This window comes from Apis florea, unplaced genomic scaffold (genome assembly GCF_048593485.1).
Source record: "Apis florea isolate Af1SG1 unplaced genomic scaffold, ASM4859348v1 contig_2495_pilon, whole genome shotgun sequence".
Classification (NCBI taxonomy): Eukaryota; Metazoa; Arthropoda; class Insecta; order Hymenoptera; family Apidae; genus Apis; species Apis florea.
The window spans coordinates 1,265,832-1,487,436 of NW_028256595.1; the positions used below are offsets into that span (position 1 = coordinate 1,265,832).

Genomic DNA, 221,605 nt, shown 5'->3' on the forward strand with positions numbered 1-221,605 from the left:
TCGTTTTAAATAACAAGTTGATCTCGTTTCATTTAATTAAGATGAAAATTCGAAAAATTGTTGTTTTTTTTTTTTTTTTGTTATTTTAAGTTTTATTGAAATTTGTTTACACACGAATCGTCAACACATGACTTGAAACATTCCTTTGTTGTACATCCTTTTTCTTATCCTTTCTTCCCTCTGTCTTCTTATTTTTCTTTTTTTTTTTCTTTTCTTTCTTTCTCTAAATTTTTTTTTTTTTTTTTTTTTTTTTTTATACAAATCAATTTTATAAAAGGAACACCTTAATTTCATATTTCCAAGATCTTACTTTTAAAATAAAGAAAAGAAAGAAAAACTGACGTTTCCGAATTATGTAATTTTCAATTGAGAATCGAGCGGGTCAATTGTAGAAAAAAACGGTTGAAAAACGAATCGTAGATAAATTTGATGTATTTAAACTATTTCTAAAAGTGAGTTAAAAAACGAAAAGAAAAGATTAGGCAGAGTAATTAAAATGAGAAAAAAAAAAAAAAAAGTAAAAAAATGAAATACGGATGATAATTGACTATAGATTTAAATAAATAATTTTAAATAAAATAGTAAAAAGGAGAGTAATTGTAACGACGAAAACCCAAAAGTATTTGGCTTAGTATGGCTGTGTTTAGGGCAGTGTTGTAAATCTGAAAGTGGTATACCTTTTTTGGTAGTAAACTCTTTAAGTGCGGACGTTCGAACGCTGTAGTGTACCAACCCGACGATCGCGACCTATGCAACAATACGTTTTATCGAGTGATTTCATTAATTATAATGATAATTAATAAAAGATAAAAAAAAAAAAACAAACTTTCCTAAGAATCTGATTCGTTTGCGAGCGAATTGTGAAAAAAATTGTGTATGTGACAAATAAAAAAGAAAGAAAAATGTGGTGCTCTCTTTCTAGAATTAGTTCGAGGACATAATTACGTGTGTAAAAATGAATCTTGAAATGTTCTCAAACATCGAGAAAGAGATGGCTCGTACGTGTAAATTCGCAAAAACTTGTTTCCGTTAATTGGATAAAAAAAAAAAGAAAGAAAGAAAGAAAGAAAGAAAGAAAGAAACGGAAGCAGTTTAAACGTCGGATTTGTTGGTACGTCTGCGTTCATGACAATTTATTATTGTAATGAAAAGCGAATGATACAATGCTATATATAAATATATATTACACGATTTGTTTTTTTTTATATTATTAAACAACATAGATCGCGGTTATATTATATGATGGAGTAAATATTATTAATTAATTATTCGATATAGATGATAAAATGCAAACAAAACTATTGAACATAATTATTATTAATTACGCTATTATTATTGAAATACCGATTATAGAGTACTACCTTTTATTATGACATTTCATAATTAGTGAATTGATTATCTAATTAAAAATTAATGAGACACAAATGTAAACATTTATCCCCCTAAGGTGAAAAAAAGGAAAAAAGAAAAAACACGCCATTCTTCATCCCAGTTTTTTTTCTTTTCCTGGGAAAAAAAAAAAAAAAAAAATGTCTCGAGAGGGACGGAGAAAATTTTCTCTCGACTCAGCCCCCGAATCCTGATCCAACACTGCATCGGTCACGATAAATGTACAATATTTAAATGATGCGCTTTCCTTTATTTATTTTTTATGATGGTGAAATTCTCGTCGTTCTCGCTGAACGAGACAAACGGATATGGAAAGAAAAGACACTGTCACCGTCGCCATTCAGATACACATTTTTATGTATCTCCTGTTGTAAAGACCGTTCGCAGAGTGACTTAGGAAAAACTTTAGTTAACATCTTGTTTGCCCCCGTGTTCGCTATTCCTTTTGTAAACGCGTTTTGTAAAATATATATGTTCGGTTTAGATGTGTGAAAGTTAGCCTCACGATCCATTCGTAGAGGGGAAAAAGTGAATTTAGGTTTTTGCTACAGTTTTATACTCTTGGACGTCAAAAAAAAAAAAAAAGACTTCGTTTTTCTCTTAACAATTTGTAACGTAGATAAGGATACTGTATGTTGATGTTCATGAATATTTAACCGAATATTGTTATATTATTATTAAAAAAGAAGTTTTAAAAATACATTCCATTTTTATTTTTCTCTCAGCTCAGGTTCTGTATGTACATACGTGTATCGAAAGACCAAGATCCTTTAATAAGAAGTGTTTCTTATTAAGTAGTATTTATATATTAATCGCGTAAAGTAGTAAGAAAAAAAAAAAAAAAATGAATTATTTTTATCTTATCTTTCGAACAGAACAGATCATTTTATCCCTATATATCGAAATATCGAAATACCTTGATTCTCTGTCATTATTACGCGTGTATTCCTTAATAAAAGTATACATATTTCAATATTTCACGATCCGAAGAACTAAAGTTTTTCTGTTAACTCTGTTACATTGGCGCCTTAACTTAACTCTCACTTACTCTTCATCTCCTCCCCTCTTCTAAAAAATTAAATAATCATTTCAACTATTTGTATATTTGTTTAGAATTATTTCGTTTCTCAGCACATGTACGATGCTCTCTTTCCGACTTTTTTCTCGAAATCAAATTTTTTCTCACGTATATATATATACATATATATACGTATATATATATATATTTATATTTCGTACGATACTTGTACGTGAAATTCTATCAACAAAGATCTAGCGTTTAAACGCATGTGTACCCTTGTCTCGACCTGTCGACAAGTTGTTGACGGATTCTCAATTAAACAAGGATACATATATATATATATATTTTAGTTCCATCTATGGCGGAAAAACAAAAGAAAGCGAGAACCAAAGTACAGATTGATCTGGCTTCCGTCGAAGATATATCTTGCTTTCGAGAATTCTCATAGGTTTACAGTTATTTCGACTAAAATGGGACTAAAATATGGCAACGAACGCAGCGTGTCTTTCCTTCTGTTTCTCATCCTTTTGTTATTTATTCTTGTTGCGTTCGTCGAATCTCCTTTCCTTAGACGTAAGGACTAATCAACTTATCTGATTACAGCGCATAATGTAACAACGTAAACGAAACTGGCACGTAAGAGTTATACATATATGTGTATATATTTATACATACGTACCATTAACACAATATGATAAATCTGACGAAATAAAGTTTACGTATACTTATTTGAATACTGGAAATTGTACCTGTATGATCTCGATACCTTTCTCGCGGTCATTTCTCACATTCTTATTTCGAGTTGGAAATTCTGTCGCGATTCACTTTCATTTTTATTTATATGATGTCATGTCATTCGTTTCGTTGCCCTTCGTCTACACGAATCTATTGATGTATACTTTTTGCAAATATTTTGTTCACGAGGATTCGTCGATATTCGTCGATAAAGATGATCGAGGAAGGGTGATCGATCGAGCAAAGAAATTTTCAACAAAGTAATTTCTCGAGGAAATTTTTCGTTTCTTTCGTTGACCGAAGTCCGAAGCGATTGTTGCCCGCCGGATTCTTCCGCCTTATCTGTCTTTTTCACAGCGACGAATCCTTGTTGAACGATATCGTTGGACGGATAACAAAAGAAGGAAGTTCAGAGTCCCCCATTCGGATCTACATATACGTGTTATGTTTATATACAATATATTTATATTAATGCACACATACATTCTATATACATATTGTACACACATATACAGACACACGGTACGCGTGTAAACAATATTATTACAGAATATTATTATGGAGAGATCGTGTCTCCGTCGAATGAAGAAAGCTCAATGTATAGAGGTATATAGAGTATTATAACGAATAGCGAGCTGTGAGAAGTTTTCTAACTAGGTGTTAAAAAATACAGACGTATGCTTCTTAAACTCGCACCCGTATCGTCTGTGACGATCGGCGCGATGTGAAACATTTCGAGTACGCTAACCGGAGCAATATTCGTCCAGTCGAATAGATTTAATGAAACGAAACTCTAAATAACAAACTCCACCTGTACACGAGTCTCCGTTTTATACCGTACTTACATGTCAAATAAATGTACTTGTCTGTAAAATGTACTCGCGACTCCTTTTGTACTGTATTGACGCGACTTTGATAGTGAAGCATTCCATGTAAACGTATTTGTTATATTTATGTAGAACAAACTCTGATTTACGCTACTTCATTTTTAACTTTATACGATCCCTTATATATATATATATAATATATATATATATGTTTCGTTTCGACAGCTGGTTTGCGACACCGATTTTACCATCGCGACGGAATTGTATAGAAAAAAAAAAAAAAAATATTTAATAAACGATTTATGGATTATTCGACTTCGGATTGTCTTGATCAGAGCGCAATCCCTCTTAAGGAATATTGTTAATTAGAAACGAAGGCTAGGTTTAAATATCGATCGGCCTCTACCGCGTTTAAGCATTGAATTGCAAATTAGCTGAGCGATATCCCTCTCTTTGTCCATTCTTCACTTATCTATATCTATTAACCACGGTAATTGCTTAGAACTGTCGAGGCTCGAGTGCCGAATCGATGTCGGTGTACAATTAAATACGACAAAATAAAAATTTATTTTATCGCACGTTCCAATTGCATACGCTTGTAACAATTTATGTTAACAATATATAAATATGTTTTGTTAATATAGACATTGATGTTTAGCGCGATAGTTCGTAATTCGAAGCCGCGAATCGATCGAAATTTCTAGACTTCAGAATGATTTCACTGTAACCTGATTATGCACCGCGAATAATAGTTTGCGAGAAAGCATTAGCATTTAGAATAGTTTGAAACAAGATAAGAAAATCTTTGTTTTTTTTTTTTTTTTTTTGCATATACATATTTTACATTAATATTATTCGTATATTCGCAGATATATCATTTATTTACGCATAAAAATGTGCGTGTTAAGAGACGAAATGGTATTTGATAACTGATTTTAAAACTTCTTCGCGAATTCCTTTGTTCTCTTTGTTGAATTAGACTGACAACTTTCAACTCGAACGCAATGCTGCGCCATTTATTCAGGTCACGAGACGATGATGCGTCATATAGATCTGTTAATCAAATGAATCCAAACAAATTTTCATAATACGAGCAACAATTTGATTTTTAGAATGATTCAAAATTCGATATATAGATCGAAGCATATGATTTTACATAAGAGATATATGCATAGAGAAAAGCGTGTGTCATCGATGATGTTTGATACGGTTTGGCATGCGTGGCCAAGATGGTGGTGGTAATGGAGGCACGACGACGATAGTTAGACTTCTCTGTGTATCATCGTCTCGCTTCGGTGTTCCTCTTTAATTCTTCTATAACTCCTCAGAGGGTGTTTATCGTTGATGATGTACGTTAGTAGTGGAATGCTATTGATGTGTTAGTCGTGCATCATCGAAAAGAGATCGCTAGATGGTCGGTATATCTGTGAGATCGCTGCTGTGCCGTCCGAAAATAGATAAATGAACGACGAGCGTGCCATCCTTGTTGTCGGTGGTTCCACGCACTCTGTAACAATGCACAATTATTAAAAGTTTATAACCAACGCCGGATAGGAATGGAGGTACTCAAAACCAGTCAAGAGATTGTTCATGAAGGGTGGCTCATTAAATCGCCACCTACCAAACTTTGGCGAGCGGTTAGTATTTTTATTTAAAATAATGACAAATTCGAGATTTTATTTTTCTTATAAATTTTTTTATTGTTTATTTATATTCAAATACTTGTCAAATCGTTATGTTTGTACTTGTTCATCAAACTCTCGTAGCGTCTAACCTCGTACGTTGAAAAATGTTTCATAAGTGTGGAATGTTGTGATATTTTTATCCGAGAATGCTAACGTTGTAAATAGTTTTTCAATTATATTTAACGCAAACAATTTTATATGAATATATATATAATGGTTAAATATATAAAATGGCGATTTAAATATAATAATAATAATACGATAATAATAATAATATATCAATCTTCTTTAAATAAATCAAATAATTTATATGACATTGTTTATATTTTCAGCGATGGAGGAAAAGATGGTTTGCTCTTCGACACAGTGGAGAATTACCTGGGCAATATTTTTTAGAATATTATACGGACAGACAATGTAGAAAATTAAAAGGCCGTATTGATCTTGATCAATGCGAACAGGTAGTTGTTTATTATAAAATATTAATAGATTTAATAGATTTTATAATTTTATTTATATCTTAGAAGTTACTTATTTATATTTTCAAATAGGTAGATGCAGGCTTGAGATTTGAAAATCGAAAGCAAAAATATCAATATATGTTCAATGTTAAAACACCAAAAAGAACATATTATTTAGTGGCAGAAAGTGAAGCTGATATGAACAAGTGGGTAGATGCTGTATGTCAAGTTTGTGGTTTAAAGGCATACACACAAGATGAGGAACAGCAATGTCAAAGTATATATTATAATAATAATATAACATTTATTTATTTATTTAATGAATTAATCATAAAAAAAAAATAAATAAACAAAATATTAGAAATTCAGTATAAACAAAATTTTATACCATATTATAATTTTTTTTATAGTGTTCCAGTTTGAAACGCAAGAATCTCCACCAATTTCACCCACAAGCACTATCTCTGGTCCTTATATTCCTATTAGTGAATGTATTTCTGGTCGACGAACATTAAACGATACTAGTTCTCTCAATTCAGCTTTGGGACAAGGACCTGAACATTATGATGCCCCAAGACGATTAGTACCTTCTCCTCCTAGATCTCCTACAACAACTGATGCGGAAAGTGTCTTTACTGATGATGAATGGACAGCTCCAGTGCCTAGCGTGAACTGGGAGACTTTTCCTTCTACAGGTAAATATAACAGATATGCATATTTTAAATGAATTTATCAAATGAATAACATTAATTTTTTTTATAAATTTTTATAAATTTTTTTTATAAATAGGTGAATCCAAACAATCTGGATCGAGTGATGCCGAAATTGGTTCTTGGAGTGTTCGAAAACGATTTGGAAAATTGAGAATTGTAGATTCTACTCTACCACTTTCTGTAGAAAAGTTACCAGCACCTCCTAGACCACCAAAACCTCCTCATATGTTACCTGAAAATCCTGGTCACAACTATTTAAATTTAGATGGTGCTACAGAGAGCTCGAAACCCACAACTCCAGCGACTCCTGCACCATCAACACCTGCAACTGCAATTGTAACGGACGAATCGTACGATTTTCCAAGATCTCATCAACCAGGAGCACCCGAGCCAAACACAATAGATAAACATTTTTATTCTAATGCTGCTCCAAGCAATATTGAAGATGCGCGCGTATTCCGTTATGACTTTCAAGAAGAGGAACCATCAAGTCCACGTTCTGAAAGTTCAACAACTGCTACGTATTCAAATTTACCAAGTCCACTTGTTCGAGATAATTCAACTTCCATACCGGCAACAATAGTACCACCACCACCAGTCGTTTATCGGGAATTAAAGCCAGGAAGAAAAACTAGCGATTCTACATCGGTTATTAGTAATGAACCTTCTCCAGGGCCGATAGCATCAGTTTTGGAAATGAGTTCTGCCGAACATTCTCCTGCCGAACCACCAAGTATCAATAGAAAGCTTAAACCTCCATTGAATAAATCTCCTGTAGAAGGTAGAAATATTTGCATCTTTTTTTCATACTGCAACTATTACGCTCAAATAAAAGAATATAAAATCATTTATATTATAGGACCTTTGCAATTAGCTTCACCACCTGGAAGAGGAAGAATTAGAGCGGCTCCTAGTCCTACACCTCCAATTCACGTGCATCCAAATCGACATTTATCGACATCGGATGAAGATAATAATGCTTTCGATGATAAAGAAGAGGTATATAAAAATCTATTTTATTATATTTACTTAATATTAATTTATATGTGTGTGTATTTATGTATATGTAATTATATTTTGATATAATTTATTCTTCAGATATACTACTATCAAGAGCAAAACACGTTTATTCCTGCTTCAAATCGAAGTCTTGTTGTTTTGCAATATTTAGATCTCGATTTAGAAGCAACGGAAAACTTTACTTCTTCAAGTTTACCGCCAACTCAATCTCCTCCAAATACAACAGTATATAAAACAGTGGATTTCTTGAAAACCGAAGCTTTTAATCGTACTCGTCAACGAGTCGAAGAAGAGAGGAAGCAGTGTACCGATGAATTGACATAGAACTTTTTAGAACTTTATTTTTTAAATCTTTTAGAAAAGAAAAAAAAAAGAGAAACGCAACATTTTTTAAATTGTATATAATATATATTGTTATTATTTAGTAGCACTTTTCGATACATTACAAAGCTGCGATTCCTATTCCCGCAGTAATAGTGACTTTTCAAGTGCTTTTTAAATTTTTATGTTTGTTATTGAATCGAAGATTAATTGAAATCTTCATTATTGATGATATATAATAGTTGGAAACCGAAAAGAGCAATATTCAATGGACCAAAAATGTTAAAGTTAAGAAAAAACAATGAAGAGATAAAAAAGAAAGAGAAGTTTGTCGCGAGATTTATATTAGAATTTGTTAAAGAATTTTTTAATTTGAAAAAAAAGTATTATTACATTAGGGCTAAACTGTTTTTACACATTATTTTTCTGAAGAAAGGCATTTTTTAGGCTATGCAACGAATTACGAATATGCGAAATTGCTAAAAATTTTAGATATCCTAATTTTAAGTATTAAACAAATAATATGTAATATATTTTCAAAGTGCCTGTTGTTTTTTCTTGCTAGAATGATAAGTTTTTTGTTATTGCATGAAATATCATATTTATGATTACAAATATGATGAATGTATAGAAGTTGTTTTGCAACTATTTTTTAAGCAATAATATGCTGAAAATTTATATTCTTTTTCAACGTTTTTTAAATAGATTATTTTTAAGTTTAATTTTTACAATTATTAACAGTGTACTCATTGTACCTGCTGGCACAAATTTATAATGCGTGATAGTAGAAATCCTGGCCATAAAATTATAATGCAAAAAAGACATATTTTTTAACAGCTATTGAAGCATAGACTATATATGTAACAATTATACATGTGTATACATATATGTATTAAAAATAATACGTAAAAGTATATTTTATTTATAAAAAAAATACATATATGTTTTACTTTTATAATCATCGTATTGTAATTTTTATACCAATGAAACAGTTTTTATATTATGAAACAGTTGTTTGATCTTGTATGACTAACGTTTATCGGGACTTTAAGATTTTTGGTGAACAAAAAAAATGAATAATGCATACTTAGAACGTAATTTTTTGTATAATTATCTTTGAAAAAGTACAAAAGATTTTAAAACAACAAATAATATTTTTCTTTTAAATTCGAAGATTTAATTTTAAAATTATATTAATGTATGTATGTTATTTATATTAATACCTGACTGCATGATTAGTATCATCAAAAAGGAAAATGTATTGGTAATATATTTTTATTTTTCTTTATAAAAAAAAAATATAGTGTCTAACCGTATAATATCTAAATAACTGTAATGGTTAACAGAATTTAATTATAATACAACGAAAATTATTATATTTATTTACGATTAAATTAAAATGTTTTTCTATAAATAAGCGTCGAATGCTACAATTATAAATATTTTTTGATTTTGTTTGATGCTATAATGCAATGCAATGTCAAAACAAATAATGCACAAAAAATCATCCAACAATCTGCAAATGTGTTGAAAAAAAGTATAAAATTGAAGATTGTAAAACGAAGGAACTGTTTGCTACTTGTTTTTACCAATCATTTTCATTTGCAGTTATGCCGAATGTTTATCGATAATATTAACAGTTAACAATCATTTATGATTCAATAGCGACACTTATTCGAAACATGAGTTGAAAGTTGTCAATGATGATATTTATTGATAAAAACAAAGACGATTTTGCATATCTTACGCTATAGTATCGTTAGTCGATAAAGTACGCTGTTATATCGACTCGACACAGGAAAGTCGTTAAACATTCTCGCATATACTGCCAGGTTATTGGCCCGATTGGTGGTTGGTGGGACTGATGGAAAACAGAGTCTCATTCGCTCGCTAACCGTCGAGCGTGCGTTAGTTTTGTTTGTTTCGGTCTCGACGTGCATATTGTTTTTCTGCGTCGTGGAACAAAATTGTACCGTGTAATATCAAAGGCTTTACAAATCGCGACAAATAATATTCGTGGGGGTGTTTTTTCCGTTTGTGATGAATCTGTGAAGTATTGAATGTTGTGTTTTATCCTTCTAACCGTTTTACCGAAAAGTGCGCTTTGCGACTTTGTGCGACCGGCCTTGTTTTACTTTTGGAACTGAGGCGAACTCGACGAACTGGAAGGTTCTGAAAACAATCGTAGCAGCATTTCGAGCTTTATTTCCAAAGTAAGTACCCAGTATTGTATATATTGAAAGTTATATTATGATGCGAATTCCACGTGATGATGTATTACCACTTGTTGGCTACGAAAACGTTTATTGATTAACGTTAATTAAATTTTAACGTCAAATGTCACTTTTTTTTCATCGTGAAATCTAACGTATGATAACGAGTACAATTCTATAAAAATAAAATATATATTTATTTATTTTTAAATTATCTCGTGAAAGAACGATCTTTCAAAAACATCTGATCGAAATACGAAATAAATAAATTTTTTTATCAAATAGAGTTAGTTTAGATAGCTATTAATTATTAATTTCTTAGTTAGATTTCTTTTCGAGCAAAAAATAAATTCAAACTGAGTCGTAGCTATATGTACGATATATATGGCGCTTTCTCACCCACTTGTGGATTTTCGAACTACATAATATATAACCAACGAAACGACACGTTGCTTATCTTTCTTTTCGTTGCACATTTAAAAAAATACATATTAATATTGATTTTTTCTATATTTATCATAATTCCATTAGAATTGGAAAAAAAAATCGTTAAATCAATCAAGAAAGAGATACACTTGAGATTCTCGTTCAATATCGCAGCCATTTTATTGTCATTCTATCATTCTCTTTGGTATTCAAGTTAACGAAAATTTATAACTCATACAATTAGTTTCTCGAGTAAATTTTAATTGTTTCATCAGACTAACAATGTTTATGATTTCCCTTGTACATGCAACGCCAGCTTGTTATGCATCCAACATTGTTGTTGCGTTATTGGCGGTTATTGCGAAGCGCATTGGAATAAGTGAGAAATTCTCATGCACAATAACGATCATTATCGGTAACGTTCTTCGGCGGAGCGTAATACAACGCGTGCATTCTTTCTTCGACTTTCGTAATACCTTTCTAATGAAAAAATCGAACTTGATGTTAGTTTTCAATGAACGATCCCAATTCGCCTCTTACATCACGGACATTCGATTTTCCTTTTCTTCAAATAAATGGCGTACTTGATTATTTCGAAACGAGAGATAAAAGCTTCTTTGATCCGTATAATTAAATGAACGATCCACCAGCCTTCTTGCGGAATGCTCTTTGAACTCGGTCGATCGAGAAACGAAAATGCATCGAAGAAATCTCCGAAAATAGATGCACCCCGATAGCCACCGCTTTGAATCCCATAATAGTTTGATTATTCAACGCCGTTCGAAACGAAAAAAAAAAAAAAATATCTATCCTTCTTCGATATTGGTTTTCTTTTGATGGGTTGTGGCTGGGCGCCTTGTTATCCTGATATCTCGAGCTAGGCTGTTGCTTCGTCGAATTCTTTTGTCAAGGGAATACAAAGTTCAGAGTTTTTCTCCTATTTCTTAGCCAGACGAATAAACTACCAACACATTATTCTTCGCTTCCTTACCGATGCGCCATTGGACTGGCCATGGAATAGAAATTGAAAGAGGTCTTTCACAAAGAGGCTCGAGTTCATTGAAAGTTTATGACGAAGTAACGTTTTTGAATCAACTATCGATTCTTTTCCCGTTATTTTTTTTTTTTTTTTTTTTTTATTTCTCGAAAAGATAAACTCAATGTTTCTCGTGGAAACATTGAAACATTGAACGAAAAGTTTCGCGACGAATCGATCCTTCCGGATCCTTGAATCAATCGATTTTTTCCTAACTCGGTTCTTCGAAATCGGAAGCTTTTCCTCCGCATTCCTCTGTCGCGTTTTCTTAGGACCGGTTTATAGGGCCGTGTCTTTACAGGGCTGCAGGTACACGGATTTGTAAAAAGAAAAAAGAAACTCACGCCCACACCGAAAGCAGGATTTATAGCCGCCCATTCACGCCGTCCATCTTTCGCCCGAAATGGATTTCTTAATTTCCATCATCCTTTCCATCCGTTGTTGTTGAATCGAGACCTCGGCTCGAACCTGTCGCTGTCGCTAAAAATATTTGTTTTGTCACCCGTGATGAGATGCACGTTCACCGTCCGATGTCTCCTTTCGATTCTTTCGATTTCTCCGCGAAGAGTTTGCAGAAAAATTGCAGAATGCCACGTGTCCCGCGCCTATTGAAAACAACGTGGACCGATGGTGGCAAGCACGTAACCACTTACGTGTAACTAAAGCCCACAATTAACAGGACAATTAAGCATAGTTATAACCGTCGTTTGGCTATTCGTACTTGGACCATTCGTCGTCCATTCTTTAATTCGCAAGATCAACACGCGTTAGCATACTCGTAAAATTTCCAACAATTATGCAACATCATTCGCGCCTCCTCTTCTTCTTGCGTACCATATTAATCATCACGAAAAACTGTGAATAGTTTTTTTCTTTCAAAATCACTCGTTCTTTTTTTTTTTTCTTTCTTTCTTTTTTCGAAAGAGGAAGTTTCATACTTTCAGATCAGATTGCTTCAGAGAAGTGTCGGCATTGAAAGCGCTCGTTGGAAAAGAAAAAAAAAAAAAAAAAAAGGAAAGACCTTCCGCGTCTCTAGCGAGGACGTACGCCACTTTACAATTAGACTCAATTGCGAACGGATTAAACGACGCTCGTCTCTGCGGTTAAGCAGAAATTAGATTCCCATCTCTCTGGTTTGGAGCCGCGTTCGAACAATGAATTGCACAATTCCCCGCATTAGCACCTTCTCCTTCCCCTTCCCTCCCCTTTTTTCACGATATACATCACGCATTAACCGGCGTTGTTGCTGCTGCAACAGACAGGAAACGCGCCCGAGTTTTAATCCTGCCTTTCGACCGATTTCGAGTCACGCCATCGTACGTAATTTCCTTTCGTTTCTTTTTTTTTTTTTTTTTAGAAGAAAACTTAACTTTACTCAATATTCATATATTCTCCATTCATAATAAGAATAATTTCTTTTCTTTTCTTTTCTATCAATTGTTGTATAGCTCGATCGTTTAAATTTGTTGAAATTGAAAAAAAAGGGGGGAATGAGAACCACTGTTACCGACCGAGAAAACGAAATTCCATATCGGTGAGTTTCGTGAATTTTCCACTCCGTCAATATGGACGCACGCCTACCATAATTGACTGACGAGGTCTCGAATAGCACTCGCGCATATCTCGTGGTGGATATTATAGCCAATTACATCTATCCTTCGAATCTTCGAAAAGAAAAATGGTTGCTTCGATGGGTTTAGAAATTGTGCAAAGCCGAGCGTTGTGGACGAGGAATCATTCACCGTGTTTTCCGTTTTTCGTTCATTTCTCTGCCTGTTTCCGGCAGGCGTGGTCCCCAGCTTCGTATTACGCGTACGGTTTGTATTGCGTTAGACAACAGGAAACCGGGAGAAGAGTTGTATCGGTGCACGACCTGGTTTAGGCGTGCCCTACAGGCGCCTCGGAGGGAAAGAGAGTGAAAGAAACGTCAGTTTGAAATGTCAGGGACTGAAGGAGCTGAGGGAGGGGGGAATGGATAGGCGACGGTTGTAACAGAACCATTGATTATCGCGTTTACTCGATACTTGGAATTCAGAGAGTTGTGCGTTTTTCTTTTTTATTGCAATTATTCGTAAGAAATTATCCACGATTATTTCGCTGCAAGATTAATCGTGCTTTAACTTCGGGAACAAAGGGGGAAATTTAGTTGGAAAAACTATAGGTGATCTTAGGTTTCTTAATAGAGGTAACGTTAGTAATATATCGAGAATAGTTATACAACAACAATCTTCATTGTGTAATCGTCGAGTATCGAGTGACTGATGACCATGCTATATCAGTATCTTTAATATCGGAAAAAAAAAAAAAAAAAAAAAAATCACTCGACGATCATCACCCGTTCTTGAGAAATTGTAAAAACACGTTTGACGCTCGACAAATGTCAAGCAGGATGTCAAATACAAGTGCGAAAAAGCAATTTACAGGTATACATATATATATATATATGTTTCTTAACAGGAATGAAGGAGAAGTAATCCCGTGTTGAGTATTGAGCCGGGTTTCGAATTGAAAAATGGCCTATTTGAGGGATTAACACGGGGGCATTTTTATACACACCGAAGCCAAGTAGATTAGACACTTTAACGACTTCTACGACAAAGACAGTTACATTAATCGCACAGAATTCAACGCACTCAGCGCTAAAACTTTCCCTACCTTAAAACCTGATAAATTATCCAAAAATTACGATCCACTTTCACTTCTTTCTTACCTTCCGCTTTAAACTCTATTATCTGACCGGTTAATGCCTTTATCCAAAGATTCCTGAAAACTCGGAAAGGAAATAAAGTTAAACGAATAAAGTAAAATTACTCGACAAAGGAAACGATAAAATTTGACGACGGATCCAACGATTTACCTGCGTGCTAAGTTTGCGGATAGTGAGGACAATAGAGACAACGCGAAGGAAAAGGATCAAAAGGGGTGCCGATTGAAAAATGAATCGTTGTCCGAGCACAGGTAGCCGAAGAGGTCGCCGCCGAGTTTCGAGTCCCGAGGCGACAAATACCGCCTCGGACTTCGTTCCGGAATGCCGCTAATGATCGTGGCGCGCGCGTAGGTGTTTGCGAGGGTTTCGCTTCGTTTTACGAGCTGGAAAACTTTTGTTGCTAGGCGTGAATTTTCGAAGATTCGGATCGAAGCCACCTCTGCGGCGACAACTAAGAGCGAGAGGTCGGTCAACTTTTCTGCGAGCCAAATTATTTTATTAACCGTTCGAACGAAACTGTTGGTTGAAACAAAACTCGTGGCGCGTGACGAAGCTAAATACGGCGAAAATACGACCGTTGAAATTTCGAGATGGAAGGAGGGGAAGAATATAAAATTTTAGCTTGTGGTTAAAGAATTTAAAAAATGTACGATACGATACATGGAATTCTGCCTGTAAGTGCACGCTCTTGGCAATATATGCGTGAGCATAATTGCCACCGCTTATCTATATTGTTTCTTAGAAACGAGCGTATCGCAACGAGCGGCCTCCAAAATGTAAAAATTCGCTTCTTTGTAGATTACCTTTGGGAGTTCTTTCGTGGATTGTAATTATAAGTATATGGATACCAGGAACGATAATACTCGGTGTTATTCGTCTTCAACTTGCTTCGATCGTCCAAAATTATTTTTACATTTCATCGATCTTCCATTCCTCGAACGCGAAGGATACGCATTGGATACTTTATCCGGATTGTATTTCGTGTATTTTATTAACCGCCCGAGCTCGACGTCGCTGAGTTATTTAACACTCGCGAACGATCGAATAACTCGTACTTGGTCAATGAGATTCGTCCGCGTTTTTCGTCATTTCGCGGCTGTGAAACGAGCGGCTGTGAACATTTCGTGGAAAATTTCGTCGAAAGCAGCCAACACCATTCAGCCAACAACATTCGAGTTCCATTCGAACGTAGAAAGCGCGAATGTCACGAGAGAGTGAGACGACGCGCGTTACGAAATCGTATAGGGGAGAGGCGAACGCGGAAAATGGTGGTTGGAGAAGGAAGAGCCGTCGGCGCGGCGCGACCGGTTCGCTTCGTAGCTGGAGGCTGGAGGCAAAATAGAGCGTGGAACTGGCGCGAGTCATCGAGCAGAGCAGATTCGACGATCCGCGAGAGTCTGAGAGGCCCTTGTCTGTCCTCCATCTGCACGAACGTTCGTCTCCGGGCGCACAAGTTTTCTCCGGATCGAAACTGGTTCGCTGATAGGAAGGTCTTTAACCTTGGCGTAGCGTCGTCGAGTTCGATCTAGGAAAGGAAGAAGGGAAAAAAGGAAGAAGGATCTGCTGGCGAACGTGTGATGAAAAGTCACGGTTTCTCCAACTTCTTTTTCTTCTTCTTCTTCTTCCCCTTCTTCTTCCCCTTCATCGTCCTTTCTCGTCCGAGACTCGGCTTTTACGGCCGCTCGTAAAACAATGTAACAACGTTCACGCGCTGCCGTGCCACTCGCCGATTCCGAATAATGCCTCGAATCGAGCGGTGCCGGGATAAATCCAGCCTCTCGTCTCGGTTTTCCATCACCGTGGACGGATCGAGTTCGAGGAAACGAGTTCGTTTCACGGTCGACCGACACCTTTCCACGCGAATTCGATTTCCAATTTTTCCTCGCGAATATCGAACAAACAGATTCTTTCCCCCTCCAGTCTCTCTGCTGGTCTCTCGAGTCGAAATTTCTCTTCCCTTCGCGCGTTGCAGCTCTATTTAACCGTCGTCGTTCTGTTGTGCCAGAGTTTGCGTGGTCTAGAAAGGTAGTTCCGAACGGGTCAATAGCCTGGAACGCGATTCCTCGCGCGCTGGATGGATGGAGGCGCTCGCGATCGGAGAAAGTTTCCTAGCGAAGGATAAGGGTACTAACACGGTGGTGTCGCGAAATATATGAATATCTCGATCTTCGCCTGTCTTCGTTCCTCCATCCTTCAATTTTAACGATCGTTCAGCCGTCGGTTGCTGAAAACGCAGACTTAACAAAGCGTTTCCTCGGCCCAGTTTCCTCGGTTTTCTGGTTCCGAGTGTCGAGCCACTCGGATTCCATTGGACGCCGTTACTTTCACGATGCTTCAATTGGTTTTGCTATTAATAGCGAACGCGCTGGATGGAACAATAGGGCAACGCGGAAAAGTGGAATGGCCTCTGTTGCGGAGGGGGTTGCCGACCGAAATCGGTCGCGTTCAACAGAGGATATTTGCGCTCGAGCATGGTTCCGTGACCGGGCAAAACCGTGATCGGCCTAAATGATAATACACCGGGTGTTCCTTTTTTCAAGCACGACGGACGGAGGAGGGAGGATGCAAAGATACGATTTATCATCATCGCACGCTTCGATCTATTTAACATCGTTGCTCGAACGGATGGATGGTTTCTGGTCGACGGTAGCAATCGATCATCATTGTTCCAAACGACACGGAACGAAAGACGCGCCACGACGAAAAGGAAGGGAAATACTCGAATTTGAAAAACACCGCAATGAAATTCCGCTATGCTTGGTTCGTTGCATGGTCGCCGAGTAAGAGAAACGCGAGCAAATGCCGAGTTTTCGCGAGTGTGTACAGCTTGTGTCGCTATCATCGCCTCGTTCGATCGTTCCAGCCACGAAATGTATTTCATTAGCGGATTTCATTAGGCTAATTAGGGGCCTCTCTCGTTACCGTAATTACGGCCGCGGAAACGCTTCGCGGAATCCGTGCAAGCCAGAAAATCTATGTAGACGTTGTTGCCGTTCCAATTTTTCTCTCTCTCTCTCTCCTTCTTCTCTTTTCATCCGCTTGCTTTCTTCGCGAGTCTCGTCGTCCACGGTTTTCGTCGCAGATCCCGCGCAATCCAACGTTTATTATTTTAGCTAACTTTACAACTTTTCCATTTGAATTTTTGAAAGAGGAGAATCGATCGAGAGATCGTTGGCGAATATGTGAATTATGTGTAAGCCTGATCTTATAAACGTAAACGTTATTATTGACTTGAAAAAGGAATTCTCCCTGCGTGGAATACTTTTCGAGCTTCTCTACGGATAAACCCTTTGCGCTCTAAAGATGATTCTCAGCCATTACATGGCACACAATATTTATTTATCTTTTTAAAATATAAAACTGTTTAAATAAATAAAGTGTCGAATAACATACCATTGAATAAATTAATATTTTTGTTATCTAAAGTCCGAGTTTGACTGTCGTCGCGATAGAAATATTGTTTTCAAAGTTTCCTGAGTTTTGGAATATTGTAATGAAATTCAGTTTGATCTTTCGTTATCGGGATTATTTCTATTCGTTAAGAAATAGAGAGAAAGAAAATGATGGTAATAAAATAGAGACGAAAAACAAGAATGGCAAATGCGAGAGCGCGTTATTGGAATTGTAATGATTAAAGTATCACACGACAATATACATTTTTTTTTTAATATTCAACAAACAACCTTCCTTTATACGTAAAGATAGATAAAATATAAAACTTTTATTTGTGAATGTCATTTTAGGAAAGCAAGGGATTCACCGCTTGTTATTAAATCGTGTGGGTCGTTGTCCAAAGGGGAGTGTTGGAATTATTTAATTACACCGGTGTATCGATTATCGACCGTGTCCAGGTGGTGGCGCTGCGCGCGGGTGGTGGCCAGGTGCGGAGGACAGGGCAGGTTTATTCATTCTACACCCCCCCTCGTGGCGTTTTCGCAAGTGGGAAACAGGTTGAGAAGATAAGCGTGCGGATTCCAAACCCCTTCGAGTTTAATTAACTCGAGATCGCGCGGAATCCGTTAGCGGATTTGATTGGCCGCGGAAGGATCTCTCGATACGATCTCGTTGTCCCGGTGTTTAGAAAGCGATTCGCGTATTTCTCCTCGATTGTAGATCATCGCGGAGGACCCGTGAAAAACGTTTTCTATTTAAACATCGCTCGAATCCGTCGGAATCGACACGGGAAAAATGATTATATCTCTTCTCCCTGTCCTTCTCCTTGTGTTTTCCCTTCCAGGCTGCCGTCCTCGAATTATTCGCGAATACGTAATTTGCATAAACAGGTTCTTCTTCCCTCGTACGAGTGCGTTTTAAATCTTCGTCCCACAACGCCTCTTTCACAATGTTCCCTCGTTTAACGAGTTCGAACGTAATACCACCGGTAACCGATACTTTCGTTCGGTTGAGAGGAGAACGAGTTGCTCGAGTACCGGGTGTTTCGAACAAGGGAAAAAAAGGAACTCGTCGAAAGAGAATTTTGTTTTTATTTGAGAAAGAAAGAAAGAAAGAAAAACTCGTTCGATCGTGTTTTTTAAGCGACATCCGGTGTTACGCTATAACGGCGCAATTTGCCAAGCCTTAAACCACCGGTGTGGAAAGTGGCACGTTTCGAGGACAGGATCCCTGGAGGCCTGCTCAATCTGGTACAAATATAAATATTCTCCGAGAAAGGATCCTCGGATTTTCTTTGTCGAAATTCGAAAGATGGGTGGGAAGAGATTCGCGCCACCGTGTATAAGACGGACGGTCCAGTTCGTGTCCGCGAACTGGAGCACCGGTTACAGTCTCGTCGATCACGATTCGCGGTTATCGAGGTAGGCCGCAAATTCGATCTCGAGCAGGTATCGTTTTTCACGGGGGGGGCGAAACGGATAAATTCGCGCGTTGACATCCTGTAACCGACACCTTTTGCAGAGATGAGAGATTTTCGTCCTCCATTTCTGAATTCCTGAAGGTTAATCTCGAGTAAAAAATACTTCTTTCGGATGAACGCAACCTCTTTCGTCAAAAGCGAATTCCAAGGATTAACCTTGGCTAGGGAATCGAAGGAGGGAAAATTTGTCGAATATTAACGCTCTAAAGATGATTCGAACGGCAATATTTATTTGCGTTTGATTATTTTTAAAATCTCGGATCGAACTATTCCCGGCGTTGGTCCGAGTTTCACATTCGTGGCGAAAATTTTATTTTCAAAGATTCTGGAATACTGTAATGAAATTAGTTAGATTAAATAATAACGAAATGATTTCTACGAGAAAGAAAATAGTAATGAAAATTGAGATGCTGTAAGAGAAAAATAAGAATAATAGAACGCGAGAACAAGTTATCGGGATGGATCAAGATGGATTTTTCGTTATGAAATTATTTCCATTTCGTTAAAAAATTGATAATAGAGGGAAGTAAGAAGATGAAAAATAAGAATAATAAACGATAAATGAGAGCACGTTGTTGTATTTGTTATTAAAATTATCTTTCTTTATATAAAGTAAAGATAGATAAAATATCAAGATGTAAAAGTTATATGCGTTAATTTGTTACGCGTGAAATCACTTTAAGTTAGCTAAGAAATTCACCGAACGAGAGCGCACAAGGATCAAAGTCTATAATCGTTGTTAATTACCAAGATGCGTTCGTCAGGGCAAGTATCGCGATCGACAGCAAACCCTACAATCCCACTAACGTGCTCCTCATATTCTCATTTTCATCGCTATTCTCCTTCTCTCTCAATTTCTTAATAGAATGGAAATAATTTCGTTAATTTCGATAACGAAAAAAAAAAAAAAAACTCATTTTCGCTCGAATTAATTTCATTAATTCGTATTCCATGCTTACAAAACTCAACAGAGACTTTGAAAAATAATACAGTTCGATCGGATATTACACGCGAAGAAATCCACGCTTAGAAAATCTATTCACGAATCCAAGAGTCACCGTTTTTGCAACGAGACGACAGGATGGAATTCGCGAGCGATACTTGGCTCCGCGATCATCTCGGAAACTTTGCACCGTTCCGGGTACGCCAAGTAGAGCGTGTTGTTGTTTCCCTTCCCCAACAACTTGCCTCGATTTCCCTGGAGTGCAGCCGCGTCGCCTCTAAATCGTGGAACCGATTCCACGAGCAACAACTCGTCCTCTTTTCTATCCTCGTTGCGACCTGCGAAGGGGAGGGTCTCTCCCCTATAAATTCTGACGCGTGGACGATCGTTAAAGCGTAAGAAGAAACGGGTTTTGTTGGCCCGTAGGAGGAAGCCCGGTAGAGGCTTCCATTACCGTTGTAAGACTACGGCTCAGGGCCGTATTACGCAAGAGGTGGTCCGACGAACTCGACCAAAACCGTGTGCCGTCGAATGGAATCCGGCCGAGCCCCCCACTCCGCTCCACCGCTTCCCCCTCCAGAGATCTCCGAGGAGATACACCGTCGGAATCGGCTATTTACGCTGCTTCCACGCTGTCTGGAAAAAACGGACTTCTCTTACCCGAGACACGAACCATGATTTTTCCAATCTCTCGATCGGTACGCATCTCTGTGGATTTCTTCTTTATCCTCCCTTCGTTTCTAAATTTTCTAAACGATCCGTTCCCAACGAAACGAAACCACGTGCGTTTGGAAGTGAAAGCGTGGTAGGGTAGGGTAGGTTAGGTTAGGTTAATCGGGCTGATCGATGCGAGCGCTCCGTCCGATTGTGTTAATCGCGCGCGAGGATGAGAGGTGTCGTGACGTAACTGGGCCGCGATTAATGATTCGTTGGAACAATGGACGGAAGGCGAACAATCGCGTGAAGGAAAAGCGAGATAGCCGCGAAGGCGAGGGAAGCGAAAGCGAAGCAAACAAAATAAATAGAGAAAACATATATAAATACATACGCGTGCACGTATATATATATATATATCAGTCTGCTCGGTTCGCGCGTTTCCCGGACACTGCAGTTGCGTTTAACGCCCACGGTTCATCCTGTCGCTTTTCCTCTTCCCCTCTCCTTGTCTGTGTCTCCTCAGCTGTCGAACAGCGTTTCCCGAATGTTCGACGCCCGTTTTTCGTCCACGCGCCTAAAGCAGACAAAGAAGAACAATGCGGGCAAAAAGAGGCAGTTAATTCGTATCCTCTTCCAACAGATATAGATATTCCGGTGACGCTTATTTCTCTCTCCACCTATTTGAAAAGATATTCGACAGGGTGAAATTGTTGAATCGTTGTACAAAGGTAATACAAAAATTATTCAGAGTGAAAAAACTTTTTAAAGCTCTTTTTAAAGCCAGGATATTATGACAATCCTAACAATTTTGCAGCTAATTATACTTCTTGCCATCGGGATTTTCTCTTCCCGAGATTATATATTTGTAAAAAAAATCTTCAAAGAAAAATACATTGCTCGTATCATATCGTAAGATGTTTTCTCTCCAATTTACAAGTTTTCGAAAACTCAAAATATATATATATACACGCACGTTACACAAATTTTCAAGGGATCAGATAAAAATTTACGCGTATTTTTCAACGGCGAGTCAACTCGTAATATAATATCCCTTGAAGATGTTTTCGTTATGAAAAATAATTCCTTCTTATAAATATAAAATACACGAGTGGAAATATCAGCAGAGTGACAGCGCGTGGAAGGAGAATTTCGTTGTAAACACGAGCGGCGAGAAGGTTAGAACGCGAAGGTTACAGCGAAAATAAATACGTCCGCTTTGCTGGCTGAAACGCGATTCGGAAGTTTGTCGTCTCAACGAACGGACGGATCCTCGTTTCGGGATGGAATAATTGGTCAGTAGAGTGCAGCGGAGGTGAGGAGTTGGCGCGTTATCGACTCGTGTGTACCTGGAAAGGACGACGACCTCAAAACACCTCGGTTCGCTACGAAACGATCGATAGTTGTCTCGCCGTTCTATCGCCTACCTGCGTATCTCCTCCACGCCAGAAATTTTTATCGTTGCCATTGTTCCGTTCCCCTCCTCCTCTCGAACAGGGATGGAGATGGAATTTCATCCGAGTCCCCCCTCCTCGAATTCCCCAAACACCTCGGCTCGTGAATTCCCGATTGTTATTAAAACCGTCTTTGCTTGCCTCTGCTCGAAACGGGATCGTTTGAAGAAGGAATCGAGCCAACAATCGCTCGCGTATATCTCACTGCTACGTGACTCGAGAGAACAGTCGAATGCAACGAATTGAACGAATCGTCGCCTCATCGAGAGCGGGCTCCATCCAATAGAAAAATCGTTACGAATGACAATTGGTTCGAGAACGATTGACAGAAATGTTTCCATCCTTGGAGTAGTGGATCAACGGCATCCTCGTGCGTGCACTCCTTTGGAACGAGAGAAAGGTGTTCGAGCTGGCCCGAAGAAAGGAAAGATACGAGTTTCCGTATGCAAGGAGATCCGTTGTTGATTCGATTTCCTCCAAGGTTGAGCGACGATTACGCGCGTTGTTGTTCGTCGAAGCGAGATAACAATGAGCCAGTTTGATCGATTTGAACAGAGTTTAGAAGAAAATTGAAAGTCGATTTCTCGATGCGCGGTCTGGCGTTCGCCTGTTTTCACGCGTACTTTTCCACGAATAAAACGAGGATCTTCGATTCGTAAATGTAATTTAATCGCACGAATAAGCTCGACACACTATCAAAGCAATTCAACAAAATTTTTGAATATTGAAATTACGATCAAATTTCATTATTTCCAGTATTTATTACAGCTTATTATATCACTACCAGTTCTTGCTGGAGCTATTACTATACTATTATCTGATCGAAATTTTAATACATCATTTTTTGATCCAACGGGAGATTCTATTTCGTATCAGCATTTATTTTGATTTTCTGCTCATCCAGAAGTCTATATTTTGATTTTACTTTAGGAATAATTTATGCAACATTAGATATTGGATTTTTAGCTTTTACCGTTCGAGCTCATCACATATTTACTGTTGGGTTAGATACACTTATTAGCTTATTTTACTTCAGCAACAATAATTATTACTAATTTTCAACAGGAATTAAGAAGTTCTTAGATGATGCGATTGTCAATCGAAGCGTCTAAAGTACAGGCGGATCCTAGATGCAAAATTTATCCGTTGAAAAAGTAGCTGAGGTTTAAAAACTTGGAACAAAGTCAGTAAACTTCGAAACACGCGTGTCGCCATTCTGCGTGGAGAACCGTAACGATAATCTGATGCGTTGAGGAACCCCGGCTCGCATTATCCAATCGTCGGCGGCGCTCGTAGCGCTTTAACGGCGACCTTAAGTCGTGACCGATCCTTCGGTGGGAATCCGCCCCGAGATCGACTCTCATACGCCTCGAGAAACGCTATTTCCACGCGTTTCTCTCCTTCCCCCCCACTTTCCATTCCATTTCTCGCAATCCTTGCGTTCCAAGCGACGGACAGCTCATCCAGTGCCACGCACAGTTCTGTTAAATTTAGCGGTTCTCCTCGAATGGAAATTTGGAAAATTTGGGACGACGTCTATGTGGGTCACTCAGGGAATTTTCTATTCGCGGCTCCTTTGCCGCGTTCCCTAGAATTTGAAAACGCAGATTCCGGACACGTTCTGAAAATAGCGGCAAACAACATTCGGAGTGTGTGGTGGCGCCACAGAGTCGGTTTAAATATTTGATGAACGGCCGAATATTTCGAGGAGAGCAGCTTCGAGGACGCATCGTCGGAAATAGGCGAGACTCCAGACGAGTTATCGACGCGTCGCCCGATATCGCTCATCTCTCTGTGCAGAGGAGGAGCGATAACGAAGGCTGGAACACGTCGCCTCTCCGCCGACCTCTTTGCGAGCAACAGCTCCTCCTCGTTCAAGTTCGTTCAACCGTTGGCCGGGTTGGGAATGGAACCATCATAACTGGTGGACGAATCCGCGACGACAGGTGAGAGGAGGAGACACCAATTAGCCGTGCCAATTACCCCCGTTTCTGGCCAAATTAATTCGAAATTGAACGTGTCGAGGGCGCCGGAAGTCGCCTCCATCCCCACGAGTTTCGGCCAAACTTCGAGAAGCTTTAACCCCTTCCTTCTCAGGATCGATTTTTCCCTAAATATCTCGTACAATCTTACGAAGCGTGGAACGATGCGAACCTCTGGCATCGTCGCCCCGATGTTTCTTCCACGCGCTCGTATCGTTTCAGAGAAATTATTTTTCTCCAAGTTTTGAGCTCGTATTATTAATTATATTCTAGGGAGGGATAATTAGCTTTTTTGTTAACGTATATTTATTTAAAATATCGAACAATATATTAGAGGGTCGAACGTACGTATTCAAAGTTTCTGAGTTTCGTATAAGCATAGAATGAAATTAATTCTAGAAGAAGAAGACGAAGAAGAATAATAGACGCATCCTGCCAATCCCTTTGTTATTAAAATATCGCGCAACAACGATGTAAACTTTAATAATATTCGACAAATTTTCGACGAGAAACGACGAAATTCGATCTGAAAAATTAACACTCCCTAGATTTCCCTATCACAAGAAACTCGTGCTTTTTGCCCCGCATTTCTTACTCGCTCGTTGTTGCAGGCCGGCAACGAGTTAAACAAAGCTCGAAAGCAGCAAAGTTAAAGGTAGTCGTGTCGCATTCATTCGCTGCTGGTGGTGGGTGGACCGGCCGTCGATTATATCGTCCTACCGGTTTTCTGGATCCTCGTAACGGTTCAAACCGGGGGGGGAGAGAATCGGGTGGAGAAGGTTCGGTCACCGGGACCGGTTCCCTGCCATACCCGTTTCCTCCGTTTCCTTTATAGAACGGGGGAGCAGGTGCGTCCTCCTCTCTCCTTTTTTTTCGCCAACCGATTTGAGAATCGAGACGCGGCCAGGGAAAAGAGAGGAGCGCGTATCAACCGATTTTTCGATTTTTCCGCCACGAACGGACCTAATGCAACGAGAAAGAGAGAGGGGGGGAGAGGACTCGTTATTGGTTTGCATCGAACGGGAGAGAGCGAAAGCGGTTGGTCCATCGATAAAGCGTTACTTGGCCGCGCGTGGGAGAGTTCTTTGCCTTGTTCCCCCCTCGCGCGGAGTTGCAACACGCGGAGGGAGAAAATCGGGGGGGAAAAAAAAAGGAACGTTTGTTCGTTTGTTTTGTCCGTGCAAAGTTGCTTCCATACCGTTGCCTAATTTGCAAACTGTAACGTGATTAACGCGTGAGAAACGTGTTATTATTTTCCGGTGTAATTTTTCCTTGTCTTACTGTAAAACTGTACCCCACTCTTTTTCCCCACTCCCCCCTTTCCTCCTCTTTCCATCCTCAATGTCAAGTCGAATAGGAGGAATTTACATTTGCTCGGTATCTTTCGATTTTCCAAAATAGGTATATTTCCCGGTTTCGAAAACTCGAAATGAGAGGTGGTGCTCGCCACGGAAGTTGAAAAACGGGGCGGGAGGATTGTCGAAGCGGCATTCTCCGTTAAAGACAAGGGACGGTCGATCGTTGGCCGGCGTGGAAAAGCCGTCTATCCGTCGACGGAATAATTTCATGTATTATTTATCGCGCATTCTCGTCGCTTTCTCTACGCGGGTGTCCTCCACGATTTATCCTTTGCCACTTTGGCAACAGAAGTTTCGAAATTCCGTAGAAATTCGGATCGAGATGGTTGAAACGATCGATCTTTACGAATATACATGTATTCTTCGATAAGCTCGCTCACTTTATTCGGTCAAGCCTCTCCAAACTGATTCGACATTTTTTCTTGATGATTTTTATTATCTCGTGAGAAACGAGTGATAAAAACAAAATACTGATCTTCTGAGAGAAAGTGCAATAATCGCTCGTCACACACGCAGAGTCATAATACGTAACACGTCAGTGACAATATAATACAAAGCGATTATAGTAGCATGTCAATGGTATCTTATTCAGAGCGATTATAGGGTTGTTCATAGTGACAATATAATGCAGAACGACTATGTAATCGCCTGTAGCATATCAGTGACATTTTATACAGAGCGACTATAGTCGTTCATTAGTACATCAGTGACAGTATAATGTAGAACGATTATAGTCACCCGTAGCACATCAATGGCGTCTTAAGTAGAGCGATTATAGTTGTCCATATCAATACAATTTTTTATAGAGTGACTATAGTCACCCGTATCATGTCAATGACATTTTATGCAGAGCGACTATAGTCGTCTATTAGTACATCAGTGACAATATAATGTAGAGTGACTATAAGTCATCCGTATCATAACAATGACATTTTATGCAGAGCAATTATAATCGTACACCATAGTACATCAATGATAATATTATGCAGAGCGATTATAATCACCCGTAATAGTCAATAGTACTTTGTATAGAGCCATTATAGTCGCCCATATCAATGAATTTTTTTACAGAGTGACTATAATCATACATATCATGTCAATGACATTTTATGCAAAGCGACTATAGTCACTTGTAGCACGTCAGTGACATTTTACATAGAGCGACTATAATCATACGTAGCACGTCAATGACAATATCATGCAAAACAACTATAGTCGCATGTCAGTGTCATTTTATGCAGAGCGACTATAATCACTCGTAATAGTCAATAGTATTTTGTATAGAGCCATTATAGTCGCCCATATCAATGAATTTTTTTACAGAGTGACTATAATCATCCATATCATGTCAATGACATTTATGCAAAGCGACTATAGTCACTTGTAGCACGTCAGTGACAATATAATGCAAAGCGACTATACTCGCCTGTAGCACGTCAGTGACATTTTACATAGAGCGACTATAATCATCCGTAGCACGTCAGTGACAATATCATGCAAAACAACTATAGTCGCATGTCAGTGACATTTTATGCAGAGCGACTATAATCACTCGTAATAGTCAATAGTATTTTGTATAGAGCCATTATAGTCGCCCATATCAATGAATTTTTTTACAGAATGACTATAATCACCCATATCATGTCAATGACATTTTATGCAAAACGACTATAGTCACTTGTAGCACGTCAGTGACAATATAATGCAAAGCGACTATACTCGCCTGTAGCACGTCAGTGACATTTTACATAGAGCGACTATAATCATCCGTAGCACGTCAGTGACAATATCATGCAAAACAATTATAGTCCCATGTCAGTGACATTTTATGCAGACTATAATCACCCGTAATAGTCAATAATATTTTGTATAGAGCGATTATAGTTGCCCATATCAATGAATTTTTTTATAGAGTGACTATAATCATCCATATCATGTCAATGACATTTATGCAAAGCGACTATAGTCACCCGTAGCACGTCAGTGGCAATATAATGCAGAGCGATTATAGTCGTTCATAGTATATTAGTGGCAATATAATGCAGAGCGATTATAGTCACCTGTAGCACGTCAGCAACGTTTTACATAGAATGACTATAGTCACTTGTAGCACGTCAGTGACAATATAATGCAAAGCGACTATACTCGCCTCTAGCACGTCAGTGACATTTTACATAGAGCGACTATAATCATCCGTAGCACGTCAGTAACATTTTATGCAGAACGACTATAATCACCCGTAATAGTCAATAGTATAGAACCATTATAGTCGCCCATATCAATGAATTTTTTTATAGAGTGACTATAATCATCCATATCGTGTCAATGACATTTTATGCAAAGCGACTATAGTCACCCGTAGCACGTCAGTGGCAATATAATGCAGAGCGATTATAGTCGTTCATAGTATATTAGTATATGACAATATAATACAGAGCGACTATAATCGCCTGTAGCACGTCAGTAACGTTTTACATAAAATGACTATAGTCACTTGTAGCACATAAGTGACAATATAATGCAAAACAACTATAGTCTCATGTCAGTGACATTTTATATAGGGCGACTATAGTCGCCCGTATCATGTCAGTGACATTTTATGCAGAGCGACTATAATCACCCGTAGCACGTCAGTGACAATATCATGCAAAACAACTATAGTCGCCTGTAGCATGTCAGTGACATTTTATATAGGGCGACTATAGTCGCCCGTATCATGTCAGTGACATTTTACATAGAATGACTATAGTCACTTGTAGCACGTCATTGACAATATAATGCAAAGCGACTATACTCTCCTGTAGCACGTCAGTGATATTTTATATAGGGCGACTATAATCGCCCGTATCATGTCAGTGACATTTTACTAGAGCGACTAGTAGCACGTCAGTGGCCTATTTATATAGAGCGACTATAATAGCGCGTCACTGGCATTTTATGGAGATCGAGTTCAGTCGAGTTTCGCGTGGAAGAGATGACGAGCGATCTACGAGGCGATCGAAGGATGAAATGATTCCTCTTCGGTATCAGAAGATTGGCGTAATTAACGTGGTGGCCACCCGGTAGATCGGTGGCGGTTAACCAGTCGTTTCCGTCACGTGGGAATACCCGGAGCGTTCCCAGTACCGTTCCCCGTTGTCTGCTCAGGTCGAGACCTCCGCCGATGCAGTTTGAGCCGAGCATCCTCGGCGATAAAATATTTTTACCGGTTTTACTTTCCGGCCGAGCCCACGTTTTCTTTCGAGACCCGCGTCATCTCGTACACGCTTTTCCACTCGCTCGTCTGTCGATAAACATTCTCATCCGCGTCCTCAGACGGACGTTTTCGATGCTACCAGGAAAATCTCCTGAGATGGACGTTCGACCATTTTCCTCTTACCACAATTTTCATTCACCAACGAACGTGTCTCTTTAACACGCGAGTGTCATTGACCCGGTGGAAAGGTCAGGAAGCACGAGAGACTGGGATTTTCGCGTTACGCAAGAGAGAGAAAGAGAGAGAGAACACGTTCCATTTCCGCGCGCGCCGCGAGATTCCTCTCGTTCGATTCCTTTTCCTTCCTTCCGCTTTCCACGCGAAATCGGCCATCTTATGCACTGGATCTCGTTGCGCCCGATCGATCGGCCGATTCCGTTCGACTCGAATGTACCGTTAGACTCGAGGCGGTTTCTTTTCCTTTTCTCCGCCGTTAACTGCCACTTTCGCTTAACATCTCGCGCCGCCTTTTCTCTCTTACATCCATCCATGTAAATCACGTGCACGCGCTTTCCTCGCGCTCGAGAGCAGGCCTAATTTTCGTTTAATTTCGTTGGATCGCCACGATTGGTCGCGTTTTCCATTCCGTTCAACGCTGTCTCATCCTCTCTCGATGCATTTCTCTCGAACGAAAATTTCTCCATTATCGAAAATTTCGAAGAAAAGGATGGGCTTTGGTCGAAGAACCAGACTTTCCTTTTTTTCCAACTCGAGAAATTGAACGGAGTATATCGCGTTAGAATCGGGGCAAAAGTTATATCTCTTCCATCGGTTATTGTATGCGTCGATAAAACGTGCGTGCACGGAGGCGATGGAGGCGCCGCCACGCGGTGGAAAAGTCGTTCAACTTTGCTCGAAATAATCGAGCGATTTCGAAAGGGAGAGAAGAAGAATCGACAAGGCGTCGTTTTCCGCACGATTCGAGAGAATTCGGCTCTGCGAACAACGGCGAGCGAGAAGAAACAATTTCAATTCCCCCCACTCCGGGGGATCCTCGACGACGATCCAATTTCCGCGACCATTTTGTCATTAAGCCGAGAAAGGCTGCGCTCCTCTTTTATATATCGGTTACGGGGCGAGGCGGGGAGGAGAATCTAATTTTCGTTGATTGATACAAAGGACGTAGTCAGCCGCGATAACTCGAGACGTTCTCGATAGCCGACCGGGTTACGAGCGAGAGGGCAAAGTGTCGTGGTCGTCGTCCGTGAGTCATCCACGAATGGGTCGAGTCAACGAAAATTCCACGCGGCGGATCTTTCTCGAGGAAGCTCGAGCTTCCATTAGCCTCGTAAGCCTAACGAGCCCGATGATCACGTCTAATGGAATTATTTTTGGACCGCCAATTAGTCATTCGGGAATATCTCTACCCTCTTCTTCTTCTTCCTTTTCTCGTAAGAAGAGATTAACCTTTTGCGACTCGATCGAGAGATCGCTGACCGGATCAACGTTTCGCTTCGCTTCGAAACATCATCCAGTTGAAAAAAATGAAATTTCAAAAAGGTAATATAAGAAATTACGTATCCAGTATACTTCCATAATCACATCGTTCGATGATAATCCAAAAATTAATTGTAGCGGGCAAAACGGGAAAGCGGTAATAGCTAACGAATAAATGTTATTCGAGCGTTTCAAGAACCTAGTTATTTAAAATAACTTTATTCGAAATTTAACTAGTTAATGCCCGACTCTGGACGTACTCTCGCCACTAGGAACTATCATGACGAGATATTACAAGGAGTTAAGTTAAGGAATAATTGTAGTGGCGAAACGGTCGAGAAGCGAGTAATAGCCACGAATAAATGTTATTCGAGCGTTTTAAGAACCGCGTTACTCGAAGCTACTTTATTTTTAATTACTTGCTTTTTCACCGAGTTAACGCTCGACGCTCGACGTATCTCGCTATTAGGATTTTATGACGAGATAAGACAAGGAGTCGAGTTGGGCTAGGTTGAACGCCATTTTCTTTTCTTTTTTTTTTTTTCTTCTTCTTCTAAACTATCCTCACGACTTTGTCGTCTCAGTTTTATCGAGTTTCATCGAGCATTCAGGACGAGAAAATAATTAGATCTTCCCTCTCGAAGCGCTAATTCGAGCGATATTCTTGCGGTGCGCGTGTAACGTTTGCACAAGTGGCTGTGTTCATTTCCCTCGCGGGCAACGAAAAGCCAGGAGGGGGAGGGAGGAGGAGGAGGAGGAGGAGGAGGAGGAGGAGGAGGAGGAGGAGGAGGAGGAGGAGGAGAGCCGTTAATTCAAACGGAGAAAGAAAGGCGTCGTGGGTTGCTAAACGATGAACAATAAACGTGACTCACAAGCCCGACTGCGCGTTTCCTTTATTCGCGCGAGTGTATCGTTCGGGAAGCTCGCTCTCTTTCTCTCTTCCCCTTGGCCTGCAACTTTTAATTTGTTTGACCTCGGTTATGCATCGAGTTGTTTGGAGATGTTTTGAGAGACGATTAATTCTTAACGAAAACATCGTAAACCATCGACTCGATCCTCTCAGATTTTTCGTGATCCCGATCCTCCTCTCGAGCGAGCATCCGAGTGGCTATTCACGATTCACGTAAACCGTGTTCGGCGGCACGTGGGCGATTCGATCCCGTAAAGAGCCGCTTAAGCGGAAGAAGACTGGCATTAAAAAATTTTGCCTTATCCATTTTTTGAGGGAATTCAAATTTATCTGAATATCGATCGATTTATCTCGTTCGTTGGAACGACAATAATTAGCGAAGACAATTAATCGCTTTCGAATAGCTTTTCTCTCGAAGGTCGATAGCCCGCTCTCTAATTTAATTTCTTATCTCCGCCCCTCGGGTTACTCCCCTCGCATTTGGCCCGGCCAATTTCCGAAATGACTCTTTCTCCAGACAACGCGTGCCTCATCGTGACTCATTTTTCGGCGCCACGCGTTTCCAACTAAAAATCTGTGGAAACGAATGACGGGCCTAGCGGAAAGTGGCGTTGCATACATACATACGGAATTCCATCGATTGTAATTTTACAAAATCACAGTATGGAACGAAAGTGCAACGAAATATCGTAATAATAAATTTTGTAATCTCGAGATTTCCTCCTGCTTGTGCACCTCTCATTGCCTTGAACAAGTTCCATCAATCCATGTATATAATTAAAGATTGCAAATCGTTCTTAATACTTTGTTCAAATTCTGGCATTTGAACAAAGGGCGGGAATCGCGGTTTTGCGTTTCTTCTTAATAGCGCGATAAAAGGCTTTATCGGCGAAGTGCACGTCTTGAAATGTGCTAAGAAATGGAGGAAGAGACTTGGCGGGCCAGACTCGTCGTTTTTTCCATTTTAAAAGAAACATGTCAGCCTTCGAAGAGAAGAATGCGGTCTTAGCATCGTATTGCCTCTTCTCTTCTCTTTTGTTTCCTTCCTTCCGCCGAATAATCACGAAAAACCGCGCAAGGCAACCGATTGCTTCCTCTCCTCGGCTGCTTTTCTCATTTCCCGATGGGCCTCTTTCTTCCCCCCTCTCTCTCTCTCAATTACTATCGTTCTTCCTCCTCCTCCTCCTCCACCGCAAACAAGTCACGTTGCGGATACGATTTAATTCCATTGTTTGAAAACGGCAAAGCGAGGATATCTGCATTCGATATCTGGCCAACGTTGCAAAGTCCTTGCCTCGATTTCGCACGAATTTTCGAAGAAAATTCGCTCGATCGAAGTGAAAGATCTCGGATCCGTTCCTTTTGAATTACGAACAAACGAATTATTTATGGGAAAGGGAGTGGAAAAGAAGGTATCCGTTCACAGATAGGTTGAGACCTATTTTCTACCTCCTTGCCTTCATACCGTTGGACAAAAATACACGCGATGGCGCTGCTTTCGGAGCAGACGTTTCTTAAATAAGCGCGCGCGCGGGCAAGTCCCTTCGAGAGAAGGGGTGGGGAGGGGAAGTCATGTCACTTCCGTTTCGATGTGGAACAAATATGCGGTGCTCGCTATGCGTGTTTACAGGAGAGAGGATGCAAATATCCGTCCCGCAAGAATGAATTGCTACGTTTAATCTTTCCAAATATTATTAGAAATTGGAAATAACGTTGACATTTTCTTCTTTTCTCTTTCTTTCTTTCTTTTTGCGATCAACGAATTCCATCGCCCGCTACGCGAATCGCGAAGACAAGATGCAAAATATCCGCTTCGAGAGGAATAAAATTTTTAATCGTTTAGAATTTTTTTTTTTTTTTTCCAACAACGAATCGCGAAAAATGCGTGCAAATATATTTTTCGTTCCGTGAAGAATAAATTTTACGTTCGATCTTTCTTATAAAATGTTAGAATTCGAAATTTGGATCCAAGATATGCAAACACGCGTTTCAAGAAGAATAAAATTAATCGTTCGAAACATTAGAGTCGCGAAAAGTGCGTGCAAATGAATATCGTTTCGAGAAGAAGAAATTCTACGTTTAATCCTTGCAAACATTAGAACCAAAACTAGCAACAAATTTGTTTTGCGTTTCGAGAATAAAATTAATAATATAATTTTGTGCTTAATCGTTTCAAATATTAGAGTCGCGAAAAGTGCGTGCAAATGAATATCGTTTCGAGAAGAAGAAATTCTAATCCTTGCAAACATTAGAATCAGAATTATCGACAAATTCGAAATTTGTTTTGCGTTTCAAGAAGAATAAAATTAATCGTTCGAAACATTAGAGTCGCGAAAAGTGCGTGCAAATGAATATCGTTTCGAGAAGAAGAAATTCTGCGTTTAATCCTTGCAAACATTAGAATCAGAACTAGCAACAAATTTGTTTTGCTCGTTTTGAGAAGAAGAAAATTTTGCGCTTAATCGTTGGAAACGTTAGAATCGGAATTTCTTTTACATTTATACGCAACGAATCGCAAAAAGTTTGTGAAAATGAGTAGAGAAGAAGAAATTCTACGTTTAATCTTTCCAAAATATTAGAATCAGAGCTAATTCGACAAATTCGAAATTTTGCATTTAATCGTTTACAATTTTTTTTCTACATTTATATAGCAACGAATCGCAAGAAATACGCGCAAATACATTTCGCTCCTTTGAAGAACAAATTCTACGTTTAACCCTTTGCAAACATCAGAACTAGCAACAAATTTGTTTTGCTCGTTTTGAGAAGAAGAAAATTTTGCCCTTAATCGTTCGAAACATTAGAATCGCAAAGAATGCATGCAAATATCAAAATTTCTCTTTGGAATTTCTCCTCTTCTCTCTCTCTCTCTCTCTCTCTCTCTCTCTCTCTCTCTCTCTCTCTCTCTCTCTCTCTCTCTCTCATCAATTTCCTCTCAACAAATTTGTTTTGCTCGTTTTGAGAAGAAGAAAATTTTGCCCTTAATCGTTCGAAAAGATTAGAATCGCAAAGAATGCGTGCAAATATCAAAATTTCTCTTTGGAATTTCTCCTCTTCTCTCTCTCTCTCTCTCTCTCTCTCTCTCTCTCTCTCTCTCTCTCTCTCTCTCTCTCTCTCTCTCTCTCTCTCTCTCTCTCTCTCTCTCTCTCTCATCAAGTTCCTCTCAACAAATTTGTTTTGCTCGTTTTGAGAAGAAGAAAATTTTGCCCTTAATCGTTCGAAAAGATTAGAATCGCAAAGAATGCATGCAAATATCAAAATTTCTCTTTGGAATTTCTCCTCTTCTCTCTCTCTCTCTCTCTCTCTCTCTCTCTCTCTCTCTCTCTCTCTCTCTCTCTCTCTCTCATCAATTTCCTCTCAACAAATTTGTTTTGCTCGTTTTGAGAAGAAGAAAATTTTGCCCTTAATCGTTCGAAAAGATTAGAATCGCAAAGAATGCGTGCAAATATCAAAATTTCTCTTTGGAATTTCTCCTCTCTCTCTCTCTCTCTCTCTCTCTCTCTCTCTCTCTCTCTCTCTCTCTCTCTCTCTCTCTCTCTCTCTCTCTCTCTCTCTCTCTCTCATCAAGTTCCTCTCAACAAATTTGTTTTGCTCGTTTTGAGAAGAAGAAAATTTTGCCCTTAATCGTTCGAAAAGATTAGAATCGCAAAGAATGCATGCAAATATCAAAATTTCTCTTTGGAATTTCTCCTCTTCTCTCTCTCTCTCTCTCTCTCTCTCTCTCTCTCTCTCTCTCTCTCTCATATCAAGTTCCACCGTGCCTCGTTTTTCAAGGACGAGCGGAGGAGAAAACAAAGCTGTCCTCGAGCGTGAAATCCGCGTTTAAAAAATTGCGTTTCAACTCCCTCCCTCCACCCACCACCCTCTTTTCATCCCTCCTTTTGCACAAGAGGCGCTATTTATAACCTCGAGCACGAAGAGGCGCGAATTATAATACCGGTCATCCTCCTTTATTCCTCCTCCTCTCTCTCTCTCTCTCTCTCTCTCGGTCTCGCTCGCAGAATTAACCGGATCAACGCGATATCGCGACGCGTTTCAACGACACGAGCGTGCACGAGCGAGCGTTGCGACCCGATGCGCGGTATACCGACCCGTTCGTTCACTCTTTATAAATAGACGGTTTAAATTCTGTCGCTGGGCTGGGCGTGGCCCCTCGATCCTAGACGCGGAATAGATCACTCGTCGCGACCCATTCATTACAACTATCTCTTCTTCTTCTTCTTCTTCTTCTTCTTCTTCCTCTTTTTTTTCTTCCTGTTTCTCCATTTATTCCTTGAATAAATATACACGCATATGTGCCTGTTTTAAAACCGCTAAACCTATCGACATTTCGTGTATTCCTACCATGAAATGACCGCTGCAAAATTGTATCTTAATTGTAGAAAGGGATTTCAGCTAAGCTCGGATTCGCAAGGTAAACATAAATTCACAGAAAGTTGTGAATATTGACAAAAATCGGTTGTATATTACACGTTATAGAGAAAAAGACGATAAGCCATATCGAAATTGCATTTGACCGCGCCGTGGTAGGTTTAGGATTAAATTTAGTTTGCGTTTTCGAGCGGAGGGTTGCGTGGGATAACCGTGAGACGAGGAGGATTTTGAGGAGTTCGTTATTATTGGGGTGGAATTTTCGCCTCTCCGCTCGAACGGTGAGGTTTATTTACCCTCGATTTTCAAATATCGATTGTTAAGGTTTTTGAGTATGATCTTACGAACGATGTTCGTAAGAATGTTCTCTGGCCTCGATGTTTCTTGCACGCGTTTCAGAGATTTGGACGAAATTATTTCTCCCCAGGTTTCACTTTTCCAGTATTTTAATTTTTTCGGGGGAAGGAAGGATAGGCAGCTTTTTGTCGCTCCAATGGCGACGCTCGGATCGATCGATGATATTTATTTAAAATATCGAACAATATACTATCGAATTACATCGCGGATCGAACTACATATTCGACGTTAGAAATATCATTTTCTGAAGCGTGTGATGAAATTAGTTCAAAATTATTTCTATTAATTAAGAAATTGATAAAAAGAAGATAGAATGGGAATGAAAATTGAGATGACATCGACAAGAGAAGAATGAAAAATGGTTAGATTTTTTTTTAATCTCAAATTAGATCGAACTACATATTCGGCGTTAGAAATTTATTATTTTCTCGGTTTTGTAAGCATAAAATGAAATTAGTTCTAGCAAAACGAAGAAGAAGACTCTTTATAGAATTCTCTATAAAATTAATTAAAATTTTTGAAAAGTTTTATATACGCGTTATTTTAATTTTAGCTAAGAAATTCGTCGAACTGAAACGGTTAAAGTTACGTAAATCAAGCGGGATCCTCGCACGATTTGCACGGAGGCTACGACTGTATTTTATCGTCGAAATTTTTTTTTTAACTCGCCGTTCGTTAAAAAAGTTTTCACGCATTACGCCGTGTTCCCTCGATATTGATCCGTTTGCGTTTCGTTTTACAGATATTCGGGGCACGGCAACACGAACCGTACCTGTCATGTCGGTTCCTATTTAAGGTAAGCATCATTCTCGTTCTTATTATTGTCTTATTTTATCTCTCTCTCTCTCTCTCTTAAATTTTTAAATCGAGATGATTATATATATTTTCGATATCGATTTAAAGTTATCGCGGAGGCAGAGATAAGATCGCTTCCATTCGATACAGGAGAATACGAGGCCGGAGTGGAGGGGATCCTTTTTTAAAAATTCCGTTTTGGATCCCGTTCAAACGGCTCGAAAACATCTCTCCTCTCCCCTCGTTCGAAGTTTTCTTTTTTAGCCAAGATGGGCCGAGTCGTTGCGCTTAGACCGCTGTCTCGTTTCGAGATAGAATTCGATCCGACTCGGTAATCTGGCCAGTGGCGATAACGCTTATCGCGTTCGATCTTAATTATGGATTACGTCACCTCGGCCGAGCGTTAAAATCCATCACCGCGGGTATCGATTCGTGCGTTTGTCGAATCGTGGGCCTTCTATCGACAAAAGTCACTTCTCCTCGAGAGGATAGAGAAGAAGAAAGAGGAAAGAGGACGAGCAGACGAAGTGAGGATAGAAAAGAAGAAAAAAAGAGGAGAAGATAGAAAAGAAGAAAAGAGAAAAGAGGAGAAGATAGAAAAGAAGAAAAGAAAGAGGAAAGAGGAGAAGATAGAAAAGAAGAAAAGAGGAGAAGATAGAAAAGAATAAAAGAGAAAAGAGGAGAAGATAGAAAAGAATAAAAGAAGAAAGATGAAAGAAGACGAGAAGATAGAAAAGAAGAAAAGAAAGTGGAAAGAGGACGAAGAGAAGATAGAAAAGAAGAAAAGAAGAAAGATGAAAGAGGACGAGAAGATAGAAAAAAAGAAAAGAAAGTGGAAAGAGGGCGAAGAAAAGATAGAAAAGAAGAAAAGAAGAAAGATGAAAGAGGACGAGAAGATAGAAAAAAAGAAAAGAAAGTGGAAAGAGGACGAAGAGAAGATAGAAAAAAAAAGAAGAAAAGAGAAAAGAGGAGAAGATAGAAAAGAAGAAAAGAGAAAAGAGGAGAAGATAGAAAAGAAAAAAAGAAAGAGGAAAGATAGAAAAGAAGAAAAGAAAGAGGAAAGATAGAAAAGAAGAAAAGAAAGAGGAGAAGATAGAAAAGAAGAAAAGAGAAAAGAGGAGAAGATAGAAAAGAAGAAAAGAAATAGGAAAGATAGAAAAGAAGAAAAGAAAGAGGAAAGATAGAAAAGAAGAAAAGAAAGAGGAAAGATAGAAAAGAAGAAAAGAAAGAGGAGAAGATAGAAAAGAAGAAAAGAAAGAGGAAAGATAGAAAAGAAGAAAAGAAAGAGGAGAAGATAGAAAAGAAGAAAAGAAAGAGGAGAAGATAGAAAAGAAGAAAAGAAAGAGGAGAAGATAGAAAAGAAGAAAGGAAAGAGGAGAAGATAGAAAAGAAGAAAAGAAAAAAGAGGACGAGAGAACGAAGGAGAAAAATGGCAGGACAATGGTAAAAGGCAAGAGACTCGTAGGATATTCGCGACGGTATCGATGCCTCGTTGAACGCGACAAGAAGCGGGCTGATTACGAAGTCTCGGGAGGATATCGTTCTCGAGGCGAGAAATAAGGAGAAAGTTGATGGGTAAATTTGATGGTTTCACTTTTAGGCGTTTGACAACGCGATTAAACGTTGGCAAATTGTCGGGAGTAGCCACTTTCCCTTCCACCACGTGTATGCTCTTAATTGCACCCGTGTGTATATATGTATATACATATATACATATGTATATATATATATATCGACGAGGATGAGTTTTGAAACGCAAAGTAATTTTCTTACGTCTCTTAACGAAGGAGTAATAAAGATCTGAGCTGGCTGTTTATCAAATCAATACCTCTACCCTTATTAATCAAAGATAACGAATCTTCGATTTTGATCTTTTATATTTTATTTTTTTAGAAAACTGTTTTTAGAAAACAGTATAACAACTTTTTATTGCAATTTGTAAGGATATTGTTATATAGTATAAAGTTCACTGAAATTTTATTTATAATTTTATTATAAATAACGTTGCCAGCACTCACTGTTTCATAATTGTTTATCTTTTGTTTATCTTCAGATATTTTGTAAACAGATACGCCCATTCAAGTTATAAAAATTATATTCATACGGCTAAATCCGTATACTTTATTTATTTTATTTATCGTTCACCACTGCACAACCAGTCAACAGATATAATTACAAATGCGTAAAAAGTATAATAAAAGAAAAATAAAACGTGTAACTCGATAATGAAATGAAAATTATGCAGAAGAAAATTACAGTTTTTTTTTTTTTTTTTTAATTAAAAATATATACTCACGATTAAAAACGTGTCAATTTTATTCGCCATTCGAATCGGAATCCGACGAGACTCGCCTCTCGAGGGGAAAGGGTTTCGATAAGAAAAATTAATAAGGAAGATTTCTTTGATGGCGGATGAGCGGGCGAGTTTCGCCTTGTTCGAGAAAAGATAACGCGTGACCGGCTGGTTAATTAAAAGAGCGAACGTCAAAGTAAACTTTCTTCCTCTCTCTGGCTGTTGAAACAGAGAAACGTCTTTGCTTCAACTTTGGGTTAACTTTGGCGAGCAGAGGGTGATATCGAGTGACGAGAACCAGTCGACACAGTTGGTTACAGCGAACCCAATTCGATTAACTTTTGCACGCGTTTCTCCTCGCGTGATTTCGAACGATACATCGATGAAAATTAAAATTAATCCACGATAAGAAATACTTGAATTAATAAATCTGTGCATTGTTGTTTAAATAGTTTAAATAAATTTATGATCAATGACATTTTATTAATAAATATAAATTCAAAATGCAGTATATTTATTATTAAGGTTGAAACGAGTTTCAATAATTTTGGATAATTTATTATAATATTTAATTTGAAAGAGGATTTAAAGTGAATTAAAATAATATTAATTTTTAATCGAAGATAGTTCTGAAAAATCGCCCGTCAATTTCATTTGAATTGAAATTTTTTCTTGATTTTAAATTCGATCGAACTTGAATATTACTTTCAAAATTTTCGATGGAACGAAATTAGTTAGTTCGAAGACGAGATTGATTTTCCGTTATTCAATAATTATTTACTCTTCAACAAATAAAGAGAAGAAAAATAAGAAGATGAAGAACAAGAATAATAGAGAATGAATACAAGACGCATCTTCATTACTTAAAATATCAAAATAACAACAATATTGATTCGACAAATTTTCTTCCTTTCCACCTAAAATATTAAAAGAACGAAAGTTTTACACGTTAACTTCGAACTTCATTTTAAGTAAACCAAGAGATTCACCGAACGTTCCAAAAAAAAGAAGGGAAACAACAATTCGAAAACGATTGTTCAATGTCTTCTTTCTTCGATAAAGGAATAAAGAGTTATCGAAACGCATCCAATCTCGGTGAAAAAAAGCTGGCAAGAAACATTTGATGCAAAAGAAAAAAAGGGGTGACGACGAGGTTAACGAGAACCGGCAGCGTCAATTCCGACGCAACGTCCCTGCACGCGGATCCAAAGTGGCCGTCAGCTGTGCGAAGGTCAGGGTCGAGCGGCGAGGGTGCAATCGATGCACGATACCGTGCCATTCCTGCACCCCTCCAGTTACCATGGAGACCATCTCCTGACCCATTGCTACAGTGAGAGAGCGAGACCCCGGAGACGCATCGTCAGAGCCGTCGCGGCACGGAGCAAAGGAGCCAAGCCCTATCTCTCTCTCCTCGTGTTTTCGTGTCGTTGAAGTGAGAGAGAGAGAGAGAGAGAATTCGTCGCGTGGCGCCTCTTTCCTTCCTTCGGCCGAGAGATCCGTCGAAATTCATCGTGCGTGTCGAGAATTTTTCCAGTGTTTCCACGACTTTGCTTGCACCATGAAGCGAAGGGACGCGTTCCTCGTCCGAGAGGAGAAGTGATTCTGGTGGCGGCCATTCTTCGTCGTTCCAACAACGAATTAATCTAACGAGATCGATCTAGCGCGTGAACAGAGAGAGAGAGAGAGAGAAGAAATTCCTCGGCTGGAATATCGAGAGGAGAGGAACCGGTCGGTCGGTCCCCCTCTTTGACAGCTTGTAAATATGGTAACGAGGCATTGTGCAAGGTCGGTATGAACTAAGGTCAGCTGGCACACAGATCGATATCGTTTGGGTCGCACGCAGAGAAGTAGGATGGACGGGTGGAAGAGGTGGAAAAGGGCGGAGAACACGTTGCTGACCGCGTGGTACCAACGTGTGACCGAATCTTACGTGGCGACATGGCTGTTCGGGGTGTTTCAGAGCAGCAGGATGTCGGCGAGCACCGCCACCGGGGGCGGTGGAGGGGGCAGCGGCGGAGGTGGAGGAGGGGTCGGGGGCGCCCTGACGTTGATGGGCTGCGTGAGAGAAGCGTCGCCCCCCCCGCAGAACCATCATCAACATCATCATCGAACGCTGGCCGAGTACTCCGCGCAGAACAGCGTCGATCCCCTTCCCAAAGGTGAGTAGAGGAAGTAATTGTTCTATCTCGATCGTCGAATATTTGCAAGTCGTCGCGTATCGATCAAGTTCGTTGCATTTGGTTCGGGGATTGGATTTCGTCTAGACGAGGGGATATATATTTGGAATACGTATTTTCAAGGTCTGAGACGCGGTGAAAAACGGATTTACGTAAACCGCCGCGGCTCGTATTTTATCCGCAATTTATCCGAGGAACGACGTTTGATCGACGATTATCTTGTTCATTTTTTTTTTTTTTTTTTCAATCGGGAAAAGAAGTTTTTTCTTTTTCGAACGAGGCAATTACGAGGATGATGGATCGCGTGCGAGTCGCCGCGGATTTAGAAAAACACGGGAGAGAAGTTTGTGCAAGAGTAAAAGGGGAAGGGAGGGGAGGGGAGGGATTAAGGTGAAAGTTTCCGGCGTAAGATTTCCGTTTGAGCTCCGACGAGTTGAACGGGAATAATGGTCGCCAACGAGTTATTAAAGGGCAATCCAGTACCGAGTGCCCTTTACACTCGTCCGTCTTCGTCTCGGAACGTGACTTGGTCGCTCGCTGCGTTTCCGAGCGGGTCCAACGACCTCTTTATTTTCATTAGCCTCCGGTAAATTACCAGCCACTCGGGAGCTAAATTAACTCTCGTAAGCTAATATATCCGAATCGGTCGGCTGATTACCGATTAAACTTAAACTGAAACGTTTTCGAGAGGAATCGCTTCCCTTAATTGCGAAAATCTGAACCGACGACTCGTTTCGAAACGAAGCGAATTTTTTCGGATCCGAAGTGTGCGTGGAACGGGTTTAAAACGAGTTCGAGGGTAACCAAACTTTGGCGCAATTTTATCTATCTCTGTGAAAGAATTTTGTGTTACAACGGGCGTCGAATTTTCGATCGTATCGAATCTACGAGAACGTAGAAATAAACGTAAAAATTACGACGATCAAATTTCGGGGTAACGTTCTACGAGAAAAAGTCGGGATAAGCAGATCTCTGCGACCGCGAGTTTTCCTTCTTCTTTCCTTCTATCCGCTCGATTCGAAGCCGAAATTAGGCAAGCCGCGGTTATGTAAACGTCCGTTGCGGGGCCGGGGGGAAGGGAGGGTCGGTCTCCTCGCCAACAGTGGAAACAGCTGTTTTTATTGCCCACCGACGGAGAGATCGCGCGTCGAAACGATTGGCGCGTGACGGTTATTTTTCACGGTTGAGCGATGTCGCGGTGAACTGATGCGTGAAAAGCACACTCGCCACCAGAGTGTCAAGTACACGTTTTTTCGCGATTGGCCGTGTTTCTCGAAGAGAAGACTCGACGACGGATACACGTTCGACTTTGTCGAAAGTGCGAGAACGCGCATCGACCGAGTCGAGAGATAAAACTCAACGGATAATATCCCTTTCCTTGGACACACGACTTGTGTCCACCGTAATTGGGACGTTCGAGTCGAGCGGAAATTCGGCGGCGAAGAAAGGCGAGGTTAGGCGTATTGTGCAAGAACACGCATGCACGGTTATATTTACAGAAAGAATCGAGAAACGAGGCCATGGCCAATCGCAAAATGAATGGCCGCTGCTCGAGCGCCGAGTCGTCGTATCGCGTTACTCTCCACGCACCTCCACCAGGAATTATAGGGATTTCCAATCATCGAAACTATCCGCGTTCGAGAGAGACGAACTTTCGATAACTTTAACTCGAGATAAATTAAAACGAGTGGCCGCGTGAAAGCGAACGGTTGGAAAAAGAGGCGACAGCTCGAGATCGAAGCAGCAGCAATAATCGGCCGAGTGAAATTGCCGACCGAGTATAACCGTTTTTTCGACGCTTTGGTCGCGGTAGCTGGGTAACTGGCTGGGACACAACCCTACGAATTAAAGATAAGCGTTAAGTATCTTTCGGTACCTATATCTATCCGTTCAATACGGATGTAAAAAAAAAAAAAAAAAGAAGAAAAAAAAATAAAACGTTATATCGTTGTTATAGTTAATTTCGACCATATAAGGAATATCAACTGATAGAGTTATCGCTAATCTTATCGATCGTGTTCCGTATTATCAAATCTTCGAGCCAGTTAAATGCATGGCTGTGCATACGCGACTTACGAAACCCGTAAATCTCGTAAAATTACAACATACGAATGCAAAATATTCGGATGCAATACTATGAGGATTTTCTGGACCTGTTTGGTAACGTAGACACCGCCTACAAATAATAACACACCATTTTTCATTCGTTTCGCTCGCGAATCGCGTCGTTCCATACGCGGTGGAGATATTTCGATCGATCTCCTCGAAAAACGATTCGGTGTATGCCAGTTCCTCGTTACAGAGGGAAGGTTTTCGATGGAATGCGGCGTGTCAGAAGCGAAAAAGCAACTATCCTTTGCCGAAACGATGCTTCTTCGGTCTCGAGAGCACGGGATAGGCGGTTTTTAATCGCGATCGATTAAATTCGCTGCTATCCTCCACCACTCCTGCTCCCTGCCTTTTCGACGATTCGAAGCGCGCTCTCTTCGCAACCTCTCCCTTTCCTTTTTTCCCCGCAATTAAAAAGGCATCCGTGCGTTAACGAGTGCAACCTTCTCTCGAAGTGTTATTTGCTTATCCAGCACCTACCATTCTTCTTCCATTCCCAAGAGGAGGGTTTCAGCGAGGAGCTTTCGTTCCTCGATGAAAGTATATGGAATATTCGTAGAAGTGGGTCGTCGAAACGCAGGGATCGAGATTCGTCCATTCGTTTTTTGAAATTGATTGGGGACAATTTTAAAAAAGATTCTAAGTAAAAACATAAGTAAGGGATTAGATCAGATTATCGATTCTCGATCGATAGCCTTTATTACTTAGCCGTAGCTTTTTTCCTCGATAATCTCTTCACCTTTAATCAGGGGCGTGTTATCAGGTGGAGAACCATCCGTATTTATCAATTTCATTTATTATCTCTCTCGTGTTCGATTCTCGCAATTCCATTTTCCAAGAGGATGGAAAAAAATAGAACGAAACGGAAGAGCGGCTCGTTTCTAATTCGAGAGAAACTCGGATTGGCCGTTCCTTCGTTTCGTTTTCTCTCTCTCTGAGAGTTTTCACTTCCCATTGATACTACGACTGGCTACGAAAACGTGAACGACAACCGTTCGTTGCGCAATCGTTCGAGAGAAAGTTCTCAGGCGGCGGTTTTTTTTAATTTTACGCTTTAGTTAGATATTTCGTTTGTTTTTTTCGGTTGGGCAGAGCCGAAGAAGCGGCGCTTCCACCCGCTTCGGGGCCTCAGGAAGATCTTCCGTCGTAAGAGTCGGGGCGCGGCCGACGTTCGGCTGGGGGCCAACGCGGATCGAGAGGCCGAGCTCGTGCGGGTGCCGAGGGAGGAGATCACCGACAGACATCCCGCGGGACGTGCCGAGGAGGCTCGCAGCAGGAGCGCCAGCGAGCTGCTCACCGACTCGTGCGATCGTGACAGGTGAGTTTATTAAATAATTTTCGAATCGTACAGGTGTTATCCTTTTTTACCGGCGGAGGAACGACGTTGTTCTTTATTTAAATTATTATTAAGTAAAAAAAAAAAAAAAAAAAAGATGTTTGATTAATGCTTCGAAAAAGAAGGTTAATTCCTTGATTCTTGCAGCTGCTTTTCCGATTTAAATTTATTCTAACTGAAAAAAAATTAGAGTCGAGGAACTGTTTATGCGATACAGAATCGTTTATATAATAATAAGAATAAAAAGCTCGAAGATGATGTTTCATTTCACTCGACAATTAATTACGGCTCGGAAGTATTGTAAATTTCGTTTCTGAAAAGAAACTCGAACTAAAGTCCATAATTCTTTAAATTAAAAATTATTCTTGACTAACTTAGAACACCCGAAGACATATTTTATTTCATTCGACAATTATTGTTTCGAAAGTATTGTAACGAATCTTTTTTTTTAATTCAAAATTATCCCAAGTAAAAAAAAAGAAAAATTAAAGAACCCTTATATAAAAAAACCCGAAGATCAAGTTTTGTTTTACTCGACTACGATCACTGGTTGGAAAGTAACGGTGCGACGTCTTCGAAGAGGTTAAGAACGCAATCGTACTGTTACCGTTTCAACGAGCGATCCGCGTGGAAAAGGTGCAGCATCGTCCTCGCGCCGCTCCTTCGAACAAAATAAATATCGTCGAGAACATTCGACTCGTTTCGCCCACTACTCCCTCTCCTTTCATCCTTAGCCTTCTCCTTCTCGTTTTCGCCACCGAAAATGATATATATATATCGATCGCGGTTCCGCTGACGATAATAATCTTTTACAAAATGCGCGTTTCGAGCGAGCGAGCGTGGAAAGAAGGATCGACTTATCCTTGGCCCGATTCGACCGTGATCGAGTTTCGCTTTTTCCACACGGCTTGTTGTTGAAATATCGCTCGAAACCCGCGCATGCGTGTGCACACGCGTGACTCGATATCGCGCCGGCCCACCACTCCCCCTTTATTTTCGTAACTCGATTGCGAGTCGTACATACAACCTCGCTCGGTGTCCGACTCGATCGATCGACCGACCCTTCGATTCTTTCGCAATGCAAAAGACGTTGATCGTCGCTGTATTTAGACTCGCCTCGTAAAAAAAAAAAAAAAGACACGTACTCTCTCATTCGTGCTTTTGTTTTTCCAACAGCGTGTTCCTCAGAAGGACGGGGAATTCGATAGAGGATTCGTTCGTGAAGCTGAGAGGAGGAGCCGGAAAATTGTCCGTCTCGCACGACAGCGTGTTCCCAGGGGAGGTGCCGCACACCCGACCGCTCTCGTCCCTGGCAAGCCTGGCCACCCTCGAGGTTCGTATCCTTTCTCTTCTATTCTTACGTTCACGGGATCGGGATGAGGAAGAGGAGGAGGTGGACGAAAGGAAAAAGAAAAATTGTTTTCGAATTTTCGCCCAGAGTAGAATTCGAAGATGTGGATCGACGACGGTTAACCCTTTCGCCACTTCTCCAAAAATGTGCTCGAGAAAAATCGTCACAATTCGAGTTGCTTCCACAGGTGTTTATTGAGAAAAGAAATTTCATACATCTTATACAAAGTCGCCTTAAAAAGTATTATAATTCGGTGACACATTATGCTTAACGATTATAGTCACCCGTAGCAAGTCAGTGTCATTTTATGCAGAGCGACTATAGTCGTCGATAGTACATTAATGGCATTTTAAATAGAACGATTATAGTCGCTCAGTATAGTACGTCAGTGGCATTGTATATAGAATGATTATAGTTGCTCGTAGCACATTATAGTCACCCATAACATATCAATGGCACTTTATATATAGCGACTATAGTCGTCCATAGCACGTCAATAGCATTATAGTTGCCCATAATATCTATGGACTATAGTCGCTTGTCTTCAATCTATTATGCAAAGCGATTATAGCACCTATGCACGCCAGTGGCATGTTATATAGACGATTACAGCATGTAATAGATTATAGTGCCCATAATATCTCGATGGCATCTTATGCAGAGCGATTATAGTCACTCATTGCACGTCAGTGGCATGTTATTATAGCATGTCAATAGCATTTTATATAAAACGATTATAGTCACCTGTAGCATGTCAGTGTCATCTTATGCAGAGCGATTATAGTCACTCATTGCACGTCAGTGGCATGTTATATAGAGCGATTATAGCACGTCAATAGCATTTTATATAAAACGATTATAGTCGCCCATAATATGTCACTGCCATTTTATATAAAGCAATTACAATCATCTATAGCACGTCAATAGCATTTTATATAAAACAATTATAGTCGCCCATAATATCTCGGTGGCATCTTATGCAGAGCGATTATAGTCACTCATTGCACGTCAGTGGCATGTTATATAGAGCGATTATAGCACGTCAATAGCATTTTATATAAAACGATTATAGTCGCCCATAATATCTCGGTGGCATCTTATGCAAAGCGATTATAGTCACCTCATTAGCATCACGTCAGCATGTGCATGTTCATATAGAGCAATTACAAAGTCATCTATAGCACGTCAATAGCATTTTATATAAAACGATTATAGTCGCCCATAATATCTCGGTGGCATCTTATGTAGATTGACTATAGTCGCTTGTAGTATTTCAGTCTCATCTTATGGAAAGCGATTATAGTCACCTATTGCACGCCAGTGGCATGTTATATAGAGCGATTGTAGCATGTCAATAGCATTTTATATAAAACGATTATAGTCGCCCATAATATCTCAATGGCATCTTATGCAAAGCGATTATAGTCACCCATAATATGTCACTGTCATTTTATATAAAGCAATTACAATCATCTATAGCACGTCAATAGCATTTTATATAAAACAATTATAGTCGCCCATAATATCTCGGTGGCATCTTATGCAGAGCGATTATAGTCACTCATTGCACGTCAGTGGCATGTTATATAGAGCGATTATAGCATGTCAATAATATTTTATATAAAACGATTATAGTCACCCGTAGCATGTCAGTGTCATCTTATGCAGAGCAACTATAGTCACCTATTGCACATCAGTGGCATGTTATATAGAGCGATTATAGTCGCCCATTGCACGTCAATGGCATCTTATGCAGAACAATTATAGTCGGCCGTATCATGTCAGTGGCATTTTATATAGACCGATTATAGTCGCCCATAGTACGTCAGTGACGATATAATGCAGAACGACTATAGTCGCTCATTGCACGTCAGTGGCATGTTACATAGAGCGATTATAGTCGCCCATAGCATGTCAATAGCATTTTATGTAAAACGATTATAGCCGCCCATAATATCTCAGTGGCATCTTATGCAGAGCGATTATAGTCACCTATTACACGTCAGAACTCATATAATCACTCATAGCACGTCAATGGCATGTTATGAAGAACGACTATATATACTATAGTCAGCCATAGTACATCAGTGGCATTTTACATAGAACGATTATAGTCGCCCATAGCACGTCAGTTATGTTATGGAGAGCTATAGTCGCCTATAATATCTCAGTGGCATCTTATGCAGAGCGACTATAGGTGCCTATAACACGATGGCACCTATATCGATGGCATTTTGTATAGAGCGATTATAGTCACTCATAGCATATAGTCAGTAGCATGTTATTATAGTCGCCCTTAATAGCGAAAGGATTAAGAAAGAAATCAGGGATGGAAAAAATCAGTTGTCGGTCGAGATGACGGTGGTTAGTTGGAAAACAATATCGCATCACGGTGCTTGATTCACGGTGATTGATGCAATTCCCGCGGAGAATGATAAACAGAGGGCGCGGAGGAGGCGTTGTTCTCGTATTATCCAATGAGCGTAAATGGCCGGCTAGGCATTCTGGGCACGCGTGAATCGAGTTAAAGCGATTACGCATGTCCAGGATCGGCTCGTGACTCGTCTTCCAATTTCCTCGCCGCGCAGTCTCGCGCGGACTCCAACCCGTTTCCTTTTCTTTAAATCGTCCGCCGTGCTGTGATTTCATCCTCGAATTTAACCACGTTCTTTCTTTCTTTCTTCCTTTCTTTCTCGATGAAAGGAGAACGATCCTCGAGAGAAGACGGTTGGAGAGTCGTTGGATTTCCGACCGTGAACTTGAGCGTTCGAAACCGAGTACCGAAACGTGGAAACACCTCGTTGAATTATTTATGAGGCAACCGGAATGTGCGCGGAAAATCGAGACAGGCGGCTTCGATTTGCGATGATCGCGTGTATTACTTCTCTTCCTTTCCAGAATAATCCTTGTCGATTGAAATTCCAGCTGATTTATAATCCTTTTCTTTGTTCAATAGCTAATCCATTAACATCGTTCACGAGATTTTAAATTTAGCACCTCAACATATACAGACAGTCTTAAGATGTTATGCACAGCCTTTAAGAACTATTCTATCATCTTTAAACTTAAATAATGAAACGAAGCAGGAAATTTGGTTATTAGCTACAGCTTGTGACACCTTTAATATCTAAACGTGTATCTAAAAATATATGCATAAATAGCAGTAAAATCTACCAGTTGTGATCGATAAGAAAGGACGCGAAACGTCCTCTCTAAACGTTAACAAAAAATCCTTGAAATGGTAGAAATTTTAATAGTTTAATATAAACGTAAAGCAGAACAGGATCCAATTAAAATTAAACAAAATGACAGACACGAATAAAATAAATATCTCATCGTGAATCATAGAAACTCTTTCAGAAACGATTATTCGTGATCTTCTCGTCAGAAGCATAAAGGAATCGAAGAATTCTTTGTTGAAACAGATGTATGTGGAATAACTTAACTGGAATCCCGGTGTGAACGGGACTCGTAGACTCTCCACGTGGAATACATTGATAAATCGTCCGTTTTCATTCACCCATTCGTTTGTTTACGTTGTTTCGCCTGTATCTATTTACATTTCCTTTGTTCACTCGCTTTATTTATTTACATTTCCTCCGTTTATTCGCGCGCAGAGCTTATTTAAAGGGGTTGAATTGAATAACAATATTTTTTTCGAAAGTTTCACGCACGGCGAGGATTTTAGAAAACCTTGTCGAGAATCGATCCTCCTCCTCGCGCGAGAGGGAAAAAGCGGCGTTCCGTTCTGATAGGCGAGGAAAGTGGCGGAATTGTTTTCACGAGGAGAAGCACCATTTCTCTCCCTTTATTTTGCAGCGGAGGCAAACGAGGAAGAGCAACGAGATCGAGCACAAGGAGTACAATCTGCACGTGGTGCAGAGCCACAGGATATCCCTTCGGGTAAATTTCTCTTCTTTCTCTTTCGTCCTTTTTCGAAACAAAACGATATGAAAATTCGAAAAGAAACGTTATATTTGCTTTTAACCGTTTGCGCTCCTTTCCAGCTCGGGCAAACCAACAGTTCCACACGATTTCCTCAATTCAATGAATTTCTTAAAATGATTTCACGTGATAACAAATTAACGCATAAAAGTTTTTTTAATATCTCATCTCTCTCTTTATATATAAAGAATGATAATTTATTGAGTATTAAAAACCTATATTGTTGTGTGATATTTTAACAATGAATACAATAACGTGCTCTCATTTATCGTCTATTATTCTTATTTTTCATTTTCCTTCTCTCTATTATCGATTTTTTAACTAATAGAAATAACGAAAAATTCATCTTCAAGTAAACTATCCCAATAACTTGCTCTCACAGTCTATTATTCTTATTTTTCTTTTCACTTACAGCATCTCAATTTTCGTTACTATTTTCTCTCTCTCTCTCTCTCTCTCTACCGTCAATTTCTTAACGAGTAGAAATCATTTCGTTGTTCGATGACGAATGTCAAAACATAAAAATCTGTTCTACAAGATTATACTTGAAGAGCTTAGGAATCCACTCATGAAGCGATATTTAAAAAAAAAATCAAACATAAATAAATATTCGAATCGCTGAATCAATCCGAAAGAGTCACCATTGGAGCGCAAAGGGTTAATTGAAGGCTTGCAATTTCGAGAATGTAGGTCAAAACAGAGGCGATGTTCGATTAAAAACGGGTATAATTGGCGAGCGTGTATGCTGTTCATTTGCAGGTGCTGGAGCAAATAAAGACGGTGATAGAGAACCAGAACCAGCAGCTAGTCTCGGCCACATCGTCGGATTCCACGAGCGCCGTTCACGTAAGTATCGAGACGATGTTGTCGAGTATGAGAATTTTTGTATCCGAGAGAAAAGAGGAAGAAGAAAGAAAGGAAAAAGAAGGGTGTGAAAAGTTTTGAACTTTTACTTCGTTCATCGACCTCGTCCGTCGACAGACACCAATTTCTTCGTAGGGCTTTTATCTCGATGTAAAATCATCGCGGCGGAGATAAGAGTGTCGACAAAAAAATGTATCCATACTTTGGGAACAATCCTTCTCGACCGTTGCATCATTCCCTTCCAACCCGAGTTTCCAACGAATTTTCCTCCATCGTCTAAACAATTCGAGCGATAACGAGTGAAGAGATAATTAAAAGAAAGAAAAAAAAAAAGAGAAAAAAGAAGAAGAAAGAAAGGAAGGAAGGAAAAATTTGTCGATACGAACGGATTAGATTCCGCGTTGTTCGGTCTTCTTTTTGCTAGTTGTCGCGTCATTTCTGCGTTTCAGGGTGTCGGTAAACGTTATCAGCAGGAAACCGCCGAGCTAAGATAGCAACGATGAACACTTTTCGTTCCTAGTATCGGTGTGATCGCGTAGCAGTTTGCGGTTCGGTTGAGATTAGTCGCGTACGCGACGCGCGCCTGTCAACTTGATCTTTCCGTGTTTCGAGCATTAATATTATTCGACAATTCGTCCAAGCTCGAGAACTGCGATGAAACGCGCGTTGGCCCGTCGAAAATCGATTTAAATATGGCAGGGAAGGGATCGTTGAGAAAATGGTTGGACAAAGTGTCGATCTTAACGTCGGTCGTGTCGAAATTTCGCAAGATGTCAACGGTAAGAAGGAAGCCTCGTCATGAGTCGAGGAAAACTTTCTCTCTCTCTCTCTCTCTCTCTCTCTCTTTCTCTCCGCTCAAAGTTTCAAAGATAGGTTCTCGTGTCTCGTTGTTATTAGTTACTTTCATTCGTTGCGTCATTTATGTTCACGGTATCGATGTATATGTATATATATTTAGATAAGATTCCGTTACTTTTTTCGTTTTTGTTTGTTCGATATAATGACTTTGATCGTGATAAGTTTGATAAATTTTCCGCGTTGTTATTCGACAGATGGATATTATAATCGGCGGCCATTTTCTCCTTGTGAATTTAGAGACGATTTAATTTCTTCTGTTTTTTTTTTTTTTTCAGAACCGTTTCGGCTACGAGAAGCAGGAGAGGAAAGAAGAGGAGGAGAATCAGGCTAAGGTGAGTCCATTTAATCTCTAAAGATTTCCATCGCTTGTCTCCCTCCATCAATCCCGCCATTCGTCTTGATTTCGAGGGGAAAAAACATTGGATACTCGGCTGGCTAATGGCCGAATCGTAAATCAGCATTAAGGGGTGGGCGAAGTTCAGGCGAATGGCAACAGGTGGCGAATGGTGACCGATGGAGATCACGTTGATTTTTCGTCCTTTTCTCATCGTGCGACGCCAACGACTCGGAATAAACGTTTCTATCGATCCAACGCGCGCCCAACGAATGGCTAGGTTTCACGAATCGAGAGGTTCGAAGGTAGAAGAGATCGAATGCGATATTTCGCACGCGACTCGATCGTTCGCGTTCCATTAACGCGAATTTTTAAACGAGGACGAAGACGAAGTGAAATTGCAGGAAAGAGGAAGAGACAAGTATCCGTGTTTCTCGCTTGTGCGAACGAAATAAAATCGTAAAAGAAGTCGCAGCGCTGACAAGAGTGTGTGTCTCTCTCGTCCCTTTTACGGCCGCGTTCTCGTTGTCTCCGGCATGGCACACCGCTATTATTATTTCCGCCTGTACCATCGCGAATCTCTGCTACCTGCTTTTATTGTCCCTGGCTCGCGACACACGACAAACCGTTAAAACAATGCCCTACGGTCTACCCGTTATATATATATATATATAAATCGACCGCCTACTCCGCGGAAAACGCTTCCACGAACGTGTTCCGCGTTAAAAGAAGTGGGTTATTCTTTATCCGATTCAGCCGTTTACTTTTTAAGCGTGTTTGCTCGCTTGTAATGCTAGCCTACATGTCTGGTGGCCATTTAAAGCGTCGCAACGTGTTGCGTGTGATGCGGAGGCTTGGAGAGAGAAAGAAGAAGAAGAAAAAAAGTAGAATCGCAAATGAAAAAGAAAAAGTCTCGGTATGAATCATTCTAGATTAAGAATTCGAAGATACCGTTCAAACCGGCTACGGAATTGTGGTCGAGGTGTACGTACTAAAGAATTATAAACAGTCGTTTAGAGCAAGAAAAAAGAAAAATATATTCGAGAGTGAGCGCACTGTGAATAGGACAGTGTATAAGAGCGACGCGATATATAGCGTTTACCGTTACTTGGCCCGAACAACACTCGTTATAGCGAGAAGCATGGAACCATCGACGAATGCTTCGGGTTGTGGTTCTCTTGTGTGTTAACTCGCTTTCGGTTCATTGGAAAAATCGAGAGAACAGGCACGGCACTGTCATACAGCTGGTAACGTTGTTTTTCTTTCGATCGTGTTTGCAATTATGATGACTAATTGCACTTGTTGTCACGCGTCGCAGATTTACATTTATATACGCGACACACGACACGTGCAAATAAATTTCATTATTCTAATGAAATTCCTAGCACGACCTCGCTTGTAATCAGTTGATATAAATAATTTCATTCTTTTTTTATAGAGTGCTTTTAAATCTAGAAATTTGCATAATATTTGTATATACTTTATATATATATTCGTAAGATAACTTCAATTTTCGAAATTTAAATTTGTTACTCGTTATCGAATAGATTTGTTAATGTTCGAATGACATCTGGCGTTATTCTTCTATATCTTATCCTACACGTTATCGAACGAAAGCATCATATGATAATTTCGATCGAAACGTTAAGTAGATACGGTCGGTAAAGTGGAGTGAACCGTTGTTAACGGAGAACGTTACCAAATGAGTAACGACTATTTCTCGGTCGGTAAAATAAATCTGTAGATAGTATAGTTTTCTGTCAAATATCTTAACACGCACTTGCAATAATACGATATCGATACGAACACCTGAACACCGAATGTTTATTAACATTCTCGATGATTTCGACTCCGTTATTATTTATCGTATATTTACAATTCTTATAATCGTACCGTTTTCTTTTTTTAATGAGATTTTATACTTTAAAACGAATCATTGCCCTCAAAAGTTAAACAGATGAAGCGTTTAAAATTAGCTGACCGATTTGTAGCTCGCGAAAAGGAACTTTCTTTGTTCGTTACGTAAAAAGGCTTATATACTCTGGCTTCGTTTCGACAAGTGAACGCTTGTGAAACTAGAAAATATTTGGATTTTAATTTTTTATCGCCACTTAACGCGTTCGCGTAAAAATTTAACTTCACCTTTATTCCTTTATTGCATCCTTTCCATCAAAGATATTATTATTTGTCGAAACTTTTAAAACGTTTTTTTCCTTTAATTAAAAAAAATACGACCGTACACTTTACTCTTCAATAATTCAGAAATCGCACGATTCTAATAAATCTCGCGGTTTCTCGTAATTATTCAAGGAACCAATCCATAATTGACGGATGATTTATCGCATATTCTGGCACGCCATTTATAATCGAGCTTGGCGCACAAGTCCGTAAGCCAGTTTGGTATTTGCGTGGCATTTATTCTACTGCGTTTGCTCTCGTCACGAAATACCAGCAAGGTCGGCGGCGAATCCTTACAAACCCTCGCCGTGGAAAGATTGCCTGCCGTACCGTTAACTTATTCGATTCGAATAAAATCTCCACCTATTTGTTCATCCAATAAAATTGCTCGCGTATAGAAACCGTTCCTATTTACGGGAAGAATGATCCTCGCCGAAAACATTGCTCCCCCGAATTTCTACTTTCCATCGTGCTTTCCCTCGAATATTCTACCGCGTTTTACGAAGGCATCGCACGACTCGTCATTGCGACAGGAATATTCCGTGAAATTCACGCTTCTCTCGACGACGTATCACGAAATCACGATCTCGATTCGTAATCCGGAACGATCACAAGACTCTTCCTATTGAAACATTTGTTAGGCAAAAAGAGAGAGAGAGAGAGAGAGAGAGAGAGAGAGAGAGAGAGGAAGGCGCAGAAAAAAAAACAAACAAACAAAGAACAAAAAAGAATACCGTTCATCACTTTGGAAGCGACGGGAAAGGAACGGTTACGATAGGTCAGTGACGACAAAGGAGAAGAGGATAAAAAAGAAAAATTTAACATCCTGAATCGAATCACGTTCCTTCAAAGATAACCGTTTGCTTTCTAAACGTCGGTGGTTGAAGCAACGTAGAAAGAGACCGATCCTCTGCTACGTTTTCGCGGTGTCGAAACATTTTGTCAGGACGAAGTGAATGTCTAGGTAAGAGGACAGGGGCCGAGGCGGAGTGGAAGTGGGAGCTTTCGCGTCGTGGTGGCTGGAAACGAACAGCTGGCAAGCTGGCAAGATTGGTAGCACCGTTACTGCGTTCGCTTGTCCGATTCCTCGTAGATCAGTCTCCTCGATCGTGCGTCGTCCCTCTTTTTCTCTCGTCAGGGGTCATTAGTCTTCAGTGGCGTACGCGTTTACCTCGCGTACGAGATTATCCTTTTTTTTTTTTCTTTCCACATTATGCAAATTCGTTATGTTCAAGTATTCTTGTATTACGGGCTTGATTATCATATATATATACTTGACACGTTCGAAATAAACTGCCGATATTTTTACTGCCGACAAATATGAAAACACTTTTATTCGGAATCACGTAAATATGTACAACGATAATTATTATTTTCTTTTTTACTAATACGCAATTTTTCTAATCGAATAATTTATCAATATTTTCATATATATACATATATAAAAATTCGAAATCTAAAATATTCGCACGTAAAAGTTCAACGAGAGAATCGATCGATTCGATTCGACGCAACAACAACGAGGAGAGAGAGAGAGAGAGAGAGAGAGAGAGAGAGAGAGAGAGAGAGAGAGAGAAAAAAGAACGTAAAATCGGGGAAAGAGGGGTATGGTGTCGCGTGGCGCTCGATCGCGCGGTTACGTCCCTGTCACCCGTGCTACCTCCACGACCGGCATTACCACTTCTTCTCACCGAGCCGAAAGTCGCCGAGCCGAGGAGGAAGAGTCGCCAGTACGAAACGAGCCAGTGTTTTCCGCGCGCGACACGCGTTTATTTCTCTCCCTCTCTCTCTCTCTCTCTCTCTTCGATCCCTTCTGGGTCGAAGCGAAGGGCTTCCCTATCGCCTAGTTCGTTGCGATCGATCGCGGAGACACGAAGGTCGAGGCGGTTCAGTCGGAAAGCGGCTGTTCCCCGCGATGGTGAACCGGATCCGCGACCACGTTGGCCCCATAGCCGATGTCGTTTATTCGCCGTTGTTGTGATCGATAAATATTCCCTGATCGGTGCGTATATACTCGGTTTATATATTTTTCATCCGATTTTATCCTTCCTCTCGATGGTATTGTTCTTTCGCAGCGCGACAAGTTTGCGGTAAGAGGACAGGTGTGAAGGCCGATTCCAACGCAACGCTCCAAAGGTATCGCTTCGAGGACGGTTATCAGTCTATCGCTTAGAATAGAAGTTGGGATATCGATTCGAACGTATCCCCATTGTTCGTTGCCCGATCGATTTTATCGCGCGTATCAACCTGCTCGAGATATCCTCCTCCACGAGCCGAAACCTATCCACCTGTTTCAACGGCCGTTTTTAGAAAGCGGAATAGGTAATTCGGAATAGAGACAATTCGCGATTGTATTCCGTTCTTTATCCGGGCGTAGTCGAGCGTTTGGATCCCCCCGCGTGCAGGGGGGAAGGAGGGAGTGCAAGAAGAAGGGGGTGCATGGATTGGCGGCGCGTTCGGGCAATCAGAGCGCATCGATCGGTTAATTCCAAGCCGGATAAACGACTCTCGGTGTCGGTACGAGCCGACGATGGAAATTAGCATGCTTCCACGACCACACTCGTCGTTACTTCCTTTTTCCTTCGCTTCAGTAAACGCGAAACGCGCTCGATGGAACGGGCCGCGCTTGCCTTCTCTTCCTTCTTTTTTTTTTTTTTTTTTTTTTTTTTATTATTATTTTGTAACAGTACACGAGCTCTCCTCTCTCTCTCTCTCTCTCTCTCTCTCTCTCTCTCTCTTTCTCTACTTCCTTTCCGTTGTTCGTATCATTCTCGTTTTCGATTTAAATAGTTGTTCGCATATATAAAATGGAACTTTGAAAGGAGAACGTTATCGATCGTTGCTAAAACGATTCGTGGATCGTTTTGAAGAAACAAATCGATATAATTGAGCATGAATGAATATGGACAAGAGAGAGGAAAATTCGTGGCTAGGATTGGAAAGAAAAAACGCGTGGAAGGAGCGAGTTTGAAAAATTCGTTGAGGAAAACGAGACGACCGGGCAAATATAAATATCGGTTGAAATATAACGCGATTTTTCGTCGCGTTACTCACGTCACGTCGATCGATCTTTTCCACCTTTTCGTTTCGACTCACTTCCCCCACCGAAAAATGCGATAACGTCATCCGTCAGGCGATAATCGATCGGATCGAAAATAAATCATTTCTTTGTCGTTTATTATCGCGCCTATCGATTTATATGCACGATACGATAAACGATAAACGGAAGTTTTCGTATCGATAAATTACGTGTTATCGATACACGCACAGGATCGCGCGTGAAATCGATCGTTAACGTCCCGTAACTTACCTTTAACGTCGATATTTACGAAATAATAATCGTGTTCTCGATGTATATTCGTTTCAATCGAGCGGTCGAAACGTCGCTTTCTTTTCATAATAAAGCCGGGAGAAGCTGAAGAAAGTCGCGAAATTCGGGGCAATCGATCGAACATCGATGTCAAGGAGAGAGAGAGAAAGAGAGAGAGAGAGAGGAAAAATTATTTTTTCTCTCTCAAAATCAAAAATTCATCTCCAACTCGATCTTCTTCTTCTTCGATCAAAGATTTCTCGATGATCGATCGATCTCCTCGCCGCCACCAGGCGTTTGAAGAAAATTAATCGAAGACGGAAGAGGTGGAGGAATTGGAGAAACAAAAAAGAGAGAAAGAGTGGAATTAGCCGATCCGGTCGATGTGACGAAACGACCGATTTAAGGCTCGGCCTCGTGAGAACTAGGCGAGCGTTGCAACGCGTATTCCGCGCGCGTGTCGGGCGAGTTCTCTTTCGCTCGAAACGAGTTCTTGAGGACGCGCTCGCGGCGTGACGGAGGTCGCGGGAAGAAGAAAGGGAAGAAAACCGCGGCGGTAATAACAGCTCGTGGATAAGTCCTCTCGAATCGGCGCGACACTTTGCGACACGAACTTCTTCTCAGTTTCCCAACAAAATTGAAAACGCTCGAGCGGATTGTTAATCGTTGTCGATAGAATCCTTATTTTCCCTTTTGCGCGATGATAAGAATTTTCTATCGCGAGAAGGTGATGGTGAGATCGAAAGGTAATTTTCGTAGAACGTAGAAAAAAGCATCGCGGGTGAAACCATCCAACGTATCCGATTCGTCGCGGTGCGATGCGTTTTCACGCGAGCCGCACGGATCATTTTCGTCTCCCCTCTCCTCTCTTCTTCCTCGCCTCTCTTTTTTTTCTTTTTTTTTCTTCTGTTCGCTCTCCCTTCTTGCTCGCGTGTCGCACGACAATGGCACGGAAACGCGAGCGTGTCGTGTCGCGTCGTGCCACATTCCCAACATCCTGGTTAACTCGATGCGAAAATTCGCGATCGAAACTTGAGGTGGGCGGATCTTGGCGCGTGCGCGTTAATTCCTCTTAATAATAAAATCGCGCGTTGCGTACACAAACAAAATTCCTTGGTGGAAAAGTTTTGATTCGGCCGATCGAAAGCGAAGAAGCGCGCGACGCGTGTTCGCCGGCCGAATCATCGAGGAGAGGCGAATTTCTTCGATTCGGCTTTACTTCCCGTTCCTCCGCCTTTCTCCTCCCCCGATTCCAAAAATTCGAAATTCGCGGGGAAAAAATGGGTTGGCAGAGGTCGGACGTATTTTCGAGTTTCGAAACGCGACTTAAGGAATTGCGTGGACGGCCGTATCTTCGAGTTTCGAAACGCGACTTAAGGAATTGCGTTGACGAGGAAAACGGGTGTATTTTCGATTTTTAAAACGCGGATTGGGGAATTACATTGGCGGATGTATTTTCGATTTTCGAAACGCGGATTGGGGAATTACATTGGCGGATGTATTTTCGATTTTCGAAACGCCGATTAGGGAATTGCGTCGACGGGCGTATCTTCGATTTTCGAAACGCGGATTGCGTTGGCGGCTGTATTTTCGAATTTCGAAACGCGGCTGGGAAAATTACGTTGACGGGCATATTTTTTATATTCGAAACGCGGCTTAAGGAATTGCGTCGACGGGCGTATTTTCGATTTTCGAAACGCGGCTTAAGGAATTGCGTTGACGGCCGTATTTTCGAATTTCGAAACGCGGCTTAAGGAATTGCGTCGACGGGCGTATTTTCGAATTTCGAAATGCGGCTTAAGGAATTGCGTCGACGGGCGTATTTTCGAATTTCGAAACGCGGCTTAAGGAATTGCGTCGACGGGCGTATTTTCGATTTTCGAAACGCGGCTTAAGGAATTGCATTGACGGGCGTATTTTCAAGTTTCGAAACACAGCTTAAGGAATTGCATTGGCAGGCGTATTTTCAAGTTTCGAAACACAGCTTAAAGAATTGCATTGACGGGCGTATTTTCAAGTTTCGAAACACAGCTTAAGGAATTGCGTTGACGGGCGTATTTTCAAGTTTCGAAACACAGCTTAAAGAATTGCATTGGCAGGCGTATTTTCGAATTTCGAAATGCGGCTTAAGGAATTGCGTCGACGGGCGTATTTTCGATTTTCGAAACGCGGCTTAAGGAATTGCGTTGACGGGCGTATTTTCGATTTTCGAAACGCGGCTTAAGGAATTGCGTTGACGGGCGTATTTTCAAGTTTCGAAACACAGCTTAAGGAATTGCATTGGCAGGCGTATTTTCGAGTTTCGAAACGCAACCTAAGGAATTGCGTTGACGGGCATATTTTTTCTATTCGAAACGCGGCTTAAGGAATTACATCGACGGGCGTATTTTCAATTTTCGAAACGCGACCTAAGGAATTGCGTTAGCGGGAGAAGAGGAATCGCGTTCGGATAAAGAGAAATGGTGGCGCGATAAGATGGGGCGAGGAGGATCGTGGGGAGGGGGGGAGGGGAGGAGTAGGGAGGCAAAGGGGGCGGTGGACCGCAGAGATCGATCCCCGATCTCCGGGGATCCCCGCGCGAGAGGAGATGCGGAGCGCGGATACTGGGAGTCGATCTAATCTCGCGACTTGAGTCGCCGATTATCGTCAGTCTCGCGTCAACGGCCGGCGGCGGTGCAACGCGTTCGTCCATTCCGTTAATCTTGGATCGCGTTTCTGCCAATACGAGCCGTGCGGATGAATAAAATATCGCGGTTTGATCGATAATCCTCGCGGAAACCGCGAATGATTCTTCGATTCTTCGCCGAGGATCGAAATCGATCAAGCGTTCTCCCTCGACGCGATAAATTCGAAGTTGTTTCGCGTATTGTTCGCGTCCATCCATCGAAGGAAGGAAAAAGGTAGTAGCCTCGGATCGATCCCAATTAGGGAAATGCGGAAAGTAGACCGCGTTGATTCATCCGACGGGGATCAAGGTGAAAGAAGGTGACGCGTTCCATTCCGTCCCGATGTTATTAAATTTCAGCGCTGCTTCTCGATCTTTCGTTCGAGAGAGTTTTATAAATCCTCGCGTTTTTATTATTAAACGGTTGCGCAACGCCGTCCGAGTTTTCTTTCGCCCGACGATCACTTTCTCTTCTCTCGTGGAAAATTATTACGTTCCGCAATTTCCGCCAACACCGCGCGTATCCGGCTGGAATGCAAACGGTTAGATCGTGCAGGTGTGACCGCCGATTTTGCAATCGATCGTATTTGCTTGAAAATCCCGCCAACCTTCTCTACTCGCTCGCTCCAAACACGTTCGATTCCTTTATTTATCGGGAACAAATTGCGTATCACCTGAACGCTAGGCCTTTCCTTTTCTTTCAAAACAAAATCGGATACGATTATCGTTGGGATATTATTACGTAAAGAATTTCATTTTTCTTCTTCTTTTTCTCTCCCATATTGAAAGCCACACACTCCAATCGCTCAACATTCTTAATCGAACAGGGATAAAACTTTCGTTCGAATTTCGTCGGGATGCTCCGCAACGCGAGTCAGCGTTTTGCGTTCTCGATCGCGATTCGAGGAAAAGTGTTGGGCAAACAGGCGCCGTGGGCGGCCGACGTGGGATCTCTGGCCTGGATTTTGCCGTCGAGGAAACATACGCCGATCGATGGATTCTAATCCAATCCAAGTATAGCTGCGTTCCGTTTCGCCATCTTCCAATTTTTCCAAACGCCGTTATAATTTTTGGCCGACAGACCCGATTTCCACCGCGGCGGATAGAGAAGGTCGCGTGGGAAAACGCGAGGCGAGTGGAGGCAAAAAAGGAGGACGACGAGGTGGTGAAATCTTGAGAAAAGTGATGAACCGCGCGAAAACTAGGTAGAAGTATTCGTTAAAAAACGCGATTGTTCTCGAACGGTGATCCGATCAACGAGAGGAGGAGGAGGAGGAGGAGGAGGAGAGTCGAATTGGAAAACGATCGTTCGCCCTCGTCTGTCCTTTCCTCTCGAGTCTCTCGGGGGAAGGAAGGGCAGAGAGAGAGAGAGAGAGCAGTTTTCGCGAAATATTGCAGAGACATTCGTGACTTGGCTCGATGCGAGATCGGGCGGATTAAGGAGAGGAGGAATCGTGGAGAAGATGGTGGTGTCCCGGCGGGAGGGTAGCATATCGTCGAACATACGGGCGATAATCGAGCAGCTGAACCTGAACCCGGTGGAGAGGAGGCGGTTGATCGACCGGACGAAGCAGGATGCGGGGGCGCCTCGGTGCATGGAGCCCGCGGCGAGGATCAGCATCGGCGTGTACGGGTGCAAGGAGAGGCCGGTCGGGTACGAGATGCCGGTGAGGCGCGCGCCGGATCGGCCGAGGCCGAGGCAGGAAACTGGCCAGCGAAAGATCCTCGCCCCGATTAAGAGGGAGGGCGAGGAGCACGCGCTCGAGGTAATCGAGAAACTTAACCCTCGATTCGCGTCGTTTCTTCTTCTTCTTCTTTTCTTTTTCGCCGATCCGTTCCGGAAGCTCGTCTTTCTTCGCTTTCCTTCACTTTTCGTATTGCGTTAGGATTCAATTCTTTCCTTACTACGGACGATTATAGTCGCCATTGACGTGCTACGAGCGACTATAATCGCTTCACATTATATTGTCACTTTAGGTGACTGCCATTGAGGCATTATGGGCGGCTATAGTCGCTCTGCATAAGATGTCTCTGATACTATAGGCAATTATAGTCGTTCTACATAGAATATCATTGAGATACTACAGGTGACTGTAATCGTTCTGCATATGACGTTACTGACACATGCTATAGGCGACTATAGTTGCTCTGCATAAGATCCCATTTACGTGCTATGAGCGACTATAGTCACTCTGCATAAGATGTCGCTAACGTGCTACAGGAGACTATAGTCGCTCTGCATAAGATACCATTAAGGTATAGACGATTATAGCTCTATATAAAATATTACTGAAATACATGCTATAGGTGACTATAATCGCTCTATATAAAATTGAGGTACTACAGTTGATGTACTACATTGAGCGACTATAGTTGCTCTGCATAAGATGTCACTGACGTGCTACAGGAGACTATAATCGCTCTATATAAAATATTACTGAAATATATACTATAGATGACTACAATCGCTCTATATAAAATTGAGGTACTACAGGCGACTATAGTCGCTCTGCATAAGATTGAGGTACTATGGACGATTATACTCTATATAAAATATTACTGAAATACATACTATAGGCGACTATAATCGCTCTATATAAAATTGAGGTACTACAGTTGATGTACTACATTGAGCGACTATAGTTGCTCTGCATAAGATGTCACTGACGTGCTACAAGAGACTATAGTCGCTCTATATAAAATATTACTGAAATACGTACTATAGGCGACTATAATCGCTCTATATAAAATTGAGATACTACAGGCGACTATAGTCGCCATCAATTATAGTTTCTCTGCATAAGATGATACCATACCATTGAGGTACTATGGACGATTATAGTCGCTCTATATAAAATGCCATTGAAGTACTACAGGCGACTATAGTCGCCATCAATTATAGTTGCTCTGCATAAGATGTCACTGACGTGCTACAGGAGACTATAGTCGCTCTGCATAAGATTGAAGACGATTATAGTCGCTCTATATAAAATATTACTGAAATACATGCTATAGGTGACTATAATCGCTCTATATAAAATTGAGGTACTACAGTTGAGGTACTACATTGAGCGACTATAGTTGCTCTGCATAAGATGTCATTGACGTGCTACAGGAGACTATATAGTCGCTCTATATAAAATATTACTGAAATACGTACTATAGGCGACTATAGTCGCTCTATATAAAATGCCATTGAAGTACTACAGGCGACTATAGTCGCCATCAATTATAGTTGCTCTGCATAAGATGTCACTGACGTGCTACAGGAGACTATACTCGCTCTATATAAAATGCCATTGAAGTACTACAGGCGACTATAGTCGCCATCAATTATAGTTGCTCTGCATAAGATGGTACCATACCATTGAGGTACTATGGACGATTATAGTCGCTCTATATAAAATATTACTGAAATACATGCTATAGGCGACTATAATCGCTCTAATAAAATTAAGGTACTACAAGCGACTATAGTCGCCATCAATTGAGCGACCATAGTTGCTCTGCATAAGATACCACTGAGAGTACTCTGCATAAGATGTCATTAAGATATTATAATCGCTCTGCATAAGATGGCATCGACGTACTATGAGCGACTAAAGTCGTTTTACGTTATATTCATTGTCACTGACGTACTATGGGCGACTATAATCGCTCTGCATAAGATGCCGCGTATCGTACGATGGTGTGACGTGCAATTGGAGTTATCTGTGGAAGTGTAGCATCGATACTTTGTTTTTAATCACCAATTTTTTTTTTTTTCAACAAATATCGTCAGAGCAATTCGGGTCGTAGCTCGAGGCTGCTGATCTTTCTCGAGTATTAGGCACGTTTTTGTTTTAGTTATTGCAATAGAAGATCGTGTTCTCGAATATTGGAACGGTTTATTTCTATGTGCGTTCCTTTCAATTTAGAACTTTAGTTTTATTTATTTTTTAAAAACTTTGAAAAATCAAAATATACACACATTTTTATATAGATTTCCACCGATCAAGGGAGAGATCGAGATTCCCAGAAAAATGTTTTCTTTCATTTCGATGGAATATGAAAAAAATGTTCCATGTTAATTAATCTTCTTAAATATAAATACAAAGTGCAAAGGATTAAGCAGTCGTTTTAAAAAAATAAGAACGCTTATTATTTATTTCGCGATCGCGCTCATTTTTAAATGGACCAACAGCCGCTTGTGTATTTTTTTCATAAAAACTCGTGCAAAAAGATTCTAAGCGAAATCTATTCTTCCGTTATACAACGAAAATTAATGATCGACGAACTCACCTCCGTCTCGTTCAATTCGTGCCATTCCTCAGAATTAATCTCCAGAAAAAAAATCTATCTATTAATTATCTATTAAAATGCTCTCGAATAACTATAATTTCGCATCTCGATCCTCAACTCGTTACTTAAACTTTGCCCGCTTTTTCGTCCACTCGATTATTACTTCGTGATCACTCGATTCCATTCTTCTCTCAGTTATTATACATTTTCAAATTGAGAGCCGAGGTTCGCACGGATCGGCGAAAATCCTTCTTATTAAAACATTGGCTGGGTTTTAACGAAACCGTTGTCGGTTTCACGAAACGCAAGGCGGAGCAGGATAAGAGGGGGTTCGGATCGATGAGATCGATGCGGAAAATCGAGGATCGACCGAGGCCTGAGAAGAGGCGGGCGATCCCTCGGGCGAACCGAGAGCGATCGACCGACCATCAGATCCCCAATTCCCCGTTGCACGAATTACACGAGTGTGTTGCGTTGTCTGGACGCGTGGCGAAAACGCAGGACAAAGGGATGGAGGATCGCTCGAGGCAGAGGATCGTCGTCCCGCCCAAAGAAGCGGCCCCTCAACGAATCGAGGAGGAGGTAATCGACCGTCTTTTTCCCCTATTTTTCCTTTCCCTCGATACGTTACGTGTATCGAATAACGATCGCTTTCGATCGCCAAGTGTGTCGCGTAACGTTAGACGGAAAGAGAAATTCGAGTTAGAGAGATACGATTCTGGCCAAACCCGTTTTACCAAACGATTTACGAAGGGGGAAGAAAGCTTTTCCTCGACACCTGTCAACAACCGGTTTCCAACGATCACGGTTAAGTGGCTGCACTTGCCTCCCGACAATACCGTTACAGGCGGCGATACGGATAATTCGTTCTTGTCGTTGGCGTCCGACCGAGCACTCGAATCCAATCGAATTCCTTCCGTTCCAGGTCTCAAAATCGGCGGCCGATCGTGTTGTGGCCAAAGAAGATTTACGTGAGTATCGTCCTTCTCGATCTCCGATTTTTTTCGAACGATATATATATATATATCTCTTCTCCGTTCAACAGCCGAGCTGGAAAGCGCCAGTTTGAGCCACACGGCGGCCCATCATCGAATCTCGGTCCGGCCTAAAAATCGAAGGCCGCCGAGGCGCAGCGGGTCGGCGGCAACTCCGACCATCACCACGATAGCCGAGGACACGAGCATTCGAAGCACGGTGAACAGCAGCGACACGGAATCGAAGAGCGCGGCCTCGATCGGGCGCAAATCGTCCGCTCGTTCGTCCTCCGACATCCTCGACGAGTTGAAGTGTAAAAAGCCGCCCCTGTCCCCGGACAGCCTGGACGCGGTGGAGGCGAGCGACGAGCAGCGAACCGCGGTGGAGATCCGCAGGAAGTCGTCGACCAGGCGCGCCGAGATGTTCGACGAGCTGGAGTCGAAGCTCCCCCGGCGGAGATCGTCCTCGTCCAAGTCGCCCGACAGTTTGGAGGGCAACGGTTGGCTGTCCAAGTCGAGCGAGGGCTTCGAGAAGTTGATGGAGGGGGAGGCGAGGCAACAGCCCCGAAGGTTGTCGATCTCGAAGTCGAGCGAGCGCGTGTCCAAGTCGTCGGACAGTTTGGAGGCGATAGAGGCGTTGGCCAGCGACGAGTCGACGATCGAGCGGCGGAGGAGCAGCTTCGGCCATCACAGGTCGAGGAACATGTCCAAGTCGTCGGAGAGTTTCGAGCAGATCGAGGCGGAGAAGAGGAGCAGCGTACCCGACATCAACTTGTCACGGAGAAGGTTGTCGAAGAGCATCTCGAAGTCGTCGGAGGATTTCGAGAGGGTCGAGATGAGCGGGTCGAAGGAGGAGGGGGGGGGCAAGCGTTGCTCGAGGAGGTCGTCGTCGAAGCGCGTGTCGTCCGAGAGCTCGGACAATTTGGAGTCGGGGGAGGACAGGCTGGTGGAGGGGAGGAGGATGAGAAGGGCGCCCAGGAGGATACCGAGCACCAGCTACGTGGTGGACATCGTGGACGACGGGCGGCACGTGGACGAGGAGGAGAGGAGACCGATCGTGGCGAGGAAAGCGTGCAGGCTTCAGAAATCGTCCGAGAGCTCGGAGCTCGGGAGCACGGACACTTTGGACTCCGAGAGGAGGAACAAGTCGTCCGAGAGCACCGAAACGTTGGACAGTTTGGAGAGAGATTTGGAGATTCAGGAGAGGAAAGGAGGGCAGGAGGATGTTGCGGACACCGTGGCGGATAGACGCGAGAAGAACGTAAGATTTTTTTAAAAATTTCCTTTCCTTTTTTTCGAAAGGAGCGAGAACGTAAAACTTGTCGTTTCTTCGTGTTCTTTCAGGATCTTTGGACCAATAGATCGTTGATGATGTCGCATTCGGATCAAATGTCGGCGGATAGCAGTATCGAAGACTCTAAACCGTTGATCTCGCCCGAGAAATTCTACTGGCGCCAATCCTCGGAATCGAAGGAGAACATCGATATCCATCAGCTGCTAGCCATCACTATAGTTACCAGAATGGCCGACAACGGCAACAATCAACGAAGCTCTGTGATTTATCCTAAGAAAAAGCAACAAATCGCCACGTCGCAGCCTACCTCGCCGGTCGCAAAACAAGAGGACAACAAGATGATTTTTGACAATCTCCTCGTCAGCAAGAACGACGAGGATTTGCAAAATATGTTAAACGGTAATATATCCGAAGTGTCCACGGATACGAAGAGTTTCAAGGAGAAGCTGATCATGTTCGAGAAACTCGGGAAATAATAAAAAAAACACACACACATGCGCGCGCAATTCGCACACGCGTCGACAAATATGCGATTATTGCGTTCGATTCATTTTGGAAGACGAGTAGAAAAAGAATCGATGCGGATATAAAAAGAAAAAAAAAAAAAAAAACGATCAGAACGCCCCTTTTTCTGTAAACTTTTTTATATCTGGATTTCATTTGTAGACTGAATAACGTTGTATGGAAATAACGAAACAACGAACGAAGATGTGTTGTTCGAAGACTACGTAAAAAGATGGACAATAATATAAAAAATCGTTTACCTTAAATTTTTATAACGTTTTTTCACAAAACATGTCTTCGTTTCAAACTTGAGCAAAGGTAAGGGAAAGAAGCAAGTGGAAAATGGGAATCGATATGTAAAAAGAAAAGAAAACAAAACAAAACAAAAAAAAAAAAAAAAGAAGTTCGCCTGTGGCGAGAAAGTTGTAACGTTAACGTAACTAGCCGTAATTATTTGCGATTCGTGTGTTATTTAACTTCCTTCCGTTGCAATCCGTATCTTTTTTTTTTTTTCTTTTTCTCTCTCCTTCTTCTTTTCTTAACAAACTTCGCATACACGATAAGATAGCCGATCATACAAAAAAATGCAGTATTAGGTGGTGCGCGATATCGCAAAGCAATATACTCGCGCGTCGTGCTTACAAATTCTTCTCGTGTTAGGAGTTAGTGTTTCTTGTTGTACAGTAGTTTAGAGACGCCAATAAATGTCGTGTTTCGTTCCACTGTGTAAATACAAAGAAGAGAACCCCGTTACAGAATTACAGACACGATCGCGAACGAAAGAAAACGAATTTAAAAAAATATAATAAAAAGAGAATAGATAAAAATAGCGTCGACACGTATATATTTACAAAGTGTTTAATGGCCAGGCGAGCCATAAAACAAACACAGGGTATGTTGTTAGACAAAAACATAATTCGAAATTATTCATATCTAGAGACGTTATGGTAAATTTTGAAAAATGCTGTCTTTCCATACTGATGTAACAATTTCTACGACGTTAAAAAGTAATTCGTTCGATCGAGAATCGAAAATGCTTCTAGTGTTACTTTTTTCTTTTTCTTTCTTTCTTTCCTTTCTTTTTTTTTTTCTTTTGTACTTTCAGTACACGATAGATTTTAATTTTTGATTATTTATTATTGAAATGATCAAAAAGTTCCACGTTGAGATGAAAAAAAAAAAAAGAAAAAAAAAATCATGACTTTTTGCCGTGTACGTTTAAAGAAAAAATAATGGTTAAGAAAAAATCATCGTGGGGTGAAGAAAAGACGTTAAAGCGTATCGTCTCTATCACGTAACACCGCGTGAAAGACAAGATACTTCTTTCCAGTCTTTTAAGTGCCTTAACGAAAAAGTAAGTATTAGGGAATCGACTGGTTGCAAACATTGTTGGATAAATCAGAAACTCACTTTCCTCCTCTCTCTTGATCACGTCCCCCTTTTTAGTTTTCTAGCTGATCATAAACGTCTCAAATCCCAAAAAATATGCATAGATTGTTAAATTAATAAAAATATAAATAGAGAATTGAATTAATGTGTAAGAATTCTCTAAAAACGAATAAGAATTCGTATAATTAAAAAAAAAATATATATAAATAAATAAATATATAAATATAAATATATATATACATAAGTGTAATATATTTATATTTGTTATATATATATATATATACATATATATATATAATACAGAAAGAATAAAAGAGTAAAGATCACCCGTTTTAATGTAAATAAAGCTGCCATCGTAATTACAGTTCGACAACAAAATTTTTTATCTCTTTATTAAACCTGCATTCCAATGCGCCAATCACGGACGCATCCTTAAAAAATTACAAAATACCTCGACACACTAAATACATTATCTACTTTACACGTGGCAATTTATGAATTTTCTTTCAACATTCCTGCACGAGTGTATATGCATGTACGTATGTATGTATACATGTATAAGTGTGTGTGTGTATGTGTGTGTACACAAATGAATTTTTCAGTTCATTTACTCTAAGGATTTGAAGACGAAAAGAATTAGTCGCTCGATCGCGTGGTGACCTAACGACGAGTGAAACAGTTCAGGTCATCGTTTTATTCCGATCTGATCTCATAAAAAATTCATCTCGTACAAAAAGAGGAATGTATAACAGTGACACGATATTGGCAATGACCATGTAACAACAATTTCTTATTCACTTATTCACACGAATATTAAAATGTCTCTCTCTACTATTTAAGCAAACCGAGCTCGTCGATAACTCACGACCGCGTTATCGGCTACGAATTCCGTTTGTTTAGTATACAAGTACAATGACGAGAAAATTCTAATGCAAGGACGAATAATCAATCACAGATTCGATGTTTCATCACATTATTATTACGTAATGTGCAAGAGATAATTATGAGTTTCATTTGTTTACAACAATGAAAAATGACGTGTAAACACGCGATTGTTATAACGTTTCACGTTAAAGTTTAACGTTCGAAAAACGAACTGGATGAATCGATGTGATCATTATTTATCCTTGCTAATTTTTTTATATATCTTATATTTCAATTTCATATAATCGCGTATTTAGTATTAAATTTCGCGCGTTTACGAGATATGAAATTTATAATTCGTCGTGTGCATTAGCGGATTCCAGGCTGAGATTGCATACAGCTGGCGTGGTAAATTCCATAGCGTATTCGCATCGACTAGGTTCTGTCACTGAGACTAGTTTATTTTCTTTACCACAGCTTAAATTGACCATAGTAGAACGCGCAGGTCCATTCCAACAGCTAAGTCCTCGATCATATTTCATCTTGAAATACTTTTGACCTTCCGGTCCGCTCCAATCGTTCCAGTGACCTAAGTTAACGTCATTGCCACCAGATTCCGATCTCTGCGTCGCTTTTACAAACATGCACAAAGTATAGATATATTCCACATTTCTATACTCGAAACATTCACCATCCAGAGGAGCGAATTCATGCTCCACACCAAAGTCACGATTTAATTTTTCTTCGTACTTTCTGATTTCCATTAATAAGTCATTTACAGATCTTTCTGCTGCTTGGAAATTTTCACGAGCAACTGTTGCTTCATCAATTAGAGCTTGCGTTTCTTCGTCGTATTGCACTTGAGGTTCTTCAGTTTTCTTCTGTTCTTCATCTGTTACCTCTTCCGCCTCTGTACCATCATTTTCATCTTTCTCTTGCTCAGATCTATCTTCTATTGGTTCGTGAACATTTTCTCCTCCTTCTCCTTCTTCTTCTTCTTCTTCTCCTTCTCTTTCTTCTTCTTTTTGCTCTGCTGGTTTAAACATACCTAAAATGAATGAAATATCAATACAATATATGTTTTAAACTGAAAATAAAAGGAATTTATATATTAATAATAATCTACCTTGTTCTAACATTAAAAATGGCTTGATATTTGCCCATGCTGTGTCCATGAATTCTTGAAGATTGATCTCTTTTTGGTTATTTAAGAAAAATATTGCCTCTTCTTCGCTTACAATTCCATTCCGATCTTTGTCAAATGTCACTCTAGTTTGAAGTTCTGCAACTGTTATGGTACCACTATTATCAGAATCTAATAATTTAAAATAATCCTCAGCATCTGATTCGTGCAATTCTTCTTCCTCTTCTCCTTCTTCCTGTGTTGGTTGCTCAGATTCAATTGTCTTATATTTTTCTAAAGCAGCACTTTCTCGTTCTTCTGCTTGAGTTTTCAATAATTCTTTCTCTTTCTTCACGCGTTCTGCTTCTTCATAATCAGCACGTAATTTAACTAATTGTGCCTGATAATCTGCCTTCAATTGTTTACCCTTGGCAATCATTTCCATTCTTATCTTATTCCCTTCCCTGATTAATTCTTCTGCCTTTTGTTGTTCCAACCTAGCTTCTTTTCCAAGTTCATTACAATTATTTGGACATTCTTTAACCGAGTTATATTCATCACTTGCATCGCAACAATCGCAAACACCATCATTTACCCAGGTGGATGGTATATAGCGTGGCTTATGACCGGAATTTTCACAATAAAATGAACCGTTGGTGCAGGCAGGTGTACCAGGTTCATCACTGCCATCGGCACAATCACAATAGTTATCGTTTACACGTGAAAATGGTATTAATAGGCTTCCATCAAGGCACTGGAAGTCACGATCTGATGAATAAAGCGAACTTTTTGCAATAGGTATGCCACGAATTTGTAACACCTTGGAACCGGCGACGTGGCCCAATGAAATCAACAGATTAACTGATAGAAAAAATATCAGGTATATTCCACAATTATTCATTGTTATTTCTTTCAATTTCTTCTCTACTGTGCGAGTCTGTTATTACTCGCGATAAATTAAAAAACTTTTCCAACAAAATTGACCAATCTTTTTGAGATTTAAAACAGATACGAGTACAGAATACGCACACTTGTGCTCCCCTACTATATCGGCATGGTCGCGTCTTACGTTTTAAGCGAGGTAGACGAACTACTACACCATCGGGAAACGATAACCTGTGGCGCTACGTTTGCACGTAAGTTAGTAAATCAACTTAAGGCGGTTTATTCAGTTTATTTCGTTGTTCTATAAGTTTTCAAATAAAACACAATCAATAAAAAAACTTATTATAAATTTTTCAATAAAACACAATCAATGAAAAATTGTCTATTGTTAAGAATGTATACATGATTGCTTTGTAAGTATGAAAGTCAACATAACCCATTTCAAACTATCAGAAAAATAAAAATATTTATTTTTGTAATATATCATATTCATGATAATGAATTAAAATATATAATATATTTCTTAACATAACGAAATTAAAGAATAATTTTATATCGATCAAATTAAAAGAAAATGATAAAGACCAATAATTGATTCAAATAATGTTTCCCACTCGATTATTCTATAAACGTGATGTATTTAAATGCACATAGGTAGGTGGTACATATGATGCGCAATGCATATTTTCAAGGTTAAATGCATTTCTAAGTAGCGGCACAATCTTATAGGATAAATGGTAGCGCGTAGATGATTTTTTTTTTACATTTCAAAATTAATTGCATTATCGCGATCGGACGAACCTGCTCACCGGATGGGTGGGAACATTACTGCGTAAATAACAACAGTATACCACTCATAAGCTAGACATGTGACTGGTTTAAAATTTCACAGTGACTTCCGTGCGCAACAATAATAATTCGCTTCTCACTCTTTTACCAGATAGTTTCGAGGTTTCGTGCTTTAGGTTATGTTGTGTGTATACCACCATTAGTGCAAACAGATTCTTAATCGTTTTCTTACATTGCGGATGGCCTTCTTAAGACTGGATTTAGTATAAATATCGTGATACGAAATATGAAAAACTATACGAAGGGTTTATATATTGTAAAACAATTAGAATACTATTTAACTGCGATACTATATCGCACTGTTTCACTTCACTAATTCGATATATAGGCCAAGGTTTGCACTTTTTAAATAATCATATCCGACATAGATACATATACATACAAACTCTGAATATATGTATCATCGTCATGTACGTGTATTTATTTTCGATATTTCGTAATTCTAAAGATTAAAAAATACTTTTTTATCATTTGCAAATTTTCCTTTTATTTATATTTATATAATTAAATTTATTATGTATTCAATAATTCTATGTTATTTTTTTATTAAATTATTAATGTCACCTTGTTCTATTTTTACATATTAGTATATAGATATATATTGTGTTTAATTTTTGTATTTTTTTTTATAATTTTTAATTATAGATTACATAATAATTAATATATAATTTTTATATTATATTTACACCAGTGTTGTAATTGTAATATCATAAATTTTAGATGAACTACTACTTTGTAGGTGCAATAAAACAGTGTAATGAACGTAGGATTATCCACGTATGATGGTTTGGAGAAAGAGACAAATTCTAATAATGCATTGGAAAGTGAAGGAGGAACTACAAAGAAGTTGGCTAGAGGTATATCTCGAGCAACTGAAAATGCAGCTATTGTCTCTCATGCTCGTTCACAGTTAGCTACTATAGGATCTTTAGATACTCCAGAGTTCACATTCTCATTACCTGATCTAACTCTATATCCAGGTAATTTATGCTCTATGCTCTATTCAACACGATAATTACAATTATTTTCTTTATTATACTTTATTAATTGGATATAATATATTATACTTAGATTCATTTCGCCAATTCTTGGAAAAAGATTTGATAGAAGGTGGATGTTTAACTTCTTTAGAAGCTGCTGGTCGTTTAAATTGGTGGTGTGGGGGTAAAAATGAAACTAACAGAGTTTTATGGCCTTTGGCAACATCAGGAGATGGCAATTGTCTTCTACATGCAGCTTCTCTTGGCATGTGGGGCTTTCATGATAGGCTTCTTACACTAAGAGAAGCATTGCATAATACTTTAGCCAAAGGAGAATATAGACATGCTTTATTTAGAAGATGGAAATGGCGTCAAATAGGCTTAAATGCAGCTTCAGGATTGTCTTATACAGAAACGGAATGGTTAACAGAATGGCAAACTATTGTAGATATGGCTTCTCCTATTTTTAGAAATCAAACTGCTACTTCTTATCAAAGTCTTGAAGAAGTATATAAAATTTTTTGCATTTTTTTCTTAAATAAGTAAAATTTTCATCAAATGTTTATAATGTTAAAACTTTATAGGTACATGTATTAACTTTGGCTCATGCTTTAAAAAGACCTATAATAGTTATAGCAGAAACTATGTTAAAAGATGCAGAAGGTGTAGCTTTAGCTCCAATTCCATTTGGTGGAGTGTATCTACCATTAGAAGTATCTCCATCACGTTGTCACAGAACCCCATTGCTTTTAGCATACCATTCAGCTCATTTTTCTCCTCTTGTTACTGTGGACGGAGCGAGCGATTTCGGAGATGCTTCTAATGAAGGTGTTAGCATACCTCTTATAGATCCAGATACAGGGCAATTATTACCAGTTTTATTCGCGGTAGATCCAGGACCTGATTGGGATTGGGAAGAAGGTTTTCAAGATTTATTAACTTGTCAACAAGATACGGTAATTAATTCTCAGCAATATAATACACAAACATAAATTATAGATATATTACAAGACATAAAATATAATTTCATAATATTGGTATTTAGATGGAAATTTTGTTGCGGCAATATTTAGATTGTGAATATCAAAATTTTACGTCGGAAGAAATCGAAAGATTGTCCGATACTGACGGTTCATTATCTAAAACAGCGAAACAATTGCTTGGTGTTGCCAAACAATTTGGATCAATTGGAAAATCTGTTAGTAAAAAATTGTGGTCTATGACAAAGAGACCAAAGAATTTGCCAACAACAGCAGGTGGACTTTGTACAGAAGGTTTATTATGTGTAAAAATTAGAAGTAGACGTCATCAGTATGTGGATCAGATGCTTCAAAATTATCTTCAATGTGCACATGCAAGGTATAATAATTTTATATATATATCATTTATGATTGTAAAAGATGATTTTTTTTTTTTTTCATTATATAATATAGATACTTGCAAGATCATAAAATTGACGAAACTGGTAGCGAAATGAATTATGGTGCAGGCAAATCCAAATTTTATGCTGTCAGCGATCGAGACAGTCATGCAAGCGTTAGTAAATTGTTACCGACCAATCCAAATAAAGATCGTACGCTTTATCTTTCAAGGTATTTTCTACATAATATAGTTAAGAAGAATTATCATATTAACTCTATTATAATAAAAATAAAATATTTTTTACAGATCTACTTTTTATAATGATCAACCATCATCTTATAAACCGGGGCCAGAGCTATGGAATAGCAATAATAGTTTGGTATGCTTTTAAATATTCATTATATTTATGGAATTTAAATAATTTGAGATTTTTCTTAGGCTATTGTTAAAGAATGTCGAAATGAAGATTGCCAATTTTTCGGTTCAGCGGAAAATGATTACTATTGTTCACAATGTTGGGCAAATAGACGTTATCGTTGAGAAATTAATTTCAACGATATATGACAATAATAACTGTTTAATATTGTTCAAATTAAATGAAGTATAATCAGATTTAATCATAACATTAATCATTTTAAAGTGTTGCTTGAAAAAAATAATCATCTCACGAAATCTTTCTTCTATCTGCTATGTCATTCATTTCATTTCATTTTTTTCTTTTAAAGCGTTTGTGCATGATCTAACATTATTAGTATCATTCAAATTTTTCAATTATATATATATTTTTTCTTTTTATTTATTTAATATTTATCTCACTAAAAAGCATATCAAATGTACAGGGTTTATCTCGCTTTTGAACATATATGAACAATAAAAAACATTATTCATACATAGCTTATAAGTCTGAATCTTTCTAAACCAAAAAAAATTATATTTTCAAGTAACAATACATCTGTATTTCCATGACAAGCAAATTTCTGATTTTTGCACGTGCCTTCTTGCATAATACAAAAATTATACAAACATGATGCTAATACTCGATTTTTAATATTGCGATAAGAAGCTGTTTTCTGTCGTAAATATCTGTGCTTCTAATATACTTGTGCTTTGTACAACTTAACTCGCGCTTCGCTCGCTCATTGATTTTATAAGTGAGATTATCTAAAAAAAGCGCAGTTTTTGATATGATAAACTATATCAAGTCGTTCAGTGTATTCAATTTTATTGCCTATTAGGCAATTTATTATGTTAAAATTGTGTGAAAATAAAACATATTTTTATATTTTGTGTTGTCTTTTTAATTTTTATGACTATGAAATGATTATGAAATTTTTTAATTTCTTAAATATCATACTATGGATTGTTTTTTATTTATATATTACAATATTATATAATAATTAATAATTGATAAAAAATTATATTATTACCATTATATAAATTAGTCTATAGATAAGTGGTCGCGTTAATAATTTTTTTTTTTAAATATTTGTTTCAAATACATATTAAATATACTGTTTTATTTTTTATTAATATTTTAGGATTTTCAGATTTTTCTACATGGTAGTTTCATGATAGCTTTCATGATAAATTTCCAATGGCATAGCAGCATCAATGATAACAATCTTATTATGACTTTGGTATAATACTTTTTTATAGAAAATATCAAGATTCGTATAATTTCATTAAAAAAAATAAAATTAAATCTCGCAAAATCATTTATAAATTTTCTTTATGTATTTATCTATTATCTAAAAATTATTAATATAATAATATTACAATAATCCCTTAAAACTTTCATCTGAAACATTTCTTAATAATACAAAAAACAAATGAACTATTCCATAAAATTATGTGAAATATCTCATACATTTTTATAAATCCTTAGTTCTTTATAGTTTCTTAATTTTTTAGAATTAAAATGTCAAAAAATGATTAATTCTTGATATATATGGAGAAGAATTAAAAGAAAGATAAAAAATATAAAGTAAAATATAAAGTATAAATATGTTAAATTGCAGAATTATATTATCTTAATATAAAAATATAAAAATTTAAATAAAAATTTATGGAAATTTGGAATTCTTGAAAAAATTTCGTGCATCATCTTTTGTTCAATTATATTTTCCTAAAATTTAAATAAAACATTTTTTCAAAATTTACAAAATTTCAATTTTGTATCAGGAGAATATAATTTCGATGAAATAACACATCAAATTTTTTCGAATCAAAAATTTTTAGCCAAATTTTCGACTTAGTATCAGAAAAATATAATTAAATTGACATGCGAAATTTTTTATGAAATTTTGTAAATTTATCTTTGAAATACTTATTTTTTTTACATATTTATTTATATTTATAATTGCATTTTTTTGGATTTTTAATTCTAGAGATTTTATATTTGTAATTTATTTAATTCTAGAGATTCTTTTCTTTTGTATATTTATTTCTTTACTTTGATACATTGATAAGAACTATCTTTTATTATTTTATTATCTTTTTACTTTACTACTAATGTTAATATATAAAATATAATATGCCATTCTATTCTAAGTTTACTTTTTATACACTTACTTTTTTAAAATATTAAAAGCTGCAAAAATATAAAAAGATATAAATATATCTATAACATAGAGATGATACGATATATAAAATGTATGTATATTACATATAACATTTAAGTAATAGTGCCATCTCTTTGAAAAATATTTAAATTTGTTCCATTCTATTATCGATAACAAGATTATTATAATTTCTGAGTAATAATGCATTTTTTAGAAAATATTAAAACTTTTATTATTAATAAACTATATGTAAGATATTTCAATGTTTTTTAAAGAGATAACGCCAAAAATTTGTAAGAAATTTACTATCAATAGTATGAGCATTTTTCAAAAAAATAGCGTAGAAACAGAAAAAAAAATAATTTTTATAAAAATACATTAAACATATTTTTTATTTATCATAAATTATTATTATATTTAAAAAAAAATTTTTTTTTTAAATTAAAAATAAAAATTGGATTTTATATTACTAGAATCTACGGTATTTGAATTTTAGAACTATTAGGATACATAATTAATTATTAGATTACATTATGCTCTATTTGTTTTCTTAGATATTTAGATTTACATATTTGTTTTTTCTGAACTTTATTAATACAATCTATTTTATATCTAATCTATGGTTTTAGAAAAAAAAATGAATAATGCTTAAGAGAAAATGTATATAACACCTGTCAAAATAGCATTAAACTCAGAAAATTAATACAAATAGAATTATCATGAGATTATTATATAATATTCAATTTGCCACCTTATGGGAAATATGTATATACAATAATCCATTAAACACGTGTTACTTGTATACGTAGTATACTTCATATGTAGTAAGAACAGTACGGTTTTGCAAATAGTTTCAACTGTGTTTGTGAAGATTTTATCGTGTTGAAACTTTTATTCACTTTCTACATGAATCACGTAAGCTGACGAAAAAGAAGAAATCCATGAAACAGTATACATCGAAATGATTGAATTATGTACAAAAAAACGAATGTTAATTGGTATAACATTATTAGGAGGGTTAGTTTTATCTTATATTTTGTTTATACATTGCAGTTACTATAAATATTAACACGTGTCTCTTAATATATATATATAGCTTCTTTTATATATATATTTATTAATTTTTCTTAGATTAACAATATTGGTATTAATTGTTGAAAGTCATTGGACTGATAATTCTAATAAACTTTATTTGGAAAATTTTGAAAATAATACCAGATGTGTTTCCGGAGATGAATATGAAATAACATCAGAATGTCATCCATGTTCTGCTTTTGAAATAGCAAGTAAAAGTATCGATGTATGCATTCATGCCAGATACAAGGAAGTTTTAAAATGTAAAAGTGGAGAAGCTATAACAAGAAGGTAAATAATTTTATCCAATTTTATTTTATATTATATTATAAAATAAAAATATACAAAGAATAAAAACAATTTTATAATAAAAAATAAATATAATATATATAATTCAGTTGTGACAGGGTAGCTTGGTTAGAAGAAAGAGCATTTTGGAAGTTTGAAACATTTATGTTTCTTTTGGCATTAACTTCCTGTATTAGTGTTTATTGGAGAGAAAATGTGCTGAGACAAAGGATAATAAGAAAAGTGGCCAGACAACTAAGAGCTAGTGTATAACTAGCATTTAATAAGCCTTTTCTATTTTTTTTATTCATGTTATGAACTTTGGGATAATTCAAAAAAATGAATGAAGCTTATTTGGAAATATATTCTTTGAAAGAATTATGTCTAGCCCCTATAGAAACAATAATAACATTGTTTACTGTAAAATATTGTGAATCTAAAATTAGTATTAAGCTTGTACCAAGTAAACAAAAACTTCTTGAACGAGCATACACTATAGATATTTCCACTTTTGTATATGAAATAATAGACTTAAATAAAATTCCATATCCTGCAATTTCATGTGAATTGCCAATTATCGTTATAAATAAAGCTAGTTGCATCGCAGGTCTTTGCGCGATATTGCGACAAATAATTAAGGATGTCGCGGCAGAATACCCAACACATTATTGTCGGAAATTGTTAGGATTCAAAGATTCTTGTCTAACCGCTTGTTCAGAAGCAAGTGTTTGGACGAAATTTTGCGAAGTAGATTTAATTCTAACTGTAAAATTTTTACATACGGATGATGCAGTGCAAAACAAATTGCCTTCCAGTATGGCAAGATTTGAACGACATTTGTCGCAACCAGTTAGATTACATAATCTGTACAAATATATTATGTCTAAAAAATATTCAGATGAAAATATAATTTCGCAAAACGGAACATTAGAACATACATATGCCGAAGGTTCATACATGACTTTGGCAGATATAATTATATTTGTGTGTACTCATATTTTATTAACTGTATTTTCGAGTGAAACAGTAATGAAATTACTTCCATTGACTGATAAATGGTATAAAAGAATGCTTAAAAATCAAATTATATTCAATTGTCTTGAATGTTTGCCATTATTAAAAGATCAAGATATAACTAAATTCAATTATACACTTCCTGATGTAGCAAATGAAAGTCTGCATCAAAGATATAAACCAAAAAATCGAATTTATACGAAGCAGGAAGATGTGGAGCATTCGTTGCAATTATTCAAAACTTTAAACATACAAACTAAATTCGATTTGGAACCATTTGGTGCGGAATTAGATCTTGATTGGTCTTTAGTTCCATATGATGCTACCCCAGAAGGTGGTTCTTTGCCACCTTCGCGTTTAGAAAAGAAGCACGAACAATTACAAAATATGTGTAAGCCGGTTATAAAATTGGCAAAAAAAGGAGATATAATTGTAGATTTTTGTTCTGGTAGTGGTCATTTAGGTATCTTAGTTGCGCATCTTTTGCCATATTGTACCATAATATTATTAGAAAATAAAGAGAAATCTTTGAATAGAGCTAAAGAAAGAGTGAATAAATTAAAATTAACAAATATAAAATTTTATCAATGTAATTTAGACTATTTTAAAGGTCATTTCGACATTGGTATGTCATTACATGCATGTGGAGTTGCAACTGATTTAGTCATAAAACAATGCATCAAAGAAAAAGCTATCTTCGTATGTTGTCCTTGCTGTTATGGATCATTGCATAACTGTGATCATTTGAAATATCCAAGGAGTAATATTTTTAGGGATGAAATAGATAAGGAAAGTTATATAATTCTTAGTCACGCTGCTGATCAAACTCACGATGAAAAAAATATCAAAACAAATCAGGGATACGAATGTATGACTATTATCGATACCGATAGGAAACTGCAGGCTGAACAATGTGGTTATAGAGTGTATCTTTCTAAATTCATACCGAACACATGTACACCAAAAAATCATATATTAGTAGGTATTCCTAAAAAAGAAAATGTTGAATCTGCAAGTTAATTGTGTGTTACATATTTACAATTTATATATTTATAATAACTTTGAATACGATTCGATTTGAAATTATTCTTGTTATTAAGATGAACGATTTTCAATAAAGACACGTTTACTTACCTAAAAAATAAAGTGTTTTTTATCAGTCTATCAATATTATAAATATATTAATTTAATCATTATATAGGTACGAAAATACGAAAAATTAAAGTAATATTTAACTTAAACTATGAACAAATGTATGTAATATTGTTGCGCTAGTTTTATTAAATTGTACGAAGAGATTTTATTGGTATGTACAAAAAAAGGAGAAAAGAATTATGTAGTATACAAATTATTAGTGTTATGTCAGTGTCTTACACAGTTTTATCTATTATTAAGTAACTAGGGACAACATGAAATGAAAAAAAAGTTTTACAGTATGTCAAGGAACTAGGGAATATTTATCTTTTGCTATACTACTACAAGCGCTGAATATATGTTTCCTTTAGACAATATTGAAATTTAAATATTCTTTTGCTTTTATTTTATCGTTTAACATTTTTCAACACTTAATTTTGGTCTTTTAATAAAATGGCTAATGGAGAACGAAGATAGAAGTACCATTTACACATTTCATGTCTTTAAGATTGAGTTTCATGTACTATTTACAATTTCAGTCGTACGAGCACAGATACACTACCACAGAGTAGGTTAGCTGTATCTGGTATTCCTTTCACTTAAGTAGTAAGCTTATGTTTAATCAATTTCACCTACAAAGCTTCGTCCCCGTGTGAAAGATAATACTTAACATCAAGAGATCTTAATAATTGTTATAAGCTAAACTAACTTTGTGGATGTAGCGCAATGCACGTAGAAGTTAATAAACGTACATCAGTATTTTTCTCAAGAAATTTAGTAATGTTAACGAAACAAATCATTGAAACTTAAAATGTATCGATCATAGGAAAAAATTATACTATAAATGTTTTAAACATGAATATAATAATGAATAAACAAGCTGTCTAAAGACCTGCTCTAAATTGTTGAACTAATTCGTAAAATACAATCCTCGTAGCTTCATAATAAAGAAGTATTTACTTAAGAGTAATATTTAAACTTATGCATATAAATCTGCATGTATAGAAAAAGAAAAATGAAATCAATTATTCGGTTATGCGGTTTCAATCAGGAAAAACATTCGAACATCATACTTGTCTTAAATAAAATTTATGACTACGAAGAATGTTTAACAGGTCTTTTTTGGCAGTTTGTTTTTTTTCTCACACATTCGAATTTCTTTTCCAACTTTTAGCTTGTAACATAAATAATCATACGAAACACAGAGAAATTTCATTTTATTTAACGTAAATTTTACCGAAGATTTGAAATGCAGGATCAATTGATATACCCATTGATAATTTCAAATACGATACACGGATAAAGAAGACTTGAGCCAGCCCAATCATTGTACTTTTCATTGTGATTAATTTTATCGAACGCTGATCACCATAAGGTAAATCAATTGGTCCTTTTACTTTTTATCTAGTTAAAAGATCGACGTGCCAACCACAACACAACAAGCACAGTGCTTCTAACAAGTACTCATTTTCATACCGTATATTGCTTAAGTTAAAGAGCTTGTAAACACGGCATTCTCAACAATTTAACATATCTTAAAATTAGAAACACAGAATTTTGGTTTTATTCACCGAGATTAATTTCTTAAAATTTTTTTTAATTTCTTGAATCTTTTTCGAATTCGTTTTCGATTACAATGAAATCTCATTTCATTCTTTTCGCGCGTTGCAATAATTTCCAATTAGAATTTTTAAATAATAAAATCAAAATTAAACTATTTCTCATTCCATATTTAATCTCGAATGATTATAAAAAAGAATAGTGATAAATGATTAACCAAATTTAACGTTGATTCTGCTTAAAACATCTGCGACAACGAGTTATGCAATAATCAACGTTATTTTAAACTCTACTTAAACATTTAAACGACGAATAATTTCTTTTTTTTGAACGTGTACTTGAATTTTAGGTCTGGCACGTCTGAAAAGAGAGAGCGTCCGGTTTAGAAGCCCGTTAATTTATTAATCTATACAGAACTGATAATAATTAGCGTTTTCGAGTTTATTTAATTATTTCAGAAAATGGATCACGATTCTCCATTGCCACTGTCGTCACCGTCTTCGTAATCGCTGGCGCTCATTTGTTCGTCATCATCGTCGTCATCCAGTTCGTACTCGTCATCATAGAAATCCGTCATGTCTAACTGTTGCTCGGCCGGCCTCGCATGAGTTTTAATGCAATAATCTTCCAACGTTACCGGCACGACGATCCCCTCTTTCTCAGCTTCCATCTTCGCTGCTTGTGCCTGTTTTCTGTAATCAACAAATCACACTTTTCTTGCACTTGTCCGATTTTCATATATTTTCTCAAAAAAACACAAATTACTAATTAATTAATTTTATCATAATAAATTTATATTACACGATCGTAATAATCAAATAATATCTATTATTATCGAAAAATTATGTTATTTAAAGGAGGAGGAAAAAAAATGTTACGTAGAAGATAAATGAAAAAAAAAAAAAAAAAAATGCGGAATAAATCAATATTATTGTACCTTATGATATTTTCATACTCTTTGTCTTTACCCTTGGAGTCGCGCCAGCGCCTATACATTACGGAGGCATCCACGTTGGCAGGGCTGTATGTATTCGGTTCGTTCAGTAACGATATCACGGACAACAGGATCGTCCTATTCCAAAATCACAATTCGTTTATCATTTTTTGTGAATCAATGTTTTACAATGGCAAGCATTAAAATTACCTATAGTGAAAGTACCAGTTTTCAATATTTAATATTATGCAAAATACAAAATACTATGCATTATTAAAAAGTCCTTAGAGATGATACAAGAAGAATAAGTTTCTTGATGCATTGTCACGCGATCTGCTGTGATCTGATATTTTCGTGACTGCCACATCCATTTCTAAAGGATTTCTTTCGAATAACGCAATAATAGATATTTAAAAAATATTTGTTCTAATGCTGTGCAATGCTATATATTCTAATGTAATGCTCACCTAACATTTTGTGTCGGATTCCACCTTTCGCATGGCAGTTCACCACTCTGTGGATCATCCACTGGTGGATGCAGAATCGATATACATAGATCTCCATTCTAGGCAACATAAATTTTAACGATTAATTTTAATATTTAATCGTTTTTCAATAACTAGTTGTTCGAGGAAAAAGATGGGGGGTTCGATGCACAAAGATTTTTTAAACGAATTCCAAAAGCAACTTTGATCGATTTTGACAAGAGAATTATTTGATATATGGAGGAGAGGGAGCGAGTTGCACGTTAATCGTCCCTGAAGAAGCATCGCTGGAAACAAGCGATCCCCGACTGAGTCGAAGGACAAAACTCGCAACTTCTTTCGCAGAGTTGAAAATCCTTGTCCAGTCCCCTTTACGCGCCATATTCGGAGCCCAAGTCACGAACATACGTATACGTTTGCTGCTTGAGATGCACGGGGACGACATGCAACGTCTCTGAAAATTTCTTTTCGTTTTCCTTTTCTCCTCGATCGCGTGAGAAGGCAAAAGCAAAGCAAAGAATCAACCGAAACCGGGATTCGCCATTCCACGTAACCGATTCTCCGATCGATCGTGTTTCAACATGGCCGATTCGTTTCGTTTTGAAATTTTCACGCGGGAAAAACGATCGAATCGAAAATGATTTTCGAAGCGAAGATTTCATGGAAATCGTGACGCGAACCGCGTAACGCTTCTCGCGGAAAGCGCGCAACGTTGAATGTAAATCTCGTGACGCAAGGAAATGTTTGCTCTCGGAAGTTGAGCAACTCGGCCACGCTTGTCGTTCTTTGTCGATCGAGGCAGTTTCACAGGAGGAGGAGAAGGGAAGGAGGGAGGGAGAGACAGTATAATCGGATACGAACAAGATTTGTGCGATGCACAGGGTAATTTATCCGTTAATGAAAAGCGCATAATGGAAGCGCGGAAACGCGACAGTTAATTAGATTTAATCGACAGGTTATGGATAAGCGTAACAATGGGTGAAACTACGTGGCGGTGGCCATTGAAAGGAAGCGGTGTGCACAGTTTCTCGTCCGTCACAACCGTTACTAGCAGCCGGCAACTTCCGTATCCAGCCGGTCGAAACATCTACTAATCTACTTGGTAATCTCGATTAGCATTTACACGGGCGACTTCTAGCGCCGTATGTCTTCGTGTAACGTTCGTCCCGGTTCACTGAAGCGTTTAAACCCGATCGATCGTTATAAGAAACGGCTACATAAAAGCCAACTCGTGCCGCTCGCGCGGCTCTCTTCGCTATTAAAACGCGTCTCGCGCGTAATAATTCGCAAAATAATTTTCAGACTTTCGATGGATCGAGTCGGAATCGTCGGCTCGTCGCTTTTCTCGGAAAGAAAAACCGTTTGTTCGCAAATAAACTTTCACCGTCGTTTGTTTTCCGCGCGAGCGAAACCATCGTTTACTTTGCGAATCAGCAGCGAGTTACGAAGAACAGGATTTTGCGATTTCGCGAGGCAACAACCGACTTTTCCTTTTCGCTCTCGCCGCGTGAAAAATACAAGATGGAAAGAAAAATTTGAGATATATCGCGAAGGAATGGGCGGAGTTTATTAACGCGCGATAGAGTTTTACAAGCGCGAAATAGTAGAAGTGGGTCGCTCGGAAATTCGAGCTTGCGAAATCTTCCGTTTCGGTGGTTAAAGTCGCGCGCTGCCGAATCGACGCGTCGCGATGATAAAGAGCTGAATGTGTACATTTCTTTTCCTACTTTCTATCTCGACTCGAGGCACAACTGGGAGTCGGGAGCGGGGTAAGAAGATAGATATATATATATATGCTCGTGTGGTAAGCACACTCTTTGTGGACAAAAGCATGGCATACCGCAGTGCCGTTGGCTAGTGGCCAGCGGTAGAAAGAGAGAAGAACAGTTCTCAATCCGCTTCGATTCCCGAAAATTCGCGGCCACTGTTGCGTACCGAGAAAATACTTCTCGGTATCGTATGCGCAGCTGGTAAGGTGATCCGAATCGATCTATCAACCCGACACTCGTGAACTTCGATTCTGACCAACGAGATTGGAAATCTAGATGGTATTCCGTCTGGATAGAGAAAGAACGAATTTTTTTCTTTTTTTTCTTTTTTTTTCTGGGAACGAAACTCGATATTCGATCGTGAAATAAATTTTCTTGCGACACGAATTCAACACAGATTCGTGAGACCGATGAAACATAGGAGAATTGAATTGGAAAGGAAAATAGAGCGAATATGCGGAGACGAATACAGTTGATTTTCAACGTTGTGCAACAGGTCGTGCGCGATTTCTTGCCGGATATAACGGACGACAAACTTTTATCTTTGAACCGACTTCTGCTCGACAGATTGGTGGTACATGACGCTTATACGAGGCGAAAATAAGTCTGGGCTTTGATGAGCGACGTTCGAAAATACCTGATATAATTATACAACGCGAATTTCGATATAATAAACGCGGACATCTCTTTTCCTCCTTCCTCTTTTCCTCAACTCCCCCTCCCATTCGCATGCTAACCAAAATATCAACGCAATTTGTATCGACAAATATTCATTGATCAATGGTTATTTTTTACTCGCGATTCGTAACGTACAACTGTAACGAATCGAGCGAATCGTTTCTAAGATAAGATTAATTTTGATCGAGAACGAAAATTCGCGTTATTACGACGTTTTCCACGATTATTAGCTTAGCCTTACTTCGTCGTAGATGTCGTTAACGTCATTCGTGCGAGCGAAACACCGAAAGAGTAAATTTTTAAAATTAGCGACGTTGGCAAAAGAAAGAAAAAGAGGGAGAGAAACGAAGAGTGTATCTTCGAACGAGGCGAGCACCTTGCCGAGCATTGGTCAGCCTCGAAAATAGACCCCCTCGATCAGAAACTATCCTGAGACCTGTACACGAGATATATAGCTTAGTTTCTTCTAGGATTCTCGTAAATCCGGGAGAAAATTATACTCGGCCCCTAGTTCCCTATTTTAAATTTTTGATCGCAAAAATACGACTCGATCGTTGCCAATATCTAGCCTGTGTTGCGACAAAACGTAATAAACGTGATACGTGATCTTCTTGATCAAATTGGTAAACGAAATAACCAACGTTGGATTTAACCTGAAACGCGATTCGTACAACCGAATTATTTTTGACGAGGTGACTGAACCACTTTCACGCCTCCAATGGCCGGTGAATCATAGCGAGAGACGTGTGTGGATGCGGAGGAGAAACTCTCCTCTGACCGATCCAAACAGGAAGCCTCGCAGACGATCAACGCTTCTAAATATCTTGACAAAACGGCGTGGGCGCGCGTTCCCATTTACTTACTTCGCGCTTTCGAAATATACTCTTCCAATTTTCTATTAACGTCCATTTATTCCTCGAAACGATTTCTACCTATCCCCGATTCAATTTCATCGCGAACACTATTTTTCAAAATCAAAGAATACCGGCACGTTTGTTCCCTTAACAGGTAGTAGCTTTCGTCCTATGCGAGAAAATCCTGTCCCTGTTTAGAAGAATAGAAGATCGAGGTCCTAAGCGCGACTTTATCCGAGGAACGTTTCCACCTTACGACCTTAGCGTAGCTCGTAAACGGCAGCACCCATACACGCGTAATTCGTGTCGATACACCGCCATCGGACACAGTCGAGCGGGCTTGCGACACACGTATACGCGCACCACTCGCACACGATGCTCGGGCACAAAGGCAGGCCAACGGCAGATAGAGGGCTCGCGCGTGAACCTCTCTCTATGCTCGTGCACGTACAGCCGGTCAGACGTTTTACGGTTCGTCGAATCTTGAGGCGACGACCTCTCCGCCGAGGGCAAACGAGCCTATGGATTTTGTAATGATTCTACCTCGACCAAAGAACCGCGGCGTATCTCGAGGAAGAACTCGAGGAAGAGCGGGCGTTGTATCAACCGGCGTTTCGAGCGTTCTCGAAATTCGCATCGTGAAACATGGATAAGTTCGAAGAGAGCGCATGCTCGATCAGAGATCGCTAGGGAAGTTTTCTTTGCGTCTCGTCGAGTATAAAGGAGGGCGAGAAAAGGAAAAGAGACTCGTATCTCTCGTTCGTTTTGTCAAGGGGATTATTATCAAGCGCTTACGCCCGTTAGGTCATTACCCAAGTTTCGACCGTATTTCAACCGTTTCGCTCGATAAAACATTGTCGCGGAGACAAGAATGGGGAATTATCGCGCGAAAACGAAGGCAACTCGAGCGGGTTCGTTCGAAGATATACGATAACGTGACGTTAGTATGCGCATCGAAAGAGCTTGGAATAACTGTCGAGCATAAGTTTCGATCCCCTTTGCCACTTATTTGCCACGATTCCCTCCTCGTTTCTCGAAAGGAATATGGTATTACCATAGAGATTCCAGCGACGAAGCAGCAACTTGTCATTCGACGAACGGAGTTTCGCAGGGAACAATAGAGTATTTCGTCGTTGCCGTCCTCGTCGTTGCCGGGAGGGAGGGAAAAATTCAAGCGGGAGAGCTATTATTGTCCGCCAGTGTCTCATGTTTACAACGCGTCGTAAGATCCCCCGCGGAGCAAGAAATCTCTCACGCACGTGACTCACGTGGCGAGACGGTCGCGGACAAAGAGGCTCGGTAGAAAGTCATTCCATCGTCATTGAACGCTACGTCGTTGGGGCTACGTGAAATTTTCGAGTCCCGGATCTCGAATCGCCCCACGTACGTAATTCTACAAATTTTCCATCGAGGACGGCCTATCCTCTATTGAAGAGACAAAAGTCCGACGCGTATTTAAAAAACATCGAGCTACGTGCAGATATATATATGCTTCGATTGACCGATAATCGTGGAACACCGATTACAGAGTTCATCGAGGTGACAATGAAATCCCCCTATTATCTATGCATTATATATTCGTTAAACAAATTATACTTATATTGTTGCTGCTCTTTGAGAAAAACAAAAAAAAAAAAAAAAAAAAGAAAGAAAGAAAGACAAACTCGAGACGACGGTAGGTGCATTGGCCTCTGTGCACAGAAGGACGTAACGTATGAAAAGTATTCATTGCACGGAAAATAGCGTACGCGAGGCCCGGCTATATGTATATTCGCACGATGTAACGGGAACGAAAATTTTCATCGGGAAGAAGTAACGATACCGTTTATTTTACCATCTTCCTTTTCCTTATTTCCCTCCCCCCGTTATTTATCCATCAAAGATCGATCGATTTACGAGACGAAATGATATCGGGCGGCTTTCATCTTCACGCTTACTCATTTCCAAGAATAAAACAGAAGGCTGCGTCTCTACGCCCGTATCGGGATCCTTCTCGTAATAATCCCACTCGCTGCTACGTCCATCGGCCATTGTATAATTAATGCACGTTGCTCGACGCATGAAATTTCCGTGCGTTTATTCCCGTTAGCCGCGGCTTGTTCGCCTAGGCTCATCCCTTCCAACAAGTGACTGGACAAGGATATCCAACGAGCTTTGGACGGTCGTTGACTCTTTGCTAGCCGCTTAAGGGTCATACGTAGAACTCGCGAGAGACGCGATTCCAAGTCGAACAAACTTCGAGGAAACGATTGCAAATATAAATTCGATACGAAACGATCTATAGATTTCGCCTTCTTTTAAAATTATTATCCATGCATGTTTATTATAGGTCGACGATTCTTTAGCAATTCTGTTTGTCGCCGATTTCACTGAATCCTTTGAAAGGGAGGATTATAGCTCGAGGCTTGAGAGATGAAGGGGAAAAAAGGAAATCGAAGGAAGAGGGAAGAAAAGGGATAATTCCTTTTAATTTACTCACCTCGTACACGTTCGGATGCCAAACTTTCGTCATAAACCGGATGCTGGGTGGGCTGTAGGGATAATCCGGCGGGAATTTCATGTGTGCCTGGAACAGAAAGAAAACAGGGGCGCGGGACGCGCGCGGTAAGAAAGATGCATTGGAATGGATCGATCGATAATCGTTTATGCAAATTATCAAAGGCGGTCCCTCCGTTCGGCTGGCTCCGGAAATTATTTACAAGTCATTTACGAATTGCTCGCCGCGTCTGGAAAAAGTTGATGAACGATGGTAGGCAAAAAACAGCCCGATCACGCGAGGGATGAATTTGTCCGGAAAAACAGCCTTTATTCGAAATTCGAAAGAATTCACTCGCATTCACCGTTATCTTAACGATCAATAAACAATTCCCCGAAAAGGCAACAAAAATCCGTGGCATAAAGGATGGGTCGATAATGGGCGCTTAATGAATAGGCAAGCTTTGTTTCAACAGAATCGGAATAACGGTATCGGACAAATTGACGATCACCTCTCCCCCCCTTCTCCTTCTGTATCGCGATGAAAAGCGTCCGGGAGAGCGAAGGGACGTGCGTTCCTGTTTCACGCAGAGAAATGAATCCGTTTCACGCACCAGGATGACGGCACAAGGGCCAACCCGTTGTTGGCAGACTTTCTCGTCGATGGTTTCGCCGACGGACGCTATATTGATCGCAACCTGGTCATGGCCCAAATATCCACGCTCGTCGTCCTCCGGGATAGAAGACCGTCCTACTAGAATCAACTTACTTTCCATCCTCCTGCTTCCGCTCGTGTTTCTCTTCCGTCGGACATATTCTTACCGCGAACCGAATTAATATTGATCGATATCGAAGTTGAATCGACCAGTCGTTCCTCTCCTTCGTCTGTTTTTTCCGATTCATCGTGTATCAACCTTTTCATGACACGAACGGGAGATAAAGCCTTTGACAATTACATTAATCATTCGGGGGGGGCAGCTCGTCGTTCGAAGGAGCGGACGATTTCGAACGCGACACGGGAAAATCGATCGCGCCGGTTATCAGTCGGTAATCTCGCATGACATCGGCGAAAGGTATTCGCGGAATCGAGGACGAGATCGATTATTTATGCAATTACACGGCCTTACGTTTCCTGAAACGAATACGAAAAACAAAGTAACGCGCGCGCGATAAATATCGGACAAAAATCGAGATTTGTATCGCTCGCATCACGTTACGGAACGATGGAGAAACTGACGATACTGGTTAAGGAAAAATATAGTAACTTCGCTCGAATACGTTGTGTGACGGAACGAATAAGCGTCCGATTCTTGAATAATGCAGTGCTGTTAACACGTGATAGAAATACATATTACCTTGATAATAACATGATGAAAAAAAAAAAATATTGCATGTAGCGTTTAATGATCAGGAAGCGAAAAATTAGTTTTACCGGAAAAATTATATTATATTATAAAATATTAAAGTCACGGTAATATTCGAGAGAGAGAGAGAGAGAGAGAGAGAGAGAGAGAGAGAGAGAAAGGTAAACTTCGAGTGTTCGATTTAAATGGGATTCAAAAATTCATTATAATTCAAATCGAGATGGTGAGAACGAGAAAGAACGTTTAAACGGAAGAATTAACGAGAGAGGAATATGGTCGCGATATATTCAAAAGGTCGTTTACTCGTTGATTTTTCGTCCTTCGATTCGACTGCACTGCGTGACCTATAAATTTTCTCGACCTATTTCGACCATAAGCATTTGACGGTCACCCCTTAGATGGCACTGCGAGACACGGCCATCGTTCTACGTAAACTTCGCGCCGATTCAGGGAGGATCAAGGACTGACCTAAATCGGAAAGGCAGCGGGTATCATCTCTTTTTCTCCTTCCAAAACACGTTTGGTCGAACAAGGTCGTTTAATGTCACAACCGAAACCCATAACGTAATTACTACATGAGAATTTTTGTTTATGCTTAGCTGAGAGAGATCGTTACTGGCACGTAATAGTTCCGTATTCTTTCGATCCATCGAACTATTACTTGTCACCGTGCCAAATGTGCAATAACTTTTTAACTGACTACCGGACGGACGACGCGTATCGCACGTGTCGCACAGTTTGAGAAGAGGAAACGCGTGGTAACAGGAGACGCGGTGTAAGTAACATTTCGAAATTCTTGGTCGATAAACGTAAAGCCTCGTTGCCAAACGAAAGAAAAAGCAAAACGAAAACCAGGTATTCGAATATGATGTGTTAAAAGTGTTTACAACGCAAGTGTTGTTGTATGTAAACGGTAAATCGAATCGAAGAGACGTGATCTTCGATATAAATACACGTCACATCGATAACAATAAGAATAATAATACGGATAATTGAGTACGATTTCAATAAAAAAATTTCAATTTTCGAAACGTTCGTCATTCCTATTTCGAAATTTTGTGTTATCCGTCGTTGAAATACAGTACGAATAGAATAGTAACATGGTAGTTGTCTCCCATCTTTAGATGCCCGAAATAAACTCTTTTTACTATCTTGTGGTTGATTCTCGACTCTTCGAGTTGATTAGTCATCGAGACTTCGCTCGGTTTTTTTTCTTTCACTTTTTCTCCCTAGGCAACGAGGAGATTATACTTTCACTTGAAAATGCTCCGTTAATGACTTTCGTCATTGCGATCAACAATAACAGCGATATATAGCGGCGGTTCGATTTATGGATAAATTAAAAAACAATTCGAGAAGATCGAGCGAAAGGTATATACACGAGATGATGCGAGAGATTTAACGGTTTGACGGTGAAACGAGAATTGCATATTGATTCGGATAGTAACAGTTGCACAGAGAAGGCATTATATACATTACGGTCAAGTCCGGGCTCGTGCGATGCCCATCTCTCCTCGTCGTGGCGAGGTGAAAGGATTAAATGGGCCAAAATCAGAAGAAAGGAAGGAAGGGATCCTCGATTGTAGAAAATGACACGGGCGACACACAGATATACGTATATAGCGAGGAGGAGACCCATTTATCGGCGTCCGTAGCCGTAGCTGACCTGTTTGCGCGACACGCCGCTTTTCCCTGGAGAGAAAAATCCGGCCTGTTCATCTGAGGCGGAATGGGACTGGGTGAAAGTCGTTCAGGTGATTCGAGGGATGCCGGCCAAAGATAGACACGAGACAATGCTCGATGGCGTTTTATGTAACATGGCAACACACGCTACTCCTCGACTTCATTGGGTCGATCGTAAACCCCTGAGAAAGAAATATACGGTTCGTGATAAACCGTAAGTTATAATTTCCGTTCGGAAAATGATAATATGGAAAGCGTGCGTGATGATAAAATTTAACTCGTGGAACGATGAAATATTAGATTTCATTGATTAAGAGGAATTGCGAGAAAATTAAAATTGCGTCGAAGCGGTCTTGCAATCGAGTAAAATGTTGAGTCAGAAGACAACTGTCAATTTAAATGATCGGCAAGATTTTTGTAGTGGACAGCGAGAAATGTCGATTAACAATACTATGTGTGTCGCATTATCGCGATAACCACCTAGCAACAAAGAACACACCGTATTACCATGATAATAATATGTGACGACATTGTTTACAATCGAATCGCATTACGATTACAAAGCGTGAGTTAGAATCTCGTGGAACAGGATTCGAGACACCCACGTAGATGCTGATCACGTGTACGGAACGATACGATTCGCAAATAACGGTGTTGTGCTCGTTGCGACCAGTTATATTGCTGTGGGAAGATAGGTAACGTTCGCGTTACGTGAATAAGTGTTCGTAAATTCATAACGAAGCAGAGAGTGGTTTAGAAAGCGGACACGGATTGTACAAAAAACCATATAACTGTACGGTAACGGCAGAATTCATTTTCTATTTGCTAAAAGTAGATTGAAAATATATAACGATATCGTAGCTACTACTGTTATTTAAAAAAATTTAAAAAAGAGATCAAACAATTTCTTTTTTTATTTGAAACTCTCTAAATATCATTGCTCGTGTATTATACTTTTTTTTAAATATGGTCATGCGATTGTATTAATTATATGTATCGCATGATATATCGAGAACCACAGGATTGGAAAATATTTGTATTTAATAAGAACAATTGCGATATTGCGTCTCGAGATGTATTATCGATTGTGGGATACACGTGTAAAAATCCGATAAGAAAAGCTCTATAAGAAGGGCAAATCAACGTGGAACGCAATCGATCCGACTGCATTGAGTAATCTTTAATTTTCAGATTGCTCAATGTTGGTTGAAAGTCGCTGCTTGACTTATACGTGAAAACATTCATTCGCAACGAGCTAGGAAAGACGAACAAATTTACGGCAATAACCATTGCAACGCCTGCTATTAGAGAAATCAAAGGATTAATCGCGACGAACTCATCATCCGCGTTGCTGCTTTTTTGGTCAAGGTAATCGTAATGCTTCGCGTGTTATCATGTAAATTTAACTTACTACTACTAATGAATGGTTAAGTTTATGTTATTGTTAAGATTGGCGGGAAAGAAGTTATGGTAAAAATATACCATTCTTAAGCAAACAAAAATCATTAAAAGAAAAAAAAAATTAATAACGAAGTAGTCATAAATTTAACAAAACAATGTGTATATAATTGAAAATTTTTAATCGTATTTAATAATTGGAATAAAACAAGCTTCTTCGATGAAAAAAAAAAAAAAATTGAACCTTTTGAATGCAAAAGCAAAAACATAACCAACAAAATGAAAAGTATGTATCTGTACTGTAATGTTTACATAGAAAAAAGATAAAAATAAAAGAATTTTTTAACTTGGCCGACTTTACGCTTTAAACGAACAAAAGCTAATAATAATTATAATAATTACCTTGAAGTATCCTCCTTGGTAAAGAGTATCCGGGGGCCCGAAGATAGCCACTTCCCACTCAAACATGTTGTCCTCGTTAACGAGTTTCACGCGGAATCCCTCGACAGGTTCCTCTTGAAGACTTTTATATTCAAGGGCAAGTGCCCTCAGAGCGCTACTCGTTGTTTGTGCCATATTTTTTTTCTGGAAGTAGAGTTGCAGTCTGTTCCAGGAAGCGGAACGTCCCAAACCTCCTGAAGTGGTAGCACAGAACACTACAGTCGGACGGACGCCTTTGCGAACACTACTCCTTCTCGTGAGAATCAATTTCCAACGGGTTTTCCAGACAATTTACGGTCTTTACTATAATTTTCTTAGCCGTTTCTCAACGTGTCGTGATTTTTCACTCGCGGCAGGACGTTTTCTATGATGATAGTACGATTCTGCACATCAAATAAACAAAGAAATATGATCAGACTAACAAACTGCGAAGTGCCCCTCCAGTCAACAATATACTATTCCCGATACATGCACCTCTAACAAAACAGCTGACGTACCTTCTGCGTCAGCGTTGCTTCTCGCGCATGCGCACTACAATATTCCCTATTTGCTAATATATCATCGATATTTATTAAACGAAAATAAATTTATAACAAATTAATTATTATATTTAAATTGATTCAATAAGTTTTCTTTCATGTTATTTTAATTGACGATTAAAAACTTAGACCAATTTAATATTTCATTTAATAAATATCTAGACTTCCTGTTTCCTGATTGGAAAGTATATCTCCAATCACGTGACGTATAAAGAAACGATATATATATATATATATATATCCTTGTCGCTTAAATCCTTCTTGTTAAAGAGAATTCTGATTGTACATTTTTACATAAATACTAACAGAAATAACCAATCAGTAAAAAGCATCTTGTATTTAACGTATTTTCATTGGATAATATTGGACAAAAATATAAATCTTGTAATTAACGAATTTATAAAATTTCTATATTATTTACACACACACATACACATACACACACATTATATATATATATAAATATTATTTTTTGAATTATATTTTAAATTTAATACATATTTGATAAATATAAAGTTATAATAGATATAAAAGATAAAAAATATAACAAATATTCAAATATAAAGAAATACAAAAATATGTATTTACATAGATTTTTAGATAAATATATCAAAGAATATTCTTGCCCCCTCTTTTTCTCATTTTACGCAGAAAAATATGCTAATGTATGATGATAATTAAATTTTTTAATCTATCCCTACTCTCATACTTTTTAAACATAGTTATATAAATACTTGAAGATTGCAATATCATTTTATAATTTCAGAAACATTTTGCGTGGTTTAACGCAACGTAATTTGAACACACGACGTGATTTATTATTATTATTATTATTCAAATAGTTTATTGAATTAAATTACATCGAATAAGATCAAAATGTCTTTAAATACATCTCTTATAGAACCAGAAATTTTTAAAATTTTTGCATTTTGGGGTATTATACTTGCTTTAAAATTAGTTGCAATGGTTCCATTAACTGCATATTATAGATTTAAAAATAAGGTATGTTTTTCAATAAATGTTTTGTTTTGTCAGTTTTATAATAAATATTTGTTTTTATATTTTAAATATAAATATATATATATATATAAAATTTTATATTACAGATATTTTTAAATCCTGAAGATGCTATAACTCTAAAAGGAGCAAAAGTTGCTAACAATGATCCTGAAATTGAACGTGTACGCAGAGCACATTTAAATGATTTAGAAAATATTCTTATATGGTATATTGTTACATTCGTCTGGTTAACTACAAATCCTTCTATATGGTTAGCTTCACTCTTAATCAGAACCTTTGTAATTGCTAGAATTCTTCACACATTAGTGTATGCTATATTTGCAAAACAACCTCACAGAGTAATAGCTTTTTTTGTAGGCTATGCTACTACTTTATATCAAGCTGTTAATATTTTATTATTTTACATGTAATTTCAATAGTTTTTCTTTACTAAGAAACTTACTTAATCCATTTTCATTTTTATATTATATATATTCTATTATATGTTCTATTTTTTGTAGTACTATTATTAATAAAAGTATATTAAAAAATTATAATACTTAAATTATTCAAAACTTATATGAAAAATCTAGAAAGATAATAAAGAAATATAATATTCATTTTAATAAAAAATATTTTCATCTTATACAATAATATAAAAAAAACTTAGTAACATAAATATAACATACATAATAGATTTATACTTTATATAATTTAATACATATAATCTAAATTATTTTATTGAATGTACATAAGCATTATACATTTATGTGTTTGTCATATTTATTAGTCTTATAAAAAATTTTCAAATTCTATCTTTTGATAGCGTTTAGTTTGTCTCACTTGATTATACAAAATTTATTTTTAAAGAATTTAAAATATAAAATAGAGTAAAAAATTTTATTATAATATAATAAAAATTTGACCTCTCTTATAAATAACTTATCAATACAGATATTGGTCGAAGAAGATATCTTTGGACAAAGTTCATTTTAATATTTGGTATTAACGTTGATATATTATATATTCTAAGAGTAAAAATAAACTTACTTATTTTTTAGAAAAATACAATATGATCTTCAAATCCAAACTTGAAATTTTTTTTTAAATAAAGTTATTTTAATATTTTAATTTTAAGTTTATTGCAATAATCTCTTTATGATTATAATAATAAGAATTATAATATAATATAGAAAATATCAAAATCAAGCTAAATTTTAATTTAATAATTATAATTTTATAGATTTATTTTTGAAACACAAAATACTGTTCTTTTTAAATTTTTGCAATTATATCTCTTTGTTTTTAATTTCTCATTATTACTTTATCATTATCATAGTGGTATTATATAAAAGGTATTAATGGTTGAAAGTGTAGTAAAGTGTAGTTATGAACAAATATCAATACATTTTATTATATGCATTTTCATTGTAGAATCAGGAATATTTACTATTTAAATATTAACAAAAGTCACGCATAAAGTGAATTTATTTATAATTAACAAGATATTGTGAACTTCACATAAACTATAACATTATTAATATTAAAATTTTAGTCGTCATTTTCTTTTTCTTTAATCATTATGTATATTTCTAAAATAAATATATATAAATAAATATAGACTTAAAATATACAATTGTTTTTATATTTTATAAACAATAAATATCGATCGAAATACACTCACCATATTTCCTACGGTTATCGACCGAATATTTTAGCAAAAGTTTTTATAGTTTTATTTCTTATAATCCGAATATTGCCGCGTATAATTTATAGAATAGAAACATGTTGCGCGTGTACGAAGATTGTTATGCGCGGTCGTCATGACGACGCTACTTCGACGCCAATGGGCGCGGGAACGTCAGACGTCGCGATGTGTCTGTGAGGTGCGAACCGCCGTCGGTGCAACGGCGTTTCGCCGTTACCGAATGTGTGCCAAACGTTCGTTCAATTTCGTCGGATAACAATGCGTTGTTTGAAATTGCATCCCTCCAGCCGATTAACGTCACAACATCGCGATTTGGCAATGATCGAACAACCACTGTCATCTTTCTACGAGACGTTGATCGATACATTATATAGAAACGTCGCTAGAATGGTGTAACTGAAGGTAAGTTTAATCTTTCAAATTTTTCGAAAAACTTTCTTATAATATTTACGACAAAAGTATGCGGTATACGTATTTGGAAGTGAAAGAGAAGATGAAACATTGATATTTTTTTATCATTTGTTACTTTTTTCTCGTAATCATTTTTTAAAACAAATTAATTCAAATGTTTAATAATTTAATTTTCAAATACAAAAATTAGAAAAAAAATGTAATATTAAGTGAAGAACATAAAATAAGTTCTTTTTTTTTTTATTCGATAAAAGTATATGTAAAAAGTACGATATATAAAACGTGAAATAAATTTTTACAGCCTATTTTTTTTTAATTTCCAAAACTATAAAAAAGTTTTTTCCGCAGATATTTATTCTATAAAAAAAAAACAAAAATTATTTTTCAACGAAAATTTAAAATTGAAAATTTTACATCTAGGTACCGTCGGTAACATTTTCAAAGCACTTAATCACTATATCGTATCGTAGACAGCGGTGTAATAAAGGTTGCCGTTTTGCAGGAGCAGTGCACATTATCCGATTTTCTCACAAGCGTAGAGCGTTTCCTTTGACACCATAACGTTTCAATGAGATATCGATCAATCGTGATAACGCGATTAATTATTATTTAGAAAAGGTGCATAAGCTAAGGATTAAGTTTATTAATTAAAATTATTATTCGTACAAAGTGATAAATTTAGCACACATAGTATACCCTCGATTAATATTGCACCACGAACAACAGTAGTACATTAATGCGACAATTGCCATTGATTTTTCATCGCATTTACTTCTACCTACCATTCATTACATTCCAAGCGTATGTGGATCGCGATATAGCCCGTTCTTTCACATACCGTGTTCATGTACATTCTATTGTTTCATCAATAGAATCACTCTGGTAACCACATCTGCAGCGCTAAAAAGATGTGTACTGTATATCCTCGTGAATCCCGATAAATAAAATTCTATGCAAGCAAGATAGGCCGAAAAATATTAATATCAATATTAATAGGTTGATTAGATTATCCACTCGAGGCACTCGTGCACGGTTATATACGTGGACGTACGAGCGTATTGACCCCTCTGATCCGTTCTCGAGCTCTAAGAGATCTTGGTTTGTACGTGCCTGTGGCCGGCTCCGCGCGCGGTTATCGATAGTCACGACTATTTGTCACGTGGTTTCGTCTTACGCGCCAACACCGCACGAAATTGCATTGCCTCGTATCGGCTGTCGCGCGCTCGATCCGTGCCCGGCCATGATTCAATTTCTGCCAGAATTAATATCAAGTTCGTAATTGCATTTCCATTGATATCACGACGGGTCGCGGTTGACTATCCTTTCTATCCGAAATCTCTGTCTTCGTATCGGGTATTTCGACGATAGATTAGATTGATCAACGTCATTCCATATTTTTCCACGTTCAATGTTTCTGTCTCCTTTTCATCGTGCAACTCCCCTCCGCCATATTCTTTTCGTTTGCAACGCAACGATCGTTTCGAATTGGGTCTGGGTAGACCAGTTTTTCAAGTACAAAATAAGAAGAAGAAGAAGAAGAAGAAGAGAAAGATGATTAATTTGGCCGTGTGTTGCCTATTGTACGGGGGCGATCTTACTTGTAAAATCGACAACCGCTGCGCAAGTCGGTAATTTAGTGTCACGGTCGTATGAGACGCGATCTCTCGTCTTACTTGCGTACTACTTGCGTATCGCTGGTCACGTGGTGGGTGCGTTGCCAACGCTCTCCGATATTCATCGCCACGTATTTAAGGATCAAGTCGATGGGTATCTGTATCCCGTGAGCAAGCCGAACGAAACGGTGTGTGACATCATTTGCCGGGTTTGCAAATGCATCATCGTATCATCCCCATCGCGAGAAATTCGTATGGCCCCTTATGGATCTCGTTTGCCTCGAATTCGCTTTTTCTTCTCTCGGCTTCGTGTAAAACGTGGAAATCAAACGAGGACGCATTGCACGCCGTCCCTGCGCATCATATTATTCATAAACCGTGGGATTAAAAGCGATCGTTTTTATGGTTCGCTATCGAAATCGCTATAAAATTTTTCATCACAACAGCGGTTTAAACGTTCCTTTTTAATGGAATTTCGTACGACCCGTAATATATCACATTACGGTTCTCCACGTCGCCTGTTTATTAACGTTGCTCTATCACCATCGAGATTGCTCTTCGACTCGACTCGTTAAAATCGAACTCGGCTGGTAATTTCACACTTTCGTGGGTGTTCGATAAATAATAAAGAAATATCTAAGGGAAGACATCTGTGCGGATAGAATTTATTAGAACAACAACGAAAGTTTTAGCAACATATTACTAGGAATGCATCAAACGGAGACTATGCATGATTTCGATTAGAATAGGCTCGTTACAACGATACGATAGCGTATCCACCAAAGCTTCACGATCGAGCGAGGTGAAGAACGCGTATCTCGATACGCGAGAGATAGGCCTAAGATCGGATTAAGGATAGACGAAGCGAGGGAAGAGTTTGTTGGAGAGGGAGGAGGGCGGTTTTAATTATCCACGAGTGCATTATTTTCCGAGAGGGCCGATAGCTAAAGATCCGGAGGGCGATAGAAAGGGCGAAGGAGAGGTCAGAGTATATCGCTTCGTCTTAGAAGACGGAATTACAAAAGTTTCCCTTTTAACGTTAATTAATAAGGGAACGCGGCGTACCGTGCTTCATTATAGCGCGATCCATTATAAAAGGAGGCAGTCGAGGCCGCGTCTTTCAAGTTGGGCAAGCTTTCGATTCCCCCGGAGGAGAGGAGAGGAGAGGACGAGGAGAGGAGAAGGATAGCCTGATTTGCGCGAGGTGGCTCACTTTTTCCTCGCGTATACTTAACCCTGTTAACCATAAAGATCGACGTATGCCCGTGAGAAACGATCGTAACCTGCTCGAAAACGCTTCGATCGCCACTTCGGAATTCGATCGCGGCCTTCTTCGTCGTAAACGGATGCACGTTTCGAATTAAGAAATCGAATTTCGTTTCCACCGATCTTTCGTTTCTACGATTTTCAATCTTCGTATAAACCTTCGTATAAATCGATCGGTTAACGATTTAATCAATCGATGACAGTTTTGAATTTCTAAGAAATCGAATTTCGTTTCTGCCGATCTTTTCTTTAATTTTCAACTATTTCTGTATAAACTGTGCATCGATCGATTTAACGATTTGATCAATCGATGACAGTTTTGAATTTCTAAGAAATCGAATTCTACGATTTTCCACCATGTATCTCCATAAACCGTGCATCGATCGATTAACGAGTCGATTTAATTATCCGATGACAATTTTGAATTTCGTTTTTGCCGATCTTTCGTTTCTACGATTTTCAATCTCAATCTTCGTATAAACCGTGCATCGATTAGTTAACGATTTAATCAATCGATGACAGTTTTGAATTTCTAAGAAATCGAATTCTACGATTTTTGACCATGTATCTCCGTAAACCGTGCATCGATCGGTTAACGAGTCGATTTAATTAGCCGATGACAGTTTTGAATTTCTAAAAAATCGAATTTCGTTTCTGCCGATCTTTTTTCTGATTTTCAACCATCTCTGTATAAACGATGCATCGATCTATTTAACGATTTAATTAACCGATGACAGTTTCGAATTTCGTTTCTGCCGATCTTTTTTCTAATATTCAACCATCTCTCTATAAACCGTGCATCGATCGATTTAACGATTTAATCAGCCGATGACAATTTTGAATTTCTAAGAAATCGAATTCATTTTCGGTGATTTTTCGTTTCTACGATTTTCGACCACGTATCTCCATAAGCCGTGCATCGATCGATTAACAAGTTGATTTAATTAGTTTTGAATTTCTAAGAAATCGAATTCTACGATTTTCCACCACGTATCTCTATAAACCGTGTATCGAGTCGATTTAATTAGCCGACGACAGTTTCGATATTAAAACGGATATGAAAGTCGATCATGATGAGTGCGTGAATGAGCGAACGTTTGAGAAGAATGAGTCACAGTTTGATGGAAGCATCGAAGAATGGAAGCATTGGAGGAAGGCGCAAACACGTCTTCGTTCAATGGCGTTCGTTCTTATGTCGAAGATCGTTGTATATAAACGGTGTTATAGCGATTGTGTGGTCGGTCTCCCCTTGGATGACGCGTTCGACTGGTTCGCCTACGGATTCCAGCGCATTCGCCAAATAGGGAGCACCAAAGTTGATTTCGCTTCGACCCACGACGCTTTTTTCCCTTTCTTTTTCTTTTTTCCTCTTTTTTTTTCTCTTTCACGGGAAATGCGGCGAGACAGGCGCGCTACTTTCGCTCCATAATCCGAAATCGGGATCGATCGTGCACAAAAATCGATCGAATCGAATATATTTCCTTCACTGCCAATAATAAATCATCCGATTGTTACTTGCTCGAGCCGCGTAAAAATAACTTCGATTCGTAGATCGATGCGAAATTGCTTTTTCCTTTTTTTTTTCGTCACTCCTCCTCCTCCCCCTCGATGCGTCGTCCACAAGTGCGTATTAAATTATGCATCGAGGCGAAAAGTCGAAGGCTTCAAAGAGCTAAAGAAAGAGCCACTCGCTAGTTGCACCTATATTGGCGCCACCTACGCCACGATTCGAGGCGGCAACGTCGATAATTCGGCGAGTTCTCGTCACCTCGTCGCGTGTCTCACCTCTCCGAAGGCCGGACAGATCGCGATCCGAGCGCGTATATAATCCTTTACGCGTGTCTGACCAACGTCGCATTTCCTGTTGCATCACCGTCTCTCATTTTTCATCATCGAATCCAAGGACGCGTGGATTCTTGCTTACTTTGCGCGACGGTTAAACGACAAATCAGGCAACCTGACGTTACCTTGGAGAAAAATGCCTCATCGACGATATTAACATTGCCACGAGATGTACATATACATACATACATATATATATATATATATATATACACACACACACGCGCGCGGAAATGATCGGTTATGCAACGATGTTACGTGTCACGTTGAGAGAAGAATCGTTTAGAATCGGAATTCTAATGGCAGCGGTGAGAGGAGGGGGGGAGGGGAGGGAGGGAGGGACACGTCGACGAAAGAGGATAGGAAATTCGGGGCCGGGAGGAAACGCGGCATCGACACCGGCGATAAGTCTCCTTCCCCCTAATGCCAATTCCGAGCACCGATAAATCCTCACCGGTTTACAGATCTCCGACGATAATTCCTTCAACTCGTGTCAGCTCGTTAACGACGCTCGTAAACGTGGCGACGCAGCGGCCGGTGCGCGACCACGTAGCGCACGCGAGAATAATGGCGATCGGTCGGAACCAAATCCGACACCTCGAGGGGAACGATACCATACGATACGATACGAGTCCGCGGGCTCGTCGCGGTTCCCTGCGGTCTACGTCATCGCCCGGTTTACACCGAGAAACATCACGACCGGGACCGGTTCCTTCGACATGCCCCTCTCCTCCCCTCTCCTCGTCTCTCTCTCTCTCTCTCTCTGCAGACGCGTCCATTTCGTATTCGCGACCGCTCGCCACCAATCTTGTTTCCAACGTAAGCCAGACGAAAACATCGCGTCGGGTTAATCGATGTAATTGCTCGGAGTAATTTCACGTTTCGAAAGCACGCTCGTTTAGAACAGGGATTAAGGAGAGCTCGTTTTCGAGTAAGATAGGAAATATCGAGGAAACGTTTGTCCGTTCGTTAATTATATAAGTCGTGGAATAATTATATTTCGTTTAGGAAAAGAAATCGTTAACTCATCGAGACTCATCGTTTCGAAATCATTAAGAAAAATATTGCCGGCCACTCCCTACGAATGTATTGCGCGTTATTCCTTTCAAAATTTGATCGCGTCGTCGTCGTCGTCGTCGTCTCGTTTTTATTTCTCTCATTGTTCGAGAGATTCGTTCACGCACGGAAGCGTGACGAGCGAAGGGCGAAAATTGAGTTTACACTCGTGCACGAGCGCGCGCGCAACGTAATCTCTTAGAAAGGAGGAGAGAGAGAGAGAGAGAGAGAGAGAGAGAGAGAGAGAGAGGGGAAAATGTCGGTCAGAATATCTTTCGTTCGGTCGCGAAAGATAGCCGCGCGCACGAACAACGAATAATGCTCTCCGTTGAAAAGAGAGTTTTGTTCTCTCCGTGTACGCGTTTCGCGGCTGCCCTCCCGGTGAAAGAGAGAACCACCGTGTACGTGCTTCTGTTACCCGCGCCGTCTCGATGCAGCGCGTAAAAATAGAGGCAGGGCCGTTCATTCGCCGCGGACGAAACAAAGCGGCCGTTTTAGCGGACGGGTCGCGATAAAAATCCGAGTAAGGGATATTTAGACTCGCGCCGCTCCAAATGCCGGTAAAAATTCTACGTGACCGGAAACCGAGTTTCAGTTTTTGGCCGCGAAACTCTCTGGCTTTTTTCCTCTTCCCAATTGCTACTCCCGTTCGCGGGATGATCGCCTCGAGAATGGAAACGAAGACGGGAGTATAAGTTTCACCTTTTACACTTTGTGGTAATTCGAAATAAAATACTCTCAAAATTTGTCTCCGGCATTTGTTAGAATTATCCTAGATCGTCGATCATATAAATGATACATCAAAGTAAGTAAATTTCACCTTTGTAGCGGTTCGAAATAAAATTCTCTCAAAATTCTCTTGCCATTACTAGTTAATTAGAATTATCCTCGATCATATGAATATATGCGATACGTTTTAAGTAAATAATCGTCTCGAAAGGGACGGAGAGCGCGGTTTGTCGTGCGTTTACACGAAAAGAGAGAGAAAGAAAAGAAATTCAACAGGAGACGCGTTTCGAAGCGCGTTACGCAACAACAGCGATGAACTTGTAGCGTAAATGAATCGAATGCGATTACAATCGCATCCGTGGCGGCAGGTGTGCGTCGAATAATGCGAGCGCGGGAAAACCTCTCTCTCTCTCTCTCTCTCTCTCTCTCTCGTACATTATACTCGGCTAAAGTTAGCCCCGATGGGAACAGGAATTAGCGCCGCGATCGGACAAAGTTGAAGCTTAATAATTCGAGGATGGAACGATGTAACGAGACAGGCGAGACGCATTGTACTTTACTATATATCCTCGATGTACAGTGCGATCCGCATTAGATCCCTTCTTTTCACCGTACATTCTAAAATCACTCGGGCTTAAAAACTGTAAATATTTTGAACTCGAAATATTTGGAGAGGATCAATCTTCGATACTATAATATATACGACCAACACCTCGAATCTATCCTATCTTCCTCAACCTACACACGTACATTTTTTAATTTACACGCGTTTCGTTGCACCCGCGAGCAATGTCGCGAACGAAAAGGCACGAAACGAGGCGAGGCGAACAGAGTGGAGAGCGTAAACGCGAAAGGGAGGGAAAAGGACGAACGATCGGAGATAAAATCGTGTCCTTAAAGAGGATCGGGGAGGAGAGGGGGGCGAGGACGGCTCTCGGAAGGAGAGAGAGCGCTATCTCTCTTCTCTCTCGCGCGCGCAACAAGAATCGAGGCTGAGAGAGTGGTGTGTGCGTGCACTAGCACACGCGCGAGGCGCGTACGCGGCGAATAACATCCCACGCCGGGCGACACACGAGCGAGAGAGAGGAAAAGTAGGCAGAGAGAGAGAGAGAGCGGATCGGGTTCTCCAGGCAAAAGAGCCGTGCTACGCGGTGGCAATGGTAGTGACGGAGAAGAACGGTTCACCGTGTGGTCACTAGGGCCAGCGAGGCATCGCCGATGCCACATCGACTCGCGGCATCGAACCGAGAACATCGCAACCCGATCCACGATAATTATCATCTCCGAGGGAACACGCGTATTCGACAACGCCAGAGACGTAGAAACAGAGAGAGAGAGAGAGAGACAGCAACTCAAAGCGCGAGAGAAAGAGACACGAGAGTGTAAGAAAGACGAGGGGAGAGAGAGAGTTTGCGAACGAGGCCGGTCGCTTCAGTCCGGCTCCAACTGTCGCGACAGAGACCCAAGTTTACAGTTGACAGCGCGCGGCTCGCGTGCACGGTTTCCGCGATTTATCTCGCATGAGAGATCGGCGGGTGGAGCGGAAATAGGAAGTCTGTCCCGCGGAATGACTATACGCAAGGGGGGCGGGGGGCTGAGGGGGAAGGAAGTCGCGGCGAGTTCCTCCGACGTGGTGGAGACGGTGGAGGTTGTGTCTACGAGGCGAGTGGTCGAGGAGGCGAGGCAGATCGTGGAGAGCGAGTCGAGGAGCAGCGTGTTCGAGGTGATCACGGATTCGAAGGGTAACGTTGTCGAGACGAGCCGCCCTCCCCGCAACGCGGCCAAAACCTGTCGAGACTTTATCGCGAAGGAGCGATCCGGGACTCGCTCGAGCGTCGTCAAATCGTCAGGGGAGTCCTCGAGCGAGGTGGAGGAGAGCAGGAGGAGCGAGTCCCTCGTGGAGAAATGCTCGTCGATCGTCGAGCAGGATCGAAGATCGACCGCGATCACGAACGGTGCCACGTCGTCGTACGAGAGCAGGGAGGCGAGCAGCGAGGAGGTCTACGAGGAGACGACCAGGGACGGACAGCGCACGAACAGAACGAGAATTCACGAGACGGACGAAAAGTTGGTCGACGACGGAGGAAAGGTGGGCAGGTCACGGAGTCGAAGCGTGGAGGTCGAGGAGGCCGCGCCTCGAGCAGTCAAATTGACGGGCGACAGGCGGGGAGGCGGGAAGAGGGCCTCCTCTCGCGGCGAGGAAACCGGAGAGAGGAAGAAAATCAGCGAGGTGGCGACGCGGTGCAACAAGCCTGGGCAATCCGCGTGGGACGGCACGTTCGTCAGCGAGAGTCCGTCTCCCCTCGATAAAACGGAGCATCGCCTCGTCTCCGAGGCTCGAAACGCAGCGAGCGTTGAAATCTCCGCAGAGACCTCCTCCTCCTCCTCGTTCGTGATGCGCGACTCGAGGATCGTGGACGCGACCGATCTCGCGCATCCCAGGAAGAGCCCTCGACGCTCGAGGCCGGGCGAGTCCGCGTGGGACGGCACGTTCGTGATCGAGAAGAAGACGCCCGAGCCGAGGAAGAGGAACGTGTTCGACTCCGCCACGACGGAGGCGAGAGTTCGAAGGTACGAGAGCGCGAGCTCGTGCGAGAAGAGGTCGTGGAGGGTGGAGGGCGAGGATTCCTCGAGGAATCTGGAGGAGTCGAGCTGGAACGGGGGCGAGAGGACGGTGGTGAGAAGGGGCGAGAAACGGCGGGACTCGGACGTGGACGTGGAGGACGTGAGCGAGGAGCGGAACGTGTCCCGTCTGTCCACCGAGTCGGTCTCCTCCTCGTACATCGTGGAATACGCGGCGGCCACGGCGGACGAGAGGAGGAAGACGGTGGAAAAGGCGAGCTCCGTGTCCGACGCTATTTTGGAGGAGGACGACGGCCATCCTCCTCCTCCTCCTCCTCCTCCTCGAGGAGGATCGAGTCGAGACGCGGCTAGGTCCTCGCGGGTCGGGGAGGAGGCTGCCCGGAAATCGAACACCGAGTCGACGATCGTGATCCGCGACGTGACCGGGGACAACTCGATAAACGAGGCGGAGATCTCGACGACGGCTTCCTACGTGGTCGAGCACTCGTCCAGCCAGCACAGTTTCACCGACGTCAGGGACTCGTCGCTCCTCCACGAGACCGTCGTCGTGCGCGATGTCGCGGCCGATTACTCCTCGAGCAGGCCGGAAACACCGGAGAGAGGGGCGAGGGATCGGGCCAGGATCGCGAAGCCTGGCTCCTCGACCTGGGACGGGACCTTCGTCGCGGAGAAATCGACGAGGAGGAGGCCCGAGAGCGGAGGAGAATCGATGGAGGGCGGCCCCGTTCCGAGATCGAGGAAGCACGTGGCCGACACCGGCGAACGAGCGTCCAAAGTTTTCAGCAATTCGATCGTGATGGAGCAATCGAGCGTGCACCACAGCTACTCCGACTCCTCGAACCTCGACTACTCGACGAGCTCCGTGGAGACCGTGATCGTCCGCGACGGCGTTCCAACGTCCACGGTGCACAAGTCCGTCACGATCGAGGAAGGATCTCGCGCCAAGGATGTCGAGAAGAGGCCGTCGAAACCGGGCGCCTCGACCTGGGACGGCTCCTTCGTCCACGAGAAGAAGTCCGTGGAGGACGATAAGAAGAAACCGTCCACGGACGTTCCGGTGGATCTTGGAAGATCGGCGAACGACGACGAGCAACCGATCTACGTCACCGAAAAATCCATCACCGTCGCGGACGCCTCGAAGGAGACTTCCGAATTCGTCGCTTCGACCACACTCGATACCGAGATCCTCGATTCGTCCAAATATTCCGCGACGATCGTTCGCGAGATCGGCGACGAGAAACCTCGCGGAGAACCAGACGAGAAGGGTGGCCGCCCCACCAGCCCTGAAAGGACAGTGGACAGATCTTCGAGACCGACGAAACCGGGCGCCTCGACTTGGGACGGCTCGTTCGTGTACGAGAAACCGCAGGATCGGGGAAAGATCGAGCCGACGACGGAGGACAGAGGAGAGCCAACCTCCTCTCCCTTGGCTGGACGCGATACCACGAAAATTTCGAAAGTGGAGCGCGATGTGAGAAAGGATAGCACGGATATCGACGCGACTCGATCCACTTACGTGATCGATCGATCGTCCGGTTTCACCTCGGTGCAGGACGTCCGCGACGTGGTGGAGGAGCGTGTCATCGGCGAATTCACGAGGGACACGCGTAAGGACGTGGTGAGTAACGATAAGCCATTAGTTAATCTATTCGTGGGGAAGGGATAATGGCGAACTCGATTGTGCTCCTCGATCTGCTCGAAAGATCGTTCGAGGAGGTTTTATTGAATCGACCTCTTGCGTAAAACTCTTGCATCGCGGGGAAGATGAAATAATGACGACGTGGGAGTTGATGAGCTCGAAGATTTTACTTTATCGTTGAGAAAGGTCTTCGAACTTTCGAGCTGGAACGAAAGGAATTTCGTCAAATTTTGTTTTTTCGGCCATTCGTTGTGCAAACGAATATTTCGAAGGAAGTATATAGGCGAAGGCAAGCAACACACCTCTCGCGGAAGAGGCTCGGTACTCGGAGGTACTTTCACTTCCAAATCAGGCGAAGGTCATAGGTTCTCGCGCGTTAAAAATAAACTTGACGTAGCCCGATTGTCGGAAACAATCGGGGGAATTAAGGGGAAGAGAATTCTCGATGCAGTCTTGACTTAAGACGAGAATCGTTCCTCCTTTTTATTTCATTTCATTTCAGATAATATAATGCAAAAGTGTTAGAAAACGCGAAAAGAAGAAAAAAAAAACAGTTGAATCTGTTGCGTTTCCTTGCGACTAATTATAGTATCGCGTCACGCGCCGTCCTTTGCAATCGCGAACGCGTTGAATACGTTTACGTATTTACCGATAAATCCTGTTTGCGTTCCAATTATCACCAGTAATGGATTCGAACATGTACGTTCCTCTGTCGTTCCACGAATCCAGTCGCTTTCCTCGTATACTTTTCCCAATCTGTCTATAAATGGACAATTATTCAGACATTCGTAGTATCCACAGTACGAAATTCGTTTCGTAAATTCGAAAAGATAAATAGGAATAAATATTTGTTCGTTCGAAGATTTCGTTTCGTAGTTTGGAACACGGTTAAATCTTATCGCTTTCTTATTTTTCCAAAAATCGAGATTACAAATATATATAAATAGTTCGAAGATTGGTCGATGAATTTTCTATCTCGCTACATTTTTCTTTATCCAATCACTTGTTCTCGATTTCGTCGAAAGTTATCCAATTATCGATCGAAACAAAACATTCTACGTAATCGAAATATCACATCGGTTTTCTCTCGTCGACTCTAACGACAAGTCGTAAACATTTCCGTCCACGGGTAAGCGAATGTTTAGCAGGCGAAGGCGATCGTATAATCGTTTTCGAGCTCTCTGTCTCTCTCTCTCTCAGACGACAATTTCGACCTCTACGGCTAGTAAACAGGCATCGACCGAATGGAAAATGTCGCATACGAGCCGTGCGGTCGGTTAATAAGAGTCAGCGGCGTGTGTCGTGTGCTCATTGCAATCACCTGCGATCGACTGGAATGGGGCAAAGCGTATATGCAAAGCGATAATGATCGCTTGGCCAAGTTCGCGGGTGATCTCATCCCGATTTTTTCTTCGATCCGAGTTACACGATCCGTCACGCTCCTCGTTCGAACCAGTTTGCCAACCTTTGACCCGATTCCAAAGCCTTACATCGTGTGTTTATCTCTTCGAGCACGAAACGAGCGCTCTGATGCATCCAACGCTTTTCCAAAACTTTTAATTTTAACAATCTTCTTCGTCGCGATCCCGAATTTGCACGCGTCATTTTCTTTCGCGTATGCAACACGAACAATTACCTTGGAACACGGTGACCATGTTTGGATGTGATGTCATCGGCCGGCGGTAAGCTGTGCAAACGCGGAACCAATTGAATTTCATGCCGCGATCTCCTCGATCCCTCTTACTTGACCTCCTATATTGGACATCGTCTGCGACACGATTCCACACGTTTTTACGTTCGTTTCGACGATATTCTTTTTTTTTTTTTTTTTTTTCTCTTTTTCCACCCCCCCCTCCCTTCCCCCTCCTCAGTTTCGATCAATGTACAAATACGTGCATGATGAATTATCGGTACGTGTAATATCCAAACTCGTGAATGATGTCATCATCGTTCAGCGAGACCAATGGAATTCAAAGAATTGCGTATTTGTTTGTCTGACCTTGTCCAGATTGATAACGACGATATTTACGACGAATCTATGCATAGGATTTTGGGAGAATTTCTCGTTAACGAAGGTAAACATCGTGTCGCGTTGTTACTATTTGCGCGTAAATAGCAATCATCGATGACACGCCAAGATCGAAATTATTACCTCGTCGTTTACAATTAAAGCAATTTTCTTTCTAACTTTTTGCTTCGATTCCGCTTCTTCTCCCGTTATATATATATAGCGCGTGCGCAATCGTTTTTTTTTTCTTTTTTTTTTTTTGTACAAATCCACGATTCCAATCTACTTTTACTACGCGACGATTTCACCGAAAGTTGCTGCAGAAAATTCAATCGATCCGAGATAAGATCCTCTTTGATTCCATTGATTTTCTTTCCCCTCCATCTTTTTTAATCGATACTTTTTAATTTTTTATTCCAACTATGCTATAAATAAACACTTATATCTATATCGACGAATATCGTATGTAAAGAGTTGAAAATTATCCCCGGAGGATTGAGTATAGGCAAATGATATTATAATAAGATATATATATATATATATGTATAAGAGATAGTGGCGATGGAACAGGACAGGATTTATTCGTCGTTAAGATCGGTTATCGAGGTCTCGATGCGATGAAATGCTTGGCAGTCGATTCTCTCAGACACTCCCCCTTCCTACGAATATCAATTTCTTCCGTGAGGTAGGTTCAACAGGTATGCCGGGCAAAATTCAGCTTCTTTTATTTTATTTTCTTTTTTTCTCTCTCTCTCTCTCTCTCTCGATCCAATTAACGTAACAATCGAAACCGGACTCTTTGAGCGTCTTTAACGAGAACACTCGAGTTAATTGCATGCACGCTCCGCTCCGGCCGACTTAATGACGCCAATTTCGAGCCTTCTGCTTTCTTTTTCGCAGTGGAACGAGATTCGCGTTAAGCGAGCATTCGAGAGGAAACGTATTTTCGTTCGATCTTTCGGCCTCGACGAGTCGCAACATGCCGATATATTAATGGATTAATTCTTTCGAACGTAATCTCGGTTACGAGGAATGGCGAAACGAGAAGTGTCGAGTATTCAATCGTTAATCTCTGCTACGTCTGAAAGAACAGTCGTCGTTTGAAGAAAGTTTGGATCGTCAAAGATCACGCGACTCACTTCACTGTGGTAACTGGAAATGCACGGAAAATAACCTAGTATTGGCGGTATCTCGTCGCGTGACGGCAACGTCGAGAGTAACAGCAAAGAGTCCTGTTTTTCGATTATTCGTTCAAACATTAGTTTGTGCATTTTGCTTGTATCACGCTTCGGCTCGACGTGTACGTAAACTCGCGTAATAGCGATGTTGTTTCGAGTTTACTCGACGTTTGTGCGCTCATTCGATAACGTGTTACTATCTGAAATGTTGATCGAGTACAACTATTACGATAATCTAACTTAACCTAACCTAATCTCTGGATTAGATAGATTCGGACTTTAGATGCAAATACCGGATAATTCGTCGAAAACGAAGATCGAAAGTGAACAAAGAATCTCTCTATTTTCGACAAAGCGAGCAATAACGAGTGATAAGTAAACTTGTCCGTTAAATAACAAATGAACAATCGATACGATAGGTAGTTTCGTCGTATAATTATATTGTCATGTATCATGATTTATAATTGGATTCAACTACTCAATCAAATACAAATAAATATAAAATAAAACTTTCGATATTGTGTTCGGATGAATCGCCTTTTAATTGCACGTTCAACGTCATCACTTTTCACGACGGCACGAAAGATGGTGCCACTCTCCAATATTCTTCGCGACACACGCCGCGTAGAATTTCTTGCAAGGGAACGATTGAAAATTGACACGATAAACCGACGTAGTTCCTTGGTAATATCGATATAGGAAGCCGTGGCTGAATGACCACGGTATAAAGGCCCCCCTTTAACGTTATTAGTAAATGTTGCTTGCCTTGTTATCGAATTATAACGTTAAGCCGGGGAACGAACGTGCTTGCCAAGTATAATGATCAACGCTAACGAACCGAAAAGAGATATACACGTGGAGATATTTCAAAGCGACACAGCCTGTACGCGCGTAATTGCAAGGGAAATACGTGATTCGAGAATTTCGCTCTAAACTTGTCGAGGGAATTCCATCGCCCGATTTTCACTGGATACGGATGTGAATCGTGAATCGCATAACTGTTCGGTTCTCGACCAATCGTTGATTCGTTCATTTTTGAAATGGCGGGACGTGTCTGGTACCCGCCAGCCCGAATTGTTTTCGACGGTATTCGGAGGGAAAGCGACAGATATTCGCCGCGAAAACGATCGCCCTATGCTCGGAATTAAATAATTCAACGAGTAATTTTGGCCGAAGCGGGTGCCGAGCTCGAACCTCGAGGATATATTGCGTGGCCTCTGCTGCCTTTGAATAACACTTCTACCGTCGATTTCGTCCAATTATATTCGTTTCATAATCACCCCTATATTTCCAATATTTCCAATATTTCGACTGAAAATGAAATCATACTTTCATTCGCGAATATATCGTACGTGAAATTCGTTTGTATTTAATATTTTCCTTCGAATGGAGAGGAGGGGGAGAGGGAAAAGGAGGGACCCGATCTTTTACGCGATCCCTATAATCTTTAAGTGATGCCAAAAATATCTCTTCGTTCATTCGATAATTAATATCGAAATCGTACTTTCACTCGAGAAATTTCTTTCTAACCTTTAATATTTTCTTTCCAATGGAAAAACCGATCTTTTACGTTTTTATAGTTATACACGTCGTATATGCGTGACCTCTGTACTTTTGAATGGCGCTTAGAACACTTTTACGATTCAACACCCCTCCATTAATTACATATTTTTTTTCTAATGAAATAAAAATCATACTTTCACTCTAAAATTCGTTTCCACTTAAAATTCTTTTTTTTTTTTCGAATAGAAAATTAATTGTTCTCTGAGTTACAAGTTATAAGTCTTGATCGATCAACTTGTCAAAATTCCGATTTTCCTTTTTTGATCGAGTTTTTGATCACGATTTGGAAATTCATCTAAGTTAAGGAAAAAATTGCCGAAAACTGGAATATTATAAAATTCGTCAACGAATTTTCAACGAATCTCTTTCCTCCAGATTCCCTCTCGCGAAAATCTAAAATCTAAATTCCAACGTACAAACGTTCGGAACACGAATCCGCGAGGAACACGAGCATTCCTCGCGCGCGTGAGCGTCGAGCCGTTGTAAGGACACGTCTCTGAACAAGTCCTGCAAGATGGCGGGGCGACAAAAGTGGCTCGAGTTATGCGACACGATGCAGACGTGTGCATAAACGCCATCTGCCCCGATCTCGCGTTACCCGCATTCCGTCGAGTCAAGCATCGTCGTCGTTTTTAATCTAGGATAGTTGTGGTATTCGATGTCGACGATTCTATCCTCCAATTAATCCTTCCCTTCCTTCTTTTCTTTCCTCGCTGCGAGAAATCGCTCGTCTCGTTGAACTGGTCGCCGAGAATCGTGCAAAGAAGAGAGAATATTTGTGGCTTCGAGCCGAGACTCGGACGCGGAATCACCGGCGCGAGGCGAAACTCGAAACAAAAGGTTACGTTCCAGCGATCCTCCAGCGTATAAAATGGAACGCGTGTTGAGTGTCGGACGAGCAAGGTGCTGGTCGCATCCTGTTTTCGACCGTGAACGACAATTTTCTACTCTTCGTGTCGAGTTGAATTTAATAATCCCGTGCGCTTCATCTTGGACTCGAAACGTGGTCAGGTACAATCGGTCGTTCCCTTTCCACTTCTCTCCGCGAATTTTCCCGAAAGAGCGCGCTGTAAGCGTCGTAAAACGGTTTACAATTAAGCGTAGCATTTTGACCCATTTGTCGCGCAGGCTCAACCGAAAGTAACTCGTGATCAGTAAGATGATGGAACGTTTTGATTAGCGGAATCTTCCATATCTAAAAGTTTCCGTTAAAAGTAATCTTAAGAAAATTGCTTCGCAAGTTTCTCGAGAAAGATATCGAAGAATTATATATATATGTATATAAGGAAAGTTTGCCACGTTAAATTTGGAATGGAACTATTTATTAGCTAAAACTAATTACTGGCTAATAACATTATGATACGCTCTAATTTTAATTGGTTTGTAAAGAAAAAACTGCTCCGAGATCCCCAAGTTTCTCGAGATATCAAAGAATTATATATAAACGAAAGTGCGTCAAGTTTGAAATGGAAATTATTATCTAAAGTAACGCTCGGACTAATAACGTTACGATACGCTCGAATTTTACTTGCCTCGAGTACAATCTCATATCCACGGTTACATCCACGCAGAATTAACCTTTCACGCTTTTGACTGAGCGTTCAAATCGCACATTGTATAAAGTACAATTAATTTTATTTTGCAAGATGTTTAATAAATTTTAATTATTATCAAATGATCATTTTAAATTATATATAACGTCTCGATAAAATTTACAAAAATTTAATAATCCTCGATCGTGTGATATATTTCAAAGCGTATCGGATGCACATGTGATGCAACTTTACACGTTTTACGCGTTTTCGTAGAGGAAGTAAAGTATCACTATCGCTATTTAAAATATTTATAAAACCCCTTTTCTTTGGCAAAACTTTCACTCTCACCATCAACGACGTTTAATACTCTCCTCGATATTTTTCAAGAAGATATATCCGTACGTTCGAATGCCAAGAAAATTAGCAATTAGTTGCGAATTAGCAACTAGATATTGCAAGTCAAGGTGTTAATCGAATCGAACGTCGAGCTTTCGCTAATGACGTTTCCTTTCCTTTCTCCACCACACCCTCCAAATGATCCGCTCTAAAAATACGTTACAGAGAGATGTCACCGTGTCGACGAGCGAGTTCATCGACAAAGAGCAGGTGACTAGCATGGTGGCGCGGGATGTGGTTGACGACATCAGGTACGACGGATTCGCCACCTCGACTCCGAGGAAGGGATCGCCGGAACGACCCGGCTACCCGCGCGGAATCCCCGGTCTGCGGGAAGAGAAACCGATCCCAGCCGCTGGAAAACCGAGCCGACCCCCGCAACAGAGGGAACCGAGCCCCGTGGAGAGGTGAGGAGGGCGGAGGAGGTTAACTGGAAAATTATTAGCTGGAATAAAGTGAGAGTGACGCTCTCTGAAAACAGTTGCAACACGAGTCGAAATATAAATGTGACATAGTTGCTTTACAGCTGTTACAATTCTTTTTGCTTTTATATATATATATATATATATATCATGAGTCTATTATTTTTCTAATAAACGTGTCTTTCTTCAAGGAATGTAATAATACTACGCCTGAACATGAATAGTATATAATAAACAAAAAATTTAATTGCAAGAAATGCAAAATGCTAACAATTAATAGTCCTGCTATTACACTTATCGGTACAAACACTATCACTCGATTCGTTATCGTTGCTTCCAAGTAAGTGTTTCGTATCGTTGCATTTCCTAAGGATTTATTCAAAAAAATAAAATCACGATTGAGAAACATTGATTGCACGAGTATCTGCTATTCACGTCTAGGCCGAAATCTTCATCGCTCGTTGATCAAAGCCGAGTTGCATACTTCCACGAATCCTCGATGGACAAAAGTAAGGAAAGATGGTAAAACTTTCAGGCCCAGGGACTCGGCTGGCAAATCGCCTCGCGACTACGTCTCGCCTACGAGGAAACCGAGGAGAGGAGATCAGACGCCCGATTCTCTCGAGGAGGAGGACGCCCAACAAAAGCTACCCGACATACTGTCCAAGATCCCCCTGAAGGAGCAATGCATCTGCGAGCTGTGCACCTGCGGGTAAGCGGAATTTCCTCTCTTTTTCTCCTCCTTTTCTCTTCTTCGCGAACAATTAATTCATCTTATCCGTTTCGGTTTCGAAGCAACGTGACCCACTTTCGTTCGAAGCGAGATCCGAATACAAAACGTTGAACACGCAAATTAACGCTTTTCGATTTCTCTTCTCTCGCCGATTGGCGCGCTCTGTCAACGATACAAGCTCTAATTTTTTCCTTCGAATTTTTTTTCGCCTGCTCCACGATTCGATTTGTTGCAGCCAAGAAAGCTAGAGTAAGAGGGGATAGTTGATTAATGGCGTTCTTCTCGTTTAACTCTTTTTTTAATTCTATCCTCGAAGGACGAGTAATCACGAAAAATCACGTTTCCGCTCGACGGCGTTGCATCGAGCTGCTGTCATCGTGCACGCGTCAGCCTTTTGTATCGTAAACAATCTTGCAAGACGTTTCAAAACTACGCGATGTATCCGTTTCGTCTTCGCTTCTATCCTATTTCACGGAATAGGAAAAACAGGATTTTTTTTTTTTCTTTTAATTTTTTCATCCGACTCTACGCCTTACATAAAAGTCCACCTTTTATATCTCTTACGTAGCGCGAAGAATCTTGCAAGACGTGAGAAACTACGCGAGATCCACGAGATTCTTTCGTATAAGTTAAATTAAAGAAAGGATGAGATTATAAGAGATTTCGTTAATTTCGATCTTTTTTGTATCTTTTTAGGAGATCAAAGAATCTTAAAAAGAGACCCATTTGAACGTACGATTCTTTCGTATAAGCAAATCAAAGAACGGATAGGATCGCTCTAATTTTTAAGAGATTATTTTCGAAGGGGTTAAATTCGCAAACTATGCGAGATCCATTTCGATACACAATCGTTTCGTAGCAAATTAGAAAGAAAAGATAGCATCATTCTAATTTTTAATGATTATACCTTCTAAGAGATCTCGTCGATTTCGAAAGGGTTAAATTTCCTTTGCATCTCAAAATTACACGAGATCCATTTGAATATACGATTCTTTTAAGTAAATCAAAGAGAAGTTTGAGAATCGCTCTAATTTCTAAGAGATCTCGTCGATTTCGAAAGGGTTAAATTTCCTTTGCATCTCAAAATTACACGAGATCCATTTGAATATACGATTCTTTTAAGTAAATCAAAGAGAAGTTTGAAAATCGCTCTAATTTTTAAGAGATCTCGTCGATTTCGAAAGAGTTAAATTTCCTTTGCATCTCAAAATTACACGAGATCCATTTGAATATACGATTCTTTTAAGTAAATCAAAGAAAAGATAGAATCGCTCTAATTTTTAAGAGATCTCCTTATTTTCGAAAGGGTTAAATTTCCTTTGCATCTCAAAACTACACGAGATCCATTTGAATATACGATTCTTTTAAGTAAATCAAAGAGAAGTTTGAGAATCGCTCTAATTTTTAAGAGATCTCGTCGATTTCGAAAGGGTTAAATTTCCTTTGCATCTCAAAACTACACGAGATCCATTTGAATATACGATTCTTTTAAGTAAATCAAAGAGAAGTTTGAGAATCGCTCTAATTTTTAAGAGATCTCGTCGATTTCGAAAGAGTTAAATTTCCTTTGCATCTCAAAATTACACGAGATCCATTTGAATATACGATTCTTTTAAGTAAATCAAAGAGAAGTTTGAGAATTCGCTCTAATTTCTTATACGATTATAAGAGATCTGGTTAATTTCGAAAGAATTAAATTCCGATCATTTTTGTACGTCTTTTAAATATCGCAAAGAGTCTCACAAAACGTTTCAAACTACGCTAGATCCACGATTCTTTCGTATAAATAAATCAAAGAACGGATAGGATCGCTCTAATTTCTAAGAGATCTCGTCGATTTCGAAAGGGTTAAATTTCCTTTGCATCTCAAAATTACACGAGATCCATTTGAATATACGATTCTTTTAAGTAAATTAAAGAAAAGATAGAATCGCTCTAATTTTTAAGAGATCTCGTCGATTTCGAAAGGGTTAAATTTCCTTTGCATCTCAAAATTACACGAGATCCATTTGAATATACGATTCTTTTAAGTAAATCAAAGAGAAGTTTGAGAATCGCTCTAATTTTTAAGAGATCTCGTCGATTTCGAAAGAGTTAAATTTCCTTTGCATCTCAAAATTACACGAGATCCATTTGAATATACGATTCTTTTAAGTAAATCAAAGAGAAGTTTGAGAATCGCTCTAATTTTTAAGAGATCTCGTCGATTTCGAAAGGGATAAATTTCCTTTGCATCTCAAAATTACACGAGATCCATTTGAATATACGATTCTTTTAAGTAAATCAAAGAGAAGTTTGAGAATCGCTCTAATTTCTAAGAGATCTCGTCGATTTCGAAAGGGTTAAATTTCCTTTGCATCTCAAAATTACACGAGATCCATTTGAATATACGATTCTTTTAAGTAAATCAAAGAGAAGTTTGAGAATCGCTCTAATTTTTAAGAGATCTCGTCGATTTCGAAAGAGTTAAATTTCCTTTGCATCTCAAAATTACACGAGATCCATTTGAATATACGATTCTTTTAAGTAAATCAAAGAGAAGTTTGAGAATCGCTCTAATTTCTAAGAGATCTCGTCGATTTCGAAAGGGTTAAATTTCCTTTGCATCTCAAAACTATACGAGATCCATTTGAATATACGATTCTTTTAAGTAAATCAAAGAGAAATTTGAGAATCGCTCTAATTTTTAAGAGATCTCGTCGATTTCGAAAGGGATAAATTTCCTTTGCATCTCAAAACTATACGAGATCCATTTGAATATACGATTCTTTTAAATAAATCAAAGAGAATTTTGAGAATCGCTCTAATTTCTTATACGATTATAAGAGATCTGGTTAATTTCGAAAGAATTAAATTCCGATCATTTTTGTACGTCTTTTAAATATCGCAAAGAGTCTCACAAAACGTTTCAAACTACGCTAGATCCACGATTCTTTCGTATAAATAAATCAAAGAACGGATAGGATCGCTCTAATTTCTAAGAGATCTCGTCGATTTCGAAAGGGTTAAATTTTCTTTGCATCTCAAAATTACACGAGATCCATTTGAATATACGATTCTTTTAAGTAAATCAAAGAGAAGTTTGAGAATTCGCTCTAATTTCTTATACGATTATGAGAGATCTGGTTAATTTCGAAAGAATTAAATTCCGATCATTTTTGTACGTCTTTTAAATATCGCAAAGAGTCTCACGAAACGATCCACTCCAACGTACGATTCCTCCGTAAATAAATAAATCAAAAAAAAAAAGAAAAAAAAAGATAGAATCGCTCCAATTTCTTAACGATTACGATATCTAAGATACCTCGTTATTTTCGAAAAGCTTTCGAATCTCGGTCGCGATTGATATTCCACGGACGAAATTCTCGATCACGAACACACAGACACACACACATATATCACCTGTATCTGTCGTGCGTATCTGTTGGCTCGAAGCCCGAGGGTATTGAAACGTCGACCAAGTATGGCCTCGAGACCCTCAACCGTGTTATGAAACAAGTTGTATTATGCAGATGAAGGGAACGCACGCGCCGCCACCAGAAAACTGGGACACCAGACAAACCCTTTTACGGGAGCTTGTTCCCAGCCAATCGCGATCCGCTTCTCCGCTTCCCTTCCTTATTCGAACGTCTTCTTTCTTCCATCTCGCCTCTCCTCAAGGTGATCGATGAAATTTAAAAAAAAAAGGTGGCGTTTCACGATCCCCCCTCCTCGGCCGAAAAATCAATGATGAAAAATCAAGGGAAAAAAAAAGAGAGAGAAATGATTTCCATAGGTGGAAAGGATGATTCAAGAGCGGACGACAACGTGGATTTCGAGCTTTTAATTCGAGCCAAGGCCGCTCGAAGAAGAGAAGGAAAAAAAACTTAATCGGGTCAAGACGATCGTCTCGATCTCCTCCTTTCGATCATCTCGTTTAATATTCGCATAAGATATCCGCGAGGGACGCGTTCGAATGTAATCCAGATTGAAACGCTTGACCCGAATCGAATCGAAGGAGATCCACTCGAAGCTTGATTCATCGCGAAGACAGTGTCTTCCGCGTCTTCTATATTTCAAGCTGGCCGTGACCGATCGAATTTTCACGGCGCCATGAAATTTGCGGATTAATCGGCGCGAGAATGGATGATGGAGTCGAACGAGAGACGGGAGCGAATCAAAGGATCGAACGGAGGGAATGACATATTCGATCGAGTCTCGTTTCTGCATCGAAATTTGGAGCGTTCCTTTCTTTTTCTTTTTTTTCTATCAACCTTTTTCAAACGCATCGATACGTGCTCGCGAAATCTCTCTTTGACGAGTTTCCAATTTCTAAATGGCCTCGCCTCGAACTAAACTCCAACGCTCGCGAGCCTCGCTCACCTCGATGGTCGCGTCGATAAAACATCCACATCGATTTTAATTCGATATTTACGCTCTAATCTTTTTTTTTTTTCTTTTTCAACGAAACAAACAAACGAAACGAACAACTGTTTGTTTTTTTTTTTTTTTTTTTTTGCGCTCACCTCGTCTTTCTTTTAGAAATTTTTCCCGTTAAATTGTCTGGAAAAGTAAAATTGTCTTAAAAACTTCGATTGATCGATCGCTGATGGAACGAGGGGATGGAATCACACGGAGGAAATTTCGAGGCGATTATTATTATACGAAGTGTGTATACATTTTTAGCGGTTGATCCTGTCGGGCAGGCAGGGGTCTGTCATCGATATTAAACGCACGGCAAAGGGTTGGAAAGAGGGTGGAACGGCGCGTTGGCATTTTGACAAGCCAGGCCTTAATTGACATGGAGATTGAGGTATCGATGTTTCCTTGTTAATTACCAATTACACCGTTCTGAAACGATAAATATCGGGAGACATTGTTCGAGCACAACGAAAGAATGGAAACGGACGATTTTGCCTCGTCTCGTTTGAAAAATGGGTTTAGATCCAAGCAGATCTCAAACTTGTATCGATCAGTTATTAAATTAATAAGTTTTTGCCAGATTTGAATTCGTAAATAATCGGTCAGTTGTCCAAAATTAAATTGGACAATTCCTCGAGATCGTGTTTATTTCCATAATCTTCGATCTCGCGATGCAAACACTTATTTTCCTTTCTTTTCCTTTTTTTTCCTTTGTTCTCTGTCTAACGAATAGAATCTAGAAAGTGAAAAGCAAATTTCAATTATTCAGACAACGAACCGTGTATGTTTCTCTTCAAGATCGTGTGTGTTTCTATGATCTCGTTGCAAACATTTTCTTTGTTTTCTTCCTTTGTTTCTTTTCCACGAATAAAATCTAGAAAGTGAAAAGTTTTCAAACTCGAACAATTCGAACCGATTCCTCAAGAAGATCGTGTGATCTCCAATCTCGTTGCAAACATTTATTTTCCTTTCTTTTTCTTTTTTTTTTTTTTGTCCCCCTGCAACCAGTCACGAATAAAATCTAGAAAGCGAAAAGTGTTTCAATTATATTTTATCATTAAACAACGATTTAACGAAGCTTTCCATAATCTTCGATCTCGTTGCGAACATTTATTTTCCTTTTTATTTTTTCCTCCTCTTCCTCCAACGAGTCGAATAAAAGTCGTAAAACACTTTGTTTTACGATCACTCGAACAACGAACCGATTCCTCAAAAAGATCGTGCGTATTTCCATGATCTCGTTGCAAACAATTTCCTTTTTCTTTTTCTTTCGTTTCGCCCATCCTTCAACGGGTCAAGTCGAATAAAATCTATAAAGTGTTCGTAAAACACTTTGTTTTACGATCACTCGAACAACGAACCGATTCCTCAAAAAGATCGTATTTCCATGATCTCGTTGCAAACATTTTCCTTTTTCTTTCGTTTCGCCCATCCTTCAACGAGTCAAGTCGAATAAAATCTATAAAGTGTTCGTAAAAACACTTTGTTTTACGATCACTCGAACAACGAACCGATTCCTCCAATCTCGTTGCAAACATTTTCCTTTTTTCTTGTTCCTCTTCGCGAACAAAATCTAAAAACTGAAAAATTTTCACCTCAAACAACGAACCGATTATGGAATTTAACAAAGGTAACACGTGACACATTAATGGCCAATTCCTCAAGATCGTGCGTATTTCCATGATCTCCGATCTCGTTGCAAACGTTTTCCCTTTTTCTTGTTCCTCTTCGCGAACAAAATTTAAAAACTGAACAACGAACGATTATGGAATTTAACGAAGCGACATTAATGGCCAATTCCTCGAGATCGTGCGTAGTTCCATTATTCTTCGATCTCGTTGTAAACATTTATTTTCCTTACTTTTTCCCCAACGAGTCGCGAATAAAAACGATAAAGTATTCGTTTCGAACACTCGGATCGAACGAAGCGACTCGTGCTCGCACGACAATGACCACCACGCGCGATTGATAACCTTTATCAACGTGTCGAACGAATATTCGCCCCCATCTCCAGAATTAACCCCTTCCCGTATCATCGACGAAATCCGGGCCCAAACGATAAACAAAGTGATGTTCGAAAACGAGTCGATATATAGAATATAGAAATAAATAGTCATTTGTGGCTCTTGGACGCAAACAATAATTCTTTTTGCGTTTATATGTTATATGAATCTATTATTTTTTGATAAATAACGAATATAAGAATACTTTTTTAAATTTAGAAATTACGGTGCCCTGAGCGTCTTCGAGTGTGCGTTTGTTCTAAGGAATGTAATAATACTACGTCTGAAGATAAATAATCATATTAAAAAGAAAACGTTTAATTACAATGTCTAATAGGAAAATACTTACTCTAAAAATTAATAATCCTGCTTTCTTATCTCACTCGATCGTTTCCACGTAAATGTTTCTTGCACTTATTCAAAAAAATAAAGTGAAAATAAAAAAGCTTCGGTTCACCGCTCGTATTATTCGCTGTTTGGGCCGAAATCTTGATCAGTCGCTCGTTATAGAGGGAGGATATTAACGTTCCTCCCTCTTGCGAAAATCCGTCAAAAAAACGACGCTCGAATTTTGGAATTTTGCAGGCGGCACCGTTGCCCCCACAATCTCTTGCCCCAGGATCACCTGGAGATCCCACGGGGCGAGCCGGTGCACACGGTCACATCTTACCGCCAGGAATTCGACGAGAAACGTTTGGTGGACAGGCAGACGATCCACCACCACGAGGATCACCTTCGAATGGAGGGAGATTTCGTTGGGGAGAGACGAACGGATTACACGGCGACGAGGGGCGAGAGGGCTGTGGTGAAGAAGCCGCAGGACAACCTCAAGCCGGAGGGGGAGTTCGTGGGCAGAGCGAGGGAGGAGGCGCCGAAGCACGGGGACAGGGCGCCTATCAGGCGGCCGGTGGACAATCTCAGGCCGGAAGGGGAATTCGACAGTGAGATCCACTTTCTTTCCTTCCTCTCGTTTTCTTTCCGCCTTTCCTTCGTATAAAACGTGTTGGTTGGTGGCCACGCAGGCACGACTACCACGGAGCTGGTGTTCACCGGTACCCCCGGCGAACGGCCCAGCCCGATACGTCGCAACACGTACACCAAGGTGGAGGGCGAGTTCATCGATTCGACCACGACGAGGTCGGAATACGTGGATCATCGAGCGGTGCAGCGTGCAGAGATCGTCAAACGTACGGACAACCTCACTGTGGGAGAGGGTGAATTCACGGTAGGGGAGAGAAAGGTTGGACGGGGTTTGCCCCAGTTACGATTTTATCTGTCGATTTGATCGCTGACTGAAATAATTATGCGATAGGGTACCTCTCGTCTCAAGGAGGATTTCCACACGTACGACGTCGTGGAGAGAGAGCCGCGACGGCGGCTCACCTACACCGAGGAGAAGGAGGAGGAGGAGGGTCGCTTTTACGGGAGGAAGACGGACGTGTTGGAAACGACTACTACGACGCAGAATGAGTATCGAAGTTTCGATCGAACCGATTACAGCAGAAGCACAGCCGTGATCAGACGGGAGGATAATTTGAAGCCGGAAGGACCGTTCGAAGGCGTGCCACACGCTAAACGGGATTACGCGGTGCCGCCGATTACCAAGAGGCCCGAGCCGCAGAAGCCGAGGGATAATTTGAGACCGGAAGGGCCGTTCGAGGGAAGGCCTAAGGACGATTACTCGCCGAAACGAGGTGAACGTCCGGAAGTAAAGAGACCCGAGGACAATTTGAGACCGGAAGGACCCTTCGAGGGACGTCCAAAGGATGATTTTTCGCCGAAACGAGGTGAACGTCCGGAAGTAAAGAGACCCGAGGACAATTTGAGACCGGAAGGACCCTTCGAGGGACGTCCTAAGGACGATTACAAGCCAACTAGAGGGGAAAGGGCTGATGTGAAGAGGCCTGAAGATAATTTGAGACCGGAAGGACCGTTCGAAGGAAGGCCTAAGGACGATTACTCGCCGAAGACAGCCGAACGTCCCGAGGTGAAGAAGCCTCAGGATAATTTGAGACCGGAAGGACCATTCGAGGGACGTCCAAAGGATGATTTTTCGCCGAAACGAGGTGAACGTCCGGAAGTAAAGAGACCGGAAGATAATTTGAGACCAGAAGGACCTTTCGAGGGACGGCCTAAAGACGATTATAGACCAACCAAAGGAGAAAGGGCTGATGTGAAGAGGCCTGAAGATAATTTGAGATCGGAAGGACCGTTCGAAGGAAGGCCTAAGGACGATTACTCACCGAAGACAGCCGAACGTCCCGAGGTGAAGAAGCCTCAGGATAATTTGAGACCGGAAGGACCATTCGAGGGACGTCCAAAGGATGATTTTTCGCCGAAACGAGGTGAACGTCCGGAAGTAAAGAGACCCGAAGACAATTTGAGACCGGAAGGACCCTTCGAGGGACGTCCTAAAGACGATTACAAGACCAACCAAAGGAGAAAGGGCTGATGTGAAGAGGCCTGAAGATAATTTGAGATCGGAAGGACCGTTCGAAGGAAGGCCTAAGGACGATTACTCACCGAAGACAGCCGAACGTCCCGAGGTGAAGAAGCCTCAGGATAATTTGAGACCGGAAGGACCATTCGAGGGACGTCCAAAGGATGATTTTTCGCCGAAACGAGGTGAACGTCCGGAAGTAAAGAGACCCGAGGACAATTTGAGACCGGAAGGACCCTTCGAGGGACGTCCTAAGGACGATTACAAGCCAACTAGAGGGGAAAGGGCTGATGTGAAGAGGCCTGAAGATAATTTGAGACCGGAAGGACCGTTTGAAGGAAGGCCTAAGGATGATTATAAACCAACCAAAGGGGAAAGAGCCGATGTGAAGAGGCCTGAAGACAACTTGAGACCGGAAGGACCGTTCGAAGGTCGTCCAAAAGATGATTACTCGCCGAAACGAGGTGAACGTCCGGAAGTAAAGAGACCAGAGGACAATTTGAGACCGGAAGGACTCTTCGAGGGACGTCCTAAGGACGATTACAAGCCAACTAGAGGAGAACGTGCCGATGTAAAACGTCCAGAGGACAATCTAAAACCGGAAGGACCCTTCGAGGGACGTCCAAAGGATGATTTTTCGCCGAAACGAGCTGAACGTCCGGAAGTAAAGAGACCACAAGACAATTTGAGACCGGAAGGACCTTTCGAGGGCCGTCCAAAGGATGATTTTTCGCCGAAACGAGGTGAACGTCCGGAAGTAAAGAGACCGGAAGATAATTTGAGACCAGAAGGACCTTTCGAGGGACGACCTAAAGACGATTATTTGCCGAAACGGGGTGAACGTCCGGAAGTAAAGAGACCAGAGGACAATTTGAGACCGGAAGGACCCTTCGAGGGACGTCCTAAGGACGATTACAAGCCAACCAGAGGAGAACGTGCCGATGTAAAACGTCCAGAGGATAATCTAAAACCGGAAGGACCCTTCGAGGGACGTCCAAAGGATGATTTTTCGCCGAAACGAGGTGAACGTCCGGAAGTAAAGAGACCAGAGGACAATTTGAGACCGGAAGGACCCTTCGAGGGACGTCCAAAGGATGATTTTTCGCCGAAACGAGGTGAACGTCCGGAAGTAAAGAGACCAGAGGACAATTTGAGACCGGAAGGACCCTTCGAGGGACGTCCAAAGGATGATTTTTCGCCGAAACGAGGTGAACGTCCGGAAGTAAAGAGACCAGAGGACAATTTGAGACCGGAAGGATCCTTCGAGGGACGTCCTAAGGACGATTACAAGCCAACCAAAGGGGAAAGAGCTGATGTGAAAAGGCCTGAAGACAACTTGAGACCGGAAGGACCGTTCGAAGGAAGACCTAAGGACGATTATTCGCCGAAGACAGCCGAACGTCCCGAGGTGAAGAAGCCTCGAGACAATTTGAGACCGGAAGGCCCGTTCGAGGGTCGTCCAAAGGACGATTTCACCCCGAAAACCGCACAACGTCCGGAAGCGAAGAGGCCACAGGACAATCTGCGACCCGAGGGAGAATTCCAAGACCGGCCTAGAAGCGAATACACTCCTGGCGAGAAACGTACGCCGATCAGACACCCGGATAACTTGTACCCCGAGGGGGAATTCGAGAGACCGTTGCACACTCCTTACGGTCCTGGTGAAAGGGCGCCGATCGTGCGACATCCGGACAACCTGTTCCCCGAAGGAGAGTTCGCGGATAGGCAGCGTATCCCGTTCACGCCGGCAGAACGCAGAACACCTATTAAACACGATGACAATATTCGTCCCGAGGGACCGTTCGAAGGAAGGCCCAAGGATGATTTTTCGCCGAAGACGGCCGAACGTCCCGAAGTGAAGAAGCCTCAAGATAATTTAAGACCTGAAGGACCATTCGAAGGAAGGCCTAAAGACGATTACAAACCTACGAAAGGAGAACGTGCCGATGTAAAACGTCCAGAGGATAACCTAAAACCGGAGGGTCCGTTCGAAGGAAGGCCCAAGGATGATTTCTCGCCGAAGACGGCCGAACGTCCCGAAGTGAAGAAGCCTCAAGATAATTTAAAACCCGAAGGCCTCTTCGAAGGTCGTCCAAAGGACGACTACAAGCCAACTAAAGGAGAACGCGCCGATGTAAAGCGTCCAGAGGATAATCTAAAACCGGAAGGACCTTTCGAAGGTCGTCCAAAGGACGATTTCTCGCCGAAGAGAGCCGAACGTCCCAAAGTGAAGAAGCCTGAAGATAATTTAAGACCCGAAGGTCCCTTCGAAGGTCGTCCAAAGGATGATTATAAGCCAACCAAAGGCGAACGCGCCGATGTAAAGCGTCCAGAAGACAACCTAAAACCGGAAGGCCCTTTCGAAGGTCGTCCAAAGGACGATTTCTCGCCGAAGAGAGCGGAGCGGCCCGAAGTACGAAGGCCGGAGGACAACCTGCGGCCGGAGGGTGATTTCGAGGCTCGTCCCAAGGACGATTATCAACCGGTTCGTGGCGAGCGAATCGAGATGGTGAAACGCACCGACAATCTTCGAATGGAGGGCGACATGGAGACTTATCGATCGAGAGACGAGTACGCCGACTTCCTGATCCGCGAGAGGACCGAGGTGACCAAGTATCGGGACAACTTGAGGATGGAGGGCGAGTTTATCGACGTTAGGACGAGGGACGATTTCAAAGTGGTGAGAGGGGAACGCGTGGACGTGGTGAGGCATCCCGACAATTTAAGGTCGGAAGGTCCCTTCGAGGCCCGTCCGAAGGACGACTATTCCCCCCCGAAGAAGGTGGAGAGGCCGGAAGCGAGGAAGCCGGAGGATAATCTGAAGCCGGAGGGTGAGTTCGTCGGCAGGCCGAGGGAGGAGGCGCCCAAACACGGCGAACGCGCCCCGATCAAGAAGCCTCGAGACAATTTAAGACCCGAGGGTGAATTCGAGAGGCCCGAGAAGAGACCCGTCGGCCCCGCTGAGAAGAGGACGCCTATCAAACACGCGGATAATTTGAAACCGGAGGGAGAATTCGAAAGACCCAAACCGGAAGAATTTAAACCTGCTGAGAGACCGGTCGTGAAGAAGCCAACCGACAACCTTTATCCCGAAGGAGAGTTCGAGGTCCCTGAGAAGAAACCCATTGGGCCTGCTGAGAAGAGGACGCCTATCAAACACGCGGATAACTTGAAACCAGAAGGAGAATTCGAAAGGCCGAAACCGGAAGAGTTCAAACCTGCTGAGAGACCAGTCGCGAAGAAACCAACGGACAATCTGAAACCTGAGGGCGATTTTGCGACACGACCCAAAGTGGAGGCTCCACGAAAGGGCGAAAGAGCCGACGTGAAGAAACCCAAGGACAATTTGTATCCCGAAGGAGAGTTCGAGGTCCCTGAGAAGAAACCTGTCGGGCCTGCCGAAAGAAGAAGCCCTATCAAACACGCGGATAATTTGAAACCAGAAGGCGAATTCGAGAGACCGAAACCGGAAGAATTTAAACCTGCTGAGAGACCAGTCGTGAAGAAGCCAACGGACAATCTTTATCCCGAAGGAGAGTTCGAGGTCCCCGAGAAGAAACCAGTCGGGCCTGCCGAGCGAAGAACGCCGATCAAACACGAGGACAATCTGCGACCCGAGGGTGAGTTCGAGAGGCCGAAACCGAAGGAGTTCAAACCAGCTGAGAGGCCAGTAGTCAAGAAACCAACCGACAATCTGAAGCCTGAGGGCGATTTTGCGACTCGACCAAAGGAGGAAGCTCCACGAAAGGGCGAGAGAGCCGACGTGAAGAAACCCAAGGACAATTTGTATCCCGAAGGAGAGTTCGAGATCCCTGAGAAGAAACCCATTGGGCCTGCTGAGAAGAGGACTCCTATCAAACACGCGGATAACTTGAAACCAGAAGGAGAATTCGAGAGACCGAAACCGAAAGAATTCAAACCTGCTGAGAGACCAGTCGCGAAGAAACCAACTGACAATCTTTATCCCGAAGGAGAGTTCGAGATCCCTGAGAAGAAACCCATTGGGCCTGCTGAGAAGAGGACTCCTATCAAATACGCGGATAACTTGAAACCAGAAGGAGAATTCGAGAGACCGAAACCGAAAGAATTTAAACCAGCTGAGAGACCAGTCGCGAAGAAACCAACCGACAATCTTTATCCCGAAGGAGAATTCGAAGTACCTGAGAAGAAACCCATTGGGCCTGCTGAGAAGAGGACTCCTATCAAACACGCGGATAACTTGAAACCGGAAGGAGAATTCGAGAGACCGAAACCGAAAGAATTCAAACCTGCTGAGAGACCAGTCGCGAAGAAACCAACCGACAATCTGTATCCCGAAGGAGAGTTCGAGATCCCTGAGAAGAAACCTGTCGGCCCCGCTGAGAAGAGGACTCCTATCAAACACACCGACAATTTGAAACCGGAGGGAGAATTCGAGAGACCGAAACCGAAAGAATTCAAACCTGCTGAGAGACCAGTCGCGAAGAAACCGACCGACAATCTTTATCCCGAAGGAGAGTTCGAGATCCCTGAGAAGAAACCTGTCGGCCCCGCTGAGAAGAGGACTCCTATCAAACACACCGACAATTTGAAACCGGAGGGAGAATTCGAGAGACCGAAACCGAAAGAATTCAAACCTGCTGAGAGACCAGTCGCGAAGAAACCGACCGACAATCTTTATCCCGAAGGAGAGTTCGAGATCCCTGAGAAGAAACCTGTCGGCCCCGCTGAGAAGAGGACCCCTATCAAACACGCGGATAACTTGAAACCGGAAGGAGAATTCGAGAGACCGAAACCGGAAGAATTCAAACCTGCTGAGAGACCAATCGCGAAGAAACCAACGGACAATCTGAAACCCGAGGGCGAGTTTGCGACTCGACCCAAGGAGGAGGCTCCACGAAAGGGCGAGAGAGCCGACGTGAGGAGGCCGGAGGACAACCTACGCCCCGAGGGCGACTTCGAGGTCCCTGAGAAGAAGCCCGTCGGCCCGGCCGAGCGAAGAACCCCGATCAAACACGAGGACAACCTACGCCCCGAGGGCGAGTTGTCCTTCGAGAGGCCCCGGCCCAGGAGGATCGGGCCCGCGGAGAAAAGGACCCCTATCAGGCATCCGGACAACTTGAAACCGGAGGGCGAGTTCGTCGCGCGGCCGAGGGAGGAGGCTCCGAAGCGGGGCGAGCGGGCGGACGCGAAGAGGCCGAGGGACAACCTGCGCCCGGAGGGCGAGTTCGAGAGGAAGGCACCCGCTGCGAAACCCGCTCTGGGCGAGAAACGCGTCCCCATCAAGCGTCCCGACAACCTGCGCCCTGAGGGCGAGTTCGAGGCCCGGCCCAAGGACGACTTCGTGCGGACGCGCGGCGAGAGGAGGGACGCGGTGCGACGCGAGGACAATTTACGAATGGAGGGGACGATCGAGACGTACAGGTCGCGCGACGAGTACGCCGACTTCGTGGTCCGCGAGAGGACCGAGGTGACCAAGTATCGGGACAACTTGAGGATGGAGGGCGAGTTTATCGACGTTAGGACGAGGGACGATTTCAAGGTGGTTTCGAAGGGGGAACGCGCGGACGTGGTGAGGCATCCCGACAATCTGAAGCCTGAGGGCGAGTTCGAGAAGAGGCAGGTGGTCCACGTGGGACCGGCCGAGAGGCGGTCCCCCATCAAGCACGAGGACAACTTGAAACTGCCGGAGGGCGAGTTCGTCGCCCGTCCCAGCAGGGAGCAGCAAGCGAGGAAGGTGGAGAGGAGGACGCCGATCAAGCATCCCGACAACCTTCGCCCCGAGGGCGAGTTCGAGAGGCCGCGCAAGTCGCCCCCTCTCGGCCCCGCCGAGAGGAGGACGCCCATACGCCACGAGGACAACCTTCGCCCCGGGGAGGGCGAGTTCGACGACTCGACGAAACGTTCAATTGTGACTGATGGAAGGACTTGCTCGGCTCGGAGGAAGGCCGAGTCGGCGAGGACGACCATCGACGACGTGGAAACGATCGTGACCAAGGGGGAGAGGACGGTCGTTCGAGGGGAGGTGCGCCGATCGCGGGACGAGAGGGTCGTGAGGCTCGTGGAGGATGATCTGAGGGCCCAGGTGAGGAGGCCTATGCACCCGGAGGGCGAGGGCAACAGGCAGGAAGCGAAGGGGGCCGAGATGGAGGCCCCCTCCTCCTCGAGGGAGGATCGGCACGAGGATCAGCTGAGGATGGAGGGGGGGGAGATGGAGGTTCGCCGTTCGAGGGACGACTACAAGAGGGAGGTGGAGAGGGTGGAGAGGAAGCACGAGGACGATGCGAGGGTGGAGGGCGAGCTGGTCGACTCGCGTCGCAGGAGCGCTGAGAGGAGGTCGCCCATCAAGCGTGCCGACAATCTGAAGCCGGAGGGCGAGTTCGCGGGGGCCAGGGCACGCGACGACTTTGCCTCGCCGAAGGGGAGGGGGGAAAGGGCGGAGGTGGTGCGGCGGGAGGACAGTCTGAGGATCGTCGGCGGCGAGTTCCGGGACTCGACCTCGCAGAGGTCCACGTACACGGTGATCCGGGGAGGAGAGCGGGCCGAGGCGAGGCGGCACGAGGACAACTTGAGGGTGGGCACCGGCCACGCCATGGAAACGAGGACCACGACGAGGGACGCGTTCGCCCACTCGATCTCGTCCTCCAAGAAGGAGGATACCAGGGCGAGCGTTGCCGCCGGCCGGAGACACCGCGCGGAGTCCTCGATCGCGTTGGGGGGGGAGGATCTCGCGACCACCACCACCGCTCAGAGGAATTACAACACGTTCACGAAACGAACCGGCAAGGAAGTGGCCGCCAAGATGAGCGGCATGGAGTCGAGGGACGTGGAGAGCAACGCGGCGAGGAGGACCTCGTCGAACGTGCAAACGTGCCAACGAAGCGAGGAGGCGAGCTCGAGATCCTCGAATCAACACGAGAAGGTGTGCGAGGGGCAAACGCGACACGAGAGGCATCATCAGGAGCAAACGATGAGCAAACGGGACTACGTGAACGCCCAGCACGCCGAGTCTCGACAGAAGAGCCAACAAGTAGCTCGAAGCTACAACTCGAGCCAGACGAGCAGCGCCGAGTTCAGGCAAGCGATCGTGCACGGGTCCGTGGAAAGATCGGACGCAACCACCACCACCACCACCACCACGAAGACCAGCCACCACAGGAAGAACGTGATCTCGTCCTCTTCCGCCGACGTGGCCAACTCGGTGCTCCACAGGCGCGGGGGGACCGCCTCGTCCACCGAGGCGCTTCACACCATATCTTCGACGGCCGCCGATCAGAAGAAGAGCATCTCGAACTTGGCGGAGAGCGGGCAGTACATAAGCAACTCGAGCCAGAGCAGCGACCGGCGCAGCCTCACCTCGCTGCACCGCAGCGCCAAGGAGGGCAACCCGTGGGCGTCGTCCACGTACGAGCGGCCGCAGAGGATCGTCCGGCAGGACAATTTGACGGTCGGCGGCAAGTTTTATTCCCAGAGCGAGGCGAGGAGCTACGGGAATTTCGGGAGCCAGAGGGTGGAGCGGGTGCACAGGCAGGCGAACGTGTCGCACATCAGCCTGGGGGACGGGACCACGGTCACGTCGAGCATGTACAAGAAGGAGTACGCGCCCAGGCACAGGGGCCCGTGCCCAGCGGCTCTCATCGAGGCGAAACAGGCACCGTTCAAGCACACCAGAGACACGCCCAAGCACAAGTTCTACATGCCTGTCGTCTCCAATTGATCCAAAATTTCCCACCGACTTCCCTTCCATCCACTTTTTCACAATTTTACGAGATAATAATAACAACGATAAGAACCATGATTCTTACTCCTCTCCCCCCTTTCTCCACAGATGTCATTCGCGCGGAATCTCGAGCATTAGAATCTAAGGTATCTAACAAAATTGGGGGGCTGTGACGGAACGCGTCGCGTCGCTCGATTCGATTCAAAATTTCTTAAAGCGACGAGTCTCGATCTACGCGCGATCCTCGAGATACCGAGCGGATTGCACGCGTAGGAGTGAACTTGTATACATACATACATACATACATACATATATATATATACAATCGTACACGCATATATTTCGTACGATGCCGATATATTTTTATCCTCGAGAAGGAACAACGAGAACGAGATGCCGTCTCCTCGATATATATATATTTATATAAATGGGTTATCCGATCGGGAAGCGGATGAAAATCGAGTTTTTTAAAAGAAGATTTATTTTCACCTTTAATCAACGTGTATTACAAAGCAATAACTAGAGCTTAAATCCGTGATAAGGACGAATCTGATCGAGAAGTTAGATTCGACCGATAATTAGAAATAGATGCGGCCGTTCGTGCCGCGCGTAGCGCCCCCTTTTTCATCGGCTTACGTTACGTTACGTTCCATCTTTCCTTCTCGCCTTTTTTCTTCTTTTTTTCTAACATTGTTGTTGCGATTATCGTTGCTGATATTAACCCTGTTTCGTTTCGAATACGTACACATATTTTTCACGGTCAAGGAAGAGGGATTTCGAGGGATGCTGCGTTTCCATCCCGTTCGACGCGACGAGATGCTCCATTCACCAAGAATTTATCTTGTACTTTTGTTTTTCTCTCTCTCCCTCCCTCCTTCCCTCCCTCTCCCTTCTCCATACTTTTACTTTGTTCCGAGAGTTACATGTGCGATCATAATAAAAAATATGTTTTGCAATTAATTCTTGGTTTTTGCGTTTTTCTCTTCTCCTCGAAGAATCGTGCTTCTTTTTCTTTCTTTCTTTCTTTCTTTCTTTCTTTCTTCTCCCCTTCTCCATCCTCTCGTACGTGTCTTTTGGTTATTTTAGATAGATAAGAAATATTTTAGATTCGATGGATATGTTGCGCTCGAGATTTTTTTTTTATCACCAGACCAAGAGCTGTTCGCGAGAAACGTGAACAAAGCGAGCTCCGTGGACTCGACCGATCTTTTCTATTTCTATTTCTTTCCTATTTCTTTTATTCATTGCTTGAGTTGGATCTGGATACTTTTTTTTTTTGCTATTAATTACCTTAAAACGACTCGAGTATGTATACTAGATTTACATATCGTCGAGTGAGAGGTGACACTGAGAATACGCATCGAATTCGACTTCACGTACCGTGAATTTACGAATCGGAAGGCAATGCTCGTAGAAGAAGAAAAAAAAAAGAAAAAAGAAATTACGTCGTATTATCGTCAAATTCAACCTTTTGATCGTATCGATTCGAAAAAGAAAGAGAGGAAGAAGAGGAGGAAAAAAAAAAAAAAAAGAAAGAAAAGAAAAAAGAAAGGGGGAAAAAAGGGGGAACATTGGCGAAATTGTATCGTTGCCGATATAACGACATTTATGTACATTTATGCGACGTGTCTAACAACTCGTGTACAATAAAGAGATTATTTTGCGTATTTCGCGTTACAAACTTATTTCTCGAATATCCAACGTCCACGATCCGGTCGGAGCCGAGAGGTCGTTTCCGATTATTAGAAACGAATTTGATCGCTGCCATGGCTACGTGTCGTACGCGTCGAACAAAAGCAACATCTCGATCGTGCTACTCGATCGGGACGATTGCTCCATATTCAAGCAGCACCAACGTCGTCCGATTAAAGTATATATCTCATGATCAATCGTCAAAATATGAAAGTAGCTCGCACGCCCGCCCATTCATAGAAAAAAATTGCGCTACGATGCCCGTTTCTTTGCGACACCATGATCGTACGACTCCATCTCAATTGTGCACACATCCTTGTTCTGTCCATACTTCTCCGATCCTTCGTTTCTCATTGCTTTCCAGAGATTGTCAAAGACGCGGCCAGGTATTTACAAAAAAAATAAAAAAAATATTTAATAACTGTCCTATCCTTCCCTCCCTCCCTCCCTCCTTCCTTTCCTTTCCGAACCGACGCGTTTGAGAATAAATTTCTTCGCTCGAAAAACGCGACCAGACGACTCGCGCGCGACAGAGAGAGAGAGAGAGAGAGAAAGAGAGAGAATTTCAAATCCTCTAACGAATCGTCCATCCGACAATTCTTCCTTCCTTTCTTCCCACCGATTCTTTCCTTAGAAAATTGTATATGTAATAAATATATACAAATTTCCTTCGTCTTTCCCCTCCTTCTTCTTTTTCTTAACTAATAACTAGTCCATCTGTCCTTCCTTCCTTCCTTCCTTCCTTCTTTCCTTAAAAAACTATGTATATATATTTCTTTTCCCCCGTCCTCTTCCTGCCCCTCAGCCAGTATCGAATTTCAAATTCTCTAACGAATCGTCCATCCGACAATTCTTCCTTCTTTCTTCTCTTCCTTTCTTCTTTTCCATCGATTTCTTCCTTACAAAACTATATGTATATATATATAAAATAATAAATATACGTATACAAATTTCCTTCCCTTCTTTCTCAACGAATGTTAAATTCTCAAACGAATCGTCCATCCGACAATTCTTTCCTTCCTTGAAAAATATATATATATATATTTCCTTCGTCTTTTCCCCCTTCTTTCCTTTCCCCTCAACCAGTATCGAATTTCATATTCTCTAACGAATCGTCCATCCGACAATTCTTCCTTCCTTCCTTCTTTCCTTAAAAACCTACGTATATATATTTCCTTTGCTTTTCCCCATCCTCTTCCAACCAGTATCGAATTTCATATTCTCTAACGAATCGTCCATCCGACGATTCTTCCTTCCTTTCTTCCTTTCCATCGATTTCTTCCTTAAAAAAAAACTATATGTATATGTATATATATATATATATATATATATTTATATTTCCTTCGTCTTCCCCCCTCCGTTCCCCTTGTGCTCGACGTAGTAACGCGGAGGCCGGCGGCTACGCGATCGAGGACCAAGCGAGCAAGGTGGACCCGTCGATAGAGCGAATCTTTCGTGGATCAGGCGTGGAGCGTAGAAACTACGCGACCAACTCGAAACGGAACGTCGAGGCGGTCGCGGACAAGACGACGATCCGTACCGAGGACACGAGGAAACGTCCCCGGATAAAGCGGGGTGACGAGGTGGCGAAGAGGGGGGCGAACGAGGGGGCGGCGAAGAGCGAGGAGAAACGATCGTTGCCCGTGAAAAGCGGCAAAAGCGGTAGCTCGAGAATCGGTCGCTCTTCCAGAGATCTGCCCAGCAAGCTACCGGTCAAAGATTACGAGGTACCTCTTGACCAGGAGAAATCGTCCTCCGTTTACGCGGACGAAACGGAGGAGGACCTCGCCGTGAACACGAAGGACAGGGAGCCGAGGTACAACAGCAGGGTGGGCGAGTACACGGCCGAGGATTCGGCCCGTTTCATCGACCAGGAGGAGAGATCCAGCTTGTACGATGATTTCGAGGCGAAGGACGTGGTGAAGAGGGGTATAACGGGGGCCGAGGATTACGAGGAGATGGAGGAGGAGGGGGCCGTGGAGGGGGGGGACGAGGGGGCAGCCTTCGACGAGAGCTCGATCGAGGAAGAGGTCGGGAACGAGAAGAGAAAGTTTCGGGGGGGGGACGTGAGGGTGAAGAGGGAGCACGAGCACGGTAACGGCAACACCAACAACAATAACAACAACAACAACAACAACAACAACAACAACAAGGAGGCGCTCGAGGGCGGGGACGCAAGCGGGCCGAGGATGAACGGGGAGGAGGATCGTGGCGAGTCGTCGTCGGCGGCCGAACAAAAGGCGATGGAGCGCTCCTTGAAGCGTGACGCGTCGGAGAAGGGGGAGGCGGGCAAGGGGGAGAGCAATCAGTCGAGCTCGAAGGAGGGGAAGGAGTCGGCGGGGCAACAGTCGAAGAGGAACGTGCTCGACACGAAGAACGAGAACGAGGGATCGTCCAAATCGTCGTCGTCGTCGTCGTCGTCGTCGTCGTCGGGTTGCGATCGGGATACGGAGAACGCGAAGAACGAGAAACCGATCCTCTCCCCGATGAACCCCGATCAGAAGGTGGAGATGGTGGAGGGGCAAGACGAGGGCGCCAAGCTTCTGCAGAATTCTCAGGAGAGTCAAGAGGTGATGATGGGTGGTGGTGGGGAGGCGGCCGGGAAGCCGCAGGAGATCAACTTGTCGGGGAACGAGAACAAGCCGATCGGCAATTTGATCGGCGGCGACTCGTTGGGCGTGAAGGGGGTGGACGCGTCCAAGGCGGAGGAGTCGAAGATCGTCGACATGGGGGGCGGCCAGGGGGGGCAGGAGGCGTTGAAGGGGAACGTGGAGATACCGATGAACGTGCCGGAGACGGCTGCCGTTGAGAACGCGAACGAAAAGTCGGAATCGTCGCAGAAGGGGAGCGAGGGGGGTGGCGCGCCGGGCGAGCAGGTGGACGAGGATTATCAGAAGCACGTGGAGGAACAGATCCAGAGGAAGATAGACTCGATCAAGGAGGAGATAAAGAGGGAGATTACGGAGAACCAGCGTATCAGGGAGATAGAGGAGAACAACGCCAAGTTCGAGGAGTTGAGGGACGAGGAGGAGGAGGAGGAGGACGAGGAGGAGGAGAACGAGCAGGAGAACGAGCAACCGGCGATGATCGAGAAACGGGACACCGTGTCGAAGAGATCGCCGGAGAGTGGGGCGGACAAGGGATCGCAGATACGGGAGGAGAAACGATTCGTGGTTTCGAGGCGGAGGAAAAGGCAGGGCGAGAACGGAGGCAGCAGCAATAACAACGGGAACAACAACAACAACAACAACGGCCAGGAGAAGCAGGACGAGTCGAATTCGAGCAAGAAGACTCGGCAAGCGGCGACGATGGCGACGAAGAAACGATCGGCGGCGAAACTGGAAGCGCAAGATCCGGAAAAGATAGCGAGGAAACGCGAGCGGCCGCGCGAGGTGATATTGGTCGAAAGACCGGATCGGAAAAAAAAGAGGAGACGAAGGGCTAAGAACACGGAACAACGCGGCGCAAAGCTGGAGGGTAATCAACCAGGTGACTTTGTGCAGGACTCGAGCTTGCGCGGGAACCTCGGTGATGGAAAGGTGAAAGGGGGAAATTAATCTGGTATTGCGGATGCTATTATTGCTACTACGCGAGTGTCATTAAACGAATGGTTCCGAATTGGCAGTCGAGCGTGGATTCGAAGATGACGGAAGATGAGAAAGCGGTCGCGGAACGGAATTCCCTGTCTGAAAAGAAATCCGGTTCCGTGGCGTCGTTCGCAGGGAGTAACGAAGAGATGGGCCCATTGGCGACCGAATACGGAGATGCGTTCGGCGGTTTCAACAATGATCCTGGGGTGGCGCTAGCTAGATTTAAACGAATCAAACGAGTTCTTCGCCCTCCGGTTTCCAATCCCTAGTTCCCCAACACTCGTACACGAAATTTCGCGCTCAATCGCGTTTCACAATTCTACGATCGGTCCGTGTCGTGACATCGTAATCTATATACATATATATACACACACACATATATATATATACTTCTATATACATATATATGTGTATATATATATATATATATTATAGAAGATCAGAAATATATTAGTAAGCACACGTAGATTAATTAGCCGTAGATCCGTTCAAAACACGTAGAGTAGGAATGCGAATATCCTACGATTAACGGTTCCCTTCGAAGATTCGAAAAAAACAAGCGTTAATCGTTGGTATCGCGATCGGTTACAATAACATCGGTTTCGTCGGTAACGTGGCCAATGTTTATACGCAAAAAGTCGTACGTCCTTGAAACGGAAGTGTACGCCGCGCGGCGCCTCTTTCGCGAGTATACTCTCGAATCTCTTTTTCACTTATTATTCGCGTCTTTTATTGTCTTTAATCTATCCCGATCACGTATTTAAAGCGGTTTCGACGCTATTTCGACTTTCGTTTTGCAACTTATGTTACACAATAAAAGAAAAAAAAGTACTTTAAGACAAACGACAGATACGATACGATGAGAGATGTATTAATAAAATCTGAATTTATATACGAAAATTATTATCTAAAAAGAAGAAAAACAACGAAAAGTGATGTTTCTGGATATACCTGCTGGATGGATCCATGGGCTCGTCGTTGATGACGTGTCGAATGGCGTCTCTAAAGGAAGAGAAAGAGAGAGTGAGAGAGAAAGACGGGTAGACTCAGAGGCAAATACACAGACATAAAAACATTCGTAAGACGTTCAAGATTTAATAACAAAGATACGATTAAACACGAAGAAGACACATAGATCGTTAACCCTCTGTTTTGTGCGCTTACATTACGGGGGAGACTTTGACCATTTTTTTTTCTTTTTTTTTCTTTTTTTTCTTTTTTTTTTTTTTTGAATTTACTCTCGGCAAACTCGAGTACCGACGTCTCCTCGCTTGTTATCATCCATCTCTCCTTATCACCGTTCTACTTTACAACAATATGAAACAATTATTTACACATCGACGGGCAGAAGGATCACGGTGTTGCGTGAGAAATGACTGAATGTGTTCCTCTCTCGTATATATATTTTTTTCCTTTTCTTCCTTTTTTTCCCCTCTTTCTTTTTTCGTTTCGTCGTTCACGTTACGCGCACCGCCATTTTACGCCAGGATACGCGCAGATGCTTATTACTCGAGTCGAGAGCGTAGCTGGAATCGATCGAGATCGAACTTTCGCCACAAAATTCGTCACTCGCGAGAATTCGATCTCGATATTTCGCGCCAACGATTTCTCCAACCATTTTCGTCTCGATCCAAAACACATTGGACATTGAGATCGAAATTGTTCTTCGAACAATTCTTTCACGGTTATTCAAACACGATTACTGGAGAATCGTTCACGCGAACTCGCAGCACGCATCGCCCGATTCGTCGCGTGTTCCACGTGTTGCAGACTGACTTCGTAGATTGGTCGTGCGAGATCGTTAGGGATAGGTTCGAGAGACGAACGTCAGTCCGGCAAGAAGGCTCGTTGGTGAAACGTTACAGGCACCGATCGTTACGTTGAATCGCCGCGCCTCCGTCCTTTCTCGATAATCTGCTTTCGTTGCAGAGAACGTGTTGTTGCCTCGAGCCAGGAATTGACATAGGTATGTACATCTTCTTTTTTTTTTTTTTTCTTTCCAAACGAAGGCTCTGGAAGGTCGATGTGATCGATTCGTAATAATAATAATTTTTTTTTTTCTTTTCGCGAAACGGAAAGAGTCGAGTAAGGACGAAACGAGCGCGATGGTGGAAAATTCGAAGCAGTTGAAAGCACGGTGTATGTAACCGCGAGTGTGTAACGAAGGCGACGCAGGTCAAGATCGAGAGATTAATCGTTAAAAAATGAAGAGAAACCGGATCGTTCTTTTTTTTTTTTTTTTTTTTTCCCCTTTTGTTTCGCTTTGTTTCCGACGGATACTCTGCTTTAGTGCATGTCGATAGAGACTTTCTTTTTATTTAAAAAAATCGATGTCTGAGAAATGGTGTTCACAATAATATGGTACAACAACGTAACGGTATTACAGGCTTAAATATGTATACACGCATATAGATGTATATATATATGTATGTATATATATATATATGTATATGCGTAATATTTATAATAATAATAATAATAGGTAATTTTCTTTACCACAATAACATGGCTATATACAAATATTACAATGTTTCTTCCCCCCTTCCTTCCGTTTCCTTCTCCTTCGAATCTTGGCGCGCTCTCGATGCAACGGTCGATCCATAGGTCGAGACGTTTCCCTACCTCTCTCATTTTTCCCCACTTGATCCAACAATATTTCGACAAATATGCATAAATATTCCGATTTGAAATTGGCGCGGAGATCGTCCAATCCATCCTTCCTCTTTTAGCATGGAAAAAGCGTGCGTTGTATGCATACGTATGTGTATGAGAGAGAGAGAGAGAGAGAGTGTGTGTGTGTGTTCATGCATGCGTGTCGAAACTGGATAAGACGAGGTGAAAGAAAGGATACTTTGAAATTTTACGCGTAGAACGGGAATGGCCGCCGAACGATAATTTCTTCGAATCTTCTCGAAATCGAAATTCCGCAAATTACAAAAATTCTCGACATCGAGGAGAATCTTTCGTTTCATTTTATTTCGAGAATTTTTTTTTTTTTTTTTAACATCGATCAATGTATTCCACATTCACATTTCAACTCGATTTTACAACACGCTTTACAGCGACTTGCTCGTGAAAAGTTGAACGTTCGATCAAGAGACGGCGTTGACGAAATTGACGAGTTCGAAAATCGAATTCAATTCGATCTTACTTAATCTTATAATGTATAACGACGAATATATATGTACGCGCTTTGGCACCGTCTCGCCCCTGCCAGAGGCGAGACTTTCTCGTGGCAATGGGCGAATCGGAAGGAACAAGGTTTTCCTCTTTTTTTTTTTTTTTTTTTCTTCACGTATCGCAAACGAGCGAGTGATCCTCCCCGATCCACTTCTCCTCGCAGACGTTGTTGGCAACATCGGCCCGCTCTTCCTTAGAGCGAGATTTCGAGCCCAAAATTCTGATAATTCTCTCGCGAAGGAAAAACCTTAATTCGTCGAAGATCGAAGAACGACAGAGTTGAGATTGCTCGATCTTTAAATATCGATTTGATCGATACACAGGGCTGAGAAAGTGTTATTAAATTAACGGCGAGAGACAAATTTTGCGAAATTCAATTTCGATGGCATTTAAAAAGTTTCGACGAATCTGCTCGTGCTTTCGATCGATTTCGAGAGTTCTCGACGATTCCCGATGAAACGAAAAAAGTTCGTAATTTCAATATTTCGTTCATCGAGCGAAGAAATTTTTAATGATAAAATGCGAAAAGTGAGAAAAGTGTCAAGTCGAGTCGAATAATTCTGTCAGCACCTTCGAACAGCGGCCTCAAGTTTTTTTTTTTCGCATGGACACGCGATTTTTTACTCGATCGGCTCTTCCTACTACGTACGTATACACTCTATATACAGATATAAGCGTCGTTTCCTTTTTTTCTTTTCCCTCTTACGGTTATTACATTTTATTTTATACATTTTAAGTCGAATTTAAGTCTAACGCGACGGCAGATTAATTTTCACGCGTACAAAGCGTATGTTTGCGCGTTACTTTCAAAAAACAATTGACGAAGAGTAGATACGCGGTTTCTTCATTTCATTTCTCCTCAACGAATTGAACACGCTACGTTCGAATTTGCAACGATTCCCATTAGATAGAAATCTAAGAAGGATTCGATGTGGGGGGGTGGGGGGAAAGGAGATTCGAAATGTATGGCGAATAGGTGGAAACGAAAAGTGAAAGGAATTTTTTTGTTTTCAAATGCTGCCGAAAGATGTCTCCCTCCTCTCTCGTGTCTGTTAAACATTACGCGTTTCGCACGCTTCGTAGAGCTTCTTCTCCCCGTTATACCCTCCCCCTCCCGAATCAAAGGGGGGGGCGAGGGGAGGGGGAGCAGCATAACCAACCCACGTGTATATTCCATAATGATTTCTTATTATTTATTTATTTATTTATTTCTTTATTTATTTATTTATTTATTCATTTTTTTTTTCGCTTTTTCCTTTTTCTCATCACTTTTTTTTTTTTTTTCCCCGCTAAACGTTAATTTTTCACCTAAACAGTAGTCCTCTTTCCTTTTGCCTTACTATATAGGATCGTATATGACAAAAGCATCGTAGTATAAATCAGTAGATCATTTTGTTTTGTGCTTCTTAGAGATCATACATGATACAATGTACAAAGTAGTATAAAATAAAAAAAGGGTTAATAAAGATTTGTATTACTTAATTCTCGAATAACGGTTTTTATCACGAAACACGGGACATCGGCGTCGCTCGCTCCATTCCAACGCGAACACGCGTCTCCTTGGCCGTTGATATCTTAAACAATCGATCATCGCGCCTCATCTCTAATACACACCATTTCGTTGATTGATCCCCGAGATTGTACAACTTATACCATTCTCTCCCCGGAAAATTCCGCAATAATTGTTATTATTATCATTTCCTTTCGAATCTAACTAATTCGTTCTTCTCCTCCTCCTCGACGACGACGACGACGACGACGATGGTTGCGTAGAAAAACACGACTTCCCGCGTTGGAAGCGCGTCGACGACGAAGCGCAAGACTTCAATTGTCCCCCATTTGTCGAAGTGTCCCAAGGATAAATCGCGACACCAGGACAGGATAAGAATTCGTATTCTCCTACGGTAGTATAATAGTCAGCGCATAATCTGAAAATGAGTGAAACTTGTTGTCTCTCTCTCTCTCTCTCTCTCTCTCTCTCTTTCTCGCTCGCCTTAAAGTCGATCCCGCCTGAAATGGGCCTCGGCGCTGGGATCTGATATGACCATGGTCGGGTCGGTGAGCATTTGTAGACCGTCCATGTCGATGGGGTCGAGGCCTTGCCTCAGCGCGTCGTCCGAGGGGAAGATGTCCGGGTCGAAGTCGGCCATCATCGCCGAGCCAAGATCCTTCACGAATTCAGGATTCGTCAGATCGTCCGCCCCGGAGAAATCTGTCAAACGAGACGAGACGAGGGGATTATACGCATATTTTTTTTCATTCTTTCGGTTTCTCTCCTCAGTCCTCCTTTTTTTTTTTTTCCACGTACCGGTGAGGATGATCGTTGGGGTGTTGGGCGTCTGCGGGGTGAGCTGTTGGGTGGTGGTCGTGTTGTTGCTCGTCGCGCTCGTGGTCGTAGGCTGATACGGCACCTGGGGGCTCGTGCTGAAGTAACCCGCGTCCCCGCTCCCTAATTCACCGCCGACGTTCATCGTGTCGTTCTGCAAACGCGATTCCATCGAATTCTTACGAGTTTCATTTTTTACCTAACTCCTTTAATTGCGTTTAAAAGTAGCGAAACATAAATAAGAATTCAAATTCTTTATTTGAAGAATTTTAAATTACTTTTAAATTCTTTCGCTATTACGGACCGCTGTAGTCGCTCTGCATATAAAATACACATTGACGTGCTACAGGCAACTATAATCGCTTTATATAAAATGCTGATGACGTGCTATGAGCCACTGAGCCACTACATTGTCACTGATGTACTATGGACGATTATAGTCGCTCTGCATAAGATGTCACTGACATGTTGTGGACGACTATAATCGCTCTATATAAAATTGCCACTGACGTGCTACGAGTCACTATAGTCACACTATTATAAGATGTCATTGACGTGTTATGGGTGACTATATTATAGTCGCATTGTAGAAGATGTCACTGACGACTATAGTCATTCTTCATAAGGTGTCACTGACGTGGTGCTACGGATGACTATAGTCGCTCTGCATAAGATGTCACTGACATGTTATGGACGACTATAATAGCTCTATATAAAATTGCCACTGACGTGCTACGAGTCACTATAGTCACACTACTACTAAGATGTCATTGACGTGTTATGGGTGACTATAGTCGCTTTGCATTATATTGTCATTGATGTACTATGGACGATTATAGTCGCTCTGTAGAAGATGTCACTGACGACTATAGTCATTCTTCATAAGGTGTCACTGACGTGGTGCTACGGATGATTATAGTCGCTCTGCATAAGATGTCACTGACATGTTATGGACGACTATAATAGCTCTATATAAAATTGCCACTGACGTGCTACGAGTCACTATAGTCGCACTACTACTAAGATGTCATTGACGTGTTATGGGTGACTATAGTCGCTTTGCATTATATTGTCACTGATGTACTATGGACGATTATAGTCGCTCTGTAGAAGATGTCACTGACGACTATAGTCATTCTTCATAAGGTGTCACTGACGTGGTGCTACGGATGACTATAGTCGCTCTGCATAAGATGTCACTGACATGTTATGGACGACTATAATCGCTCTATATAAAATTGCCACTGACGTGCTACGAGTCACTATAGTCACACTACTACTAAGATGTCATTGACGTGTTATGGGTGACTATAGTCGCTTTGCATTATATTGTCACTGATGCACTATAGACGATTATAGTCGTTTTGCAGAAGATGTCATTGACGTGCTACAGGCGACTATAGTCGCTTTGTATTATATTGTCACTGATGTACTATGGACGATTATAGTCGCTCGCTCTACATAAAATGCCACTGACATGCTAGGAGCCACTATAGTCACTCTATATAAAATGTCATTGACGTGCTATAGGCGACTACAGTCGCTCTGCATTATATTGTTATTGATGTACTATGGACGATTATAGTCGTTCTGCATAAGATGTCATTGAGATATTATGAGCGACTGTAATCACTATGGTGATGTTACTGATCTGCTACAGGTGACTATAGTCACTCTGCATAAAATGGCAACAACGTGTTATAGGCAACTGTAGTCACTCTATATAGAATGTCACTGACATGCTACAGACCACTATAGTCGCTCTGCATAAAATGGCAACAACGCGTTATGGGCAACTGTAGTCACTCTGCATAAGACGTCACTGATGCACTATGGACGATTATAGTCGTTTTGCAGTAGATGTCATTGACGTGCTACAGGCGACTATAGTCGCTCTACATAAAATGCCACTGACGTGCTACGAGTCACTATAGTCACACTACTACTAAGATGTCATTGACGTGCTACGGGCGACTATAGTCACTTTGCATTATATTGTCACTGATGTACTATGGACGATTATAGTCGTTTTGCAGAAGATGTCATTGACGTGCTACAGGCGACTATAGTCGCTCTGCATAAAATGCCACTGACGTGCTAAGAGTCACTATAGTCACTCTATATACGATGTTACGAGACGTGCTATGGGCGACTATAATCGCTGTGCACAAGATGCCGCGTATAGTACGATGTGACGAGCGATTAGGAGTTATTGCATATCCTTCTCCAGAAACATAGCATCGGTGTTATCAGTTTTCTTTTCGATAAACACCTTTTCGAAGCAACTCGAACTGCGTAAACGCTGGGCGGCCCGTAGCGAAAGGGTTAAGAATTACGATAACGCCGAGTCGAATTCTGTTCCCTTTGCCTCGATCGGGCAGAACAAAGGGCTTACCTGCGTGTAATTCGTGGTGTGATTCGGCGAACCGATATACGTTCCGATCATGTTGGTCGGCACAGGTGTGTCCATCTGAAGCGAGAAAAAAAGAGAAAAGAACGGGGGTGAATTTTCGCCATAAGAAATTCTTCGAAAGAGATCTTCGTCGCGCGCTCTTCGAAAATCGACAGAAAAGAGAGGGAGAGAGGGAGAGCTAGAGCTAGCGTGATCGATCGTCGCGTCGTATTTTCCTTTCACGGTCGATCGGTTCGAAGGGTTGGCTTTCGTGCAAAGCGAAGAAGGAGAATAGGGTGCGGCCAACGACGACGGCAAAGAGGAGGAGGGACGAGAGGAAAGGAAGGGGCGCGGGGGAGGAGGAGGAGCAAGAAAAAGCAAAGAGGAAAACGAAGAAACAGAGGGCGAAGCGCGGGGATCGAACCGTGTTGAGCGCTTTCATTCGCCACGAGGATTCTCTACTCTCGGAAGTGCCAGTGCGCGTTACTCCATCCGCGATCGATGATCCATCCTTATCGAAGAGTGTTTTCTCTTGCTGGAGAAGGGAACACTGTTGTCACAAATTGTCATTGAGCTCGAATTTCTTTCACTCGTTGCCTTCGAAAATTTCGCTTCTTCGAGGGAGAGCACGTCCTCTCTCGTTCTCAGTAGATGGATCCTCGCGTCGAAACGAATTTCGATCCTCCGACTTCTTGCTCGACTCGTGGTTTAAATTTTTACCAGGGTGGATGGGTGGGGGGGAGGATCCTTCAACGACGTGCTATCGCGGCGTTGTTGAACGAACGAAGCGGGACGATGCCAAGCGGGTCGGCCACCAATTTGTCGTCGTCGATAACACCGCGATAGCCGTGTTTGTAACGTGACCGCGAACGCATGGATCGATCGTCAGCTGATACGAAAACAAGAGAGAGAGAGAGAGAGAGAGAGAGAGAGAGAGAGGAAAGGAGAATGGAAGAAGAAGAAGAAGAAGAAGAAGGATCGGGTTTCGTGCGTAAAATTTTTCAAGGGGGGTTTCTTATTTATTCTTTTTTTTTTCTTTTCACCTCTATCTGCGTGCTCCAGGTGCAACCAAGTTCCATGAGCTGCTGCGCGAATTTCGGCCAATCCTGACGGATGCGGGCAACAGATAAACATCAAGGCTTAACATTTCATTTCATTTCGCATACATCTCGAGAAGAATTGAGAAAAGGGATGGGGAGGGGGGAGGGGAGAGAGAGAGAGCCTCGTATTTTCCAAAACCTCCTCTCAAGGACAAACCGAACATTTTCGAAATTCTCTCGAATGGGAAAATGGAATTCGGCGAGTTGGAAAGAATTCACCCGCGGAATTGCTATCGATCGAGAGAGGAGGAGGAGGAGGAGGGAGGGGGCGACGAAAAACGACACTTCGAAGCGAAGTAACAAGTTCGAAAAAAAAGTTTTCACGAGGCATGCGGAGAGGCGTCATCACGGAGATCCTTAATCGACGGCCGCGCGCTCGTGGATTATTAACACGCTTAACTCGTTATAATTCCCCCCTTTGTGCCTTTTTTAATCGACGGGTTCGGGGACAGGGGAGAAAGGAGAAGAAGCCATACCAAAAGCGAGAGTGGCGCGAATAATTCGACACGTGCGCGTGGAATAATTCATGTCGCCTAACCTTGAAGGTCAGTCACCGAGGAGGAAGAGGAGGAGGAGAAGCAACAACGACAACGAAAATCCACGAGCCGCGGGAGTCGTCGATTTCGTTTGAGAACGAAACGCATATCCCTCAAAAAGGGACAGGTGTCTGAGAGAGAGAGAGAGAGAGAGCGAGACGATCGAGAAGCGCGAAGAGAACGATTACCTAAAGAATCGAGAGTTGTTATTGCGAGTAATATATCGTGGGAGGCGTATCGTCTAGGTAGTAGTAATAAGAAAAGGAACTGTTGTCGTGTTCGAAAATAAATACGTACCCAACGGCTCCCGTCGCGCAACGCGAACGAGATGACCGAGCATAACTGTACTTACCACTCCCTTCCGTATGCACAAACAGACAATTACGATCCGATTAAAAAAACGCGGCGGTGATACGGCGGTGGAGTCGACGAGCCACGTTTGGAAAAAATTCGGGGGTTACGTTTCATTCTCGAGAAGTGGGATCGCGTGGATCGAGGCGAACGCGTTGGATCGTTGCCAGGGCGTTTTCACTAACCATCGTGAACTGCTCGAAATCCTGTTGAAGCGCCGCCGCCTGCGCCTGGTTCATGAAGTAACTGTTCTGGTCGATGCTCTCCGACGTCAAGTTCGGTGGACCTGGATGACCCGTCGGGCTGGGAGGCGCCGATGGATTGTTGCTGTAGCTCAACGGGCTCCCCTGCGACCGATCGATTCGAAAGAGAGGATTATTTTTCACATTCGTCGGTAAAGTTTTCCTCGCGCTTACCTGAATCGTTAGCCCGGGCGAGGACTGGGGCGACGGCCTGTTCACCTGCTGCGAGGACCTGTACGAGCCCAACGAGTTGAGCTGCGGTTGCTGCGTTTGCGACGACTTCTGCGAAAGGAAGCGATACGTAAAAAGGGGGGGATCTTTCGAAATTTTTAAAATATGCAACGCGACTAACTGGACTTTGCGGTGGCACAGGGCTGTGCGGTTGCTGATAAATGTAGTGGTGGCCGGCCGGGCTGTGGGTGGTCGCCGCCGGTGGCTGGCCCATCGCTGCTTGTTGCGAGTAGCTCTGAAGATCCTGTTGCGAAGTACTTGTGCTGTTTTCCAACGCCACACCCTGTTCCACACAACACAGGCGTCATCACCCGTTTAATTAATCAACGATCGCTCGCCCATTTTCGAAAAGGCGAGCCGATTCAAAGCCACGCGTTCGCTTCACCGATCTCGGCGAGAATTTTTTTCGAAAATTTTGCAAGAACGTATCCTCGATCGTGTCCATGTTTCTATTCTTTTTCTTTCACTTTTCACCATAGACACGAGGGACACGAACGATCAAGGGATCGCGTGACTTTTCAATCGCGAGTCAAATTCCATCCGACTCTATCGTTTGCAAGCACTATTAATAAGCGAAACTATGAGAGAGAGAGAGAAAGAAAAATCGCAAATAAGCGGGAAAACAAAAAAAAAAAAAAAAGAATTACCACTAACCTTACACGTGTGAAGAAACCTAGAGTTAACAGGCACTGATAAATGGTTCTGCAAAAATAACAAACACAAACGAACACTACAACAAAGGCAAAATAAAAATAAAAAATGAAATTAAAGGGGAAAAAAAAAAAAGAAAAAAGAAAAGGTGGCCCCCCGCCAAGCGTAACAGGATGCTCGAATTCGTTCGAGAGACGACGCGAATCTGTTTCGGGAGAAACAGATTCGAAATTTCAATAGCAAGAAGTCGACGCCACGATGTTAAATCGATAATATTCCGGATTGAGAAACCGTGAGATTGCCCCGTCGAGATGGTAAATTTTCGCTTTTTCGACTCGATCGATAAAATATCTTCTTCTTCTTCGACCGACCGATATTGCTTATTCGTCGAGTTTCCGTTGCTCGCGTCGCGTGATGGTTATCGAAGCGCAGAAAAGCACAGAAACATCTTGTTTTCTTTCTTTTTTTCTCCCCATGCAACACTACGCATGTACCAGCCTTTACTTTCCTTTTCTCACGAGCCATCTATATATATATATATATGTATAGCTTTATGGAGAATTCTTTTGCACGATCGTACTCGATATTCAACCGACGTTAATCGTGGAAGTAATCTAAAATTTTTAATTCAATTTTAAAAAAAATCCGGGAAGAAAGAATTTTTCTGGCCTTTCTTATATAACCTTGACTCGAATCGATCGTGCAACACGATTCGAGGCATCCTTTCCATTCCGTTTATCGATCAGAAATCTAAATCTCGTGTCTCCGCTCGAGGATGAAAGACGCCTCGATTCCATAAAACCGATCTCTAATCCGAGACGAGGCCGAGACAACCGTGCGAGAAACAAGGAGAGAAATCGATCGTTCGAATCGCATGGAACGCGACGGTGGACTCGGCCGGTCGACGAATGCGACAACAACATTCTCTCTAAAGAACCCTAAACAGATACCGTAAAAGGGATACCGGAAGGATATTTACTTGGGCGCCGGTCTGATCCTGCGAAAAGGATAGCCTTCCAGCTTGGGGCAAGCTGGTCGGCGACAGGTTTGTGGGACTGCTCGTTTGACGACTCTGGAATACACCATCGTTTCAAAAAGACGATGCGATACGCGCTCGCAGGAAGGGGGAAACGAGAGGGTAGCTCAACGCGACGAGATAAAGAATAAAAGTGAGAAGAGAGGGAAGTTTCATTTCTTTCGTTTTCGTTCGAAGGAGAGATGAAAAGGGATTTCGAACGAAAAAGAAGGGAGGTCGAACTCGGTGGTGGACAGAAACGAGTGGGTGGAAGATTAATTCGGCGGGACTTACGTTGCTGAACGGCGTGCTGCTCGAGTGATCCTCTTGATCCGACTGGAAATGGGCCAGGTCGGGCAACGATCGCGTGTTGCCTATTGGAATCTGCTGCCCCGCCGGCTGAGAGCTTGGATCTATGCTGCAACACGAATAACCATCTCCGTTCAGAGATGGACGCGGGAGAATTCCTTCCCTATCCTCCACGCCAGATGTCCACGTTCCCCCGAATATTCTCCGATTGTTTCCCCACTTAACACTCTCCCCGAGCGTGATGGCAATACTCGAAATATAGGAATGGAAAGAGCGTGGTGAAATGAAAGAAAGTAAAAAAAAAAAAAAAAAAATCGACGAGTATCGACGAGACACTCCGAAGGAGAGCCTGTTCAAAATTACACACCGTGTACATAAACTCGCGTGCATCGGTATGTATATAATGCGCCGCGAATACAATGAAACACCCGATACAATGGGTGCAATAAATAATGCATAGAGCGCAACAACAATAGATTATAGGCGAAATTTCTTCCCTCGACCGAGATCGATGGAAAAATTAGAGTTACTCACTTGTTTCCAGGCACTCGGGGTATCTCGCAGGAGGATCTCGGCCGTTCGATGAATCCGTAATGCAAGTTTCTGTTCTCGCTCCCGGATCCGCTTATGGTGTGTTGATCTGTGCAAAATATATACGTATATATGTATGTGTATGTAAGAATTAATCAACGCATGTTTTGGACGGAGTTTGGAGAAAAAGGCCGACCTTTTCGCAACCGTTATTTCGAAAAACGCGTGGCATTGTCGTATAACGCGTGTGTCGTCACCCAACACGGAGGTTCCGATTTCGTCGCGGCAACGTAACACTAGTGTAACGCTAGTTGCTAATATTACGGCGGGTATAGCGTTTCACTGCCGGACCCCTCGTGCCCTCTCGTGGTTCGAGGCGAGATTAAGCGGGAATGATGATCGAAGTTACCAGAATCGAGAAAAAGTTTCGCTTTCGATGTTCTTCGCGCATTCGAACGCATGCGAGAAGATCGTTTCGAGAAACAGGATCCGTCTGTTTGGCTTAAACGGTATATATACGAACAACGCGTTATTTTTTGGTAAAATAAATTTTGCTGGAGAAGAAAGGTGAATTGTTACGTTTGTTGTTTGATACGAATCAAAAATGGTGTAAGGTGAGGTTATGTCTTGGACACTTGGACAAAAGTTTTCACACATGCTGGAAAATATTTAGATAGATATATCTCGTTTGTTATTATAGTTTTGTCATTTCTGTAAACTTGGTTTTAGAGATAAATTTTGAGATTTTGTCCTGATAGGTAAGATAGATAAAAATTTAGTTTCATTTTCTCTAATACGTCCTTTACTTCTTCCGATTTCTCGAGAAAAAGACGCGTTGAACAAAATGTTGAATACAATTGACGAAGTTTTAGTATAAATTTTGAGATTTTAGGTTCCTATAATAACAATTTGTATACTTTTTGTAATTATATAAAATAATTAGAATCATATTGTCCAGTATCATGATTGTTCCAACAGTGACTCTCAGTCACCACTCGGTTCGATAACTCTGGACTCGGTCATCGCTTGGCAATCGATACGGCAAAATTCGAACGGCGACGATACTTATTTACGTTCGATTTTTTAAAATATCGCTTCGCGTGTAATCTTCGATCGAATTATATTCGGCATTAATCCGACTTCAGTTCGTGGCGATAGAAATAGATTATTTTCAAAGTTTTCGAGTTTTGCAAGGATGGAATGAAATTAGTTCGAGCGGAGACGAGTTTGATTTTTCGTCATTGAAATTATTTCTATTCGAAGAAATTGACGATAGAGAGAAGGAAAATAAGAAGATGAAGGACAAGATGCAACTTGGTAATTACTTTAATATTAAAACACCACGCAAAACAACTATAGATATAGACTTCAATATTCGACGAAATTTTCTCTCTTCACACGTAAAATATTAAAACACAAAAGTTTCATACGTTAATTTGCGCGTGAAGTCATTTTAAGTTAGCCAAGAAATTCGTTCGCCCGTTGAAACATTTTTTCTTTGCGTTTAGGCTGTGCTAAGATTCTTCAAAGCGATTTCCAGTCGGCTAATTGGAAGATCATTCGGTTTCCTTTTCGAGCTCCCCCGCTCGTCTCAATTCGCGATGCAACGAGGGAATTTCTCGAGCGAACGTTCCACGGGGAAGGAAACCTTTTTATTCCCGAAATAATATCCCGCCCTCCTCTCGTGTACGGCGATTATTTATCCGGGCGAGCGGACTGAAAGCGTCCATCGCGCGAGGATTTTTGGATTTTTTCCCCGAACGAGACGGATCGCAGAAACGACGCGAAGACTGACTTAAAGATTACGTTCCTGTCCAATTTTATTTACACCCTCGTAACATCCGCGTAATTGGCGCAACAACAGGAAGAGGAAATCTTAGCTCGAATTCGAATCGGAACTCGGCCGGAATCGCAGGAAATATCGGATGGAATATCCGACAAATTGACCGTTTTGTCGCGTGTCGCGCGCTTCCCCTCCTTCGACGACTCAATTGCGATCGGTTTAACAAGCGGCCGTCTGATTGCCGCGCGTTCCCTTTTTTTTTTTTTTTTCCCCCGTTTTATTTTTCCACGAACCGAATCCTTCAAGCGCGAGGAGGATTCGTAATTTCTATAATACGAAGGATCCACTTGGACAGATTAGCTCGACGAAATCCGGGCCCAAGCTGTAGGACACTTTGGATTGTTAAGAATCTTCTCTAAGAATTAAATCCCGATTGAAAAAATTCATTCCACGATTCTTTCATTCTTACTCGGCCCGATCTTCGATTCCGCTCGTGCTAGGGAAGGGGTTAATTAATAGCGAGGACTATGGGTGTAACTTACGTTTCCTCCTTTTTCCACAGATTTCGAAACATTTCGACTCGATTGCGTCGATCGATCGATTCACGAACGAGCGTATTTTCGAATTCGGAAATGGAAAGAACAGTGGAAAGAATACCTCGCCGATGGGGGATGGTTGTGGTCGATTGGCAGGCCTCGTTGGCGCTCTGATGGAGGGCCGAATCCGAATTGGTTCTCCTCCACGTGTCCGGGGGCGGTGGCGACAGATACGGGACACCACTGTACGGCGAGGTGTCGTGCCTCTTCTCCATGGGCCGCGACCGCATCGGCCCCACCCCCATGCTCCTTCCCCTCTCGTTGTTGCGGTACGGCGGATCCTAGAAAACAGGCAGGCAAAGCGTCACAACTCTCAAATCGTCGATAAAAAATTCCATTCCACGCGTTTCACTTCGTTCTCGACGAGAGAAAAAGAACAAGTCCCGGAAGAAGACACTCTCGACTCTTATCGAATCGAACGTTTCGATTTTCAAGGCGAAGGCTGCTCGCATTCTTTTTGCAAATTCCTGCGATAACCATTCCAACCTCCTCGTGAAGAAATTTCGTGCTCGCCGTTATCGACCCGCGTTGGACAACAACAACAACAACAATAATAATAACGCTCGAGGAATAATCGGCACGAACGACCGGTCGTTCCATCTTGCTCGCTCAAAGTTTCGAAGGAGGGCGAATTATTCGAAAGAGATAAGAATCGATGACGATACTATAATTAAAGTATCCTTCGATATTTCGCTGCGAGAGGAGAAGAGCGATGCGTTGTCAAGCCGCTCGATGTCAAGGCGTCTTCGACGACGGGAGACGGTACGGCGGATGCGGAGACAGGGAGGGGGAAGAGAGAGAGAGAGAGAGAGGAGGTTTATAGCACGACAAGATAAAAACGAAGCGCGACCGTGAACGTGTACGAGGAATCGCCGCGAGCGTCGCTTCTAAAGTTGTCCGCAGACGCTGAAACATGTTGCGATGCAGACTCGAGCGATGGGTTCGAGCCGATTGACTCGAGCAAGACTCGAATCCATCGCTCGATATCTGTATCGCGACATCTTTCCACGCTTGCTTCAACACACATATATATATATATATGTATACACATGTATTCGAGCGATGGGTTTAAATTAACGCTTCGCGCGCTATAATATTGGAAACGGTAGAGGTAGATTTCGCGTGCCAATCGCTCGAGCCAATGTCTGTTGCAAAATATTTCAACGTATTTCAACGGATCTGTATGCGTGCTTATTTCGTGTTTATATCTAAGAAATTTTACCAACCAAGCCTAAATTGCATCACACATGTGTTTATTCGTGTAAACATGTGTACAATAAGAAAGTATATTTGACGAGTTGATCATCGACTCGAACCCATCGCTAGCGACGCCTGTATCGCGACGCGTTTGTAGGCCGTCTCATGGCTCTGGGCCGTTTCTTTCTATTCCCCTAGTCGAAATCGCGCTTTCAACTTTGCCCCCTCCTTCCTTCCTTCTCCTCCCCCCCCCTCCCCAAGAAGATTCACCTGACCCTAATTTAGAATTTAGATCGGAGCAAACACATTCCCGGAGACTCGACGTCGTTTGTTTGGAACTTTGTACGCGATTGAATAACCGCGAGTCATCGGCCGGCCTGCGCCTCTTCAACGCCTTTCGCGACGTAAATCCGCGCGAGTCCGAGTCGAGTCCGTGTCGTTGGGACAAGGTCGTTTCCTCTCGATCCCTCCCCCTACTCCTTTTTCTTCGCCGCGAAAATGAAACGAATATCGGCGGAAAACGATCGAAACTCGTTCTCCCTGCGTGCGTGCACTCTTCGTTACGAATACGGACAGCGTAATATATACGCGCGGTAAATCATTAATTATAACACGAGCGAACGAGCGAGGTGCAAGGTTCAAGGAGAGCCGCATTCCCAGAAATTCCCCTCCTATTTGTAAACGATCTGTGTGACATACACACACACACACAACATATATATATATATTATGCGAAAGAGAGGAATAAAAAAGAGAAAAGAGAAGAGGTCGTCTCGTGATTAATTCGAAAAACGTTGTCCAATTTGTCGGGCTCTCCGATCAGACGCGCCGCCGCGCCTTTCCAATTTTAGCTTAGCAAGAATTGTATGGCATAACGATATATTTTTAGTCGGTGGTGGTGCACGGTACGTGTAGCCCCTACCGTATAGATGATACGAACGCGTGCTTTCTCGAGTGTCTTCCGCTCGCGTAAACACGCGGTGCACAAACAGGCGAATTTCGACGGTCACACGTGGCTCGAGACAGGTACGAATATTTCGTATTTATTTATTTGTTACGGAAACGCTGGATGGATGCCTAGTCTCTGTTTATAAAACTGAGTTTCACAGGTGAGAACATGGTGAGAAGAAAAGGAAGGAAGGAAGGAAAAAACGATAAGAAGGCGGGCGAGGCTACGTAGTATTTATGAACCGGAACGCCTGTTATCGCCGCGAGTCGTTGAACTTGCATTAAAAACATCTGCCAACGATCGCGCCAATCCCCCCCCCCCCCCCCAAAAACAGATTTTTCTGCATTCCTCCGCGCGACGACCTCGATCTCGCTCTGGAAATAATCGGGCGAAATCAGGCCCGATTCTCGAACGATGTTGAATCAACTCCGAATTGATAAAAACTGTTGATCGAATTAACCGCGGTTAAACGAATTAGCGACGATTACTTGCCACCACGTGTTCGATGGGAAGGGAATAACGCTAAAAATAACAATTTCATCAGTTGCACGGAGGATCGCACGCACGCAAGGGAGAGGAGAGAAGAAAAATCGGCGTCCCTGCTCGCCATGTGTCGCGCTCCGCCCGGCAGTTTCACACGGCTTCGGTTCGTTGCCAATAACGCGATTACACGAACGAAAACGGGTTCTCCCACGAAAATTCCTTCGGCAAATTAACTCGCGTGCCTCGATCGCGTGATAAACCGCGATAAATCGTTGGAGCGGCAACGATTGGACAACGTCCAAACGGGATAATATATAACGCGTTTCATCCTGAAACGGAGGAAGTATCGTGATTAAAAATCGTGGTGAAAACCAATAATAGAATCATCACCCTCCGTTTCTTTCTAAAGCAACCAAGCCACTCCCCAAAACGAAACCGGTAAATATAAAACGCCTACGAAACCGGATCTCCAACCGGATTATTACAGGATTTTCGAAATGATTCTCGAGGATAGATGATTACACGCGATTCATACAAAACGATAAATATATACGGATTGTGGCGACGTGTTAATCGTTGCTCCGCTCGAGTATTCCTTTGCGAGAGGGGGGTGGAGGAGGGGGGAGGGACGTTATATATTCCGGGCGGGGAAATATCGCTGGCAAATTTAACCCTAGGCGGCCAAGGTAGGCGTAATTTAATTATCGATAACACGAGCACGCATTTAGGTTTCAATTAGGAAAAGCGAGCCCGCGCACGCACCGCCAGCGCAAGCTTGCACATTCCCGTTACGTTGCATAGCGCGGGCTATGCCGACTATGTATACCGGCCGTAAACAAGGTAAATTATCGAGGCACGCAGTAGCACGACGTTGTGGATAAATTTCACCGCCCTTTGCCAACAACAACAACAACAACAACAACAACAACAACAACCATCGAAGCTTATTCTCGAGATATAATAATAATAATAATAATAATAATTCGAAACGGTCGGTTTTTCGCGAGTAAGGATCGATTTATCGATATATCGGATAAACGAGGAGCGTTTAATTTCGTACGTAGCTTCGCTTCGTTTTGCATCCCGGATTTCCGCGTCGGCCGATACGGAATACGGGTGACGTAATTCCACGGGGATACTCTTCCACTGGTCGAAACTTATTTTCAGTTGCGTTTCGTGTTCCTCAACACGAGTTTGAAGAGGCCCGCCACGCATTTTCCAATCTCGCCTCGCAACGCGCCTATTTGCATACGATAATATGCAAAGTGTGTATCGGTACGCGTTTGCGGTGACGATGCGAGAATAATCTCGCTCTCCCTCTCTCTCTTCTTTTTCTTTTCACACGCCCGCCACCTCCACCTCCTCCTTCGCGGTGTGTTAAAAAATATTTCGAATTCCGCGACGGAGGGACGAAAGAATTTTTTTCTTTTCTTCGAATTCGAATCGTGAAGAAATCGTGGAAAAACTGGATAAAAACTGGCTCGTATCGCCACAGTTTATAATATTGTACGGTTCCGCGAAATAAGCGGAACTCTGGGAAAAAGGTAGAAAAAGTCGACTCGTTTTTCATACTGGAAAATCTCGCGCGCGAGAAATATAGGAGAAGAGCGTGGGAACTGGATGTTCCGTTCGAATTTAAATGTTATTATTACCTTCGAGAAATTGCGAATCTTGTTGAAGAAACGGCGGTACGTGGATTATTATATAGGTGTAACAATTAAACAACTTATTTACATTGCTTATTCATGAATAAAAAAGAAAAAAAGAACAAGTTTTTTTCCTCATCGGGTTAAAGTCAATTAATAAATTATCATAAAAATCGAGACTATCCACTCCATCCGTTACAACCACGCAGTGGCAATCCCTTGACATTTCGATCCCTGTTCGTTGTTCCAACATCCATACGTTCCCATTATCTACTTCTCCTACTTTTCGTGGACGAATGGATTATTGCTCGCATCCGAAGGGAAGACAAAGAGGAGTTAACCTCGAACGAACGAATACGTGATGATCGAAATTTAATTTTTGCCGGAACGAAAATATTGGGATACGATTCAAAACGGGTATGCACGCATCGAGCGATGTATAATGCATCGAGTTCGCAGAAGCGAGGCGTTCGAATCTGGAGAGAGAGAGAGAGAGAGGAACGTTATCCGAATTGGCGGCACGTGTCGCGGTTGGACGGCGCCGATTTTTAACGGCGCGGCCATTTAAATACAATCACGCGCCTCCGCACGTGAGCTTCCGCCGCGTTCGTTAAAGGTTATTCCGTTTCCGTTATTCTCGCCTCGAATTCGTCCAGCGAGCGGGAAGGGAAAGGAAGAACGCGGATTCTCTCCTCGAGCATCGATTCCTTCCAGCAATTAACCGAGTGTGTTCGAGCCGCTCGTTAGAGATCGCGTGTTTCCGGCGAAAGCGAAAAATATTCCGACCGCGTCGAATCGCGCAACACGCGGCGTACGCGCGTGCGCAGAGACGCGAGACAGGGCTCGAATTGCCGCTACGTGTGCCGATTCTGAAAACGTTGCCTTTACCGCTCTCCCTCCTCCTCATCCTCCTTAACGACCGAGAATAACGCACCGATTATATGCCTCGTTTCGTTTCGCGCGTACGCGCCTTCGCTTCTTTCATTCGACACGGAAATAACGATCGAGATTATCGATGAAAATTCTTCAACCGCTCCTCCAGCCAGAAACAAATTATACGTGTATATATATATATATATATATATATATAAGAGAGAGAGAGAGAGGAAATAAATGTCGACGACTGATAAACGTTATTTTTACCACGAGGCTGAGAAAAACAGGTATTCGTAATTGGCATAAGCGACGTTTATAGAATAATGTTAATATATTCACGAGGCGGGTTTAAATGATTGATAATGGAGCGTGAAAGCGAGCGTAAAAGTTGGCGTTACGAAAATATCATCGAGTTGTGCGGTGCGACGGAGGGATGGAACTTTGACTGCTCGCTTAGGGCTTAATGAATAAGCCGAAATTTTTGCGCTTGTTCGCAATTTCGAGAATATTCGGGAAAACAAATCCGGGTGATTCACGTTCGCGGAAGAACGGAAAATAGATATTTCTCCTATTTCATTCCGGACGTTTCTTCTCCTCTCGATATCGAGAGAAAGAAGGAATTAATCATTTTTGGAAGCTGTCCAAAATTGTCAAGGATAAAGATGGAATTAACCACATGGATGGAGCCTCCGCTTTCGATAAGAAAAGTTCGAATTCATCCCGGACAGGCAGTTTCATCATTAATAACTCCATCCTGTTTCTTTTTTCTCCAATTTTCTATTTTTTTGCGCTTCTCAAAAATTCCAATTCAATCGTGAAAAACGGAGAGTATTTTCGCAAAGTTGGGTGTGCTTTATACTCTATTTCTTTACCACCTTACCAATTACAAAGGCAAACATTTTCCTCTGTGAACGAAAGAAACGCGCCACGATTACGCGGCAAGTTTTCGCTCGACAAATATCGCGATTCCTTTCGTTTGTACACCTGTTAGCGAACCGCTGCACGCGATCCGCAAAAATAGTAACGTGTTTGTCTCCGTTGTTGCATAACCTCCCCTCGATCGATCCGCGTCCAAGTGAATGAGCCGAGGCGAAGCGGGGAGGCGTTTCCGTTCTTTTCCGCCCCGAATCAAGAAAGGCGCCAAACCTCAGACACATTTTCCGCCCTCGGATGTATGTACTTCGAACGAGAGAGAGAGAGAGAGAGAGAGACGAATAACTAAAAGAAAGAAAGTTGTCTCGCAGAGAAAGAGAGTGGGCGAATCGAGCGAGCGATTTATAGACGGTGTTAAGGTTAATAAGATAAATATAGGGAGGAACGAGATCGATTATACCCGATTGGAAGGAAGATTTTGAAAGAGAAAGGATCGCCGTTTAATAACGGCGATAATATCTAATGAATATTAGATATTCAGTGGCCCCGTGTCCTTCGACTTTTACGGATGATATTCAAGGACAGCGGGAGCGATCGAACGCCGATGACACTTTCCACTTTGTAATTTTATCCTCTTCTGACCCCTTGTGTGCACATCGACCGAGTCGGCAACGACCACGGTGCACTGGAATGAGAAATTATAGGAGATCAGCCACGGCCGCTTGCGCCCAACAACTTCCCTCCCAGGGAAAACGAACAACCTTCGATATTAATCGCGTATAATTCGAAACGCAATATCTTAAAATTTCCTTTACGTCCATGCAAAAAAAAATTGGCAAACGTGACGATTTATGATCGAGCGAATTATTTCGGGGGGAGGGGAGGAAGAAAAATCGAAGTTGGAGGTCGGCGGGCAGAGCGAAAACACGCGGGACGAGTATGAATGGCGAGAGGAACGCGGAAGACGTTGGAGAGGTCGGGAACCGATCGGTTGAGTGGGAAGCTTCCCCTTGCCACTCCTTCAACCCCTTCCCCCTCCGCCCCACTTCGCCGCTAGTCCTTTCGGAACGACTTCGCTCCACCCACGCAACCACGTCGGGACACCCACAACCGTCTACCACCGCCGTTCGACCTACTTCCAACCGCCCGGCTACTAAACTCCTTCCCGTTCAAGGCTGTGCAACCGCCTTGTGCAGGATCACCATTGACGACGCTCTGTTTACGAGACTCGATCTTTCTCGCCGAGGAAAAGAAACTTGGAAAAAAAATAAAATCGAAGCGAAGATTACTTGTACGAATAAAATGGAGAATTCCACGATTATATATTTTCGCGGATAAATGAGAAGGGAGTAATCGTGATCCGAGTGTTTTCGTTCCACGCGGCTAAATAATATCCAACCGACCGAGTGTGGGTCGAAGGAATTTGAAGAAATGGTGGCGCGAGACAACTGTTGTTTACCGAGGTAACCTTTAACGATTCCCCCTCTCCTGCTCGGGGAAAGGGGAGGGGCGCGATGCCCACGCGCTCGATTGGCACGGCTGCTTAAACACGGCCGTTTCAACGCCACTACTTTCTTGCTATAAACGTGAGACGGGCAAATAAAAGCGGGAAAATTTATGGAGGCGAGGATCGCGGGCCAAGCCCACTAATAGCTCCGTTTACGCAGCTTCCTTCGTCCAACGAGATGTTTCTTCTTATCCGTCCGTTATTCCATCCAATCGAAAGGTGGAAGGACGGAAGATGGAAAGATATTGGATGGATGTGTAATCATAGTTGGGGAGGGGAGGCGGACTCGAACGGCGGATATCGATCGAGTTTTCCGTCGTTTCCTTTCGCCATGGAATCGTCGAGAGAATTCTCGAAAGGAAGGAGTCGAGCCGAACTCGATCGATGAATTATGCAAAATCCAATTATATCCTGCGTGGAAAGGTATTACTTTATATCGTAATCTCGAGAGAGAGAGAGAGAGAGAGAGAGAGAGAGAGAGAGAGAGAGAGAGAGAGAGAGAGAGAATTATTACACGAAAGAATATAAGGAAAGAAACGTATAAAGAAGAGAATACTATCGATCGAAGGTGAGGCGATCAATTTCCACGCAGTAATCGTACGTAAAGCGCGCGGAAACGGAAGATTCCGAAATTCTACTCGGGATAATCGTGAGAAGACTCGTGGCGAATTCCACTCTTGAAATATTTCCACGCACTTATATATATATATATATATATATATAAGCGACGAAAGGTTCGTGCACGGCCACCTGTAGAATAAATAACGACCAGTCGATTTCAACCAGGCGACTTACGGGATCGTCTGGTCGAGACAGAAGAGAGAGGGGGAAGGAGAAGAGGAGGAGGGCAGTGGCACGTGGATTCGCCGGGTGCCCGATCGGTAAGGATTATGCAAACGATGAAAATAACTGGTTTTTCGACGGAAGTGAAAAGGCAGAGTCGAAAATTTGAATCGAATGGAAGGAAATAATAGAAAATGGACTGAACAATTTGAACAAGATGGGGTTTCGTATCGCCATCGATCACGATCGCTGTTTCATCAAATAGATTCGGTAACAAATTCCAAGCCAAGATGCTTTGTCCTTCGATTAAGATTATTATTCGTAAGGGCGCGTTTCGTTGCGATGAAAAATCTTAAAAAAGGGTGGTGTGGATCGAAGGGGTGGGGTAGCCGCGGTGGGCGATCGCCGGGAACCGGGCGCAGTTGCAGCTGCAGTGACGAGCGGCAGTAGCCATCGACGTGCCGCTAACGAAACAGGCGAACGAGTACCTGCAGAACACGATCAATACTCCGGTATACGAGTAGTGCACTCCGCTCGGAGCACGTGTTCCCGTTTGTTTTCTTCCTTTCTCCCCTCCACCGACCGCTTCTTCCAGCCCCCCTCCTCCAACAACGAATCCAGCTCTTTCCAATCGTGTCCAACGCGGATCTACTTTCCTTTGAGAATTACAAAAAGGAAAAATATCGAGGACTCTCGTCGAAGGAATCCGTTTTTTGTTTTTCTTTCCCCCCCCCCCCCTCAGGTTCGATGAAACATCGTAACGGTATAGAAACTCGAATAAATTCGTTCGAAGCATCGAAACCGGAATAGTTATATAGTCGTGGAGGAGAGAGAGAGAGAGAGAGAGAGAGAGAGAGAGAGAGAGAGAGAGAGAGAGAGAGAGAGAGAGAGAGAGAGAGAGAGAGAGAATACTCGAATACTTTACGTTTAATCGTCGCGCATAAATTAACGGGGCATCGAATTAGCATCGTTTAGCATGAAACTGCTCGTCCAGTTGGCCGGTCGGGTAACGGACACGAGGCATTAATCCGCGCGACAGGCCGATCATAATTGCGCCATTGTTAAAATAACCGAAATTTCCGATTTTCGTATATAATACGATCTTTCTTAATTGATAAACTTGAAAACGTTTCCACGCACGGGAGAGGGAATTGCACGCGTTATCGAGAAATGCCCCGCAAAATTATCATCCGGGAATAATAAAAATAATAATAATAATTTTCTTTCTATTATTAAAAATAGAACGGTTGTTGAACGGTTGGCGAAACGGGGGAAGGGGGGAGAGAAGGGGGAAGAGGGGGGAAGGGGGAGTGTATCAATGTTCGCGGCACCGCTCTAGAATCTCGGGGCCAAGAGGTTAAAGCCGAGTTTGCACGGGAACGTAAACTCGGCCGCCCGGCAGGTGGGCCACTGCACGTGCGCGGATGGCAGAAATCCGGCGAAATTCGATCGATTCCGGGAGGAAAGGAGGAGAAGGAGGTGGAGGAGGAAGGTTCGGCGAACATTGGGGCGCTGACGGGGTTCGCCAGCCAGCCAAGGCCTACGCGAATCGACTAGTGCTAAGAAACCGAGTGCTCTCTTGACCCCGATATCCCCCGCGGTGCGTTCCTTCGAGCGATCGAAACCCGACCTTGGCTTCGAGACCGATGCGCCCAGCCTCTCCTTCTCCCCTCCCCCCTCGCTTTTCCTTCCAAACTCCGGATAACTGGTGGAGAGAGAGAGAGAGAGAGAGAGAGAGAGAGAGAGAGATGTGTCGCGTAAATGTTTAATTTCCTTCCTATATATTTATAAATATAAACCGAGTTTCACGCGACCACGGAAGCGGAACAACCTCCCTTTGACCATAGCCACGGAATCGAATTCGGCACGGTACGGTTAATTAACGTACGAGATGGAGATTTCACGCGAGTCGAAGCACGCGATCGATCCGCCGTTGTTGCGCGTTGCGTGAAATCGTAACGAGTCGATCGACCACCACCTCTCCTTCACCGTGCATGCGACGAGAACGACGAATTCTTACGTTTCCGCGCGATCCATCCTCGAAATCTCGGGGGAACGTTGGTTTTTTCCATCCGTCCGATGAAAATGCAGAGCCAACGCTCTCGTCGTTCGGGCGAATCATCATCATCATCATCATCATCCCTTTTCCTTCTCTCCGCTCGACGATAAATGAAAAATGCAATTATCGTTGGACGAGAGGATCCATCGACGCACGCTTCACCCTCCGCTAAACCGACTAATATGTGTATATACTCGGGCTTCGTTACGTATAATTTCGTTAAACTCGCAAATACCGGCTTCTTCTGCAAACGAAGAAAAACGTCGCGCGTCGAGTATACGACGAGTATGAATTATCGATCGTGGTTGCGATCCGAACGATTCGGGCAAGTATTGTAGCCCGATAATCCTAGGGGAAAAAACCGAGATGCGAATTTTTTCGGCGATATAACGCAACCTAACTGCGTAAAAACTTTCTAAATTACTGTTTTTCCTTTTTTTTCCATTTTGTTTTGTTTTGTGTTTGGAAAACGGAAGGAAATCGATCGGTTTATGCAAATAAATAGATAAAATTTGATTCGTGGATTTTAATCAGACTCGAGAATATTTACGATTCGACGAATTTTCTTCCCCTCCCTCATTGTAATTTCTATCATCGCGATATCGCAAATATTGCGAGGCAAGCTTCGAAACTATTAAAACTATTATTAATCGTGATAACGCGGACAAGTGAAAAACTTGCTTTCTTTTTTTTCTTTTCGCTTTAAACCGCTTCTCTGCACCTTTTCCCCTCGACAGTTACTCGTGGCGATATATTCCAATAAACATTACGTAACGTAGAGAAGGAAACTATTAATCATGATAAAGCGAGGCGCGGTCAGAGAATTCATTAAAAATCGGTCTAATGGCAGAACGAGAAATGTTAACGAGTTTCATTATCCAACTTGGTTCCGCAAGTTGCCATAAACACGGAGGAATATTCCAGGATAGAGATTTCGACGGCTCGATATCGTTCCGCTTTTCAGGAAAACTTACACCGGCTCGGACCTTGCTGGTTCACTGAATAAGTGATACATCTAAGCTTGCTCTAGCGCGCAACACGGAGAAGGAAACGGACGAGCGGTCGATCGCGATTTGGTGTCAAATTACACGAGCGAAAGGCAAAGTCAAAGCTGGTAAACAAGATTTTCGGCTCGTCCGAACGTCCTCTGTCCGCTTCGAAACGTTCGAACGGAAATTTTCCAACTCCTCGTGACCAATTTCGCTCAAGCTTCGAGACCTCCTCCTCTGAACCGTGAAATTGATAGAGGGTCGGCGAGAAGGGGGGATTGTTGGAACACCGTTTCCAAGTGCTCGGTCGAAACGGTAATTAAATTCGAGAGGTGCGGCGTGATCGTGGCAAAATGACGAATTTCCTCGATGCTATTTATGTTAAGAGTTGGGAAAAAAGGAAGAAAACGAAGTTTCCGTTCGAGAGAATTTTATCTTTATCGCGTGTGTTTCTATCCAGTTTCCATTATTTCATTCTTGATTTTAAAAAAGATTTTAAGGTGCCAGCTATTTCTCCTTTGAATTAAATAGAAAGAACGCGAACGTCTGGTAACGCGTCCTTTGTGCAAAGAATAAAGAAAGATGTTTTTGTACGAAGCAGAATATTTTAAGAGCGTAGCTTCTTTAAAATTTGCGATTGCAGCGTGATGTAATATATTTGTACTCTTGTCCAATATACTTATATATATATGTATATGCTTCAATAAAAAGAACGTAGAGCCGTATTATAGGTATTTAATGCCAGATTACGATCCCGGATTCACGAAGGTTAAAAACGTATCTTTGGACTCGGCCGAGCATCGCGCTCTTGCAGTCCGTCATTCTCTTATAATTCGATATAATTATTCTCAAGTAGCAACAAATGGTTTTTTTCCAAACGTGTGATTGAAGGAAACGTAATGGATGTTGTAATTTCAGTAATCGCGAATCTGCCGATTCACGTTTCTCCATTTCCTCTACGATGCCGTGAAAAAAACATCGATACGAAAATTATACCTACATATTTCCACCCACCTTTTTCCCCCTACAACTTTCAGATCAATAAATTTCCAAAAATCCAATACTTTCGATACCCCGTTCGTTCGAACTTGATGAAAGAAAATAAGCAGTGTCTTTAGCGCACCGAAATTTAAAACTAAACTCTCCTTCGATCGAATTCATTCGTTAAACCTTAAAACAAACCAAACCTTTCCCAAAATCCGACTTGATCCAACGAAAGTTTATCGCGAAGTTTATCGAAAAGGATCGATAAGATAGGAGGAGAGGGAAAACACGGAAGAAACAGGATGCGCTCAGGGTCACGGCCGCGTGATCGAGACGACGGCGCACTTCCGTCACGGGGCCGAAAATTAGCCGTGTTCCTCGACCAATTATCGAAAGGACTCCTCCCCCTCCGCAGGCAGTTATAAAAACACCGCCACGTCGCGGCATCCATTCGACTCGCAAAACTCGTGTGAACGAGCGTTCGGGGAAAATAGTTGAAAAATAGCGCGATCATGGATAGTGGCGCGAAGCAAGCCTTCATCGTCCTCCTCGTCTGCCTCGAGACCATTCTCGTGAACGCCGCGGTAAGCCTCCGTTTAACCTACCGACATTTCATGTATACCTATTCCTACCATGAGCGGGCAAAAAAAACAAACATTTGTATCTTAATACAGAAAGAGATTTTAGCTAATTGGATTCGTAAAGTAAACAATACAGAAAGTTGTGAATACTGAAAAATGGGTTGTATCCACATTGTAGAAAAAGTCGATAAGTCATATGGCGATACAGTGACTTCGTGTACAAGAAATTCCAAAGGAAATTTCAAAAACGGTCATTTGACCGCGCCGTGGTAGGTTATAAGCCAGCGTTTTCTCCATCTTTCTTCGTGTCTCTCGCGGTAATTTTTATCTCTTTCGCCGCGTATCTTTCTCTGCAAATGTAATATCGATATTTTTTGGCGCACAAGATTCGACTCGTAGAATTGTAATTCCTGTGATCTTTCAAAGAAGATGAGAGTCGAGATCGGGCTGGAATCAACAGGATAATTATTTAAGAGAGAAATATTGGATTTATTTTAGCCCGATTGGGTGCCGCCCGAGGTGTTCGACATGGTGGCGGAGGACAAGGCACGGTGCATGGGCGAGCACGGAACGACGCAAGGTCAGTAGCGCGTGTATTTCCAGCGAAACAACAACAATAACGCGGTTAAAGAATGGAAGGAATATTTTGAATATTAGAAAGTAGTCGCGTTCGTGAAAAAAAATAATTTGACCGCGTCTGAACTGCAGCGCAAATCGACGACGTGGACAAAGGGAACCTGGTGAACGAGCCGTCCATCACTTGCTACATGTATTGCCTGCTGGAGGCGTTCAGCTTGGTGAGTTTCAGGGACGATCGTCGTCGCGGCTATTCCCTAAAGGGATTGGAATTTCGTTTAAGGTGGACGACGATGCCAACGTGGACGAGGACATGATGTTGGGTCTGTTGCCGGATCATCTTCAGGAAAGGGCTCAGTCGATCATGGGCAAATGTCTTCCAACGTGTACGTATCGTATTATAAATATCGATCGATCTGAAACTTCCACTTCGAAGGTTTTTCTCTTTTTTAAATTTCCTTTTTCTTTTTCTTTCTCCGTAGCCGGCTCCGACAATTGCAACAAGATATACAATCTCGCCAAATGCGTCCAGGAATCTGCACCGGACGTAAGTGCGAAACTTCTTCTTCTTCTTCTTCTTTTTCTTTAACGATTATTTTCGAGGTGAAACTGTTGGAGGGCGATCATCTTGAACAACGCCTCCCTTCTTAACGATTAACATGCAATTTCAATTCACATCTTGACACAATATTCGACAAAAAAAGAAAAAAAGCGAAAATGTGCGGCATGCAAAGCAGAATTGTAAAAAAAAAAAAAAAAAAAAACTGTTTCCCAGAGGGATTGGCTCCCCTTTCGAATTGAAACGAGAATTATCTTTCGCTTTCAGGTATGGTTCGTTATCTAAGGGCGTGACGAGAAGAGACTATTTCTGGGATCGAGGGAAAATTAAGAACAGGCTGAACAGGAAAAACGGTTACGTGAACGGCTATTTGCGATGGTAAACGCGAGGGAAGGAAGATTAAAAAAAAAAAAAAAAAAAAAAAGAGAGAGAAAGAGAAGAAAAAAAGTCTCGAGTCATCAAAATATAAGAAATAAAAAGTGTGTAATATACAAATACTCGTTTCGAACGCACGCGAGGAAAATCGCGGCCAATGCTGACAATAACCGGAATAAAAGAGATTAAACGTGTAATAATGTACGTGAGAAAGTGAAAAATATACGAATAGCCGAGTGAACGATTCCTCCTTCGAATAATCAAACAAGAATTTCTCCAAGTTGTGTGTATCCACTTGCGTGTGAATAATTTGTTTGGAAAAGCGATAATAACGTTTATATATGAACGTAATATCGTTACGTGATGATCGAGCGGAACGCGATTTCCAGCTCATTGATGTCCGCATTTCCAATGACAATCCCAATGTCTTCGATCGAAGCCGCATAAACGCGCACGAATCCGATCGTGTCGTTATGATTTCTACCCAAAATTTATATTTAATTGTTACACGTTGTTCCATCCTTAAGGCTCGAGATAAATTTCGTAACGACGCGATCCATCTTACGCAACGTTATCTATCGTTCGCGAGATCGCCGAGATTTAGCTTCGATTCGATTTCGAAATTTTCCACAAATCTTTTTTATATTTCGACGAATGATTCCCCCCGCCCCCTTTTTTTCCCTCTCTTCGAGATTCAGAACACAAGAATTATCCGTTCGCTCAAAAATAATCCAAGACTGGAACACCACGTGAAAGATATATATATATATATACAAATAATTTGCAAAATTTCGCGAATATTTATCGGCACAGAAAAATCGTTAGCAGCGCGGATATTAATTAAATTAATATTACGAAGGATTTAGAAATTTGGGAATTTCTCGCTCAAGTTGTGCGAGAAAAAAAAAAAAAAAAAAGAAAACTATTCATGCAGCTCGTGGCATTTCGATCAAAAACTCGCTACGATATGTTTATCATTCTCGCGATCATCGTGCAAAAGATTCCATCCATGCAGAGAGATAGAGAGAGAGAGAGAGAGAGAGAGAAGGATAGGTAGATCGAATCGGAGAGATTAACTCGCGGTGTGTCGTTGGCGAGCAGGTAACGAAGAATTTCGTCATCGATATTTCGCGTGTAGAAACGTTTGGAAAGTTTGCACAGCGCGGGACCGGTTCGAAGCGAGGCGAGGCGTGCAACGCAACGTCCCGGCTAAAGGAGAAAAATCTTGAAACGTCTATTTTTACGCGGCGACTGGAAATAGTTTAATGAAAGGAGGCACGCGATCGGCCGTACGTTGCTCCAGTCATGAGTCACGCTTCGAAAGCGGACTCGCAACAAGTAGAGATCTCCCGCGATGTCGGTTGCCAATTGATCGGGCCAACCGACGATGCAATTTCAATAATTCGATCATACCTCGAGTTAGGTTGAAGAGAAAAAGAAAAAAAAAAAAAAGAAAAGCCAATAACAAGATGGATTTACGAGCTTTGATTGTTGAAATCACATCGCTACAATAACTACGACACGTTTGGACAATCGAATCTTAGCCAGCTCGCGTGCATCGAACGTGCAAAGGAGAGGAGGAGTAGTCTCGGGTGGTGGCGAAACAACGAGAACGTTCGATCGAATGGAAGAAAGCGGAATGCAATTTTTTGGGGAGAGAAAAATGGGTGCAAGCACGAATCTACGTGTACACACACATATATATATATATACATACATATATATATATATATATATATACGAAAAAGAAGGATGAGGGGAGGTGAAAAAAAAAGGTAAACTAGATTGACACGGTTGTTAGATGGGCCAATACCTTAAGGTCGATCGAGTGGATAGCGGCGTTGTGCGACGATGCGTGTTGTTTCGCGTCATTGGCGCAATTCGCGTTGTTGTTAACGTTCGGCAGAGAGCCACCCGCCCTGAACTGATTCCCCAGGTTAATGTGCAGGTGTTTGCCGCTGGACTGCGGTGGGCTGGCGCCGGCACTCTTCACGGACAAAGGAGTCTCCAGTACCCCGGACCCCGTGGGGCTGGCGCACACCGAGCTGCTCGCCGAGTGGATCTAAGCAGGTCCATCGTTCGTACGGTCACCAACTTGATCGCTTCCCCTCACCAACAACAACTAACTCCCTCCATCCGCGTGTCTACGTTTCGATCGATTCGTGGAATTTTTTTCCCTCGAAAATTTTCAAAAATTTCGAATCTTGGAAGAGGAAGAATCTTGTTGTGTGGGGCTGACTGAGAGAGAAATATTGGTCGTTCTCCCTCCAAACGGATATATATCGTAGCCTAAAAGCCTACGTGACTTGTGTCCTGCCTGCATTCCTGTGCCCCCCAACCCTCTCCTTCCTTTTTTTCTTCCTCTCCTATCTTTCGTTTCTATCATTCGGAAGGGCCGAGAAATTCCAACGACTCGAAAGGAAAAACTCTGTTTGGGCAGACGTAACGTAATTCCTATCTTCGTTTCAGCTTCAACGTTTCGAGAAAATGCCGGGAGTAAACGAAACGCCGAGACGAGGTTAAAACGGTGGAAAATCGAACGTTGCGATAAAATCTTTATATATATATATTTCTTTTTTCTATAACGAAATTGCGCAATTCTCGCGGTGAAAGTATCAATTTTTTTCTTTTACGAGCGTACAACGCAACTTGTTTTGCATTCGATTAGGTCACGCTGCATTAGACCACGTGGCTCGCCGCCTTTCGTATCTCTCTTTCCGAGGGAGAACGCGGTAAATTTTTGCTAAATGTCGTTTCTAGTTGATTCGATTGTTGGTAAAAAAAAAAAAACAAAAAAAAACAAAACGACGAACTGATCGATTATTCGGTAAATTAATTCGATGTCCGGCCACGATCGAGAAATTTCTAGTGGAAATTTCGGATAAGTAACTAGAAACCGTAAAATATCACCATCCTCGAAAACGAAGTTAAACTGGGACCAGTTTCGTGCCCGCGCATACTTTCGTACTCGCACGTAACATCGTTTCTGATTCCCCTTCTTTTCTTGTTCCTATTCGTTTCACGGGTCATTTTACTAGACTTGCCTCGAGATATAACGAAAGTTTGGATTGATTTCATTTCGAAGCGACGAACGAATATTAGCCGAATTGATAATAATTAATATTCAATAATTCCGAAAATTGTTATATTTGCGAGATACGCACGATGAGAAAGAAGAACTCGTAATTGTGAGAAATATTCGAAACAGAGTGTAAACAGCGTTGAAATTGTTCCGATTTTATTAACAACGATCAATTGTTCTTCCCATTCGACTTGAGATTTAAACACGCGTGAGTTAGCACATCGGTTCTTCGAGCGATTAATCGCCGCGTTTGTAATCGTTATCGAGGCCGTTAACGGTATAATGATTCAGAGTCGTGCAACTGGACGATCGTTCGATCAAAAATTATAGTTCGGATCAAAGATCGCGTATAAGGCGCAAAAATGTTGCGTGGAATCGCGCAGACTAGACGCGAGAGAAGAAAACGAAGGATTACGTATAAAAACGTTTGTACACGATCCATGATTTCGCCTGGTCAGGTCCAAGTTGATTAATAGAATTAACAGAATGCGTACACTGTTCGTGTGCGTCAATTACAACACGTACACACGCATACACACATACACGCATACGCGTGAGATACGATTTCTCGTAATATTATAGAATATTGTGTAATAAATATGGAACGACTTTTCTTCTTTAATATGAAACGCTTTGAAAATTCGTTAGCCGAAGATAGAAAGAAGCGTATCTTCTTAAAATTCTTATCACGACATGTCGAGATTAGTCGAATAATTCGATGATAATGCAACGAAGCGCGAAGAAAGAAATAAAGAGAAATGTGCGCGGGAATAATTAGATGCACGACTAAAAACATGTGTACACGCGAGCGCGCGCGCGCGGGCGCGCATTCTCAACGTCCAATAGATTAAGTCATAGTACCGTAAATAACGCCGCGATATCGACTGATCGAATATGAACTTTAACGTATAACGCAGCTTCCGCATTTAGTACAATGTTAGCAGTTATGTAATGACTGTACGATTATCGGAATGCTGTCCGATTAAAAACGCGCCAATTTCCCGCGAAACGACAATTTCCACGTAACGCCACGATAGAGGGCGCTAGCTCGTGAAAAAAAATGCGATCTGTAAACTTCACCAATTTTCTATCTTTCGTAGCTAAAAATATTGTCGCTTGAATCTACGCGCGATCCATCGCATCCACGTGCATTTTCAAAAAACGAACGAACGAACGAATGAACGTACGCGTGACAATTCCGGGATAATTGCTCAACGATAAATGGTTATAACTATATCTTTTATTTATTGGAAAATCGAATTTATAAAATCATGGCTATCAATTGCGTAAGAGTACGATCGAATTTTAATCTTATCTCACTGATTTTTCATAGGCATTGACATTTCGAATCGATTAATAACAATACCGTCAATCTAAAAGCTATCGTTCGTTTTATCGTGCGAAACTGTAAACGTTAAGAAAAGCAATTTCGCGCAGAAGCAAGACGATAAGTTGTTTCAGAACCCGGAACCGGAAGTATCATACTTAATGGGGAAGATTTTCATTGGTGTTTTTATCGTGTGAAAAATTAGGTTATTGACCAAATGCGCTTGATACATTCGAAAATTCAATTTATTTTGTAATTAAAATAATTACTATCGATAATTTTCTTATATAATCATAAATTGAAGTAGCAAAACAATTTGTTTCTAATTCTCGTGAGAAAAACATACTTTGAACAACAGTCTTGAATTACACTCGGAACAACACGTGATGATTTGTATTATATCTCTATAATAATTTCGTGATTGCGAAGATATTTAAAATTGTTAAACACGAACGATATTCGTTTCATCGAAAGTACTGAAATGGACTGAAAGTTGAACGACGCACTTCAACGAACGATAAACTATCAGAAAAACGAAGAACAGTTCATTTGGTCACTATCGATCGTGGATAAAAGTATGTCGCGTAAATAGAAACACAAACACGATTATCGTCGAGTTTATTGTGAACGCTTTCAATTTCTTTAAATGAGAAACGAACAAAGATTTCTTAATCGCGGATACATACATTTTGATTAAAATACATATAAAGAATCGTGGGAATATTCGAAAAAATAATTGAGATTTTTCTTGAAAATACGATAGTCGGTTCAAACTAGTCAGCAGGATGGATGCGATTGTCGATCGCACACGTATGCATTTATTAAGAACTTACAGGACGGATGGTGGCAACAAGCACACAGTACGCTTCGCATAGTATACCGGAGCATATAAGTACTCGTTCCATATATACGCATATTCATACACTCTTACACGCGGCGAGCGAAGAGACGCATACACATTCGTCCGCACACTACGATAACGAATAGGAAAGAGAAACAGAGGGCCAGTAGCGAGTACATGTAGTTGTACGCGTTAACACAAATACTGATAGTAGACTAGTCACACACTCAAATACGCACGACCGTATAGGAAGACGAGCACATTCACGTAGGCATACACACACTCGACACACGGTGCAACGAGGAGAGAGAATACTCGTTGTTTACGTTCTAACATCTGAGCCGAAGAAGGTATACGGAAAATATCAAGATATGTCCCTCAATGACAAGGACCTACTGGGATTTCCTTACTCTGCTTGTGTAATCCGAAACTTCTCGCATGATAGCCTCGAACGCCGCTCTTTCCTGTGCTTCCTTCTGTTTGTGTAGCGCGATCTTGTCACTGAACTTTCGTGGATTCGCCATGATGGCTCGGCACTAGACCTTCCGACACTCGCGAGTATCGTGCACCTACTATCGTGTGCCCTCTATCCCCTCACACGTTTCCTTTTTCACCAATTGCACCAATAAGGACTCCTTAAATTTCACCACGTTAGAACCCGTAACCTACTGCCTTCTGGATGGCACTGCCGATCACTGATACGCAAGATTATGCGGCGCAGCGCGCCACGCGCATCGCGCAGGAGCCGCTTTTTGCGGGCTCATTGGTTACAGCAATCCCCCACCATTCTATCTCACCCGCAATAAAAAACTGACGATACTTTTCCGAGGTGTTCCGAAAGCTCGCTCTTTCGTTCGGTATTATAATGTATAACGCTGAAGATAAAACAGATTAACATAGATTCACGTCTTATTATCACATACTCGCAAACTTAACTTGATAATGAAAAATTATTTACTTTCAATTCATTTACAAATTTATTGTATTAATTTAATTTCTATTCTTATATTATATTAATAAATATATTTTTTCTTTATATTTATATTTATTATAAATAAATGCTGTTTCAAATGATAAAATATATTAATCCTATCGATTTAATGGTATAAAATTATTTTTTTAACGCTATATTTTATATATCTTTTCCATAATGAGTTTAAATAAAATATTGCATTTTCTAATTGTAAATATATTATAAATATAAAAATATTGATCAATAATTTTTACTATTTTATATTTCTGTTATATCGATTGAGAACAAAGTATCGATATATATATATATATATATATATATATATATATAAATTATATATGTATTTGTGATTGTACATTATAAATTCTAATTATTTTACAATTAATTTTTAAACATGTGAATATTATTGTAAAAAAAATTTCTATTAAAAAAAAATTCAGATATTAATCCAATTAATATAATTAGTATATTTTTTATTTTATAAAATAAAAATATTATTTCTTTTATAACAAAATGTTTCATATGCATTATTTTTAAGAATTTCAATAAATATGACACGTTTTGATAAAGACGCGTATATTGAATGTTTACCAATAACTATATATAATGAAATAATTAATGCATTAAATAAAGATGCAACTTGGATAATATTAGCAAATCATGTAGCTAAAGAACTTCAATATCCATGGTAAGCAAAAAGAAAAATATTTAAAGAAGAGAGAAATTAAATGTTAAATTATAATAATTAAGATAATATCCCATTTCATTTTATAAAATATAGCACTTGGGTACAATCTTTACAAGAAATTAAACATTCGAATGATTCTCCTGGACAAAAATTATTTTCTGAATTAAATATTAGAATGTGTACTATAGAAATATTATGTGCTTTATTAAATGATTGTAAACTTTATAATATTCTATCCATTATATCTGATCCAGGTATAATAATATTTATTATTTAATAAATTATATCTATATTTAATATTTTATGTATATAATGATTTTAGAACCTTTGAATATTATTATGGATCCAACAGAAGAATTTCCAATTAATATTTTGAAAGTTTCATTTGGACATCATCTTCATCTGTGCTGCAAAGCTGTTGGAATGCCACCACCAAATTACATATGGTATCATAATGACGAACAATTGCAACATTATACCTCTGATGAACTTGATCTTATTATAACTAAGTATATATTTAATATAAAAATATTTATACAACTTCTATAAATTGTTAATCAAAATGAAATTTATTTTATTTATTTCAAAGTGCTTCTCAAGCTGGAGAATATAAATGTAAAGTATTTCAAATTAAAAATGATGGCACTCTTATATCAACTTTAACTTCAAAAGCTATAATTGTTCAAATTTTTCCTATGCCTGTTATAATAGAAATACAACCCCAACAATTTTTGGAAGTTAAGGAAAATGAAAGTTTTACAATTTTTTGCAAAGCTAGTAGCAATCCTGAACCGTGTTATCAATGGTTCCACGATAATACTAAACTAGATGGAGAAACATCAAACATTCTGCATGTATGTAAATGCACTACCATTTTTTTTCTTCATCAGAATAATATTAATGTTATGAATTTTTTCTGTAATTTTAGATAAAACAATTTACTTCAAAAAATGAAGGAAAATATTATTGTTATATTCATAATAATATTAGCGAAGCTTATACTGAAAAAACTCGTATAATGGTAAAAATACATAATATTTTTTTATTAATATTAATATTATAATATTATATTATAATGTAATAATATATTATAATATATTAATTTCATATTTATTTATAGATAGATTTTCAAAGACTAAAAGCAGTTGCAAAAATTGCTTTAATTATAGCAAATGAAAAATATAAATATCATGAATGTCTATCAACACCTGAAAATGATGCTGCATGCATTGGTAATCTTCTGAAAGAAATTGGATTTGAAGTAATTTGTTTTCTCAATTTGACATTCACTCAAATGAAAAATGCAATAGAAATATTTAGCAAAGCCTTAGTAGAAGGTGTATATGGTAAAGTGTAAAAAATAAAAATAAAAATAAAAAAATAAAAATATTTTTTAAATTATTACTTAAATTATATCTTTTTATATAGGTCTATTCTATTTTGCTGGTCATGGTTTTAAAATGCAAGAGAGTTATATGCTTGCAACAGATGCTCCAGAAAGATATTTAAGGAAAGATGCAATATGTGAAAGTGAACTATTGTCCGCATTTCTTAAAAATAATCCTGAATTATTAATTATTATTTTAGACACATGTCAATCTTTACCTTCAAGGTAAATACTTTTTTTTTTATTTTATTTATTTTCAGTCGTTTTTGCATTTCATTAATCTATCTATTTTTAGAGAATTTAATCCTGAAATATATCAGGAGGTGCCAATAGTAAAAGAATATAAAAGTAAAAAGAATCTTAGAAATTTAATTCAAGCATATTCTACATCTAGTTATCGTCCTAGTTATGAAAAAATTGACAGTAAATATAGTTTATACATGACACACCTTAGCAAATATATTAATAAAGATATAACAGTTACAAAATTATTTGAAGAAGTTGGAAAATGTAAGTTATTATAAATATAATATTATACATTTTGCATATATAATTTATATTTAATTCTTTTATATTTATATAATATTTAAATAATTTTATTTTTTATTTTATATTTTATTATAATTATTTATAGCTATTGATAGTTGTTTCAAAGGCAAAGAAAGAAATCAGATTCCAATGTTTGCTGCATCTATTACAAAGCCATTTCGTCTGATTGATGCTATTTATAAAAGTAATTTTATTTAAACCCATTATATATTTATTATTAACAATGTTTTAATTTTATTATTTCAACATAATTCTTGAAATATTATAGAAAATCGTCCAGACATCATTGATCATTTATATAAACTTACATCATATTCAACTCAAACGATAAACGTGATATTTAAACAGGCAAATATATCCAGTACAATTACAATATCATTGTTTATGGAATTATACTTAAATGTAATAGAAATTAAGGCACATGACTTATCAAATATAGAAGTCAAATTTTATAATTCTGTTCCCATGGAACCAAATAATTTGTTTCAAGATTTCTATGAAAAAAAATGTTTGATTCACAATCCTCAATTAAATGAGGTATGTGTTTTTTAGTTGTTATAGAAATATTTTGTAAATTTATATAGATTTATGTTACAGAAACCTCTTATAATAACTATATGGAAAAATAATATTCCTATTGGTGCAATAGAATTGCATATAAAAAATTATATACCTCCCATATTGAAAAACATAAATATTTGAAGAAAAATATATTTATTTTGGCAAATCTAGAGAAAAAATTTGATACATATAATTAAATATTATGATTTTAGAAATTTGTGCCTTTTATAATTATATTTTTATACTTTAAATAATTTAATGTCAAATAATTTATATTTTTATAAAATTATTAAATGAAATTATCTTATAATCTCTAATGTAAACACTCAATAATATATAAAAAAAAAATATTTATTCTAAAATGTAACTAATCATTTATTTTAAAGTAAAAATTTTATTTAATTATATAACAGTTGAAACCTATAGAGTATAATCTGTTGTATGATTGACTAGTCTTGCTATCCATGCTCCTCCTTCACTATTTGTATACGTTCTTTGAAATATATAATTACAACATACAATTTGAAATTGTGAAGTTTCATAAAATTTCATATAAAATCCATTTATTCCTATTTCAACAATTGTTTCATTGTTATCTATAATAGAATTAAATATATGAAAACAATAACAATAAAAAATATGATTATATTATATAAAATTACCTTCAATCTTTTTTGTTTTTATAAGATCTGGTACCAATATAAAATTATCAACATTTATACTTATTAAATCACGTTGGTTTTGTGTAAGGTCATCAACGTTACGTTTTAATACTTCTATAGCTTTTTCTGTTACTATACCATCTAATGCTTCATAGTTTTGAGCAACTAAAGCATTAGATATTACTTCTATTGCCTAAATTAAATTAATTGTATTATAATCAATTAAACATTATCTATTCGAAATTAAATACGTTATTACAATTAATTATATTTCGTAAAATGCACTAATGTCAACAAACATATTATACCTGACGAACTCCTTGCATAAATTCTTTAAAACGAAACTCTTTGTCAATAGTTGAACGTATAAGGTAATATGACCAAAACATCTGAAAAATAGACAAACCTAGGTCTTCTTTCGGTTTCCACATTAACGGTGGCAATTTAATTTGACTTTCGTTTTGCTTTTGATGAGTACAGAATGACCTATGCATGCTGAAACTTGGGTTTATCAAATTTGTACATTTCGATTCTGTCCAGTAATACATTGTTTTTATTTTCACTTGAGAGCTATTATGCATATGAAACATTACAAGTTGTCGCATTCGTGTGTATACGCATTTTCTCAATCGAAATAACATTTTTTAATTCCGATGATATGAATACGAACAATGAATTATATATGCATATATGTATTATTCTAACCTATTCGAATCATAATATTAATAATACGTACAATAATAAATATATATAATAATATATATGATTTAATAAATATTGTTATAATAATATTACACTGTTTTATAAATTTGTGTTTTTAAATTATATATATAATTATTCATTATTTATACGTTTCATTCAATGTTTTTCAAAAAAATGGCGCCAGCTTGACTAAACTGATGAAAGTATTTATATATAAAATTGAAAATATTAAGTTACGTTTACAAATATTTTTATGATATATCTAATAGAAATATCTAAATACAATTTTTATATAATATAACATATAATATATCACAAAAATTTTAAGTTTTTTAATTTAAAATTTTTTAAATTTAATAAAAATTTTATAAATTAATAAGATAATTATTAAGATAAAATTTTTTAATATAAACCAAACATATTGAATAACATTAATGTAACATTAGTTAGTTAGTTTTATCATTTATATATATGATATATGCACTTATAAATTAAGTAAAATAAGTATATGTTAGTTTCAATTCTATATCATATTTTTTCGAAGTTCATACACATTTTGATTCATGCTTAATTACATACTTAATTGAGGAATTGACTTTAATTATAATTTTTATGTATCTTAAACGTGAATTTAATTTATAATTAAAAACAATGAGACTCATAGGTACGTTATTTGGAAAGATAGGTGAATGGTCTAATAAATATGCGAATTTACCAGATCGCTATATAGATCGTATTACAGAACGGGTATGTATATTTGTTTTATATACGTGTTTATCATTGTTTATTATTTTATATACACATTTTATTTAGATTAGAAAATAATATTTTACATATAGGTATATTGGAAACCCCCACCTGGTAAACCACAATTTCTTCCACGAAAAATAGTATCAAGAAAGAAATTGCATTTTTCTATGTATCGTCCTTGGACTACAAGTTTTCAGTTTGAAAATTGGCTTAAAAAACGTCGAGAATATATTCCGATTGAACCTATAAAAAATTGGAGTTTTTTTCGTGGAGATCGTGTATGTAGTTTATACATATATAAATATTTATATATTATATAAAAATAAACAGCATTAAAATATTTTTAGGTAGAGATATTAATTGGTCCAGATAAGGGAAAACAAGGAATAGTGCAAGATATCATTCAGGAAAGAAATTGGATTATTGTACAAGGATTAAATACAAAGGCAATAATACGTGGAAAAAAGAAAGATTTCCCTGGAATTTGTATACGTGTGGAACAACCATTATTAGTTACTAGAGATGTACAATTAGTTGATCCTTTCGATTTGTAAGAATCATTATAATTTCTAATTTCTAAAACAAATATGGATTATTAGAAAATATATATTTATATCTTTAATTTTATTTTAGAAAAGGAACTGTTATAGAATGGAGATATACAGAAGAGGGAGAACATGTGAGAGTATCTTGTAGAACTGGTAGAATTATCCCAATTCCTGTATCTAGTAAAGAAACTGTAGATTACAAATCTCCAGAATTATATGTCGAGCAATCTAAAGATACTACTGTAAATAATGTAGAAGAATTGACATTCGAAGTAAGTTTTATATCTAATAAGAATATGTAATTAATATAATAATGTAATTAATAATTTCGATTTTTATTAATTTATAGGCAAAATTAAAAACATTTGAAATGGATATTATGGATAAAATGGGTATTAAAGAAGATCGTAAACCAAAGAAATATTATTGGTATTAATTTTGTTGAATGTATAATTAACATTTTACAAACATAGTCTTTGATGTATATATAAAACTTCAAACTTAAAGCGTTGTTAAATCTGTGTTTTATTTTGTTATTATTGCTGAAAATTATTTTAAACTTAATCGAAAGAAAAAGAGCAAAGATTTTTTCCATAATCGCATTAGAAATATTTATAAAATAATACCTATGAAATAATATAAGATATCGAAGAGTTGATCTAATAACATTTAGAACATTTAACTGATAAAATATTTATAATATCAGTTTATTCAAGAATTTATTAAAGACAAGCCATTTTTATTATTATGCTTATTACTTTTATATTAACACACATACATATATCACAGCATGATTTTTAACAAACGCGAACCTAGAAACGAATGTCAGTCTACATTTAAATACTTCAATGATGCATTATATTAACATTTCTTTCTTTTTTTACATTATATATGCCATATTTCTAAAATAATTATATTTTGAATTTTTGCACTTTTTATTTACAAATTAATTTCTCTATTTCATAACATCGTATTAAACAGAAACATGTTTATACATACGTTGTTCTTTAGATCAAACTTCAATACAAACTAATAGTAGATGATTAGGAAAAGCATTCCTCGCGTATGCAAACGGACGTTACACATTTGTACTCAATGGTACAACAATACCGAAAAAAAGAACTTTTTCTCGCAAAGATTTTCAAATAATTATTTAGCGATATAATCTTGATATACACGCATATATATATAAGCAGAATTTATGAATCCTAAATAAATTTCCAACGAAATATTTGATTATTCTATTTTTTGAAAGTAGATGAAAAGATACACTAAATAGTCGCAATAGAATCCGATTTCGAACACAAGAATCATCCAAACGCATTGTATCGTTCAAATTCGATATAAAAATTGTATTCTATGAAACCATTGCACTTGTTTGAAATTCGTTGTATTGCATCCATGGTGTCACGATATACATATAACACGTTTATCGGAATTGACTACTATTTACGACGATTTGGTGGCAGGGTGCCTGACTAGGAGGTTCACTTCGCCGTCGTGTAGTTTCTTCATGAGAGACCACGCTTCGATTCTTGACATACGTGTCACATCATATCCATTCACTTGTAATAACTGATCCCCTGCCTTTAAGGCACCTGTTTTCTCAGCAGCACCTCCTACATCACAATATTTATTAGATATACAATTTTAAAATGCGATTATCGACAGAAAACACAACATACCGGTAAATATTTTTTTGATCAACAATGGCCTGTCCCCAAGGGGACTGTCTCTACCTCCTTCAAGACTGAATCCCAAACCAGTTCCGTCCTTATAAACCGCTACAATCGACGGTGGACCCCACGCAGTGTCCTCTGCAGTATCGTTCGTCTCGAATCCTTCGAGAACAAAATCTGCTCGGTTATTATATAAATAAATCCTTTTCCTTTAACAAAATTTTTTGAAAATTCGAATCTCACCTTCGATGATAGTTTCGACGCTCGCGGTTCGTGATTTCAACTTGCACGATCCTTCCTCCGTCCTCGATCGAGAGACAACCAAAACAACTTCCGATCTGGGCTGCTTGAGCACCGCTATGCTCTCTCTGTGCGTGAGACCTTGCGTGCTTCTTCCGTTTATACTCAGAATCCTATCCCCTCTTTGCACACGACCATCCTTGTCAGCTATAGAATGGGCCAGAACTCGATGAATAGTGATTTCCTTGATCTCGCAATCCGCTCCTCCGGCCAAAGTAATCCCAACGCTACCGGTTGGATTCTCCTTGTGAAGCAGCACAACGATCACATCGTGAGCACCTCGAGTTTCCTCCAGACTCGCCTCTTCGACCAGCTGCGCCAATTCTTGTTGCGAGATCAAACTGGTGCTGCTCGCCAACGAACTGATACTTCCAAATTGTTCGCCGCAACATCTATCCGTGTCCATATCGATTCCAACCGGAGACACATTTTCATCCACGCTACTATCCAAACTCGGAAACCGGTTATGACCAGTTCCGACGCTCTGCATTTGCGCATTACCGGTAGAGTTCACCTCCACAGCCTTCTTCATATCCGTAACACTGACGCTTCTTCGACCAAGATTTCTCGATGTTGGAATTTTCGACAACATCGATTTCGATTTCTCCACTTCCATCATCTCGTCCGCGCTATTGTCGGCCAATCTTGATTTTTCCAACGTTGACACTTTCGAGAACGATTTATGATCCTCGTTCCAATACTCGTTCAACGTGCTCGAGCTTCTTCTGATGTATCGATTGTCCCTCGATTCCCATAAAGATTTTCCCAGATTGCTCTGACTGTTCGAGAAAACGTTGCTCTTCTCCGTTCTCGTCTCGCCGCTTTGACCTCGTGACGATTTCGTCTCCGCTTTCGCGCTTAGGATATCCTCCAGGCTCATCTGACTCTTGGACCGGCCAAAGCTTCCCTCGTCCACGTGTATCGCCGATCTAGATCTGCTCTTGGTCGTGAGAATCGTCAATAAATCGTTCTGATCTTCGGAAGATTTCTTCGGAAGTACGATCGGCGCGCAACGTGGTTGCTTCGTTAACCTGGACTCATTTTCGTTTTCCTGGATTCGTCTCGTACTCGGCGAGGACAGATCGGCCGAGCCATATCGTTGCTTCTCGATCGTGGCAGATTTATTATTGTTCCTCCTCTGATCATTATCCACGGGATTGGAGACATCGATATCGGCCGACTTTTTCTCCGCTTTATCGATCGGCTTCTCCTCGACCGACCTGACCAGAGCCTTCGCCTCCGCGCGAACCCACATTTTCAAATCGTTCGAGGGTTCCATCGTCTCGAACTTGGACGGCCTCGCGGCCACGTTATTCGAAGGCGAAGCGGCGCTCATCTTCAAAGGCGAGTCAGATCGTTCGGTCATTTTTTGAAAAGGATCCTCCTCCTCCAATGGATCCGTCACCTCGATGTAAGCGATCTTCACCACGTCCTTCGCACTCGAAACGCTACTTTTGCCCCGATTTTTCTGATAAGCATTTTCTTCCCCGTTCTCGGCGGTGGCGATTATCGATCGCCCCTTGTCGTCGGGAAACTTCCTTTGGATCAGTGGCGATCCATTCAAATCTCTGCCGCTACGGCATCTAGCGCTCGCCAGAATGTTCTTCCGATTTATGGCTTCCACGCTCTGCGGTTTAAGCACCCTTCGGGACAGTGACTCGGCGCTCGCCTGAGAGCCGGAAGTGAGAGTCGAAGAGGTGCTGCAATTAGTGTCGGTACTGTTCGATCGTTTCAACTGTCTCTGAGGTATTTGAGAGTTTCTTTGAGAGCCGTCCATAGTGATCGCGTTCGATCTGCCACCGAACTCTATTACGTTCGATTCTCTGGCTTGGTTGTAGGTTCTGTCTATGATCAGAGAACGACGTTGATAATTGTTCTCCGTGGACACGTAGGACCTCTCGGACGAAATGGTGGAACGTTCCGAGGGGACCGGCGATGTGGGCGGGCTGAAGCCCCGAGATATGCTGCTCTGCGAACTGCTCACAGCCGAGTCGTTATCCGAGTCGTCGTAGTCCATCCTCGTCTTCCTCTGCGCGGTTCTCGGCCTGTTGTTACGCGATCCCTCGGGCGAGCTGGTGGTCGACGCGTACTCGAAGCTGTAATCGCTTCGCGTCGGGCTGCAAATGCTCTCCAAACTCTTGGGAGGTTCGCAAAGCGGCGGCGTGGAGATAGTGGTGACGGGCGAGGGAGTTTTCACGATGCTCGCGCTATTCATCGAGGAAGAATTCGAGGACGAGGACGTGCCGTACACGGTCAGACTCTTTCTTTTGAAGGCCGGCGAGTATTTCGAGTGTATTTGGGGAGCGGGCATCTTGAAAGAAGTTGCGCTCCTCAGAGGTGCACTGGCCGTGCTGGCGTTGCTCGCTAAGGAACTTTGAGAGCCCCACTTGTCCTGAATGTTCACCTTTGGTAACACCTGTGGACAACGTAACAACTTATATATTTTCATTTATCCATTTTTATTCCGTTCTCCTCGCGAGCAATCGAACAAGAACACGCTTACCTGATGCAACAGTATCGAGTCCCGGGATTTGATCTCGGGTAGGTCGACGATGGGCGTGTCGATCGTTATGGTCTCCTTCTCGGGGATGACCAATCCTCTCAACTTCGAGATCGACCTCTTCCTCTGCTCGATCAATTGATTCAAACTGTTCCTTCTTAAACTGTCCTCGGTGGGCCTCTTGAACGTGGACGCCAACGAATTCGTCCTCGCGATCGCCAACGTCGGCGCGAGATCGGTGGCCGTCGAGGTTCGATCCTGATGCCCGTACGCGGACGACGAACCGGAGAAACTCGTGGCGCGGGACAACGCAGCCGACGCGATACCCGGTTTCATCGTGGCACTCGGATTTTGACTCGTGGTCGTCGAGATGTAACTCTTCACCGGCGATTTGGGTATGTTCGAGGATACCTCGAACGAGGGACTCGTCAACGGCGCGTTGGCGCCGGTCGTCGAGTTGCCGCTTACTGCTTGTCTCTGCGGGGGAACGACGGGGAACGTTTTCGAGGCAACGTTGAACGCGTTGAACGTGGCGGCCAACGGCGATCGCTGCCTGTTGTACCTCTTCCCCGGATCCTGGCTGCCAACGTTTCTCCCCGAGTCGGTCAGATCGAACGAGCTCTGCGTCCTGTCCCCGAAGAACGAGATCCTCTCCTTCTGCCCGCAATGCTTCTCGTCGCTGCACACATCCTCCGTCGACTTGTACTTGGACAACCTCCTGTTGGTCGCGACCATCACCGCGTTGGGGAAGAGGGGGCCGTCCAGGCTGCTTTGGGACGAGAACATCGCGATCTTGTCCCTGACGGATCGTTCAGACTTGTCGTCCTGCCTCCACAATTCACCGTTCAACGTGAATTTTCTGGGCGTCGACTCGAGGATCGGGGCGCTCCTCGCCGCGTACGAGGAGGGGCAAACGGTATGGTCGATCTTGGGCGGGCCTGTAACGAAAACACGGACGAATTAGAAACAACGTTCGAGGACGAAAGGAAACGCCGGGGCGATGAAACGCGGAAGGAAGGAAGGAATGTTTACCGGTGAGCGGTAGCGGTGGGGGCGTGTCCAACCCGTCCTTTTCGGCGTGACGATCCTGCGCCTCCTCGATAACGGTGGTGGCCACGTCTTTGTGATAATATCCGGTGATCTCGATCTTCTTCTCCGACACGAGGATACCCCCCTCGCCTTGGCTCCCGTAGCAACCAGAAGCGGCGGTTGAGTAAGCGGCGGTTACGGACGTAGCCTTTTTAACGAACTCGTCCTTCCCGATGTCCTCTCGAGTCAAAACAGAGACGGTGTTGCCGCTCGCGTCTTGACAACGGACAACAACGTTCTCCCGCTCGCCCATCTTCCCTCCCATCATCTCCACACCCGGCATCTCCAGTTTGCCCACCACCTCCTGGCAAACCGGCAACCCCTCCACAAGACCCGGGATTCTGTTTGTCTCGGATTGCAGAATGATACCGGTGCCGGTCACCACGTTCCCCTCCAGCAACTTGTATCCCTCGTTCTCGTTGCACACGAGGCGACCGTTCGCGATCATCGACGTCCTCGCCGTCGCGGTCCCCGTCGTCGTCACGAAACGGTACTGCTGCTGTTGCTGCTGCTGCTGTTGCTGTTGTTGCTGCTGCTGGCCACTGTTCCCACCGAACTCTTGGTAGGCTGCTGGAAACTCGTCCCCGTCCGGGGGCAGGCGCTGACCGCCTCCGCAGTTGTCCATCCTACCATTTACCGTCTCTAAAATCACACGCGATCGTCGTAGTGTCGGTTATCGCGTCTCCTCTCTTTCTCTCCCTCCCTCTCTCTCTCTCTTTCTCTCTGTTCGAATCGTCTCGAATACATTCCAAGAGTAAATTCGAGCCAGTGCTCGTTGATAGATTTTTCATTTCTTGCGATCGAGAAAGGACGCGAGTCGAGGATCGGATATCATCGATGCGCGATTACGAATTATGTAATTGTAAACGGTTTAGAAATTTGCATGCACGCGCGTCCTGACGATTCTTTCTTCGATCACGATCCACCTCCCCCGGATCCCTGTAAATTCGTTCCAGGCGAGTAGGAGTCGGCGTGCCAGTGGAGCCGAACGGGTTCACGCTCTCGTGCACCCGACGAGGAGATCGATGCCGCAACACGTCGCTCTTTCGATCCACACGCGTCGTTGCTCCCGCGATCTCTCGAACGGGAACGTTGATCCGTTCGAGCATTTCAAATACGCGAGATTTCCAGCCCGGAGAGGTGGGAGAAACGTTGAACGAGTGCTGCTGCGACGCTCGTGACGCTCGAAAACGTTTTAACTCAAACGTTTGTTATTCTTTTATTTTCTTTTTTTTTTTCCTTTCTTTAACTTCAACTTTGTCGTTTATCGTCTCTCCGCAGCCAATACAACCGAGATAGGAATTTCAATCTACGCAATTGAGATATTCGTTCCGTAACCAGCCACGCTATATATATATATATATATCGTGTTGTTATGATTCGCGTCCACTCGTGTTTAGACTTTTAACTCGTTATACTCGTTTCGAATCGAAGGTCGCCGAGACCAGGATCCGGAAGAGAACGAGTCGTTCCAATTGCTTTCTAAGGTCAAAATATCAAACAGAGAGAGAGAGAAAGAGAGAGAATAACACAACAAATGTTGCACATATATATGTGTATATATATCGCCAATTGAACGAAGCTTTGAAAAAGAGGAGGAGGAGAAGGAGGAGAACCGAGAACCGAGAAAACGAAGGCATTGGAAAATTCGAAAGTTTTCTCGAAAGGGATTTTTGAAATTTGGAAATTTTTTCGAGAGGGGAAACGAGTCGCGGTTATCGTGGCTTACTTTCACGAGGGATTATGCGGGCAGTTAGGAAGGGAATCAGACGTGTCCGGAGCGGATCCCTCGCGAGCACTCGCTCGAATCCAAGGATTTCTACATTCTAACGCGCGCACCCACTGATAAATCGCGCGTTATCCGCGCTCCAGCGCCACTCGTGTCACGCTTGGCCGGTTGGAATCGGAAAATGTACGAGGGAAAAGGTTGGCGCTGTTCTCTCCCCGGTTCTCGGCGACGGAACCAAGCTTCTTTGGATTTCAATAAATAATTAATTGGCGCGCTGTTAATGGAAAGTTCATTGGCATATCTTTGCTCGCGCGTTAAATATGAATAATAACGAAATGAGAACGAGGATCGCTGTGCTTTCTTAATCGACAGGTTTAATGTTTGCGAGTTTTTGAAGATACTTTGCGCGCTTACTGCGTGTGGAGGAAAAGTAGGGAGACCGAACGATTTAAACAGATTCGAAGGCGCGTGATGAATCGTTAATTCTATCTTCGAAGATGACGAACTGCGGGAATGTTTACGCGGAAAAGATGCGCAGATATCGCCTTATCCTTCATACGATCTTTCGACTTGTCACGTCCAACTTTCTTGCGAATGAAAATTTACAGAATCGAAGGCGAAAATTAATATTTTCCCATAGGAAAAGAGTATTCTACAACGTTTGAATTTTTTTCTTTTATTTATAAATCCGCATTTTCCATTATCCAATATACGTCATCGACCATTTCCAAACACGGATCGAACCGTGAAAGATACCGCCTCGTTCAAAGCTTTCATTGGAAAGGCGAACGGAATTCGAAGAACTAATGAAACGGTTCTTGCACTTTATGCGTTCGAGAGTATTTTGCCTTTACAACTTTGCTCGACGGAAGAAAGCTTGAAGAATTGTCAAACGTTGTAAATACGCGCGAATACCATCGAAATGGAAGGGAAACGGAAAAAGATGGAAAAAAAAAAAAGAAAAAAAGAAAATAAAAATCGACGCGAGTTTCGTTTCGCGATACGTTGCACCACGTGCAATCCATCGGATGCGCCACTCGCTGGCAGAAGAGCAACTCGATCAACGAATTATATAATTCGCGAAGACGAGTCGCGCCTACGAGTTTCCCGCTTCTGTCTTCTTCCGCTCGTGTTTCGTTTCTCCGTCAATTTTTTTCGAAATGTTTCTACGTAAAGATATATAGAATTTTAGGACGAAGTTGAGAATGTTTCGATTCCAACCAAATTTCTTCTTCAAACTCTGCTCGTGCCGGTCGATCTTAGATATCGATTGGATCGCCACATCGACGTCGCGTTTGACGCTTATCCGTCCACAGTTCACGGATGGTTCGAATTTCCGAGCTCAGGTTAGGTTAGATCCCTTCCCTCGAAATATCGCGGTTTGCAAACTGCTTCCAGTCCAATCTCCAAGGCTCGCGGATGACAAACAAGGATACAAAGCCGAACGATCCTAGATTCTTCTAATTCTAATCGATCGACCGAAACATCCTTCCACCTTGGCTTGGCTTCCGACGATCGCGCGATCGATCGATCTTCGCGTTACGACGACTTACGACCTCGACTCCGTCCGAGAACCGGGCTTCGGCCAGGAAGCTGCCCGCTTCGTCAGGCTTCTCCGTGAATGACATAACGTTGTTGCATCGAATCGAATATCCTCGACTCGTACGGACATTCGGCACTGCACACTTTGATTTTTCGACACTCGCTCGACCGAACCAAGCTTGGAAAAGGGAGGAGGAGGAGGAGGAGAACGAATTTCAGACGGATTCGAAGCGGAGGGCAAAGGTTGAGAAGGGGGGAGGGAGGAGGACTGGTCGTCGTTACCGGCAGGAAGGCTCTCGCGAGACTGGACGACATTGCTCGTCGAGGCCAGCTTCCGACGGTTACCGCCGACATCGAGCGTTACACGCGGCGGGAGGAGAAGGGATAAAGCGGACGTGTCATACGCGGGCACACGTTTTTCGAGAGATCCGCTTCGATTACGAAATCTTTATTTTCTCGGCCGACCTATCTCGAATCTCTTCCTCTTCGTTTTCTACCATCGAAACAAGTAGGTTTCTGTCGAGAAGAAGCGTTCACCGACGAACTAACCTAATGTTTCGTCATTGCGTCCACTTAATATCATATCTTATCCAGATATCTTACTCGGGTTTCGTTTTTGTCGAATTTTACCCTTAATTAATTAATCAACGCCGCTTCCTTCGAGAAGAAGGAATTTACCAGAGAAAAATAGTCGCGAACGGATAGATGATTTTTCTGGAAATTGCGCTCGTCCTTGGCGGGTAAAAAGATCGACGCGGATTCGCTCGATATCGCCGAGCTCTTTCATTCTTGCGCAATCGTTGCGTTCTTTTGTCGCCTCGTCATCGCGATGGAATGATCGATCGTTTTCGATTCCAACTTCGTCTCCGTTTCTTCCACTTAACGTTCCCATTGTCGTTCCTCGGAACGCGCATTCGTCACCAAATCGGCCCCGTGCGACCGCCGCGATAAGCAACCATCTTCTTATTCGCGACGTGGCAATGAGTCACGCAGGTAAATACGCTTCGCTTCGCTCGAGAAAAAAACCGATAAATATTTTTTAATTCGCGCGCGTCGAGAATCGTTCGAAAAAAAAGTCGATCTATTCTTCTTATTTATCTGTGCATCGAAAAACCCGACGATTGTCTTCCCCGGATACCTAAGCCTTGGAAAAGTGGGACGCAACTTGATACGCGGTCGAACCGCGTCGAAGGGTTGATATCACGTTGCAGATCTAAAGGAGCGACCTCGCCGCGCTACGTTTCGCCTGTTGCTCGCTCCAGCTCCACTATTTATATCGATTATCGAGACGAGAGGAAATCGAGATGATCGCGAAATTCGTTTCTTTATCATCACCGTCGTCGTTCGGGACGTCGATCGGCGCGAGACGAGAAACTCGATCGGTTATTCGAACCGATGCTTACGCTTATTCGACGCGTAATTCGTGCGTCCCAACATCTCGTCGAGGAAGGAGAAGGAGAATCGCTTTTCCATCCTCGAGTCGGACAGCTTCGAGCAAGAAAACGATCCTTTTAACCCTTCCCGATTCGCCCGTGTGAAACTTTTATATTTCTTTACCGTATAAAGAAGGAAAATTTGTCGAATATTAGAGAACTATATCGTTGTTGCTTCGCGCGACATTTTTAATGATAAAGTAATTGATACGATTTGTCTATTTTTCTATCGCCGATCTCTTAACGAATCGAAATAACCTCGTCTCACTCAAAATCAAACTCGCTCGAACCAATTTCGTTATTCCACCTATACAAAACTCAGAAACTTTGGAAAGTAATACTTCTATCGCCACGAACTAACGTCGAATACAGATCTTAGGAATCTATTGATTTTGAAAAAAACCAAGCACAAATAAATATCGATCCAACTGGTTGAAACGGAAAGCCGATATCCCTTTTGCTTTCTTCCGCCTTGACGATTTCCTTAACTTTAATTTTATTAACAATCGAGCTTCCCCGAAACTTCACGGATCGCGAAAAGGAGCGGCCGCCCGTTGTTTTCCGCTAAATTTACTTTCGACCAAGCGGCGCTGGCGACGGCCACTTTCAACGTGGCTCCGATCGGGCGGAGAGAGACCACACGCCGAGGGCCGGGTAACCGGATCCTCCCTCGACCCGTTTCGACCGACCAGTTCTCCGCGCTCTATTCGCGAAAATTAGCCCGATCGAATCCGTTATCGCGCGTTATCAGCAAGGAGGAAAGTGTCGCGCGTTTCGATCCATCTATTCTGCGCGCGAGAAAGTAACGGTCGAAACGATGCTCTCCTATTTTTCCTTGTCGTTAAATACTTTTGGCTCTAAACGAAGAAAAAAAAGATAATCGAATGGTAATACTGGAAAATATGATTCCAATTATTTTACATACACTCAAAATTTATATTGAAACTCGACCAATTACATTCAACATTTTGTTCGAGGCGGAAGGCTTATTACTATAAGGATAAGAAGTGTGTTTAGTCTATTTTTATTCGAACGATAGTAGAGGCGCAGTTAAAGAAGAATGAATTTTCGATCGATGGGACAAAATTGTAAAGAACAAGAACGGAGGGGGCATTGGCATTGAAACGAGTGACGCTTCGTGGGAGCGGTTCGGGAAACGAATCACACCTCGAGAATCTTGTCCAATTAATTTTTTACACGGCACGAACCGAAACTCGACCCGTATCCACGCTTACACGGATATAACTGCACGATGCAACTCGAGAGCTCTACCTCGATTCACAAAGATCGAAGCTTTTCACCCGCTCTTTCCCTTCGTTCGACGCCTTTTTTCATTCTCTACGAGAGACTACTACTGCTTCTTCCTCGTTTCTTTCACTTCACGGCGACGTTCCACTCGCCGATCGCTTTTTATATATGAACTACTCGACAGATCCGCGATATACCTTTTAATCGATCGTTGTGACATCAGTCTTTATCCGACCCGGCTGTGCTCTCCTTTATCGCGTTAAATTAACAATAACCTCTTATCGCCTGTTTTCCTCCCAGTTTCGCCCGTGGCGAATCGGGCGGAGGCAGATAACGCAGGAACGCAGGAGAAAATACGAGCACAATCGGTGACTGAAGTTTTTTACAGCAAGTTACCGGACCCCCCCTCTTCCCGTTTCGCGAAAATTCTCCTGAGGGGATCCACCTCTCGGAGAGAGGAGGGGAGAAGAATCGTGAGAGATAAGAGGAGAAGGTAGGCGTTCGTTACCCCGACACGTCACGAGCTCCATCTCAATGCGAAGTTCGCGATCGAGGGCGAATTCTTGGTGGACTTTCACCGAGCGGTTCGAAGGACGGGCCGATTGAATCATCGAGAAAGGCCTCGTATAAAAATGTGTGGGATACGTTTCGAGGAAGGATTTTTTCGCTTACCTGAGTGGCGATTTTCGAGGCCTCTGGCCGGCTCCGAGGATGGGAAATTCGCGTTGTCTACCTCGTCATTCCGTGCTGAAAGCAGACAAGAAAGTGAAACCGAGAATTCGACTCGAGGGAAATTGCGTTTGTCTCTTTCTCAAAAGCACGATTGCGAAACGCATCGCGGACGGACGACGTTTCAATTAAGAAAAATTACCGAGCGGAACGAAGAGAGAGAAAAAACTGGCGCGCACAAACAGACCAGTGATAATGAATCGAGGTAATAGGTTGGCGGGCACAGCTGCACGATTGACTCTCGTTGACCCCTCCCTCCCCGTTTATTAAACACATCCACACGCGCGTGATTATTTCCGAGTCGCCATCACGCACTTCATTCAAATACGCGGAACTTCTCTTCTCTTGATCGCTCAATCAACAGATCCCTATCCTTCTTATTAATTCGATCTCTGTCGTTTCTCCTTCCTCGCCTCGCTCTCGTTCGATCGAGGCGAGGAAGGAGAGAAAATTGGGAAAGGCGGTCCCTCGAGAGGTGCTCTCTGCGCCAGATTTAAGGCGGGAGCGATATCGCCCGGTTTACGAGTTGTTGTTACGCCGCGTCGTAAACCCGCGATGGCGCGGTACCAGCGTTATGATTCAAGCTTGCGGCCTAATCGACCGTTAAAATTCCATGTCCGTTTCAATTTTACGGACACCTTCGGTTCTAAGATCGGGGATGGGGTGGGGGGAGGAGTTTTATCCGCGATAAAATTTCGCAAAAATCGGGGGAAAAAAATGTTATATTCATACGACGCGTGTTTGCGTAACGATGATTGAGACGATCTCTCTCTCTCTCTCTCTGTTTCTTAAGACGAACGGATCGAAGGAAGGAACGAACGAAGAGGTCTCGACGAAAGGCCTGGGCGGGAAGTTGACATTAAGGGTTCGAGAGAGAGAGAGAGAGGGGACGAGGCGGCGGGAAACAGGAAGAGGAGGAGGAGGAGAAGGGCTGGGCAGGAAAGCGAGAGGGAAAGAGAGAAAAGAGAGCAAGGAGAAATAAGAAGAGTGGTTCTCCTCTCCAAGAGGGGTTGGGAGCGGGTGGCCTTGAGCAGGTCATCACCTCCGGCTGCGGTGCTGCCCGAGCTGGACCATCTTAACTTCTTCTTCTTCCTCTTCTTCGATCCTCCTCTCCTCATCGCCTACGTCCTTCTCCTTTCGCCTCCCTCTCTTGCCCCTCCACACTTTTCCACGAACCTCCTCCTCCTCTACCGTACGGCTCCTCGAGGAGGACGACGACGTCGAGCAGAATTCTCTTCTCATTCGCTACGACTCGAATCCGTTTCCTCGACGTTCGTTTCGTTTTCGCGAATCGTCGAGTGTGGCGAGGAGGACGGTGCGCGGTGGCGAGAAGGGGATCGCGCAAATTGAGTTTGACAAAGTGGATCATCGGGGCAGGCCTTTGAAATACGTAATGATAACAAAGCCGTGTAAAAATCTCGCACGTAACAACACCGTTTCAATCAACGATCCCGACTCTGTTCTATGTGCACGCGATCGAATTTATCGACGTTCCGTTCTCGTGTCATCGATAAACACAAGCGATCTTCCCTTCGAAAATATGCCCTCGAGACGGGGCAAATCGAGTTTGACAAACTGGATCCTCCCCTCGGGAGCGTGATGAACGACGCGGTGTCGGTGCTCGAACAAGGCGAGAGGTTTCGTTTTCGGCCTGAAAATCGAATAGAGGCCGGCTCTTCGTGCGAGCTCGAGTTAAGTGAATAAGAAAGATAAACACAATAATTACGGTAAATTGGTGGCTGCCGCTGAAAACGGCGCGAGAGAGAGAGAGAGGGGGGAGGGCGCCACTATCGAGAGGCCAAATGAGCTTAAATCGATGTCGATCACGACACGATCCAGTTTACCTTTGCAGAGGTAAGAGAAAAGCGTGGGTCCACGAAACAAAGGTGGAAACACAGTTTCGATAATGAACGACGGAGTCCACGGAGATTGTTCAACAGGAAATTTGTTCGAGTCGAAATTCTCGTTGAATTTTAAGTCGAAAGCTAAGGGTAAGGTAAAAAAAAAAAAAAAGATTGTGATTGTGATAAAGCAATGGGGAAATATGATCGACGAATATCAATTCCAATCATTAACGAATGATCGTTGGATGGATAAAAGCAGCGGGTATCGTATCGATTTTCGAAATAACCTTTTCGTTTATTATTATCGCATTAGAGCAATCGACGATGGCTTCGCTCGATTTAGCCTCGACCCGCTGATCCTTTTCGCACTTCGTCGAAAAGGGAACGAATAAACCGAGGAGCGATTGAAAGACTGTTCGATATTCGATCGATAAATAATCGCTCGAGTCAAATTCGAGTCTATTCTCGAACGGGGAGAAGGCGCGTGCATCCCTACGATGAAATAATAAACGCTCTCACGATCGTACGCGCGGCTAACAGAGTGTATCTCGCGGGTTACAACCAGGAGCGACGAGCAGTTGGCGCCTGCCCGATAAACCTCGCCTCCTCCTCCTCCTCCTCCTCCTCTCGGCAACACATCGCCGCGTGTCGTGTGGAAATTTAATACGTACGCGTTCGATGAATGAACTAATTGTAATGCCGCCATCTCTCTCTCCTCGCCAACTTCTCCTCCATCCAATATTTTTTAGAGAGAGAGAGAGAGAGAGGTGTAATGAAGCGTGCGCTCGATTTCTCCAAGAGACAACGGCGTTGTAAATAGTTGGAGGCAGGTGTAGCCCATCTGCAGTGTCAGCTGCCAGGGAAGCCCTTGGCATCCTCCCTACCCTTGAAACTCGAAGAATATCACGAGCGAGAGGCAGCTGTTGCCGCGCTTTTCTGTGGGTGGTTAAGTGAAAGTGCAGCCTCGAGGTCGCTGCGGCCGACAAATTGAATTTTTGTAACCTCCTCCTCCTCCTCTCTTCGCCCGAAAAGAAGAAATCGAACGATTTCACGCTAGGCCGAAACTCGCGCCACTCGCTCGAGTCGAGACGATTGCGATCTACGAGGATCGAATATTCGACGATCCGGGGGAGGAATCTTTTTTTACCCGCGCCTCTAAAAAACGTCCTCCCATTTCTTCGTACACGTTCCTCATACGAATCTTCCTATATTCCTGTTTTATATCCGCTCTCGAAAGCGGATTTTCTTTCCCAACGGCGTTTTATTTTTATTATGGTGGATGACGCGATCGGTTTCTGAGTCAGCCACGAATTATTCGTCGATAGCCAATGATTCATCCGATTACGCGAAACACCAGAATCCCGATTTTCGCGTGCATATATATTCGTATATATATACATATAATTCATCGTGTTATCGAAATTGTGGACGAGCAACAGCTGGATCGTAGCTTTTCGAGATTAAATTGTTGATTCGTGCATGTAACGAGGAGATATCGTTGAGAAATTTTCGAAATAACGATATTTTACGAATCAAAATCGACCGATCTTTGCCCTTTGTCGTTAGCACCGAGTTTTCTAAACTACTCTCGGATTCGCGGCAAAGCGCTTTCGACCGGTTGAATAAACACGAGAAAATCGAGACTCGCGAGGAAGTAAATATTTAAATACCTTTTCAGTCCACGAGTCGAGCGTGGAACATTCGCCGGCTGTGGTTGGTCGAACAGAGTAACACGATCCCTTCGATCCCTTCGAGTAGCTTTTAATATATATCCCGGCTTCTTTCACGAACGGAGATTTTTCGAACGGAGGAAAAAGGCACCGATTAAACTTAAACTTGGTGTCACTCTGCCCACTCGACGAAAATGACTACGATTTTAACAACGATTTTTCGTCGAGTACTCGTCAACTTTTCCCCACAACGTGTCGTTGGCCTCGACGTCGAGCGTCAATATTTTCAACTCGAGCGAAATACAAATACGCGATCTGTTTACAATCCGAGGAATATATTATTATACAATTAAATTTCACCACGGTTGTTCGTAAGCCGACGTCGTCGATCCGCGAATAATTGAAAAATATTGCAGGAGAGGGTGTATGTGATATAAAGGAGAAAGAGGATGGACGGGGAAAGGTGCGAGAAATATTTTGACAAGTGTAGAGAGGAGGGAAGGCAGAGCCGACCGGACGAGGGCCCTCGGAACGTTTTGACTCGGAGCGTCGAGAAGAGACTGGCGAACGCCTTTCTGCCTCTGCCCGGGACATCGTTGGCCATCCCTTTCCACCAATGACGAGGCTTCCTTACTGGTCTCACGGAGAGACCGAGGTACCTTTACTCTTGATAGGTTACCTTCGAGTTAACTCGATAGGATCGTAAACGTGGGCATGCATATAAATCACCCTTTCGATCTTTGAAAGTCGCAAAGATTTTTGGACGAGTCGAACGAGATCGAGAGCCTGATTCTCTTCCAGAATCCCGCAAGTATCGAGACTTATTATTATCGTCACTTCTTCGAAACGTGTATTCGTGCTGTGTAAATATATCTTAAACAAACTAACGTCGTTCTCGTCGTTAAAAATACGTTGTTGCGTTGGAGAAATAAAATATAGTTTTAGCAGAGAATAATTACGTCTCTTCTATCGTTCAAATTCCTTGATTAAAGGAATAATAAATAAAACGAAGAGAGGGGGGGGGGAGAGAGAGGGAGAGAGAGAGAGAGAGAGAATAGATATGGAATTTGATTAAAATTCAAATAACACGATAAACGATGTTGACGAGCGTATCGAATGACCAATAAGACGCTAGACCGCAAGAGACGCGAAACAGATGCGCGCCGATGATATCGATCTACCGCGATAGATCGATGCCCCGAAACAATTATTATTGCCAGTCGAGACAGACGTGCGCGATATCTGACGTGGGTCAAAAGTGCATCAGACCGATTTAGAGTAAACGTGCTATCTTCACGTACGAGAGAACTACGGAGAGAAGCATTCGATTCTTTTCGTTATGCGGGATGTGTTATTGTCCCGGTACGATCGAACGCGAGATCGAACGTCGATAATTCATTTCGATAGCGGAGAGGCATCGCGCACGCACAATGCTGCTAGCTCGCGCAGTCGAAAAAAGGTAATTCAAGTTACGTGATCTTTCCGACCTTGTCTGCCTCGTCATTCGTCGTTGATCGTGCGTGACCTGTGCTTTCTTCCTTTTCGCGATGAAACGCGACTCTTCTTATCGACAGTTTCATCTTGACCGTGTCGCGATTTCGGGGAGAACCGACAATTTTAACCTTACCAAGCTCGAGGGGACCAACGTTGTTACGTAACGTTGACGTACCGGTTAAAGTTTCCGAACAATAGTATATTCTCGTTCGCAAATCGATGAAACGCGATGGATAGTCTCCACGTATCACTTTTTTCTAACAACAACGTCTCATTTTTCATCGGAGAGTTTTCGGTCGTTTTTAACCTCGCTAAATCCGAGAACAAGTAGCGCTCCGACGTGTGTCAACGTGTCGATGTCGACGTTTCGGGATTCGCTTATTTTCTGCGAATCGTTTCATTACGCGATAGTGTGTATCGTGTGATTTGCAAAGAACGTTTGGATCAAAGCGAGAAAAGATATCTCGGGATATTTGAAGCGAGAAACATCGAAATATCGAAATTTCGAAATAGTGATTTTACTCGAACGATTTTTCTACGATGGCGAGAAACTTCCACTACGAAATACTCACGATAATGTATTATTCAACGAGTGCGATTCTTGATCACGTGAACCGAGGAATTTTGAGGACCTACCGATATATGCGCAAGCAACGACGTTAACCGAGTTGACATTGTGACGCGGAATGTTTTACAGGTATGTACATGTAATACTTTAACGTTGTATGCGTCTCGAGTTATAATTTCGCGTTGTCGATGCACACGGTTCATAAATGTTTCATGACTAGGCTAGGATCGAATAGAATCGTCTTACAACTACGTTTCGGAAAGTCATGGATATATTCGCGGATTAGCATGAGATTTTGTTTGAGCTAGAATGACAAAGAGACACGCGAATATCACCTATCTTTGTTCTCCGTGCTCGGGAAATATCGAGAATTGTAAATTTTGTTTTTACGTGAACGTATCGATGCAAATGAAATTACTCGCTGCGTAACTCGGCAAATTTTGATCTCGCGTTGATATCGCGTTGACGAGTGTTTGTTTCGCCGTTAAATTTCGACTCGGTCGGTAAATTGTTTTCCTCAATTTTCAACGATCATTGCTCGTGGAGAAAGAAAACTAGTCGAAGAATGTCGAGGATATAGAAAAACCATCTCGTTTCCGTCGATCGTTCGTTCGTTCGCCGCGTAACTTTCATCGAAACATCTCGGATGTAATTAGGGATCAGGAACGAGCGACCTTGTCCAGCCAACATGTCGTCCGCATTCACGATCGTCCATCGTCCATCGTTCACGAGCGATCGTCTCGATTTCTTGCGTCACGTTGTTTTCCCCGTTTGCGCGGATTCTTCATTCCCATCACGGGAATATCCCCGCTTAAAAAGAATCCTCTCGATTTGGGAAGCGAGCGACGACGAGGCAGGGGAGGGCAAGAAGCGCCCTCGGGTGGATTTGAGCGTCACTGACGAGTGTTTCGCCATAAGGCGACCGGAGTCGAGTAGCCGGTAAAAAAGAAGTTAGCCGGCCTTTGAGGGCTCGAATTTCCTTCGAGTTCGAGTGTGCTATTTGGGCTCGGTGTTGCTCTCGAAAGCGAAGCTGATTACGAGCGTCGTTATATCGTTTTACCACACGTTTTGCTTCCCTTTAGATTTTACGCTCTACGTTACGAGACATTTGGAATCTCTTTATTTTTTTTCTTTCTTTCTTTTATTTTCGATGTTACCTTATTCACGAATATGCGCGCGCATCGTAATATACGTAATATACGATGGCAACGTTTGGAAAGAAAACGCAAAGCGCTTACTTGTGTATACCTACTCCTTTGTACGCGAACCCATTTCGCGCAAGGTTACGCGAGAGAAGGCGAGCACGATTGAGTTTTCACGTTATGCGGTAACACGTAACGTGTACGAATTACCGCTAGCCGGGATGCATTTACATGCACGACACGGGGCTTGCTCCGATATCCCTGACAATGACGAACGTGACGCAAATGACAGATGTAAAAGCCTGTTCATTGTCACGCAACGTGTACAGCGGTTTAAATCGTATCCAGAGTTTTGCAGTTGTCGAACGGGGCCGCTCGCCGAACAATCGGAAACGTGTTGGTTAACGGATTCGCGTATTCGAATTATCCGTTTTCAAATGTCGGTGTTCGGTGTCGATCGTAAATTCGAATTCAAATCTCTCTCTTTCTCTCGTACTCGAAATAAATCGAAGGAATGAGAAATACGGGAAATGAATATACGTTCGTCGGTCACCGTTCAAATTCAAAGTTGATGGCGGCGGCTCAAAGGGGGAGTCACGCGCGGTTGATTAGTCGGCTCGAAGAATGTTGCGCGAGCGGAGAGGCGGCTCGAGGAGGAAAATCTCGTTATCGATCGAGGAACCCCGAAACGTTGAAAACGAAAGTCTGATGGAGCATGCAGAGCGGCCGGAGTTAGGAACCGCTGGCGGATGGATCCGCAACACGGATGGTGGTCGCGCTCTAGAAGACGACGGTTGCTCGCTCGCTCTCGCGGACGAGCGACAAAAAAGAAACCGGTCGAGCTTCTTCCGTTTCGCGAACGAGCGTGGTAGGAGTTCAAACTTGGCGCGAGCAGCTCTATAAATGCAGGGGGGGGGGAGAGGGAGAGGGAGAGGGAGAGAAGAAGCCGGACCTCTGGTATCTTGGTGGAATGCGAGAATCTGCACGGCCTCTGCACGAATTCCTCCTTCTCCTTCTCCTTCGAGGACCGAGCGAGCGCAGCCCTCTTCCAATTAGAGCCACCACGTCCAGTCGAACGGGATCTCCGCGAACGAGATCCCATCGTGTGTGTATAACCTCCGTTTATTCGACGATAACGAACAAAGCTGTTACACACACGCGAAATAAATATCGTTTTTACAATCGCTTTATCCTTCGGTTTATCCGAGGTCAGATCGAAGGCGCGAACGGGACCCCCCCCTCCCTCCGTTGTCGTCCAACGCTTCGATCGGCCGACCAATCATTTTTCCCGCCTCCCCGATAAACCGTTCGGCCGAAGGTTATCGCCGATAACTCGTCGTCCTCGGAAAAGAGACCGGCGCGGCGTTTTCACAAAGGACACTCCGGGAAAAATTCTGGATTCCTCGGGGCGAGTCGTGGCCTCGTTCGCGAGAGGAGAAAACCTGGTTTCCGGACGAAAATTCGCGATATTTGCGAATTGGATCGGTATTCAGGGGAGGAAGCGTGGCGAACACCTGTGGCGCGCGAGGTGTCGTTCGAGGCCGCCGATCGATGCGTTCAGAGAGGAGCCCTCCCATACTAATTGGATCGTGCTCACGGTGTTCACGAAACGATACAAACAACAGTACTGTATCGTCTCGAGTATCCCTTCCCCGAATCACTTCCCCAGTGCCAATTATTCGCGATTCAACGAGGAGGCTCGTTACAACGCGAACGAATCCTTGCACGGATGACTTATCGAAGGTGATCGAACGGAGCTCGACCTTCCGGGTCGAGCCGTTGGAATGTCGTCGGATGCCGCGTGTCGGATCCTTTCGAATTTTCTCCTCCTCCGTGCTGTGACGAGTGCCGTTTCCCCTTCCGCCACGGTGAATTCCTCGCTCATCCGTCGGCGAGATATCGTCGCTGCCGTATTTCCGGGATGCGCGGCGAAACGAGTTTTTTTTTTTTTTTTCTTTATCGTCTCTCTCGATGGAATATCGAAGACGTTTGGAAAATTATGCGGAGGGATTTTGGAAAATGGGGGAGGAAAACGACGATCGTTTCGATTAAACGGTTCTCGATCGAACCGGTTCGGTCTGGGGACAGGTCTGACAGGGAGAGATCCTCCTCGAGAGGAGCCATCTATCGTCGCGAGTTGTCCGCGATAAATAAAAGCGGACGATCTAATTTCAGTGGAAAGAGAGCGGTGCACGTCGACTTCGATAATTCTCCGCCTAATAGTTTCCACAGTTCCCTCCTCTTCCGCCTCGCCGATTTATCGAATCGGTTTTTCGAATCGATCCTTCTTCTAACCTTTCGTCGACTCCCTCGACGAATAACACGCGAGTATTATTGAAAGTCTCGATCGAATCGAGACTGCAGCGCTTTCGTAGGACGAGAGAGGAATTAATCCATTCTAGTTGGCCAGTCTCGCCAGAGATCGCGATGCGTTCGATCGGGACTGCAAAGTGAAAGATCTCGAAAAGGAAGGCGATTAAAGGGGGACCTTGAGCGCGGTCAGCCACTGCTCGAACTCCCCAGACGGGGCGAACGCGGCCGCCATATTGTTGTGACTACCATACCATGTTGTGGTGACCAACCACCCACAACAACAGCCAGCCCCCACCCTCCTTTTCCTCGAAGGTCCACCTGATGCCTCTTCTTCCTTTTTACTCGGCCGGCCATTTATTCTCGTCTCTCTCTCAATCGATCGAATAACGATTTCGTTCGCTCGGCTAAGAGATCGAGGATGGGGAGACAGAGGTGCACACGGTCGAAAGGTGGTTGGTTATTCTGTTTAAGGAGCGGCAAGGTCGGGAAGGAAGGAAGGAAGGAGTGGATGGTGACGGAGGTGAACGGTGGAATGTGGATGGATTTCGAGCCTCTTTCTGTAAATACGGGTTTGGAGTGGAGAGTAACGCGCAGTCGAGTTTATCCCCGGCACGAGAGTCGTAAAATCTCGAATTTAATAGGATTCTAAAAGGCCGGCCTCTTAGTTAGCTGTTAAGCAAACTAGCTACCTCCTGGCTACATCCCCAGAGCCATATACCTATGCCTCGCCTCTGCTTTCCTTCTCGACGGTTATTCTTAACGGTTCCGTTCTCACACCCACCTCACACTCCACTTTCGGGGAGTGGTGCTCGATCGGTCGAAAGGAGTTTCCTCTTTTCCAGTTCCCCCTGTTCTCGTTTCGAAATTTAATTTCGCGTTAAGAACACGTGAAATTGAACGAATCTTTCTCCCATCGTGAAAATTCGTACTTAGAAAGTGGCTACTCTTTCGTTCCTTGGCGTTAAGAAGACGAGAAATCGAAGAAACGCTTTTCCAAATCTTCCACATTCGATCTTTTTCTTGGAGCTTCAATCATGAACGAAGTTCGTTTTCGAAAATTCGTAGTTAGAAAGCCGCTCGAAGTAGCTACTCTAACTATCTTTCGTGACGAGAAATTGAACGAATAATCTTGAATCTTCCTTCCATTATAAACGATTATACACGTGAAAATTCTTACTAAGAAGGCTATTCAATCTAGCTACTCTAACGCGTGGTTCAAGATTTTCCTCCCAGATTGGATCGTTTTCTCGGACTCGAGCTCCAATTACAAACGATTATAAACGTGAAAATTCGTACTTAAAAGGCTATTCTAACTTTCTTCCGTGCTTTGACGCGTGTTAAGAACGCGAGAAATTAAGCGAGCAGTTTTCCAAATTTTCTTTCCACGTTGGATCTTTTCTTCTCGAACTCAAGCTCCAATTACAAACGTGAAAATTCATACTTAAAAAGGCTACTCTAACGCGTGATCCAAGTAGGAGATTGGCGAGAGGGCGCGGTGGCACGCTGGTAATAATACGGCAAGTGTAAGAAAATTCTTACTCGCCTATTCTAACTTTCTTTCGTGCTTTGACGCGCGTTAAGAAGACGAAAAATTGAACGAACGGTCTTCCAAATCTTCCTTCCACATTGGATCTTTTCTTCGAACTCAAACTCCAATAACAAACGTGAAAATTCGTACTTAAAAGACTACTCTAACGCACGATCCAAGTAGGAGATTGGCGAGAGGTGCGAAAAGAGCGGATCGTGCGTAGAGAACGCAGTGGCGCCCTCGTAATAATGCGGCAAGTGTAAGAAAATTCTTACTCAGCTATTCCAACTTTCTTTCGTGCGTTAAGAAGACGTAAAATTGAACGAACGGTCTTCCAAATCTTCCTTCCACATTGGATCTTTTCCTCGAGCTTCAATTACAAACGTGAAAATTCTTAAATAAAAGGCAACTCTAACGCACGATCCAAGTAGGAGATTGGCGAGAGGTGCGAAAAGAGCGGATCGTGCGTAGAGGACGCAGTGGCGCCCTCGTAATAATGCGGCAAGTGTAAGAAAATTCGTACTCAGCTATTCCAACTTTCTTTCGTGCGTTAAGAAGACATAAAATTGAACGAACGGTCTTCCAAATTTTCCTTCCACATTGGATCTTTTCCTCGAGCTCCAATTACAAACGTGAAAATTCTTAAATAAAAGGCAACTCTAATGCGCGATCCAAGTAGGAGAGGTGCGAAAAGAGCGGATCGTGCGTAGAGGACGCAGTGGCGCCCTCGTAATAATGCGGCAAGTGTAAGAAAATTCGTACTCAGCTATTCCAACTTTCTTTCGTGCGTTAAGAAGACATAAAATTGAACGAACGGTCTTCCAAATTTTCCTTCCACATTGGATCTTTTCCTCGAGCTCCAATTACAAACGTGAAAATTCTTAAATAAAAGGCAACTCTAATGCGCGATCCAAGTAGGAGAGGTGCGAAAAGAGCGGATCGTGCGTAGAGGACGCAGTGGCGCCCTCGTAATAATGCGGCAAGTGTAAGAAAATTCGTACTCAGCTATTCCAACTTTCTTTCGTGCGTTAAGAAGACGTAAAATTGAACGAACGGTCTTCCAAATTTTCCTTCCACATTGGATCTTTTCCTCGAGCTTCAATTACAAACGTGAAAATTCTTAAATAAAAGGCAACTCTAACGTATGATCCAAGTAGGAGAGGTGCGAAAAGAGCGGATCGTGCGTAGAGGGCGCTGGTAATAATGCGGCAAGTGTAAATGATCGCGCATACGCCCACTGTAATCGACATCCGGTACATCCAGCCTAACAATTACCGTGCGCGCGCCTTTTCCACAATAGATTGAATTAAAAGCTCGCGCTCCAAACTAGAGATTCTATAAATAATTCCCGTAATAAATAAATAAATAAGTACTCTTCATAAAAAAAAAAAAAAATAATAAACGCACGTGCTATTATAATTTAAACGAATCGGCCGATCCTCGATTTCCCACGCGTAAGCCACGATCCATCTTTGGCGGACAATGAGCGGATCCGCGCGGTTCGGAATTCCTCGCGTCGAAGGTGCGCCCGGGCAAACACGCCTTTGTCTCTCCCTCGTGGAGGGGCTGCCGCCTCCGTTTCCAACTCGGTAGCGAAACCGGAGAACCTTAGCGGCGCGTAACGCGGCGAGATTCAACGCGCGTAACCTTTATGAAGCGCGACCGAGGGTTCCGCGCGTGGGCGTGCGCGTACTACTCTCTCCACGCCGAATTCCTTCCTTTCCGCCAACGCTTCAACCGCGTGGAAAACCACCGCGCTCTCGTCCTGATTCTCTCGATTTCGAAGCAAAATTATTTTATCGATAACAAAGGTAGAAATCGAAAAAAAATCCGATTCCAACCGCTTCTTTTTTAACCTTTCCCTTCGAATGTATTTCATATTTTTTCGAAAACGAAAGAAAAAAAGAGAAATATGGAAATCGATACGATGGATGGAAGGAAGGGTTGGCGTTCCTTCGAGTTTTAAACGGCCGAGGAATATAAGAAGTATTTCTACTTACCATTTGCATCGAACGCGTCCTCCTTGCCCCCCGATTCTTGTCGCTCCGTTTTCCCCGCGGCGATTGCCTCACTGTCGCTCGCCTCCTTGTTCCTTCGCAACAAAAAGAAACGGGTGTTAACAAAGCAAATGTTTCTTCAAATATCCGTGATACAGAGACATCGATCATTTCTTTTTTTAAATCGCGCGGTTCGAACAAGAATTATCGATCCACCGGATTTGAAAAGATTCGTTCCCCTTTATTTTTCTCGATCGAATTCGAAAAAATACCTCGTAAATATCTAGTCAGGGCGTGGTTCGAGCGCGTTTATGCGCAAATAATAAATACGAGTAGCGTTTCGCCCGTGGTGTATTCTTGGTATCTCAATCGATGCTCGAGAAATGTCAGGCGAGAACAATGTATAATTTGCTTACAATTAGGAGTAACCGCGCGATTGTCTAGACGCAATTCGTAGTTTCGAATTAATAAACGGCGTAGATTTATTCCTTCGCTCTAGTTCTCCTAACGTAAAAATATTTCCTTTCCCTTGGAACGAGATAAGATCGGCGAGAAAAAGCGCATCGAATCAACTGGCGGATATCGTTCCATCGTCGAAAGAGGCCAATAATAATTTTCTATTCACCGCGAATAGACTCGTATAGACTCACGGGGTCGCGTATTCCAGAGAATTGGTCTCCTCCTCCTCGCCGATCGTTGCCAAGTTGCTCTGCCAATAGTAATCTCCCTCGTCGCTCTCCTCGCTCGTTTCGTCCTCGTCCTCCATCGGCTGCTCGCCGGTTGGGATCACCGCCGGCCGATCACCGCTCGACTCGTCGACGCACGATCGATACGAGCCCTCGCTCTCGTCGCTCTCTCGCCGCGTCGAGTCCACCTTCTCCTCCGATTCTTCGTCCACGGGCTCGTTGAACTTGGTCACCTGCTCGTCCGAATCCTCCATCGCTATTCTTCGCTTCGATTCCTCCTGCTGCCGATTAACCTTATCCTCGGATTTAATAACAACCTCCTCCTCCTCCTCCTCCTCCTCCTCCTCCTCCTCCTCCTCCTCGGCTGCCCTTCGAGGGGGGAACGCTCTTGCCTTTCTTATCTCGATTATCTCCAACACCTTGTTCGTCCTGCACGCCCCGACCTCGTAGCTCTCCATAGACTCGGTGTCGTCCGTCTCCTCCTCGTTCCTCCTCTCCTCGAGATCGAAGGGAGGCCTCGCCTGTTCCGCTCTGGCGACAGCCGCCTCCTCGAGCCGGTCGGCCGCGATCGTTTCCACGCGCAACGTCTCGTTCTCGTCGTTCTCGTTCTCGAAGCTCGTTTGCCCGGACGAAGACGAGCAGGAGGAGGAGGAGGAGGACGAAGACGAGGGTGGTTTCGCCTCGGCTCGTGGCGGGATCGCGGGTGGCGGAGGCGGCGGAGGTGGTGGCGGCCTCTTGCGCCTGATCTTCACGTCCCTCCTCGGCAACGGCTTGGGCGGGAGGACAGGGACGTCGCTCTCGACGTTGGATCTCTGGGGACGCGGGTCGACGGTCGGCGGCCCACGATTCACCGTGATCCTGTTCACGTGATTCCTCGCTGGCAGGGGAGGGGGCGTCCTCTTCTCCACGCTCGGCTCGGTGCTGTTGACGCGCTCCACCAGCTCCACGTCGTCCTTGATCGGTCTGAAGTGCGTGGTCGAGTCGGCGGCCAGATCGGCGGTGTAGAAGAGGTCGGGCCTGGCCTCGTGCCCGTAGCTCAACGGCGCGTCCTGGAAGCTGAGCGGCGGTTGGAACGTGATCGTTTCCTCGATCAGCACCGTGTTCGGCGCAACCACCGCCGTGATCCTCTCCACCTCGCCCCGCGACTCCACGTGGGTCACCGCCTCCGAGCTGGCCAGACGGCGCAGCAGGTAGTCGGGCGGGCTCGACGAGTGGTAGTCGTCCTCGAACGGGCATATCGAGGTGGACGGTTTGGACGGGGTCCGCTCCCCGAAATCCTGGCCAGGATATTCGCCCGGTTGTTCGGAGGCCGTCGAGGCTGTGGACGAGGCTGTCGAGATGGTCGACACCCGATCAGAGGTGGAGAAACGGTCGATCACGGTCGACATCGAGCTACCCGTGTCGTCCGACGTCGAGCCGTGCGTCGAGCCGCACTGCGACCTCGCGTCCACGTACACCATCGCTTCCGGCGGTTCCTAAAAACAAAACGAACCAGCCTCGATACTCGAATCGTCTCGAACGAGAGGGAAAGCGCTCGAATCGGGAGCTGACCTGTTTCGATTTCACCTCGGACGAACGTTCCTTGGCGGGTGGGGATCCCTTCGGGCTCTCGCGCACCGATCTCTCTCCTCCGCTTCGAGGCGAAGACTCGCAGCTCTCGTACGAGGTCGACTTGCTGCTCCCCTCCCCCGATTTCGATTGACGATCGGTGGAGCCGGGGGAGCCGTTTCGAGAACTGGACTGCGAGCTCGTCTGGGAATTGTTGTTAAATTGTTGCGAAGAACCGACGTTCCACGATTTCTTGGCGACGGGGTTCGGGTTCGCCTCCCCGTCGGCCGAGCCTCGAGCCAGCCTCAACTTTCTGGGGGGGACTGGGGGGGGCGCCGAGGGCAGCTCGGGCGGCACCTTGCTCTCCGGCGAGCTCTTCTTCTCCGCGCTCACCACCTCGGGCCTGAGCGCCCCCCTGCACCTCACCATCAGCTTGATCACCAGCTGCGACTCCTTCAATCGTCTCACGCAGTCCAGTCGGGTCATGTGCGTCACCGGCACCCCGTCTATCGAGAGCACCTGGAAAAAGTGAGCGTGAGCGACGCGTGAGAGGGAGAAGGGGACGACGAATCGAAAAAAAAAGGTTACCTCGTCACCCTCGCCCAACGTGCCCCAAGAGCATCTCGCCCTGCTCGCCGGGCTCTGCTCCGCGCAGCTCTGCACGAACAACCGTCTCACCCTCTCCGACGTTTTGTTCCCCCCTTCGAACTTCAGCCCGAAGCCCAGTCGTTCCCCGGGCAGCCTGTACACCTCCACCTCCTCCTCCAGCGGCCCCTCCGCCCCGACGACCTTCACCGACGACGTCCTCGCCGCCCCCTCCTCCCCCTCCTTCTCCTCCTTGCTCGTCGCCTTGTCGTTGCTCGTGTCGTTACCGATCGAGAGCACGGTGACGAAATTCTCGGTGGGGGGGCGGGGGGGATGGCCGTCCACGCTCACCACGGTCACGAACTCCTCCACGGTTCCGCCATTCTTTGCCACATCCATTTTCCGGATCGTGGTCAAACCGTCCCATTCATAGCAGGCCCGCTGATCTTTGCACTCCGGAATGCTGGCCACTCCCTGAAATCATTTCCGTTCCATTGTACTCACGGATAATTTGCATCTATGCGCGCGCGTGCGCGCGCGACAACTTTTAGTTTAGTTTTTTGCACCGCGCGATGATCGAGTTTATAAGGAGTTTCGATCTTTTTCGAACGGTGGAGGAAAGATAAAGGACGAGGGAGAGGACGATTTCGCGGCACTCGAGGATCTCGAGGGAATCGCAGGCACGCACGTTGCCAAGCAGAAATCACGGGGATCGTAACGTGGAGCGAAACTGTGTCACGCGTAGCGCGAACATCCTCGCGGACGGGGTCATTAAGCGATCTTAGCCGGCCGAGCTCGCGTGACCAACTTAACGCGCAACTTTCATGTTCCCCCTGTAACTGTTCGTTTTTCCCCGACTCCTTTTCTGTTGTACTGTTACGCCGTACGTCGGAGAAACGCTTTATCTTTCCTTCCTTCCTTCCTTCCTTCCTTCTTGAATTTAGGAATCGAGTTAGAAGATCTCTGCATCCCCGTCCCGAGTTTTCACTCGTCACCGCATCGTCACGATCGCGAGAAAGTGTGCTCCCCCTCTCTCTTTCTCTCTACACGATTCGATTTCCATAGCCTCGAGTAGAAAGTAGATTGACCCCGGGTCAATCAGCTGATCGAGCCAATCGCCCCCCACCGAGATCGTCACGGTCGTTATTTTTTTTCGCAGCGGCCGTCTTTCCATAAAGGTCTCGACGCGAGTCCCCTTCCTTTCGTCGCGCGCGCGCTGGACGAAAACGGCCAGTGGCACCTGGGAGGGGAGATATCGGCAAGAATCCTTCTCTCGGTCGACTCGGTTCTACGTCATTGATCAGATACAGAATCGGACTTTCCTAACGCGCGATCACGCTTTCCTGACTTCGTCGATTATCGATTATCGCGAATTTCTACGCGACTTTCCACACCTTGAGCGACTTCTCCCGAATGGAAAGAAACGCTTTGGACGAAAATTTCAGGGGAAACGAACGACGATATATACATACACACACACACACATATATATATATATATATATATATTTCGCGGAGACCGAGAAGAGAAGGAACGGCGGTCGGCGAAAAAAAATTTATCGCCGGGCAGAGCGGTGGTGGGGAGGGGCGAGGAAGGCGGGGAGAGCCATACAAGTGCGCGTAACGGAATTCGTAGCCGCAGGGCCGAGCGGCACATTCTCGAGATGTGCCGGCTCTGTTGCTCGGGACACGGCGTTCGAAGCGTCGTGAAAATATTATTACGAAACCCGCGGATCGATCCAAATCCATCTGCCCTTCCAACTTTCGTTTCGAACTTGACACAGAAATCAATCAAAGCCACCGGTCGGGAAAGGGAAATAAATAAAATAATTTCGAGGATAATCGGTCGAAAGTTCGGAGGGGAACGTTCAATTTCATCCGCGGATTCTCACGAGACGTGGCGAAACCTCGTATCCCTCCCCTCCTTCCCCACCCCTCCCCCGTCTGCCCTCCCTCCCTCCCTCTCTCGGGAGGGATAAGTTTCCAAGGTCTTTCCGTTCGCGGATAGCGGAGAAAGCTATATAATACGTGTATGTATATAACGTGGCTCGTCTCGGACGGTGCAATCTCGTTTCGTTGCCCGTTTGTGTTTATTATCGATGGCAAAAAATTTTTCAGAGAGAGTCGTTACTCGTAGTTCTCTTCTTTCTATACGCGTTTCAAGAGAAAATCGTTGATGTCCTTTTAAATGGGGTTATTATATTTATTTCTTTTATCGCGCTAATCGTGTCGACCGCTTCATACCGTTCTCTCCGTGTTTCTGTTCTTCGTTATTAAAAAATTGTCGGGATATTTCGAGGAGAATTTGAATTTATTTATAAAGATTCGTCGCGCGAAGGATGAGAGGAGCTCGAAGTTAATCCTACTTTTTCCTTTTTTTTTTTCCCCTCAGAAAACATCGAGTGACCGAAATAAAAAAAAAAAAAAAAAAAACTCGAATCCTAGTCAGTCTTCGCACGTTCTACGTGTCCACCTGCTAAAAAGTAGAAAAAAGAAGAAACTATTAACTATTAATCAGAAATGTTGCTGATGCCATTCAACTCTATGTGTACCGTAACGGGAATGAAAATCGAGGTGGTAATATCTCGGCACGATACCTGTATGCGCTATGCCCACGTGCGATAATAACTAATACGATGGCCAGAAATTTCCCAAGAACCAACCGTTTTCTTGTCGAATTCTGCGTTCTACCTTTTTAGAGACGCGTTTAATTTTCTCGTATTGCACGGGTGTTGAAGACGAGCGCCAATAACGAATTTAATTAACCACGGTGGAGGAATAGAAATTTCGAGAGGATCCTTCTCTTTCGAATCCTCCACGTTTTTACAATTTTTCCATTTCTTCACATCCCAAATTGCACGTCAAAATAAACGTACGGAATTTAATTAATTAAGAGCAGTATTTTCTTATCAAATTCCACGCTACGTTCTCACGAATCTTATATATATATATATATATACATTTAATTTTCTCAAATTTTCATTGCTCCGTCCGAGCGAGTAGAAATTTCCAACGGGATCCTTCTCTTATTCGCTTTTTCTATTCATTTTTTTTCTTTTTCTTTTTCTCGTCGAATCTCTCGTATTTTTATACGAGATCACGCGACACTGCTCGCGGATACGCTCGTTACCATAAACGTATGTTCCTTCCACCCGTGTGGAGTCCACTTTTGGAAAGCGCAATTGGATCCATCCAATTAGGAATATCTCCTTGTTCTTGCTCCTCTCCCGATCAATTATTTACTCTCTCGGCGAGGGAAGAAGAATCGAAAGCGTAGAAGAACGTTTACGAGCGAGGCCAGGAAATTGGCACGTAATGGCGGTCGCCCTCCCCTCCCCTCCACGAGAGGAACCCTCTAACTGCTCGACACCCGAAATACTATATATATATATATATATATATATATATATACACCGCATCCTAATAAATGCACGGGCTCGGTTACGAGCGAGTAATCGGTTTGTCAAACAACCGGGACACCTAAACCTGCCCCGAATTAATAAACCGCTCGAAACTGACCTACAACTCGTCCCTCCATTCCCCTCCTCCTCGAACATTCTACTTAATACATTCGACTTAATGCCCGCTCTGCTCTTTTACCTTATCTCTCACCGATCGATCTTCCCGCGTGCAAATTCCAAACTCTGTTATCGCCCGACCAGAAATCGAATAACCGGGGGAATCGTGTAATTATGTGTAATTATAATTTTGATTACGCGGGTATATTTTTTTTTCTACGAATAAAAATATTTATCTTTTTGATTCGGAATGCGAAGGAGAATAAATGAAACGGAGAACTCGATAACGTTTACAGGAATAGAAAGTCATTATTATTATTACGTACAAAATATTATGTTATTCTTTGTGTATATACTTTTTCAAGATTTGCTTGATAGAAACATTTTTATCCATTTTTGTGCAATGAGAGGGAAGAAAAAGACTGGAGGGGAGGTGGGGGGAATTGAACAAATATACACGATGAAATCGCGCGTAGAAACATTTTTACGGCCGAGGATAATTACACGACGATTATATTTAGCAATTACACGAGATATCGAGACGAGGCGATTAAAGCGATTGCGCGATTAGATACAGGCGAGGAATCAAGGCGTGTTGACGGACGAGTTAACATTCTCGTGACACTATGCAAGAATCTGTGGGCAATTCGTTATTCGGGTCGGTTCCGGGCGGAAATGTTTATACTTCGACTAAATGGGGCAAATGGAGGCTCGTAACCCTTTGCAACTCTTCATTTTCCCACCCGTGAACGATCCTACAATACGGCAGAATTACGCAATCGCGTTCCCCGTCACGCCTCACGGATTTTGACAGCGTGCTCCATTCATTACTCGAATCCATCTGCATTCATTTCGCCGAGGGAAACCTCCTTTTACGTTTCTTCTTCTTTTAATCGTTCTTAACAATAACAACAACAAGTCTTAATAATAACGATCGTTCCACTTTTCTTCTTTTTTTTTTTTTTTTTGCAAGTCACGAATTCGATGCAAAAGCATCGTCGAGCATTTTGATGAAATTTGTTTGAAAAAAAAGTCGATTCTTTTTGTCAAAGGAATTGGAATTTAAATGCTTTTCAAACTGGTCGTCCTCCAGCACGCCTTTGGCTTCGCGCCTTTTATATATCTAGTTTCCAATCGAGTCGTTAACCATTGTCGTCCCCCGTCGTTTGAACTTTCAAATCGCGGAGAGTCCGTTCAATTCAAATCGCGACCTTTATGACGGCGCGCGCGCCGCATCACCTTCGAAATACGTGGCCTACGCATCGTCTTCGGGATTCTTCCACCCGGCTTTTTCCACCTCGACGCTTCAAAAGGCTCACGATTGAACCAAATAAATAAATCGCCTCGGCCCAGGTGGAGAACGAGCTGCCGATCCTGGTTTCTAGAAACACGGAAGCGTTGCGCAACGACGAAATGGAATATAAAAATCGGCGTGTTTCGCGTGTAAAGGGACGGTTAGTAGTGGCGCGGTAGTTTCGTTTGCCGAGCCGTGTGGCGCTTCGTCGCGCGGAACTTTGAAAACTTTCACGACGTGAATAACGATCGTCCATGCGTTACTCGAATAATACACCTGGCGGCGAAGAAAATCCGCTCGAGAGGAGAGAGAGAGAGAGAGAGAGAGAAAAGGAAAAAAAAATGTCAAATGCCATCAAGCTTTCAAAGGCTCCGCTATCGTGAAAACTGGTTTCGAAGGAGAGATTTCTTGTCGAACCGAGGAAACGTCGTCTGGCAATATCTATGGTAGCCTTTTACTCCACTCGTGGGGAGGGGGAAGTCGATGAATCGATCATCGAGAGAAAGAGAGAAATCAGAAACACGAGTTACGCGATATTTTTCTCGCTTTTAATATCGCGACCTCTGAAAGATCGTCAAGGACTGTTATGCTCGAGAACGCGAAAAACGCGGTATCTCGCGAGAGCGCGATAAGTTGCCTCGATTTCATATCAGAGTGACGTTCGCATCCGAAGCCGCCGAAGTGTCGTCTCCAAGTTAAAGGGATTAAAAGCATTCGCGATTAGGTAGAACGCGTCGCGTTCAATATGCCACTCTCTTTTCCATTATTATGGGTAACGTTTCGTTTCTAATAAACCGACCACGTCACCTCACGCCTATCTCTCCTCGCTCATCCGCTCGCCGACCTTGCGCGGCTGTAATCGCGAAACGATCCTCGAAAGATTATACGGATTTCCAACGACGTCACCCATACGGCAGATTTGTCCCGCGCCAATTCTACGTCTTACTTACCATTCATTCGCCACTCGTTTTCATCCCTGGAGGAGAGATACCGCGGTGAAAAACCGGCCTCGTGTCTCTGGCCTCTATCCACCGATATACACCGTATTCCCCGGCCACGTGATCTTCCAACCTTCTTTCTCTCTCTCTCTCTCTCTGTCTTTTCCTCTTCTCGTTGTCCGTCCAATCTCGCCTCCTTTCTCACCAAATTCGAATCTCGTTCAAATTTCTCCGAAAATCCAATTCCGCGATCAGAGATGGATCGATTCGAGCGGGAGGACGAAATCCGTGAACGCGCGTTGGGCCGAGACCCGAGCACCGACACGAGCACACCAGCAACGGCCGAGGCACGGCCGAGTCGGGGAGAGGTGTCGTGTTGCGGGACGGAGCTAGCTCGATCACGTGGGCAGCACACGCGGAAATCGATGGTTCGACGTGCATTCGGGACAACGCGCCGTGCCGGACTGGCTCGTTCGGTAGGCTGACTTTCTTCCACGCCGCACCGCGAATCGCCCCTTTGATTACAAACACCGTCTCCTGTCTCTGTCCACCTTTCCCTCCGCCCCTCCCTCTCCCTCCTCCCCCCTTCCCTCCGTCCCACCCCGCTCGCTCAACCTCCTTTACCCGCGAGCGGAGAGCGCCCGCTCGAGCGCCCCCCCTCCCCTCCCCTCTCCTTCCCCGCCGATTTCGTCGGACCTGTCCATCGCGCTCCTCCGATTCGATCGCGCCCCCTACTCCGCGCTTAAAGAAGTTTGAACACCGTCGACCCCGTTGTTTCGGGAGAGGGGAGAGGGAGAGGGAGGGGGAGGGGGGGAGGAGGAGGGGAAGGGGATACGGTGGTTTTTTTCGAGAAAGATTTTTCGAAAAAAGATTTTTCGACCAACGCGAGTCGATCGTACGCGACACCTGTTCGCGAACTTCGAGACAAATTCTGTCGTTTATCTTAGCCGAGATATACTGTACAACGTTCCATATTATCCCCGTATGGAGTTATCCCCATAAGGATCGAGAGAATGGAGAGAAAAGCAAGAAGCTCGCTTCTCCTCTTCCTCTTCCTCTTCTGGTCTAGTCGCGCGACTAGAGGAGAAGAAGAGAGAAGTAGGAACAAACGCGTTGGAGAGAGAACGGGGGAGAGAATGGAGAAACGCTCCTACTTCCCTCGTATCCCAGAAGCGGTGGGATTATCGCGGCGACACTCGAGTTACGTCGATTCCATTCTCACCGATATTGCGGGTAATCCTGTCAGACGTGTCCGACATACCGACACTGGCCCGTTTTGCAAAACCGCAAACAGACCCATCGATGGCGCGCCAACACGCGGCCATCCGTCGTCTCTTCTCCCTCGCCTATCCCCCCCCCCCTCCCCTCCCCACCATCCTTACCCATCTTACGCTCGTAGTTGTCGATTATTCGCCATCGAAGCCACTTTCGCCGGTGGAACCGTGCCGCTCGGTGGCCACGCGGCCTGCAACGCCGCGGAATGTCGGAAGTGGAATTATGCAAAAAGCCGCGGCGGAACAATGCGCGCCGAGACGATGCACGAGGCTCGAAAGCGGCGCGACGGCCGTGAGAATGTTGCGCCGTCGCCGTTTATCAGGATCGCTGATTCAGAGGCGAGAACAACCGTTCCTTGTTTTTCGCTCGCGTTTCAAAACGCTCGGTGTGCCACGCGTCGAAAGGGAAATTATTCGCGCGATCTTCTCCTTCCGATCCTTTCGAAGGTTCAAACTCGCTTGATCCGACTGCGTGAGGTCACTGGACTCGCGGTGAGGCAATCGTTGAAAAATCGATCGGCGGAAATTTCGATTACTTTTTCTTTATTCGTTCGATTCGATCGAACAACTTTGTAATTAATTTAACCTCGATTAAAATTTTGCCCATCTCCTGAACAACGAAACGAAACGTTCGAGAAACGATACATTATACGTACGAGCTCGTACGTTTTAACTTTATCTTTATTGCGAACAATTCTGCTCGCGAACGGTTTTAGTGCAGACGCGGCACGTAACGATTTCGTCAGAGCGCACGAGCTCACGATGCTGCTCTCCGTCCTCGTCGCTCTCGATTCGAGAAACAAGGAAACGCGTAACACGACAAAAAACCGCTCCTCCTGCCACCCTATTATTATCGCGATAACTTCCCGCTAAAATTACTTTCGCTCGTGGAACCGTTCTATGTACGCGCAAGACAAGGAACACGCGGGAAGTAGTTTATAGCCGAGCTTAATGAACGGTATCTGTATCATCGGTGCGCCGAATATCTTTTTTCATCGATTCAACGTCATCTTACGATCTCACTCTCGCACGATCTCGTTTCACACGTTTGTCCGCGAAGCAATTCGAAGTGCGACAATTATTATTGGAAGAAACGGTGGAAAAAAAAGTTCGTTTATCCTTTTCGAGGCTCGGTTCCTCGATCCGCACTTCCTCCGCGATTTCCTCTCGCGATCGGAGGGAAGGAGAAGGAGGGGGATTGCTGGCAAAACGACGACTCGAACGGGAGTTACGGGCCTCTGGTTCGTTTTAACGGTATATCTCCATCGCGCGCGAAGATCTGGGTTGCTGGCGCGACGCGCGCGCGCGCGCCTGTGATTTCGCTTGCCGCGAGGCTAATCATTACGAGACTCGTTTCTCCAACCATTTTTCTCGAACCATTACAATAGAGTTTTACCATAGAGCTACGAGTTTTCTTATCTGCGTCTCATTCATAAATCGTTGATCGATGATTCCTTAAGAACGGAGATTATCTAAATTATTGCAATTTTTAAGCGGATCAATTTTAGATTAATTTTTTTATCCTTAAAATTATTAATGCGTACCATCGATCTTCTCCTATATATCTTCGTTCGAAAAATAATCGAATTCGTCAATGTATCGTTTTATCGGGGCGATGAACGATGAGCTCGCGTGATCGTCATCGCGTGTGCGGTTAACTTTTACGTAATAATAATGGAGGGAGGCGTTTACCGAGCCATTATTCGCCATTGTTCGGAGTGGACGAAAGTGGACGAGGCCGAGGAAAAACGGTTTTCGAGCCGAAATCGGGCGCGTAACCAGGCCGATCGACAGCTCGCCTAGCAATTACCGATTCCGGAGCCCGGGCTGGAGTCGCGTGGAACGGGCTGCGAACCGCTCCTCGAGCAACGGTGCATAGGCGTCGCGTGCCAAGAATTCCTCCGTGGCGTTACGTTTCTTTCCCTATCCACTTCCTTTTGAATTCTCAGTTTTCTGCTCCCGATTCTTCTCGAAAAAGGGCTACCCAGGTTTACTCGTCCCAGGAGGAGGATAGGATAGATTAATCCAGATTATGCACGATTATTTGCACGTCGATCGAGAGATTGAAAACTTATTGAAATTACGTGTCTTTAAAATCCAACGGACACGATAGCGTATAATTTTTGTCAAGGAGAAAGTTTTGAAAAAAAAAATGACAGAGTTTCGTGTATTAATATCGAAAAATATTGCAGGAAATTACTTGTCAGGAATCTATGCATAACGGTACGCGATTCGAATTTTCGTTCGTAGATTTCACCTCTTCTTTCATCTCTCTCTAAGCCAACCGCTCACGTTTTCATAAGACGACGACGACGACGACGGAACGAAAAGGCCGCGTTCTTCGTACTTTCGCGAAAGCGAATCTTTTTTTCAGCCTCTGCTCGGAGAGAGAGAGAGGCAGGCTGCCGCCTCCGGCTACGAAGGCTGAAGGTATGCGGCAGGTGGCTGGTAGGAGTCGGATGAGCGCGCGCATCCATGCACCTTCGAACGAGGACAACGATCTCTGCCGCGCACGTTTCGGAATCGTATCGGTGTACGCCCTCCATCCCTCCTTTCCTTCTCTCACAGTATTCTCATTGCCAGCTTCCACTCGATCGGAAATTAATTTAACCGCGTCTCTAACCTCGAATGGAGCATGACCTTGATAACCGTGTCCGTGAGTTTCACGACGGTGTATCCTTCGAATAACTGAGCCCCTCGTTAACTCCGCTTTCGTCTCGTTTCCCAATAAGAAAATCCCGTATCTCGAGATCACTTGGAGAGGTGTCGAAGAAAAAGGAGAAAGAAAGAAAGAAAGAAAGAAGAGGAGAAAAAAAAATATTTCCCTGGAAACGACTCGTTTTCAGGGGTTAACGACCCTGAAATTTCGCGAGAGGAGAAGAAGATGCATGCAGAGAGAGAGAGAGTGGTCGAAAGGGAGACGGGAGGAATCGAGTCTTCTTCCTCCTCTTCCTGACCGGTGTGCAGGAACGGAGAGATAAAATTGGAGACTGTTCTGGGAACAGGTAATAACGGTACCTGCTCGTCCACTCCATCTCGATCTATCCAACATCAAAACCTCATCGATTCCTTCTCCATTTATTTTTCGATGGATTCAAAACGCGAGGCTCATCCGTTCAATCTCTCTGCTCGGCCGAGAGAGTCGAGTTTCCACGGAGGAATCGTTAGCGTTAAGATGGTTAAAAGAACAGTTGTTCCCGATTCGTAAATTGGAAAAATGGGGCGATCCTACGTGTAATCCGCCACGGTTGTTGAACGCGGACAAAGAGGCTAGCCGCGAGACACGTCTCCTTGAACGCGCTTTAGTCACTGTTAAATATATATATATATGTGTGTTCTCGAACGGAAGCTTTCCACGAAGGAACGAGTTAATCAGACGCGCGCTCGTCCAGTCGATCGTCGTACTCACCTTGCCGGCACCTCGGCTGCACTTCTCAGCGTTCCCGAAGTCCGGCAAGTGGCCAGAAACTGTACACGCTCGATTTAAGCTACCTCTCACGACCTATTATTAAGTTGGTGTCACGGATCTTGATGGCCAATCTTTTTCAAACTTCACACTGTTGCGATTCTTGTACACAAGATTTTTTTTACAGAAGAAACGACGAAGAAATGATTTTGAAACAAATAATCCAAACGGTTTAAAAAAAAAAAAGGTAGATTTATTTTTTTCCCCTTTGAAGAACTGAATCGTTCGATAAATCGTTTCGTTCATATTAGAACGCCGTTATCGGTAAAAATCGGTGATAGGAGGCGAGGAAGAAGAGGAATAAAGCAAAGGTCGCGACGAGTCGTGACGCCGAGTTGGCACGTTCTTGAAACGTGGAATCGAGGTCAGCCTCGCGGTGAACGGGCCGCAGTTATAACGAGAGTTGGCGTTGCACCTCCACGGAACGGAGACGGAGGATGCAAAGCGGAGGAAACGAAAAATCCGAGCCGCGTATACGTTAAGCTGCCGGCTCGAGCAAAGACGATTCCCAAGAATCCTGTCGTCCAAGATGCGGCCATATTTGGTCGTGACTGCTTTCTAACTTGTCCCTTGAAAACTCATTCATCTCTTGGGAGGAAACGGCGGGAGGGGAGGGAGGGTTCAACGCAAGAGGATTCTTAAAATAAGATCTTCTTTTCTTTTTCCTTTCTCTTCGAAAGGAGAATTAGAATTTACCCATCGGGACGGTGGATAACAAAATGGAGAAAAAAAAAAAAAAAATACCGCACGTGTTAATCGATCACACGGGTGTAGAAAAGCAGAGAGCAGACGGAAAGATATATATGCGAAAAAATTGGTCGAATACTTTTAGCCCTGGAGGGAGGAGGGGAGGTCGTAGATGGAAAGAAGCGGAACTTTCTTTTCTTTCGCAAAAAAGTGTTTTATTAAAAAACTCGTATTTGGTAAATAAAATTCTGTCTCCATTTCTTTTTTCTTTTTTTTTTTTTTTTTTGCCTTTTCTTCTTCTCTTTTTGCGTACAGCGTATAATTACGATAGTAATAGTAATAGTAGTAGTAGTAGTAGTAATAGTAGTAGTAGTAGTAGTAGTAGTAGTAGTAAATTACGGTTAAAACGGGGATACGAGGCGAGGGGGATATTGCGAGCGGAATAGATCGATCGTTGGCAGCAGCGTGCTTTATCGACGAACGGGGGAGGGGGAAGCTTGCCGTCTCCATCTTTTTTTTTTTTTTTACAACGTCGAGCACGTTACAATTACAATTACAATTATTCGCGGCGATTAGCAACATCTCTTCTCTCTTTCTTTCTTTCTTTTCCCTCCCCGTCCCCCCGATCCGCCGGAGCGAAGAAATCGATTATGCATCGTTTTCGTTCCCTTCGAGCACACGTGGCGCACACGTGGGAAAAAAGGGATCGATCCGTACAGGGTTGATCCTCTTAACGGGGACGGGGTTTACAACACTTTCTTTTCGGTCGCAGCGAGAACGATCGCGCGTCTACGAGAGAGAGAAAAAAAAAAAAAAAAAGAAAAAGAAAGGAGAAAAAAATACGTCAAAGTATAAAATGATTCTCATCAGTTTCGAATATAAATATTATATTTGTATTTTTTGATAGTAGGCAAAAAAATGGGGAGGCAGGGAACGAGAAGGCGTTTGTCTCTCCGCGGCAAAATCGACGGGATTGCGAAACGAGGCGTATTATACACCGTGTCTCGTGATCGTAATTCAACTCGTCTCCGCCGTCCCGAAAAGGAATTTTCTCGGTGAGTAGGCCACACCAACCAACTCGTTTCAAAATGGCATCGTTCGTCGCCATTGTCCCGATATAATTGCGATCGATGCCGCGTGCGTGCCGATTAACGCGTACCTCAAGTCTCGTCATCGCTCTTTCGATTCGTTTCTCGTCGTCGATAAAAGTTAAGAAAAGATAAAAGAGAAAAAAAAAAAAAAGAGACGACCTCGAAGGACCTTGTCGTTCCATCGATGAAAAAGAGATTACAATGATTATTTTTCTTCGATTACGATCCGTATATCGCGATTTCATCACTCTCCTCTCGATTCGTTTCTCGTCGTCGATAAAAGTTAAGAGAAGATAAAAGAAAAAAAAAAAAAAAAAAAAAAATAGACGACCTCGAAAGGGATCTTGTCGTCTCATATTCTGTAAGAGATTACAATGATTGTTTCTCTTCGATTACGATTTCCATTATGACGGCAGCATTCGTTTCTTCTTTTTTTTTTTTTTTTTTTTTCTGATCTCGTATTCTTTTTACCATATCACTTCTATCACTTTACACCGATTTTTCGAAAGATATTGACGATAGGAGATACAACAATGATAGGAACGATCGAGCGATACATTATCATCGGAAGAGAGATACACCGTCGTATTCGATTTGCGAAAATAAAGGAAGGAAAGAAAGAAAAAAAAAAAGAGAGAGAAAAAAAGGAAAGAAAGAGAAAGGACGGCCGATTATTCGATCGATTATTCATCGAATACAACGGGTGTAACGGCGTTATTTAATAATAATAATCGGGTAAAAGAGGCCGATGACGATGAAAGCATCCTTAAAAATCGTGTCGCGTGTCGCAAGCTCTTTATTGACAAATAAATACGACAATAATAATGTATATGTACAAAAAAAATAAATAATAGGAGAGAGAGAGAGAGAGAGAGAGAGAGAGAGAGAGAGAGAGAAAAAAAAAGAACCGTCGTCTAGAAGCGAAGATCGAAACGGACGAGTGTCGCAGATGGAACCGAGCGAGAGCATCGATCCCGCGACACTTTGCGACCGAGAGCGAGGATTCGTTCGACGAGTTCGTGTGGGTTCGTTCGACCAACGGATGGGGGGAAGGGGGAGGGAGAGGAGGGGGGGGGGGTTCCTTCAAACGAAACTTTGCTTGCGTTTCCATTGTCGATCGAGTTTCCTTTTTTTTTTTCTTTTTCTTTTTTTCCTTTTCCTTCCTCTCTCGCGGGCTTGACGTAACAATACTTAATATATATTTATATATATATATACGGTAATTCTAACAGTCGACAGATTAACAATTACGTGATATCTTAAAATATCTTCTCGACTTATTTTCTTCTTCTTCTTCTTCTTCTTGTCCTTTTATGCAAAATACGTTCGTAACGTGTA

The 221,605-nt window shown here is 42.2% G+C and overlaps 16 protein-coding genes and 3 long non-coding RNA genes across 56 annotated transcripts; 12 read left to right on the top strand and 7 right to left on the bottom strand.

Annotated features, from left to right (window-relative positions):
- Positions 1–4,776: 4,776 nt before the first annotated feature.
- LOC147657834 (uncharacterized) lies at positions 4,777–5,761 on the bottom strand. Its single transcript, XR_015291693.1, has 2 exons — positions 5,695–5,761; positions 4,777–5,479 (listed from the first exon to the last, which is right to left on the bottom strand). It is a non-coding gene; the product is annotated as an uncharacterized LOC147657834 (long non-coding RNA).
- On the top strand, positions 5,473–9,180 carry LOC100872582 (daughter of sevenless). The gene is made up of 7 exons (XM_003696829.4): positions 5,473–5,609; positions 5,990–6,118; positions 6,209–6,395; positions 6,529–6,813; positions 6,908–7,612; positions 7,691–7,830; positions 7,930–9,180. Exons 1-7 carry the CDS (start codon positions 5,529–5,531, stop codon positions 8,173–8,175), a joined length of 1,773 nt encoding a protein of 590 aa, XP_003696877.1. The 5' UTR covers positions 5,473–5,528; the 3' UTR covers positions 8,176–9,180.
- A 549-nt stretch (positions 9,181–9,729) lies between these two features.
- LOC100872435 (uncharacterized) lies at positions 9,730–69,184 on the top strand. 7 transcript variants are annotated; one of them, XM_031918580.2, is made up of 11 exons: positions 9,730–10,385; positions 36,892–36,945; positions 41,198–41,396; positions 44,616–44,841; positions 46,036–46,192; positions 50,030–50,113; positions 50,915–51,001; positions 52,153–52,209; positions 65,571–65,616; positions 65,691–66,880; positions 66,964–69,184. In XM_031918580.2, the coding sequence occupies exons 3-11, from the start codon at positions 41,207–41,209 to the stop codon at positions 67,387–67,389; spliced, it is 2,463 nt and encodes an 820-aa protein (XP_031774440.2). In that variant the 5' UTR covers positions 9,730–10,385; positions 36,892–36,945; positions 41,198–41,206; the 3' UTR covers positions 67,390–69,184. The 7 variants fall into 7 exon arrangements, with proteins under 7 accessions (XP_031774440.2, XP_086762748.1, XP_086762751.1 ...); XM_086906620.1 differs by lacking the exon at positions 9,730–10,385 and adding an exon at positions 23,987–24,424; XM_086906622.1 differs by lacking the exons at positions 50,030–50,113; positions 50,915–51,001.
- Positions 69,166–71,694, bottom strand: GCS2beta (glucosidase 2 subunit beta). The gene is made up of 2 exons (XM_003696831.3): positions 70,797–71,694; positions 69,166–70,718 (listed from the first exon to the last, which is right to left on the bottom strand). Exons 1-2 carry the CDS (start codon positions 71,692–71,694, stop codon positions 70,021–70,023), a joined length of 1,596 nt encoding a protein of 531 aa, XP_003696879.3. The 3' UTR covers positions 69,166–70,020.
- A 140-nt stretch (positions 71,695–71,834) lies between these two features.
- On the top strand, positions 71,835–76,154 carry LOC100872703 (OTU domain-containing protein 7B). Of its 6 annotated transcripts, none has more exons than XM_086906631.1 (8): positions 71,835–71,929; positions 73,267–73,507; positions 73,599–74,014; positions 74,092–74,463; positions 74,553–74,866; positions 74,941–75,099; positions 75,176–75,248; positions 75,308–76,154. In XM_086906631.1, the coding sequence occupies exons 2-8, from the start codon at positions 73,285–73,287 to the stop codon at positions 75,407–75,409; spliced, it is 1,659 nt and encodes a 552-aa protein (XP_086762757.1). In that variant the 5' UTR covers positions 71,835–71,929; positions 73,267–73,284; the 3' UTR covers positions 75,410–76,154. The 6 variants fall into 6 exon arrangements, with proteins under 6 accessions (XP_086762757.1, XP_086762756.1, XP_086762754.1 ...); XM_086906630.1 differs by having other exon boundaries at positions 71,874–71,929; positions 73,248–73,507; XM_086906628.1 differs by lacking the exon at positions 71,835–71,929 and adding an exon at positions 72,722–72,861 and having other exon boundaries at positions 73,248–73,507.
- A 1,896-nt stretch (positions 76,155–78,050) lies between these two features.
- JTBR (jumping translocation breakpoint protein JTBR) lies at positions 78,051–80,952 on the top strand. Its single transcript, XM_003696832.3, has 3 exons — positions 78,051–78,447; positions 78,562–78,795; positions 78,903–80,952. The coding sequence occupies exons 1-3, from the start codon at positions 78,392–78,394 to the stop codon at positions 79,063–79,065; spliced, it is 453 nt and encodes a 150-aa protein (XP_003696880.2). The 5' UTR covers positions 78,051–78,391; the 3' UTR covers positions 79,066–80,952.
- On the top strand, positions 79,132–80,952 carry Gstcd (glutathione S-transferase, C-terminal domain containing). Its single transcript, XM_086906632.1, has one exon. It carries the CDS (start codon positions 79,132–79,134, stop codon positions 80,824–80,826), a length of 1,695 nt encoding a protein of 564 aa, XP_086762758.1. The 3' UTR covers positions 80,827–80,952.
- A 129-nt stretch (positions 80,953–81,081) lies between these two features.
- Positions 81,082–95,085, bottom strand: LOC100863150 (ubiquitin-conjugating enzyme E2 R2). The gene is made up of 5 exons (XM_086906633.1): positions 94,543–95,085; positions 89,700–89,786; positions 83,902–83,999; positions 83,438–83,572; positions 81,082–83,192 (listed from the first exon to the last, which is right to left on the bottom strand). Exons 1-5 carry the CDS (start codon positions 94,714–94,716, stop codon positions 82,967–82,969), a joined length of 720 nt encoding a protein of 239 aa, XP_086762759.1. The 5' UTR covers positions 94,717–95,085; the 3' UTR covers positions 81,082–82,966.
- LOC105736436 (uncharacterized) lies at positions 92,878–94,492 on the top strand. 2 transcript variants are annotated; one of them, XR_001112624.3, is made up of 2 exons: positions 92,878–93,540; positions 93,934–94,492. It is a non-coding gene; the product is annotated as an uncharacterized LOC105736436 (long non-coding RNA). The 2 variants fall into 2 exon arrangements; XR_015291694.1 differs by having other exon boundaries at positions 92,905–93,535.
- Positions 95,086–95,251: 166 nt separating the features above from the next.
- Positions 95,252–96,673, top strand: LOC100863266 (microsomal glutathione S-transferase 1). Its single transcript, XM_003696835.4, has 2 exons — positions 95,252–96,122; positions 96,227–96,673. The coding sequence occupies exons 1-2, from the start codon at positions 95,997–95,999 to the stop codon at positions 96,548–96,550; spliced, it is 450 nt and encodes a 149-aa protein (XP_003696883.1). The 5' UTR covers positions 95,252–95,996; the 3' UTR covers positions 96,551–96,673.
- A 718-nt stretch (positions 96,674–97,391) lies between these two features.
- On the bottom strand, positions 97,392–98,187 carry LOC147657836 (uncharacterized). Its single transcript, XR_015291698.1, has 2 exons — positions 97,804–98,187; positions 97,392–97,711 (listed from the first exon to the last, which is right to left on the bottom strand). It is a non-coding gene; the product is annotated as an uncharacterized LOC147657836 (long non-coding RNA).
- Positions 98,188–105,908: 7,721 nt separating this feature from the next.
- Sdb (SAXO downstream of blistered) lies at positions 105,909–134,785 on the top strand. The gene is given in 7 exon segments (XM_086906634.1): positions 105,909–108,945; positions 115,812–116,053; positions 116,604–116,780; positions 123,791–124,146; positions 124,228–124,430; positions 124,518–125,633; positions 125,635–134,785. Coding segments are annotated over 7 exon segments (12,435 nt in total). The 5' UTR covers positions 105,909–106,311; the 3' UTR covers positions 133,342–134,785.
- Positions 134,786–135,142: 357 nt separating this feature from the next.
- Positions 135,143–139,526, top strand: LOC105736415 (uncharacterized). Of its 2 annotated transcripts, XM_031918666.2 has the most exons (3): positions 135,143–135,422; positions 136,418–138,575; positions 138,662–139,526. In XM_031918666.2, the coding sequence occupies exons 1-3, from the start codon at positions 135,316–135,318 to the stop codon at positions 138,893–138,895; spliced, it is 2,499 nt and encodes an 832-aa protein (XP_031774526.2). In that variant the 5' UTR covers positions 135,143–135,315; the 3' UTR covers positions 138,896–139,526. The 2 variants fall into 2 exon arrangements, with proteins under 2 accessions (XP_031774526.2, XP_086762763.1); XM_086906637.1 differs by having other exon boundaries at positions 136,418–138,729.
- A 3,462-nt stretch (positions 139,527–142,988) lies between these two features.
- Crtc (CREB-regulated transcription coactivator) lies at positions 142,989–174,303 on the bottom strand. Of its 19 annotated transcripts, none has more exons than XM_086906643.1 (13): positions 173,967–174,253; positions 170,120–170,368; positions 153,931–154,150; positions 151,494–151,599; positions 150,945–151,068; positions 149,639–149,686; positions 149,106–149,267; positions 148,928–149,035; positions 148,697–148,858; positions 147,568–147,630; positions 146,528–146,602; positions 144,115–144,286; positions 142,989–144,018 (listed from the first exon to the last, which is right to left on the bottom strand). In XM_086906643.1, the coding sequence occupies exons 1-13, from the start codon at positions 174,078–174,080 to the stop codon at positions 143,801–143,803; spliced, it is 1,821 nt and encodes a 606-aa protein (XP_086762769.1). In that variant the 5' UTR covers positions 174,081–174,253; the 3' UTR covers positions 142,989–143,800. The 19 variants fall into 19 exon arrangements, 17 of the variants coding, with proteins under 17 accessions (XP_086762769.1, XP_086762764.1, XP_086762776.1 ...); XM_086906638.1 differs by having other exon boundaries at positions 150,945–151,209; positions 173,967–174,231; XR_015291696.1 differs by lacking the exon at positions 149,639–149,686 and having other exon boundaries at positions 153,816–154,150; positions 173,967–174,231.
- On the top strand, positions 165,654–168,355 carry Obp1 (odorant binding protein 1). The gene is made up of 6 exons (XM_003696828.4): positions 165,654–166,799; positions 167,295–167,376; positions 167,505–167,593; positions 167,656–167,758; positions 167,855–167,919; positions 168,199–168,355. The coding sequence occupies exons 1-6, from the start codon at positions 166,728–166,730 to the stop codon at positions 168,214–168,216; spliced, it is 429 nt and encodes a 142-aa protein (XP_003696876.1). The 5' UTR covers positions 165,654–166,727; the 3' UTR covers positions 168,217–168,355.
- Positions 174,304–174,408: 105 nt separating the features above from the next.
- LOC100871952 (mucosa-associated lymphoid tissue lymphoma translocation protein 1) lies at positions 174,409–178,242 on the top strand. 5 transcript variants are annotated; one of them, XM_012491036.3, is made up of 11 exons: positions 174,434–175,217; positions 175,311–175,471; positions 175,540–175,726; positions 175,807–176,071; positions 176,146–176,238; positions 176,338–176,563; positions 176,646–176,829; positions 176,900–177,114; positions 177,239–177,337; positions 177,422–177,690; positions 177,751–178,242. In XM_012491036.3, the coding sequence occupies exons 1-11, from the start codon at positions 175,081–175,083 to the stop codon at positions 177,853–177,855; spliced, it is 1,941 nt and encodes a 646-aa protein (XP_012346490.2). In that variant the 5' UTR covers positions 174,434–175,080; the 3' UTR covers positions 177,856–178,242. The 5 variants fall into 5 exon arrangements, with proteins under 5 accessions (XP_086762785.1, XP_086762786.1, XP_012346490.2 ...); XM_086906657.1 differs by having other exon boundaries at positions 176,338–176,554; XM_086906658.1 differs by having other exon boundaries at positions 177,738–178,235.
- Positions 177,851–179,291, bottom strand: LOC105736454 (m-AAA protease-interacting protein 1, mitochondrial). The gene is made up of 4 exons (XM_012491040.3): positions 179,174–179,291; positions 178,685–179,081; positions 178,377–178,569; positions 177,851–178,310 (listed from the first exon to the last, which is right to left on the bottom strand). The coding sequence occupies exons 2-4, from the start codon at positions 179,015–179,017 to the stop codon at positions 178,135–178,137; spliced, it is 702 nt and encodes a 233-aa protein (XP_012346494.1). The 5' UTR covers positions 179,018–179,081; positions 179,174–179,291; the 3' UTR covers positions 177,851–178,134.
- A 338-nt stretch (positions 179,292–179,629) lies between these two features.
- Positions 179,630–180,893, top strand: mRpL24 (mitochondrial ribosomal protein L24). The gene is made up of 5 exons (XM_003696827.3): positions 179,630–179,825; positions 179,918–180,106; positions 180,176–180,378; positions 180,462–180,648; positions 180,726–180,893. Exons 1-5 carry the CDS (start codon positions 179,730–179,732, stop codon positions 180,810–180,812), a joined length of 762 nt encoding a protein of 253 aa, XP_003696875.1. The 5' UTR covers positions 179,630–179,729; the 3' UTR covers positions 180,813–180,893.
- On the bottom strand, positions 180,798–213,898 carry bbg (PDZ domain-containing protein big bang). Of its 3 annotated transcripts, none has more exons than XM_086906635.1 (11): positions 213,762–213,898; positions 208,004–208,474; positions 207,419–207,934; positions 205,832–207,342; positions 205,185–205,276; positions 192,569–192,643; positions 185,888–186,586; positions 184,859–185,793; positions 182,299–184,771; positions 182,062–182,217; positions 180,798–181,995 (listed from the first exon to the last, which is right to left on the bottom strand). In XM_086906635.1, the coding sequence occupies exons 1-11, from the start codon at positions 213,762–213,764 to the stop codon at positions 181,826–181,828; spliced, it is 7,101 nt and encodes a 2,366-aa protein (XP_086762761.1). In that variant the 5' UTR covers positions 213,765–213,898; the 3' UTR covers positions 180,798–181,825. The 3 variants fall into 3 exon arrangements, with proteins under 3 accessions (XP_086762761.1, XP_031774605.2, XP_086762762.1); XM_031918745.2 differs by having other exon boundaries at positions 182,062–182,232; XM_086906636.1 differs by lacking the exon at positions 192,569–192,643 and having other exon boundaries at positions 182,062–182,232.
- Between the last annotated feature and the right edge of the window lie 7,707 nt (positions 213,899–221,605).

Excerpts from the sequence above, each read along its gene's own strand:
- Obp1 (XM_003696828.4), top strand. The coding sequence starts at position 166,728 with ATGGATAGTGGCGCGAAGCAAGCCTTCATCGTCCTCCTCGTCTGCCTC. Across the intron at positions 166,800-167,294 it reads CCATTCTCGTGAACGCCGCG|CCCGATTGGGTGCCGCCCGA; the intron begins GTAAGCCTCCGT and ends GATTTATTTTAG. Across the intron at positions 167,594-167,655 it reads TGCTGGAGGCGTTCAGCTTG|GTGGACGACGATGCCAACGT; the intron begins GTGAGTTTCAGG and ends ATTTCGTTTAAG.
- LOC100863266 (XM_003696835.4), top strand. The coding sequence starts at position 95,997 with ATGTCTTTAAATACATCTCTTATAGAACCAGAAATTTTTAAAATTTTT. Across the intron at positions 96,123-96,226 it reads ATTATAGATTTAAAAATAAG|ATATTTTTAAATCCTGAAGA; the intron begins GTATGTTTTTCA and ends TTTATATTACAG.
- LOC100872703 (XM_086906631.1), top strand. The coding sequence starts at position 73,285 with ATGAACGTAGGATTATCCACGTATGATGGTTTGGAGAAAGAGACAAAT. Across the intron at positions 73,508-73,598 it reads TGATCTAACTCTATATCCAG|ATTCATTTCGCCAATTCTTG; the intron begins GTAATTTATGCT and ends TATTATACTTAG. Across the intron at positions 74,867-74,940 it reads CTTCAATGTGCACATGCAAG|ATACTTGCAAGATCATAAAA; the intron begins GTATAATAATTT and ends TATATAATATAG.
- Gstcd (XM_086906632.1), top strand. The coding sequence starts at position 79,132 with ATGAATGAAGCTTATTTGGAAATATATTCTTTGAAAGAATTATGTCTA.
- LOC100863150 (XM_086906633.1), bottom strand. The coding sequence starts at position 94,716 with ATGGCACAAACAACGAGTAGCGCTCTGAGGGCACTTGCCCTTGAATAT. Across the intron at positions 84,000-89,699 it reads GGCATCCGAACGTGTACGAG|AATGGAGATCTATGTATATC; the intron begins GTGAGTAAATTA and ends TATGTTGCCTAG. Across the intron at positions 83,573-83,901 it reads AATCCGACACAAAATGTTAG|GACGATCCTGTTGTCCGTGA; the intron begins GTGAGCATTACA and ends ATTTTGGAATAG.
- LOC100871952 (XM_012491036.3), top strand. The coding sequence starts at position 175,081 with ATGACACGTTTTGATAAAGACGCGTATATTGAATGTTTACCAATAACT. Across the intron at positions 176,564-176,645 it reads CTTAGTAGAAGGTGTATATG|GTCTATTCTATTTTGCTGGT; the intron begins GTAAAGTGTAAA and ends CTTTTTATATAG. Across the intron at positions 176,830-176,899 it reads TGTCAATCTTTACCTTCAAG|AGAATTTAATCCTGAAATAT; the intron begins GTAAATACTTTT and ends ATCTATTTTTAG.
- GCS2beta (XM_003696831.3), bottom strand. The coding sequence starts at position 71,694 with ATGAATAATTGTGGAATATACCTGATATTTTTTCTATCAGTTAATCTG. Across the intron at positions 70,719-70,796 it reads ATTTTTAATGTTAGAACAAG|GTATGTTTAAACCAGCAGAG; the intron begins GTAGATTATTAT and ends CATTCATTTTAG.
- LOC100872435 (XM_031918580.2), top strand. The coding sequence starts at position 41,207 with ATGTCGGCGAGCACCGCCACCGGGGGCGGTGGAGGGGGCAGCGGCGGA. Across the intron at positions 46,193-50,029 it reads CAAGCCTGGCCACCCTCGAG|CGGAGGCAAACGAGGAAGAG; the intron begins GTTCGTATCCTT and ends TTTATTTTGCAG. Across the intron at positions 65,617-65,690 it reads TGTGGCCAAAGAAGATTTAC|CCGAGCTGGAAAGCGCCAGT; the intron begins GTGAGTATCGTC and ends TCCGTTCAACAG.
- JTBR (XM_003696832.3), top strand. The coding sequence starts at position 78,392 with ATGATTGAATTATGTACAAAAAAACGAATGTTAATTGGTATAACATTA. Across the intron at positions 78,448-78,561 it reads GGTATAACATTATTAGGAGG|ATTAACAATATTGGTATTAA; the intron begins GTTAGTTTTATC and ends AATTTTTCTTAG. Across the intron at positions 78,796-78,902 it reads GGAGAAGCTATAACAAGAAG|TTGTGACAGGGTAGCTTGGT; the intron begins GTAAATAATTTT and ends TATATAATTCAG.
- Crtc (XM_086906638.1), bottom strand. The coding sequence starts at position 174,080 with ATGGCGAATCCACGAAAGTTCAGTGACAAGATCGCGCTACACAAACAG. Across the intron at positions 147,631-148,696 it reads ATTTCGAGCAGTTCACGATG|GATTGGCCGAAATTCGCGCA; the intron begins GTTAGTGAAAAC and ends CGCATCCGTCAG. Across the intron at positions 144,019-144,114 it reads CCCAACGATCATCCTCACCG|ATTTCTCCGGGGCGGACGAT; the intron begins GTACGTGGAAAA and ends CTCGTTTGACAG.
- bbg (XM_031918745.2), bottom strand. Across the intron at positions 185,794-185,887 it reads CCCACCGCTACCGCTCACCG|GCCCGCCCAAGATCGACCAT; the intron begins GTAAACATTCCT and ends TTTTCGTTACAG. Across the intron at positions 181,996-182,061 it reads GATCAAAAAAATATTTACCG|GAGGTGCTGCTGAGAAAACA; the intron begins GTATGTTGTGTT and ends ATTGTGATGTAG.
- mRpL24 (XM_003696827.3), top strand. The coding sequence starts at position 179,730 with ATGAGACTCATAGGTACGTTATTTGGAAAGATAGGTGAATGGTCTAAT. Across the intron at positions 180,379-180,461 it reads TTAGTTGATCCTTTCGATTT|AAAAGGAACTGTTATAGAAT; the intron begins GTAAGAATCATT and ends ATTTTATTTTAG. Across the intron at positions 180,649-180,725 it reads TAGAAGAATTGACATTCGAA|GCAAAATTAAAAACATTTGA; the intron begins GTAAGTTTTATA and ends ATTAATTTATAG.
- LOC100872582 (XM_003696829.4), top strand. The coding sequence starts at position 5,529 with ATGGAGGTACTCAAAACCAGTCAAGAGATTGTTCATGAAGGGTGGCTC. Across the intron at positions 6,814-6,907 it reads GGAGACTTTTCCTTCTACAG|GTGAATCCAAACAATCTGGA; the intron begins GTAAATATAACA and ends TTTTATAAATAG. Across the intron at positions 7,831-7,929 it reads CTTTCGATGATAAAGAAGAG|ATATACTACTATCAAGAGCA; the intron begins GTATATAAAAAT and ends TTTATTCTTCAG.
- LOC105736415 (XM_031918666.2), top strand. The coding sequence starts at position 135,316 with ATGATCGTACGACTCCATCTCAATTGTGCACACATCCTTGTTCTGTCC. Across the intron at positions 135,423-136,417 it reads ATTGTCAAAGACGCGGCCAG|TAACGCGGAGGCCGGCGGCT; the intron begins GTATTTACAAAA and ends TGCTCGACGTAG. Across the intron at positions 138,576-138,661 it reads GGAACCTCGGTGATGGAAAG|TCGAGCGTGGATTCGAAGAT; the intron begins GTGAAAGGGGGA and ends CCGAATTGGCAG.
- LOC105736454 (XM_012491040.3), bottom strand. The coding sequence starts at position 179,017 with ATGTTATTTCGATTGAGAAAATGCGTATACACACGAATGCGACAACTT. Across the intron at positions 178,570-178,684 it reads TTATGCAAGGAGTTCGTCAG|GCAATAGAAGTAATATCTAA; the intron begins GTATAATATGTT and ends AATTTAATTTAG. Across the intron at positions 178,311-178,376 it reads AAAAACAAAAAAGATTGAAG|ATAACAATGAAACAATTGTT; the intron begins GTAATTTTATAT and ends ATTCTATTATAG.